This window comes from Gopherus evgoodei, chromosome 6, assembly GCF_007399415.2.
Source record: "Gopherus evgoodei ecotype Sinaloan lineage chromosome 6, rGopEvg1_v1.p, whole genome shotgun sequence".
Lineage (NCBI taxonomy): Eukaryota > Metazoa > Chordata > Testudines > Testudinidae > Gopherus > Gopherus evgoodei.
This window is the reverse complement of record NC_044327.1, coordinates 117,806,777-118,095,134: the sequence shown is the minus strand read 5'-3', so window position 1 is coordinate 118,095,134 and position 288,358 is coordinate 117,806,777. Positions and strand designations below refer to the sequence as shown.

General features: G+C 41.3%; 3 protein-coding genes across 11 annotated transcripts; 2 read left to right on the top strand and 1 right to left on the bottom strand.

The window, feature by feature from the left end:
* The first annotated feature begins 156 nt into the window (after positions 1-156).
* DYNAP (dynactin associated protein) lies at positions 157-15,301 on the top strand. 3 transcript variants are annotated; one of them, XM_030566983.1, is made up of 10 exons: positions 302-388; positions 664-748; positions 2,138-2,377; positions 3,974-4,180; positions 5,095-5,328; positions 6,805-6,958; positions 11,628-11,737; positions 11,871-11,984; positions 13,000-13,149; positions 14,972-15,301. In XM_030566983.1, exons 2-10 carry the CDS (start codon positions 746-748, stop codon positions 15,104-15,106), a joined length of 1,347 nt encoding a protein of 448 aa, XP_030422843.1. In that variant the 5' UTR covers positions 302-388; positions 664-745; the 3' UTR covers positions 15,107-15,301. The 3 variants fall into 3 exon arrangements, with proteins under 3 accessions (XP_030422842.1, XP_030422841.1, XP_030422843.1); XM_030566982.1 differs by lacking the exon at positions 664-748 and having other exon boundaries at positions 157-388; positions 3,983-4,180; XM_030566981.1 differs by lacking the exon at positions 664-748 and having other exon boundaries at positions 157-388.
* A 40,579-nt stretch (positions 15,302-55,880) lies between these two features.
* RAB27B (RAB27B, member RAS oncogene family) lies at positions 55,881-258,630 on the top strand. Of its 6 annotated transcripts, none has more exons than XM_030567380.1 (8): positions 55,881-55,964; positions 56,085-56,177; positions 241,282-241,453; positions 243,247-243,332; positions 245,356-245,459; positions 247,425-247,548; positions 250,544-250,749; positions 254,401-255,892. In XM_030567380.1, the coding sequence occupies exons 3-7, from the start codon at positions 241,301-241,303 to the stop codon at positions 250,731-250,733; spliced, it is 657 nt and encodes a 218-aa protein (XP_030423240.1). In that variant the 5' UTR covers positions 55,881-55,964; positions 56,085-56,177; positions 241,282-241,300; the 3' UTR covers positions 250,734-250,749; positions 254,401-255,892. The 6 variants fall into 6 exon arrangements, with proteins under 6 accessions (XP_030423240.1, XP_030423241.1, XP_030423242.1 ...); XM_030567381.1 differs by having other exon boundaries at positions 255,807-255,873; XM_030567382.1 differs by lacking the exon at positions 250,544-250,749 and having other exon boundaries at positions 255,807-258,630.
* A 3,424-nt stretch (positions 258,631-262,054) lies between these two features.
* On the bottom strand, positions 262,055-282,689 carry CCDC68 (coiled-coil domain containing 68). Of its 2 annotated transcripts, none has more exons than XM_030567204.1 (12): positions 282,624-282,689; positions 281,283-281,337; positions 277,567-277,706; positions 276,790-276,822; positions 275,606-275,749; positions 274,437-274,562; positions 273,657-273,785; positions 271,105-271,178; positions 269,858-269,963; positions 268,559-268,642; positions 263,529-263,605; positions 262,055-262,535 (listed from the first exon to the last, which is right to left on the bottom strand). In XM_030567204.1, the coding sequence occupies exons 3-12, from the start codon at positions 277,687-277,689 to the stop codon at positions 262,469-262,471; spliced, it is 963 nt and encodes a 320-aa protein (XP_030423064.1). In that variant the 5' UTR covers positions 277,690-277,706; positions 281,283-281,337; positions 282,624-282,689; the 3' UTR covers positions 262,055-262,468. The 2 variants fall into 2 exon arrangements, with proteins under 2 accessions (XP_030423064.1, XP_030423065.1); XM_030567205.1 differs by having other exon boundaries at positions 275,606-275,746.
* Positions 282,690-288,358: the final 5,669 nt, after the last annotated feature.

Sequence of the window (288,358 nt, the reverse complement as noted above, 5' to 3'; positions counted from 1 at the left end):
ACAGAACCTATCTGTCTTACAGTCTTGTCATCTCACGGCTTTTGTGTAATGCAGAAATGAGTTGAATAAATTCAGTCCTGAATTTGGAAATAGACAGAGCTTTCCTGTGACAGTTTAGAAAAGGAGACTTCCTGGATTGCAACCAGTTTAGAGACAAGATCATTCTAAGTGTCATTACTATTTCTATGCAAAATTAAAATTAGTTGTTTCTTGCTGCAGCTCTGGAAGTACTGAGCACAAATTAGAATTAACATTATTTTTCAATCAGATTTTTTTTTACAAAAGTCTGTTCCAGTTTCTTTAAATGGAGAACCCAGGATTTGAAATGCATGAAGAGAAAATACAAAGTTCCTCAAATATGAAAGAACAGACAAAGAAAGAGGCACCGGTAAGTTTCCCTTTTGGAATTATTTAGAACTTTATCAAATAAGAATCAGGGTTGGGGCTTAACATCTTGTTTCATGGTATAGCAAAATTATTTATACAGATATACTATAAAGAGTTAAATAAAATAAAATCTTCCTAATTTTTACTTTGCTAATTGGCAAACATAATACTCAAGAAATCACCATGGCCTCACTTCACTTATCAAAGATGTGATAGCAGAAGGCTTAGAGCTAGTTTACACACAAATTCAACTGATTTAACTAAATTCGTTTCTAGATTGAAGTTAAAGTGCAACACCAGCCACGGGTGTTTCGTTGCAATGTAGACATACCCTAAGCTGTTGCGTCATAGGGAGCTTATGGTAAGTACCGAAAGTGCCTTCCCAGCAGCTCTAGGCTATAAATATATCAGGGTTAGCAACTCCACAGTGACCCAACTGACTTTACCCAATGGGGACTTTTAGTGAGACCATATGTGCTATATTAGCTACCATGACGTAGAATATATGGGTATTTTTAATAAAAGTCTAGAATTGTGTGGGATTGACAGGGAGATACTATAAGGTAAAGTGAGGGCTCTAGGTTAGGGGGGCTCATGGTTGGGGTAGGAGGTTGAGGCTTATCTCTGGCGGCTCCTGGTCAGTGGCACAGGTAGGGACTAGCCTGCCTTAGCTGGGCAGTACCACCAACCAGACTTTTAACAGCATGGTTGGTGGTGCTGACCAGCACTGCCAGGGTCCCTTTTCGACCGGGTATTCCGGTCAGAAAACGGACACTTGGTCACCCTATCTCCATAGCCCAAAACACACCTCCCTTCTCCCAGAGAGTGATTCCAGACAACTCTCCTGCAGCCCTTTTCTTCTCTAAGCACCTGTGCTTTATACAGGCCCCTCCAGTTCCTGTCCAGCAGCAGAGCCTCCTTATCAATTCCCTGCTCCCTGGCACCTCTCCAGGTGACGCCTGGGCAGTTAATGGGCTACCTGGACAGCTTAACCTCTTCCAGTTTTGTGTAGGGTGAACAAAGTTTAAAAAAATGTTGGTTATCTTATAGTGTTAAGGGTAGCAGAAGTTTAAGCAGCAACGGTTTGAAAGCTTAAAGAGTACAGTTTGAAAAGTGACCATTAAAGATCTAACCAGGTTAAAATACACCGAGGACTTTACATTTTCCCAAAGGATTAAAAAAGTAACCATACAAAGCATATCTTATCTCATCATCCCTTTAAATGGTTGAAAAAACCAACCCATGCTTAATGTATAAAGGATGCTCTATTTTGTTGCAGTTTGTAGCTTAATCTGTAAAACTGGTGAAAATTTCAGTAGCTGTTTTGCTTTTCTTTATTATCTCACTTTCATGTGAAAATTAGCAGCTTGTATTGATATTCCAAGGGAGATCTAGGCTGTATTCTGCACATTGATGGGCACTAAAGAAAACTCCTAGATAGATCAAAAGAAAGAAAGAAAGAATACATGTGTGAATAAAGTCTGTGGTATCAGGCCCCTTGTATGAAGTGCTTCTAAAATTTATTCATAATTTCATAAACATCAAGCTGAAAGGGCCATCAGAGCATCTAGTCTGACCATAACAGAGGCCAAAAAAATTTCATCCAGATACTCCTATACTGGGCCCACTAACTTGTCTGACAAAAGCACCTCTTCAGGAAAGGTATCCAGTCTTGATTACACAGATACCACTGCATTAACTGTTGTTCTGATTGCTAACTAATAACTTTGGTTTTTAAAATGTCTTGTAGGAAAGAAAGAGCCACTGGTCGCTAATGAACATCTTTCTAGTTTGTCTCTTGGCCTGCATCATCTCCACCATCATAGGAGTGCTGATTATTTCCTTGGTCTACATTCATAACATTGGATTTATGAAAGAGCTAAACATTCAAAAGCATGAAATAACCTCTCCAAAAACACCAATAAGAATGCCAGACAAAAAAAGAGTAGATGTCAAATTCCAGTTTCTGAATCATCTGGGTAAATCTAAGGTAGCAGTTGTTCTTCTTACAAAACAGTATTACTGTACTCAATATAGAAGTTTAGGGCCAAATTTTCAGACTAGCCTGTTTTTTTGTTTTGGTATTCTCCTTTTTTGCCCACAGAATTGCAGGCACAAAGATATATTGATTCATAAATAATCCAAAATGCAATTTACCTCTTTTGGACATATCATCATTTGCACCTACAAATTAGATGTCTAAATAACCAAAATTACAGAGTTTTAAAAGGAAGTCAGCTTTTGAAATCTAGCAGTGAAACTACACAATGTGAAACATTTTCAGAAACCTTGAATACAAATAGAAGCCATTTACCTGAAACTGGAAGTCTTGAGAACTGAGCTAAAATGTATTCTTTGGTCACAAATAAAAATGAATGTGATGGTCTCATTCTAGGCAGTAGTAGCCTCACTCACCTTGCTGGATTTATAGCACTGCAGTTCATGTACAAACCAGTTAGATTACTTCAGAGTTTAGTCTCTGTATTTCAAAACTTATTGAATTTTTAAAAAATGACTAATTTTAGAAGAACTCCAGTTTTCACAGAGCCAGATGTTAAAGTGTATGTTCTGACTCTTTTTTTAAATCCTTAAAAAGTATATTTTATGGATTTTTCTGATCCCATGTTCATGTTTATAAGGGTTTTCCTGCAAAGGAGAAGATGATTGATTAGACAGTGAACAGTTAAACTGATATACAGTGCTGTCAAATATATAAATTAAAGGAACTAAAAAAATAGCAGAAAATTGCCTTTTTCTAATTTCTTCCAGTTCTGATATTGTTAGGCATTAGATAAAACTATAGGAGGTGCAAACATACAAAAAATGTGGTTTTCGAGATTACAGTGTCCTGTAATACACTTCCCTAAGGTAAGGTGACTTTTTAAAATTGCTGGATTTATTCTAGATAGAATACAAATAAATGGGAAGGAACAGTCCCTAGCACAAAGAGTTCACAATCCAAGACCCTGCATCAGGAAAACATTGTATTTAGGAAGGGTACTTACACATGTGCTTAATGGTAAGCATGTACTTAAGTGCTTTCCTGAATCAGTGTCTAAAAATACCGAGAAGGGGGAAGGGAGTACAACATAAAGTAGAGTGGTCAAGGTGATGATAGGCCATATCAGCCGTATATGTGTTTAGTTTTTGATAGCAGATACATACTGATTGACTCTGGTGAAATCCTGGCCCTACTAAAGTCAGTGGGTGTTCTTCCATTGACTTCAGTAGGGCCAGGATTTCACTCCAGGTCTTCCACTTTTTTTGTTTGTACCTACAAAGCGATTCTTAGCCACTAATTTTTCCGAGAATTTTGTCCTTAAAACCATTCCTTATCCATCATTGTAAAAAAAAGAAAAAAGATATAGCAATTTGATGTATAAAGATATGTGTGGGATCATCAAAAGTGTAGTAAACGCATAGAGAGAGAAGCCTCACCAAAAATTCCCTACGTTTTCCACCAATTTCATATTTACATATAAAGCAATATTCTGAAATATTCCCTCAATATATTCCCTTCATTTCCCCACTGGCCTTGCCTTTGTCTAATACTTATAAAGAATAACTTATGTCTATGATTTGCTAGATATTTCAGTTTCCTGGGGGTGATATTCAATGGGCAAGATTTAGGTCTGATGTAAAGGATTATCCGAGTGATGAAGAAATGGAATTTGGAACAAGCATCAACAATCAGCGGTCTAAGATGACTTTTGGAACATTACGGATTAAGAGCAAAGGGCTACGGGCCCCCCATTGGCACTTTAATGCCAATGAACATGGCTTTCTCCTAAAGGTACAATCTGATTATTTTAATTTAATCTGTTGTAATTTTTGGAGTAAAGCATCATGCCAACCTATGGTCTTATACAGAAATGCTAAATAATAATAATGACGGCATTATCACTGGTTAACGTGTGTCACATTTTCAAACTTAGGTGCCTGAAATTATGTTCTTAAATGGCATGATTTGCAGACATACTATATACTCATAGCTCCAACCAAAGTGTAATAGTTGCAGTCAGTGGAAATTTTGTGTACTCTGCACTTTTAAATATTCAGCTATTTATCTGGGTACCTGCACATGTATTAGGTGCTTAATATATCTTATCTCCTCTGACTATCCATTTCTCCATCTGTAAAATGGGAATAGTTGAAGTTACTTAAAGTACTAACTCATGGGGTATTCTGAGGAATAATTAGAGATTGTATATAAGTTTGAAAACAAAGCTTTATGTATTTTGAAGAATTGACTCTTGGCTATACTTAGAATACTAACAATATTTTTATTATTAAGTATTTAATATTTATATCATAGTAGCACTCACAGACCCCAGTCAGGATTGGGGTGCAATTATACAAGACATTCCACAGACACATGGTCCTTATCCCCAATAATTTGAATCGTCTTAATCTATCATCATAACATTCACAGCATTGTTTAAACACGGTAACATTTTGTGTGTGAGAGAAAGAGAAAATGTATCAAGAGTTTCTTAAAACAATTAGGCCTTCCAACAATTTATTGCTGAATGCACTATACTTGCTTTCATATCTCAAAAGCTGAATAAGAATGGGACTGTCACCACCAGTCACATGTATGTTAGAATTATTAAAATGTAGGCAAATACAATTTATGAGCTCACTATGGAAAAACCAATGTTTGTTTTTCTTTCATGACTGTGTTCTGTTGCTCTGCCTGTGTTTCAGGGTAGTGCCTGGATTGGTGTTGTTGATGCTGGTGGTAACGTAGTAACCACATACAATGTTACCGCAGGCCAAGTGATTTTCTTCCCTAAAAACACATTGCATTGGGTAAAGAATGTGGGAGAAGATGACTGTTTGTTCCTGTTGTTTTTTACAACACATGAAGAACTTCAAACCTTGGATGTTGATGATGTATTTTTCTCTACACCAGAAGATATAGCAGCAAGATCATTAAAGGTTTGAACAGTAGCATACACAACTCTGTCTTGCTGAAAGTAATTAAAAAGGGCCCAACCATGCCACTTATCAATTTGTGGAGGATCCCCTCTTTGCCTGGATCTCCTGTCTCCTGACTGGAAGGATTTGTATGTCCCCAGTGTAGCAGTGTCCTCTCATATCCTTAGAACTAGTTCGTGTCACCGCTGGGGCAAGGGTCTCTGGAGCCAGCATATAGGTCTGTAGAAGTCCGCTGTTGGGAGAGGTGGTTCACCCCTCTCTGGGGTGGCTGGGAGCCAGGCCGCCTCACTACCTGGGGTGACAACAGTTCTGGGCCTAGACCCTCAGGCAGGGGCTGAGCATGCAGTTCAGTTTATAGAGCCCAGGCCCTGGATCAGGGCGGGGCAACAACCACTGGTGCAGGGCTCAGACCCTCAGGCAGGGGCTAAGCAAACAGTTCAGCCTATATAAGGTAAGAGGCCCAGGCTTCTGGGCCTGAGCATTGGGGCAAGCGGGAGACTGCCATGCGTGAGTGGGGTGGCAGGGGGGACACAGGCTCGCCCACTCCTCTGTGTTCCAGCCTGGGGCCCTAACAGCGGCAGGCAACCTGCTGCTGTGTCAGTGGGGATCCTGGCCACAACACATTGACATTGGCTCTGGTTCTGCTGCAGCCAGACTAGGGTCGGCTGCCCCCGGGCTACTTCCAGACTCCCCCTCGGGGCTTACCTGGATCCTGGGGTCGTCCTCCGCGGGGTCCAGGTGCATGGGTTCGTCCCAGTCGGGGCTGGAGGGTAGGTCCGGCAGCTCCTCGGGGTAGCGAACATGGGGAAGCTCCAGCAGTTCCTCTGGATAACGAGCATGGGGAATCCAGCAGCTCCTCTGGGCAGCGAGCATGGGGAAGTTCGGGCCACTCTGGGCGGCTACCCTGGGTTGCAGGAGTCTGCCAGTCCCGAGCTCCTGGAGGGCCGTCCACTCGCCTCGGCCGCTAGGGCCTCACTGAGCTCGGAGGGCCCGCCTTTATACTTCCGGGTCGGCGCTTGACCCTTTGCGGGGCAGGCTCAGAGCTCTGTAGCTCCTCCCAGTCCGGCCTCCAGCTGAGCTCTTCTTCCTCCAGGGTGGCTGGGAGCCAGGCCACCTCACTACAAGGTCATAGTATCTGGATCTGCAGGTTCTCATGGTGGAAACTGTGCATTTTATAAGGAGGGAGCAAACACTCCCTCCTTAATAGAACAATTTGTAGCATCTACTCAGGTGAGAGAGGACTTACATTTTGATTCTGTTTCAAATCTCTTTAAGATTTGAATGAAGTATAAAATCAAGTTAAAATATGTATAGCGCTAGGAATTATATGGGATAATGCATGGCAGCAAGTCTTACCAAATCAGACCTTCAGTATGTCTTAAAGGTGAAAAGCACATTACATGATCAAGCAGCTCTACTTTCCCTGTTTGCTTCATGCATTTTCTAACTTAACATTATTTATTGTGTGTATTTTAGCCTCAAGGTGGAGTGAATTTTATTAGAACATTCAAGAAACAAACAGAAGATCAGGCCATTAACCTTCCACCAAACTTAGTAGAGCTTGTTCAGAATGCCAGCTATGTGCAGTCTCCAGACAAGCTAGTGTGGCGATACTTCTATAATCTCAAAGGTAAAAACTAAGAACTTGGTATATAAAAGGGGTATCTGTTTGTTTTGAAGGAAGTACTTCTTCACACAATGCACAGTCAACCTGTGGAACTCATTGTCAGGGATGTTCTGAAGGCCAAAATTAGAACTAGGTTCAAATAGGAATTATAGAATTACCGGTAGATAAGTTCATGGAAGATAGATCCATCAATTACTCTTAGCCAAGATGGTCAGGGACGCAACCCATTGCTATTGCTTCCCTAGTCTTCTGACTGTTGTATGCTGGGACTGGATGATGGAATGGATCACTTGATGATTGTCCTGTCCTGTTCATTCCCTTTGAATCCTCTGGCATTGGCCACTATTGGAAGAAAGGATACCGCGCTAGGTGAACCATTGATCTGACCCACTATAACCATTCTTATATTGATAAAATGGAGTAAAAATTAAATGCGATAGAAGGGAGAAGTAGTAATAGAATAGTCTAGAAACAATTTGTAAATTAATAAAAAGGACGATATTAAACAGAGGCCTCAGGCAGCCTCCTGTGGGCTGTAATATGTTGTCTGATTTCAGTTGTTGCATTTAGTGTATGGGTGCTGGGTGGTATTGGTGGCCTGTGATGTACAGGAAGTCAGACTAGATGATCTGGTGGTCCCTTCTGGCCTTAAACTCTATGATTCTGATTCTGAGTGGTACAACTGGTATGCCTATACATTAGAAATTGAAGTCAATGGAACTACAAACGTAAACACATGCACATGTTGGGGGCCTTTTTTGTGGGGTTTTTTCCTGAACTGGGGCCTTGGCCTGTATTCATTAGTTTGTCTAAAAACTCAGATTCAAAAGTACAGGTCAGAAAATAAACTAATTATTTAATCAAAAACTAAAAGTATACATAGATTCAAATCGGCCTATACGACAATGCAGCTGCATCTATGTAATACACAAAGGATCTATTATTTCAGCTGAGAATTGGCCAGGTTCTACTGATACCCCAGCCATGCTCCCTTTTCCCTGACCAAGCTCTCTGACTTCCACAGAGTGTATATGAGTGGCATGATACATTTTCCAGAGGCATAGCCGTAGAAATGGCCATGCTGGCTTTAGGCTATTGGAAGGTCCAGCTATGCCAGGCATACCATCCCATAGTCAGATATGCCAGCTGTTTTGCATTGGCTGCCTTGTGTTGCAGAAAGAGGGCCATAGTTTAGCATAAATTCACATATTGAAACTGAATATATTCTTTGTGCTCTAGTGAGCAGATACCACATGATGTCACAGAAAAAATGCCATGTAAAGGCAGGTCATAGAATCATAGTTTTAAGGCCAGCAGGGACCACCAGATCATTTAGTTTGACCTCCTGTGTATCACAGGCCACCAACTGTACCCAGCAACTAAACCCAGCAACTGAAACCAGACCAAAGTATTATAATCTTCAGGATACTAAGCTATGGTGTGCCATAGGCAGAGAGCAGGGGGCACTGAGATGCACCAGCCAGCCAAGCATATGAGAGAATGTTCACTGCCATCTCAGAGCACTGATCTCTCCCATCCAGTGTCCCATCTCCAGCTGTAGCCATCTCAGATGTTTTAGAGAGAGGACACACACACAAAAAAAAACAAAACCCACCCTCAAAACCCACCCAGAATACTCTGAGAGAGAGGAAGGAAATTCCTTCCTACCTCTGTCCCTACCTCTGTAGGTGAAGAACTGAAGCCCCAAAGCATGAGATTTTAGTAGCAACTCCCAGGGTTGCCATGTCCTGCCCCTCCCCCACCCCCATGGCAAGCAACCTCATCACCCAGTCCCACTCATAAATTTTTCTAGCTGTCTCTTAAAACCAATTTGCTCTCACAACTCCTATTGGGAGGCTGTTCCAGAACTTTACTCTTCCAATTGTTAGGACCTATAACTGAAGTATAGAACTGATCACAAAGCTTCTCTGGGAAGCCTCTCTCAGAAACCAGTCCCATTTTCTGCCACACAATAAATGCAGCTGACTTTGCAATGTTCTTCTTCAAGTATGTGCCTTCCCCTATGGGTGCTCCACTTCAGGTGCGTATGCCCCTCTCGAGCCCTTGATCAGAAATTTTCCTTTAGCATTGTCTGTTTGGCCCATGCATGCATCCTCAAGCTGCACACCGAGTCTATATAGGGATGTGGGGGTGAATTGTATTCAGTTCCTTCTCAACAGCCTCAGCAGGAGACAGAGCCTTAGCCTGTCCATCTTGAGTGTGTCTGGGCTATCTTGTGTACAGTTTTCTATAGCTGTTTGTTTAGGTTTAGTTTGCATAGGTTAGTTCTTCTTTGAGTGCTTGCTCATGTCCATTCCAGTGTAGGTGTGTGCTCACTCTGAGCACCGCCAGCGGAAAGTCCCGTCCCCCCCGGCCAGTGATATCCATTATGACAGATCTGTTGCCTCCTGGAGTCGCAAGCTCATAGAGCAGGTATAATAGGTCCCATTGACCTGCAGCTCTTCAGTTCCTTCTTACCCCTGTGATGGCCACTGGAGCTGCCTCATCCCTTGCATTCACAAGCAATCCTCAGTGGATTTTCTAACCTCGTTGTATATAGTTATGTTTTATTCTTAGTAGTTAAATTTCAGTTGTTAGGTAAATAGTTAGGTTAGCGAACTCTACTCAGCTGAGTTAATCCCTGCCTGGTACTGAGGCATGCCTCAGTCTCTGACGTTTAAGTGTTTGCTTCTTGTCACAAGCTTATGTCTGTGAGTGACTCCCAGTCCAGCTGCCTTAAATGTCTGGGGGAACTCACATGTGGGAGTGCTGTAAGATCTACAAAGGCTTACCAAAGACCACACCAAAAAGAGTAGAGACACTAGCTCAGATGTATCCTCATGGAGGCAGCACTTCGACCTCCCTTGGAGCTGGGTAGTTCAACCACCATAAGGAGTGCCCTGGCTACTGTTTGGGAGACTCAGCGCCGTTCCTCCTCTTCCACACTGAGAAAAGACGCTCCTGCCTCTCAAAAGACTCAACACTGTCCATCCTACCCGGTGCTGAAAAAAAGTGTTTCAGTGAGAGAACCTCGGCACTGCTCTCTATCATTGGTGCCAAGAAAGAGACTGTTAGAGGTCGATCCCCAACACCAAAGTTGGTGGAGCAGAGGGATTCTAGTAGAGTGCGACCCACATTGGGCCACTCTTGAGTTCCAACAACCCGTGTAGCGCCATTGACTCTGGCCCTGGAACAGGTACCATTGAGTCTGGCATCCCTCCAGCTTCCCTCATTCCACTCTGCTTCAGACTGTTTTCCATGGGTCATTCAGGTAGAGAAGGAACTGAGGGCAGTTCACCTGCGTATCCCTGTATAGCCTTGGTGTGTGACATGAGGAGGAATAGGGTTCATGTGCAGACCGAACAGACACTGCCAACGGAAAATCTTATATCAATGGCTCAAGAGGTGCATTAGCACCTGAAGCGAAGCATCCATAGTGACACACATCTTGAAAAACCCAGTTACTGCACAAGGTGAGCAACCTCTTCTTCTGTAACTTCAAGGAAAGTGCCAGCCTGTGATGTTCTCTGTAGTATGGAGTGTGTGTATTTAACTAATTTTTTATTTTATAGTTTTCTCTTTTTCGTATATTGCCAATAAAACTGATTTTGATGGGTCCCTGAGGAGTTGGCTGGTGATAGACCTGAGGAGTTGGCTGGTGATAGACCTGAGGAGTTGGCTGGTGCACTCCAAGGAAAGCTGAACTCTGTCCTCAGAGGAGGTAGAGCAAGTTGAGCCAAAGGAAACTGTCTGGAGAACGGGTTGGTACTCCTTAGACTGCCAGTGCCAGAGAATGAATAGAGAACACCATTGTAGGCACAAAGAAGTCCAAATTACCTACAGGAAATAAGGCAACAGTTACAACTTCCTGGGACTTTTGGTATGCTGAAGGTAGAATACTACAGGCATTTTAACATCAGTATGTGAATAAGTGCCTGTCTGATTCAGCACATGGAAAATGTTGTCAGTGTGAATGACCAGTTTAAGGTGAAATGTTGTCCATCGATGGAAGGTGTATTGAAAACACCACCTTATCATCTTCAAGATATTTTTCATAAAGTGGATCCAGCCACTAGTACATAATGCTCACACACCATGCACTCAATCCTGCAAGCTGCTGAGCATTTCCTGGAAGATGCTGAGCACCCTCCACTCCTAATGACAAACCACCTTGCAGGATTCAGGACAGCTGAAATTTTTGCTATTAGAACAAATACTTTTTATGATAAAAAGTTTGAGCTCACAGCTAATGGGCGAGTGGCTGGAAAGAAACTTTCAGTGTTGTCACTAATATCAATGAATACACTGCTAGTTACTAGTCTTAACCTAAACTCAGGAAGAAATTCTGATTTCAGATTTCTTATTATTTGTACAACTGCTGCTTGCATGTGTAAGAGTGGGGTACCGTGCAAGTATAAACTGCTGGTGAGTCTGTGTTATGCATCCTGCACCGGTGGCTGCTTCACAAAGGATAGGAGTCTATTAACTAACTAAAGGTAGATGCTTATGCTTTTAGCACTGGATGTCCCAAATTCAGTCTCCAGTGAGGACCCATGATCTTGGTCGATAAACAAGCAACATGAGCTAAAAGCAGCAGATCTTCTGGCAATGAATTACCAATAACATATGGGAATATTTTCTAATAATTCTCATTTAACTGTCATTCATTCAGATTCAACAGAATTCAGACTTCCAGGAGGAATAATTCAGTGGGCTCGCTTTCGCAAAAATGGAGCTGGTCTAAATGACAATGAGAAAATCTTCAGTGACTCACTGCAAATGGTACGTATGTTCAGTAGAGCATTCTTGTTGCTGAAATGTAAGGTAGCATTTGCAAAGTATGTGAGTTCGTCATCACTGTCACACACAGCCATATGGGCTCTTGTCTGACTGTTGTGCTTATTTTGACTTCCAGCATGAAAATGCTCTTACCTTAGCAACTATCAGGATATACAGCAATGGACTACGGCAACCTCATTTTCATTTCAATGCTAACGAGATGGGCTATGTCATTAGTGGCTGTGCAAAGGTAATTTGTTACACAAACTAAATGAGGGTTTTGTCTGAGTTAGGACTGCAGGATTGGAATGTTTTCAGAAAAATGTCTGATTTTTGCTAGTACTGTAAAACTCCAAAATCCACACACTTCCTCTTAGGGTTAAATTTTCTCTGAGCTATGCTGATGGAGCTCTAGCAAGTAAAAAAGAAGTGGCACTACCACAACGGAGAGAAAAATTTAGCCATTATTTTTCTGCATTCAGAGAAAAGGCAGCAAGCTGCTTCAAGTAGGAATTCTTATGGTTTTGGAAAGAGGGTAGACAAAATAAGAGGGAATCCTGTTGATTCAATGCGGCTGAGAAACAAGCCCTAAGCAGAGGAAGTTAGTTGCAACACGATTTAGAAAACAATGTTTCACTATGTCCCTGTCACCACATGTAAGTACGATATAGAAAGGAAAAGGAGTGGTCTTGATTCTATGCCAAGAGGAAGGCCCAGATAATTGTTACTGCTCTGATTAGAATTAATTAACATGACTTACCAGGATGCTTGAGGCTCTGTTTTGACATAATACAAACAAACAAAGATACAATAAGATCATAATCGAAAACCGCTCTCTTTAAAATGAAGCTGATAAACACAACAAAGGGATCCGATGTAAAAGAAGGGAAGTAAAGGTGAAGGTACCAAATACTTAGTCCAGCAGTGGTCACAACCCTTTGAAAAACAAAAAGGTTTAAAGGTTCTTTTTAAGGGTCCTGCGTTTCATGTGAGCTGACCCATAATGTTAATAATCCTTCTGCCAAGGTGAAGAAGTTGAAACTTCTTTCCTATATGGGGAGTTGAATAATAATAGCCACAATCTTCCCCTGTGGATACCTGTGCCTGTTTGGTGCTCCTCTGACATCATTGGGTCTGCACTAGCAGATCTCAGCACAGAATTGGAGCCATATTCTTAATTAATCTTATGATGAGTGGGCTTGGCATGTACCGTTGGATATTTGAACATTTTCCAGCAAGGAGTAATTGCTGAGTTTCTTGTTTAGGTGGGAATTATTGTTTCATCTAAAATTACCACCGACTTTGACATTGGCACTGGAGATGTTGTATTTTTCCCCATTGGAACACAACATTATATCAAAAGCACATGTGATGAGGATTTGCTTATGATTCTAGCATTCAGCACGGGCAACCAGGTGAGAATTCATAATGGCAGTTACTCTATAAGCAAGCATGGGGGAGGGAAAGGAGGGAGGGAGAGAAGCATAAATTGGACTTATTCCCTGATCAGTTGCCTTATGCTTTGCTACACAACCAGTAACGCTCAGCTTCACTTCTGGTGCGAAGGGCCTTCATGAGGCACCACTAAAGCACCACATTGGAGAGGGACTATATACTGTGTGTGCGTGTGTGTGCGCGTGTGCATGAGAGAGAGCTTGTTTGCTGGTCATGCTGTGGGTGGATTAGCCTGCTGTCATAACATTTCTACCCAGATCTGGACCTTAGCATCCAAAATATGGGTGTTAGCATGAATTCCCCTAAGCTTAATTACCAGCTTAGATCTGATAGCGCTGCCACCAATCAGGAATATTTAGGGCCTGATACCCTCTGGTCCCCTCAAAACCTTCCCTGGGGGACCCCCAGACTCAGATGCCTTGAGTCCTACAACAAAGGGAAATAACCCTCTCCCCTTGTTTCCTGGTTACTTCCTCCCAGGCTCCCCTCCCTGGACGACCCTAGGAGATTCCCTGCTTCCAGTCCTGGAAACACAAGTACCGAGAGAGCTAATCTCTCTTCCCCCTTACCCAGAGGGTATGCAAAGTCAGGCTTAGTAAATCTAACACAAAGAGATTTTCCTACTGACTTCTTCCTCCCACCAATTCCCTGGTGAGCTGCAGACTCAATTCCCTGGAGTCCCCACTAAAGAAAAACTCCAACAGGTCTTAAAAAGAAAGCTTTATAAAAAGAAAGAAAAATACATTAAAAATAGTCTCTGTATAAGGTGAAAATATACAGGGTCAATTGCTTAAGAAAAAAAGTGAATAAGCAGCCTTATCCAAAAAGAATACAATTCAAAACACTCCAGCAACTACACACATGTAAATACAAAAAAACAATATAAACCTATTGTCTTACTATCTTTGTACTTACAACTTGGAAACAGAAGATTAGAAAGGCAGGAGATAGAAAAATCACTCTCAGAGCCGAGAGGGCACAGATCCAAGACCAAGAACAAAGAACTCACACCCAAAACTTCCCTCCACCCAGATTTGAAAAAGTCTTGTTTCCTGATTGGTCCTCTGGTCAGGTGTTTCAGGTTACTGGTGTTACCCCTTTACAGGTAAAAGAACATTAACCCTTAGCTATCTGTTTATGACACCTGCAAAGGCCACTATAGCCCCTGTGGACCACAGAAAGGGGATCTGCACAAGCATTGACCAGGCCAACATGCTTGATGGTGAGCATGGGTGGTGCCATGGACTTGTGATTACACATATCCTATGATCCTGATCTCCAGCAAAGGAGTGTGGAAGCAACTGCTATTCTAGCTTAGTTCCTTATCTCATAGGACATTTACCCTTTTAAGTATTGCCAACTCATTAACCGGTCATTGTCTGTGTGTTTATGTACACACGTGTGCACGCACACAGACACACAAACTTTACACACTCAATCTCTCTGATTCAATAATCTACTTGTATTTCTAGCATTAGAAACGATTGGTTTTCAAAGAACACAAATATTCTTAAACACATAGCTCAGAACTTTCTCTGTTCTCAGTCCAAAAAAAAAAAAGTGTGTCCAGAAATAGTTAAGATTTTAATAGCTTTGATGAAAAGTGCCATGTAAGTGCTATGCTTTTTATTGTTTATGATATTTTTATTGTGTGTGCTATAGCTCTCATAAATGATGTGGCTTTTTACTCAATGTATTTTAATATTCTGTGCTGTTAATAGTCTTATACAATGATCATCTAATAATAAATTATTTCCATTTGAAATATGGTATTTCCAACAGCTGCAAACCCTTGATATGGATGACTACTTCCATGCCACAGCAGATCATATTCTAGCCCAGCTTTTCTTCAAGAAACAGGAGGAATTTAAGAAGATCCCAAGGTTTAGTGAGGATCAGGCAATTAACCTGCCATAGCAGCTAATATTAATTGCCAAAAATAATTAAGTTTCACTACCTTATTTTTAAAAGTACTTTTTACATTTCTTCCTGTTTATTCAGGGGAGCTGGTCAGAAAACCAAGTAATCTCATTTTAACTTTTATGTAGTTATTTTAGTTGGTATATGAGTAACAGTGTTTTGTAAATAAAGGTGGCTCCTGCCACTCAAATTAATTTTTGTCTGTATTTGCTCTGTTCCATTTATTAATTCATACACTTCATCTCACTTTACTTTTCAGTCAAAGTACTGAAATTTACATTGCTACACACATTACACTGCTACTGTATTTAAACTCCTCGCCACCCCCATACAGTGTGGACACAGTTCTTTTTCTCTTGACTGGAACTACTTATAGTAGCAATCACTATACCCAACAGTTTTTTCAGGAGTGATCTCTCAGTTGCCCTTTAATACATTCAGGCCATACCTGCTTTTCCTCCACTAGCTGTAGTTCAACAGATAGGGCACTGGATAGGGACTCAGGAGAACTGGTTTTTAATCCTTGTGCTGCCAGCAAACCTGCTGTGTGACCTTCATCAAATCACTACATTTTTTTGTGCTTCTATTTCCCCTTTCGTTTTGTGTATCTCTTGTCTATTTAGACAGTGGCTTTTAGGGGGCAGTGGCTGTTTCTTATCATGTACAGTGCCTAGAACAATGCAGCCCTTTTCTAATTTCTAATGTATAGGCATATCAGTTGTACTACTCAGAGTCGGAATCATAAAGATTAAGGCCAGAAGGGAACACCAGATCATCTAGTCTGACCTCCTGTATATCACAGACCACCAACACCACCCAGCATCCGTACACTTAAAGCAACAACCAAAATTAGATCACAATATTACAGCCCACAGGAGGCTGCCTGAGGCCTCTGCAATGGCAGGGAATTGATCATGAGATGTAGCTGGATAACTATAGCCTTTGTCAATAATGATAACTCTATAGTTGCTACAGTGGGCTCTTTACCTCTTTGCAATGTTTTGGTTAAGACATTGGCTCCTGTTGCTGAAGTAAACGATTGTGCACTCACTGTACTAGTCACAGTAACAGAAGTCTATATGCTGTCATCTCTCTGACTGGAGTCCTTTGGAAGTCAGTGGATGATGGCAGGACAATGACCAGAAACCAGAGATTACTAGTATAAATTCACAATTAATCCATAATCTGCTATCAATTACACCTGTGAAACCCTTGGTCCATTAATTTATATGGGTTTGCATGCATGTATCACTCAATATTTGCTCTATTGTGCTCTCCTGCTTCTTCCTGATGGAGTCAGAAACGAACCAACTGCCCAGAACACAAAGATCCAGATCCTCAGTCTGTGCAAATCAGGACAGATCCATTGAAATCTGTGGCATTACACCAGTTTCCATCAGTTGAGGATCTGGCCTAAGGAACTATTGAGCAGTGGTGGCTGGTCAACTTTGGGGAAGGTGGAGCTCCAGGAGAGTCAAGCCCCCATTTCAAGTGGCAGCAGCAGCAGCAGCAAAAGGGGGGCCCCTGCTGGGTGCTGCAGGAGTGTCCAGTCATATGAGAAAAAGCCTCCAGTGGCAGGGGAATGACCTTCCACCAATTATTTCCCTCCATTTCAAGCATCTCGACGATATCAATGGATATGTATGCCTTTGCTGGACCTTCGGGGATTTGGGACAGCTTACCTCAGCATGGCAGAACAGTAAACTATTCCAATGAGTAGGATAGATAGGAAGTATGGTAAGAGACCACCTGGCTTAACCAGGAGATCTTCAATGATCTGAAACTCAAAAAAGAGTCATGCAAGTTGTGGTCTGGTAGGAGAGGAGAAAGTTGCATTAATCAAAATGGGTGATAAGGACTTGTAAGATGATTTTTGCTGTTGGGACAGTGAGAAAAGGTTAGATCTTTGAGATGTTATACAGGAAGAAGCACATGGATTTGAACTCTGTGAGGACCAGATAGTATTTAAGAGAGGGAAAACCACTAGCTTTTTGGGCCTATGTGTCATGAAGGGTGGTGGTGGTTTTGTCAACTGTGACAAGAAAAGGGGAAAGAGAAGAAATTCTGGAGGGAAAAGGAGCTCAGTTTTGGTCTTATTCCATTTAAGTTTTTGGTGAGCCATCCAGGAAGAGATGTCAGAGAGACAATATGAGATCAGGATTTTGTGCAGGTCTGCTTTTGTGCCAATTAATTCAGTGAGTGTGATGGAACTAGACTAAAATAAAATAAAAATTCTGTTTGTGGATAATGACAAATCAAAACCACAATGATCCATGTGTATAAACTAGTATTGCCTGATTTCACAGTTATACTAAGGTCCTTTTATACCACTCTGGTAGTGCAGAGGGATGTCAAAGTGAGTATATATGTAATGTGCACCTACATTAAGGCCCTCTTACACTGCCAGAGCAAAACTCCCATTTAAAATAATGGGAGAATGCAGGATAAGGTGCACACTGTACTGTGGCTGTACTACAGTAATTTAATTAATGTGAAATTGGAAATATTTTAAACAGCGAAACAATAAGCCAAACCTTTCACTTCCTCTGAAAATTATTGCATTCAATTGATTGAAACAGGAAGCAGGAAATTTAGCTTAAAAAAAGTCTGCAATGCCTCCCTGTGGTGAATGTGAATTATGGCAGAAAATACATTTTAAAAAGGAAGTTAACAGAATGTTAAATAGAAAAGAACCCAGCATCTACAGTTACTTGTCAGCAGAGGCAATAATGAGCAGTGTGATGTTTTTATTAAAATATTAAATTCATTCAGTGTGTGTCATGGGATTTACTGACAATGTATGATTAGTTCAAGGTTTCAAGCCACATATTCAAAGGAACAGTGTTCCTAATGGGTGAAATTCACCCTCACGCAGGGAGACAACACAGATTTTATTGGCCACTTAAGGGGCCAGTGGGTCATAGGACTGGAGTATAGGGGTGAAATTCACCCCAGGTAAATTGTCTCATGTCTTACTTTAAAGAGACAAATCTTGCCCTTAGTTACGTCACCATCAGCCCAGAGTAACTCTGGGAGCACAGTCTGACCATGTAATGGCACAAAGAGAGTCTTCACTGCAGTCGTTTAGAAAGGCAGCATCATTTGGACTTGACTGTGAGGCCTTTGTAAATAACCAACCAACCAACCTCTAGCTGCTTCTGATCTAGAACTACAGCAGCGTGAGGGGAAGAAAGATGTGTGCAGTGAGTCTGAAGTCAGTGTCGCAATGCCTAGGTTTTGGGCATGTAGAAAAATCACTGGAACAATAACGGAATCCACAAACCCTGAACTGTGCACCCACATGTCCATGCAATGTATGGAGAAAGATAAGTGCCTAAAAATAGGATACAACACAAAAGTTGGCCTACTTAGCCGCCTAAGCTAGCCAATGGAAGATGCTGGTGAGAGGGGTTTGACCTAAGCCCCACCCCTCCCAAAGAGTAAGAGGCTAAAAGTCTGGCCTGGAGGGAGGTGCCCATCTCTGCTTACAATCCACAGCTGGGGATACCATTCCTTGAGTCAGGTCACTTGGTCTGTCTGTGGCTCAGTTTCCTTCCTTGGGTAGGTCATTGTGGCAAAAGAAGCCCCAAGGGAAAGGGTTGGAGTTTGCCCCAGAGAATAAGGGAACTGCTAAGGAAATCCATCCCCAGCTCCATCAGTGAGAGAAGCTCTGGGGAGGGGGTGGAGAGTAGCTATACAAGTCCCTAGACCAGGGGTGGCTAACCTGAGCCTTAGAGGAGCCCGAATTTACCAATGTACACTGCCGAAGAGCCACAGTAATACATCAGCAGCCTCCATCAGCCCCTCCCCTCCACCATCCCCAGGGCCTCCTGCCCGCTGGCAGCCTTGCCATTTAGCACCTCCCCTCCCTCCCCATGCCTCCTGCCTGCCGCTGTCAGCTGTTTCGCAGTGTATAGGAGGCTCTGGGATGGAGCAGGGAGGAGCAAGGGTGCAGCAGACTCAGGGGAGGGAGTGGGAAGGGGCAGGGGCCTTGGGGTAAGGGGTGGGAGTGGGGGCGGGGCCTGGGTTGAGCAGTGGAAAGTTGGCACCTGTAGCTCCAGCCTTGGAGTCACCTATGCAAGGAGCTGCATATTAACAGGTTGGCCATCCCTGCTGTAGACCCAGTGATAGAAGCAGCTAGGGGCAGCACAGAGCTGGTCAACAACTCCTTTATAGCCAGTGAAAGAAATTCTACAATAATGAGTTACCTACCACACAGCTACAGCTATCTCTCCTAGTAATGTTGGTCAGTTAGTGGGGGCAGAAATTTAGGTGCCGGGTGAGTTTAGGTGCATATAGGATTCAGCAGAAGTTTTGTGGATCGCAGTGGAGCCTAAAACTGGGACTTAGGCACCTAAACCCCAGATTTAGGCACCTATTCACAATGGTACTTATGCACCTAAGTGCTTTATTCAATTAGGGCTGGGCTTCAGGAGGTGCCTAAAGGTAATCACACGATTAAGTCCTTTTTCTGAGTTAAGACATTTAAGAGAACAGGTCATGACATATCAATTCAATGCCTGTGTGTGCAGTTAAAGAAAAAGAAAATAAACTCTACATACTCTTAAGAATATTAGACTATGTGCCATTTAAAATTAAAAATTAATATTTAAATATTCTGCATAGGGAAGGTGGGGAAATTAGTATTTTCATACATTTCTCAACAAAAGTCCATGAGGACCTAATTATGAGGAACTGCAGAAACTCATCTAGAAAGAATTTAGCAGGAGCAGCCAATAGGCAGGCTGAAATCAAAGAGAGCATTGATTAGATTCCCTGGAATCAAACTACCTTACAGAATTTTCTCCAGCAGGTGGCATCAGACATCAATGAAATTAAAAGATGAGTCTTGTCTGTAAAATCTTCAGTAAAGGAATTAGGTTGAAACAGCCTGAAGAAAGGAGTCAAACCTGTAAAAAGCCATAGGAAATAACAAGAATATATTACCTCCCATGACTGATCCAAAAACAGTTGGGAACAGTCAAATGTTATATAGAAAAATCACAGCCACCAAAATGATCTAAAGGGTTTTTGCAATGGGTGCCTCAAAGTGCTTTAGATCAGTTTGAACACTTTAATGCAGGCTTGGAAAACCACTAGTGACTGGCAGAAAGGACTTTCACTTAACTTCTTTTCCCAATAGGCTGCACTTATAACAAAGTAGCTCCTTTCCAAAAGTGCATTGTGCTATCAGCAATAGTTCCTAATGTATCAAGAGTACTAGCAACTTTGTGGAATTCATGAAGGTTTTCTCAGTATTTCAGAAGTTTGTGGAAACATGAAAGGTTTGGGAAGCATGTGATGATAATGGGTGTAACCCAAAACTGTTTTGCAATCTTAATCATAGTGGTTACTATGTGTGCACACTGTAATGTGATTCCAGGAAGATACCTGCAATTATGTCAAGAGTTTGTCAGCCTTTCTTCACAGTCCTGTTATAGTCGCACATACTGTTACTCAATTATACCTACCCTGTGGAATTATGTAATTTAAGGACTCAACACTGTAGTAAAATGGAGTTATATTATAAATAAAATCAGATCATTATTTGTGGACTTAACTGATCTAATTAAACTATTTTTTCCCATTGTTAAAGAACTCTTTCCTTTAGTTTTTCTTCCTTCTTTCTACCCATAAGAACAGCCATACTGGGTCAGACCAAAGGTCCATCTAGCCCAGTATCCTGTCTTCTGACAGTGGCCAATGCCAGGTGCCCTAGAGGGAATGAACAGAATAGGTAATCATCAAGTGATCCATTCCGTCACCCATTTCCAGCTTTTGGCAAGCAGAGGCTAGGGACACCATCCCTGCCCAGCCTGGCTAATAGCCATCAATGGACCTATTCTCCATTAATTTATCTAGTTCTTTTTTGAACCCTGTTATAGCCTTCACAACAGCCTCTGGCAAGGAGTTCCATAGGTTGACTATGCATTGTGTAAAGAGAAGTTAAAATTGAAAAGTTAAAATTCTAGTTGATCTAACAAGTTTGTTAACTTTGACTGTTGTTAAAATTCCAATTTGCTGACATTCCCATCTCCCTTTTGATTTCCGTGATTTAAATCATCCATGCATGCAATTCACCTCCATGGATAATGCTTGTAATAGCTCTCTTCTAGTTACAAGAAAAGAGATTTCAGTTAAATAATGAACACCGAGTTTTGTAAATTACTGGCTCATTGTTTCCATGAAAAATATAACAATGGAGGAGCAGGAGCCATAGTCCATGGGGTAAATTCAAAATACCACTTTGCAAAGCTGTTCATGTTTTGATTCTGACCTATGCGATCTGATGTGCTAACACTGGTCAGGGAAAAACTTGAATGAGATGGAGGGAGCATAAGGAGCAGAAGAAAACATCAGACTGTGATCTTCACTAGTTTTGGACCTGAACAAATTGTTTTCAGTGATTAAGTCTTCCTGCCTTTGAAGAGTCAGAGAGGAAATGTGCAAAGAAAGAAAGAGGGGGTCCTATCCTGAAAGTTGTTTCTTTCCCACAATTCTCAGCAAAAGGCAACAGGAGTTATGGCTGTTCAGCACATCTCAGGATTAGACTACAGAAGAACTTTTTCCACCAACGCTGTCAGACATCACCCCATTTTATTATATGGATTAATTATACAGAGAGGTTTTTCTGTGAAGTCTGATAGAAATCAAACAGAGGGTATGTGTACACTTGGAGCCATAGGATGTGATTCCCAGCTCAGGTGGGCATACTCGTGCTAGCTCCTCTCAACAAGCTTGCCTGTGAAAAATAGTCAGGCAGCCTCAGTAGCATGGGCTGTGGCAAGTGGCAGCAAGGGCTAGCCATACTGAGCACAAACCAGCCTGGACCCTGTGGGAATATGCTTGCAGCACTTAACCCATGCTGCCACTCACTGCTGCCCATGCTAGGAGGCTATACTATTATTTTTAAGGCACTAGCTTGATGACAGGTAGCACAAATATGTTGACTTGAGGTGGAAATTACACCCCAGCTCCAGGGTAGATGTAGCTAAAGATATTTAAAGTTATAGTGCTTTCAGAGTTTAGCTACAGTAAACTTTTTGAAAAACAGACTAATGCTTTTTTTAAATTTATCATATCTCCAAAATGGCTTGGTCTAGAAACCGAAAACATATTTTGTTAGTCTCACTAAGAGAAGTGTTGGTTTTGCTTTGATAACCCATTGAAAGGTAAATATTCTTTGTAGGGCTGTCAAGAGATTAAAAAACTTAATCACGATTAATCGCACTGTTAAACAACAATAGAATACCATTTATTTTAAATATTTGTGGATGTTTACCACATTTTCAAATATATTAATTTCAGTTACAATACAGAATACAAAGTGTACAGCACTCACTTTATACTTTTTATTACAAATATTTGCCTGTAAAAAAAAAACCAAAACATTTTTCAATTCACCTCATACAAGTACTGTAGTGCAATCTCTTTATCATGAAAGTTGAACTTATAAATGTTGAATTATGTACAAAAAAACCTGCTTTCAAAAATAAAACAATGTAAAACTTTACAGCCTACAAGTCCACTCAGTCCTACTTCTTATTCAGCCAATCATTCAGACAAACAAGGTTGGTTACAATTTGTAGGAGATAATGCTGCTTGCTTCTTGTTTCCAATGTCACCTGAAAGTGAGAACAGGTATTCGTACGGCACTGTTGTACCTGGTGTTGCAAGATATTTACATTTCAGATGCGCTAAGGAGTCATATGTCCCTTCATGCTTCAATCATCATTCCAGAGGACAGGCTTCCATGCTGATGATGGGTTCTGCTTGATAACGATCCGAAGCAGTGCGGGCCAACATATGTTCATTTTCATCATCTGAGTCAGATGCCACCAGCAGAATGTTGATTTTCTTTTTTGGTGGTTTGGATTCTGTAGTTTCTGCATCAGAGAGTTGCTCTTTTAAAACTTCTAAAAGCATGCTCCACACCTCGTACCACTTAGATTTTGGACGGCACTTCAAATTCTTAAACCTTGGGTCGAGTGCTGTAACTATTTTTAAAAATCTCACATTGGAACCTTCTTTGCGCTTTGTCAAATCTGCCGTGAAAGTGTTCTTAAAACGAACATGTGCTGGGTCTTCATCCAAGACTGCTATAACATGAAATATATGCAGAATGCAAGTAAAACAAAACAGGAGACATACAATTCTCCCTGCAAGGAGTACAGTCACAAATTTTATTATTTTTTTTAATGAGCATCATCAGCATGGAAACGTCCTCTGGAATGTTGGCTGAAGCATGAAGGGGCATGCAAATGTTTAGCGTATCTGGCATGTAAATACCTTGCAACGCCAGCTACAGAAGTGCCATGTGACTGCCTGTTCTCACTTTCAGGTGATATTGTAAATAAGAAGCAGGTAGCAGGTTTTTCCATCAATGCAAACAAACCTGTTTGTCTTAGAAATTGGCAGAATAAGAAGTAGGACTGAGTTGTCTTATAGGCACTAAAGTTTTACACTGTTTTATTTTTGACTGCAGTTATGTAACCAAAAAAAATCTGCATTTGTAAATTACACTTTCACAATGAAGAGATTGCAGTTCAGTGCTTGTATGAGGTGAATTGAAAAATACTATTTCTTTTGTTTACATTTTTACAGTGCAGATATTTGTAATAAAAATAATCATATAAAGTGATCACTGTGCACTTTGTATTCTGTGTTGTAATTGAAATCCATATTGAAAATGTAGAAAAACATCCAAAGATATTTAATAAATTTCAATTGGTATTCTATTGTTATAAGTGTGATTAATCACAATTAATTATTTTGAGTTAATTGCGAGAGTTAACTGTGATTAAGTGACAGCCCTAATTCTTTGCTATGTTGTGTAAGTGCAGCTGCCTAGTAATGTGTACAAAGTGCAACAAAATCTCACCCAAGCTCTTCTTTCTAATGTGCTTAACACATTAGATACGTAAGTAGCCCTTAGTAGTTCTAGCTGATTTTGCTTTAGCTTATTTTGGGGCAGATGGATAATGCCCTGTATGTAATTTTTCAAAGAAAATAGTAAAATGATTAATTTTACAAAGAAATTTCATTGACTGTGTCATGGAGCCTCAGGTGTCGTAGGCTCAGATACTATGGGGACAATTGCCAGTATAAAACCCAAGTCCATACTCTGGATAAATGAGCCAAGCAATGGCTGCTTACTATAAAGCAAAATTTGTAAACAGTGACTCTCCTCTTTAATTTTGCTAGGTATTTGGATAAGAATGACCTAGGGACAAAGTCACATAAAAGCGTTAATACTAGTAGCATCTCCCAACATATGAATACTTAAGATGGGATTTTCAAGGACAGCCCGGAGGGAGGCGGTACAAGTGGGGCAATTTCCCCCAGACCCCTAAGGGCCCCCATGAGAATATAGTATTCTATAGTATTGCAACTTTTTTTAATGGAAGGGGCCCCTGAAATTGCTTTGCTCTGGGCCCCCTGAATCCTCTGGGCAGCCCTGAGATGCACTGAGCAATGGTCTAACTCTGGTCCCACTGCAGCCAAAGTAAGCAGAGTTAGGCTAGTGCTGAGCACTTTTGAAAGTCCCAGCCTTGGTGTACTACATTGTCATCTGTTCCCTAAAGTCAAGATAAAGGGCAAAACTCTGTTCTACGTTGACCAAGGTAATCCACGGTTTCACTGGGATGACATAATGTGTATGTTTAGGCAGAAAAGGGCCTAGACTGATTAAAATTTCCATCTCAGAGCTTTCATATGGAAAGCAAAACCCCGAAAATCTGGGCTTCTTTCCAGTTCCTAAACTGAAACCCTCCTGCCCATGTCTGATGCACTTATGCTAATTTTCCCTTAAGTGAAAATTAGTTTTTGCTTAGGGAGAGCAGATCTTGAGTCCCACAGCAGGTGAGGAAAAACATGAATATTAGCAAGTAAATTCTGCTTATGCCACTTGTTTCTGGAACTCAGTTTTGACTGCTTGATATGCACCATTGACGATCACACAGCGCAGAACCAGGTGCAACACCTTTGATAAATCCTCAAAATAAATTGCTAACAGCTGCTTAAAATCACCTACATTCATATTTCTTCCATTTTAATTATACATTTTAAATATACGTTATAGAACGTCAAAATACAGAAAGTCATTGAAACACAAAGATAGTGCATAGGTTGGTGTGTTTTCTAAAATACTGTCTGCTTGACGTACAGCACAATATTCAGGTACCACAGTGATCATGGCCCTATTAGTTCCTGAACAGATACTTGATCAGAGCACTCTGCTTAAATTCTGCCATGATGTGGACCAGTATTACTATTTTAAATAACTTGATTATAAAGTTGGTTGGTTCCCATAGTGAACTGCAGATATCTAGTGAGTAAGAATGTTGAGTAGGGTTCTATGCTGATGGCGTCCCTGGTCATTGTTGGCCATGTCTCAGCATTCCCGCAACAAATACAGAACATACTCTGTTACAACCTATTTCATTTCCCCTCCCCTATACCATGTCCCAGTGCAGGTCACAGATCAGAAGTGACTATAACATGTCCATCATGTCATTCTGATGTTCACTGGTCTGAGACACTATTGGCAAATGATGGTTCTTGATGGTGATGGGGCCTTGGCTCCACGCTGACCTCTGAGGGATTAATAGAGTCATAGGGAGGATGCACAGGAGGCAGTCAATTAGAAAGGGACTGAGAGGAGCATCCAATCAGGGCCTGGCAGGCCCATATAAGAAGACCTGCAGGACAGACCAGGGTCAGTTACTCCTTAGAGCTCAAAGAGGGAGGATGGGGTGCCTGACAGGGAGAAGGCAGCTACCATCCTGGACACAGTAGTGCTGCTAGCAGGGACCAGGGGGAGCTAGAGAGAGCTCCTGGCTGACTGCTGGGATTTGCAGGCTGAGGCTCTGAGGCAAAAGTGAAGAGGCCCCAAAGAAGTGGTTGGACAATTGGCTGCAGTTGCCACTGGTGAAGTGGCAGGACAGTTGGACTGCTACACTCATCCCTGAAAGAAGGGAGCACAGACCATGACATGGATGAAGAGCGGCATCATGAAGAGGCCACTTGTGGTTCTTGGAGTGACATGGTTCTGGGAGCACAAGTGATGGTGGGTGAGGCACCACCAGGACAGGATGTACTGACCTGTAGAGTTAATCCCCAAGATGGCCAGCAGGAGGTGCCAGCATGGCGAGTGGAGCCCTGTTACCAACACAGACTTGTGTGTTTTTTGTAATGTACCATTTGGGGCTAAATGTTCTGTTATGGTGGCCCGTTATCTGATGTACATTCCTTATCTGCAACATTTTTTCCTTGACCAGGCATAATATGAGGGAGGTGATTAACTTCCTATATTATCGAAGCAGTGCTAGCATTGTTGGTGTCTTTGTTTCTTGAGTCTGTGTGGGTGCTTTCTGTTACCCAGTGATCACCATATAGATTCAGTCTGCTTTTCTGTCCAGTACTTGAGGGCCTAAGCAGTGTAGGGACAATCTATATTTAGCAATATGTGGGCACAGCAGTATCTATTGTGACAGCTGCCTTTTGAAGATGCTGGTAGCTAGGGCTTAGCTGGAGTCAGAGTGTCATACAGCTTGAGTGCCCAGATTAGGGGCTGAATTTTCAGAACTTCTGTACCAGCAAACCTTGGCTTTGAAAATTCCCCTGAAGTTTTGAGTACTCAGAACTGAATGTTCATGTTATCTGCTGTGCAACTGGATTATTCCCTCTGAAAATTCTTCCATAGTTATATTCGTCTCTTTTTTAAAAAGTGCTATTTGATCTTTAATTCCTATCTAAGTAGTCACCATCCACAGAGATAGGAGACATTAATTTAATGTCTCATCTTAAGGACAATGCTTCTGGCAGAATGTTATGCTCCTAATACCACACCATCATCATGGTTTATTTATACTGAGTGCAAATATGGAACCCAAATGTGTGACCTTTGAGTGATCCAATGCCAAAAGTGTCATTCTGTACTTAACCCTTCTATGACACATATGTAACTTTACTATAAAAACAATTTTAGTAGAGAAGGATACAATACTATTGTAACCAATTGTCATAAAGTATCAGTTTTATGTTACCAATAAACAGTCTATGGTTTTAGTTACTGGGTAACAGACACTTGCATGCTTCAGGTCATCTCGTTTTTATCCTTTTGTCTGAGAGTGCCTAGGTATGCCATTATTAAACAATTACACATCCTAAAGTGGAGATGCAATTTATCCAAACTATATGAGCCCCTTTGGTCTGAAAAGGGTGGAAATCTTATGCCCAATCTTGCAACCCTCTATTAATGTGAATAAATCTTTCCTCAAGCAAAGGGTTATCAGGATTGCCTAAGAGGAAACAGGAAATCTTGTGCTTTCTCGTGCATTCTGATTCCAGCTGAGTTAGAAATGACCAGCAATATTTTAATCCTTTACTTAACCCCAATCAGAACCAGGAAGTGCAAATTCCCATGCAGATTAGTAACTTTAAACTCTTTTGAACCTATAACTCATTTGACTTGAGTGAAGTTTCAGTTTTGGGTGATAATTCTGGTTAGTTCTTTATGGTGTTCTTAAAAGTGTAAAAAAAATGTAATGCCTATAATCCTATTTATCCACACTTTTTCAAGGGAGTTGTTTCTTAGCCTCCATTAGGAAGGCACATACCAATCAATATCCATCAGTAAAGAAATCTATTAGTCCTCATTACCTGGGACAAACAAGGAAGTGTTTTATTCACAACTGCAGCAGTGCAAGGTACCCTTTGCCTTTGGTTTAAGATAAGGCAGGAAATCATATTGCTAATACTAGCACGTTAGAATGCATCTAGACACCAGCAGGTAGCAACAGTAGGTTGTGGCATATTGAGCACTATGTTGGAATTGCAAGCTATCACTTTAAGGGAGGTTTTCCTGGTCCTGCTGTCAGGCTCTGGGGATCTGCAGGGCAGCATGCCATCTTGGAGTCAGCCAGTCTGGGAAAAGACAGTCTAGAATAAGGTGAGATGAGTTGTACCTCTCTGCCTTAGGAAACAGCTTGCCTTGTTTTTGGATTCTTGTGTGTTGTTAGTCTAAATTCTAAGAAATAAAATAGTGTTATGTTGCAACCGTCTAGCAAGAGCACTTTGTTTTTTTTTTAATCCAACTTCTTTGTTTGTATGCCCTGAACATGACATAAATCAAAGGTGAGCACTGAACAGATGAGAGATTGAGGCAACTGGGAGAAATGTGTTATCCACATACTATGCTATCACAGACACCAAATATCACCAGAGATTTAAGTGCATAAAGTTAGCAGGATTAAAGATGGCAGGAATGGAATGTGGCACTAGGTAGAAAACCCAGATGCAGGAACAATCATAGGACTGCAGTGTCTAGGCTATTGAAGACCAACTTGCTGTAGATTTGTTATGTGATATAACTGTCTCCAGGATGAAGGGTGAGGGAAACCACCTGCTACTAAGTTAATGGACAGACTTTAATGATCTAGAAGAAGTTCATGTACAATGTTGCTGTAACCTACATGCCTAAGAGGGCAATATCTCTTTAAGAGCTCTAGAGAGAAGTGAGTGGGGCAGAGTTGTGCAGAGTCATTGTTGCTCTGCAGATGCACAATTAGGAGTTTCCATGCCCAGAAGTTTCTGGACTAGGTGTGGTAGTTTTGGGCATGCTCAATATGCTCTTTGTAGCTGGATTAAGACTCCACTGAGATCACATAGTCAGGGTTGATGCTTGTCAACAGGACACATCATCTCTAGCAGGGGTTGGGAGAAGCTCAGACATAGGAGTAGAAAGCAGATTGTTTTTGCCTAACCCTGAAGCATTTTGTAGCAATTTAATGATATTGTTAACTTTTCCCACGGGGAAGCCCTGGCAGCGTTAGTTATAGAAAGGGGGATTCTATACCTTGAATGTTATTTGGTTTTAGTGAAATTGTCTTAACCAGTTTGGTTCACCAGCTCTTTTCTCATTTAAATCTGGTGATGGGGAAAGAGTTGTCTATATTTTGCTATTCTCAGTTTTGATTGTAAGAGTTATTCATTCACATACTTACTACTGATTGGTTAATTAGTTAGCAGTCTGATGGAGTGATTTCCACAGCCCAGCAGAGGAGACAGATTTGTGTGGGTTCCAACTGGAAAGCTCCACAAGCAAGAGAAGGGAAGTGCTTTTGATTCAGCAGACTGGATGGAGCTGATGAACAAAGACTAACTCAGACTCAGATGAACTCAACCTCAGCGTTTGGAACTTGGAGTTACTTCTCACTGGGTTTCTGTGGGGACTGACCTGCTTAGATCTAATTCATTTAGACTTGTGTATAACCATGAAGATAATGTTTGTGGATTAGGAAGCTATTAGTATTGTTTCTTTATCATTATAAATCTTTATGAAGTTGGTACTTAAGAATTCAGTTAATTCCTTTTGTTCTTTTTTTACTTGACTCTGTGGAATACATGCTGAAAATCCTCAATGATTGAATTCTGGCTCTCTGTGTACCATTCTATAGGGGTAGTGCTGAAGCATTAGGAAAGGGGCAGTAAAATAAACTCTAGCCCACCCAAAGGTTTCAGTGCTTAAGCTCCAAGGGGGTATGCACATCATCCTTCATCTGGTCCCATATGCATTTCAGGGAAAAATATGATGAAACCTGGTATCTTTTTTGCAAAGCACTACCTCCCCTGCCACAAGAAGTCCTGGAGGCAATTTTAGTCAGGGCGCTGAGATCTACCAGGGGACAGAGCAGCTGCGGAGACACGGCACCTCTGTATGGATGACCCTTGGGATTCTTGAGGACTCATGGATTTCCTGATCAGCCTGCGTGGCCTGAAGGAAAAATGCACCCTGCAAATGGAATTTTTTGGGAGGAATGATACAATGGAATCCCCAGATTTCCTCCCTCAGAGGCTAGGGACACCATCCCAGCCCATTTCAGTTTTCACCCCAGATATACTCACTCTTGCTGCATACACTTCACATATGTGCTATGCAGCTGCCATATTATCATTGGAATGCTCATGACAAGGATCGGTTGCTAATGACCAGAGAGTGGTAATTTTTTGATAAATCATTTGTTAAGTACTTTCTAGTGCTTTTTATCTCCCCTCCCCTCACCCCCCCGATCACTTTCTGACAATGCTCATGACAAGGATCGGTTGCTAATGACCAGAGTGTGGTAATTTTTTGATAAATCATTTGTTAAGTACTTTCTAGTGCTTTTTATCTCCCCTCCCTCCTCAATCAATCACATACCTATTATCCGGTATGACCTTTTCAAATAAAGATTTCTGATATGTCTTCACAACTCTAAAATCCATGTCTTACAGTTATTTAGTGAAACTTAGTGGATGAACATAAGAACGGCCATACCGGGTCAGACCAAAGGTCCATCTGGCCCAGTATATGTCTACCGACAGTGGCCAAAGCCAGGTGCCCCAGAGGGAGTGAAGCTAACAGGCAATGATCAAGTGATCTCTCTCCTGCCATCCATCTCCATCCTCTGATGAACAGAGGCTAGGGACACCATTCTTTACCCTTCCTGGCTAATAGCCATTTATGGACTTAGCCACCATAAATTTATCCAGTTCCCTTTTAAACATTGTTATAGTCCCAGCCTTCACAACCTCCTCAGGTAAGGAGTTCCACAAGTTGACTGTGCGCTGTGTGAAGAAGAACTTCCTTTTATTTGTTTTAAACCTGATACCTATTAATTTCATTTGGTGACCCCTAGTTCTTGTATTATGGGAATAAGTAAATAACTTTTCCTTATCCACTTTCTCCACATCACTCATGATTTTATATACCTCTCTCATATTCCCCCTTTAGTCTCCTCTTTTCCAAGTTGAAGAGGCTTAGCCTCTTTAATCTTTCCTCATATGGGACCCTCTCCGAACCCCTAATCATTTTAGTTGCCCTTTTCTGAACCTTTTATAGTGCTAGAATATCTTTTTTGAGGTGAGGAGACCACATCTGTACACAGTATTCAAGATGTGGGCATACCATGGATTTATATAAGGGCGATAATATATTCTCAGTCTTATTCTCTATCCCCTTTTTAATGGTTCCTAACATCTTGTTTGCTTTTTTGACTGCCTCTGCACACTGCGTGGACATCTTCAGAGAACTATCCATGATGACGCCAAGATCTTTTTCCTGACTCATTGTAGCTAAATTAGCCCCCATCATATTGTATGTATAGTTAGGGTTATTTTTTCCAATGTGCATTACTTTACATTTATCCACATTAAAATTCATTTGCCATTTTGTTGCCCAATCACTTAGTTTTGTGAGATCTTTTTGAAGTTCTTCACAATCTGCTTTGGTCTTAACTATCTTGAGTAGTTTAGTATCATCTGCAAACTTTGCCGCCTCACTGTTTACCCCTTTCTCCAGATCATTTATGAATAAATTGAATAGGATTGGTCCTAGGACTGACCCTTGGGGAACACCACTAGTTACCCCTCTCCATTCTGAGAATTTACCATTAATTCCTACCCTTTGTTCCCTGTCTTTTAACCAGTTCTCAATCCATGAAAGGACCTTCCCTTTTATCCCATGACAGCTTAATTTATGTAAGAGCCTTTGGTGAGGGACTTTGTCAAAGGCTTTCTGGAAATCTAAGTACACTATGTCCACTGGATCCCCCTTGTCCACATGTTTGTTGACCCCTTCAAAGAACTCTAATAGATTAGTAAGACACGATTTCCCTTTACAGAAACCATGTTGACTATTGCTCAACAGTTTATGTTTTTCTATGTGTCTGACAATTTTGTTCTTAACTATTGTTTCGACTAATTTGCCCGGTACCGACGTTAGACTTACGTTAGACTTGGATGGTTGGAATAGCTGTGGGTAGTCTATTCAGCAGACTTGTCATAGGTTTCACCCCCCTCTGGACTTTAGAGTACAGATATGAGGACCTGCATGTGAACCTACTAAGCTTAATTACCAGCTTAGATCTGGTTTTGCTGCCACCATCCAAATGTTTGTCATCTGGAAAACTCTGTCTTCCGCCCCAAAACCTTCCCCTCCCTGTGTAGCCTTGAGAGACTCCTCCACCAATTCCCTGTTGAACACTGAGCCAAACCCCTTGGATCTTAAAACAAGGAAGAATTACTCCTTCCTCCTCCCCTTCCCTTCCCCACCAATCCCTGGTGAGTCCAGATCCAATCCCCTTGGATCTAAAAAACTGGGGGAAAAAAAATCAATGGTTCTTAAAAAGAAGGCTTTTAATTAAAGAAAAGAAAGGTAAAAGAAAAAAACCTCTGGAGATAGCATACAAGCTGATCTCACAGAAAACAGATTTAAAACACAGGATGTTCCCCTAGGCAAAAACCTTACTACACACAAGAATATCCAAATGTGATTATTCCCCTAATTGCACAAAGACAAGAACATAAACTTATTTATTCTTGTCTAAAACTTACTACTCTAATAAGAGGCTGGTTCCTTGATCTTTTTCACTCTGGCTGAAACTGAAATTGACTCTATACAAAGGAAACTTCCTTCCTTCCTTTCGAAACATCTTGTTCCCCTATTGGTTCCTTTGGTCTGATGTCAGCTAGGCTAGGTGAACTTCTTAACCCTTTACAGGTAGAAGAGGCCTTAACTATCTGTTTATGACAGGACTATAATACAATTGTTAGCTATCCAGGAGCTTTTCACAAAAATGCCAGTCAAATTTAGGTCCAGAAATATGTTTTTATATGTGCACTATTTCTTAACAACATACATCATCTGAACGGGATTAAAGAGTCTTTATTTGTTTGTATTCAATCAGTGAAATCTAATAAATAAATGAACAACACTGGATTTTAAAATGTATCAGCATTAATCTTTAAGAAATATTTTTGCTTCTTTTCAGTATATCCACTATGGAAAAGTCTTCTAAAATGTAATAGATATTAAAGCAATAAGGTTGTACAGAAATGCATAATGTTCTATCAACATTGTACTGATGTCTTATGGAGTTCTACAGCAAAGGTACCATTCTTAAATTCTGTAAGATGATCTAAAAGTCCTATAGAACAGCTATTCTTCTTCTTTAAATTCTATAGGAATTTCCCAAAGGGTATGTTTTTTAAGCAGTGTCCCTTTAAGATTCTGTTTCAAAATAAAGTATAAAAACCTAGTGATAAAACATAATATTGACACTTGGATACCTTAGCTGCAGTTGTCTATGAAATACAATATGTAGAAATACAGTGGAAATTTTGTTTAACTGATTTCAGTGGTGTGGATAGCTGTGAATGGTTTTCCACAGATTATATTTTTAAGAGTAAGAAATCTGCCAGCTCTGGGACAGGACCATAACTGGATTAAAGATGGAGATTGAACAGAAGGAGAGACATACTGAAGGGATAATGGGAATTTTGCCATTGACTTCAATACGGCCAGGATTTCACCCTCAGTTTTCTCATGGAGAATTTTCATTTGTTCATCCTTTGTTAATGTAAAATAATAACCTAAACTAAAGGGACTTGTTTTGCTCTTTGTGCATGGAGAAACATCCCCATTATACCTTATTCATTTTGTGTGTGTGTGTTTTCCTCCTGATGGAGGACAGTTTGTTCTTTCCAACCACTAGTCCCTTCAGGCTATTTTTTACTTTATGTGGTACTGAATCTAGTGAGAAATCCTTCTCTTCACATTACATTATAAGTGTTTCATGGCTAGTGTTATGCTGTTGCTAAATACAGTGAGATGTTCATAAAGCCATACCTCTTTTTGCTTATCTTTTGCATGTTCGCACTATTTGCTCAGTCCACAGCAAGCCTCAAGTCACTATCAAGAACTTAATTTCTCTTTCAGGTGTGCTGACCTCATGTCATCTATATCTGCTATAATGAAAAACAATGTACTGTAGAAACTCCCTCATAAAAAGATTTTTTTTCAAGTGATACAGAGAAAAAATGTACTATGTGGAGAGGAAGCAGGAATAATTAAGATCTGAGCAGGGGAAGAATACCTAATTGGTGAATTTTGTTCAACAGTAGACCAAAGTGCTGAGTCAAAGAAGATCAGTAATGTAAATTGATGTAGCACCTTGCCAAGAAGCTGACTGAAAGGGAGAACACTTAAGTTCCTATAAATTCCATAACCACTTCTGAGCTAACTATGCATGTGTGTTATATTTACGTATGCAGTGTTGCTGTTGCTGTGTGGGTCCTAGGATAAAAGAGACAAGGTGGGGAAGTAATAGCTTGAAAGCTTGTCTCTCTCATGAACAGAAGTTGGTTCAATAAAAAAATAATCTCACCCACCTTGTCTGTTTTATTTATGAGGCATTCTGTTTAAATGGTAACAATGCAGGTAATTCTTCAGTCTCTTTGCCATCCTGGCACTCTAAGCAATCAGCATCAAAAGCTTTATAACTGTGCTTCTCCACAGAAATAGTTGCCTAATAGTTTATGTTCTCTTCCACTTGCCTAACGCTAGAGTTAGTACCAAGAGACTTGCCTGTGCTGGCAAGAAGCAGAGGGCTATAATGCAGCTGCGTTCATGCACTTTAGTTCTTTGTACCTATGTCAACTATTCTAAGATGGAACTGAATATAATTTTTCCTTCCAGCTGAGAATGGGGGAAAGATAGCTTAGTGGTTTGAGCATTGGCCTGCTAAATCTAGGGTTGTGGGTTCAATCCTTGAAGGGGCAATTTAGGGATGGGGTCAAAAATCTGTCTGGGGATTGGACTAGATGACATCCTGAGGTCCCTTCTGACCTTGATATTCTATGGGTGTTGCCAAATCTTGGGGAGAGAGACACTATCAAAAAAATCTGAGGAAACCCAAGGGTGTGTGCAATTGCAGATCCAAAAAAGCACTTAAAGTTAAGTATGTTGCTGGACTGGTGCTTGGATTTGCACTTGCAGTTACTGCAATTGAACATACATATTTGGTGAAAACATGCAAAGGCCTAGTTAAATGCCTAACAGCTATTTGTGGGAGCAAATTCTATTATCTGTACATATCAATTAGGTGCATAAATCCACATGTGCTTTTTTTTTTTAAAGTAAGCTTGGGCTTCTCAGGGTTTGAAAATCAGGCCTATCTGTAGCTCTCTTTTATTGTTGGACTTTAATATGCTGGAAAGGGTGAAACTGAGGATACCTTAGCTGGAGGGCTAAAGCACCATTGCACTGGACCCTGTCAGAGGAGGCAATTAACTATTGCAGACCTTGTAACAAGCTGAGTAGTGCTCCATTGGGCCACAGGAGGGCACCATGGAGGCAGGTCATGTGATCTGGGTTTGCGCTAACATGGGTGTATAACAGAAAAAGAGAGGAGAAGAGAATTATTAGTACTATTCCAGGGACTTCATCTAAAAGAGGGTAGCCTATCAGGTCTTCATGTAGTCAACAGAGAAAGGGAAAGCAAAAGAGGGGACTACATTCCTCTTATGTTATATGACTTAAATTTTGTCTTGACAAATTTGATTCCATCAGCTACTTTGGAATGCCAAAAAAAAAAAAAAGTAGCATGCAATAAGGAGAGAAAAATCAAACTTACAACTTCCTTTGTATTTAAGAAGATTTTTCACTGTTTATATTTACTTTTTTGCATTCCACTTGGCTGATTGGAAGAAATTGGTCACTTTCATTTTATTTTTAGTCTGTTTCACTTTCTTTTCCTGCACTACCACAATGCTATGACTTTTTGTTAGGTTCCCAACAAATAATGAATATTTGAATAATTATATATAAAAAGATCTTATTCATTTTTTTGGAAATATGGCCTATTAAGGTGAACTCTTTTCCTACCTACACATTTGACCTGAAATACAATACTTTGCTGCATCCCTTTGAGTTTTTGCCTTAGGATCATTTTCGCTAAGCACATGTACTTTGTATGCCAATGTAAGTCATTCTTGCTTTCTGCTGTTTGTTTGTCCTCGTAATTATAAATGCACAAGTTGTTGTAACTGGTTTTTGTCTATATCCAAAGAGCAAAACAGGTACTCACAATTGTTGCGATATGTAAGGGTTAAAGTAAAGACCTGGGAGATGGTTGGTGTGCTTGCATGGTATTAGGGAGTAGGCACAGGCATGCACTATTCTTTTGCTTGATGTATAAAGTATCCTCCTGCCATAAAGTTCCCTTCTGCTCATTAAGGATTGGAAAGCACTGCAGTTGCATAAGGAATGTGGGGATCTAAGGGATACTCTTTGGGTAAAGCAGTGTTATCTGCCCCGCCCTTCCTTTCCCAGCTACACAAATAAGCTCAGGGTCATGATACCTTTCTCCCTTCCTTGCAAACTCCTGGTGGCAATTATAGCAAAAAATGTATTTTCAAAGTAAAATTGTCTGTCTGTAAAATATGCTAATGCTGTAAACAGTGATCAGGAGCCAGAATAATTATATTCAGTATATAGCTATTAATATTCATTGTTTGGGTGTTCATATTACTCAATAAGGGTTTTGGGGGTGTTGTAGTAAATGTAGGTATTAACATACTAATTTAGATAAAAGAGTGTGAGGTAACTAATGTAGTGATTCCTCGACAATTGGGTCAAGGGGAACAGTATCGCAATAAAGAAGCCCGTCTACTCAATCTGCCCCGGTCAGCCTGTTCTTCTAACAACACTATGAATGATTTTTTTGTTTTTAGATTAAGTCAAAAAAGAACAAAATGTAAAGTCTCCATGAAAGAATAGTCTTTGGCACTTTAAGAAACAACTTCTTTCAGGTACTTCTATTTTTGGGTGACCGGGTTGAGACACTTTTAAGGGGACTGATTTTTTTTTTTTCCAAACATCAGTGCCCTTTGGTGAGTGGACCCAGGAACAACTCCTTAAAGGAGCACTTTGGGGATTAGCTCTTTATAGGTCCAACATCCCCTTCTACCGCTTGTTGCATGCCTTGCCACCATGCACTTTTTCTCTCGCTGTCTGTGACTCAGGGTGCTCTGTCATTGTGGCTTAGCCCTCCAGTCAGGTCACTGTGTTTTCCCCCTTCCAGAATATCAAACCCTCATCCTCCAAGATGGCAATTTCCCCTTCATTGCCCCGATGGTGCCACTTTCCCAGTGGCTGGTAGGGAAAACCAAGCCTGCCCTCTACTCCAGGTTCCAGTTCAGGGTCTCTCTAATCAGCAGCCAATGTCTGTACCCTCTTAAAACTTACCACCTTTTCCTACACGCTCTCTACCAAGTTTTTTCTTTTGTCCTTCTGTACTGTCCAGAGCATGGCCACAGGCTCCCTCACTGCAGCCCCATTCTGCTGCCAGCTTCCTGGATCTCTTAGCTCCCCCTGATCCTTCCCAGCTGGGTTCTGGCATTATTCAGGGACTAGTTAGGACAACTAATTCCCCCTCAGACACTGATTAATTGGCCTCTCCACAGCCTTATTAACTCTTTTTAGTCTGGTGTGTATGTGTGAGGGAGTGAAAACTCCATTATAGGTGTCTTATAGATGTCCAAATATTTAGGCACCCCTATCACTTCTGAATATCTCAGTGTGACTCCCTGTGTCACAGTAGTCCTCTTAAACTGAGGTTGCTCTCCAAATGCAAAGCCTGATGGCAAACAGGCTTTCCTCAAACTTACACAGAGAGAAACTTACTCATAACAGGTACATAATACAAGTGCTATGTATATTATATAATCTCCCTTCAGCTAATCATATTCCAGGCTTTTCTTTGCATCTGCATAACTCCATTAGCCCTGTGATGTCAGTACTTGCCCTGCAAGATAAATCAGATAAGAGCTATTTTCCAGCTATAGTGGTTGCCCTCAATCAGAAGGATTGCAATAGATCCTTTATTCCAGGTAGCTTGCATAACTGTGTAAGCAATAACCTTGTGACCTCTTCATTCTCCTTTTGGTGACCTAAATTATATACTGACATTTACTAAATATACTGCTCATTTCACTTAGCATTGTAATTGCAATATATGGCCCTGGGGAAATTTAATAATTTCCCATGAGAGCTCATTAATTGACAGCTGTAGTAAACTCATTGGGGCAGATTGTGAACTGGTGTAAATTGGCATAAGACCATAACTTCATTGGCACTGAGGATCTGGTCACTTATGACCAGTAAGCTACATATTAATAGGTATGAAATGATTTTGCCTTAGTTCTGAAGTTCTCTTCTTTTCTTTTAAGTTAAATGAACAATGAATTGAAATTTATAAACTAGCTACAAAGCTAGGATTGTTTACACAACAGAATCCAATCAAGTGATGCTTTGTAAATCTGTAAATGTTTTATTTCAGAATTTGCAAATTTGACATTTAGGACAAATTTATTCCTTTTCTGACATAGACATTTAACCTCCTGTACAACTTGAAAAATAACATTAGGCTGCATTGGCTTGAACTGGATTTTTTTTTTAAATCAAGTTGGAAGTGTAAAAAGTGAAGTAGAGGTTTCATTAACTGTAGTTTAAAGGGAAATTTGGTTTGCAAAGTCTGTATTTTTCTCTGCAACATTGCCCATTTCCTCTGTCCTCTTCCCCAATTGTAACCCCATGCAGGTGCCTTTAATAAATTCCTCCCAAGAAAAGAGTCCCTTCTGATTCATAATCCAAGACTAAATCTTGAATATGGAGCTGACATTCAGATGCCATGCAGATGAGCATGTTAGAAAAAAGGGTAAGCTGAGGAAATAGCAATGAAGATGCGGTCACCACCAACAAAGCATGTCAATTCTTTTTCCCCTGCTCATAAAGACAAAGCATATGGCTCCGCTAGGTCTGATGTCCCCTGCAGGTTGCAAAGAACCATTTTCAAAACACACGGTTAATTTGTTTTCTTACTGGTGCAATAATGTATTATATGGACAGAACAAGAAAGACCAGTTTCATTCCCTGGGAAATGACTAGGTGGTTGAGGGTAGACTTAGACAGTGTTGCTGCTAGTTACAATCTCCCACCATTTCTCAGGATAAGCCAGTTTATTCCCAGTACATGCTGTATGTAGCATGGCAGGCAGCATGGATTGTGATAACAAAAAGTAAAAGTAGGACTACGGTGTTGTGGGTGAGTATTGCAAGAGACGCAATGCTGGCCCGGTGATAAGGCTACTGAAAACCACACTTTGTTACAAATAAGCCAATAAGGTGAAGGAATATGGGATAGGATAGAAGACTGGGGAGCTGGCAAGACTGTTTGTTCCCAGCAAATGTCATAAGGCACTGATCAGCTGTCTGTGAGGGACAGACAATATTTTTAGCAGGCAAGACTGAAAATATTACAAAAGGCTTTTATGGACTTCACTGGATTGCATTTAAACACCTACATCCTGGCCATGTCGTCTCTTTTGTCCTGCCATGATTTCCTCATGTTCACAGCAATGAAAACATTCTCATGTATATATTTTTAATTCTCTAAATTAGAAGAGCTATACTAAATTTGGTATACCAATCAGGCATGGCTTGCATGAGAATGATCAGGTAATTTAAACTCTGACTGGCTTGTTTGCCCCCTCCACATGTGATAATGCTCATCCCAAAGGGATGTTGTGAAGATTAATTACATGTATATGAAAAGTACTTTGAGATCCTTCAGTGACGGTGTTGTCCACTTAAATGGAAAGCTGTTGGTGTGGGAGGGGGAAAATCTGCAGGAAATTTTAAATCTGAAGTGAAAAACTGAAAACCAAAATCTTTCAAGTGAAAATAAAAAAATTCAATTTGGAAATGCCACTTCAGTGCTCATGGGACTTGGCGTTTAGGCCTCTCAAACCACCATTCTCCTCTTTGGTTTAGGGTCCCCAGGCAAGACTACATCTCTCATAATGTACTATATTATCCTCTCTTACAAGCCACTGCTCTACAGCATGGGAGATCCAGTCTAGACAGGGAGCCTATGGGGGCAGGAAACGGCCAAACTACATCTCTGATGAAGCACTGCAGTGGCATTTCAAAAAAAGACTTTTTTTTTTGTTTTCAGCCAAAATCTTATCTTTTTGGAGGCACTTTTTAAATGAAATGTCAAATTTTTCCATAGGAAACAAACTTTTCATGAATTTTTTTTAATTGCCAGTAAAAAAAAACAAAACAAAAAAACAGTTAATGGAAAATGTTCATTCAGCCCTACTTGAAAGTACTTCTCTGAAGGATGGCAGGGTCAACTTTTATAGAATCTCAATGATATTGAATAGACATCCATGGATGTTGTAGGAAACCCCTTGCAGGGAGAAGAATCTTCAATTGAAAGAAACTGTGAATTAAAAATTATTTGTACTTAAACTCTCAATCTTTTTGGAATTCTGGTTGTGGATTCAGAATCAAAACACTGCAACTCTGGCCAATTTGTATTCGTTACTGAACCTGCTAATTACTGTTACATGTCAATCAGGTTCTTTCCCAAGTAACTGATTGCAGTAACATTTCACTTCTTTAAAAATAGCTTTGAGTAGTAGTAATCTGATGTCAAGGTAGTCATGGTACCCAGCATAGTCAAAGACAGCCTCAATGGATGAAGTATACGCACAAAATGCATGAGTCATATTAATCTGAGACTGGAGAGCCAATTCTCACTAAAGCTAGTGGGACTCTTTCAATTGACTTGAATGGGAACTGGCTCAGACAGACCCTAAGAAAGCAAGCCACAATCTGTAACAGAGTCTGTAACAGAATGCTTTTCATATCCACTAACTGGGTATTTGTAGCAAATTAATTTTTTGTAACACAACTTCATCAACCTATGTTTTAATCCACCATTTTATAAGATGGCATCACACATTAGGGTATTAAATTAATACTGGAAAAGCAGCAAAGAATCCTGTGGCACCTTATAGACTAACAGACGTTTTGGAGCATGAGCTTTTGTGGGTGAATACCCACTGCATCATGTGCATCCGACGAAGTGGGTATTCACCCACAAAAGCTCATGCTCCAAAACATCTGTTAGTCTATAAGGTGCCACAAGATTCTTTGCGGCTTTTACAGATCCAGACTAACATGGTTACCCCTCTGATACTTAAATGAATACTGTTCATTTTAACACAGAAGGTTTTTTCCTATTTTGAAACATAACCTCCAAACCAAGAGATACAGCTAACTGTTTAATAGGTGAATGCTCTCTGCAACAATAGAGTCCCACACCTTGTTCCGGAGATTTAACAGGTATTATATTTGTACCATAGATTAACCAAGGTTTACCAGACAATGTAGTAACTGTCTGTGGTCTATCATATTTCCTGTGTGAGGAATAGCAGAACTTGGCTGAATTTTCATTGCACCAGTCCTTTGTCTCTTATCATTGTCTCTGTACCTCTGTCCCTTTTGCTCACAGTTATAATAAGATTGTTCACTCAGTCACAATGCTGAGTTCATAAAAGGCACAATGTGCAAAAATAGGTTGGCTTCTAGAATGGAACATACCAATGTTTTGATTCATCTGCTCTTGAATAGCAGGGACCTAATTTAATTATAAATACTTTTCTAGTAATTCCTTTCTATGGCTGTCTACACCTGAGATCTCACTTCCTCTCTCAGCCCTTATGCCACCTATCTCCTTCTCCCACTCATGACTCCACACCTATTTTCACATCCCTATCTATGCCCAGGGAAAGGAGGGGAACCAGAATTGTAGGAAGTAGTCCAGGAAAGGAGCAGTGAGGGTGGAGAGAGGAAATCCCAGAAATGCTGAACTGAGGGTTTCATAACTGGAATCTGGAGAAGATGGCAGGCCTGGGTTACCCTGCCAGCCTTTGAGGGAGTGACATCAAGGCAGTGGAAGGAAGACTGCCTAGGACTGTTGATGGACTGAGCCCCAGAAGGAAGAACACCGAGTGACCTAGCCAAAGGGCTAAGTCACAAAGAAGATGCTGTGGGTCCTGGACCAAGAAGAGTTGTAGAGCAGAGTCAGAGTGACAGTGCACAAACTACAGATGGAGCTGTTGGCCTTGAGAGCTAATTCCCAGAGTCTCCTGGAGGAGGTGCCAAACCCATGGTGAGTGGATTTGTTGCTTGCCTATTGTGTTTGTCCTGCATTGGATTTAGTGGATTGATTGAATTTTACACATAAAAATATATTGCCCTGGGTTAGGTTAAACCTTCAAAACTAGGTGTAACAACTGCCCTTCATTTGTAAGACGCCATTAAGCTCCTTTATGTAACCATGTATCTGAAACAAAGAGTCCTCCCCAAAACAAAGGCACACATGGGCAGAAGGGTTTCACTGGCTACGGTTTTGTGAATGTCTCTGACAGAAAGACCAGACAAGCTAGGAGAAGGCAGAAAGGAAACTCCAGACACAACCAGAGCAGCATTGGTAGTGTGGCCCTGAGAAGAAGCTAAGAGAAAGAGATGTTGAGCTGTGTGCTGGCTGGAGAAGGCTTGGAACTATGAGCAAAGAAGCTATCTCCTGCTGTTGGGTTTCTTCTGTGTTCAGGGAAGCAGGTCTTTGTACATTCTTTTTAAATAGGCTTGCCTCAAAGATAATTGATTGCATCATCAATTTCTCCTCCTACTGAAAACAACCTGCAGGGCTTGTACTTTGACTAACTGCTTGGGTGAAAATAGTTACAGTATTGTATGGTTTTTATTAGTGTATGGCACTTAGAGACCTACTACAAGGCATCCTGTAGATAGATGAACATGAACATGAAAATAAAATGACCAATAATAACTTCTGAGAGAGCATGTTGACTCCTTAGAAACTTGTGGGAATTTATATGTAGTACGTGGCCATTCGTGCATGGGAGTAACAAGGCGTAAGACACCCTCCTGTGGGATACCTGTACAACAGGTAACAGCACTGGAGGTAAATCGGGCTCTTCAGAGTCACTATGTCTTTTTCATTCCTCACGTAGGTGAGCAGGAGGGGTGAGAAGGATTTACATAGTGGCTTTGTGCCCCCAGCTCTCAATGCTCCAGCCAGTAGAGCTTGCTGACATGCTGCAGGGAGGGAGACTGTGACTCAGAGAATCACAATTGCCCCTCTTAGGATCCTCCAGGGACAATGTAACAGCATGTTGCCCCTTGCTCAGAGCAGATAGTATAGTTACGAAGTAGCACATGAGATGACAGCAGATCTTTTGAAGAAAATAACCAGAGCCATTTGGCCTGAGTTAAAAAGGTTACCATACTAGTACAGCCAGTAGACGTCTCTGTTGTGTTTCTCCATTGTTTTAGTCCTTCCAGGGCAAAGAGGTGGTTTTCAGGACTGTCCCAATGCACAGTGAATGTCAATGCTGAAGAGCCCCATAATCCAGGCAAAATGGCTTATGTTCTGTACAAAAGTGAAGCTGGGAAAACTCCAGAAAGTCTTCTGGTGAGCAAGTCTTGCTTTTTAAAAGCTTTCTGAGAAAGGGAGCAAGTGTTAGACCCAGGGCTGTGCTTGACCTGCAGAGCTTGTGACACAGAATGTGTAATGAATTGAACCCAGCTGTTTAATTCTGAGGTGTTGGAGGAAAATCAACCCCTGTTGGTTCACTTGAACTGTTAGGTTTGGTTTAGATGAACTTGAACTGCTAAAACTGCACCTACACTAGGCATTTTTGGGGATGTTTTACACTACTGTTTAACTATCAGTTCACCCAGTGGTAGCAACTTTAGGATCACATACTGATGAGTTTGTTTTAATCCAGTTATCAAACTGGTAAGTTTCTTTGTCCAGCTCTGCCTTGAGGCACCTCTTGAATTCTGTCATCTTTGATTAAGGCCACTGGAACCTAATATCCCCTAGTAGATCTAGATTTTCTAAACTGTAGGTTGAGTAAGGAAAGTCGACAAAAAAATCCTATTGTGCAAACACGAAAACTTTCAGAGGTCATAATTTCAAAACTAAACCGATTTTCTTCAGACTAAGATATTATTATTCACTTGCATTATGGTAGCATCCAGAGACCCCAATTAGGGTTAGTGCTACTTCCCATGTGCCACATACTGTCAAAATAGAGAGGAAAACATCATCCTTATGCTGAATACTTTACAATATAATCTTCAGTTTTCCTCTTCCTTGGATCTCACTGAAATCTACCAAATAAACCAAGGTTGACTGAATTCAGTTCATTGACGACTTTTACATGCATGGCACTTCTGATTAGAACACTTGTGACGTGTGCAGTTGTTTTTTATTTTGTTCCTAGAACTCAAAATAAGCAAACTGATTTTGCTGAACCTTAAAAAAAGAGAGGAAAAAACAGGTGGGGAGAGGTGAGTGGAGGGCACTGGGCAGAGACCTAGCGTAGAACAGTTCTGTCACAAAGAAATTTTGTCCAGAGAAGTACTGAGCAACTGAAATAACGAAACTTAGAATTACATGGGATGGTGCATTTTAACGATTGTGGTTGCTGCTTTTCCTGCTCTAACGCTCATGGTACTATTGCTACTATCAGTTCCAAACAACCCACCCTTGTTTACAGTATATAGGTCAGATTTTCTCCAGTACCAAGATCCACCAAAAGCTACTGTAATTTATACCAGCTGGCTGTAGCTCCTTAGGGACGTTATACCATCTGAGAAATGGCAGAGCAGAGCAAAACTCTTCTCTGCCCACAATATTCCCCTTCTGATGCTCAACACAATCTCCCACCACAGGCTGAGCGGCAGTTGGCATAGTAGCCAGTTCCACTGGCTTTGCGCCAGCTGAAAGCCCTGAAGACATATTGAAGAAAATCTTAGCTGAGCAGCTGTGGTTAGATTCCAGCCCCAGTGCACCACCCAGAGACAGAAAGAACCTGGTCTTATGTATAAATAAATATATATACATCAAATTGGTCATTTTGCTGTTTATAATCTGTATCAGAAACAGAGGATGAAGTCTTTTTTTTTCAAGAGGAAAAGGCTAATCAGGGTGATGAAAGAAATTTCTGTTTTCTAAGCTAGCTACAGTAGAGAACTGAAAAAAAAATAGAAATAGTTATAAAATACTTGGCAGCATCACTTTGAAAACAAATGAGTAAGGGGGAAAAATCCCCGGGGCTGGATTCTGTGACCTCCCACCTACACTCAGCCTGTCAGCAAAAGAAATCACAGGTTAATTAAATGAGTTGTGTGTTTCCAACATGTACTGTTGGTTAATTACATGAGTCTAGTAAATGATACATATTTCTGAAAGTGCAAAATATTGTTAGATAACAAGCATGTGACTGTAACTCATCATTATAAACTGGGGTTTGGAGATCAGAGTTTGAGAATTTCTATTACAGGCAATACTGCTGCAGTACTTAAAATCCTGTTATAATGACTGGGCTGGATTAATGTAATCTGCCATACTTGGAGTCTACTAATGGGTGCTGCATTAGTTATGAACTCTTAGGAAGAAGACCTAGGTATCATGATAGATGGGCCAGTGCTGATGCCTACTCAATGTGCAACAGCATTAAAAAAGAACAACAAAACCCAAAGAGAATACAACTGCATTTTATTTTGGTCACATGTGCAATCCCAATGAAAGCTTTGCATGCATTGAAATTGCAACCTGAAACTAGTGTTGAATAATTTTTGTAGTGAGCACTGGGCATCCTGTGCACTGAATGAGACAGAGGTCCTGTGGAAAAAATTGTATGTATTCATGTAATTAAAGACTGTGTCATAATGCATATGCACAAGAGAGGCAAAATAGTTACACAGACAACTTTAATTCTGGCATTTTTCCAACTTTTAAGTGCTTGATTTTATTAGAGTTGCAATGTTCTTTTAATTTAGGATTTTTTGTGTAACACATAATGTTGTCGTAGCTTCTAGGCAAACCTTTGGACTTCTGGGATGAAATCCTGGCACCAGTGAGGCTAATGGTAAAACTCCCATTGACTTCTATGGGAGCAGGATTTCACCCCGAGTGGGTTACTGCCTCACTGGGGGAGAAATGAGTAGACCTAGTCCGAGGATTTCTTTTCCTGAACTATTCCTATTTACAATAAGTGTATAGGCTTTGTTATTGCCTTTGTCAAGGTTCCTTCCCCACTCTGAACTTTAGGGTACAGATGTGGGGACCTGCATGAATACTTCTAAGCTTAATTACTAGCTTAGATCTGGTACCACTGCCACCACCAAGAATTTCAGTGTCTGGATCACTCTTTGTCCGCCCCCAAAACCTTCCCCTCCCTGGGTAGCCTTGAGAGACTCCTTCACCAATTTCCTGGTGAGTCCAGATCCAATCCCTTGGATCTAAAAACAAGGAGAAATTAACCATCCCCTCCCCTTTCTTCCACCAATCCCTGGTGAGTCCAGATCCAATCCCCTTGGATCTAAAAACAAGGAAAAATCAATCAGGTATTAAGAAAAAGCCTTTTAATTAAAGAAAAGAAAGGTAAAAGAAGACCCTCTGGGAGAGATTAGCATACCAGCTACTCTCACAGACAACAGATTTAAAACACAGAGGATGTTCCCCTGGGCACAAATTTAGTTACTCAAATACCCAATTTTGATTATTCCCTAATGGTACCAAGACAAGTTACAAGGAAAATAAACATAAACCTATTTATTCCTTTCTAAAACTTACTACTCTGATAAGAGGCTGGTTCCTTGATCTTTTCCACTCCGGCTGAAACTGAAACTCTAAACAAAGGAAAAACTTCCCTCCTTCCTTTTGAAACATCTTGTTCCCCCATTGGTCCCTTTGGTCAGGTGTTAGCTAGGCTAGGTGAACTTTTTAACCCTTTACAGGTAAAAGAGATATTAACCTATAACCATCTGTTTATGACAGCCTTAAGCAAAAATGGATTATCAACCAAAGCATAAGATTGCAATTCACAGGTAGACGTAGATTTGGAACTCTTGGAGTGTAAGGAGGGAGAAACCAACTGCAATCAGCCAGTCAAGTAGGTCATTCAAATACACTATGGATTTTGTGCTGCAGCATGTATACCTATATATACATAGGTATGTATATATGTGTATATTTATAATGCATATATACACAGCCTAGCAGGGATAAATACCACAGTGGTTATTAATTTACAACATATCAATTTCTCTGATACTTAAATATTTTTGCTGTTTGCTTATTTGTATGGTGAGAGAAGAGTTAACACATAGTTAGATCATAGAGTTCTGGAGCTAATGTAGAGGTGTTCCAGGATGTGATACAAGAACTAGGTCAAAGTTCACTGTTGATGAGATTTGAGCTTCTCTGTGCCTTCTTTATGTCGTTTCAGAAGTTGCACTAGCTCTGTATCCATAACAGTAAACCCAGATTCTTTCTTTCTTTCACCAGATTGTCAGCTGGAAGGGTGATTCAGGGACAGACAGTCTATGATTTACTCTGCAACAAAAAGTGCAATAGAAAGCTAATCAGAAAAAACAGATGACAAAAATTCCTCCCCATGGGAATGTTTGAAAAATGGAAGTCAAGTGTACCCTTAGACAGATGCAGGCTGTGGAGAGAGAGATGGAAGCCAGTTGTAAAAAGAAAAAAAAATGGTCAAGTTAAGGGAATCTACATACAACTGCTGCCCAGAACTGGTTGCATGGCAACTAAAAGTAGAGGAACATCTCCACAGCAACAAGGAGTAGCAACAGCTCTAGAGGTAGATGAATTGTAAGACTGACAAAGTTTTAAAGGGGAAAGAACCGATTGAAAACCAAACAAAACTTCCCCCAAATCCAGCTATTACCCAATAGTAACACCATTTCCAGCAACACCAGAGCTGCTGCAGAAACAGGAATTTAGCTCGGATGGGCTAGAAGAGTGATCCTTCTGCATAGTGTCAGGTCTTTGACAAGGAAATTCATGAATGCTGGGTAATACTTTCATTTATGCAAAACAATGGCTAACACTCCTATTGATGGAAGCAAACAACTATCCTCAACAAAATGACTAAAAGTGTCACAGAATAAGTTACAGGGTAGCATGTCAGCCTACAAGAGTGGGTTATATGGGAAACCTAAAGCAACGAGGAGTCCTTGTGGCACCTTAGAGACTAATATATTTATTTGGGCATAAGCTTTTGTGGCTAAAACCCACTTCATCAGACGCATGGAGTGGAAAATACAGTAGGTAGGTATAAATATACAGCACATGACAAGATGGGAGTTGCCTTACCAAGTGGGGAGTTAGTGCTAATGAGGCCAATTCAGTCATTGTGGATGTGGTCCATTCCCAACAGTTGATAAGGTGTGAGTATCAACAGAGGGAAAATATTTTTTTGTAGTGACCCAGCCACTCCCAGTCTTTATTCAGGACTAATTTATGGTATCAAGTTTGCAAATTAATTCTAGTTCTGTAGTTTCTCGCTGAAGTCTGTTTTGAAGGTTTTTTTTGGTTGAAGAATGGCCACTTCTAAGTCTGTTATTGAGTGTCCAGGGAGATTCAAGTGCTCTCCTACTGGTTTTCGAATGTTATGATTCCTGTTGTCAGATTTGGGTCCATTTATTCTTTTGTGTAGAGACTTTCCAGTTTGGCCAATGTATATGGCAGAGAGGCACTGCTGGCACATGATGGCATACATCACATTGTTAGATGTGCAGGTGAACAAGCCTCTGATAGTGTGGCTGATGTGGTTAGGTCCCATGATGGTGTCCCTTGAATAGATATGCGGACAGAGTTGGCAACATGGTTTGTTGCAGGGATTGGTTCCTGGGTTAGTGTTTCTGTTGTGTGGTGCATAGTTGCTGGTGAGTATAGAGCTAATCTTGTCGCCTGCTCTCCAGCCCACTTCTGGTTCCTCTGCTCCTTGCCCCTTCTCTGCATAAGAGAAGTCCAAGCTGCACCCACCTCAATATTTAGCACAGTTCCAACCCTCTCACTATTACTCCTAACCCGTAACCCAGATTTAGATACTGTGCACTTCTATTTTACTGTCTCCCACCTTCCCTGCCTCCTCAGTGGGAAAGCTTTGTGTGCCCAATCTTCCTCCAAAACCTCCCAGTTCTTCCTGCACAGCTCCAATATTTTCCTTCCCATGAAGAATGCTGAATTTAGCTACCCGACACCTCTGTGCTGTAGTATTATTGCTATTTTTCAGCAGAGGAACTAAAACAGAGAGATTAAGGCCAAAGTTAATAGCCAGCTCCAAACCTTCTGGCTTCAGAGACTTGCCCAGCATCCCAGAAGTAGTCTGTGGCAGAGGCAGGGATAGAATACAGCTTTTTGAGGATACCACTTTATGGCCTTCAATTTTGGATCACTCTTTCTTCTCATAGCAGCCTCCCTCATTCACTGCATAGATATTCCACCCTATGAAAGTATTTGCTAAGCAAATTCACTGGTGTACCTCACATTGTTTTGCAGGAAAAGGCTCATTGCACAGGAAGTACCAGAAAATATGTAGATTTCACCTAACCTTTCAGAGGGGTGGTTTTGCTCTATGTAGGACTCCTGGCTCTGCCAGGAATGAACTGGTGGCATTTCTCTCAGGATCCCGATCTACCCATTTTTCAGACAAATTTGGTTCTGTTTTTTGTTTTGTTTTTTCTCCTAATTTTTTAGAGAAGAGGCCATGTTAGAGTTTAAATTTAATTGCAACTTTATTCAAAGTGGTTGAGGGGGAGGAAGGAGGGAAATTCTGTTCCATTGAACCACAATAACCTCTGCATTAGGTCACCAGTAGTTTTTGAATGAAGGACCTTCAGATCCACTCCAATTCCTCTAACCCTAGAACTAACAGTTTTTCAAGAGATTTTAACAGCTGCTTGCTAGACAGCAGTAGAATTTTGGAAATCCTGAAGTCGTCCTGAGTTCTGTTTCGGATTTGGGCTTTGAGGATTGGTGTCTAGTGATAACAGGCTAGGCAAGTCCATAACTTTGGCACACTCATTCATAAAGATAGAGTGGCTAAGTGGATCAGAGTTGATTCTTTCATATTAAAGCAGTAGGTTATGTTTCCAGTTCCAGAAGTCACCTTGTTCAACCTCTCCATTATTTTATCTGTGAAATAGAGCTGAGTGCGGAGATAATTGCCTGCCCCCGGTTTTAGGTATGAGGTTTTGATCAATAATAAAGATTGTAAAGTGCTCAGAAATATGAGTAGGCATCATCTGAAGATGAGTCAGGTGAGCCTAAAACTCATGATCTTGTGGACTGTAGTTCAGTGCACATTCCCCTAAGAAAAAGGGTATTTGGTAGGGGAAGTTTTTTTTTTTTGTCTTTCCCTTCTACTGTAGAGGAAGGAACTGTATCCTGGGCACCTCTTGATCAATAGCATAACATTTCCTCCACCAAGTCTACCCATGTCTTTGATCAACCTTATTAAATTTTAAGCCAATCTGATTATGTATGTATATTTTAGATGCAAAATTCTGATTTAAACTGAGACTTAGCTGCAACCTTAGGGTATGTCTACACTACAGGATTATTCCAATTTTACATAGACCGGTTTTGTAAAAGAGATTGTGTAAAGACGAGTGCATGCAGCCACACAAAGCACAATAATTCGGTGGTGTGCATCCATGTACCAAGGCTAGCGTCGATTTCTGGAGTGTTGCACTGTGAATTGCTATCCCATAGTTCCCGCAGTCTCCCCCACCCATTGGAATTCTGGGTTGAGCTCCCAATGCATGATGATGCAAAAACAGTGTCACGGGTGATTCTGGGTAAATGGCGTCACTCATTCCTTCCTCCATGAAAGCAGTGGCAGACAATCATTTCGCGTCCTTTTCCCCTGGATTGCCCTGGCAGATGCCATAGCATGGCAACCATGGAGCCCGTTTTGCCTTTTGTCACTATCACCGTATGTGTACTGGATGCAGCTGACAGAGGTGGTACTGCAGTGCTACACAGCAGCGTTCATTTGCCTTTGCAAGGTAGCAGAGATGGTTACCATCCCTAGTGCACCGTCTGCCATTCCATTGTAAATTGGCCATGAGATGACGGTTATCAGTCATTCTGTACCATCTGCTGCTGTCATGGGTACTCCTGGATGGCCTTCGCTGAGGTCAGCCGGGGGCGCAAAGACAAAAATGGGAATGATGCCCTGGGTTATTCACTCCTTTATGTTTTATCTAAAAATAGAGTCAGTCCTGCCTAGGATATGGGGCAAGTGTACTAGAGAACCAGTGTACCAGAGAACCAGAGAGCACAGCCGCTCCATGTCAGATCCTGCAGAAATGATGTGCTGCATGCCATTCTAGGAGGTGCCCCTGCAACAACCCCACTAGTTCCTTCCCTCATCCCCCAACCTTCCTGGGCTACCGTGGCAGTGTCCCCCCATTTGTGTGATAAAGTAATAAAGAATGCAGGAATAAGAAACACTGAGTTTTTAGTGAGATAAAATGAGGGGAAGGCAGCTTCCAGCTGCTATGATAGTCCAGGCAGGACATTAAATGGTGGGGGGGAGAGGAGCCCAGCATCCCACTGCTATGATAGTCCAGGCAGTACAGAATCTTTTCTTTAGACATGAAAGAAGGGGGGCTGATGGAGCTCAGCCCGCAGTTGCTATGATGAAAACGGTTACCAGCCGTTCTGTACCATCTGCCAGGAATGACCGGGAGTCATTCCTATTTTTACCCAGGCAGCCCCAGGCGACCTCACCTGAGGCCAGCCAGGAGCACTCATGGGATGATGGCAAGGACGGCTATCCATCATTTTGTACTGTACCGTCTGCCACCGGAGAGGGGAGGGGAGAGGATGCTGCTATTTAGTGCTGCAGCACCGCGTCTACCAGCAACATGCAGTAGACATAGGCTAACATTGAAAAAAGTCAAGAAATGATTTTTTTCCCTTTTCTTTCACGGGGCGGGGGCGTAAATTGACGAGATATACCCTGAACCACCCCGGACAATGTGTTTGATCCTACAGGCATTGGGCGCTCAGCCAAGAAGGCAAATGCTTTTCGGAGACTGCAGGGACTGTGGGATAGCTGGAGTCCTCAGTACCCCCTCCCTCCCTCCATGAGTGTCCATTTCATTCTTTGGCTTTCCGTTACGCATGTCACGCAGCACTGTGCTGTGGACTCTGTATCATAGGCTGGAGATTTTTTTCAAATGCTTTGGCATTTCGTCTTCTGTAACGGAGCTGTGATAGAACAGATTTGTCTCCCCATACAGCGATCAGCTCCAGTATCTCCCGTACGGTCCATGCTGGAGCTCTTTTTGGATTTGGGACTGCATTGCCACCCGTGCTGATCAGAGCTCCACGCTGGGCAAACAGGAAATGCAATTCAAAAGTTCGCGGGGCTTTTCCTGTCTACCTGGCCAGTGCATCCGAGTTCAGATTGCTTTCCAGAGCGGTCACAATGGTACATTGTGGGATACCACCCAGAGGCCAATACCGTCGATTTGTGGCCACACTAACCCTAATCCGACATGGCAATACCGATTTCAGCGCTACTCCTCTCTTCGGGGAGGAGTACAGAAACCAGTTTAAAGAGCCCTTTAGATCAATATAAGGGCCTCGTCGTGTGGATGGGTGCAGGGTTAAATCAGTTTAACGCTGCTAAATTCAGTTTAAATGCATAGTGTAGACCAGGCTTTAGCTATGGAGTGGTGATCACCACTCCATAATGCTTATACCAACCTTACAGATGAGAAAACTGAAGAACACTGAGTTTGTGATGTGCTCCAGGGCATTCAGGAAGACTGTGGAAGACCTAGGAATAGAGCCACCATCTCTTGATTTCTAGACCACTACTTCAACCACTACAGTCGTTTTGGGGTTAAATTGAGGGAATAGTATTGATTGGAATTTTAGTGACTTGTTCAATAGCTTATTCTGTGTTCTTTTCAAGCATCTACTGAATAGTTTGAGCAAAGAATGTTTAGATTACTGGTTAGTGTGAATGGTTCACTATAGCTATTTGTTATTCATTATGTGGCTGTTCTCATGACCTGGGTTCTGTTTCCTGACTGGATGACTGAAATATTTTAAACAGGAGAATAATGATCAATGGGTTTACTCAAACAAACACTTGTATCAGAAAAAGCTCATCATACAATATATGAAGACATTAATATTACAAATTCTTTCACAGCAATTGTCTATAACAAATAACATAAGATCAAACCAGCGGGACCCAAACATAGTGATTTTATTTCTGAAAATATTTGAGTCCATTTTTAAAAAAAAACGATTTGACTAACTCTAATGGGAACCCTCTGAAACAAATCAACTATTGCACATCTCCAGCAAATCCTCCCATAGGTGTTTCCAAATCTAAGAACTTGTGAGGCTACAATTAAGTCTGCCACTGAAGGTACAGAAAAGAAGACCATAGCTGTAGACAAGATACACTCATGGTAGGTTTTGACAATAGGCCATGTTTTCTCAATTACACTACAACAACTTCCACTGGACATCACTGAACTTTCTGTTTTTAATTGACAAGAAAGAAAATTCCTGAGAAATGGGTTGTGAAGCTGAAAGGGTTAGCAATAAGTTACAGACCATGTAGTTTTTTGGGGCCCTAGCTCAAAAGTGTTATGGTATGTGATCTAAAAGCTAGAGATATTAATGCCTGCTTTCAGTTATCCTCAAACTGTTCTGATATGGTGGTATCTCTCTCTCTCTTTATAATTTTGAGACAAGGTGGGTGAGGTAAAATCTTTTATTGGACCAACTTCTGTTAGTGAGAGAGACAAGCTTTTGAGCTTTCACAGAGCTCTTCAAGTCTGGCACATGTACTTAAAGTATCACAGTTAAATACAAGGTGACACAGTTTGTTTGGTTTTTTTTAGCATAAGTAGTTAACACGTATTTCAAGGGACGCATTGGTGAAGCAGTCAGTTAACACATCTCCAGTCATAAGGGGCGGAATGGGAAAAATAAATATATATATAAATAGTATATTTGTCAGAAATACAAATTCTAAATAACAAAACTAACAAGAGCATGGGAAGTTTTTAACATTCAACTACTCTTGTGTTTTTAAATTTAATATTCTGAATGATTTCCTGTGTATTTTATGTAGTGAGCTGTATTATCTGTATCCAGCATAGATTATAAGATTGGGGCAGGACTAGAGGCAGTCAAACTTTTTGTTGAAATGTTTTTTAATGGAAAATAGCTTTGATGAAAACATGAGAAATTTTGAATTTTTTGATAAAAATGAAAAATATTTCTTTCATCAACATTTTTCATGGGGACCAAGAGGGGGGGAAATATTTGCTCATCTAGCCATAGATGGGAGCCCTGTGTTTGAACAGTGCTGGACATGCTAGTGATACTTGTTAATTTTTATTGTTGTTTCTTTACTAACAATAGCCTCGTTTATGTCTATATTTGAGGAAGAATCTACAGAGATTTCTGTTGCCCAGTTTGTTTAAAAATGTGACTGACTATTCAGTTTAACATGTTGATTTCTTGGAGTAATTCCACCTTGTTTGTGATAGTGAATTCAAAGATTACAATAGTGGATGAGTAAAGTAAAATACAAACGCAATTAAATTTACCACGGAACTTTTATGAAATTCCATAGACTTTAGATAATAGTCCATATAGCTTTGGAGGAGAAAAACCACAACAGACACTTTGGCTTGCACCCTTGTGTAGATATTTGTTATCCCTGATCCCCATTCTAAAAAATAAACTATGCCCAGGCTTCCGATCCATTTGCAATTGTTTATTTCCATTGGTTTGTTCTAAATAACACTCAAGAGTTCACCCCCTCTTCAGAAGTGGTTTATCCTTGAGACTCGTAAAAGTACTTCTGAAGATCTTTGGACTGCACTAGCTTACATCAAGTGTCAGGTATTTTAAAATGTTTTCCCTGCAGGGGAATTAGCATTTTCCCATAACACAAGCCAAACACTGTGCTGTTTTATCAATATAGTCAGTACACTTTTCAAGAACAAATTCCAGCAAAGTGCTCTTAATGTAAGTGATGTCAGTGCATTTGCTGTAAGTGGTGGTGTCTCTCTTCTTGATTAGGGTTATAAGGAAGTGTTTTGTTTGCAGGGCCAGTTCAGATCCAAGCCATGAAGGGTCCATCACATCAGGGCCAGGTTAAAAGCTGGTGGAACATTTAATGCTCCTCCTCCAGTGCCATGTGGATAGGAGCGTGAGCTACTGCCTGTGGAGCGAGGGCTCCCAGGTGATGAGCAGAGGTCCCTGGGGAGTCAGGACATCTTTCATATCTTTGAGCCTGGGGAACATGACGGGTTCTTCTGTTCTCCTGTTTAACAAGAACCCTGAATCCACTATTTCCTTCCTTCACCCACAAACACATGTAGTTCTGGGCACATTCCCTTTTACACTCCCAGATCTTTCCCACTCCCTCACATCTTGCATGGCAGAATAGTTTGGGGCAGGTTGATGTAGGTAAGAAAATGACACAATGAAATTTGAGCCATGCAGCAGGTGGGAGACCTCAAATGAGTGGTTTCACAGGGAGCCTCAAATTTGCTTGAATGTCTCCACTTCCTTCCACTGCTCCCTGCTAATGTATTTACTTGGTGGATCACAGTCTAAGAGGAGAAATTATGCATGAAGCCATGCTATGTGTAACTGTGACTCTGATTTACAGAGGTTTGTCCAGATTTAGTCTTTAGTTTTGACCAATGTATGTTTGCACCCATTGTGTTTTTGCTTTGTGCTTCAGGACTGAATGAACCCCAAAACTGAAAGCAAAACTAAGTTCAAAATGTGAAATTCTACCTGCTTTCATAGCCTGACTGTGCAAGTCTGCAAGTGGCACCCAAGAAGCCATAAATCACAGGCTTACTCAATGGGAGCTACGTTTGCAACAGAGCCAGGAACAAGTCATGTGGCTGTTCTTTTGCAAACGTTCTGTGCAGTTGTAAAGGTAGAAGAAACTTACTGCAAAGAGGGAGAATCCCAAAACACTGTGGAAGAGAACCTCCCTCCTCTCTGCCCCTACTAATACATACAAAAGAGAAACAGCACATCAGCATCAGAAACTGGAAGGTCAGTAAGGATTCTGTCACTGGCACCAGATCAATGAAATGTGAACCTATTTGAATATAAAAGGGAATAGAAATATCTTGGGTAGGCACTAGGACCCCACGAATGCCTATATGAAATGCTGCCTGGCAGCATGTCAGTGGCATAGAGCTTCCTTAGCTGTTACACAAGACAAGGAGCAGCATTTTGGAGCATCATTTTCATCCTGAAACCTGCAAGGTATTTATTTATCTACCATTAATCATAAGGATTCTTAGATTATAAAAGCCTTAGAGCTGCTTATTTCATCCTTATTTATTGCCAGCATCTCAGTCATTTATATTGTTGTTACATTTTTAGATTTCTGTAGCTCAGACGGGAGCAACAGTGCCATAAAGAAATGGGCTAGTTATTTCCAGCTAGTGAGACCTGGGAGTATTGTACACCAAAAGTGTAAGTATTTGTTTTATAGCTTTATTATGCTATTTATCACTGCTTGTTCCTTTGGTTTGCATTGTATTCCCCCTTCAGAGAGGGGAAGGAAACCATTGATGAGCTGATCTAGGAAGAGAAACCTGGATCTTCTGTTCACCCATTATGGAAAATGTCTAGTAAATGCCTGAAAAATCCTAAATACTGGGAAGACATTGTGTGTTTTCTTCCAGATCTGAGATGGTAGATTCTGATGAGGATAGCTGATTTTTTTTCCCATTGTGACTTTTTCTTCCTTGCCTGGGATGAGAAATGGATTTTGCTGGATGTTGTGAGCAAAGCTCACAACTGTTTTACGTGTACTCCATTCGCAGGTTTGAAGAACTGTTTATTTTCTTTGTAATCACTGATGCGATTCAGCATATTTTCTGAACATATCTCTGGTTTTCTCATGTCCCATCAGATATGTCATTCATCCCTTGCTAGAAGGGTACAGAGATATTCATGAATCTTAACTGTGAAGCCAATGGATTGCTTCCTACGTATAAGGTTCACATTCAATGCTAACAGTAGTCAGATGTAATCTTGGAAACAGATCATAGACCGTTTTTCCCTATCATTGGAGCAAGCAGAATTTGGTCTAGATGTCCAGTTTTGTTGGCCAATAAAAGATTTGTGATCTTATAGATCTGATTGCAATTTCCCTTTAACTACACTGCCCGTATAGACATAGCTTCCACAGAACTGGCATACAGATTGCTCAAGGGCATCTAGAGCACTGGATGCCAGTTGGAAATAAGTTGAATGAAAGAAGTTTTGATTGCAGTTTGAACTTCAGTGGATGTGACTAATGTTCGTCAATGGACCGTGTGTGTGTGTGTGTGTGTGTGTGTGTGTGTGTGTGTGTGTGTGTGTGTGTGTGTGTGAGAGAGAGAGAGAGAGAGAGGAGAGAAGGATTTGGCCCAATCCCATTCTATTCTAAAAGCATTTATTCTACTAAGAATAAAAATAATTTGATTGGATTTTAGAGAAATGCAAACAACCAATATGACTTATAAATGGCAACTGTACACTAAAGAAGAATAATTTTAAATTGATTGATTTAAAAAGTCAGTGTTTTTAATTTGTAATGATCAGAATTCAACTGGGAATGGGCCAAATTCATAGGTGAGTCTAAGACCTGGTCTACACTGGGGGTGGGAGGGATCCATCTAAGTTATGCAACATCAGCTATATGAATAACGTAGCTGAAGTCGACGTACTTAGATCTACTTACCATGGTGTCTTCACTGCGGTAGGTCGACTGCTAACATTCCCCCGTGAACTCTGCCTGCGCTTCTCGCTCCGGTGGAGTACCGGAGTCAACGGGAAAGCACTCGGCGGTTGATTCATCGCGTCTTCACTAGATGCGATAAATCACCCTCCCCCCCCCATGGATCAATCACTCCGGAGGTAAGTGTCGACATGCTCTTATGGGTAGTAAAAGGGCAGTAATTCATAACAATATGTGCCTGGCTGCTAAATTTGGGTCATAATTTAAACAATCCAAAATATATTTTTGCAGAGAGGGATAAATTAAAGCATTCTCTGGGGTAAGGGGTGGAATGTTATGTTCCATGTTCATTTGTGTTTTTAAGAGAGTTAGAGCACAACTTAGATGCAAAATTCCCATAGAGTTAAGAGTAAGATGTCACAATGAGACCTGAGGATTTATGAGGTTTTTTGTAGTGTCCCTTAGAGCTATTTTAAATACAGTAAATAATTTCCACATGATTTGATTTAATAGCTAGTTACAATTCAGATTGTGTTACTTAGTAATAAAAGTCCATGATCCAATATTTTCTGCAGACAGGAAACAGTAAAATCAGAATGAATCCTCCAATGTCCTACTGTGAGGATGTAATGAACTAAATAACCTCTTTAACTTTCATGTCTAATACTTGTTGAATATACATAATCTGTGTATTTCTATGTTTTATAGTATATTTTAATATAACTGTATTTTATAATCCCTCTTCTTTAAATGTAAACATTTTGAAGCAGTAGAAAACACCCATCATTGGCGCACAAATCAAGGCTATTTTGGCTTCTGCTCTATTATTTCACTGCCACTTTGCTTAGAAAGTGGTGGTATCTCAGAATTAGAACTGTGCAAATAATGAATTTTTTGGTTCACTAGCAATTCTGAAAAAATACAAAAGAAAAATCATTGTGGGTCAAACTGAAATTTTTTTGGAAATTTCAATGAATTGATAAGTAAGTAAAAAAATTGTTTCAGGTCAAACAAGGTTTCTTTTGAACAAAATCTAAATGTTTCACTTCAATTTTGATAATTTTAAAACATTTTTGATTTTCATTTAAATTTTTCTAATTAAAGTCACTTTGAAAATGTCAAAACATTTTGAGGGGTTCTTTTTGAAGGATTTTCTTTTGAGCAAAACAATTTGGTGAAAATGATACAAACTTGCTAAATGTTTTGGTGTCACTGAATCTTCATTCGTCACTGGGGGGGGGGAAATATTTTGGCCAAAAAATGTTGCCCAGCTCTACCCTTAGATTAGATGTTGATTAGAACTATGTCGTTTCGGATCTGGATCTAGATCTCCCTTTCAACTCTAGTCCTCCAAAAATTCAGGAGTGTATGAATTCGAAGGTTTGGCTCAGTCTTGTTTATAGAGCTAACACCCATAATGTGAAATTTGAACCTGGGTCCAAATTCTCACCCACTTGCTCCAGCTGTGTGAGATATCAAGGCCTGGGGCTTTCACTTGAGCTATGTGTGTCTCAGAATTAATGTATAACTGTGCGCACCTGTCCTACACTTACAATTATATACACAAAAGCTATGTTCAAAAGAACATTATTAAGGGTGCACTATCAAGCACTCAGAAGTTGACACCTGCCTTTGCAACTTTAATTCCAGCCTTTGTGCATTATGATACAGTCTTTTATTATACATTGCCTCATCCTGCTCTGGGGGGTGACTCAGGGTTGTGCAGTGAAAGAGACTTTTGTCTGTAGGACCACTGCTTCATTTACTACAGAAGTTTGAAGGTGAGTAATGATTAAGGCAGGGGCCTGCAGGAAGAGAAAGGATGGTCTTGTGGCTGTTGAATGCTGGCCTGGAGAATTGGATTCTATCCCTGTCTCTGCCATGGAGTTCTTGTGTGATGCTGGGCAAATTACTTAAGCCAAATTTTCACAGATGGTCACTAATTATGTGTTCCTTATTTTCTGGGTGCCCAGCTTGAGACCCTGGCATCCGCTAAGCACTGGCTGCTGCAACTGGACTTAATCAGAGCTGTGCTTTGGATATATAAAGTTCTATAAAAGTATCCTGAAAATTCAGGTCCTAACATCTTAATTTAGATGCCCCAAATTAGTGGATACTTTTGACCTTGATCTCTTTGCCTCAGTTTCCCATTTGTAAAATGAGATAACATCCTTCCCAACCCATCTCACAGGAGTGCTGTGAAAATAAACAAATGTTTGTGAACCATTCACTTGAGTCATTTGGGGGATTCTTTGTCTGTTTTTAAAAAAATTTAGTGTGAAATATGCCAGATTAACACTCCCAAAGAGCAGATGATGCCTCATTGCAACTACTCTGACTGTGTACTCTACCCTTTCTCCTTTAGGGATTAAAAGGTTGTCCCATCTCCATACTCATCCCCTCTTTGGCCTCTTTGTAGAGAATGATTACTAGGCTGCCCAGGCTGGGAGTGATTTTTATGATGACGCTGCCTGTGCACAAAGAATGAGTTGGGAGCCACTAATTAATGCGTTTCACACTGGCCATTGTGATATGACAACTTTCACTTAGGCTGAATTCATACTGGCAACCTGGCAATTATGATGTGAAAGATTATGTATCTTATCCATCTCTTGCATGATGCATTCTCCACAACTTTGTCTACAGTTATTATTATTTTATTATTATCATAGTGCCTAGGAGCCCTAGTCATGGACCAGGACCCCATTGTGCTAGTCGCTGTACAAACACAGAACAAAAAGATGGTGTCTGCCCCAAAGAGTTTGCAATCTAAATATAAGGCAAGAGACAACAGATGCATACAGATGGGGGAGTAACAAGGAAACAATGGGACAATATTGATCAGCATGAAAGGCAGTGGTATCAGTGCACCAGCAAACTGTTACCGTTTTTGTAGGCATCACAGCAAAGGAGAGCTTTAAGAAGAGTTTGGAAGGAGGATAATGAGTTAGGTTTATCAGAAGCTCTTCCCAAGAGTGAGGGGAAGCCTGGAAGAAAGCACAAAGGTGCTACTTTGAAAACTTAAGAGTTGGGCAATGGAGAGTGGCATCCTGGGCTGGTCAGAGGGGAGAGTTGACATATCAGCAGCAAATAAGATAGGCCATAAAGGGCCTTGGAAGTTAATAGAAGCCATTTATGTTTGATACGATATAGAAGAAAACCACAGTGGAGGGAAGCAACGGTGATCGTCAAAGTGACAGACTAGAAAAATGACCTTTGCAGCAGCATTCTGAAGGGATACAAGTGGGGCAAGACTGCATTTGTCAGGGCCAGACAGAAGCATGTTGCAGTAACCGACATGCAAGATGACAAGAGTTTGGAATAGAGTTCTAGCTATGCAGATGTCTGGGAAAGGCCGTATTTAATAGATGTTTTGCAGAAAGACTTGGCAGGACTTAGACAGAGCTTGGATGAACCTAGAGAGAAGTCCAAGTCAAAGATGACACCAGGTTATGGGCCTGAGTGACAGGCAGGATGGTGGTGATGTCCACAGCAATTGAGAAAGGAGGTAGCTCAGAGAGCTCAGGAAGCAAAGATTAAGAGCTTTGTTATATTCATGCGATAGCACTGAAGTCATCTGGGTTTCCTGGGTGACACTGAGAGTAGAATATGTCACACCATGTTTGTATTTTACTAAATTATATAGATATAAAATAATTTTTAAATCTATTAAACAGCCATAAACATCACCTTTCATTTGGAATGCCAGTTAGACTAATGCGCTAGCTTGTTAACCTGTATTACTATCTCAAACTGTCTAGAAAGCACCTGTAACAGCACACTGTCAATTGCTAAGTAGCTGTATCCATGGGCAAAGTATTTGTAGATCATTTACTTAACAATGGAACGTATTTATGCCCTCTTTAAAAAAAGTCTTCAAAGATTTTATGCTCTGCCACGCAGGACGGAACATGGAGGAAACATGATCCTGCCCCCTAGATGTTTACAATCTAAAAAAAATCTACTAGAAGCTGAAGAGAGGCTCTGAATACTCTTGAGGGCTTATTTTTTTTAATTCTACTATTTAATTGTAAAGAAATTAAAAAACAGATTGGGTCAGCATTATTGCTGTTGGCATACAAAACAATGTTTAATATGCCCTCTGCTGGTCTGAAGGCAGCAGTTATTCCCAGAACTATGCATATATTAGTGGGTCCTTTGACACTGCATTTATTAAACACAAACAGACTGATGGATTTCAGCTGATTGGAAAACACAGTGTGTGTAGGGGAGAATAAATGTTTGCCAAATGGAGTAGGACACAGGGTCCTATCTGGCAACCCTTTCTCATCTGAGTAGTCTGTAGTCTAGCAGGTACTTGCACTGAAGGCTATTGGCCAAATTGTGTTTTACTTGCTTAAATCACAAGTAATTTTATTGATTCAATGAAGTGACTCAAGCTTTAAACTAGTGTGAGAACTGGGGAAACCTACAGGAGTGAAAGTTACAGGTTGTGATATAATGGGGGATGGTGATTCTGATTCCCATTATCCATCTCTAATTGCATTACCGTTAGGGTGACTCAGCCATTGCCCATTCAGTGAGTACCAGTGATCTAGTAGGACTGCCCTGTGCTGATTCTGGATGTGAAGGTACATCTCAACATGTAGCCTGGCTTTTTAAGTGGAAGTAAATGTAGCTGTCAAATTGTGAAAGCCATACTCTGAAGGCAATCTATCATATTTTTACTTGGCACTATTTCTACCTGCGTAACTCCATTGGATTGTTCTGATCCAATGTTTCTGTTATTTTAAAGCCTTTTCTAACAAGAAATCCTCTTCAATATGATTGCCCTTTGAATGATAGCTAAGACCTATTTTATCCGGTATATAATAGCATGTCTGCAGATTTAAAAACTGGAGCACAATTCAGTTTTTGTGATATGTGGTTTTCTCCTTTTTGGTGTATATAAGTAAGTTCTCTATCTGGTCCATTTGCTGACTTGTAAAGCATGCTCCTTTAAAGGATTCATAATACATCATTTTTAGCAAGGTGGTAGCCACACTTTGAAGCATTCAGTCACTGGGTCAAAAGCCATCCATTAGAGAATGAAGGAGTACTTGTCTGTGGAACAACAGTATTGTAAATATTTTCTGTCTAGTCGAGTGGGTAACCAGTGGATTTCACTATCTTACTAAGCTTGACTCAAGTGCAAAGAAGTTCAATTTTTTGGTAACACTACTCAGTTCCTATACTATTTTGTACTCTTTTGGTAACTCAGTCATGGGCCAAATTAATCCCTGATAGAATGCTAGTGACAGAGGTGAGTTTGATCTAGCGAGTCTCCATTTAAAAATCTCTGGCTACGCATTTTAAATGAAAGCATCATTATTTGTATTGTGTCAGCCCAGACTTCAGCAGATTCTACTTTATTTTCAATGCTCATTAGCAGGGGCTAAATAATGATGAAACAGAAGTACACATTGTCTCATAAATATCTAATCCACATCTTAAGCATTTTACAAAATTATTATTACTGATGGTACTTGGGAAATAGTATATTTTTAAAGCATAACAATTCAATTATAAGAAATAGTTAATTTATTGTGTCAGGTTTGTGCCAGGTTCTCCCTTGTCTACTCGCATGGGCCTGCTAACCCCAGGGTTGTGAGTTCAATCCTTGAGGGGACCATTTAAGGATTTGGGGATTGATCCTGCTTCAAGCAGGAGGTTGGACTAGATGATCTCCTGAGGTCCCTTCCAACCCTAATGATCTATGATTCTACTCTCCTAGGGCCTGATCTAATGGTGGTTGAAGTCAGTTGGTATCTTTCCATTGGCCTCTGGATTAGTGTAATGGGTTCCCCACGGTAACCAGTGGATTTCACTGTCTTACTAAGTGACCCCAGCCTCTAACTGGGGTACTGCTGACCCCTTTGTCTTACCAACCTGGGATCCCTCTCGCTATAGGCAACAGATTCTCCTGGCACCAGTGGGTGCTCAACCCACCCCTGCCCCTGGCCCATCCTGACTCTACCCCTGCCCTGCTCCCATTCCAAACCTTTCCCCAAAGTTCTCGCCCCAACTCCGCCCTCTCCCTGCCCCTATTGGACCTCTTCCCCAAATCCCCAGCCCCGTCTCTTCCCCACCTAGTCCCCTGAGCATGCCACGTTCCCGCTCCTTCCCCTCCCTCCCACAGCTTGTTATGCCACAAAACAGCTGTTTCGTGACGGCAAGCACTAGGAGGAGAAGTGGGAACACCATGCACTCAGGGGAGGAGGTGAAGGCAGAGGTGAGCTGGGGTGGGGTGGGGAACTGCCGGTGGGTGCAGAGCACCTACCAATTTTTCCCCATAGGTGCTCCAGCTCCACAGGACCCACCGAGTGGGTGCCTATGGCTCTCACACTGTGATGTTTTGTCCTGCACTCACACAGCCATCCGCAGGCAGGGACACACCCATGTTAGTTACATGAATGCTTTCACCAGCCCTTCATGAACCAACAATAGAGAGGCTCCAGCCAATACCCCCCAGCTCCCCAGCCTAGGGCTGTACTGACTTGCCCTGATCAGAAGCCTGGCCAGTGTAAATTTATTACTCAGTCCATCCCAATGTGGAGAGGACCTGCACCAACTCTTGTTCCTGAGCAGATTTCCCTTGCACGTCAAACAACATACTGTTTTAGGTAAAAAATATAAAACAGATGTATTAACTACAGAAAGATAGATTTTAAGTGATTATAGTACTAAATGTACAGATCAACCCTTCTGGTACAGTCATGTAGTTTTCATTTGCCATTTGTTTCTAGTCCTTCATGTTTTTTTCCACTGATGACAACCACAATTTATAGACCACTTTTCATTGTAGCTAAGATCAGAATCTGGGTGCCAACTCAGGAGAACACTTAAGCATGTGCTTAATGTTTGTCATGTACTTGAGTCTCAAGGGACTAATGCAGGTGCTTAAAATTAAGCACATGCTTAAATGCTGTCCTTAATAGGGAGACTTCCTCTTGACTCTGAGTAAAAATTTCAGATCAAACTATGTCAATTTGTATGAAACTGGAGAACCTTGCTACATAATCCAGGGCTTTAGGGAGAATGTAGCTACTGATATTGTGTTTGGAAAATCAATCAGGATAAGCACTAGATGTGTCAGTGTCAAAGCAAAAGTGGGAGCAGTATTGAAAAAACAAAACAAAAAAACAACAGGAAAATCCACTTACAGGCCTTAAGGGAAGAAGAGACTGATAGTCATCCTTATATTAGCATGGTGCTCTGATACTGTGATTATGGGATCTAGGGGCCTAGGTAGGCAGAGGGTGAAAATCCTGTTGGGATTTTTGCCTTTGACTTCAAGGGGGCCAGGATTTTACCCATAGTCTTCTGAGCAAAAGTACTGTGCTTGAACTTCATCTATGAATGTTTCCATTATAAGCTCTAATAATAAGCCACCACTATTGTTTTGAAAGGAAACCTACTCTAAGCAATTTAAATGTGTCAAAGAACAGTTCACAAGACATACAAAAGAAATGTACTGCCTTTCTCCCCTCTGCAAAACGCGAGTCATAACTATAATTGGGAAGCCATGACACTGCCCTTTTGAAATAACAGTTCTTTGATGGGTTATGATATCTCATCTTCAACTGAAGTAATGGTTGTCCTTAATTGTAATTTTTGTCATTAAGTACAGTTTGCAGAAAAGCAACTTCCTTTATTAAAATATATGTAGCCAAGCTAAAAGCACATAAGTATGAGAAATAATACTTTACAATCTATCTCCTGCACAAAAGAACATGCACGTGTTGGGACTTTAGTTACATAAATTCATTAGTTTCAGGGGAACTACATGATAATAGGCTTGTGAATTGAGTTAGGACTATTCCCCCTAAGTCTGCATTCTCAAATCAGTGTCACAGAATAAAATTAGTGTTCATGCACAGAGACCCACAGTGCAATAACTCAGTTGACGTTAATTTGAATTTATTCTCCCTTTCCCCAAAATACAAAAATTTACACCTGAGATGATTTTGTCACCTAGCACCAGAAATCATTTTCCCTGGAGCCACAAAGTGGCTATGATTATCCAGATTTGTTGTTTCTTGCTAAGACATTTGACTAGACAGGGATAGCTAACATCATATCCAGCGTGTACCTAGTATTAGATGGTAAGAGCCAGATTCTGATCTCAATTACATTGGATAAATCCAGAGTAACTTCACTTTGACCATTGCATTGCAGTGGTCTCTAAGTCCCTGACAAACTATCTTGTAAAACTTTGACATTGGTTCAGAGCCTAGTATGGCCATTGCATATGGACTTGGATTCCCAAACTGTTTGCAAGCTCTAATGTGCATGTGTTTATGCATACACATAGTTGAAACCACTTTGACAGGATGTGGATACCCTTTGACAGGATATAGAATTTGTGTTTTAGCTGGACAGATTAAACTTAATGATTGTGCTGTCACTTGTAAAGACAATTTTTGGCATTAATCGGCTTGTCAATCACAATGAAAGGGGCTACAAATGGCTCTCAGAATGCCGCTCTGTGCTGCATCTCATCTGTGTGCACAGAGTAGCATCCAGGAAGTACGACTTCTTCCTCACTGAGAGCGTTTGCTGTTCTGCTGTTGCTTTCCTTTTCCCAGCCATTCTGGGATCACAGAAGCCCAAGTGGTTCAGATCAGTCAGAAGAATTTAAATATGAGTGGTTTGGTGAATGAATGCTGTCGCAGCAGGAATGTTAATGATGGGACGAGACTAGGTTGTTTCTGTCTCAGTACATGTAAATAGGCGTACTGTCTTACCAAGGGCTTGTACAGTCAGTGTTGCAGTGAAGCTACAATATTGCTTGCTGCTAATACTCTGGATCTCATTTTAAGGCAGGGTTGGAGGTGATGGGTCAACTGAAAAGGATCTGTCATGGTCACCACAGATCTAAGAATTGCAGCATCTGAACATGTACAATTTGAAATTCCTTCTCGCACTTAAGGCTGATGTACAGCAGTGAACTTTCCTGAAAGTGTCATTGGCGACTCTCATCAAACTGGATTCTGTGATGTTTTCTTGCTGGCTGTAGACAGGTGGGAATGATTCGCAGACATCAAAGCCATAGTTTCCTTTGAGAAGGTTATTTATTAGAGAACACAACAGGCTCAGAACATCTGGCTTGTTTTGGAAGCCTTTATTAAAGGCACTCGCACCATCTACATCTTTGGGTTTGCCTTTCTGAACTCAGACATGGATTATGTATTTAAAAAGACATTAACATTTTTAAGAACACTGCTTAGTTCTTCGGCTACCCAAACAAACCTATCATCTGTTTTCACTAGGATGCTCCAACTGCTTTACCCAGTTCCAGTGATGTACAGTAACAATAAATCTGTCTTAACAGGGCAGTTAATGTGGGTTTATGGCTGCATTGCATTACTGGAGCAGCACAATCAGCCAGAATGTACTGGTGAAACTGATCCATATGGTTCTGTGATTTAAAAACCATATAATTGGGATGCTCAGGTACACTCACATTTGTACAAAATAAGCAGCCATCCCAGATAAAAGGGTTCTTCAAAATGGAACCAAAGGCTATTTGTTCCCCAGTTAGTTCCATTGCAGTGAGGTTAATTTTGAAGAGTCCTTTATGTGAAATGCTCAATAAAGGATTTCTGTATATTTAAGTGAATAAATTGCTATTCATGGTGTTTAAGAAATATGGATCGTATTAAACTCGTACAAATACTATAATCATTACATTAAGAAAATCCAATCATTCTGCTTTGTTTTAATTCAGAAACTGCTGCTTTGTAAAACTGTAATCTCACCAGTATAACAAGTAGGTCTTCGCCATTCATCCACATTACTGGCGTTTCATTGTTGTGGACAAGTGGTAAATTGTTTCAGCAGCATGCCTGGAGCAGAAAGTCTCCATGTCATTCTCCTCAGTCTCTTGTCTTCTACCCTCTGGAATATCCCTCCTTGCTGTGGCTAGCACACTTCCTCTGTCAAATCTTCCATTGTAGGCTTGTTGGTGTCCATGCTAACAATCTCTGAAGTCATCTTCACCCACAAAGAAGGATTATGAAGTTAAAATCCACCATTAATCTCTGTGGTTGTTCAGTTGCCTGGTAGAGTGAGGATGGTGAGGTAGGTCTGCAGAGAGGTGGGATGGTGAAGGATGATGGAGGAGTCTGGGTAAAGGGCACTTTGCCCTGGAAAAGGGGTTTTATTGGACTAGGCATGAAACTACAACAATAACAAATTTTGTACATAACAACCACGTTAGCACGTGAGCTTATTTGTGCAGCCTGTTCTGTTTCTCACTTGTTTAAAGCTCGTCTGTGTTCTGTCATATCTACTACAGGTTAAGGGAAGGATGAGGTAGGGCTAGAGTGGAGAGAGGAAAAGCACCGCTCTTCCTCCTCTGGTAAGAGTGGAGGGACAGAAAGCTCCCCCTTCTCTCCCTGGTATGGGCAGTGCTGTTCCCCTATGTCCCCCCTCCTTCTCCTGTGTCTGTTCCATACGGTCCGCAAGGTGGCTAGCATACTGTGGGTGCTATAACTGGTTTATTGTGGCTCTGATCACTAAGATGCCCCACATCTTTCACCCTTGATTTTTAACTGTAGTAATGAATATACAGTGGTGCTGTTGTCACTACCACATCTGTCAAGCCTCTGTGTGGGGCAGAGTGGGGCTATAAGCACTAGCTGAGCTACTTTGCAGTAAGAGCCTGAGGAGAATTGACATAGATTGTAAACTCTTTGGGGCTGCAGCCATCTCTCTGGTCTGTGTTATAATCAGAAGGAGGAATTCTGCCTGGCTCAGCTAGAATTCTCTTGGTCTCTGGGCGAGCACACAATAGACTGCAGGTTTCTGTAAGTCAGTGGTTCTCAACCAGGGGACTGCTGCCCCCTAGGGGGACCATGAGCTGGTTTCAGGAGGCCATGGGGCCCTGCCACTGAAGCATGGGGTCCTGAGCCTCAGCACCCCCATGGGGCTGAAACTAGGAGCAGAACCACAGGGAGCCTCAGGCGTCAGCACTCCCACAGGGCTGAAACCTGGAGCAGAACTCTGGGGCTGAAGCCTTCAGCCACAGTGCTCCCACTGACCTAAAGCACTGAGCCCCAGTTCCCCTGAAGTGTAGAAGCCCTTGCCCCCCATCCCAAGCCCCCAGGACTCCTGGTGCAGCTGAAGTCCCGAGCCCCTCACCTGGAGCCTCTTGCCTCCCCCCCCCACAGCAGGGTTGAAACCTCAGCCCCTTTCCCCTTCTCTTCCACCTGGTGGCTGAAGTCTGGAGCTGCCATTCCCTCCCCCCGGCCCAAGCCCCGCAGGGCTGAAGCCCCAAGACCCCCACCACACACAGTGGCTGAAGCCAGGAGCCCCAAGCCATCCCCTCACCCCCTGCTGGGCCCTGAAGTTTTTATATTATGTTGGGGGGGAAGGGAGCTCAGAAAGAAAAAGGTTGAGAACACCTGCTGCAAATTACAAAAGTATCTGCTCACTCTTGCAGTAAGCTGTGAGTGAAGCTAATTGTACTGCCTTTACTGACTGGCAGAAATCTGCTGAGCAAGTTTAAATTGGACTAGTGTAGAGTACCAAGCACCATGTATTGGATCCAGTGGAGAAAATGTAAAGGAAAATAGAAACATTTTATGTATTACAAACATGGGTTGAGTAAAAGGTTGAACGAGGTGAAGAAATAATGTAGCTGAAAGTGTGATTTTTGGTATTCCTAAAGGTTCGTTGGAACATTAGCATTGCTATATAGGGTCAGATCATTGGTCCATCGAGGTCATCTGACAATGAGAAGTATCAGATACTTCAAAGAAACCCAATACTGGATAGGTAGGCAAAAATCTGTCCATAGTAGAAACATCTTCCTAATTCTGTAGCCTGATCTATAGATTAGGAATAAGAATTTCCAGTTATCACTTTGAGGATTGGCAGGTTCTTGTCCCAAGATCAGGCCCAGTATGAAAATTATTATACAGTTGGGAACCCCGATGTGAACAAGTGGAACACTCACACCATAGGAACTCTTTTGTACTTACAAATAAAGAATTCATTAATAGATTTAGCAAAATCACACACACTCTAACTCAGTAAGAGAGATAGTGATAATACAGAAAGTATATCTGAACCCCCATACTTACGCCGTCCCTGGCAGAATAAGCTGAAATGTTAGCCATTATTTTCCTCATCACTGTCATCTTCCTCAGCTTCACCAATGGCCCTCATTCTGGTCCCTCTCAAGAGCTACATCTCCCTCTCATCCTGCCCACAGGCTGGGCTTCCGCTTTTGTAGTATGTTATGCGAACGTTACCATGTCTAATGCATATTTAGTAGGGGTTTCTCCCCTCTTCTTTATTTGTATTTCCTTCCTTTACTAATATTACGGTGTCCATTTATAGGTTAGTATATTTCTGATTTTAACTCATTATCATATATGTCAATTCATTGCCATGGCACTCTTGCGACTGGATGTTCCATCCAAAGTCTTCCAGAAGCTGGTGTTAGTTCATGTTTCTGTGGTTTGCTGATGTCATTATGGACAAAATTCTGCCTTACACTCTACTTCCAGTTCCCCAAATGCATGAGTTACCTAAGTTTATCTATGCCAAAGTTCATAGGCCTCAAGCCTCATGCTAACTGCTGAAGCCAATGTCTTACAGGATACAAGTCTGTAGGTTCCTTGCATTACACTGAATATAATAAAGCAGAATATAATGTAAAACCATGAATATAATAGAGGTAAGATGGCCCACTGGCCTACAATCCTTGGTAATTAGATTATACCCTGAAGCATGAGGTTCCCTTATTTGTTATCTTATTTTAATGCAATTGTGTATGTACTTATTATTCATGTACAAGTTTAATACTTTATACAGTCTGGGGAGCTCTTTGCTTCTGGGATATCTTGTGGTAGTGAGTTCCACAGATTAATACCGCTCACCTTCCACTTAAGCTACAAATTTGATTCGACTGATGAATATGGGATTAATTATTTGTATTATGATTGTTTCTTTTACACAGAAATCAGGTAGTTCCTAAAAGTCTTTCTCCCTTGGCATCCATTTTCCTTTCAGAACTCCAACATGTTCATATACCTTTTAATATTTGGTCTTTAGCTTTGTGCATTTCTCCAACAGGAAGTCACCATCTGTGTGCTCTAAAAAGCAGAAGGCCAAATGATATGACAGGTGGGCCCAAATCAAAATGTTAGAGCTTCAGTGGTGGTCAAAATTCCAACATGGATCCAGATCCAGATTTTGCAAATGGCTTTTATTTTTACAATGAACTGAAAGCCCTGTTCTGTCCAGCTACACTTTGGGGTGTTCAAAATTCAGATCTAAACCTTGTTTCAGGGGCAAAATGTGCAGTTCGAGCTCATCTCTAGAATATAGCATATCAAAATCAGAAGGCCTACTTGCATGATATACAACTGCTAAGCACATTCTTCTCTCATCCCAGAGGAACTCTGTGAGAGCCTCGTTGAAATTCCCAGAGTTCATGAGCAACATGAGGAATAATGTCCTGAAATAGGTCTGAACACTTATGTCAAATTATCATTTTTATTAGTTTGATTCATTGTGCCAGCGTGAAAGAGAGAGAGATGAGTAATCCAATTCTCCAATTCTAAAGGAAATTGGGTCAATAGGGGTTTAAAATGAAAGTCCTGCTGTCTATTAAAATCAGAAATAATAAGAATCACAAAGTAACAAAAGAAGTTGACCAACCATGAAGCATCCTAGCAAAATGTAATGTGTAATTGAATTGTTTGTGGGCAATAGTCCAAGCTATTGTGGTCATGAGAACCAATTTTCTCTTGTTGGATTGTGAGCTGGAATGCAAGGGCTGCGTTGTCCTAGATGCTCTGTGCAGTCCTGCATCCCAAAGATCTCATCTATCCTGCAGGAAAGGATTTTAACCATTTCAGTAGGTCAGTGGCATGCAACTGGAAGGCAAGAAAATCCTCTACAAGAGAGGTGACATTTTAAGGCTCCAGGTTCCCTATGGATTTATGTTAAGATTTATACTCAGAGCAGGGAGGAAGCCCCTGACAATTTAAAGCAATGCCTTTAAACTGTCAGCATTTTATTCAGCAGCACAGACATTTTATTTTCTATATAGTTCTGTCAATGAAGCCCAAATTATTATTTTCCTATCACTAAGCAGGAGGAATTTTTCTGGACAGCTTAATGTTTTGGTGGACTCCTGTAACTTGTACAGATTTTTAACTAAAGAGCAGAAAAGCAATGCTAGGAAACCAAGTAATGTGATTGGTGAGCTCAAAGCCAATGCTACACAGAGCACTGACATTAGTTACTTGTAAAGGGGGGTAAGAAGTTCTTTACCAAAACTCCTTTCTTCTACACAACAGAAACCACTGGAACACTTGCTCCGTGCTGATTCCTCCTGTTACGATGCCAACATCACTCTCGTTACAGCTCCTTGTCTCCCCTCCCTAGATAACCCATGATACAGATTTTAGCAACTTGGTCTCCTGCCCAGCTTGCTTCCTTTTTAATGCCACTCCGGCTCCCCACTAACCCCCACTGTATTTCCCTGCACAAACCTTAAGTCCCTCCCCAGCCTCCCACGGTCACCCTCCCAAAGACCTGCTGGTTGCTAACCCCTGTGACTGCAATCCCCTCAGGCCCTTGTGTGTGGTGCACAGGGGAAGGGGAATATAAAATGAGCGTAAGCAAGAAGAAAGTGATGGCATGCATGGTTGTAGAAGTTCTGCTTAGCTGACTGTAGAGGTTGTTCAATCTTGGAGAAATGCTTTTTGTTAGTTGTGGTGTAATTCTTTTGGGAAATTGTGCATATAGTAAAGTCTGCGTCCTATCTTGGAACCAAATCCAGTTTCACTGAAATCAGAGGGAGTTTTGATACTAACTGCAATGGGAGCAGAATTTGTTTCTCTGACAAATCAGTGCTTAAGTGCATGGCTGATGCTTATAGGATTTACCCAGAAAAGCAAACAAAAACATTCCTAGTTGCCAAAATATTGGAGGGAAAAAAATCTGTTTCTGCCCTCCCTCTAATTTCCATGAGCACATGTAGATAGGGCACTATCTAGCCCCAAACATTCAGTAGTCTATTTATCAGCATGCAGCTCACGCTGAGGCTGATTCTCAGCTGGTGCAAATGGACATAGCTTTAAAGTTGCCTCATTGAAGTCAGTGGGAATACATTGATTTACACTATCTGAGAATCTGGCCCACTGTACACTTCATAAGATAAAGATCTATCAGTTATCTGAGCACTTAAGGAGGATTGCAGAAAGTTAAGAAGGTCTGTATGTGAGCCTTGCACCTTGTCTTATGAATTTCACCTGAACACATTTTACTGGTGTCTCATATCATACAGCCCTGCTTTCTCCTTGACACATGTGGGCAGTGTATATTCATTTTTTGTCAACAAAAAGAACTTCTTAGCTTACTGAAGTTTGCTGAGATGTTGCAGGTACCATAATGTCTGAAGTCTCTGGGGCTGTTATTAAAGAGATTATTATGTTACATATTCTACCTGCTGAGATAGTGATGGCTATTAAGTGGAATGGAAACCACAGTGGAACTGTGGCGCCATTGATGCTATTGGAAGTACATCCATAGAGAATGATCACTTTGAGGCAAAGAAAGTAAGTTTTTTTCCATACTATTACTTTTGTTATTAAAAAGTCTATAACTCTGCGGCTTCCATACATCTTAAGTCTTTCTCTTTTCTAAAGGTAGATCTTGTGGTTAAACTGAATCTGTTTATTTTTTTATAAGGTCCATCATCCATCCTTAATGCTTCTGGATTTGGGTTTAAACAGAATCAGCATGATGAAAGGGAAAGATAGGCAATTGATTCAAATCTGAATAAAACATGAAACAGTGGTTGCGCCTGATTTGTCTGTCCCCCACCCCTTATTTTTTCCTTACTAAAAAGATACTACAGCCAATGTTCTATAGCAGTGTTCCAAACATAATAGTAACACTTTTTTGCAAAATATAGGATTTTGAGTCCATTCGGTAGCACGTTTCTAACAAGCATCAAGGTTGTGCCAGTTATGGTCAGTTTTATGCTCAGTTTTGAATTCTTCACTTAGGCAAATCCCACTGAAGTTCAAATGAATTCTTCAGAATTGGTATTGGGATTGCGCCTGGAGACACGCAGACTTGAATTAACCGTATAACTTATTGAACCTTCTTGTTTCTCTAAATGTTGATTTTCAGTCTCCCTAAACTTGTTGCAAGAGTATAAATAGTATTTAAAATAAGTGTCTAAACAAAGCTTAAATGCCACAGTAACACCTGTTTTTTAATTATGGTTGGTGTTTAAATTGCAGCATTTAGCTTTAAACTCAAGTTCACTATTTCTGAGGAACAAAAGATGGAAATTGGAGATTATGATGGATACTGGAATAATTGACAATATGCTATTGTTCCTATTTCTGTCATTAGCACACTTTCTATTGTTCTGAATTACTCCTCTGTTCTAGTTTAAACAAACTCTTTTTGAAACTCACCTATGCAGGAACTTAGATAGCTGGATATTTTACAGCTTGTTGAATTTATACGTATAAAATACTACGACAGTCCCCTGGACCAAGCCATTTCTCTTAAAGGAATAGCACTTGGTTAAAAATCATGTTTAAAAAAATTATTTCCTTTTCTGATTATTAGGAATTAGATTATTAACATTCCCTTTTAGGAATATATTCTGAATATTCAGCTTAACCATTTCCTTTGGTTTAGATTTTTAAATAATTCATCCAATTTACTTTTCATCATTTATCTTGTTTTTCACTGAGTACTAACAATTTTCAGTACCTTTTCCCATGCTGTTTCTATGAAATAACCTCCCTCTTTTCAGGTGAAAACTAATAACCCTTCCCTCATATCATTATTTCTCAGTGGGTCACAGTCGAGGATTCCAAATTCAGGACAAACTGCTGAGAAATAAAGCAGACTCACCCCAAACTGGTGGTTAGTCTATCATTAGTTTATACCACACCAGTAAATTCTGTCTCACCACATTGGTTAACAAGAAGCCAAAAATGCAGTCTTTGTAGACATTCCAGCCTTTGGCTCAGCGCTCACACACAGGACTCTACGATGAGCGGCTACTGAAAATCAATTTAATCAAATATAGGATCCTTCTAATCCCAAGAGATCAGCCACTTAGCCAGGTCAATATATAATTCATATATTACCTCATAATCATGATGCCAATCCTTTAGTAACTAAAAACTAAAGGTTTAATAATAGAAGAAGAAGGGGGTTAATAGATCATATACATACAAATAATTGCAGTGATGGAATAGACTGAAGGCTTGTAAAGTCTCTCTGGTAATTTTCAAAATATTGGAAAGTCCTCAGTCCATAGTTCAAAATGCATCTTTTAGTTATAAATCCACAGTCCAGAGAATCAGGGCAGGAAAGAGGCAAAATGGAGATATCTCAGGGCTTTTTTATGTCCTTTGTCAAGTGCCTGGAAATTTGCTGTCTGAAACAAAGTCTTTGTTTGTGGAAAGTTACTGGCCCAAGATGGAGTCCAAGGTCACATGAGCATATCACATGTCCTTACATGCTTTGACACACGGGGCGGCCACTGCCTATATTCTTTTTGAGGCATCCACATAAAGACCTACTGGGCAAGATGAGTTTCTCTTCTATGTGTTAGAGAGAAGTGTCCTTAATGGGCCAGTAACATGTAGCTGTCTACCCTTAATGTAAATCTTGTCTGGTGAGTGTTACCCGGCAATACAACACATGTGTTAGATACAGGTCCATAGCAAATATTCATAATTTTAGATATAAAGATGATACATGGATTTAACCAGGATAATCATATTTAATAGATCTGTAACTTTTCACTGATACCTTTGTACATACTTTGTACAAGATTTGTTGCAATTGTAGAACAGTGGTAATATCAGTGATATAAATGGTCATATTCAATCATACAGCATACACCTTGATCAAACCATGATTCAGGAAAGCACTTAATCCTGTAGTTAGTTTAAATCCATCCCAAGTCAGAACAGCACTTCCGCATATGCTGAAGAACCCATTGACTTCAATGAGACTCAAACACATGCTTGAGTGCTCTCCTGAACAAGGCTGTTTGAACTGTGTTCTCAAATTTCTACCTATAAGCCACACCTTTTGCCTAATCATCTACCACTAAGAAGCTACCACCATGTCTACCAATTCTCCACCATTTCAGCTGTATGTTTATGGGATCTGACCAGTATATACTTTGTTTTGTAAAGCACTATGCATGCCATATGAGTAAGAACAAAAGGGAGACTGTCTCTTCTGTTATTTATCAGATTTTAGGCAGTCACGCTTCCTGGTTGTCATGCACAAACACAATGCTCTATAGTGTGGGTTTCAAATCCTGCAGGGATCAAGCCAAACCAAAACAAAAAAATGACTTCTTTTTAAATGAACCCGTATCTATTAATTTTAATTTAGTTGTAAACCATTTCAGTTTACATTTCAGTTTCAAGTTTGAACTTGAAGTATCTTGCAGTCTCGCTTTAATTTTTTAAAAAACTCTATTGTTTGTTTACCCCCAGGAGCTTTAAAATACAATTTCTACTTCTCTACCAGTTTTATTTCACTCTGTCTTAGAATCAGAGAGATGAATAAAAACCAATTGAATCATATTGTAAATCTTCCCCCCTCCCTGCCAGTGCTCAACTATTCTCTACAGCACGTTTAACACTGTCTCATTTGGTCTAAGTTTTAAATGACCCAAGCAGTGAGGCTTTCATTGTTTCCTTTCTAAAATAATTTGCTCTTACCTTCACCCTTGACTCTTGAGTCACCCGGGCTCTTCTCTCTCCTTTGAGTCCTATCCCTCTTCAGTTCCTTTTCTGGGTGCAGTATAATTCCAATATTGGTACTTGTACACGATTACCATGTTCTATCACTCACTCCATGGGGCCTGCAGCTGCACCTGCCCAGTCATCAGGTGGCCAACAAGTGCAGCTCAGTCACAGCAGAGCCTCCCTATTGACTGCTGTCATAGGTGGCTTGCTTGTAAGCCCGACAGCTGCAGAAGATCAATGGCTGCTTAATGCACATATCTGTGGAGTCTCTGTTTCCCTGTCCTTGCCTCACTCCAGCCTAGACCTTACCCTGCACCCAGCATTGTCCCAGTCTTGTCCCTGCCTTCACTGATTCCATGAAATCTGGTTCTGACCATCTTCCCGTAATCTGGTTCTGACCATCTTCCTCAGTTCCTGGTTCTAATTCTATCTCAGCTGTGGGCTCTGGCATTCAGACTCTTCAGTTCTGACCTTTGGCTCAGATTCCCAGCTCTGACTCTGCTTTGACTTTGGGTGCCAGTATTTGGATTCTGACCACGAAGCCTGACTCCTGCTCTGACACATAGATGTGTCTCTGATACTCAGGTACCCAGAAGAAAGGGCCTGATCCAAAGCACATCAAAGTCAATAGGAGTTTCTTCAGTTACATTCTAGGACTGTTCTCATTAGTGAAGTGACTCACAGAAAGAAACAAGTATCAGAGGGGTAGCCGTGTTAGTCTGGATCTGTAAAAGCAGCAAAGAATCCTGTGGCACCTTATAGAATAACAGACCTTTTGGAGCATGAGCTTTCGTGGGTGAATACCCACTTCCTCAGATGCATGTAATGGAAATTTCCAGGGGCAGGTATATATATGCTAGCAAACAAACTAGAGATAACGAGGTCAGTTCAATCAGGGAGGATGAGGCCCTGTTCTAGCAGTTGAGGTGTGAAAACCAAGAGAGGAGAAACTGGTTCTGTAATTGGCAAGCCATTCACAGTCTTTGTTCAATCCTGAGCTGATGGTGTCAAATTTGCAGATGAACTAAAGCTCAGCAGTTTCTCTTTGAAGTCTGGTCCTGAAGTTTTTTTGCTGCAGGATGGCCACCTTAAGGTCTGCTATCGTGTGGCCAGGAAGGTTGAAGTGCTCTCCTACAGGTTTTTGTATATTGCCATTCCTAATGTCTGATTTGTGTCCATTTATCCTTTTCCGTAGAGACTGTCCAGTTTGGCCGATGTACATAGCAGAGGGGCATTGCTGGCATATGATGGCGTATATTACATTGGTGGATGTGCAAGTGAATGAACCAGTGATGGTGTGGCTGATCTGGTTAGGTCCTGTGATGGTGTCGCTGGTGTAGATATGTGGGCAGAGTTGGCATCGAGGTTTGTTGCATGGATTGGTTCCTGAGCTAGAGTTATTATGGTGCGGTGTGCAGTTACTGGTGAGAATATGTTTCAGGTTGGCAGGTTGTCTGTGGGCAAGGACTGGCCTGCCACCCAAGGCCTGTGAAAGTGTGGGATCATTGTCCAGGATGGGTTGTAGATCCTTGATGATGTGTTGGAGGGGTTTTAGCTGGGGGCTGTATGTGATGGCCAGTGGAGTCCTGAAAGAAACAAGTGGCTTGCTTGTCAATGATGTGAAGCCAACCATGGTATAGGCCATACTGGCTTTTTCTTTGTTGTTTGTTTCTTACCATATCACATTTAAAAGCTAATATCCAGTCTTCTATTCACTAGGCATAAAACTCCTATGCAGAGATCCCACATGAGGCCCATATACCACTTAAGTCCTATTAAACTATTAAAATAGGGCTGTTATGAGTTGTACACAGGAAGCAGTTTGCGAGGCACAACATCAAGTTTCATTGGTCTTATAAAATCCAGCAGTTGCTACAGTGTTCTTAAGCACCATCTACTGGCACTTTATCAATCAACTATTTACATATGTACAGGCCTAGAGCACTCCTGTAACAAGGGCCTGTGTAGTGTAACAATGGTTACACATGCACCTTGTGTGGGTCTTGTGGACAGGAGTGAATTTTATTGTATCATCTCAGGTCTTTTTCAGCATCATCATTTTTAAGCTCTCTCACAGTGAGGCACAACTGCAGTCCCTGCTTCCTCTCTGCAATTAAAGCACTCCAAAAGTGGTGGGGAGGAGATGATCCCACTACACATCAGCCAGAGGAGATGTCTGGGCATTCAGGAAGGGCTGGTGCACCCCTTGAGAGGTGTAGCAGTATGCATTCCCCATATCATGGGATACCAGGGTTGGAAGGGACCTCAGCAGGTCATCTAGTCTAACTCCCTGCTCAAAGCAGGAGCAATCCCCAGACAGAGTTTTGCCCCAGATCCCTAAATGGCCCCCTCAAGGACTGAGCTGATAACTGTAGGTTTAGCAGGCCAATGCTTAAACCACTGAGCTATCCCTCCCCCCAAATAGGGAAGGATATGAACTGGGGAGTCTGCCTCTGTAAATTTCCTAAGGGGCTGTGTGGTTCCAGTTCCCCCAAAGTGGGGATGTGTTCTGAAAAGAGCCTCTTCAGAGTTATCACAATTTAGTTATTCTTCTATATTGCATGGAAATAATTGACTCTGGATGTTAATAAAGCACAGGACATTTCTTCTCTGGACCATGAAATTGTCATTTCTAAAGTAAGATATGCAGATCAGTGAAGACAAGTGACTGATGTATCATTGTCTAAATGCCAAAAAAGTCACTCTTTGTGACCTATAATAAATGCAACAATGTATTTAATTCATAAAGGATCTTGTCTGAATGATAGCAGGGATTTCATCTGTGCATCTATTAGTTCTCTCTCCTGTGCATAAAATATAATTAACCATATTGGGTGGATAGTTACTGTATCTTCAGTGTCTATTTTAATACGTAATAAAATGTGCACCCAGTAGAAATCATTATCTCCTGCAAGAATTAGTAAGCTGACTTCTGGTGAAGTCCTATAATTAATATATTCTGGGTTTTGATTAATATTTGAACAACACACTTCCCCTCTATGGATCCAGGAAGTTATACTTCACAGTGCCGTGTTGGAATGCATACTAGTACTCCTAGTATGTTCTTCCAGGTACTGGACTCAAGAGTCCACCATGATCATGTGTGTGTCTGTCTGTCTGTATCTCCCCCCACCCCCACCTCTCTGGAAGCTGGGAAGGGCTGCAAGCACTTTGGAAGACAGGTTTAGAGTTTAAAATGATCTTGACAAACTTGAGAAATGGTCTGAAATAAGATGAAATTCACTACGGACGAATGCAAAGTGCTATAATTAGGAAGGAATAATCAGTTGTACAAGCGCAAAATGAGAAACAACTGCCTAGGAAAGAGTACAACAGAAAAGGATCTGGGGATTTAGTGGATCACAAACTAAACATGAGTCAACAATTTAATAATACTGTTATTAAAAAAAGAAAGAGAGAACATAATTGTATGTATGTATTAGGCATGTTGTAAGCGAGAGACAAATAATTCCTCCCCTCCCCTCCCCTCAGCACTGATAAGACCTCAACTGGAGTACCGTGTCCAATTCTGGGCACCACACCTCAGGAAATATGTGGACAAATTGGAGAAAGTCCAGAGGAGAGCAACAAAAAATGCTTAAATGTCTAGAAAATATGACCTATGAGGAAAGGCTGAAAAATTGGGTTTGTTTAGTCTGGAGAAGAGACTACTGAGAGGGTACATGGTAACTGGCTTCAAGTACAGTACATAAAAGGATTTTACAAGGAGGAGGGTGAAAATAGTTCTCCTTATCAACTGAAGTCAAGAAAAGAAATAATGGCCTTAAATTGCAGCAAGGGAAATTTAGATTAAACATTCAGAAACATTTTCTGGCAGGGTAGTTAAAAGCACTGGAATAAATTACCTAGGGAGATTATAGAATCTTTATCTTTGGAGATTTTTAAGAACAGGTTAAACACACACCTGTGAGGGATGGTCTAGATAATTCTTAGTTCTACCTCAGTGTAGAGGACTGGGCAAGATGACCTGTCAAGGTCCCGTCCCGTCATACATTTCTATGACATAGATATGTGTGAGTATACAAACACACACACTATAAAGTGCTATGAAATCTTTTAATATTTAATCTCAATTAATTAGTAGTATATGTGTATAAATGGTATATAGCAGGAAAGACTTGCTTATATCTCTTGTGAAGTTTTTATAGACTACTTAAAGTTCTTGAAGGAGATGATGCAAATAATTTTTGTTAATTTAGAATTACAGGGTCTGTTGCAAAGTCCATCAGAATGTATCAAATGTTTTAGTGGATTGGACAATTACAATTATAAATTAATATTACCTCCTGCATCACAAACTTTATAAAGTCTGTCCAACCTGTACAGAGTTTAATATTCCTTTCTGGAATGTGGAGAGATTTCAGAAGTCTTTGCAAAACTAAAGCTGGAGTGTGTTCAGGATTACAATTGTATTGTCCATTCCAGGCTTGGCTGTCTAGGGTGCGTAAAATCCTTAGTGGCGTTTTTGCAGTCATCTTGTTGAAAAAAATAGTAGAGATTCTTTTTCCTGGTTTACCTTTGTTAGGTCTATTGCAAACTCAAACTTTGTTGGTACTGTAAAATCTGACAGACTTTATACTGGTTAACAATTGTAAATAATAAATAAATTAAAGCTTAATAAATTCTCATAGACATTACAAAGTACTAGAAAGGATTAATGAACTACATTTAGTTGCTTTTAACTTAGCAATTAACTGAAATCTGTTTCACAGTGGTTGACACCGAATAGGTAACAATTACCACACCACATTATGGTATCCCAGAAACCACAATAAGCTTCTACGTAGGTAAAGGGAAAACTGTGGTATCTCAGATACCCCTGGGATGGGATGTTACTATTGTCTTTTAATAAGCAGGGCCGGTGCAAGGATGTTTCACGCCCTAGGCAAAACTTCCACCTTGTGCCCTCCCCTCCTCCCTGAGGCCCTCCCCGTGGCAGCTATCCCCCTCCACCCTAAGGTGCCCCCTTAACGGCAGCTCCCCACCCCCCCTCCGCCCTGAGGCACCCCTCCTGTGCCCCAGCTCACCCCTGCTCCACCTCCACCCTGAGCACGCCATCACTGCTTCACTTCTCCCGCCTCCCAGGCTTGCGACGCCAATCAGCTTAGGCACTGCAAGCCTGGGAGGTTGGAGAAGTGAAGCAGCCACAGCATGCTCGGGGAGAAGGCGGGGCAGGGGTGAGCTGGGACGGGGAGTTCCCCTGTGTGCTGCCCCCCCTTTACTTGCTGCAGGCGGCCCTCCCCACGCTCCCCTACCCCAGCTTCCTCCGCCTAAATGCCGGCAGCAACCTGGGCAGCTGAAGATCCGGCTGCCATGGTCACTGCCAAAGAAATGGCGCCCCCCAAATCCTAGTGCCCTAGGCTACTGTCTAGGTCACCTAAATGGTTGCACCGGCCCTGTTAATAAGACCAATGGATTTTTCACTGTGAAGAAGCATTGTCTTTAAATGCCTCCTTAATTTAGCAAAATCTATTCTAACTACAGGAAGTCTACAAAGGTGAGACAATCTGGTGGAATGAAACCCACTCATATCTGTATAATGACATGTATAATGAAGCTGCCACCTAGTTTAGGTTTCATTGGCACAGCCAGATTATTATTAAAGAGGAAACTCATAGACTCATAGACTCTATGAGTTTCCTCTTTAATAATAATCTGGCTGTGCCAATGAAACCTAAACTAGGTGGCAGCTTCATTATACACATCATTCTGTTACTTGAAGTAAGTTATCCTGTAAACAAATTCTTCATGATGATAGTGGGGAATGGGTGTCTGAAATTCTCATAATTTCTTGGATTCACAGATTAAAATATATAGTTTAGGGCAATTTATATAGTCAGTATAGACTCCTAGCCATCAAGTTTTGTGTCTTGCTTAAAACTGTGATGTTGTGACCTTTCATTTTCAGACCAATCCCTCTTTCTAGTTATATTGTGGTCTTTTATCTTTGCCATAATTTAATACACATGGTTACTGAGTCAATGCTAGGATCTACACTGCTATTTGGTGCACTTTTAACTACTATGAAATACGGTTGGTTTAAAAGATATAAATCAGTGATTCATAGCAAAATTTCATTGAACTAAAACTGAGTTTTTCTGGACGAGACACACTTACTTATTGAAAGAAAGTTACAGATTCTGCACTGTTACACTGTATATAGGCTTGGTGTTGCACTTCCTCTGGGAAACTGCCAGTTCCTAGTTTTAATTAAGTTGACAGTGTGCAGTAGTTTTTCCACGAATCATCAAATCAGTCTTTGCTTTTTAAATCTGGAAAAATGTTATTGTGGAAGAACTGGAAAGAGTACAGCGGAGGGCAACAAAAATGATTAGGGGGCTGGAGCACATGATTTATGGGGAGAGGCTGAGGGAACTGGGATTGTTTAGTCTGCAGAAGAGAAGAATGAGGGGGGATTTGATAGCTGCTTTCAACTACCTGAAAGGGGGTTCCAAAGAGGATGGATCTAGACTGTTCTCAGTGGTACCTGATGACAGAACAAGGAGTAATGGTCTCAAGTTGCAGTGGGGGAGGTTTAGGTTGGATATTAGGAAAAAAATTTTCACTAGGAGGGTGGTGAAGCTCTGGAATGGGTTACCTAGGGAGATGGTGGAATCTTCTTTCTTAGAGGTTTTTAAGGTCAGGCTTGACAAAGCCCTGGCTGGGATGATTTAGTTGGGGATTAGCCCTGCTTTGAGCAGAGGGTTGGACTAGATGACCTCCTGAGGTCCCTTTCAATCCTGATATTCTGTGAACCTTCGTTAGCAGTTTGGTTTGTGATAGAGAGGAACAAAGTAAGTGGATGTTTGCCTTATGGTTTCAGTTGTGACATGGAGCCATTACAGAAAGTACTCAGACTATTCAAAAATATGACTTTGTGTTCTATTTTCTCAGATAACGCACTGTTTTGTATGAATAAAAAGGTATGAAAGAAAAGGATAGTCCACTCAGCCTAGAATTGTGGGAGTTTTGTTTGGTCCATTCCATAGCACAGCAGGTGCACTCTACTGAACATACATGGGAACATGCCTGGTACATTCAGCAGCCCAGAGGGCACATTTACATGCATAACAAACACACTTCATTCCTGAACATGCCTGCTTGGAACTTTCAAGAGCAGAGCAGGTTCACCCTACATTGATATACCTGCTTGATACATTTAGCAGTAGGCCTGGGTTAAAACCTAAAACTTTGTGTTCATTTAACTTAGGAATTATCTATCTCTTCCCAGCCCAGCTGCTGGCTGCAGCTTCTGTAGAACTTTCCTCTCCACTCCATTGTTCATTTGTGTTGTACTGGAATCTGTGAGGGAAGAAGAATGGAGACAGAAATCTCTATTTCCTCTCAGCCTGAGACTTTATATCTTTCAGAGTCTTTGAAGCAGTGATGTGATTTGGTAGCTGGCTAGACTGTTGTAATAGGTGGGGATCAGAAATGAAGAGCTAGTACTATTTCTAGCAACTTAAGCATGATGTTTTATTCATGGTGGAGTGTATTTTTCCTCTCGGTTTTTGACCAACCTATTTCCATATCTGTGTTTTTCCTGTAAGTATATGAAGAAAGATATTGAAACTTTTATTTTTGTTTTGGAAAATGTAGTGCACACCTTTCTGTTTTGGAGCAGAATATGTTTTATGTGAGGGCAGTTTTGTGGTTGGGAGCAAATGACTATTCAATACTCTTCATCGCAACTCTTTAAAAGACAAGGAGTTTTGATGCTGTGGTCTGTAGTGCAAAATTATCACAGCACTTTTGATTCTGTGCAAATGAGTGAGAGTTAAATTCTTGGCCACCACCAGCTAAAACACCTTCCTTTTAGACATCAGCGCATTACTTTTAAAGGCTGTGATTCATGATGTTCTTTACTAAGATCTCTATCAGAAATCTGCATTATTAGTAATTTTATTTCTCTGCTTTCTGGGCCAAATTTTTAAATGTGGGCATGAATATGCCTTCCAAGAAGTCCAGATATCTGCATCAGGAACTAGGCGTTTACTCATGCAAGTCTGATAACTATGTGGTTTGCATGAATACATGTTACTTCTGTCATAACAGACACACATGCTTTTGGGGGTGTGCTCATTTCACCCACATCTGAAAACATGGGTCCATATGCTCCATATTTCCCAACATTCCTCTTATTTTTAATTCCTTTGTTGAATAAGGCCTGGTCTACAGTAGAAAATTAAGTTGGCTTAACTACGTTGCTCGGTGATGTGAAAAATCAACCCTGAGTGGTGTAAGTAAGCCAACTTAATCTCCAGTGTAGACACCACCTGGCTGACAGAAGAATTTTCCCATTAACCTATCTACCACCTCTTGGAGAGGTGGATTAACTACAGTGATGGGAGAACCCCTCCCATCGGCATAGGTAAGGTCTACATTGAAGTGCTACAGTGGTGAAGCTGTGCTGCTATAGAATTCCAAGTGTGGGCAAGCTCTAATCAAAGCACTACTGCATGTCTTGTTAGATATTGATAAGCTAGTGGATGATGTTATAAGACATAAGTGACACACAGGTATGTATGAGGTGTGACATGATACCTTCTAACTAATAAAAAAGAAACATAAGAATGAAGTTATATATCCTGTGTACTCCAGATGGTTTATATTGTATATATGACAATCCCTCCCTATCTTTTTCTCTCTCTATTATAGATATATTTATAAAATGATATGCTTTTTGTTTTGGCTGCTTTTTACTGAGTCAAATTTGGTGAGGCATGTGAGGCTCACACTTCAATAGGAGTCACTTGTCAAGTTAAAATTTGGCCCATGATGTTCATAACATGATTTCATCCCTTTATGTTGCCATGAATTATGCCAAGATCAAATAGACTCTGTGGCCTCCTTGTTTTCCCCCGTTTGCTAACTGAAGTGATTTACAAATGATTCTGCCCAGTAAATGTTAGAAGCAAACACATTTCCCCAGGTAGCAAGGCATACTTTATCTACACCACTCACTATCAGGCTGCAGCAAACTGAGTACATCCCTTAGGAGACCATTAGGCAATGGAGGGGGGCAGGCTGCATTGAAAATCTTTCTTTGACACACTTGCTTTCAGACTTAACTATTTCACTTAATTAAAAGCAGCAAAGAATCCTGTGGCACCTTATAGACTAACAGACGTTTTGGAGCATGAGCTTTCGTGGGTGAATACCCACTTCCTCAGATGCATCTGAGGAAGTGGGTATTCACCCACGAAAGCTCATGCTCCAAAACGTCTGTTAGTCTATAAGGTGCCACAGGATTCTTTGCTGCTTTTACAGATCCAGACTAACACGGCTACCCTCTGATACTTGTCACTTAATTAAGTGACCAGACTGAACATGGTGACGGTTAAGAAATAGTCATGTGAAAACAGCGATTAGGGAAGTTTGCTCCTCATCTGTAGAGTCAGATGCTGGATGGATCCAATGTGCTCACTGCAGCTGTGAGTGGTGGGTACTTGTCCTGCTGCCTAGAAGAAAAGGAGTTGTTGCCCTTTCAAGGGCCCCTTCTATGACTGGTAGCAGAGGAGGAGGAAGGGGAAAATTTACCTGGAGTAGGGAGCACCAGGAAGCAGCCGGACCAGGTCTGGGGAGGGAGAAGGGGCTGGCACTGTCCTTCCAGCTGACTGGAAAAGGGGCTTATTTATAGCCCAGGCAGTCCCGAGATTTGAGAGTCTGTGCAGGGAACCAGTGAATCGCCCATTCGAATGCAATGAGATCTCAGAAAGCCTGGATCTTTATTCACCAATTTTGTCTTTATGCAAAACAACTATTACTCTGAACATTCAAGTGTATATTTGAATTGAGTGGGAATTTCCTCCGCTTCGCTATCAGGTTAATAAAGGGTTTGGCAAGGAAGGATTTAGATAGGGATTTGGGGGATTTTCAGTGGGGAAAGGGATCTGACACCCTGTCTTTCAGTATGTAAATAAAATAATTAAGACATAGTAAGGAAAGTCATATTACTACCAGAGCATGGGGAAGGCTAGGATTTGCTCCCTCAAAGCAGCACAGACTTGCTTAGTATAGGTACCATTTTCACAGGGAAAGGAGTTACTTTGCAGAAGGAAATTTCTGTTCATGGCAATGTCAAAGAATACATATTGTTGAGGTGCCTCTAGCAAATTGCTTCAGGATTACATGGGTTACATCCGCAGCACAGCCTCGAATGGCAGGCCAGCACATTAAGCCTATCAGTGGTAGCATCCAAATGCATATAAGGTTGGAGGCCCCTGTTAAGGAAGATGTGGAGATTAATGGAAGGAGGAGGCACACATCGGAGCCCTAGGGGGGCTCCTGTTAGGGCCTTAGTGGGGCTCTGGGTGATCGCTACTTCCCACCACCCAACACAGATGTAATGATCTCGAGTAGTGTTCGCAAAAGAGAAGCTAACAACTAATTATTCCTCAAGAAAGGTTTTTAATGACGTTTGACTATAAAGGCAACACAGACAGAATGTGCCTAATAACAATGTGCCTTATGACTTTACGTGTACTGTAACCATCCCCAACCAACACAAGTTCATATGCAAGACTAATACATTGATTATCTATATTTTAGTAACCTTAACTTATTTATAACTTTATCAATTTATAAACTCTTATTGACTGTTATGATAACTTGATGGTAACTTATACTGAAGACAGGCACAGCAGCTTGCAGAGCTACTATGATTTATAAACTACTAACTTTACCAATGCTGGACCTGTTTCCAGCAAGGCACAAAACATATACCGTTATTATATATTGATTAAAACTATAGTATTAACACAGACTTAAGATTAACCAGCTCGAGCATCACCAGACCATTTTAATTCATATCTCACCCTTCATTCGTCCAAAGATACGTTACCGTTCAGTTGACCATTTCCTGCACTGGCCAGGCACAGATGGCCAGTGAAGCGCAAGTCCCTTTGGTTCAGGGGATGTATGACAAAGAGTGAGTTCTTTTAGGTCAACACACACACACACTTGTGCCTCTGCATCTTATTTATATGATATTTGCTGGCCGTGCTTCAAAACAAGTCAACCAATCAAGGTGGCCAAATATTTCATGGTGGCATTTGTGGTTGTTTTGAACTTATGAACTGTGCACCTGTGCCCAGCTCATCTCTTCTCTATGCAGCTAGTTGTGGTCAACTTGCTAGACTCAGAAAAGCTAGAATCAGCTTAAAGAGGTGTCTGGTTGCAGAGCATAGTAACCACAAGCTTGTATCAACCTTTACAGAGTTTCCTTCTTAGTCTATAAAGCTTCCTAGATAGATTATGCTTATGCTTGCAGGATTCTATTGTACTCGCTTCTTACAACTTCCAGAAGTTTGAGGCCTAACAGTACTTAGCCTGACACTACTTGACAAGCCTTATGCACATTAATCACAGAAGATAATTCAGAGGCCTACGTGCTAAATTCTCTGTCTTTTCCTTTTTTCAGAATCACATGAATAGACACAGAAGCTGGATGTGTGGGAATATTGTACCATTGGCCCACAGGTTCACTACTGGCCTTTAGCAGTGAGACAGCTCTGAGTCAGCATGGATGGTGAGGCACTGTCAGGGCTAGACTGTGGGTGGCCTATGTGCATCGATCAGTTACAAAGTTGTAGTCAGGAGACAAGTAGCAGGTTGGGGACAAGCTGGATCAGGATACCAGGAAGTCAGGGCCAGGCACCAGGTTACAGCCAACAGACAAATAGTAGAGTCAGGGACAAACAGATGTCAGTAGCCAGAATCAGGGCTGGAGGCAGGAAGTCTGCATTGCTTCCTGGTTTTCAGGTCTTCCATTCATCTCTGGGCCTTACACACAATAGATTGTATGTCCCCTGCAGAACTGGTTTAGTGAAGATCCTGGCAGTCCTCAGGCGGTTCAGCAATTCTGGGATAAGGTGCAGGGGGTACCAGATACAAATAGTCACCTGATTAATCGTGTGGTAGTCTACACAGGGACATAATGATCCCTCCTTTTCCCCCCACACAAAGAGGGCTGGTGTCCCTGCTGAGAGGAGGATCTCCAGATGAAGCATTTTGCAAGATTTTCCTGGATATACGCACATAGTGCCTCTAGGTCTGGTTCAGCCGTGGTGCATCTCCATCAATAGGGCACCTTTGCACTGAGCTGTAGGTCTATCGGACAGTTGTTGTCCCTGTGTGTGGAGTAATGAATCTGTATTTTTCTTTTCAAACACATCCAGGTAGTCTCAGTACTTGTTGGAAGGCCAAGGTCCTGGTCTGGAACTGCTTCCCTTCTGGTTAGCACCCACCATCCAGGATCTCACTATCTGACTAGGGAGAGGATATATTTTTTGTCCTATATTAAGGAATGAATCAGTAAATATCTAGGAATCCAGCGTGGGATGGAGGTAGACAGCCAAGCTAACTACTGGTGCATCCTCGTGGCAGATGTCCATTGTTACAGAAGGGAAGCAGTAATTGTATAAAATGGATTGGAAAAGGATTTAAAGTGAAGCATCCCTTGAGGGATCTGAGGAAGTGGGATTCGGTGCTCCTACATCAGGTGCAGTGGAGAGCCAATCCCTCTCTTTTTTTAGCCCCCTTAATCTACATGGCAGGGTCCCAGCAACAGGATGTCTGGCCGGGGATTATGTGGAAATGCTTAAGGAAATGTGATGACCTGCACTGCAAAATTTATTGCCAGATACTCCCAGATATTGTAGTAAGGTTATCACCTATTTAAACCACATCCATTGCCTGCTGTCTTTCTTCAGCGTGACAGGGCAATAGTCCCTACAGAGAGGCTCCTCTTTCATATCCCAGTCTAGAAAAATAGTTAAACAAGTGCCTATGTCCATTCCTACTGAGGACAACACTTAAGTGCATGCTTAACTATAAGCACACATGTAAGTCCCATTGCCTTCAGAAACAATGGGCTTAAACTTGAGGATGTGCTTAAATGCTGTCTTGAATAGGGATGTTTTCCTCTATCAGAGCCTCAATTACTTTCTTTCTAATCAAATGTATCTAATGGAATTGTTCACCAAGGGTATGTCTACATTATGAGATTATTCCGATTTTACAGAAACTGTTTTTTAAAAACAGATTGTATAAAGTCGAGTGCACACAGCCACACTAAGCACGTTAATTCAGTGGTGTGCGTCAATGTACCAAGGCTAGCGTCGATTTCTGGAGCGTTGCACTGTGGGTAACTATCCCATAGCTATCCCATAGTTCCCACAGTCTCCCCCACCATTGGAATTCTGGGTTGAGATCCCAATGCATGATGATGCAAAAACAGTGTCGCGGGTGATTCTGGGTAAATGTCGTCACTCAATCCTTCCTCCGTGAAAGCAACAGCAGACAATCATTTCGCGCCCTTTTTCCCTGGATTGCCCTGGCAGATGCCATAGCATGGCAACCATGGAGCCTGTTTTGCCTTTTGTCAGTGTCACTATATGTGTACTGGATGCTGCTGACAGATGCAGTACTGCAGTGCTACACAGCAGCATTCATTTGCCTTTGCAGAGATGTTTACTTCCCTATTGCACTGTCTGCCATTGTAAACTGGTGATGAGATGATGGTTATCAGTCATTTTGCACCGTTTGCATTTGGAAATTGGCGATGACGGTTATCAATACTTCTGTGCCATCTGCTGCTGTCATGGGTGCTCCTGGCTGGCCTTGCTGAGGTCGGCTGGGGGCGCATGGACAAAAATGGGAATGACTCCCCAGGTCATTCCCTTCTTTATGTTTTGTCTCAAAATAGAGTCAGTCCTGCCTAGAATATGGGGCAAGTGCACTAGAGAACCAGAGAGCACAGCTGATCCGGGTCAGAGCCCCAGAGATCCCACAGAAATGATGAGCTGCATGCCATTCTAGGGGATGCCCCTGCAAGAACCCCACCCATTGCTTCCCTCTTCCCCCAACCCTCCTGGGCTACCATGGCAATGTCCCCCCATTTGTGTGATGAAGTAATAAAGAATGCAGGAATAAGAAACACTGAGTTTTTAGTAAGATAAAATGAGGGGAGGCAGCCCCCAGTTGCTATGATAGTCCAGGCAGGACATTAAAGGGTGGGGGGGAGAGGAGCGCAGCCTCCAGCTGCTATGATACTTCAGGGAGTACAGAATCTTCTTTAGACATGAAAGGGGGAGGGGCGCTGATGGAGCTCAGCCTCCAGCTGCTATGATGAGGACAGTTACAAAGCCTTCTGTACTGTCTGCCGGGAATGACCAGGAGTCATTCCCATTTTTACCCAGGCACCCCCGGCCAACTTCACCGAGGCCAGCCAGGAGCACTCATGGGGTGATGATGACGATTGATATGTCATTTTGTATCGTCTGCCACCAGGAAGGGGATGCTGGTGTTCAGTGCTGCAGCACCCTGTCTACCAGCAGCATGCAGTAGACATAGGATGACATTGAAAAAAGGTAAGAAATATTTTTTTCCCTTTTCTTTCGAGGGGAGGGAAGGGTGTAAATTGAATACATACACCCTGAAACACCCGGGAAAATGTTTTTGACCCTTCAGGCACTGGGAGCTCAGCCAAGAATGCAAATACTTTTCGGAGACTGCGGGGACTGTGGGATAGCTGGAGTCCTCAGTAACCTCTCCCTCCCTCCATGAGTGTCCATTTGATTCTTTGGCTTTCCGTTAAGCTTGTCACGCAGCAATGTGCTGAGTCCCTGCTGTGGACTCTGTCTATCATAGCCTGGAGATTTTTTCAAATGCTTTGTCATTTCGTCTTCTGTAACAGAACTCAGATAGAACAGATTTGTCTCCCCATACAGCGATCAGCTCCAGTATCTCCCGTACGGTCCATGCTGGAGTTCTTTTTGAATTTTGGACTGCATCGCCACCTGTGCTGATCAGAGCTCCACGCTGGGTAAACAGGAAATGCAATTCAAAAGTTCGCAGGGCCTTTCCTGTCTACCTGGCTGGTGCATCCGAGTTCAGATTGCTTTCCAGAGCGTTCACAATGGTGCACTGTGGGATACCGCCCGGAGGCCAATACCATTGAATTGCGGCCACACTAACTCTAATCTGACATAGCAATACCCATTTCAGCAGTACTCCTCTCATCGGGGAGGAGTACAGAAACCGGTTTAAAGAGCCCTTTATATCAATATAAAGGGCTTCGTTGTGTGGACGGGTGCAGGGTTAAATAGGTTTAACGCTGCTAAATTTGATTTTAACGTGTAGTGTAGTCCAGGCCTGAGATGTGTAATCTCAAATAGTTGCAGGGTCTTCTGGTCTGAGATGGTTAAAAAATCTACACAAGAGTGGGTTCTTTTCTGGGTACACCAAGCCTTTTCCGCTCTTTAAAAATAAAATAAAAATCTTAAATTCAGTTATTTACATAACACTAAATACTATTAGTTCCCTTTAAAATTCTAGGCACTCAGATACCAGATTGAAATATTTTGCAGATAATTCAACACATTTGTGGACTAGTAAAATTTAATCAGATATAGTGCTGAACAGATACTATACTACATGTTTCTACTGCATGTTACTGTTGGTTATTAGCATGAAGTTACTTCATACATCATATTAATAATGTCCAATAATTAGTTAATTGCATCCTTTCATGGTTAAATAGGGCAGTAGTGAAGAGGAGTAAGGAGGCGATTTTACATCTGTATTCTGCATTGATAAGAACAATACTGGAATGCTGCATCCAGTTCTGGTGTTGGTGGTTTTAAAAGGATGTTGAAAAAGTGGAGAGGATGCAGAAGAGATCCATAAAAATGATTTGAGGGCTGGAGAAAATGTCTTATAGTGAGAAAATTAAAGAGATCAATCTGATTAGCTTGTCAAAAAGAAGATCAAGAGGGTGTGTAAATACTTGCATGGGAAGAAAATACTGGCTGCCAGCAGGCTAACTAATCTAGCAAAGAAAGGCATAAGAAGAACCAGTGACTGGAAATCAAAACCAGACAAATTCAAACTGGAAATAAAGCACAGATTTTTAACAGTAACTGTTTAACCACTGGAACAAACTACCAAGGGAAGAATTCTTCATACCTTGATGTCAAACCAAAACTGGGTGCCTTTCTGGAAGATGTGCTTTAGCCAAACACAAGTTATTGGACTCAATGCAGGGCTAACTGGGTGACAGTCTATGACCTATGTTATATAGGAAGTCAGATGAAATGATCCAATGGTGCCTTCTGGCTTTATAATATATGAATCTGTTCATTACTTGCTGTGAGCAACAAGGACTCATTCAACTAAATAAGATAGCAGAAATGTAGGGCTTGATTCTCATTTACCATGGCCCTTTTAATCTTTTCTGATGGTGTAAATGGATGTCAAGGTGGATGGAGAGGGGTCCCTGGATAAGAATTTGGCCCATAATCTATGTCATTAAAATACTTTGAGCCAAATCCTGCCATCCTTACTCGGGAAAAAAACTGCCAGTGAAGCTAATGGTTGCTTTCCATGTGTGAGGACTGCATAGAGACAGCAGGGTTTGGCCCAGCATATAAAAATAATTTTACATTTTAATTGAACAGAAACAAAGACTTACAATGGTCTCCTTTCCATCAAGTGTCACAGTGCGTTATAAAGTAGGTCGGGGAAAAAAGGGTTGTCTGACTATTTGATAAGGACTCCAATCTGCGTTCATATCATGTAGCAGGATATCGTCTGTGCCTGTAACTGATTTCCCTGTTATGCTTCCAAGTGAAAAATATATCTTCTTACACTCTAGGCCTCACCTTCAGGCACCACAATGCTAACATTTTTCAGGGCCTGTGCAGAGACTTTTTTAAACTGTGCTTTAGGCTTGTACGTGCTCCTGTTAAAGTCCATGACAGAATTCCCATTTCCATCAGTGGGATCAGACCCAAGGCCATTATGTTTAACACGCACATTTGTAGATGTCTGATGCTCCCGGTTTAGTTCCGTTCCTATTCTAAAAAAGAGACAGTTAAGTGTCTGGCTATGGGCGAGTCACTCTCGAAACTTGAGGCAGTGCCGCTGCCATTCACAAGGTGTTCACAAGAAGCTGTAGTAGGAAAAGAGCCTGAAACATAAGGCCTTGCATCAGAAGCCTGGTGTGAGGCCTGAACTAAAGTACTGGTCAAGCTTTGCTGATATAAAGCAAAGAAGCAAACTGAACAGAAGTCAGGCTCTGCCTGCCTGCAAGCTCACAGAATCTGGCAAGAACAGGGGTGATATTGTAGAAACACATATTCCTAAGAAAATGTCAGGCACAAAACACACATTCCGGAAGGGTGGTACCAGAACACCTTGATACCAATACATTCCCCAAAGATAATAGGAACGGGCTGACCCATCCTAAAGATAAGGTCAGGATGATAGCATGATGGATAAAGATGTTTTTATCAAACCAGCAGGTACAAGGTAATGGGTGGCTGAGGGGTAACACCTAACTTGTTTGTATTGGTGTATAAAATGGAGTCTCAGAGGGAGTGTCTTTGGCTGGCCTAGGGGATAATGAAAAGTCCTGCCATTAACTGAGCTAGTCCATTGCAACAGGCATACATGTGTTAGTGTACCTGTAACCATTGAGCCAGTGCATTAGGACCGGACTATGTTGACAATAAATCTGACCGAGTTCTTTCACTACAGACGGGTCTGTGGTTATTGGGCAGTGCAGCTGAGATCTGCTGTGCCAACTATCTGCACAGAGATGGGACAGTACACGGAGAAAAAACACACACAGCCAAACATCTAACAACATCTATCAACAGTAGCCTAGAGTGTGTTAGTTCAGATGGGGCTAAGAGAACTGTAGCAGAAATGTTCTCAGTCAGGTTTTCAAATGGAGGCATCTCATGCACACCTGAAGAACTTACAGATATATCCACTATGTCTGCAAATTCTGTCTATGCAAACAGGCACAGTCTATGAAACATGGTAACTGGGAATGGCTGATTTATGTGCATAAGTGAAGCACTGGATTTGAATGCACAGCAGGTGAAGACATACCTCTAGCCGTTTGAAAATGAGTATAGCATTCCCATGCCCTCCTTTTCCAAAACCATCCAGACTAGTAACTACAGAAACAACAATTCCATAACAATGAGTCATGCTGATGTGAGATACTTAGATTAATACAACAAGCCGTCTAAAGATTTTTCAAGGCTCTTTGCATTTAAGTGTTTCCAAGTTCAGTGGCAATGAATTGCTCCTTAAATTCTTATTGTATTTCACTGTATCATAAAACATACACCCCACCACACTGTCTAATCCAATATTTGTAGATATTCCCTTTTAAGGATCTGTGCAGGGTGAATTTAAGAACTGGGCAAAAGGCACAGCACAGTAAGAAGTCTGATAGATAATGGTCTCCTAATTATTATTTCATGCCCTTACATATAAAGAATGGCAAAGGAATGCTAAAAACATTCTTTGTACTGCATTTGGGAATACCTAACTAATCCTCACAATACTTTGTGAGGTAGGGAAATAAGCCTGGCTATCTTTATTTTACATATTGGGAACCTGAGGCAGAGAAGTGAAGTGATTCGCCTAAAGCCACAAAAAGAGTGAGCTGTAAGAATTGGGTTTAACAGGTTCCTGATTTTCAGTGCCATACTCATACCACTTCACCACACCCACTGATTTCATAAAGGCATTTAGGCTCCTCATTACGGTATGCTGTGTTATTAAAAAAAACCTGCAAAGCATTAGAGATAGTTATTAGGAACGCTCTTACTCAGCAAACTTCCTCTTCAATTAGAGAATAGCACCATTGGACAAGTTCTTGTGCCTAAAAATGCAAATATACTTTTTGAGGCCATCCCACCCACTGAAATGGCTATAATGACAGGGCATGCATGTCCAGCAAATATTTTTGCAGAATAGCCAGAATTGTTGCACCAATAGTTATATTTTATTTATTTTATTTTATTTGTCTGGCATTCATTGTGTCCAAGGCCGGCCCTAGATCAAATGGAGCCCCCCATTTGTTAAACTTTTGAATACCTTTATTTTTTATTGCATTGGTAGCCCATTTCATGACTTTGATGCAAGATTTGCAAGCATGAGTTATCCCTGCCATATAAAACGATACATTTGCATGCTAGGATCTGTAAATCTGTATTTATTCATGCCATATATAAGCAAATAAAAAAATTCATTTTTCTAAGCTTCTATAAACTTTTTAATTTTAAGAATAATTGAAATGTTACTAACATCAGGAAATCGAAAGGTACACCAACATTGGGTGGACCAGTATTAAATAGTGTTACAATAGGTGACAGCCTTAGAATGTTAACCTTAGTCCTTTAGTTCTAAAGGTCGCTTTTCTTGTCTTTGCCCTCATAAACTGAAGCGCAGTGTCAGAGGTCCAAAGACTGGCCAATGGCATTTTCAAGCAATAAAATAGCAAGCAATGTCAGTCTCTTGTTGGCCATTGTCAGTTTGAAGATATGTTTTAATGAGCCTGAGCTTTGAAAAGCCGCACTCATCGCTTGTGACTATGACCGACAGCATGAGCAGAATCCTCAAAGCTATCCACACATTAGGAAAAGCGTCCTTGAGCTCTGCATCATAAATGAATTGGAGAACTTGAAGTGGAGAGTGCTTCCCTTGTTCAAGTGTGTTTTCCTGTCTGTCTGCAGCTTACTAAGGTCATACAAAACCCCACAAATCTTTTTGTGGTGCTTCATTTGTCGGAACCTTTCTTCGATGGACACTCAAGCAGTGTCAATGAGCAACCAAAAAAACTCTTTCTTGAATTTTTCTTCCGAGCTTCCCATCACCTCATCTCTGCCCTCATAACCAAGCTGTCTCTTCTTGTGACGAATACGATTTTCCTTGAAGATCGTCTTAACTGCTAAGTTTTCCACCATTTCTTTGTTAGCTGTGATGGCATCTTCAAATCCATTGTCTCCATAGGCCACAATGAAATCAAGGTGGCTTCTCATCAAAGTAGCAGTGGTTGCGATGTCCACTGGCTGAGTTTGTAATGCCTTGCTTACTTGGAACAGGATATCTTGCCAAACCACAACTGAGACCAGAAATTTGAAGTCAGTGATCTGGTTTGCCAGGCTTTATGCCTCGTGTCGGATTCTGGCTTTGGCTTTACTGCACCAGTTCCATCAGGACTCTGTAAATCTCAGTTACTTGGTACCTCACTCGCCTTGCACTCTCAATGCAGCTTTCCCAGTGAGTATCACTTAGCGGGTCTTATGGTCAGATTTGTAACATTATCTGTGAGCATCTTCCACCTGATGCTTGAAATTGAAAACAGGACGTATATCCTTTGCAGTGTTCTGAAGAGAGATACTGAATCTAAAGAAGATGATGCTGCATCTGACACAGCCAGATTGAGGGAATGGAAGCCATAAGGCATGAAGACAGCTCTTGGATTCATCACAAGGATCCTAGCCTGGACACCATTGTTTCTTCCCTTCATGTTCACATCGTTGTTGTAGCCTTGGCCATGGCAGTCCTGAAGCTTTATTTTATTCTCATTCAAAATGTTCATAAACAATGCTGTTAGGTCTTTTCCAGTAAAGTCATCCATAGACCGGAAACAGATAAAGTGTTCCTTTACTTGGAGACAGTCATCCTTGTCATCAACAAATCTTACTGTAAATGACATCATTTCACTGTGACTAATCAGGAGTGCATTCCATTATTTTGGCATAGTAATTTGCTTTGCTGAGTCACATCAGTATATTCTCAAGCACCTTCGTTGCTATAAGGTCTATCAATTCATTTTGAATTGTTTTGCTGCAGTAACGGTCCATAGCTTCTTTATGAACTACTTGACATAGGTGCTCATGCATGACATCATATTTCCCAAAGAGCTCTACCAAACTGAGGAAATTACCATTTTTTCAATGAACAATTTGTCCGACGAGCCCTGGAAAGTCAAATTATTCTTTTCAAGAAAGAGGGTAATTGAGAGCAGATGCTCGAGCATGTTCCTTGAGTGCTGGGTTTCTCATTAATAATGCACTAGTTTTCTGTGTCTATGCATTTATTCAGCATGAGCCTGAACTTGACCTCCATACATTTTGGAGTAGGCTGTAAAATGGCCAGGTGACTTTTCATGTTGCTTCAGAGCATCAGCTAAGTTATGTCAGTAATTGTACCAGGAAAGCACAAGCGATGAGTTGGCATTTGACAAAACCAGAACACTCAGTCAGTTGATTTCAAGTAAACTAGCCAATGATGATTCAGTTTCTCATACGTGAGCACTCTTTTGCAGTGAGATTTTGAGAAGTGTTGCTTCTGCTCAATTACTGGAAACCTCATAACCTCAATTTTGCCCAGCCTGTTCAAAATTGTACGATCAATATTGGCAGAGTTTAGGATTGCCAGCCATAGAGCAGGATCTGATGTATCGATTTGTGGTGTGCAATTTTTCTCACTGATATTTCTGTCATCATGCGAAGCTGTTTCTTCTTTATCGTTTCTTTTTTTTATGTAAGCCAGTTTTTTTGTCATTATTCTCCTTTTTATGTGAGCCATATTCTTCTTTATCATCACTCTCCTTTATGCCACCAGGAAAACTTGATGATTCTCCATCACTTTCCTCACATTTCCATTCCTTATCTTCAGGTAAATCTGCTAATTCCTTAGTAATAGGACTTCCATCATTTACACTTCACTCCTCAATTTCTTCTGCACTGGTATGATCACTATTGCCTAAAGCCTGGTCTATGTTGTTCTGTTTCAGATATTTTCCCATAGAGTTTGCCCCTAGCTGAAAACTAGATTGCAGTTGAACTTTTCGTTTTTATACTGAGTTCCTGAAGTCTTCTTGGGGGGCATCTTTTATTTTCTATGGGGGAAAACAGACAGTATTAGGGGAAGCAAAAATCTACATTCTGCAGTTTTAGAAAGTCATTAAGCATGGCAAAAGAAGTAACAGTATTTCTTTTATATTGTTGCGTAGATAGGGGTTCAGTAGATATCTCTGGCATCTCATTAAATATGTCCTTTATTAGTTGCTACATCCACTCTTCAAGTCTAAAAAAAAACACAAGTACATTTTCATAATTATACAATAAAACAAGGTTCACAGTATCACAACTGGGCTCTCACTTGACTTCAGTTTGTTCTTATATCTCACTGAATGACTGGCAATATCCTGGCCTTATATACTCATGAGGGCATGGCCAACAACATTCTAGGAGGTTTGAGGTAAATTCTCAAAGTCTGGAAGGTTCCATGAGATTCTACAAAAGTCCAGAACATTCTAGGAGGTTAGTGAAAAATGAATCCTGAAACATTTTACTTCAAACATTCTATTTTCCCTTTTGTCGCTAACAAAAACAGCACCCTCATGTGGCGCCCCCCACAAACCAAGCATCCCAAGCATTCGCCTGGGTCACTTGCCCCTCAGTCCAGTCCTGATTGTCAAGCCTGCTCATGCAAGTGGCAGAGTCATGAGAACAGAATTCTCAGCATCACTCAGAAGGTTCTCAACAATTTGCAGGTTTGGGCCATAAGTGAATAACTGTAGATTTGAGTGGAATTCTAAAAGATAGAATTTTATTTCCCCTATCAAATGATTTCCCTTTAAACACTGAGGCTAAATTAGCTAGAATAATGATGTTGATTGCTCTATTACAGGTGCTATCACTAACATATTAATGGAACTAGGGCCTTCTGATTTGTGACTAGCTATCACTGTCATTACCATCTCTTCATGCTATCTTGCATTAGGCTCTGTAAGGAGACTGTTTTGGATGTACTTGGTTTGGGGCCTGCCTACATGAGAGATTGCCTCTCTTCACAATAGCCTGGTGGGGAGCTGAGCAGCTGTACAAGGGGTCCCATGATGAGGACTGCCTCTATGCAGCTTCCCACATGGGAAGGAAGACAGAAAGATCTGTGTAGGCAGGGCCAGATTTAGAGGCAGGGATTCAAGAGGGAGGTGTTTTGCTCGCTCATTGACACTTCTTTGAAGGACACTTGAGCAAGACCTAGGTTTTTTTATGACCTTAATAAGCTGTCAGCAGACAGGGCAACACTCTTGAACAATTGTGTGGACCTTCACCAGTTGCTGAAGTAATGTTCAGACATCAATGATAAAGACCTCTATGTTGAATTGGACAACGTGTCACATTTTGCCACATGGGAAGCACTCTCCACTCCAAGTTCTCCAATTCATTCATGATTCAGAGCTCAAGGACACTTTTCCTAATACATGGATAGCTTTGAGGATTTTGCTCACGCTGTCGGTCACAGTTGCGGGTGGTAAGAACAGCTTTTCAAAGCTCAGGCTCATTAAAACATATTTTCGAGTGATAATGGCCAACTAGTGACTGACATCACTTGCTATTTTATCACTTGCAAATGCCATTGGCAGTCTTTGGATCTCTCTGATGCTGTGCTTCAGTTCACAAAGGCAAAGATGAGAAAAGTGACCTTTTGAACTAAAGGACTAGGCCAGGGTTGACATTCTAAGGCTCCAATTCATTCATGATGCAGAGCTCAAGGACACTTTTCCCAATGTTTGGAAAGCTCTGAGTATTTTGCTTACGCTGTTGGTCACAGTTGTTACCTACTGTAACACTATTTAATACTGGTCCACCCAGTGTTGGGGTACAGTTCAATTTCTTGATGTTAGTTATTCTTATTATAATTTTAAGAATAACTGAAATAAAGTTTCTATAGGCTTAGAGGAAATAATTTTTGTATTTGTTTATATGTGGCATGAATAAATACAGATTTACAGATCCTAGCATGCAAATTTATCATCTTATATGACAGGGATAAATCATGCATGCAGATCATGCATCAAAGTTGTGAAATGAGCTATAAATGCAAGAAAATTACAGTATTCAAAAGTTTGACAACTGTAGTGGGGGTGAATGTGCGGAAGATGCTCCTCGCCTGGGCTGCCATTTGGTCTAAGGCTGGCCCTGTGTGTAGGGGTGGAGGTTTGGCCTGTTCCCCACATGCTGCCCCTTGTAGTTAGAGGGTTAGTTCACTAATGTTCACAATATGCTGCCAGAGTGGTATATGAGGCCTAGAGTGGGGGGGTCACATGAGTGCAGGAAAGGGATAGCTATTTTGTCTTGATTGTTCCATTCTTCATTTTTTTTCCTCGTTTTTCTCCAGACTATTCTATCCACCTCCTTACCATTCCCCCTACTGTATTTTCTTTTAATATCTCCTTTCTCTTCTCTTCTGTTTGAAACCTCCCTTTTCCTCTGATTCTTTATCTTTCACATTCACACCATCTTTTACTGTCCACTCACTACTCTCCCTGCTTCATTTTCCTTTTTCTTGTTCTTTTGTGTATTCCCCTTCCTCCATTTGATCTCTGCATGCAAATTTCTGTCCTTTTGATCCCTTCTTGTGTTCTGTTGTTTCTCCACAGTCCTGCCCATCTATGTATTAATTCAACCTCTTGTGTATTTAATTTATGATACCATCAGGAAATATATGATCATATACTATCTTTTCCTCAGGACCTCTGCCTCATTCATTGCATTGGATGAAGGATACTCAGGGAATGAATCAGGATTGTGTAGTGAGTGAAGGTGTAGCCTGGAGGACCCCTGCCTCATTTACTGAAGAGGTTGAGAGGTGTGTCATTAATGAGAGAGGAGACTACAGGAAGTAAATGGTGGGTGCTCAGTAGTTTTGAAAATCAGGTTATTTATTTCTGTGCATAAACACAGGCTTAGGAGCCTTACTTTAGAAATCTATTTTGAAAATCTAATGTTGTTGCTCCCAGCAATGGCAGTGACATTAAGCCCCCACCGCAAGTTTATATTGCTTCTCACTGATCTAGTGTGCTAGATCTGGGAATCGATAATATCTTGGCTGGGAAGATTAAAAGGTGGCTTAGGGCTCAGAAATGCCTAGTGATAAGCTTAGTATAAAAACCTGGACAGATTTGATTAGGTGGATCTTCCGTAGGTGCTAGCATGTGTGACTGTAGGTTCTTTTTTCATCATATTTAATAACTAGACTCAGCCACACCCCAAAGGCAAATACAGTTAATCCCATTTATTAAGCATCTGAGGTGAGTTGAAACAAGCAAGGGGGTTAGCAATTATGTAAACTATTGAAGAGTAAACATGCTAGAAATGGAAAATAATCATTGCTGTGGAAAGCAATAAGAGAGGGTTGTACAAGAAATGTAAATTAACAGCCAGTTGTACACAGGGAGGCATACAAGCACACAGTGAAAGAATGTGAATAAAGATCGAGAAAGCTAATATTAATAAAAAAGACTATGCTGGTTGAGAAGCCAAATAAAACCTATTATAAATATGTATATGGAGGAAAAGTTAAATGAGAGAAGCTATGAAGACCTTAACTCTTATGGGAATATGAAGTATGTTTGGTACTATTACCTATAAGGTGGATATTGCTGTGAAACAGAACTGCTGCTTTTCCTCAAAGTTCACCAGAGAAACCAAGGAAAAAATGCTGGAAATGGAGATAAATTTTCAGGTGTGCAGAAAATGAAAAAAATTTAAATACAGACATAGAAGATTCTTAAATAGGTGGCAAATAATTGAAACAAATGAAAGCTCAGAAACTTTTAGGACTTGAAAGCTGAATCTCAGAATCCTTAAAGAGATTGCACCCAAAGGGCCTGCACTCCTTACTTAGGTGGGGTTCCCCTTCAAGTCAATGGAGGAGGAGTACAGGATTGAGATCAGATTTAAAAAAAAAAAGAACCAGTTGCTGAAAACCAGAGGTACCTAAAGACGTTAGAGTAGATAAGATCACACCTATATTTAAGGTATCAAGAAAGGAGAAATGAAAACTCTTTGATTTCGAATGCCATACCAGGAGTGACTGGTGTTATGGACTAGAGACAATTAGGAATAATTAGATATATAGAAAGGTAATTAACATCCAGAAGGGATATAAAAAGGAGAGATGACGACGATAAAAGGAGAGTTATATATGAAATTTCTAGTGGAATTTTTAACTGAGTAGATTTTTCCTGTCAGAACTTCTTGTCTGAATCCTAAAATCAAATGTTCAAGATGAAAAGGCATACAATATCAGGTCTTCTAATCCAGTGGTTCTCAAACTAGGGCTGCCGCATGTTCAGGGAAAATCCCCTAGCGGGCCAGGCTGGTTTGTTTACCTGCCGCGTCCGCAGGTTCAGCCAATCACAGCTCCCACTGGCTGTAGTTCGCCACTCCAGGCCAATGGGGGCTGCAGGAAGGGCGGCCAGCACGTCCCTAGGCCTGTGCCACTTCTTGCAGCCCCCATTGGCCTGGAGCGGCGAACTGTGGCCAGTGGGAGCCACAATCGGCCGAATCCACAGATGCGGCAGGTAAACATACTGGCCTGGCCCACCAGCGGCTTTCCCTGAACAAGTGGTGGCCCTAGTTTGAGAACCACTGTTCTAATCTATTCCTCTACTAGTACAGGATTATACCCTATAGTATATTTTTTTAGTGCTTGACTAATCTAATTTTAACTGTTATGCTTCTGCAGCAGCTGTAATATAAGTACATTTTCTCTATATATTAGCTCTATACATATTCTGGGTTGTGATTTTACAGTGAAACAACACAAAATAAGGGTTCTTCAGGGAAATAATTGCTTTATAGCTGTTTTCATCTTTTGTATGAACTCAGGAAGTCAAATTCCATCCTCAGTTGTATCAATTAATCCTCTTGCAATCATGTGCTGCAGTGATGGGCACATTTTAAATGCCTAGACAGATAGATAGCTCCATGTGTGGTTGCCTGAAACATTTGCCATTTTTGCCTTAGATAGTTAAAAATACCTCAGTATTTAGGGTATCTCCCAGTACCCACTTGCCCCCTCCCAAAAAACGTAAACAGCTAAAAACAGGTTGTGATTTTCTTGAATGTTTTCCTAATAAAGAATTGGCAAATAATTTCTGAAAATAATTCTTGTTCATGAGAAGCTTGTTACAAGTATTTGATATTTTAAATTCCAGTAAAATGGTCAAGTGGTGAGATGATACTCAGTTTTTCTGCTAAACTGTGATCATTTTGTGACCTGATCTTCCCCTTGTCTTGTCGGCCTGTTAAGTCCTGTCTGACACCTATGACCTGTCTGACATCATATGTCCAGCACCTAAAAAATGGGGTCTTGATCTGTGATTGAGGTTCCTAGGCACTATTGTTATTTAAATAATAGGACACATCAGTTGCATTAAATGTTTTTGTTCCCTGATTGGATTAGAATACCTCTTATGAGGCTTCTAGTGTGAATATGCATTCTTACAAATTAAGAATTTTTTTTTCTGTTACTATTTTGCAAAATCTACTTGAACACTTGCCAAAACAGCAAAGATCGTGTCAGTAAACTCATTTGCTAGAATATTCACATAAGGCAATGGGGCCTGAACAAAGTCAAAGTGAATTCTTTTAAAAACTGAATTAATATTCATAAAAATATTTGCAATATTCACTAAGTTCTGTTCTGGAACCAAAATTCTTAAAAAGACCCCCTTTCACAAGAAACTTAGAAATTCTTTGTTTTTGTTCTGATCTGGAATGAAAACAAATGTCAGAACTGTGGAATTTCCTGGGCAGTTGAAATTCCAGTTTCTGCACAATTCTAATAATTACTGGGCCTAAGTTGCTCATTGTTACACCCATGCAAATTCAGGGAAAGAAGTGAATTTACAAGGATAGTTGTTGCATTAATTCAATGGGCTTTGGATCTGGCCATAAGTAAGAGCAGTATCTGTGCCATTCTGGTTAAATCATACTTTACAAAAAGTATCTGGCTAATACACTGTGCTTCCTCAATGCTAGATCATAATTTAACAAGGGACAGCACTTTGTTGTGGTGCCCAAAGGATGATTTTGTGATGCTTAGAAAGTAACAATTTCCCTGCCAGTCTCCCTTCTGCTCTGGGGAAAGAGGGATTAAACTATGTCAGCTTTATACCTGGCACAGCACACATCTGTAGATTGGACTGGCTCAACTACACTTCCTTTCCCCTCCCTTTCCCACACACCAATTCATGCTCATGGCTCTGCAGAGATTGCTTCCCTTCCTGCATTGTTAGGCCTTGTCTGCACTACGCGTGAAAATCGATCTAAGCAACACGATTTGAGTTACGTTAATAACGTAGCTTAGAGCTACTTACTGAGGGCTCCATGCTACACTGTGCTGATGGGAGATACTCTCCTGTCAACTCCCCTTACTCTTCTTGTTCCAGTGGAGTACAGGAGTTGACAGGAGAGAGATCTGTGGTCAATTTATCGGCTCTTCACTATACCCGCCAAATCAATTCCCGATGCATCGATTGCTGCACATCAATCCCCTGGTAAGCGTAGACAAGCCCGTAGGGTATATCTACACTGCAGCTGGAGGTGTAATTTCCAGCTTGGATCAACAGAGACACAATAGCTTAGACTGAGTGAGTGCGCTAAAAATAGAAGCATAGCTGCAGCAGTGGGTGTGGCAGCATGTGCTACCTGGCTGAATACAATCCCATTCGAGGCCATAGGTAGGTTCGTGGGTGTGTAGCCCATGCTGTCGCCACCTAAGCTGCTGCAGCTATGCTGCTGTTTTTAATGTGCTAGCTCAGGGATGGGCAAACTATGGCCTGCGGGCCACATCCGGCTCATGGGACCATCCTGCCCGGCCCCCGAGCTCCTGGCCTGGGAGGCTAGCCCCCAGCGCCTTCCCTGCTGTCCCTCCTCCCCCGCAGCCTCAGCTAGCTTGCTCGCTCTGCCGCCGGCGCAGTGCTTTGGGTGGCGGGGCTGTGAGCTCCTGGGGCAGCACAGCTGCGGAGAGCCCAGCCTGAGCCGATGCTCTGTGCTGCGTGATAATGGCACTGGCGGCAGGATAGCCTGGTTCCAGCTGGGTGGCGCGACTGTAGCGCCGTCAGCCACCAGTGCTCCAGGCAGCGCTGTAAGGGGGCAGGGAGCAGGGGGAGTTGGATAGAGAGCAGGGGAGTTCAGGGTGAGGGTCAGGGGGCAGGGGTGTGGATAGGAGTTGGGGCGGTCGGGGGGAAATGGGGTTGAATGGGAGCAGGAGTCCCGGGAGGACAGTCAGGAAGGAGGAGGTAGGGTTGGATGGGGCAGCAGGGGGCAGTCAGGGGACAGGGAGAAGGGATGGTTGGATGGGCCAGGGATCCTAGGGGAGGGGGCATCAGGGAACGGGGAGGTTGGATGGGGCAGGAGTCCAGGGGGAGCAGATAGGGGGGCTGGCCCATGACTCCTTCCCCTAATCGAGCCTCCATATAATTTATGAAACCTGATGCCCGCCCCTGTGCTAGCTTGATCAAAAGTAGCACATGTATATCTACCTGAGCTGGAAATTACACATTCAGCTATAGTGTAGACATACCCTGTGAGTAGTGATGCAGGGCGGTACAAGCAGAGTCCTACCCTTTGCAGTTCCACAGGTCAGCCCACAGTCTGGTCCCTCCATTTTCATATGCCCTGCAGCTTCAATTCCCCACGTTAATAATTTGAAATATTACGTGCAAACACTGATAATATTGTCCTATACCTTGTCATGTACCTTCTACAGCAGTGGTGGGCAACCTGCGGCCTGCAGGCCACATGTGGCCCATCAAGGTAATCTGCTGGCTGACCGCAAGACAGTTTGTTTACATTGACCGTCGGTGCCTGCAGATGGTCAATGTAAACAAACTGTCTCGCGGTCAGCCAGTGGATTACCTTGATGGGCCGCAGGTTACCCACCACTGTTCTATAGGGTTTGGGGATTTATGCTATTTTATATTCGCTTTACATTGGACACCTCATTTAGCCTTGTATAACCATGTTATTTTTTCACTTTTTTGTTTTGCTTGGAAAGCTTTTCTTTGATTAGCTTAAACTATGTAGCTTGCCATCACAGTTTAAATGCCTCATCATCATTTCTTTTTAATTGACTCAGAAGATGTAGGACATAAACTAAACAGCAGGTTTTAAATAATTAAGTTGCTGCTAATCCTGAAGAAATGTCAGAAAGTCCCCAAGTAATGTCAGATTATATCTGCTTTCTTGTGGACCAGGTAATCAAAGAGATCCTTTTTATTGGAACTAAATGACTTTGTGAAGTCATCTGCAGCAGAATTCTTAGGGGGATGGAGGAGGGAGGGGAAAAGGGGGGAAAAGGCCTGAATTAAAGACAAAACAATGGGATTGGAATGTGGTGCTTTGATTTCCCTTGTAAAAATGGTTTGAGAGGCCAAAAGTATTTAAAAATATATATATTTGTAGTGTGTATAGATTGGAATACCTTTTGAAACAAAAGTCTGTTTTTCTCATGATAGAAACAAGAATGTTTCAAAAGCTTCAGACAACTTGTTGTACGTGCTCCATTGTGGGCAACCTACTTTTTCACCTTTAGCAGACAGTAGAAAGGAAAGATGGTCTTGTGGTTAAGGCACTGGGCGGTAACTCTGGAGACTTGGATTCAGTTCTCAGCTCTACTACAGACTTTGTTTGAAGAAGTCATCTAGTCCAGTCTCCTGTGCTGAGGTAGGACCAAGTATACGTAGATCATCCCTGACAGATGATTGTCTAACCTGTTCTTAAAAACCTCCATTGATAGGGATTCTACAACCACTTTCAATTGTGGCACCCAGAACTGGAAACAGTACTCTAGCTAAGTTTTCACAAGTGCTGGGTAGAACGGGACACGTATATCCTGTGTCTTACATACAACACTCCTGTTAATACACCCCAGAATGATATTTGACTTTTTTGGAACTGCATCACATTGTTGACTCATATTCAATTTATGATCAGCTGTAACCCTATATGCTTTTCAGCCATTCTACCATTTAGGCAGTTATTCCCCATTTTGTGTTGTGCATTTGATTTTTCCTTCCTAAGTGTAATACTTTGCACTTATCTTTATTGACTTTCATCTTGTTTACTTCAGCTCAGTTCTCCAATTTGTCAAGGGAGTTTGCATTCAAATTCTTTCTTCCAAAGTGCTGGAAACCCCTTCCAATCTGGTATCATCTGAAAACTCTATAAGCATACTCTCCACTCCATTATCCAAGTCGTGTGTGAAAATATTTACAAGTACAGATGCAGGACAGATCCCTGGGGGAACCCTCTAGGTATAGCGCCCAGTCTAACAGCAAATCATTGATAACTACCGTTTGAGTCTTTAACCAGTTTTGAACCCATGTTATAGTAATTTAAGCTAGACCACATGTCCCTAGTGTGCTTATGAGAATGTCAAGTGGGACTGTGTCAAAAGCCTTACTAAAATCAAGATAATGTCTACAGCTTTTCCCCATCCACTAGTGACCCTGTCAAAGAATAAAATTAGGTTGGCTTGGCATGATTTTGTTCTTCACAAATCTATGTTGGCTATTACTTATGAAGCATGAAGCATTTAATCTCTTTGTGTCTCAGTTGCCTGTCTCTAAAATGGGGATGATACTTCCTGACCTCACAGGGGTGTTGTAAGAATACATGCTTGTGAGATGCTCAGAAACCATGGTGATGGAGTCCACACACATAGACAGAACAGAGGAGCAGCTTACTGGAAGTCAATAGGAATACTCACAATAAGAAGCACTATGTTCAGTATATCTACAGCACTAAATACTAAGTCATTCCCATCTCTGGATTTCACAATGGGTCCCATCTTCAACAGTGTCTATCTGTAAAATTCTAACTCTCCAGAACAGGTACTGTCTTTGTTTATTTACAGTGCCAAGCACATTGTAGATATTTAGTATTAAATGATGATTGTTGTAATTATGGTTATTATTTCAACGCGTTAATAAAATATAAAAGTAAAAATAAAACAATGATGACAATCAGAAAATTTCACAGGAGATATCTTCTCGGTTACATACAAAATAAGAAGTTGTTGAAAAGAATAGTAGATTCCCTCTGAGATAAGTGTAGTGACACATGCAATAGACATTCCTTAGAAAAATTAGATGACTGATCTGCCTTGATGTTTAAAGAAGAGAATAGAGGAGAGCTGCTGGAAACAAGCAGAATGTATATTTCCCTGAATAAATATTGCCAAGGATTTAGCTCCTGCCAGAAGAGGTGATCAAGAAATTAGTACCAGAAGAATTAACAAAAATTCCAAAGGGAGATAGATCCCATGTTGGCTTTTTCATGAAATGGATGGGGAAATGTCTTTTTAAAACTAAAACATCTTTGGAAGCAGTACAGAAGAAAAGCTAATGAAAAACTTCTGTTTAAGAGTATAGCTAGAGAAGAACCAATAAAAACTTATAGCCCTAAAAGCTTGATTTAACCACTGAAGAAAATAATGGAAATATTACTCATGGAAAGAGAGTTTAAATGTTTTTGATGAACTCTTATTAAGTTTACAATTAATAAAAAATAGAGTTTGTTCAGATTAGGAAAAGAGGTAGAGTCTATGTTGGAGCTTTCAGTGCAAGGCTGTAGCAAAAAGGACTACTATTATCCTTGAATATACAAAAAGGGGAGTTAGGAGTAAAAAGGTAATTTTTTTACCTCCGTTTGCAGCACTGATTAGACTGATACTGGAATAATGCATACAGTTCTGGTGTCCCCATTTAAAAAATATTTAACAATAGAAAGTGCATATAAGAGTCACAAAAATCATATAATCATAGGACTGGAAGAGCCCTCAAGTGGTCATCTAGTCCAGTCCCCTAGGCTCAAGGCAGGACTACTATCTAGACCATCCCTGCTCTTAAAAATCTACAATGATGGAGATTCCACAACATCCCTAGGCAATTTATTCCAGTGCTTAACCATCCTAACAGTTAGCAAGCTTTTCCTAATGTCCAGCCTAAACCATCCTGGCTGCAATTTCAACCCATTGCTTCTTGTCCTATCCTCAGAGGTTAAAAAAAAACCATTTTTCTCCTTCCTCCTTGTAACCACCTTTTATGTACTTGAAAACTGTTATCCTGTTCCCTCTCAGTCTTCTCTTCTCCAGACTGAACAAACCCAATATTTTCAATTTTCCCTCATTGGTCATTTCTAAGTTTTCTAGACCTTTTAATCATTTGTGTTTCTCTTCTCTAGACTTCCTGCTATTTGTCCACATCTTTCCTGAAATGTGGCACCTAGAATTGGACACAATTCTCCAGTTGAGGCCTAAGCAGTGTGGAGTAGAGCAGAAGAATTACTTCTTATGTCTTGCTTACAACACTCCTCCTAATATATCCCAGAATGATGTTTGCTTTTTTTGAAACTGTTGACACATGTTTAGCTTGTGATCCATTATGACCCTCAGATCCCTTTCTGCAGTATTCCTTCCCAGGCAGTCATTTCCCATTTTGTATCTGTGCAGCTGATTGTTCCTTCTTAAGTGGAATACTTTGCATTTCTCCTTATTGAATTGCATCTTGTTTACTTCAGACCATTTCTCCAGTTTGTCCTTATCATTTTGAATTTTAATCCTATTGCGACCGGGGTCTCAATGGGGTTCAGCTATGATCATTCAATTAGGGTGAACTGCAAAGAATGAGGCAGACAATCCCCATAAAGCTAGTGGATAGTCCACTATTTAGATTTACCAGGCCAGCATAAAACAGCTTCATTATTACCTTACTAGTTATTCAGAAGTCCCAACAACACAGTTCCCTTAAAGTGGTCCAGCCTCGGCCCTCCATCCAGGTACCCACGTCAAATATGGTGAAAATTTCTGTAACTCTTATTACATCATATAAGGAAAGGATCTACCAATCCTAAAGGATTGGACACATTAATTCCCAGGTTATTGAATATTCCAAATCTTCCCCACATGCACACTACAGCCAATTCTTATTAACTAAACTAAACTTTATTTAAAAAACAAGAGAGAGAGAGTATGATTAAAAGAGCAATATACATACAGACATGAGTTCAATTCTTTTAGGTGCAGGTTCATAGCAGAGATGGTGAGCTTTGTAGCTGCAAAGAGTTCTTTTAGAAATAGGTTATAAGTTATAGTCCAATGGCCAAATTTCATATTCAAGATGAACCAGCATAACTGGGACCTCAGTCTTGCAACTCAGTCTTCCCTTGATGAAGCCTAAGCAGATCTGAGACAACAGAATCAGGAACCAAGGATCTTCTATACAATTTCATGTCCTTTGACAAGTTGGGAGTTCAAAGGATAATTAGCATGACTTTGAAGGAGATCCATCACGGGTACTTGGCTATAGAATCAACAAAAGGCAATTTGCTTGTGTCATAAACAGATAGCTAAGGGTTAATGTCTCTTTCACCTAAAGCACCTGACCAGAGGACCAATCAGGAAACCGGATTTTTTCAACTTTGGGTGGAGGGAATTGTGTGTCTGAGGTCTTTGTTTTTCTGGCTGCCTGCTTTCTCTGAGCTTTGGAGAAGTAGTTTCTACTTTCTAATCTTTTGTTTCTAAGTGTAAGGACAAAGAGATCAGATAGTAAATTATATGGTTTCTTTTCTTTGGTATTTGCATGAATATAAGTGCTGGAGTGCTTTGATTTGTATTCTTTTTGAATAAGGCTGTTTATTCAATATTCTTTTAAGAAATTGCCCTGTGTTGTGTCATCTTAATACAGAGAGACTATTTGTATTTTTTTTTCTTTTTTATATAAAGCTTTCTTTTAAGACCTGTTGGAGTTTTTCTTTACTTCAGGGAAATTGAGTCTGTACTCACCAGGGAATTGGTGGGAGGAAGAAATCAGGGGAGATCGGTGTGTGTTGAATTGGCTAGCCTGATTTTGCATTCCCTCTGGGGGAATAGGAAAGTCCTTTTTGTTCCAGGACCGGGAACGGAGAGGGGGAGTCACTCTGTTTGGATTCACAGAGCTTGTGTCTGTGTATCTCTCCAGGAGCACCTGGAGGGGGGGGAGGGAAAAAGGATTATTTCCCTTTGTTGTGAGACTCAAGGGATTTGGGTCTTGGGGTCCCCAGGGAAGGTTTTTCAGTGGGACCAGAGTGCCCCAAAACACTCTAATTTTTTGGGTGGTGGCAGCAAGTACCAGGTCCAAGCTGGTAACTAAGCTTGGAGGTTTTCATGCTAACCCCCATATTTTGGACGCTAAGGTCCAAATCTGGGACTAAGGTTATGATAGCTTGTTCCTCCACCATTCACAGATTATTTGCTATACATTTCAAAGAGAGATATCCTGTGTTTACAAATCATTTAAATGATGGGATGTTCTTTTGACCTCTGAATTATCAGAATACAGCATAGATAGGGACTGTTGATTACAGTGTTGACTCTACTTACATACAGATGTAAATACACAAAACCACAAATGTTATCTCCCCACGTCTTTTTGAGCATTACTTATTTTGCAGGATGTTTAACCATTTCTAGCCATGTGTAACACTTTTCCTCCAAAGTACTTGCAACCCCTTCCATCTTGGTATCATCCGCAAACTTGATAAGTGTACTCTCTATGCCATTATCTACATCACTGGTGAAGACATTGAAGAGAACCAGACACAGAACTGATCCCTGTGGGAGTGCACTCAATATGCTCTTCCAGCTTGACTGTGAACCACTGATAACTCCTCTCTGGGAAGGGTTTTCCTGCCAGTTATGCACCCACCTTACAGAAGCTCCATCTAGGTTGTATTTCTCTAATTTGTTCATGAGAAGCTCATGTGAGACAGTATCAAAAGCCTTACTAAAATCAAGATATACCACATCTACTGCTTTCCCCCAGCCACAAGGCTTGTTACTCTGTCAAAGAAAGCTATTAGGTTGGTTTGACACAATTTGTTCTTGACAAATCCATGCTGACTGTTACTTATCACCTTATTATCTTCTAGGGATTTGCAAATTGATTGCTTAATTATTTGTTCCGTTATCTTTTTCTGAGTACTGAAGTTAAGACGACTGGTCTGTAATTCCCAGGTTGTCCTTATTCCCCCTTTTCTAGATTGTCACTATATTTGCCCTTTTCCAGTCCCATGGAATCTCTTGTCTTCCATGACTTTTCAAAGACATTCGCTAATGGCTCAGATATCTCCTCAGTCAGCTCCTTGTGTATTCTAGGATGTATTTCATCAGGCCCTGGTGACTTGAAGACATCTATCTTGACTAAGAAATTTTTAACTTGTTCTTTCCCTATTTTAGCCTCTGATCCTATCTCATTTTCACTGGCATTCACTATGTTACACGTCCAATTGCTACTAACCTTTTTGGTGAAAACTGAAACAAAGAAGTCATATAGCATTTCTGCCATTTCCACATTTTCTGTTATTATTTTTGTCCCCCTCATTGAGTTATGGGCCTGTGCTTGGTCTTACTCTTGTATTTGTAGAATTTTTCTTTTACCCTTTATGTCTCCAGCTAGTTTAATCTCATATTGTGCCATGGGATTTCTAATTTTCTCCCTGCATACTTGTGTTGTTTGTTTATATACATCCTTTGTAATTTGACCTAGTTTCCACTTTTTATAGGATTCCTTTTTGAGTTTCAGATCATTTAAGATCTTCTAGTTAAGCCAGGGTGGTCTCTTGCCATACTTCTTAACTTTCCTATGTAGTGAGATAGTTTGCTCCTGTGCCCTTAATAATGTCTCTTTGAAAAACTGCCAACTGTCTTGAACAGATTTCCCCCTAGACTTGCTTCCTGTGGGATCTTGCCTACGGCTCCAGGTGACAGAAGTTATTGGGCTCGATAATGGGGAAACTAGATGAAATTCTATGACCTGTGTTATATGGGAAGTCAGACTAGATGATTTAATAGTGGCCCCTTCTGGCCTAAGTATCGGTGAGGCTAAGAATTTAACCACTAACACCTGTGCAAATGGATTCAAAATAAATGTTAGATACTAATATTTTGATTAGGTAGCCTTTGAAGCTCATTTTGCACTGGCGTAAATGACTAGATGAGGTGCAAGACCATGGAGAAGCTGGTCCACAATAAACGTATTTGCCAATAAAATAAAAGGGAACTGCTTAATTTTTATTCCCATAGTACAAGAGTATATTATTTTGCTTAAAAATCATTAACATCAAATCAGATTACATTAATATGTAATTTTAATTAGCAAAGTACACTAGAAAGCTCTCACTGCGTTCCTCACACCCTACAACTTACTTGAAAATACCATTTGGGTTTGGAATTTTTTTAAAACTACTTTTCAATCCTTTCATCTGACAAATACAGAGAGGTTATTTTAGGCTGTAGTGACATCCCTTTTCAAAAGGAAAGAATAAAAATTGTTATTTTTGAGTAAATTCCCACCATTTAAAGGAAAGATGCTGTCACCGTATATTTAATTATAACTGGAATTGAGAGCCCTGCCATCTACTCAACATGTTGACACTTTGCTTGTAGTTAAAATTATCTTTAAACTATCCCACTTCCCGCTACATATGTAGTCACTCTGATGAGAAGAAATAGAAGTGTGTATCTTTTTATTCCCTTTAATGGAGCTGTGTGAAAAGCTTCTCATTAAAGTGGTACTCTCAGAGGCTAGTTAGAAGGGTTTCATGGAAAGGCAGGGGAAGAGAGGGAGAGAATCATTTTCTTTGTGTGGTTTTGCCAGTTTTTCCCAAGTAGCAGGCAATTTTCATCAGGAAATAGTGCTCTTCATTTGTGGTTTATGAGGCAAATCTAGTTCCTAGTGCTGCACTTGAGCATCTTTATTCAGCAGCGGCATTCTCAGCAGAGCCATTAGAGAAGGAAACCTTCCCCCAAGGCTGTGCAGTAGCCACTGTAATCCTAGTATGTTGCCACACTGGGTATGTCTACACAGCTGCTGGAGTGAGTCTCGCAGCCCGGGGAAGACACACGCGCACTAGCAGGGCTTGGGCTGGTGCTCTAAAAATAGCTTTGAGAGTCTTGTTTGGGCTGGAGCTACGCTCTGAAGCCTATTCCCTTCCCTAGGCTTCAGGGCCAGGCTTTGTGGTGGGCTGTACGGGCCCCCACCCAGGGTGGTCCACCCAAGGGGGTGCCTTGCTCAAGGTTTGGATTCCCACCTGACCGGCTGCCGAGAGGCCAGTTGGGCTGATGGAGGCGGCATGGCAGGCAGGCAGGTGAGCAGTGGGGGCGTTGTGGAAGAAATGAGCTGCAGCGGGCAGTTGGACGACCAGCCGTCGGAGCCAGGTGACTCCTCTGGAGCAGGGATGCCCCTCCTCAGCCCTGCTCCATGTGTGCAGCCTCCGCTGTTCCTGTCCCTTCCCTGCATTCATCCCTGGAGTCGCCCCTGGCCACTCCGGACTGGGAGAGTCCTCCTGTCTGCTCTGTTGGGGGGCATGAAGCTGCTGACAGGTGTCCCCCGCCACCTCACATGTGCACCCCATTTCCACTGAGCTGGGGTGACGGGACAGGGGGAATCTGTGTATGCTGCTCCTTCTCTGGGTCTGGAGCTGCTGGCAGCTGCTTGTGTCTGAACAAGCCTAGTTCAGGCTCCTGACCCTGAGTGCTTTCTTAAAGAGACAGCGCACTCACTTACTCAGGCACACACCACTCTCTTCAACACAACGCACACTCTCCTTCACACAGTCCCCCCAACACACACACCAGGGCTCCCTGCATCCAGGTCACTTCTCCACCTGGGTTGTGCTGAGGCTTCAGGAGCTGCTGCTCTCCTACCTTCTCCTTACACATCCCACAGGGAAAGTGACCTGGATGCAGGAAGCCCTGACATCGCTCCTTGCTCCCCCTCTCACAGCCCCCTAAGGCTGTGCAGGGCAGAGGAGCAGCAGTTAATGAGGGGAGCCAAGGTCGTGCACTGGGTAATGTGCTTACTGCTGCACTCTGCCTGGTGGATCCTCTACTGCTGAAATATCAAATTCTCTCACCATTTAGTGGCTGGCCTACAGAGGAGGTAAGCTTCCTACTGATTCCATTAGTTCTTGGGGAAGGGAGGAGAGTTTGGTTTTGGTTTGTTTTTTAAATGAAAGATAGCTTTTCCTTTAGTGATGAAGTTGAGTAACACTGCAAATCTTATTAAGAAAAAAGAAATACTTTCCCATACTGAATATACTTTAGTGCTACCTTTTTAGTTCATCAGCCTAAACAGGAAGTGGAAAGATATAAAGACCAGTGATACATGTTAAGGGGGAAAGAGTTGCCTTGATCACCACATAGGAAAATGTGGAGAAACTGATTATTCATCTCTGCTTCTGAAACCTTACATGGGAGGCATAAAAAAGCTATTTCAGTAAATGACCATACTGTTAAGAGCTGTGCACAGTGCACTGTTTGCAATGCACGACAGTAATTTTATTGGCCAAAAAATTTATGAACAATATCTCAAATTCTCATGTGCCTGTAGAAGGCGTTTTGACATTCATTGTATACATATACAGTTATATTTCGTTTATAAGCAATGCCCAAAATACAACTCTAGTCCTCACCAAGTTTATTTCAAAATATTGCTATATGGAAACAGGTTTTTAGATTGCACAGAGTAGGTGTGACATTGCACTTATATGAGTTTATAAAAATATGCTAATGAGTGAATGTAATGTAACTGGAATATACTTCATGCAAAAGGTTTCTTGTAAGGTATCATTACAAAGTTTATAATCTACTGAGTGTGATCATCTTATTTATATAAAAGTATCACTCTTGTATCTGAAACTAGAAATATGAAATATAACTCTGAGGCCTATTGTAATTATGCAGTGTGGGCCATTAATGGTTGTTTGGAATCTTGATGGCTCCCATCAACCAGGACAATTGACTGTGGACGGCTGTTTGCAGGCAGGCCTTCCTGTGAGTCAGGCTGGGGGGGATGAAGGTTTGGGGTCTCGCAGTGACATGTGATCATGTCACCTGAAGTGGAATCCATCTTTAACCTAGTGCTTTTCCATTGAGAAGTGTGTGTGGGGGGGACGGACATGGGAACCCAGAGGGACAAAAGATTCCCGCCTTATGCAAGAGATATATAAATAGGTGGAACAGAACAAAGGGTGGAGCCATCATGAAGAATCCTCTAGCTACCACCTGAGCTGGAACAGGAGCTGTACCAGGGGAAAGAATTGTGGCCAGGCCTGGAAGGTGTCTGTCTGAGGAAAAAAACTTATTGAAGCATCTCTAAGGGTGAGATTATCTGTATTCAGTTTGATTAGACATAGATTTTCGTGTTTTATTTTATTTTGCTTGTAACTTATTTTGTTCTATCTGTTACTACTTGGAACCACTTAAATCCTACTTTCTGTATTTAATAAAATCACTTTTTACTTATTAATTAACTTAGAGTATGTGTTAATATCTGGGTGGGCAAACAGTGTGCATAACCCTCTATCAGTGTTATAGAGGGCGAACAATTTATGAGTTTACCCTGCATAAGTTTTATACAGAGTAACACAGATTTATTTGGATATAGACCCCATCGGGGAGTTGGGCATCTGAGTGTTAAAGACAAGAACACCTCAGTAAGCTGCTTTCAGTCAAGCCTACAGCTGTTGGGGGACGTGGTTCAGACCTGGGTCGGGGTTTGCAGCAGGCTAGTGAGTCGCTCAAACCAGGCAGGGCACTGAAGTCCTAAGCTGATGGGGCAGGAAAGCAGGGGAAGAAGTAGTCTTGGCACATCACTTGGCAGCTTCCAAGGGGGGGTTCTGTGATCCAACCCATCACAGGCATCCATAAAACAGATTACTGGGGATTTGGAAAAGTGTGCGAAAGAATTAAACCAAACTAAGACACCAGATAACCTTATTTTAACTTTCTGAAGTCTTAAAAGAAAAAGTGCTTTCCTCTTTTCTTTTGTCTGTTGTAAGAGACCTATTATAAACATGGAGCATTGCATTTGCATACACACAACTGGATAAACAAATAATAGGTCTTGTCCCTGTGTGTCTCGTGCAATGTTTAGAAAATCCTCCAAGCAGAAATTCACAGCAGGTTTTCATATTTCTTCACAAGGAAGGAAATAACCAGTGCCAGAGTTGGGACTGTTTAGCTTTTCTCCCTCTTAGGAGGAGGTATAGCAATTAGCCCCTTGAAATAGGAAAGCAGCAGGAGCTTCTGATGTATTGACACTATGTTGTAAAGTATCGTAATGGATCTTTAGACAGGCTTCTGAAAAACTGCATAATTCCTTGCTGGGGAGAGCACTGTCCATAGCTGCATGCTGTCCTTTTTTAATAGACATGAAAAACAAAGATGAGCCATTTCCAGCATCTGAAGGTCTATGGTTGCATGCATATGTAAACCAAATAGTAATTACTTCACTCACTACATGTGTGAATCAGGGCTCAGAGGTATGGGGGATAGAATTTTCAATCTTCCATTAAAAAAAAAATGTCCTCTAGCAAGTGAGTTGTTGAAATAAGGCCCGCTATACTATGGTGATGGATGACTGTATATAAAGTCATAGGTAGACCCTACAACATGAAAAGAATATGAAAGTAGAAATCACCTAACAGCCTTTGGGACATGGCCATTTTGCATACTATGCATTCATTTCAATGCACCTCCCAAAACTTCAGATGACTATATACCAGCTTTCCATAGAATAAATGGGGAGTACATTTTGCTTTTTACCAATCTTAACTAAATAGAAGCCCAGCTGCCATATATGGCATACCACAGAAATACTGAAGACGAGTAGCTTAATTAAAAACTATTATTATTTATTACTATTTTTCTATATTTAGAAATTATTCATAAATAAGAGCTTTATAGCATTTTTGGAAACAGCAGAACAGAGGTCTTAGAAAATAGGGCAATGCTACCTGCACAGCCTTGAATATTTTATGCAGCAACAATAAATTATTCCTTAGAAGTTGGAAGTAGCACAAGGAAATAGAAGAATTACACTTTTGGTTTGATTTCTGGCAGGTCAGAGTCTGTTTGCTTCATAATGGTATGTTTTAATACTAACCGATTACTTATTTTAATTAATATCAAATCTATCTGAGGAAAATAAATAACCAGAAAAAAGTTACATTAAGACTGACAAGTTGTTTTTTAACATTTAGCTCTTTTTGCAGTCCTAGAACTTTGAAGAGGTAACATGCTATTTACTGCACCCTTCTGATCTTAAATGACCCAGCAGAAATGACAGCATAGAAGCTGTGTTTATTGCATACCACAAAAATGTAATGTTGGCAGTGTCATCTGCTATGTTATACTGGCTAGATATTTCTATGCATGGATGATTTGATACTCTTGCTTTAATAGGAAGGGGGCATGAGGAAGCAGTGTCAGGTTAGAGGATAGAGCCAGGAACTGGGGAACTAGGAAGCTGCTCAGCTTGCATGTGGGTCAATGTTCTGCATGCTCAATAAAATAAGGCACGAGAGGCTATGAAATATTAAAAGTTAGTTTTGAATAGACATGTTTATTATACTTAAGGATCTATGGCTGTTTGGCATTAATTTGCATGTGTCTCTGTACATTTTCTGTTCATATGTTATTTTCTAAATGTTTCTAAATAATATATATTAAGATGTAAGACCTATTCATTAACTAATATTGTGTAACATTATTATAAATAGAATTAGGGACCACATTTATCTCACTGAAGTCAATGGAAAGAGTGACTTCAATCAGCTTTGAGTCAGGCCCCCCTAGTAAGAAGGATAATACAACAAGCCTAAACAAATGCCTTGCTACTTAGCATGTGGGCTCTGGGCTACCTTTTTAAAAGGCCTCAAGGTGGCCTCCTCTTTAGCAGGTACATATCATAGTGTTCCAAATAAATTTATTGTTACTCCTTTTATTTATTTTTTTACCCTTTTTTGAGTCGAGCAGTTATCCAGTGTTCAGGGCATGCATGTTATTTCTACTAGAAGGATAAACTGATGATGGAGTCATGCAATCTTGTTTATTTAAAGAGTACTCACAAAGTCCTGTTTCCTTGAACACAACAGGAATCAAACACTAAGGGTTTGGCTACACTTACAGACGTGCAGCGCTGGGAGCTAAAGCTGTCTTCGTACAGTTGTGTAGGGAAAGCGCTGCAGTGTGGCCACACTGACAGCTACCAGCGCTGCAGTGTGGCCACATTTGCAGCATTTGCAGTGGTGTTGGGAGTAGTGCATTATGGGCAGCTATCCCACAGAGCACCTCTTCCCATTCCGGCGCCGTGGGTTATGGGAAGGGGGCGGAGAGGGCGGGTCATTCTGCTTCCTGTCCCAACACCCCGTGATGCATCGCTTCACATCCCAGCAATCACTGTTTTTCTGTCCACGTTTGGCACCATCTTGACTCTCTCAACGGTTTCTGTACAATGCAATTTCTGTGGGAAATGGAGCCCGAACTGCTGAGGAATGTGCTGACAAGTTTCACCAGCACATCACGTTTGGCAGTTGAGCTGTTCCTTAAGATCCAAAGTGATGAGGAGTCCGACGATGATAGCGAGTCACATGATGCGTACGACACGAAATTGCTTGTGGCATTCATGGAAATGCTCAGCACCGTGGAACGCCACTTTTGGGCTCGGGAAACAAGCACTGAGTGGTGGGATCACATCGTCATGGAAGTCTGGGATGATGAGCAGTGGCTGCAGAACTTTCGGATGAGAAAAGCCACTTTCATGGGACTGTGTGCTGAGCTTGCCCCCATCCTGCGGCGCAATGACACGAGATTGATAGCTGCCCTGCCAGTGGAGAAGCGGATGGCTATTGCAGTCTGGAAGCTGGCAACTGCAGACAGCTACCGATCAGTCGTGAACCAGTTTGGAGTGGGAAAGTCGACCGTTGGAATCATGTTGATGCAAGTTTGCACGGCCATTAATTACACACTGCTAAGAAGAACAGTGACTCTAGGGAACGTGCAGGATATTGTGGATGGCTTTTCACAAATGGGTTTCCCTAACTGTGGAGGGGCGATAGATGGGACGCATATTCCTATTCTGGCACCACCCCACCTAGCATCCGAGTACGTTAATTGGAAGGGGTATTTCTCCATGGCTCTCCAGGTGCTTGTGGATCACTGTAGGCGTTTCATTGACATTTACACAGGCTGGCCCGGAAAGGTGCATGATGCACACATCTTTCGGAACACTGGCCTCTTCAGGAAGCTGCAGGCCGGGACTTTTTTCCCAGACCGGAAGATCACAGTAGGGGACGTCGAAATGCCCATTGTGATCCTTGGGGACCCCGCTTACCTGTTAATGCCATGGCTCATGAAACCATATAGAGGGAACCTTGACAGGAGCAAGGACCAGTTCAACTACAGGCTGAGCCGGAGCCGAATGATGTGGAGTGTGTTTTTGGCCCTTTAAAGGGGCGCTGGTGATCTCTGTATGGGAAGCTAGACTTGGGAGAAAGCAGGATCCCCACGGTTATATCCGCGTGCTGTACCCTCCATAATATTTGTGAAGGGAAAGGTGAAAGATTTAGTCAGGCATGGACCTCCGAGGTTCAATGCCTGGAGGCTGAATTTGCACAGCCAGAGAGCAGGGCTACTAGAGAGGCCCAACACAGGGCTGCAGGTTACGGATGCCTTGAGGGAGGAATTTGAGGCTGAAAACCAACAGTAATGTGTGGTGCCTTGCACGAGAGTGAAGTGCAGTGGTTACAATGTTAGTAGGAATCTCTGTTTCCTAAGCCAATTTGCAGTGCCTGTTTCTTTCCTGGGCTAAGGTATCTTTGGCTTTCTGCAGTAATAAAGACTGTTTTCAAAGCCAAGAATTCATTTATTGAAAAGAAAATTACTTTATTGACAGACACACAACTTTTTGGGAACCTGAAAGGGAAGAGGGGTGGGGTGGGGAACTGTACAGTCACAGGTTTGAATATGTCCTGTCTGGAGTGCTGTGCAATGACTGCTGCACTTCAGGATGCCTATACAGCATGGTGATGGGGGTTGAGTGCAGAGGGTAACGGTCGTAGTTCTCAGGGCTGGTTGGTGAACGTACAGGTGTTGGAGGCAGCTGGTGGAGGTAAGAACCTGGAGCTGGGGAAGGGGGTTTTGAGCTGACATTGGGGCACAAGGGAAAGAGCTTTGGGACGGGGGGAGGGGGCGGACTCCGTAGTGCTCTGCCTGCATGGCTACGAGCGCCTGGATAGAGTCCGCTTATCACCTGCTTTGTGCTTTTCTTCCTGTCAGCTGCATTTTTCTGGCAGATCCTGCTTTCCCTTTCCCTCCAGTCCTGCACTTTTTGATTCTCTGTGACAGAGTGCTTCATAACTGCTTGCAGCATGTCTTCTTTGCTTTTTCGCGGCTTCTTCCTCAGGTTTTGTAGTCTCTGAGATGTTGATAACATGGGCAGCCAAGATCTCAAGGTTGCTTCTGTAAAGGCAAAAATGCAACACTTAACAGAGGCAGCATTGTTTATACCAGACAGTTATTCCCACACAGTTAAGGAGTGTAACAGTCTTCACAACAGCATAATTTTCCCATCTCAAAGAGAGTGCACATAACCCATGGAAGCCCCAAAATGGTGAGTAAGGGGGACTGATTGCTTCAGGGCTCTACTGTCCTCGGGGTTTCTGTGCGTTGGGGAAAGCAAACAGCTGCAGGGGGCACCTACACTGAACACTATCCCAACATTTTCCACAGGAGTTGATCCTGGAAGATATCTCGCTGCTGCGGGTCACCTGGAAGCGTGGGAGGGTCTTCTACAGCAATGTGGATTCTGTCCTGGCCCCTCTGCAGCTTGCCTGTGTGCAGCAATGGTGCCCCCACCCCTCGTGGCACAGTGGCATGGATGCGTTAGCCTGACTGGGACAAGGACCACAGTGACTCTCCCAATAAACTCGCGCAAGCGCATTGCCCATGCTCTGGCTGAAGCTTTTGAAGAGATTACCGAGGCCGATTACAGCGACGTGATAGACCACATCAATGCGCTATTCTGCATCTAGGCATGCATGCATGCATGCAGCCCTAACCCTCCCTCCTCTCCCGAAAAATTTCCATCATGAAAATAAAAGCCACTTACCGAGAATCCGCTCCTCTGTTTGTCCTCCACCAAGTACTGGCTGCTGCACCTGGCTACCTTCCTCCTGGCTTGAGAAGAGCTCCTGGCTGCATGCCTCCAGGGACTCTGGGGTATCTCCCCCCACCCCAGTACCCTCACTCTCGCTTTCCTCCTCCTCCTCCTCCTCCTCCCCTCACTCTGAAGTGTCCATCGTGGTCCTTTGACTGGTGGTGGGGTCAGCCCCAAGTATCGTGTCCAGCTCTTTGTAAAAATGGCAGGTCGTGGGGGCAGCGCCGGAGCAGCGGTTTCCCTCACGGGCTTTGCAATAGGCATTCCGCAGCTCCTTCACTTTAACCCTGCACTGCAGCGCGTCCCGGTCATGGCCCCTTTCCAGCATGGCCATGATATCTGCCCATAGGTATCATAATTCCTATGGCTGGAGCGCAGCTGGGACTGCACAGTTTCCTCCCCCTAAACACTGATGAGGTCCAGCAACTGGCCATTGCTCCATGCTGGGGCTCCTTTGCCACGTGGAGCCATGGTCACCTGGAAAGATTCACTGATTGCACTCCACACCTGGCTGAGCAAACAAGAAGGGGATTTTTAAAATTCCCGGGGCATTTAAAGGGCAGGTCACCTGAGGCCAGGGCAGTAGAGTTTGAATTGATGAGCAGAGTGGCTGAACAGACATTCTGGGATACCTCCGAATACCTCTGGAGGCCAATAACAGCGCTTTTGGTGGCCACACTGGTGGAGCAGTGCTGCATCAGCAGCGCTATAGTTGTTATTCCCCAGGCCGAGGTGGAGTACAACCAGCGCTGTAGCCAGGGAGATACAGCGCTGTATGTGCCTTGCAAGTGTGGATGGTGAGTGAGTTGCAGCGCTGTAAAGCCACTACCAGTGCTGCAACTCTCCAGTGTAGCCAAGCCCTAAGAGACAGTTCCTTTGCTCACAGTTCCAAGCCTCTTTTTCAGCCAGTACTCTATCCAAAGTTCCTTCTTTGTTTTTTCTCTGTGTTATGCTACAAGCGCTTCTCTGGAAGTCTGCTGGGCTTCCTTGATACCTTCTCTATGTACTTATGTGGTATTTCTGCTGTTTTTCACAGAAATGCAGCTGCAATCAAATCAATCCCCTACTCCAGTGTTTGTTACCAGAAAACCCTTCACACAGCATGGCAAAGACTTGCATGTAGTCTAGTCCTTGGGTGGTGGTTTTCCAGTCAGCTATCACTAAACAAAGGATCATTTAATTGTTCCCTCATTTAGTTTGATTAGAGGGTGGCTATCACATCCAACAGCTTCAGTGAGGTGATGTGATTGTTTCCCTCTCCCTCCCCAGCCCCTTTCCTCAGCATAACAGTAGTGGAGTGATCAAGCTTTGGAGCTGCAGGTCTGAGGAAACTCAGACTTTATATAATGTTATAACATTACATTTATCGTATTACATTGTGTTGGCAAAGGCAACTTCAACTTCAAATTAATGACTGTTTTCTTTATCAATGTTAAATTAAAGTGCAAAATACTATTAGCACTGTTATTATTTTAACATTGGTGAAATTGGCTGATTTCTTTATTGCTTTGTTGGCTGCTTTTGTGCTCTTTTATTCTTTAGTATATAGAACCTGATCCAGAATCCATCGAAGTCAGTGGAAATATTCCCATTGGCTGCAGTAGCTCTGGTCAGGGCTTTATACAACTTGGTTTCCAGATTTGGGAGCATTGTACGTAATTGGTTTATGCATGTGTGTATTTAATTACTTAAAGGAAATTCATTCTTGTTGGTTGGTATCGAAAACTAAGATATACCTTTCTGAGTAGTGATGGATCTACAACCTATCCTGAAGGATGATCTATCAACTCTCACAGATCTTGGGAGACAGGCCAGTCCTTGCTTACAGACAGCCCCCAAACCTGAAGCAAATACTCACCAGCAACCACACAACAAAAACACTAACCCAGGTACCTATCCTTGCAACAAAGCCCATTGCCAACTCTGTCCACATATCTATTCAGGGGATACCATCATAGGACCTAATCACATCTGCCACATTATCAGAGGCTCGTTCACCTGCATATCTACCAATGTAATATATGCCATCATGTGCCAGCAATGCCCCTCTGCCATGTACATTGGCCAAACCAGACAGTCTCTATGTAAAAGAATAAATGGACACAAATCAGACATCAAGAATTATAACATTCAAAAACCAGTCAGAGAACATTTCAATCTCCCTGGCCACTCGATTACAGACCTAAAAGTTGCAATATTACAACAAAAAAAACTTCAGAAATAGACTCCAACAAGAGACTGCTGAATTGGAATTTATTTGCAAATTGGACACCATTAAATTAGGATTGAATAAAAACTGGGAGTGGGTGGGCCATTACATCTTCTTCTCAATTGCTGGAAATGGGCCATTTTCATTACCACTAAAAACAGTTCTTTTTCTCTCCTGCTGATAATAGCTCACCTTAACTGATCACTCTCCTTATAGTGTGTATGGTAACACCCATTGTTTCATGTTCTCTGTGTATCTATTAATATTTTCCTACTATATTTTCCACTGCATGCATCCGATGAAGTGGGCTGTAGCCAATGAAAGCTTAAGCTCAAATACATTTGTTAGTCTGTAAGGTGCCACAAGTACTCCTGTTCTTTTTTTAAGATATACCTTGTTCAAGCAATCAGCCAATTGTTTGGCTTGAATAAATTCCAGTTATTCAGATAGGGCCCAGTATGAGCAGGCACAATGCTAAGTGTAACATCTAAGTAGCTAGAGAACTATGCTGTGCAGTAACAGTGGTGTTTAGGGCAGGCTTCCCAGCAAGGAGTGGGTTTTGAACATGAGGTTAACAAAAAATGCTGTCACGGAGCTATTTAAGAGCTAGATTAATGGGCGTATTAAATATATATTCTATTGCTACTGAGGGGCCTTCTTGACTATTTGCATGTAACTGGCTGTAAATTTGTGCGAGACTGAGAAAGGCCATAAAATGAAGCCCGTCCTCTTGTGTGTGTCCTTGGGTTCCTCCCACCCAAACAGGTCAAGACAAATTTTTGGCTCTCAGATGACTTTAAGCCGAACAAAACAGGTTTACAAAATGGAGAAACCTGTTATGTAGGTTGGTGCACCCCTAAGAGATGGTAAAGTTCATTCTTATCAGCATCCCATGGTAGATTTGCTTAGCTGAGATAGTATTCTATTGAGTTATGCTATAAGGAATGAAAGTTTTTCAAATAACTTTTTAATTAATACCTTCTTTAAATGTAAGCTCTTGGGCAGGGATTGTATCTTCATATGGGTTTGTACAGTTTCTGGCAGAGGCCTGTAGATGCAACAGCAAAATAAATACTAACTAGTGATAATGAGAACCACATATTTTAAATAAATGGGCCTCACCTTGACCTCTGAAACTGCACCCATAATTTTGTGCACGTGTAATATACACACTGTTATTTGCAAATACAAATCTTTTCAGGTGCATATAATAAAATGTAGATGTTTAATATCCTCAGATAAATGTCCCATTTCTAAGATACACAGAGATGATTAGAAAAACAAGGTGAGTGAGATGATATCTTTTACTGGACCAACTTCTGTACTGGACCAACTTCAAGCTTGTGTCTCTCACCAACAGAAATTGGTTAAATAAAAGATATTAACTCACCCACCTTGTCTCTCTAATATCCTGGGACTGACATGGCTTCAACTAAACTGTACACACAGGTGATTGCATTAAGAACATTATGGGCACAACTATTTGCAGACGAAATGTTAGATTTTGTTTTCAAAATGTATCCTGTAATCTAGGAACCCTGTTCTTCCCCAAAGTGGAAATAACTCGTGTAAGGGAGCGGCATTTCTTTTCTTTTGCCAAGGGTAAGGGAGGAGGGCAGGTTGTGCCTTCTATCACTATAGAAGCATCTCAGAGTTCTACCTCCAAGAGCACAGATTCCCTGAGAGCCCCTCCCCTGCATTGCCGCTCCTCCTTCCCCTCCTCCTTGGCTCCCTCTGTAAATGCACTTAGGAGCTGATTCCAGAGCACAGAGCGGGAGGTAGCATACATTGACGTACCTAATGCTGTTTCGTCCTGTTGGTTTTGGGGTGGAGAATCTGGTGTAGACTTTATTAGCTCCCCTTCTATCTCCTGAAGGGGCTCCATGGGAAGAGGGAGGAGGAAGCTTGCCTTGGAAATGGCACTCTGCATCTCCATGTCTCCTCAGCAGGAACCCTTGGGTGTAGGCTCTTTTCGGCTCAAAGAAACAGAGGAGATAGTAACAAAGGAGTGCCATGAAAGTGTAAATTAATAAGTGAAAAAGCAGGCATGAATTTACAGTTTTTTAACTTTAGGTGCATTACAGTGAGAGTAGAATAACAGAGGGCATATCCATAATAATACAGTAGTTTTTTTTAAATAGTTTGTTTTATTCCTGTACTAGAAAAAGAGATATTGTATGTTGCCAAATCTCATTATATTTATCATGACCCTCCATGATATTTTGTGTTTTTTTCCTTAAAACCCCAGCTCCTGGAGTCATGTGATTATGTGAGACTCTCAACTTTCTTTTTATTTTTTAAGTTTCTAGTCCCCATGGCTGCAGAGACAATTTTGAAAATGTGAAGGCTCAAAAAACAGAAGGCAGTAAAAGAATCCCACATTTATTATTTTTTTAAAGATCTCATGATTTTTGAGCCAATGTAATGACAATGTTACGAGGGCCTGCCTCATGATAATTAGAAAGCTTTGTGTTGGCAATACTGACTTACAGACTTTATGTCAGGATATAACATTAACAGTAAAGCTGGCAGGCCATCTCGAATGGAGTTCCACAGGGATCAGCCCTGGGTCTGGTTCTGATCAATATATTCATCAATGATTTTGATAGTGTCATAGAGAGCGCCATAGGTGCCGACTCCGTGGGTGCTTCAGGGCTGGAGCACCCGTGGAAAAAAATTAGTAGGTGCTTGGCACCCACCAGCTGCCAGTGGAGGAGGTGCTCCTCCATAAAGGAGACACTGGCAGGTATGGGTAGGAGCAGGGAATGGGGCGCACACGGTGTCAGAGGTGGAACTGGGTGAGAAGAGGTGTGGCGGGGTGAAGCAGGGGCAGGAAGAGGCAGGGCAGGAAGGCTTGGGGGAAGGGATCAGGTGAGGGCGGGGCCTGGTGCAGAGCGTGGGGTTGAGCACTCCCTGGGCCTGGGGGAAGCTGATGCCTGTGAAGAGTACACTTATAAAGTTTGCTGATGATACCAAGATGGGAGGAGTTGCAAGTGCTCTGGAGGATAGGATTAAAATGCAAAATGATCTGGACAAACTTGGAGAAATGATCTGAAGAAAACAGGATGAAATTCAATAAAGAGAAATTCAAAGGACTCTACTTAGGAAAGAACAATCAGTTGAACATGTACAAAATGGGAAATAATTGCCTAGGAAGGAGTACTGCAGAAAGGGATCTGGAGATTATAGTGGACCACAAGTTAAATACAAGTCAAGGGTATAACAGTGTTGCAGAAATAGTTAACATCATTCCAGGATGTATTAGCAGGAGTGAGGATGGAGCAGAGGTTAAGGATAATATAGGCATGGCCCAATATCTAAACAAATACTTTGCCTCAGTCTTTAATGAGGCTAATGAGGGTTTTAGGGATAATGGTAGGATGACAAATAGGAATGAGGATATGGAAGCAGATATTACCACATCCGAGGTATAAACCAAACTCGAACAGCTTAATGGGATGAAATCAGGGGGCCCAAATAATCTTCATCCAATAATATTAAATGAAATTGCAAGCCCATTAGCAAGAATTTTTAATGAATTTGTAAACTCAGGGGTTGTACTATATGACTGGAGAATTGCTAACATAGTTCCTATCTTTAAGAAAGGGGAAAAAATGTGATCTGGGCAACTACAGGCCTGTTATTTTGACATCGATAGTATACAAGGTCTTGGAAAAAATTTTAAAGGAAAAAGTAGTCAATGACATTGAGGTCAATGGTAATTGGGACAAAATACAACATAGTTTTACAAAAGGTAGATCGTGCCAAACCAACCTGATATCCTTCTTTGAGAAGGTAAGAGATTTTTTAGACAAAGGAAATGCAGTGGATCTAATTTACCTCTATTTCAGTAAGGCATTTGATATGGTTCCACATTGGGAATTATTAGCTAAATTGGAAAAGATGGGGGTCAATATGAAAATTGAAAGGTGGATAAAGAACTAGTTAAAGGGGAGACTACAGCTGGTCATACTGAAAGGTGAACTGTCAGGCTGAAAGGAGGTTACTAGTGGAGTTCCTCAGGGATCAGTTTTGGGACCAATCTTATTTAATCTTTTTATTACTGACCTTGTCATAAAAAGTGGGAATGTGCTAATAAAGTTTGCAGATGGCCCAAAGCTGGGAGATATTGCCAATTCAGAGAAGGACCAGGATATCCTACAGGAAGATTTGGATGACCTTGTAAGGAGTAATAGTAATTGAGGACTTCAATGGCTCAGACACAGGTTTGATACAGGAATGGGTGGGTGAGATTGTCTGGCCTGCATTGTGCTGGAGGTCAGACTAGATGATCATAATGGTCTGTTCTGACCTTAAAGTCTATGTTTCTATGAGTGTTGTAAGCAAGACACATGAAATAATTCTGTTCAACTCCACGCTCATAAGGCCTCAACTGGAGTATTGTGTCCAGTTCTGGGTGCCAAATTTCAGGAATGATATGGACAAATTGGAGAAAGTCCAGAGGAGAGCAACAAAAATGCTTAAAGATCTAGAAAACATGACTTACCAGGAAAGATTGAAAAAAATGGGTTTGTATAGTCTAGAGAAAAGAAGGCTGAGTGGGGGACATACCAGTTTTCAAGTACATAAAAATGTATTACAGTGAGGAGGGTGAAAAATTGTTCTTGTTAACCTCTGAGAATAGGAGAAGAAGCAATGAGCTTAAATTGCAACAAAGGCTGTCTAGGTTGGACATTAAGAAAAATTTCCTAACTGTCAGGGTGGTTAAGCGCTGGAATAAATTGCCTAGGGAGGTTGTGGAATCTCCGTTGCTGGCAATTTTGAAGAACAAGTTAGACAAACACCTGTCAGGAATGGTCTAGTTATTACATAGTCCGGCCTTGACTGCAAGGGGTTGGATTAGATGACCTCTTGAGGTCCCTTCCAGTCCTCCACTTTTGTGATTCTATATACATATAGACCATTAAATCTGATCCCTGAGGTAGTGTCGTTTTGAGTTCTGTCCTCTAAAGGCTGAGCTTCCCAGACAGAGCGTCTGGGTGGGGTTCTGTGAAGCTCTTGTTGTTGTGCACAGCAGTTGGCAAGGTCAAATAAATATATAGGCAAAATAGGCACATGCCTAGGGCCCAAATTCATGGGGGCCCCCAAATTGGTTATTTTAACTAGGATTTATGTGTGAACCAAAAGAACTTCACTCATTTGAGTAAGTGGTATTGCAACCTGTAGCATGGGGTTGCAATGCCAGTAATATTTGCCCTATCTTCTCCTCTATCATCAGGGCCGGCTCCAGCAATTTCAGCACCCCAAGCACGGCGGCACCCCGCGGGGGGCGCTCTGCCGCTCACCGGTCCCGTGGCTCCGGTGGACCTGCCGCAGGCGTTTCTGCGGAGGGTCTGATGGTCCTGCGCTTTGGTGGAGCTGCCGCAGGCATGTCTGCGGGAGTTCCACTGAAGCAGCGGGACCAGCGGACTGTCCGCAGAAACGCCTGCGGCAGGTCTACCAAAGCCGCGGGACCAGCGGACCCTCCACAGAAATGCCTGCGGGAGATCCACCGGAGCTGCCTGCCGCCCTCCCGGCAACCAGCAGAGTGCCCCCCCACGGTGTGCCACCCCAAGCACGCGCTTGGCGTGCTGTGGCCTGGAGCCGGCCCTGTCTATCATGACCCTCCACCCTCTCAAGTTTCATTTTTGAAGATGGGTGCAGGAGAGATTAGGTCATATATATTTTTGGCCTAAAACAAAAGTTTTGCATTGTGACCATTCACCTAAGCTGACCATATTGAAATTCTCTGTGATTAATCACAATGCAGCACTGTCCATTTACATTATATGTCATCTCCATAGGGGATTTCCACTTAGTTAATTGCACTGGGCAAGCCACTGGTGTTGTGACAGCTTTCAGGATTGCTGTTCATTTTCTTCTGTGTGGTATTGTGGTATTGTTACCTCAAACAGGTTACACCTACGGATGGACTGATGCCTTTTTTTTTTTGGAGCAACAGGCAATCTGTGGCGCTTTCTACATTTGTGTTTCTTCATAATCGACCACTAGTAGAGGTACTGTCGGTCACTCTCAACAGATGTTATCTTACAGGTGACCTAATGAATGGACAGCTTCCAGCTGATTAAACACATCCTTATTTGGACTGAACATCAATAAGGACACTGTGAATAAGACACACCAGGAACTTAATACATTGCGAGAAAATAATAATTAAATAACATGAATCATGGTTTGGCTGCGTGATCACAGATCTCAAATCTCTAACTGCAATATATTATAATTTTTGACATTTTATTAAATGTTTAGCTCTCTCTTTTGCATGTCTTTCAGTACCTTTTGGACAATACCAATTTAAAAGTTGCTCATGCTTAAAAAAACTTGGAACTTTTCCCACTTCGAAAAATTGTGAAGGACTAGTGGTGGTTTCTAACAATTCAGAACAAATGATTCCCTTCTCCATATACTGATTCTTTTCTTGCTTATTAACTCTATTGGTTAATTTTAGTTTGTTTCATTAAGCAACTGTGCTATTTCATGCACACTATAAATCGTAAACCTCTCTTCAGTTGCTAAACCTTGTATTCCTTGCAATACTGGATTAATCACCTTACTGGCTTCTTTCTGAAGATAAGAGCAATGTGTGTGGGGGGGAGGGTATTTACCATGCTAAAAGGGGTTGAATCATAAGTGCCCGATTAGAGTCCTTTCCAAAATTAAATTCACTGAAGTAAATGAAAAGACATCAATAGGCTTTGGATCAGACCTGAAGTACTTTGAAAGTGCTGGATGTCATAACCATGATGTCATTACAGTAACAATTATGTGCTGACTATGAAAACATTACACATTTTACATAATCTTAAAAAGTCAGACCTAACTTTGGAAAGGAGGTGGGGTTCAAGATGATTACAATATTTTCACTGCCCAGCACTGATGTCAACAGAGAATATTCTTGAAGGTGTATGGTGCTGCTGGCAGTCAAGCATCTAACACTGACTATTAAATGTAATGACAATATATTGCCAGAGTGTTAAATCCTTAAACAGTGCAAAAATTATTTTAATTGTATTTTTCTTCATTTTTACAGGATCTCTTTCAACCTAAATATCTATATTCTCTAGACAGTACTGTCTCACCAAAGGGAAACCTGAGGAAAGTAACAGCTATAAAAGTCTGGGGGTTTAATGAACTACAGACAACACAAATTAGCGATTAATCACGTGGGACTTGTGAATGCTCAGCTCCCCTTAGGGCCAATGAACAATTCAAACCTTGAATGATTCTCAATCTTGATGTGGGTTAGTATGACACATTCTCCTATACTATGGCACAGTAAGCCTGAAAATGTAGAGACAAGAAAGCCTTTTCACATGACTGTTATTTCTGAAAGGTTTAACTTGGTATTTGTTATTCACATTAACCATATTCTCTTCAGATTTGTTCTTCAGGCTTGTCAGTCATAACCTGCATATTTGTTTTTACCTTTTAACTGGAGCTAAGAAATTTTCCTCTTAAATATGATGCCTGCTTCCTGTTTTCAAGAATGATCCTGGAGGTCTGCTTTTCAAACATTGAGAAGTCCAGGGTGAGTGGAAAATATACACGTATAGTTGTTACCATGACTGCAAATGCAGATGTCAGTTGCCAGTGTGTGTGGGAGTGTGTGTGTGTGTGTGTGAGAGAGAGAGAGAGAGAGAGAGAGAATTATTATTAAAAATGCCTGAGACTATAAGGGCCACATTCCGCTGTCCTACTCACATTCAGAATTGCCTGCTTTGCAAATATCCCTACTAGTTTTAGTAGGACTACCTGTGGCACAAATACACCTCTCAACACGATTAATAGGTAACAGAATTCATTCCTTAGAGCTTAGAACAAGAATTTTTATATACAAATATAAGGCAAAATTAGTAACCATCGGCATTCAATATATCTTATATATTGTTATATATGGGCAGCCACTCTATTTTATTATACTGTGGTATGCATACATGATCAGTTACAATAACTGACTTCAAATACTTGGCAAATACACAGGGTTATCTCAATATCTGTAGTGTTCCTGATACTTCCTTTCACTTGCCATAAGGTATATTGCAGATTCTGAGGAGACTTTTGTAGTTGTCTAAAGCTACTATTGCCTTTAGTTAACTAAGTGACTGACACACGAATCTTGAAACGTGGTACACTCATTAATTAATTTATGGGCCTCTGGGAGGAGACAAGAATCCCAAAGAATCTGACATCCCAAGAATCTGACATTTCCATCGGAAATCGGCAAAAGGTCATCAGTCATTTTTACAAGATTTCATCCATTCAAGTGCCCTTACATGAGTTATTTTTTGTCAATGTTAATGTTACCGATAAAAATCATTTACATTGACAAAACTATTTACAAATCTTCTGTTAGTGATAATGTTGGATAAAAGTTTATTAATTTTATGAAAATAAGGTCATTTCAGGATACCAGTGCTATTTATTGGATTTCAGCCAAGAATGTTTCAATAAATAAATGCACTGGGTAGCAGATTACAAAAACTGCATTAATGTCAAAGTTACATGTCGAGGTGCTTTGAAAGTTTCCATTAAAAGACTTTTTCAACAAGAGCTGGAAAAAAATTAATAAAATAATTGAAAATGGTTTTCTCCTCATATTTTAAACCAGCTGTGTTTACGGGGCTGCTGTCTGCAAGTCAGTGTATGAGTGTCAGGAGTCTGGTGTTGAATTCAAGCCCACCAGGTCATCAGGTAGAATCTTTAGCCAGTGCACAATGGTGGTAGACTGAGCTGCTGCCCCTGACCACAGCCTTAGTGTGAAAGGATCACAGCAGTCACGCCCCAAGCCTCTGATTGGGTATAGAAGCAGCACTCTCACTGGGTGTCTGAACTATACAAAGACCCCAACAGGACACAGAAGCTCTCTGAGTAACTGACCATTGTCAGCTGGTTGCTGCCTAGACTGATCCTGCCACTTTGCAGAAACTTGCCTCCCTAACCTGCTGACATGGTCCCTTAGATTGGATCTTCCGGCCACCGGCCCCTGCAAAAACTCTGACCATTGCCCTGGACTGCCTGTGATACTGATTGACCTCCCGACACTTAACTACTGCTCTGGACTGCCCCCTACCCTGCCTCAGCCACTAGGCATTACAGTTTGCTCTTTGGCAGTTGTGTGTTGCCCTAGGGTGTATTTGATTGTGGGCTGTTAATACAGTATTAGAACACCAGAATAAGGAGAATGACCTCTTACACTTGGGCAATATTACTACTTCCACAACACTGAAAATGGCCTATTGTTCTTGGTGATATTAATATAGGGCCTCTTAAGTTTGCAGTGTTTTCAGATACAGTGACAATGACTATTTTGGTACTGAGATATGAATGCTGCTGCTTTGGGTAAGAATTTTGCACACATCTACCTTTTTAAAATTCTGTCTTCTCCTTTCTACTGGTCCGCCTCAGTCAGCTATTATGCCTTGCCCTTTTTTAGACTGTATGCTCTTTGGAACATTTACTGAATGTCTGTACAGTATCTGTACAGCTCTGAGTTGGTGGAGGCCTCAACACAGATGTACTTTTACTGTACATGAAGAAATTGGAAGCAGAAATACTAAAAGGCTGGAAATCTGCATGTTTATGAATAAGAGGCTCAGAGAAACCCTTCCCTTTACTGACTACCACCCATCTCTTTGATTCAAATTAAGTTATGTCCCAACCAAGTTTTAGTGAGAGTCAGCAAGTGAACCACAGACACTGTTAAAAGCCATGATAGACTATCAACTAGTGTGTGTATGGGTGGCTGTATAAATATATGTATATAAGGGAAAACAGTTCTTGGATCCTTTTGAACCCCTTAGTCCTAGTTTCAAATCACTGAAAATATTATATTGTGTTGAAAAGGAACTGACAAGATAGCCTAATAACGTTCTCCATTGGAAATATTTATGGTCTATATGCTCACCTCCATTATAGAGTGTGGAGTATGGAGAAGACATGGAAATAATATGGAAAATATCCCTGATCTGCCATAGACTTCCTATGTGACCATGGGCAAGTCACTTAGCTTCTCTGTGCTTCAGTTCCCTGCCTGTAAAATGGGATATTGGCACATCTGTACCTCTCAAAGCTGTTGAGACATTAAAGATTGTTGTATTCAAATACTGTGGCAATGAGGGCCACATTAGTACCTAAGATGGACAGATAGGAAGGGTGTCTGAAGCCTTTAGAGCTGGGTGTCCTGTCCTGCTAAAGCTTGAGATTGCACAACTGTTTCCTGTTCCACATCAGGATGAAAATGAAATCTTTTTGGTGACCGGGAGGGTGGGGGCGGGTAAAGCGTGAAGAGAGAGATCCACAATCAAACAGTCCAGAGGTTAGGGCATTATCTGCTCGAAATCCGGTAGAGAGGGACTTCAACCTGAGGCATCCACATCTCAGGTGAATACCCTGACTACTTGACTATTCTAGGGTGATTCTCTCTTTAACCAGAAATTCCATCATGGGCCTGAGAATCCTTCCCAATGAAACTTTCATTAAAACTAATCCTTTCCTGAAAAGAGTTGGATTTTATGACTCAGATTTTACATACACGCAAAAATTGTCAAAAAGTTCCTGCCACAGCTGTGGGTGAGATAGAACACACTCCCATACATAGGAAAGGACATTATCATAGAATCATAGAATATTAGGGTTGGAAGAGACCGCAGGAGGTCATCTAGTCCAATCCCATGCTCAAAGCAGGACCAACACCAACTAAATCATTCCAACCAGGGCTTTGTCAAGATGGGCCTTAAAAACCTCTAAGGATGGAGATTCCACCACCTCCCTAGGTAACCCATTCCAGTGCTTCACCACCTTCCTAGTGAAATAGTTTTTCCTAATATCCAACCTAGACCTCCCCCAACTGTAACTTGATACCATTGCTCCTTGTTCTATCATCTGCCACCACTGAGAACTGCCTAGCTCCATTCTCTTTGGAACCCCCCTTCAGGTAGTTGAAGGCTGCTATCAAATCCCCCCTCACTCTTCTCTTCTGCAAACTAAACAAACCGAGTTCCCTCAGCTCTCCTCGTAAGTCATGTGCCCAAGCCCCATAATCATTTTTGTTGCCCTCCACTGGACTCTCTCCAATTTGTCCACATCCCTTCTCTAGTGAGGGGACCAAAACTGGACACAGTACTCCAGGTGTGGCCTCACCAGTGCCAAATTGAGGGGATTAATCACCTCCTCAATCTGCTGGCAATGCTCCTATTAGTACAGCCCAATATGCCGTTGGCCTTCTTGGCAACAAGGGCACACTCTGACTCATATCCAGCTTCTCATCCACTGTAATCCCCAGGTCCTTTTCTCAGAACTGCTGCTTAGCCTGTAGCAATGCATGGGATTCTTCCTTCCTAAGTGCAGGACTATATATTATATATGCAGATGATCAGTGTTTTCACTAGTTTTTTATCTGCACATCCCCTGCCTACTTTATCAGTAGTATGCAGGCTATAACGTCCTTCAAAACCATATAAGCTCTTTCTATAATACAAATGAATGATACAATAATATGCTGACTCTGGCAGATAAGATTGCATGTCCTATCTGAGTGCTTCTTTGTGTAACAGAAGAATGGCCATAGTGGGTCAGACCAATGGTTCATCTAGCCCAGTATCCTGTCTTCTGACAGTGGCCAGATGTTTCAAAGGGAATGAACAAACCAGGGCAATTATCAAGTGATCCATCATCTGTTGTCCAGTTCCAGCATCTCACTGTCAGAGCCAGGGACACCTAAGAATGGGGTTGCATCCCTGACCATATTGACTAAGAGCCATTGATGGACCTACCCATGAACTTGTCTAATTCTTTATTGAACCCCATTATAGTTTTGGCCTTCACAACATCCCCAGGCAATGAGTTCTATGGTGGTTAGATCAGCAATTTTGTGAAATAAGTCTAAGTCTACCTTACCATTTCAATCATATAATGTAAATAAAATGTGCACAAAACAAACATTTATATGGAAGTACATTGAAGATGGTGTAGTCTTCATCTTGTATATAGCACCAGGAAATTGGCTTTGGAATTAGGCATTGTGTTGGAATAATTTATGGTGTTTCATTTCCTTTTTCTCTCTTGTTGAAGCTATATCATCCTAAGTAAATCGAAGCTTCATCTGAAAGTGCTTAAAGTGCTGAAAGTGCTTCACTCGCCAACTTTCTTAGAGTTTCATTACTATTTCGTGGTGACTCTGAAGCTGCTTAAGATGCCTATGGCTTTCCTTTGTGGTTGAGGTAGATATGTTTTTCTTCTCCCCCCCCCCCCGGAGACATTTCCAGTAAATCAACTGAATGATTGTTGACACTGGGATGGTGTCACCACGTGATATTCAGACTAAAATATGCATTCTTGTCATATGATACTTGCTTTTCACCCCAGAAAAAAAAGGAATCGCTTTCTTCAAGTTTCACTTCTCTCTAGATGATGCCCATATAACTGCCCCTAAAAAGTAGCTGAATTTATAAGTAAGTCTAGAGTCTGATCTGAATTCCATTACATTTGCATGGCTCCAGTGGAACTGCACTACAGTAAGTAAAGTTTATTTTAGATTTACACTTGTGTAACTGAATGTAGGATGTGACCCAAAGTTTCTAAAATGTAGAGCAGAGTGTTGGCCAGTTGACACAGACTTACAAGTCAAGGTGTAATAATTACTTTTGCGGATAGGCACTAAAGGGTGCCATTAGTGAAGGATGGGGAAACAATACAGAGAGGCAGGACAGGGCAGAGAACTACTAGAGGATGGAAAGAAATCAATGGCTAGATTGAGCCCTCAGTCAGAGCCACAGATAGGGGACAGTGCATAATTTCACTATGGGAGGACAAGCACATTGTGCTACAGGGTACATCTACATTAGTGACCGTACACATGTCCATGCATGTGGTTGTGCCATACCCCTCTATTGTCCATATTTAAATCCAGGCAGAATGTGTCTGAAGTTGAGTATGGGGTGAGTAAGGGGTGAGTATGGGGTGAATAAGGTAGCACGGCCCTATACTCATGCTATTGTGCAGTGTGGATATGGGCATAGAGATATTCCTCTGAGGAACAACTCATCTGGAGCTTGCCTTTTCCATTAATGGGGGAGCCTGCCATGTCAGCCCTTTACAAGGGGAAGCATACTTGCCTCACTTGCCTCCAGACACTTTTCTGGATGGGGCACAGGGGTAATGCAGCCATAGCTATGTCTATTCCCTGACCCTCTCCACCTACTGACTCTTGGGGAGAAGTATAGGGTACACATTCCATGGCTTTTCCCCTATGCCTGGGGCTGTAAACTGGGTAGGTTTTATGCAGGCACATGTGGGTGTGGGGGCCTTACTCATGCACACAGTAGCCTTGAAGGAGTGGCAAAAGTGATTGTGGCAAAAGTAGCTGCCTAAATAGATTGTCTGCAGTGCTTAAGTGATTTTCCCAAACCATACAGAATTATAGGTTTGGAATAGTTTATGTGCTGGCAGGGCCGGTGCAACCATTTAGGCGACGTAGGCAGTTGCTTAGGGTGCTAGGATTTGGGGGGCACCATTTTTTTCGGCAGCGACCGCGGTGGTCAGATCTTCAGCCACCCTGGTCGCCGCCGGCATTTAGGCGGAGGGAGCTAGGGCAGGGGAGCACAAGGAGAGCCGCCTGCAGCAAGTAAGGGCGGGGGGGAGGTGGCATGCAGGGGACCTCTCTGCCCTACCTCCTCCCCGAGCACGCCGTGGCTGCTTCACTTCTCCCGCCTCCCAGGCTTGCAGCGCCTAAGCTAATTGGGTGCCGCAAGCCTGGGAGGCGGGAGAAGTGAAGCAGCCACGGCGTGCTCGGGGTGGAGATGGAGCAGGGGTGAGCTGGGGTGGGGGGAGGTGCCTCAGGGTGGAGGGTAGGGGTGGGGAGCTGCCACGGGGGGGGGCGCCTCAGGGAGGAGAGAGGGAGCTGCCACGGTGGCGGGGGGGGCAGGGAGGGTGCAAGGTGGAAGTTTCGCCTAGGGCACGAAACATCCTTGCACCGGCCCTGTGTGCTGGTTCAGACAACACATCCCCATCTTAGGTGGAATTAACTGTATTCATCTGCTGGCTTTAAAGCTTTCGCAGAGGGAAGAGGCCCAGACATTACAATATTTTTAGATGTTAATTTTTTTGTGCCAGCCATTGTGAGAGTAATATTTTTTTATGCTTGTCTTTGTTTGATTTAGTATTATAATGCCTTTCACTGCACAACCGCTCAACCCCCCGTTTTCATCATTTTCAGTAAGCTTGATCTGCTGCCATAAGGGAGAAAAAAACACACAATTCTCTCTGCCTTCCAGTTTCGTGTAAGAATGTGTCTTTAATCTAAACCAAGCAGACTCTCTCCTCCCCTTTGTTTTATTAACCCCACTTGACTCATGATCTGAGCAGGCTATAGCTGGAGTTTAAATATTGACTAATTTTAAAATATACAATATTTATTTTTTAGGTGGTCCCACACCTCAATGCGCTTGTTAGAATATGCTGGGTAAAGTTCAGAAATGCACAGTCATCACTAGTCTTTATCCATTCAAGGAAGGAGTGTGAATAGCTGGGTGCCAGAATCCCCAATAGAGTAAATTTTGAGGGGCTCATGTACAGTATTTTGAGAGAACTACAGGTAGGTAGCAGCTGATGTGAAAGGAGACTGGACATATTGATACAACAGAGGTGGATTAACCACTGAGCCAACAGGGCTATGCCCAGGGACCCTGGCCAGTTGGGGGGGCCCTGGAAAATGGATGCCTCTGTGCCCCAACCCCACTCTTCGTTGGGAGCCCAGTTCCATTTCCCTGGCAGGACCGCCGGGGCGGGGGCGGGAGCAGGAAGGGGAGAACTACAGGCGGAAGGTGTGGGGAGGGGCCCCCACTTGCTCTGGACCAGGGTCCTGGATACAGTGGCAGGGAATAATGTAACTAAGGCTGATCTGCACAGTTCTTGTACTGGTATAACTTGGTCAGTTAGGGGAGCAATGTTCTAAATTGACAGTGGTACAGCCCATACCACGGACACAATTATATTGATATGAAGGTGCCTTATATGGTATAGTTATTCCTGTATGGAAAGGGGAATAAGCTATAGTGGTTTAACCTGTGTTCACACTAGGAACACCTTTCACTCTGCTGGTAAACTGCTGTTAAACTTAAAGCTGTGTGTAGATAAGGCTTAGAAATGCTTTGTCTTCTAAGGTGCTTGGGAGCATTTTATCATATTTGACACTTTCCTTTGAAGCTTTTTCATGCGTGTAAGTATATCTGCTACTGTATGATCAGCAAATCTGATTATGAGGTGATCTGTACCTATTGGATTTAGGCTAAATCAATCGTACCCACCCTCTCTCTCTCCTCTTGTTTCTAAATGCTGCCTGGTCTTCTCTCAGCAGCTCACTCTGCAATTTCTCTGATGCTTAATTTCATTTCTTTTTGCACTGTTTAGCATAATGCTGGGGCACACCTAACTGTAAATGGCACAATAGCCACAATTACATTCCAGAGGCAGCAATATGTCATGATGTCATTCAAGGAACATAACTGCACTAGCTCTCTAGCTATTGTAAAGCCCACTGCTTTGTAAATTGTCTTTAAGTTGTGCTAGGAAACCAAGCACCGTCATCACCTGAAGCTCAGAAATCCAAATTTGGCACCACCCAACTTTGCTCAATACCCAAAGATACATATCTATTACTGGTGAAGGCATGCATTGGTGTAAGCACAGGACTGGGAGCTGGGAACTACTGACCTCTATTCCCTACTCACACTACTTTATCTGTCACCTCAGGCATGTAGGCCATACCTTCCAAACTTAGGTCCCCAACTTTAGGCACCCAAGTCAATATAAATGAAAATAAATAAGTAGCCTGGTTTTCAGAAATGCTGAGCATCTGCAATTCCCATTGACTTCAATAAAATTGACATTTTTGTTAATATATAAAATACATTTTAATAAGCATTTCACTCACCAACATTTTTTTTCAAAATTGTTATCAAATATTTGTTAACCAAAAACTGGTTTTGGTGAATGAAAATGTTCAATAATGGTTCAAACAGGATTTGATAAAAACTATTGGCAAAAAATGTTGCATGAACTTGAATGAAAAGTTGAAAATTTCAAAGATGTAGACCAGGGTGACAAGGCTGGAACTCTAGTGGTGTGGAAACATGTCTGTTTGTGTCTGCGGTTGTGACCGTTCAGTTTTAATAAATGCCTCCCATTTAAGGTGGACTGTGATTCCCTATGTCATGACGTATGCATTAATATGCAGCTAATCTCTGCACCACAACATTATCCATAGGCCTAGCTTTTTAAAGGTCATGGTGTGCAACGCCTACGTCTCATCTTCAGAAGGGAATTAGGCACTAGCCAATACATATATGTGAGGGTAGTTATACACCATGTTAATGGGTATTACGTGCAGTGTATTACTATAATAGTCATTTTATATAAGTGTTGGGAAGCTATGTTAATTGAATATACTGTATTATGGTCTTGCACAATCTGTTCACACCATGTCAAGTATCCATGATGCTTTGGCAAGCTGTCAGCTTTCCTATTATAATATAGGAAGCCTGTAAAAACCAAGGTATATGAATGGTTGTTCTAGCATGGGTTGGGATTACCTCTACATCCAACTAGTTTGGAATGTAGCATCCAAACAGAGGTAAGAAAAGTAACAAAAGAAAAAGAACAAACGCAAAGTAAGGAAATGTTATGAACTGGTGGGGCTGGATTTTAGTGACATGTAAGACTTTTGTAACTTGTAAAATCATACTATAAATGTGTATCTTTGAAGTGTACCTTCCACGTAAGGTGAACAGTCTGTGAAAATTTGCTTTGCAGAAGGAGGCGTTGTATCATCTTTTTCGTATTGATATTGCTTTGACTTTCAACAACAAATCTGGCTACATTTGGTTATTTGGTCTCTTGAAAACAGTTTTAAGGATGAAGGGGAAGTGTAGTCAAATGGTGGCAACCTTTAAATCAATAAAGCCACAATCCCATAGAAAATGAGTAGCTATTTTATGCAAAAATCAAGACAAGACGACACTGACACTATGTCTGCTTTTCGGACTATGGTGGTGTGAATAGTGAAGTGCTATGCTGTAGATTCCCTGTGTGGACTCTGTGGGCACAAACCAAAAGGTGTCCTAGTTCAACATTAACATAATCGTACTTGGAAGAGGATTACATTAATGTGAACTAGTACCTTTAGCTTACACCCACAACCTCATACCTGGGAGTTATAGTGCAGCACTTTAGTGCATGCCACTATTCACACCCCTGTAGCTGAACTGCAGGGCAGTGTAGAGAAGTCCTCAGAGGGCTAAATATACATATGTGTCCATACACATGTGTGGCTTCATGCTAGTAGCATCACAAAGCACTAACATGCTGAAGAATTAGAGGTCAGGTCTTTAATGCTTGGCCTATCTGGTTCCATTCCTGTAAGGTTTGAGGAAGGGTGAGGTTTGTTTCACGCCATCCCTCCTGTGCTCTCAAATGGAAAATGTAACTGGGTATGTGTACACTATGAAAGTAGGGTCGATTTATATGTCAATTTTTAGAATTCGATTTTATACATTCTATTCCATATGTCCGCACCAAGCACATTAAGTCGCGGAGTGCGTCCGCACTACTGTGCTAGCATCGATGTACAGAGCGATGACTTGTGAGTAGCTATCCACAATTCCCACAGTCTCCGCTGCCATTGGAATTCTGGGTTAGCTCCCAGTGCCTGATGAGGCCAAAAACTTTGTCACGGGTGGTTTGGGTACATGTTGTCAGGCCCGCCTCCCTCCCTCCTTGCGGGAAAGCAATGACAGACAATCATTTTGCAACCTTTTTTCCAGGGTCCTATCCACCGAACCCACTCAGCCCTGCTGCTAGGCTGGGACTCTGTCAGCCAGCTCCTGCCAGCCGGGGTGTCCCGCTCAGGCCCCGCTCAGCTGGCAGACCTCGGTGAAGTCGATCAGGGGTGCCTTGGACGACATGGCTATCCTCCTCTTAGAGCACCGAATGGGAGTGACTCCAGGTCATTCTCTTCTTTAAGTTTCGTCTCAATGGAGATTCAGTCCTGCCTGGAATATCATGCGAGTTGGAGGCTTCTGCCTCAGGCTGCTCTCCCAGCCGGCATTACCGCGCGGTCGCACCTACCCCCAGCCTGCCCTTGCTCTATGCCCATGAAGCCTGGACAGTAGTAAGGAGCAGTTAATTTGTGGAATGACAAATCCAGAATGAAGGATTGCACTCTATGGGCCATGTTAAGATTGTTTCAGAGTCCTAGATAGCATTTAGGCCCTATAAAAGGCTTCATGAAAATTTCCCCCTGCCCCTAACAAAAATGTTAATTTATCAGAGCAGCTGAAAGAAGTAAGGAACCCAGGACTATAACAGAGAGAGCTTCCATATTATTTAACTCATAGCTGACATAATTCAAAGTAAATTTCACAGCATGGTCTGTTCTACAGACTAAAAATGCAGGAGGGGAGTCGGAAAAAGGAAGTGACCTAGACTTTGCCAAATGCACAGGAATGTTTTCTCTAGCTACAGAAGCTACCTAATACAATGTCTATATCTATGGCCTTCCTGCTCACAAAGCAATCATGCTCCCACCCAAGGCTCACACAAACGCAGAGTGCTTGTGACACAGCGACCTGCTTGGGCAGGATCGCTAGTGAGGCATGATACTTTTGCCATTAAGCAAACACAGCAATTCTTTCTGGCCTCTGCCACTGAATGCCTCCATGCATTACGCTGTTCCCTATCAGTGTGGTGAGGACTGCGCGAGCTCGGAAAACATGTCATCACGAGTGCATTTTTTTGCCTTCTAATCTGCAATAACCTCAGGGACAGAGATGACAGGGGGAGCATAGAAACATTCTGGGGGGACTGCATGGTCACCTGTGCTGCTGAGTGCTACTGAGTTCACCATGCTGGCCAAACAGGAAATGAAATTCAAAAGTTCCTGGGCTTTTCCTGTGTACCTGGCTATGCATCTGAGTTCAAAAGTGCTGTCCAGAGCAGTCACAATGGAGCACTCTGGGATAGCTCCTGGAGGCCAAAACTGTCAATTGGGTCCACATTGCCCCAAATTCAACCCGGCAATGTCAATTTCAGTGCTATCCCCTCATCGGGGAGGAGTACAGAAATTGATTTTAAGAGCCGTTTAAGTCAACAAAAATGACTTCGTCGTGTGGACGGATGCAGGGTTAAATTGATCTAATGCTGCTAAATTCGACCTAAACTCGTAGTGTAGACCAGGGCCGAGACACAGATAGAAAAGGGAACTCAGCTTCCTTCCTCCCTGTGTGGCAGCTATAGGAAGTCACATTCTATCCTGTTTGTGAAAGGGATTGAGGAGGTTCTTCTTGGAGGGCTTATGTCCTTTAACAGGGAAGGAAATAATTTAAAAGAAAAAGATAGAGGCTTATGGGGTCTACAAAGCTGGACTGGAGTTCACCTGCTTAGAAAGGGAAACAGAATCAATTATATGGTGGATTTGAGAAGGGTAGATGCTATCCCTTCAGTAGCTTCTGTAATTGTAACATAATGGAGGCACTGTTGCCTCCCTTCTACCTATCTGGAAAGAGAGTAATTTACAAAAGGATCTACCTGCTCCACCTCCTATACAGATGCAATGGTGGGTTTTCTCAACCCAGTACATTTTATTGCTGATGTTAGTGACCATCACTTTTGCCTCAGTGATGATTTACCTCTGATAGCCTCAATATTGTCAAACAGCATTGGAAGGAGTTTTCGATCTCTAAGTATATGTGTGGAATTCCTGGTGCCAAATAACCTAATATCTTTAATTGAAAGGAGGTAGGGGGATTATGCAAGTTTTATTATACACATTCATTTCAATCTCCATCTAATATACCCCTGGATGTTAACAAGGTGGCACAGGGTAATGTCTTTGTGGCATGGACTGTGTTTGTGTTTGCGGCTGGCATAGTGGGGTTCTGGTCCATGACTAGGGCTCCTAGGCTCTATGGTAATACCAATATTAAAAGTCTGTGAATAAAGGCTGAGAATTGGAGCCCATTTTGTCATTCTGGAAGAAGGAAAATTTGACTCACATTCTCAATACTGCTTATGAATCAGCTTTGACTGCACTGTGTTGCTGTATGTTGTCCTACAATGCATTTTTGTTTCATACTCCATCTCAAGAGCTTGTCTTCACTACTAGGGTAGTCGACCTAAGTTACACACTACTCCAGCTATGGTAAATAACGTAGCGGAGTCAACGTAGCTTAGGTCGCTTACGCTGGTGTCTTCACTCTGCTGCGTCGAGGGAAGACTTCTCCCATCAACTTACCTTTCTCGTCTCAGGGAGTTGGGAGTACCAAGTCAACCAGAGAGTGATCTGCCATCGATTTTAGCAGGTCTTCACTTAGCCCCAGCAAAATCAACGTCTGCTCCATTGATTGTAGTAGCATTGATCACCGTGGTAGTGAAGACAAGCGCAAATGCTGTCCAGCTCTTACTCAAAGTTCTTTGAGGAATGAGAGGCTTCTTATTTCACAGGGTGTTTTTTTGAACAGCACACAGAGGTCAATTTCTCCTCTACTGAACTCCCATTTTGGGTTTTTGAACCTCATGTGAGGATGGCTGGGTTAAATTTAAGAAACAGACAGGTGTCAATTTTTCCTTTTACTAAGAAAAACAAATGAACATTTTCCCTTTTTAAAGAGGGGAAAGTGGTAGAATACAGTTAAAATAAAATGCAGTGACAACACCTTATTAGACAGTGCTAAGCAAGCAGCAAAGGAATTTGACTGACTGGGAGAAATAGCCTGTGAATAAATCTAGGATGGCCCAGATCCTGAAGCATGTGTGGGAGCAGAGGAGCTGCCTGCTGTGGAGGTTCAGCAGTCAGTCTGAGCCAGGAGTCTGCTGGAGGTCTGCTTAGTTTTGTGGCGGGGCTCTAACTGATCAGCATTGTTGTGATAAATGAAGGGGAAGAGGGATAGCTCCCTTTTATGGATACCCAGCCAGCCAGCCAGTTAGCCACAAAATCCCTATTAGTAGCTGTTCTCTACTTGCTTACCTGTAAAGGGATAAAAAGGCCCATAGGTAAAAGGAAGGGAATGGGCAGCTGACCAAAAGAGCCAATGGAAAGGCTCGAACTTTTTAAAATTGTGAAAAAAAACTTTCCCTTTTCTGTCTGTCTGTTCTCCAGAGAGACGACACAGAGCAGCAATGCTGGAAGATGCGATTAAGTTTATCTCTTTTATTTCTGTAAGGCTTGTGACTCCTCTGTGCTAACCCCCAAATGCTTTTGTTTTGCTTGTAACCATTAAGCTGGACCTCAAGAATACCATTCTTGATGCTTATTATTATATTTGCTGTTTTTAAATCTATCAGTAGCCTAAGTTCCAAGTGTATTTTCTTCTTTTGTTTTAATAAAATTTACCTTTTTTTAAGAACAAGATTGGGTTTGGGGTCCTAAGAGGTGTGCACATGTTGTTTAATTAGCTGGTGGAAACAGCTGATTCCCTTTGTTTTCTTTCTCAAGCATTTTCCCGGAGTGGAGGTTAAAGGGCTTGAGGGTACCCCACAGGGAGGAATTCCCAGTGTGCTTTTCTGGGTCCAAGGGTGGGGGTTTTTTGCACTTGGGTGGTGGCAGCATCTACCCATACCAAAATCAGAGAGACACTGTAACCTTGGGAGTTTAATACAAGCCTAGAGTGGCAAGTATTAATTTTTAGAATCCTTGTGGACCCCACCTTCTGCACTCAAAGTGCCATAGTGGGGAATCAGCCTTGACAATGTATAATGTGAGCCTCTGCATAACATAACTGGTTCCAACTTGCTCTGGACAGAGCCTCTGAAAAATATAAGAACGGCCATACTGAGTAGACCAATGGTCCATCAAGCCCAGTATCCTGTCTTCTGACAGTGGCTGGTGCCAGATGCTTCAGAGGAATTAACAGAACAGGGCAATTTATCAAGTGATCCATCATCTGTCATCTAATCCCAGTATCTGGGACAGTCCAGAGGCTTAGGGACACCAAGCATAGGGGTTCAGTCCTGATCTAATGGCTAATAGCCATTGATGGACCTATCCTTCATGAACTTCTCTAATTCTAATTCTTTTTTTAAATTCAGTTGTAGTTTGGTTTTCAACACCTCCTGGCAAAATTTTCCACAGATTTACTGTTGTTTTGGGAAGAAGTTACTTCCTTATGTTTGTTTTAAACGTGCTGCCTAGTAATTTCACTGGGTGACCTCTGGTTCTTGTTATGTGAAGGGGTAAATAACATTTTCTTATTCACTTTCTCCACACCATTTCTGATTATAACCCCATAGTTATCTCTTTTCTAAAATGAACAGTCCCAGTCTTTTTAATCTCTCCTTATATGGAAGCTGTTCCATGCCCCTAATCATTTTCATTGCATTTCTCTGTACTTTTTCAAATTTCAATATTTTTTCTGATATGGGTCAAGCACAACTGCATGCAGCATTCAAGGTATGGGTGTACTGGGCTCTACATAGTGGCATAATTATATCATATAGTTCCTCACATCTGCAAGCATTGAAGCAGACTACTTGCTAGCATCTGAGAGCTGCAGAGTGGGCAACTAATAAGAAAGAAAATAACCCTGGTAGAAACTGTGGAGGGAAAATATAACTCTTGGACTATGTAGCAGATAATATTCTTCATAATATATATTTTGGCAAATGGACAAACAGCTCAGAGGTGGTTCAACAATTCGTTTTAGTTACATTAAACCTAAAGGCTAAGCCTCAAATATAATCCTAAGAATGGTTAATGTCAGCATGTGGAGAAACATGCCATGTGAACATTTATTGCCTCAGGTATCTGTTTTCATGCTGACTCATTATAGCTACAGTTCCTGTTTACCACCTTGTATAGTCATAGGAACAGAGAAACGGCCACACTGGATCAGACCTGAGGTCCATCAGGTCCATTGTCTTTCCCTGACAGTGGCCATGCTTTAGAGGATATTCATAAGTATTCTATCTAGTGTCCTTTTTTTTCTACCATGGAAGGTAGTATCACCTAATTCTGCGGCTGAAATAGTCTGTTATCTTTCATTTATTTTGATGTGCCTTTCCACAGCTTGATTATTCATTCAACTCATCCTTCTCATTAGACTTTCATGTTTATATTCAAAGGACCTTGTACTGCCCTACATGTTCAGAGAATACTCTTGATGTCAATGGAAAGGATCTAAGGATTTCTTTTTTGAAAGGATTTCAGATAGAATATGGCTCTAAGAATTGGCCTGTTATTGGTAACGTATTTCCTATTTAGTTCCTTTCTCCCCTTCCTCTGCAAGCTTGGCTTGTGGTTTTTGTTTTGTTTTGTTTTTTTAATTTCTGTGAAGAGATTTTTATCTTAAAACAGGAACTGCAATGACTTTATTAAAAGAAATTCAAAATTCTGGACACGAGTTACCTCTTGATTAAATGAGTGCATCTTCTACAGTCAAGTTAAGGTGTAATTGTAGCACAGGTAGACATACCCACTTTAGCTATAATTTAGCTAATGCAGGTAACAATAGCAATGAAGATGCAATGGAACGGACCAAAACAACTCAAGTACATACCCAGTGTCCCCAGAGGGCTTGTACTAGACCATATACTAGCCCATGCTGAAGTCCATGCTGCCACATCTTTACTATTGTTATCTGCATTACGCTTGCCTGTACTACAATCACACTTTAATTTACAGTGTGACACACTTAGGGTATGTCTACAGTCACTTAGACATACCCTAAGTGATCTCCTACCCTAGTCACTACTGCCTGGTATATGCTCTGATAGAACTATTTTCCATGGACATGGAGTTCATACTTTGTACTCAATTCTTGCTGTAGAAAAATGTCCTTTGACTTTAGCTGAATGAATAAAAACTGAAAAAAAGGTTTCAAGGCACTAATTTGTGAGCCCCAATGTGAGTGAGGATTTACTCTCATCAGTATTCTTGCTGAAGTTATTGCTTGGGCAAGTAACAGATCACTAGTAAGTAAAGAGTTCACAACTTCCCCAGTACTTGGTTCCATATTTTTATTTCTAGTTTCAATTTCATAACCTGCCATCAGAGCTGGTTGAATAGGGGAAAAATTACACAGAGAATGCATTACTTGACTGTAATTGTTTGTTAAAAAACAGTCACTCAATAGTATATATGAACAACTATAAAGCTGACTTAATGTAGAAAAATGGGCAAACAAATATGTAAAGTTTGTCAAGGAAATTATTTACCAAAACTATTCTACCAACTCCACCTTCAGCGGAACTTTCAGACACAGTGTGCAGCATTACTGTGACTATAGCGAGTAAATCACTACCTGGGGTCAAATCCTATTTATTTTGTTTGAGTAGGATTGAAAAGAGTGGTCAAAAAGAGGACTAGAGTGGTCAAATTCTCTGATTGTCCCACACAGAAAGTAATTAGAAGAGACTCTTCATTTACTTTATATAAAAACCTATTAACAACCTGCATTAGCCTTAACGTATACAATTTCTTTACTGGTGTTCCTAAATATAAAAAATACTAAGGCCTGGATCTGTAAAACCACATATATATATCAATGAAATCAATGGGACACTCATGTGCTTAAAGTTAGGCGTGTTCTTCAGTACATTTCTGAATTAGGTCTAAGTGCATTCCTGGATGCAGCCTAAAAATATAGCCAATGTACTGTAGAAAAATGAAATCATTCATAGAGTTGCAGGAATAACAGACTTTTTTTGGTTTCCTGGCATTCTGAAACAAAGAATATTTTGGGTTGACTCAAAACAAAATCTCAAAATTTTTGGTGATTAAAAAGTTGAAGGTTGTTGTTGTTTCAGTGCAATTATGGCCATTTTAAAGGGTTTTCTATTTAATTAATGAAATTTGAAAAGGAAGAGTGATTTGAACCAAAAATCAAAACGTTTCCCTTTGAAAATGTCATAATTAAATGTTTTGATTTTTCAATTTTTTTTAAACAAACAATTCAGCAAACCCAATTCAAATTCACAAAATATTTGTTTTGCCGGAATGTGCATTCTTCTCCGACAAAAGTTTCAGCTGAAAAACTTTGCCCTGCACTAATCATTGGGCTTCTTTCTGCCCTAACTCACATGAGTGCAATTCAGATTCAACTCAGTCAAGATGTTATGCCTGTGTCAGAGCCCAGGAAGTTTTGGTCAATGTTTGCAGTGCATATTGAAAGGAAGAACTTCAGTGAAATGTTTCCTGGATGAAATATTTGAATATAAATGATTCTATACAGAATACAAATAATAATGAAATGAGAATTTGGAACTATATTTTCAGCAAGCAGTAGGTGAGGATTTAGTGCCATGACTCCCCAAATGCTACAACCAATGTACCTCTTTGAAAAAGTCTTGAGTTAATATTTTATGTAGTCTTGATTATATTGATGACTCACATTATTTTTAATGTTTACATGAGCTAATGCTGCCAAGAGGTCATGAGCTCCATTGGAAATACTGCTCTTTGGCTTTATGTTTTAATGTGAGATATGGGAAGCCTGCAAGTAATGGGTGCGAAATTAATCTCCTTACTGCCCCATATAAGCATGTTTCAGTTATGAATTTTGATCCTATTATCTATCTCTGTTCTGAAAGCTGTCTGGTTTCTCAAGAATTCCTGTGTTATCTTCACTTACAAAATTATTCCCAATAGCATATTTCATACAATAGCTTAAATAAACTATTATGTGCATGCAAATCAGATCAGGTAAGGATCTAAGTAAGTATTTAGATAAAAAAAGTACTTTTCCATTAAAAGTACACAGAAGGAGGCTTAAATATGTTTCATCATGCATGGCTGGAATGTACCTCAGTCCTATTCACTGGAAACCAGTTAGTGGGGTTTGTTGGGTTTTTTTTCTTTTTTTTTTCTTTTTGCTCTCCTGCATTTTAAAAAATCATGAATATAGCCTTCACAAACATGTCAGATTGACAATCCCTGAGACAGAAGGGTCGTACAGTATTTATCCAGAGAATAACATTAGCAGTAACACTCCAAACTTCCGTGGCTCACCTTGTGCTTCAATCCTTTTGGGAGGAGTTGGGAGTGCTATGGTTCTTGGCTTCACTTTCCATCCCCCCATCACTTGGCACTCTTAAAACTAGACTGCAGAAAACAATAGAAAGTGCACTGCAGGGAACAACTCTTTTTGGCAGAGAGATGGACAGTTAGCTAGAAAAAGACCTATCAGATCATATGTTTTTTAACCGAACGGGTGCAGTGTAAAAGGTAATATTTTGTTCAGTGGTAAAACTGTGCTTATATAATGTGCTGAACCTGAAATCATAATGATAAAAAAAACAAGAAGTTAATGGCTACCGCAGTTATATATGCACCTTATAAATGAAACACCCTAAAGTAAACTACATGTATGGAATCATACAACTGGAAGGGACCTCAAGAGGTCATCTAGTCCAGTCCCCTGCACTCAAGGCAGGACTAAGTATTATCTAGACCATCCCTGACAAGTGTTTGTCTAGCCTGCTCTTAAAAATCTCAAATGATGGAGATTCCATAACCTCCCCAGGCAATTTATTCCAGTGCTTAACTACCCTGACAGGAAGTTTTTCCTAATATCCAACCTAAACCTCTTTTGCTGCAGTTTAAGCCCACTGCTTCTTCTCCTATCCTCAGAAGTTAAAGAGAACAATTTTTCTCCCTCCTCCTTTTATATACTTGAAAACTGTTATCATGTCCCCTCTCAGTCTCCTCTTCTCCAGACTAAACAAATCCAATATTTACAATCTTCCCTCATAGTTCATGTTTTCTAGACTTTAAATCATTTTTCTTGCTCTTCTCTGGACTTTCTCCAGTTTGTCCACATCTTTCCTGATATGTGACACCCAGAACTGGGCACAATATTCCAGTTGAGGCCCAGTCAGCACAGAGTAGAGCAGAAGAATTACTTCTCGTGCCTTGATTACAACACTCTGGCTAATACATGCCAGAATGATTGCTTTTTGTGCAACAGTGTTACACTATTGACTCATATTAAGCTTGTGAAATATTTAGCATAAGCATTCTCTTAGTTGTATCAGGAATACCCACTTTAACTATCATTAACATTCACTTTAAATATGCTCTACCATATATATATATTTTTTTTACTGTAAACCATTCTTCAAAACAGCATTGAAGTATTGACCCATATGTAAACATTAGTGACTTCCTTCATGGTAGGAACAGTGGTAATTTGTTGCTAGGGCAACGTTTTCCCCCTAATCATGGGATACTTCATGCTGTTTTTTATCACAACTCTAGTAATGAGGTTAATTTACAAATTTGGCTTGGTGTGTGACTAGACCAGTGTTGGAAGAACCTGCTGGTGACCTGCTCATTAGACACTTTGCTGTATCAGACTGTGAACAGTGGTACTTTAAAAATGAATGGCTTTAATTACAATCCTCTTGTGCTGTTATGATGTTTTAGGTGCACTGAAAGACTTTTCACTCAGAGTGTAGCATAATGTGTGCATGAAATATTTCACCCATAAAAACATACCTCTAAAGCACATTATTAGTGCTATAAAGAATGAGAGATGCAGGGTGTTTTGGTTTTGCATTCGGGGTAGATTATATTGGACTTTTTGGGGAAAAAAAAACATGTGTAAGACCGGAAGATCAAAAAGTGAGTTAAATAGTGGAGCTGGCTGGGAAACAGAATTTCCATTCTGCGCAAAATGAAGTTTTTTCTGGAAAATTTTCATCCCCAATCAAGATGAAAAGCCAAACACTAAATTTTTCACAGTAGTGAAATTCCATAATATTCTGGGGATATTATTCTGCCTAGCAGGTTGCAGTGGAACCAGGGAGCTCAGGGAGATCAGTAGGCTGGCAGGAATCCAGGTAATTTTTCTTGTTTTGCATAGAAAGTTTAGATGGAATTGAGAGGTTGCTGTGGCATATTTTGATTATGTTGAATCAGCATTTTCTGATGGAAAATGGTTCCATCCTCCTCTTACTTTGACCCTCCTAATGTAACACTCTTCCCAAGAAAGTAACTTTTCTTTATTGAAGATCCACTATTCATATGGCCCATTGCTTCAGCTCAGCTAGGTGCTTTACTAAGAGCATATGCTTCCTCATTTCTTCTTTAGGAGTTGCTAAATGTCCCGTTTCCCCATCCCTAAGTTGAACCTTGTTGGGAGCCGGTAGTCTTTGTGATTGACTCCACTACAGCAGCTCTCTTTCAGGATTCTAAAGCCTGTTTGATGCTCATCCCATGTGATTCTGAGGATGTTGGAATTTCAGAAATGCATGGTATACTTGGAGAGCAAGTGTTGGCATAGCACCAGCATGCCAAGATTATATTGCTCAGTGAGGAGACTCTTCCATCCTGCCACACACCTGTTGCTATCAAAGACGGAGAGAAAACAAACCTACTTCCCTCCACCTCTAGGACTTGCCACTGGAGTAACAATTCGGCCTTTGAAGTCACCCAAAGACTATCTTATACTGTATGCAAATGTGGGGATGGGGAAGAAGAGGTACAAGGCACGTGTGTAAAAAACGAGGTGTGCAAGGGGAATAATTGAACCTCCGAACAACTTCTTAGAAGAGGTTCTGGATTAGGATTGTTCTATTTTCCAAATATTATCAGTAATGGTGACAATTTGCAAGCTAGCTATAGTGAAACATAAAGCGATGTTCGCATTCGTTGGGAAATGGTGAGAGAAAATATAAGGAAAATCAATTCTAGCAAATAGAGCATTGTTTTCTAAAATACACACCGGCATTGTCCATTTTTACTAGTTCTCTCTATAGTCTGGGGACCGATGTCACTTCGAAAAACACGGGTAAACTAGGGGAACTGATGTCCAACAGTATGTAAATCAAATACATTTCTAGAATGAAGGATTGGCAGACACAGAGTTTAAGAGAAGTTGTACCGTCTTTTTACTGTAGATCAATACATTAATGTGTGTAACATTAGTTATTTTAAAAGGTGCTTGTCATTAATTAGAGCTGGTCAAAAGTCAATTTCCATCCCGTGGAAAATTCCAACATTTCAAAATCTGATTTTGTTCCGATTTGGAACAAAAAACAAATTTTTGGGAATTTCCTGAAAAGCAGAACTTTCAAAATTATTTAATTTTGGGTCAATTGAAATATTCTGTTTCAATTAAACCAAAATGTTTTATTCTGATTGACTTTTTATATTGTAATTGATAATACACATTATAATATGAAGTATTTTTCAAAATGAAAAATCATTTTGAAACAAAAAATTGAAATGTTCCATTCTGATAAGCATATAAATGTAGGGCGGGAAGTCATCTAGTCCAGCCCCCTGTGCTAAGGCAGGACCAAGTAAACCTAGACCATCCCTGATAGGTGTTTGTCCAACCTATTCTTGAAACCCCAAAGGGGATTCCACAATCTCCCATAGAAGCCTATTCCTGAGTTTAACTACTCTTATAGTGATAGTTTTTTCTTAATTCTGAACCTAAATCACCCTTGCTGCAGATTAAGTCAGTTACGTCTTGTTCTGCCTTTAGTGGACATGGAGAACATTTTGTCTCCATCCTCTTAATAACAGCCCTTAACATAATTGAAGACATACCAGATCCTCCCTCATTTGTCTTTTCTCAAAACTAAACATCCAGTTTTTTTAATCTTTCATCATGGGTCAGGATTTCTAAACCTTTTATCATTTTTGTTGCTGTCCTCTGGACTCTCCCAGTTTATCCACATGCTTCCTAAAGTGTGGCACCAAGAACTGGACACATTACTCCAGTAGAGGCTTCACCCTATAGAGTAGAGCAAGATAATTACCTCCTGCATCTTACCTATGACATAACATTGTTTCCAGTTGTTTTTTTTTTTAAATTCAGATTGATACATTCCTGCAGAAAGTTTTGACTATAATGAAATGGCATTTGATGTTGTAAATTTCCTGATCGAACTCTTTCCAACAAGCTGTAATTGTTAGGCAAACCTGGGAGCCTAAATTGTACTGAGGGGGCCTGAGTAGCCGAGGTGGATGAACGTGTGGCCTAACACTTAGGCCTTCACTTCTCCTATGCATTGTGTGCTGCGCCTCTTTGAGAGTCTATTCTCACCTCCAGATGTCAGCATTTTTAACAGTACTTTCCAGATGAGGAAACTGATGCAGAGAGAGGTTAAGTGATTTGCTTATATGTACATAAGAAGCCAATAGTTTAGCTGAGGATTAAAAAGGTGTCCATACTCCTAGTCCTGTGCCCTAATCACACAACTGCCCTTTCTCCCTGCACACACATGATTACAAAATAAGCAGGCAGAAATCCATAAGCTTGTTAGCAAAGACTGCTGAAAAATGAGACATTAAACTAAAGCCTGCTCAAGGGAATAAGATCCAAATTTCATATTCATAGCTATACCAACTATTGGTAGAGGTAACATGGTCAGACACCCCTGGTATGCCAGAAATTTAAACTGTAGCTGAATATGCTTTTATCCTCATATACAGTTCCTTTGTGTTTTGTTTTGTGCTTTATTCAATAACTTCCTCCCCAACACTTTATATGCTGAGTCTGAGGAAGACATAAAGTAATATGTTTACAGCACTTTTCTTCTGAAAGCACTGAAGTTGAGGTTGAGTAGGAGGAAGAAATTGCTTACCACACTGTAAATGAAGGATGTTCACTTATTCTGTGTTTTGTAGGTAAATCCCATATGTTTTAATTCCGCAAACTATTGCTGATGGCTTTTCTTTTGCATGATCGACACAACTTCAGTATCAGTGCTCAGAAGAGATGCCCTCCCTTTAAAATTTGAGCTGCAACTCTTACTTAAATCTTGAAGCTACTGTACTGTAGCCAGTGAAAATAAGATCCCATCCATATTAATATTAGGTTTTCAGGAAACTTTCGAGGCCTGCTGTAAAAGTGTTAATATGTTCTGTAGTCAATTTTGTCTAAGCAGACATAATTGACTGACTGATTTTTAAAAGTGCTATTATCTGAACCAAATTATACCCTTAAGTCCTCAATTGAATCACAAATTACCTGGTTTAATGACAGAATCATAGGACTGGAAGGGACCTCGAGAGGTCTACTCCAGTCTCTTGCACTCATGGCAGGACTAGTATTATCTAGACCACTCCTGAAATATGTTTGTCTAACCAGCTTTTAAAAATTTCCAATGATGGAGATTCCACAACTTCCCTAGGCAATTTATTCCAGTTTTTCCTAATGTCCAACCTAAACCTTCCTTGCTGCAATTTAAGCCTGAGAACAATTTTTCTCCCTCCTCCTTGTAACAATCTTTTATGTACTTGAAAACTGTTATCATGTCCTCTCTCAGATGTTCTAGCATAGCTGTTTATACAAACATATATAATCTATGATAAGCTAATTAAAAGGGATTATTTCAGAATAACCAGCTAATGTAACAATTATAATCATTAGATTGCTCGTTGGTATCACTGATTTACCATCTACAATATCAATAGTGTCCAAACTAGTGTTATGTAACTGGGGGATGCTTTTCTTGCTTAAACAGTAGTTATATTGCTGGAGATGCACCATAAAATTTACACAAGCAGGAGTTTTGTTTTTTTTTAATCAGTCCTCATTAAAAAGTAATATTCTACATCATACTTACATGAACAGTCCTTTAAGCAGATAAAACACATTCAATTACAAAATTACATGTATGGCAACATGACTAAGCCTTATCCATCTTTATTTCCATGTCATGGCAGGCCTGAGGCCACAATGCAAAAAGTAAGATTCCATTTAATAGATTAATCTCAAAATTCCATTCCACAGGGGAATGGACCAGCTGTATGTACAGATTAAGTTAAAGAAATGTAATGAGCTGTCCCTTTCATCTATTGCTCTGGCCATTGAAACACACATTATAGTGTTCAGTGACCAGGCTAAGAAGTAAGGTTGCAGCTGCGCAGGTTCATATTTCCTTTCCTAGTTTGGCCAGTGCAGGACTGGGCCCTCTGTTAAGAGTTTTCTTTAATCCCTTCACGTTTAACCAGATCCATCAATATTGCTGAGAGGAAATATATTGATTTGAGCATGGCTGCTTGAGTATTAAAAGGCATTAATAATTTGGATAACATTGGCCAAACCATTAGAAAAAAATCAGATTCTCAAATATATTCTCGAATAAACAATTTGAATTTGATTCATTGTTATTCATAGAGTCATCCTATTCATTATTCGCAAGTGTATAGATATTTGTGAGGATTCATTAAGATGTTTTCAAATCACAACAATATCAAGAATTCCTACCAGAAGTATTTTATTTGCTGTTTGTCATTCATTTTTCTCATGTTAAAAAAAAAGTCATCCCGTCAGGGAACAGAACTAATACTGCGTGACCAATCATTCTTCCAACAGCAAATAGTTAATGAGAACAAATCACAAACAACCCATAGTCTGAAAGTGTGTCTGAACTTCTTGGTGACTACTTACCAATACCAAATTTTTGATTTGGAAAATACTAGCTTTTCCTTTCTAGTTTTCTTCTTCTTAGCATATACACAACGTGCCTCCACTGGCTCGTGACCAGGATGCATGACTGAATTTGGTCTGCTGGTTGGATCATTAGCTTCCCTGGCCCAGGCCAGGTACTGATGGGGAGTGCAACATGAATGCTGATCCTTTCTAATATTGAGATCAGATTCTGATCTCATTTATACCAATGTCAGTCTGAAGTGGGCTCTGTGGTAACTAATAGTTATATACCACTTTGATGGGTGTAACTGAGACCAGATTTTGATTTGCATAACCTTTACTGTTGATGATGATACCAGAGTGCAATAGAACACAACTTGACTTTCAGTTCTGTGGCTGTTTCCAAGGTTAGCACTTAAACCATCTTGTTAATTCTAGGTTTAGCAGATTTGGCCCTAGATATCCATAGGCTACTGAGACACAAATGTGGACTCTTACAGAGCCATCTTCATCGTCATTTTTCAGAGTAGAACATGCTTTAAAATGACCTTGAGACATGACAGGCAACAAGGGAAAAAATAAATAGAAGTCAGAAGCTACTGTTTCTTTTGACCAAGATAAATGGAAATGAGCCAGAATAAATCCTAGTACTCCTCAAGGGATACAGTGGCAAAGTGCCCATTGCCCCTATGTCATGGGATATTTGATTGTGAGTGGACTGGAGGGTCAGTGTAGGCAAGGTTAAGAAACTGTCTTCTCAAAAAGTGTTTCATACATTCATTGCACTGTAAATGAAACTGGAAGCTTTCTAGACTCACATAGGACTTTAGGGCAGTCTCATGTTGTACCAAGCTCCTTGGTAGCACTCAACAAATAAGCAAATGGCCCAGAGAACTTCAGTTTACGCAGCTCTAGAAAGAACAGGAGAACCCAGGAGGCTGAAGATGGTGTTAGCTTAAAAAATGCTCTGGACTAGGCTGTGGGCAGCCTTGTTTAATAGCTGGAATAGGGTGACCTGGCCTAGGGGCCTAAGCCTAAATCAGGTACCAAGTTACCAATTCAGGCAGCAAGCAGAGTCAGGGCTAGGACTAGGAGCCAAGAGGTCAGAGCCAGGAACAGAAGCTGAACACCAAGTCCAGGTAGCAAGCAGGAGTCAAGAGTAGGCAAGCAGGAACAAGGGCCAAGGAGGAAGCTAGGAAACAGGCAGTGAGACCAAACAACACACCTACAGGCATAGAATGCTTTTGCCCAGCCAGACACTCAGGGCCTGCGACAGAGTGTAAGAGTATGCCTGCTGGACTCTGCAGCCAATCAAGAGGCCAGGTTCATTAACCGAATCAGCTGAGCACAATGAGCTGGGTTGAGTTCAGCTGTGGGTTCCTGTACAAAGATGCTTCTTAAATCATTAACAGTCCCATGATGTAGGTCTTCAGGAAAAGTCAATGTTTAGGAGTGATTTAAAGGAAGAGATGCTGGGTCTTGATGATGGGATTGGGAAGTTATCCTAAGTGTGGAAGAAGGTATGAAGGTGGGAGAAGGGCCCAAGGGGCTGTTCTTGCTGGAGGGAAGAAAGTGAGAGCTGGATGCAATAAGAAACAAGATCTCATATTTAGGATGGGGGTGAGGCACTGTAAGGATCTGAAAGTAAGGAGGAGAAGCTAGGTAGGAGATGAAGGCCTGTAGAGGAACTGTGCTGCAATCAATACCCAGAAAGACATTCTTAGCAGCAATACTTTGGACCAGATTGGAGGACAGTGAAAGGGATGTCAAGAGCTAGAGATGAGGAGGCTGCAGTAAATGAGGTGGGAGAGGTAGACAGATGTTTTAGGCATTTTATATACTTTGGGAAAAGAACTGAGTTTCATAACACCTGTAGAAGAGTTGAAGAAGTTAAGATTTCTCTGGAGTTATGAGTTTGAGTGATGAGGGTGTCCAAGCTGACAGAAAGGTAGGAGTGGAGAGGGTTAGGAAGAAGAATGAGCTCAGCTTAGGGCTGAATTTAGCTTGAACCTTCAGCCGATGATACAGGATAAAGTTTCAGATATTTGCAGGACTGGACAGAAGGAAACAGGAGAGGTGTGGTGAGAAAAAAACTTATGAATACCAGCATAGAGATCATAGCAGAGATCATGGATAATGGAGAAGGTGTAAAGAGAGAAGACACTCATTTATTGTAATTTTTATACAAATCAATAATACAAAGTGTTACTATCATATTTTTTAAGACTCGATCTTGTGCTGACCTGGCAGTCTAATAATAATGTAACTTGCTACCACATGTGGAAACTTTGATTTGGGACCAGAATTACAAGGCTCACAAGAAGGTCACATGCAGAGATTCTCATTCACACTAAGATCCCATTACACAGCTCTGGGCTGACTTTAAGACCCATTCCCACTGCCAGTGCAGTGTAAATGACAATCCAGCCTGCCATGTTCATGTCTTACAGAGATGGAATATTTCACATTATTTTGTTGTGTCTTCTCTGGCTGACCCCACAAACAACTTTAACGGGTATTGAGGTTACTTTCCACTCTCTTCTAATGAGTTGCCAAGATGTGGGATTTCTTCTAATGAGTTGCCAAAAGGTGGGGAAGTAGAAAAGAAACACAGGGAGATACTCAGCTCTGAGGGAAAGAAGGCAGGCTTATTTGATTTATGACAAGGGCTGAATCAAAGCTCCCATGGCTTGACCTTCAGTGCCATGTGTAAACCCTTTTCTTTACATCTGGTCGTCATCTTTGTTGTGGCTGATAGCCAGAACTTTGCCTGTCACTAAACCGTTCATAACCTTATGTAACCTGGAGCTCAGTTATCAGAACTCCTTTCTTACAAAGCACTACTGTACTTCATATTTACAAAAAAGCCCTTCACTCACTCACTTCAGTAACTCCAAAAAATGCTTCCTCGCATTTGCTAGTGTTTATAACATGCATGTTGTTCATTTTGTGACATCTGCTTCCTCCATTGAGACTGCTGCCATCTTAAACATCAAGAGCAATATGCTTAGTATTCTTGTGTAGGAGTTCTGAGGACTTGGTGGCATTGAAACCCTCTCAAAAATTGTGTTTTTGAATGCTGTAGATGGTTCTTTCTGATCAGGGCTTTGTGCTCAGTGACTAACCAAAAAGCACAGAAATTCTCACTACTAATGGAGGTCAAAAGCTTTCTGTGACGCATGGAGCCACTGACTTCAGTGAAGTTCCACTGGATTTACACCAGCTGAGCATCAGTCCCGATGAATGAAAAGCATACATAAGGCACATACATGAGTTTTTGTGATTTTTTACATAGTAAACTATTTTAGGGTGGTTGTGTTTTGGTTGATTTGTTTTTTCTATTCTTTTTAAGTATGTGTGGGCTAGCAACTGGGGAAAGACCCTGTGTTCTGAGCACCTCGATTACTGAGCACCCCTCAACTGAAGAGTTTTGGATTCCCGCAGAGCAGTTTTCAATAATTTGTAGATTCCTGTGGGCAGGCCTGCTGATAGCATTCTGAGCCCCAGGACCAGGAACATCCCAGGGTGACTGGGGTGGAAGTGATGAATCCATCACTTCCGAGACCACCACACTGCCAACTGGAGCCGGCCTGTGGGGCCCAGAGTGGTTCGTGCATTTAGGAGCCCTGGGCCTGCCCATGCGATTTCCCCCCTTTGCCCCCTCTCCTCCTCCATCAACGAGGGCCTGCCTGTGGTTTGTTCAGTTCTAAAAGAATCCTGGCAAAATACAAAACAGACACTTTGCTGAGCATTCTGCCAAGTGAACAGTGCAGGTTCTCCCCTCTGGTGCAAAGAGAGGGAGTTGAATTGTGATTGGTTGTTGGAGCAAGTATGGGGCTGGGAGAGTCTGTCAAAGCATGAAATTTCCTCTCCCCCAGACTTGGAGAGGGCTATTCAGATTTCAGATATTTCAGTTACAGCATTTGAATATTGTATGCCAGCACATTCATTCAGAAAATCCAAAACATAGGCATAGAAACATAGGACTGGAAGGGAACTTGAGAGGTCATCTAATCCAGTCCCCGGCATTCATGGCAGGAGTAAGTATTATAATGTTATAAAGAAAACTTCTTTCTTGGTTTTTCAGAGGGAAGCTTGACTGTTTTAAGTGTCTTTAAATGTATACTATACCTTAAGACCTCATATATGTATAACAGGCCATTATTGCTGGAGAGCTGAACTTGGGGACTTCAGGCAGTATTTTCCAGTGTCTGATTTGCTTGCCCTGTTATAATTTATGGAGTTTGATATTGATATTATTTCTGCTCTGGTGCACCCTCCTGCTTATCCACAGGCATTTCAGTTACACGGGGTCTTGTTTCCTGCATGCTGGGCTTTAGAGTGCTCTGGATTTCTGATGTTAGGATATTTTTGTACCTCATTAAGGTCAGTCGCTATCTCTGCAGCTGGAGAAGCCACTTCCTATTCCAAGGAGGTGCGTTTTTCATTCAAGATCAGTTGCATAATACTAATTACGGCCTTAAATGTCTGCATAAGCCTGACACCATTCCCGTGTGAGCAATTGGGCCCTACATGATTTGCCATATATGCACTGCAGAGGTAGCGCAGAGTTGGTGGCAAGTAGCAGAAAGAGGCTACATACTTCTATGCCAAAGGAGACAGTTTTGGAGGTCTTTAGTGTCCAGTAATGCAAAAGCAGAGGTTTCTAGTAGACATTTCTCTGCCTCAGTATATTTACTTCTCACTTCTTAAGAAAAGCTTTGGGGCCAAATTTTGTTGTGTGTGTGGCATATTACACAACCTTTATTGGTTTATGGGTCAAGGGGAACAAATCTACTGAACACCCATTGGGATTAGACTGCACTGCTTTATAGCATATAGGGCTCAGTCTTGAAGGCCTATACTTCCTCTGAAATCAAAGAAAGAATGGGAGGTGCAAAGACTTGAAGATTGGGCATGTAATAAGCTTTCTACCCCCTTCTCCCCATTCATTAACTCACACAAGTGCCAACACACTTATAGATGGAGGGTGCTTGTGTTGTGAGTTCCTCAAATGATTATTTAAGACGATGGCTGAGCCAGGTTTTGCAACATGGTGTGGGAGGGGGATGTCTGAGGGGGCACTGACCACCAAAAGCAGCATCCTCTGCCCTGGCATCACAATGCTAATCAGAGTATGGTGCAGCAAGGAGGCTGTGCGTGTGTCTGGGGGGGGGGGTTGTGGGGGTGGCAGAGGCTATGACATCAAGGCTCCTTGGCAAAGGGTGCCCTGTTCTTTGCAAACAACTCTTGTCTCAGGGCTGATAAACTCATGACACCAAACACACGTCTTGCAGGATATTTCTCCATAAAAAGTAACATGTAAGGTAACTACAGAAAACTCGTAACTTGTCGACATTAATAATCATGGCAAAACGTGTATGTAGGGGTAATATGTAAGGAATAATGTAATTATATGAAAGTATACTTTATGGATTTGGAGTAAAAGTTAATCACCAGGGAATAATATGTCTCTCTGTGATGGCCCATTCAAGTTGGAGAGAGCTGTTACCCTACCCTGGTTAGCTGGTAATGTTGCAAGGCTCAGTTGTCTAGCTTTGCTCTATCCCATACTTTCAAGTGAAAAATCGTGAGAGACAACTGCCAGCAATCAAACCACTTGGAGGCAAAAGAGGAACATTACAACAGGCAGACATAACCCTGCCTATGAATAAAGACAAAAGGCTGTTTCAGTATAATACAGAGTGCAGGAAAGGCATTTGGATCCATTTGCTGAGGAGACATCTTGGGTGTGGGGATGTTCTCATGAAAAATTGGATCATGGCTTCTTGAAGCCAGCGAGCTCTGCAACAGACTGAACTTTGGGAAGAAAACCTACTTTATTGATAAGTAAATACCCAGATTTGCATTTTATAATTTTGTTTCATATTGTAGTCATGTGTTTCCCTCACTCTCTTATTTCTAGTGGTATCTCTATTTTTTTTTAAGTAACCCTGCTTTTGTTCTATTATAAGTGCTGTGTGGTTTACAGGAGTGGTGATTTAAGGTAGAACAAGTAAATTGAGGCACAGGATCTGGGATTTCTCTGAGTAACCGGCACAAGCTAGGTATCACAGGGGAGCAATTCAAAGGGACTTGGGGACTGGAGTGCACCTATTGCTAAACTGCATAGTAAGGACAAGGCTGGCCTATCCCTGAGGAAGGTGCTTGAGTGGCTAGAGGATGAAGTTAGGGTGCTGACACCCACCTACCACAGGCAAGATTCCCTCTTGCTGGAGGCAGGGAGTAACGAGATTAGTCACAGCCTTGGATACCCTGCGAACCATCACGGGATGGGGGCTGGAAAGCGAGTCCACTCCACACCTTGGAACGGGGATTTCTGTCCTGTGGGGCTTGGCTCAGCTCCCCACTCTGGGTATTAATCCTGACATGATGGAGGCGTGGCAGGCTAAATCTTAATGAGTGATGTTGCAACAGTGGTGCACAGAGTTGTACACCATGTTGCAAAGGCAAGCGGGGAGCTGGGCCTAGGTCTGCAGGATAGGAACTGCCTCTTCCAAGTAAATGTGGTGAGGGTGGGCTTGCTCTCCAGCCCTATGTGAAAAGGCACCCCTCACATACATCTAAAGAGTGCCAAGGTGGGTGGTCCCCGGCCAAATTCCTGACAGCCCCTGTATTAGCTCTGCCACTGATTTAGGAGCTTAAGGGGTGCATTTTTATAGGTGCTTAACATTTCCTAACTTTGTCTACTCCCATTACATTTTTATGAGAGACTTCACTGGAGCAGAATTAAGCCAAATCTACGCACTTCTGAAAATCCCACACTGAGTTCATTTTGTTGCCTGATCTTTAGCTTATGTATTAATTATATTGATTACTTAAGAACTCCCAGTTACACTTGAGGGTTGACAGGTCCGTGCCCCAAGATCAGGCCCAATATTATCAAATTATTATAATAGTTGTGAACCCCGATGTGCACAGTTGCAAAACTTACACTAGAGGAACTCCTTTATATTTACAAATATAGTTATTAATACATTTACCACAGTCACGAACACCCCAACTCAGTAAGGGTGATCGGGGCGGCTCCAGACCCCAGCATGCCAAGCGCATGGAGGACGGCAGGCAGGGTGCCTTCGGCGGCATGCCTGCAGAGGGTCTTCTGGTCCCGCGGCTCCAGTGGACCTCCCACAGGCGTGCCTGCGGAGGGTCCGCTGGTCCCGCTATTTCGATGGAGCTGCAGGACCAGCGGACCCTCCACAGGCTCACCTGCGGGAGGTCCACCGGAGCCGTGGGACCAGCGACCAGCAGAGCGCCCCCCGGGGCATGCCGCCTTGCTTGGGACGGCGAAATGTCTAGAGCCACCCCTGAGGATGATCAAACCCTACCAACTAGGGTGATTAAAGTAACCTGGCTATGTTGCATTCATACAAAACCTCCTTCGTGATTTTTAATGTATTTTTATGCTGTATTTTGGTTGACCATAACTGGGTTCCCAGAAATTTTGGCTAATTCTACTCCACTTATCTTTAACTTCTACTTCAAATGAGCTTAATTAAATTCTACTAGCTAGTCTAATTAGCACTTTACGCTATACATATGTGGAGGCTTCCCTGCTTAAATAATTAACCTCTTAACCGGTTTCAACAATTACTTAAAGAAGTCCCAAGAAAAGCAGGACTTTGAGGGTTGACAGGTCCTTGCCCCAGGATCAGGCCCAGTATTATTCAAATTATCATACAGTTGGGAACCTCAGTGTGCACAGTTGCAACACTCACACTATAGGAACTCTTTTATATTTACAAATATAGTTTATTAATGTATTTAGCACAGTCATAAACACCCCAACTCAGTAAGGTAGATAGAGATAATACAGAATGTACATCTGCACATCCAAACACTCACACCATCCCTTGTAGAACAACCTGAAATGTTAGCCATTGTCTTCCTCATCACCATCACCTTTCCCACCACCATCAGTGGCATAATTCTGGCACCTCCCAAGCACTACATCTCTTTCTCCTATTGCCCCTAACCTGGGATGCCAGTTTTATAATATGTTATGCCAACGCCATTATGTTTGCATATTCAGTAGGGGATTTTCCCCTTTTCCTTATTTGTATTTTCTCACCTTACTAATGTTGGAGTGTCTATTTTCTATAGGTTTGTATATCAGTGATCTCAACTTATTATCATATATGTTAATTTATTACCATAGGCCTTTTGTGGTTAGGTATCACATTTGTTATTTCTGTCCTAACCGGTTCTTTTGGTTCTTTTCAAGTTTCAAGTTGTGGTGTACCTGTTAAGTTTAAAGGGGTATGAACTTAGGAAGCCCCAAGGCCAACCTACTGCTCTATATTAAAGGTTGCAACCATATATGGACCTTATGCTTTAACTCATCACCATCTATTTAGGTGAAAGGTCCCAAGCATACGTATGCTAACTTTGCCTTAGCTCAGCATAAAGGATGTGGCCTGTAGGTCCCTTGCGTTATGGCCAAAATATACTCTAATATAGACCTATATAATAACCTATTATAATAAAACAAATAATCAAACCCATAAGAACATATAAGAAAAGATATATAGACAAGCACATCTAACGTTAGCCTGCTTATCTCATGTATCTGTTATGTACATCAGTTTGTTTCCAGGACACTTCTGTGGTTGAATCATTTACCTGTGATTAGAACTTTCCCTGGAACTCTATTTCCAGCTCCCCAAATACTTAGGGTGTTTCGTTGGGCCGTTTATCTGTGCAAAGTTTATCTGTTCAAAGTTCATAGGCCTCAAGTCTTATGCTAGCTTGCTTAAGCAAATATCTTACAGGATACAGGCGTATAGGTTTCTTGATTACAGCTGAACATAATGCAAAGTGGAATATAATCCAGCGCAGTGAATATAATAAAGGCAAACTAGGTCACTGGGCTACAATTTGAAGTGGGATTTTCATAAAGATCTAAAAGTCCCAAATCCTCAGAGTGATTAAAGACCTAACTCTCATTGAAATCAATGAGAGTTGGGTGCATAAATATCTTTGAGGAGCTAAACCTAAGTGATTTAGGAGCAAAAATCCCACTGAAAGTCAGTGAAATGTGTGCTACGAGTCCTGAGTCACTAAGAGTATATTTATGTTGCAAGCAGAAAGTGTATTCTTAAGTCTGGTTAGCTAACCTACATTACCTAACTTGGGTTAAAATAGCAATGAAGGCACAACAATTTGGGTTTTATTATGGATTAGCAGCTTGAGTTAAAGCCTATAGAGGGTTGAACTCAAGCTGCTAACCTGAGTTAAAACCTGACTTGCTATGTCTTCACTGCTGTTTTACCCTGAGTAAGTCACTGTGGGTTAGCTAACCTGAATTAAGAACACGTCTTTTACTTACTTGAATGGGTTTGAAAGCTTTCCCCTCTGTCACACAAATGTGCAATTGCTATACTCTTTTTTTGTTATTTTAATTTTTTCATATAGTAATAAGTGTTATAAAAACATGGTAATTCCTTCATTTTCCACAGAACATTTTATTTACCTTATAATGTCATATCAAATATCCCATAAACTGCACAGGCAGAGCCTAGACATTGCAGATATGTGAAACCAACCATAACACATTAGCAGTTGCAATTGTAAATTTGTACCTTTTTCTATTGTGTCTTTGGGTCATTTTTGCTCAAAATTGGCCTATTTGTTATCCTGCAAGCTTTCTGCCTAGTTTAATCTCTGTCAAAGTTCATGGCCAAGCTATAGATGAAGAATATAATTATGCTGAAGCGAAGTTATTAATGATTTTGGTTGGAGCTTAATCCTATTTTCATTAATTTCATTTGAGTATCTCTAGGTACTAGGGTCATTCTGGAATGGTTCTATCTTATGGCAATATTATTAGATTACCATATGTCAAGTCATTTAGGTCTGTGTCAGTCTTGAAGTGGTCTGTGTTGTCATGGGACTCCTTGTTTAGGTTCAGGGCCATTAGCAGAGACATTTGGCATTTTATTTTAACCTTTCCTTGGTGTACAACTGGAAGGTTCTTCAGAGGTTTGTCAGGTAAAGACAGTCATAACGTTTGTTATTACTGAATGCAGATACACTTTTCAGGAAGTGAGTTCAGAAAAGAAGTCTCACTTTCTTTCCAGTAGAGACTTGTGGAGCAGGGTAATGAAAAGTGTGCAGCTTTCCCCCTCCCCTTCCTTACTTGAATAAATCTGAAGGTTGACTTGGTGGTCAAATGCCAAAAAGAGAAGCTCTTCATTTATGCTGTTTAGCTTGCAGTCTGCACTTAGCTACTTTTTTCTCTATTGTGGAACATTCAGTTTCTTACCATCTCCACTATCATTATTGATTGATGTAAATTCCATCCACTTAAATCCAGCTGTTAATTTATTGCTGGATTTCAAAGATGTTGTCAGACTTGGTCAATAGGTTTTCTAGGTCCTCTGGGACAAAGAGTCCACTGCATTCAATTTGACATTCCCTCTAATCCTGTGATTTAACATGTAATGATTTTCATTTAAAAGCTTACTCAAGCACTGTTCTTACTTTAAACAGCACAATCCACAGCTTGCCAGGCCCATTGCCTACAAAACATCACCAGGCTATTTTTAGACATTTACAGATTATGCTCTAATTTCAGTAAAGCCAGCCATCCCTCCAGGAGCAATTCATAGACCATTTTCTCTGGATTTTACCAAGCTCACTGTCATTATGCTAAATATTTACAGATTTTTGTATTAATTTTATTTGAGTCTGACCACTTCTCCTCCTCTCCACCCCCAGTGTCCTTTATGTTCTGTGTTGTGCTTTTAGATCAAACTGGAAAGTGGATGCTCTGCCAGATTAGTTATACTTATTTAAAATTTAATTACTGAAGAGGGATGCAGTCATGCTTATTTACCATTACAGGAAATGACTTTCAGTGTTTACCTGCAACATTCCCAAAGAAGGAAATTACAAGAACTCCAGCAAAAAATCAATGTGCTGCCATTGTATCCATAGAGGTTGTATATGTGCATGCATAAAATAGGGATTTGTTCATGCAAATGGCTCTGCTTTATGCACACCTTGTTGTGCAATCTCCCTGAGGCTTTGAGGAATGCGAAAGGCTCTACTGTAGTCCTGTGGACAGCTTATTTCTCACCTGTTATACTCTTTCTTTCTTTCTTTGTCTGGAAGTTACTTTAGCCCCATAAGAAAGATTTGTCTCTGGATAAGGCACAGGATTGAGAGTCAGGAGACCTTCATTGTGTTCTCAGCCCTGCCACAGACTGTGTACCTAGGGAAGTTGTTTAACCGCTTTGTGTCTCGGGGCTGGTCTACACTAGAATCCCTACAGTGGCACAGCTGTACTGATGTAGCTGTGCTGCTGTAGCGCTTCTAGTGCAGATGTTCCATGCCAATGGGAGAGCTCTCTCCCGTCGGCATAATTACTCCATCTTCCTGAGCAGCGGTAGCTGTGTGGGTGGGGGAGCTTCACAGGAGTGGCTTTTTCACACCCCGAGCAACTTAAGTTATACCGAAGTAAATGCTAATGCAGAGGTAGGTAACCTAAGACACGTGTGCCGAAGGCGGCACGTGAGCTGATTTTCAGTGGCATTCACACTGCCTGGGTCCTGGCCACTGGTCCGGGTGGCTCTGCATTTTAATTTAATTTTAAATGAAGTTTCTTAAACATTTTAAAAACCTTATTTACTTTACATACAACAATAGTTTAGTTATATATTATAGACTTATAGAAAGAGACCTTTTAAAAACATTAAAATGTATTACTGGCACGTAAAACCTTAAATTAGAGTGAATAAATGAAGACTCGGCACACCACTTCTGAAAGGCTGCCGACCCCTGCGCTAGTGTGCATGAGCCCTATGTCCCCTCTTTCATAAATTCATGAGAATTCAGTAAAATGTAGAGATCACTCTGAAATCCTCAGCTGATAGGTGCTAGATGAGTGTGGAGTATTATTTTTGTAACGTAAGGCAAAAATGTTGAATAGTTCAAGAAGAGCAACTAATTTTTGCCTTACAGCAACATCTTCTCAAAGGATGGGAAAACAACACAGAGGAAAGGGGTTATCATTCATATTAGACACTATTGTTGAAAGGAAGGTATAGCTAATAATTTTTGCTCCCAAACTTGCTTTGCTTCCTTCATTCTCCGCTGCTATTGGCACCTTCCAATGCTGCCCAGGCCAATAATCTGGATGTCATGGTTGAGTCCTCCCTCTCTCCTCTTCCATCTGGACAATGAGACAAACCTATCACTTGTTATTCCACAGTTTTTAAATCTGTCCTTTTCCATTCCCATTGCAAAATCACTTGTGCATGCTTTAATCAGCATGTATATTGACTACGGCTACTTTATCCTCCTAGATACTTATCTGACCCTCTCTCCAAAATGCATGGGGAAGAATCCTATTTCTCTCCCATTGTTTTGACCATGCCACTGCATGCCCTCTCTTTGAATCTTTCCCCTGGAATCAATGGTTAACTAGAGCAAGCCATTTTCTACCTGTGATTTGGTAGGGCCAGTCATTCCTGGTTCTCGGAGCACTTCACAAACTTTGTTTAAGCTGCACAGCTCCAGCGTGAGGAAGACATGATCTTCATTTTAAAGGCTGAGGCACTAGTGGTGAAGTCCATTTGCCAAAGGTCACAGTTGTGGGAATAGAACCAATGAATCCTGAACTCCCCTACTGTGACCACAGTGAGTAAAATTTTCAAAAGCACCAGAGTGACTTAAGAACCTATGTACAATTGACTTTCAATGGGACTTAGCAGCCTAAGTCACTGAAGAGTTTTGAAAATTGTACGATATACCAATAGCCCCAGGGGCTCAACAACACACATCTTCCAATGTTCTTAGTGCCCCACAGCCTGCAGTCCTCTTTCTGCCTTTCCAAGATAAAACTCTCATTGAATTCTGCCTGAGTTATGACAGAGTAATTGTTATGGGATTTAGCTCATCAATTTTATAGCTCTTTGGCTACATACACGTGGATTCTTAGTTTGAAGGTAACAGCCCTAGTTTATATTCCCACAATATTTATCTGCTTGATGACATTAAATTGTAATGCATAAATCCATAGGGGGTTAAAGTATGCGTTTAATTAACATTTTCATATCAAACTGAAAATTCCAAAAAAAGCAATGATGGCACAAGAATCAAGAACTTCCAATATATCAAAACTATAGTGAATAATGTACTTCCTTGCGTAGAGCAGTACTGTTTCCAGCTCTATAGTTATAGAACATAATGTACAGTGTGATTTATATGATGCTGAAAATAAGTGATCCTTCTAAAATATCCCAAGCTAAACCCTATTTATTCACTGGCATTTGATCATGTAAATTCTAGTCATTAAAATTCAGGTGTTATGTCATGTCCAGTGGTCTCTGGGATTTTAAACATTGGATAGAAAAATGTACATAGCTATTCAGTCTGTGTCATCTAAGACTACACAGAACTTCCTGGAAGACAACAGTGCTCAGTGTCTATTTATTTATTATCATTTTTTCCTGGTATCTCACCACAAGAACAAAAGAATGGCCATACTAGGTCACACCAAAGGTTCATCTAGCCAGGTATCCTGTCTTCCAACAGTGGCCAATGCCAGGTGCCCCAGGGGGAATGAACAGAACAGGCAACCATCAAGTGATCCTTCTCCTGTCGCCCATTCCCAGCTTCTGGCAAACAGAAGCTAGAGACACCATCCCTGCCCATCCTGGCTAATGGCCATCGATGGATCTATCCTCCATGAACTTATCTAGTTCTTTTTTGAACCTTGTTATAGTCTTGGTCTTCACAACACCCTCTGTCAAGGAGTTCTACAGGGTGACTATGTGTTATATAAAAAAATACTTCCTTTTGTTTGTTTTAAACTTGATGCCTATTAATTTCATTTGGTGGCCCCTAGTTCTTGTGTTATGCGAAGGAGTAAATAACACTTCCTTATCTACTTTCTCCACACCAGTCATGATTTTATAGACCTATATCATATCCCCCCAGTCATTTCTTTTCCAACCTGAAAAGTCACAGTCTTATTAATCTTTCCTCATATGGAAGCCATTCCATATCCCTAATAATTTTTATTACCCTTTTCTGAACCTTTTCCAATTCCAATCTATCTTTTTTGAGATGGGTGTAGTAGGCGCTTATGAAACACAGAAGGAGGAGTGACTCTGGTGACTCACAGACAAGTAAAGAAAGAGACAACACGGGGAGCAATACATAAATGGAACAAATAAATCATACTCAAGTTATTTGACCAGCATGACAATATCAGTTTGCAAGTTTCTCATAGGCATCAGAGGTGAGTTAAAAAGGAAATGACAGCTAAGGGGAATTCAGGAGGAGCATTCTGAGTCATTCTTGTGGCAAGTATAGTTGGTTTAACACTTACATTCACACGATTGGGAAAATGCCCTTAAATCCAACCTGAGAAACCTCCCAAATACAACAGTTTTTTTTTAATGTCATGTCCTTTTCTCTTTGACGCCTGTTGATCCATGCAGCTGCAGTAGGCTGCCTGTCCATTCTGAAAGTGCAGCGTCACTATAACTGACTGACTTATCTGATATATATGTTCTTGTCAAACTGGTCTCCAGTTGTGCTGTGAGTAAACTTTACTGCTTGAGAATGAGATAATCTTAGATTGGTTTCTGCAGGCACTAGTATGAACTAGAGACAGACTACTGAAATTAGACAAGCTATACTTCCTTCCTGTCAGTTATGCCTTTATAAAACCTCTTGGACCCATGAGTCAAGGCATCAGGTATACTATATTCCAAGCACAGTAGAGTCACATTTCACAAATAATAAAATTCCTTCTACTTCTTTCATCCAAGTGTCTTCTGGCACTTAGCTAATATTAACTAATTAAGCCGTATAAAGCTCCTGCAAATTATGTAAGAGATGCATAAAACTCATTTGAATCATCATTTAAATGGTATCACCTCTGATGTGGATATGAAAACATGTGACAGCATATAGCAACACTGTACTTATGCAACAGCTGTGGATGGGGAGTGCAGAAGGATTTAGGGTAGTCAGAATTTATTTACCTGAATGGAAATGTGGTCAATAGAAGCAGGGAGAATGTCATTACTCTTCCTGAAAGCACTCTGACTCTGGAAACTTTTACATCTGTTCCAAAAAAATTCATCTCTACCAGCAAAGTGCCTCCTAGCACTATACTATGGACAATTGTTCAGTACAGACGCCCGAAGGAAGAATGCCAAGAAATAAATCACCCAAAACAACTCGGTGCAAATGTTCCATAAGTACCAATTTAGCCTAATCCTATTTGGCTTGCGAGATCTAATGAACACATAGTGCGAGGTGATAGGCACACACTTAATAAAAGTGATTTAAATCAATAGAGTCCAGTCTCTCCTATTGCAAGCAACCATGGGATAGAAACATGTTTATAAGTTTATCAAGTTATATCTTAAAACCAATCAGGTTGCTTCCCCCCACTGCTTCTAGTGGGAAACTGTTCCAGAAGCTCACTCCTCTGACAGTTAGAAACATTCTTCTAATTTTCAGCCTACATTTACCCATAGCCAGTTTATACCCATTTGTTCCTGTATATTATGGCTAAACCTGAGAGCATGTCACGGAGGTCATGGAAGTCATGGATTCCGTGACTTCTGCAGCAGTCACCACCCCGTCCCAGCAGCAACAGGAGTTTGGATGGGGGGCTCAGGGCTGGGGTTTGGGATGTGGGAAGGGGTGAGGGCTCTGGGCAACCCTTACCTCAGAGGGTGCTCCCCGGAAATGGCAACATCCCTTGGCTCCTAGGTGGAAGCTCAGTCAGGAGGCTCTGCATGCTGCCTCTGCCTGTAAGCACCGCCCCCGCAGCTCCCATTGGCTGTGGTTCCCAGCCAATGGGAGTTGCAGAGCCAACACTTGGGGAGGAGGCAGCACACAGAGCTGCATGGCTGCACCTCCATCTAGGAGCTGAGGGATGTCACGGCTTCTGGAGAGGCATGGAACCAGGTAGGGAGTCTGCCAGCCCTACCCTACCCCCCCAGCACCAGTGGGGGTCCCAGGACATGGGCTGCCGGCCCTCCAACACCAGCAGGGGTCCCAGCCCCCCCCCAGCACCAATGGTGCCCCCTGAAACACCCACAGCACCCCCGGGCTGCCTCTCTCTCCCCAAGATTTAGTCAGGGGTATATTGTACAAGTCATGGACAGGTCATGAGCTGTGAATTTTTTTTACTGCCCATGGCCTGTCCATGACTTTTACTAAAAATACCTGTGACTAAAATGTAGCCTTAATTATGACACCACTGAAACAATGTGGAGGATTTGTGGATGATGTGGTATTTATTTCCCTCTTTCCTCATTCCCTGTCCCTTACAGCAAAGCTAGATCAAATATATTTATCAGGGACAAGATGGCCCAGGTAATATCTTTTTATTGGACCAACTTCTTTTGGGGAAAGAGACAAAATTTTGAGCTTACAGAGCCACTTTTAAATATGCTTCTCCTCAGGACCTGTTGAGGCATTCTGGTTGCATCAGCCCTTACAAACAGAATTTTTTCAGTTAGAAAATTTTGAAAAGGGGGCACAAATGAGCACTCATTTAGCACAAAATAAAGATGTTGAGCTTAAAATTATTCAAGGCAACACTGGACATGAAAAGAAGAAATTATTTAACTGCTTAGAAACTAATGGAAAGAGCATAATAAACATGAGCAATTGGAATTGCTCATTTATGAGAATAAATTCAACTTAGTTGGCATTACTGAAACCTGATGGGAAGATTTGCATGATTGGAATGTTAAACTCACTAGTTAAACCTATTTCGGAAGGATCGAGGGGATTAAAGGGAAGGGGAGGGTCACTCTGTCAAAAATTGCATTAACTGTTTCCAGGTCACTGACAACTCATGATCTTTAAATGTTACATATCAATGTTCTGTCAGATAAAGTGCATGATGAAATACTAGATGGTGGCTGATTCAGACTGCAAAATCACACTAAAGAAGAGGGTGAGTGGCTCCTTATGCACCTGGCTACAATGTAGAGGACAAAAAGCTGCATTGTCAATGGGGACCTCAATCTGAATGACATGTACTGGAAGTCTCATGCAGTTAGTCCTAAAATGTCCTCAGAATTTCTAAAAATTATAGATGACAATTTTCTAATTGAAAATATTGCATCCACTATGAGGGAATTCTATATTAAACCTCATCTTGGTAGATTAAAAAAGAAAATGATTCCAGAATTAAAAATTAGTGGCTGCCTGAGTGCAAGTGATGATGACTTAATTACATTTATTATATGAAAACAGAATAAAGTCCAAAGCAGAGATAGATACACTTGATGCTTTAATTTCACAAAGCCGAAAAAGAATTGAGAGACAATTCATGTGGGAGAATTCAAACAAAAAAAAATTAATAATTGGGAATGTTTTAAAAACTGTTAATGATCTATAATCCCATAATCAAGAAATAAGGCTGCATTGCTTGAAAAAAATAGGTTTTAACTGGGAATTTGATAGCAGTAAATACAAATGAGAAACTAGAAATTGTAAAGAATTGATTGGGGAAGCAAAAGGACACAAGAAGAAATCTGTGGCCAATAGTATTAAGGACAATAAGAAAGAGTTGCTAAGTATATTAGGAACAAAATAAATCCTAATAATAATGTTGCTCCATTACCAGATAGAAATTGTAGAATCATCAATAATAGAAAAAGCAGAAATGTTCAATAAAGATTTCTATTCTGTATTTGGGAAAAAAAGCCAGAAGATGTATTCATGTATGTGACTGATGATGGAAATATTTTCTATTTCAACAGTAACTGAGGAGGACATTAAACAGCAGCTACTAAAGTTAGACATTTTTTAATCAGCAAGTCTGGATATCTTGCATCTAGAAGTTTTGAAAGAACTATCTAAAGAGCGCTCTAAACATTGAGTTTTTCCATAATTCTTGGAACACTGGGGAAGTTCCAGAGGACTGGTAGAGAGCTAAAATTGTGCCAGAATTTTTAAAAGTGTAAACAGAATTACCTGAGTAATTATAAGCCTGTTAGCAAAAGCTAAATAATGGAATAGCTTAGCTTATATGGAACTCAATTAATGAAGTATTAAAGGAGGTAATATGATTAATGCCAATCAATATAGGTTTGTAGAAAATAGATTTTTGCCAAAATAGCTTGATAACTTTATCATCCAAACTTGTAACTTCATTAAAAAAATGGTAATGTTGATGTAATATACTTGGACTTCTGTAAGTCTTGATATTTCACAACAGTTTGTTTAAGATGCTAGACAAACTTTTTGGCCCGAGGGCCACACCTGAGTATAGAAATTATATGGGAGGCCATGAATGCTCACAGAATTGGGGTTGGGCTGCAGGAGGGGGTGAGGGCTCTGGCTGGGGGTACAGGCTCAGGTGTTGGGCCAGAAATGAGGAGTTCAAGGTGTAGGAGGAGGCTCCAGGCTCAGGCAGGGGGCATCAGGTGCGAGGGGTGAGGGATCCGGCTGGGGGTGCAGGCTTTAGGGTGGGGCTGGGAATGAGGGGTTTGGTGTGCAGGAGGGTGCTCTGGGCTGGGATTAAGGGGTTTGGAGGGTGGGAAAGGGATCAGTGCTGGGGCAAGGGAAGGTGGTTCAGGGGTGCAGGCTCCAGGCAGCGCTACCTCAAGTGGCTCCCGGAAGCAGTGGCATGTCCCCCCTCCAGCTCATACGTGGAGGTGTAGCCAGGCGGCTCTGCTGTGCTCTGCCATGTCCACAGGCACCACCCCTACAGCTCCCATTGTCTGCGGTTCCTGGCCAATGGGAGCTGCGGGGGTCGTGCTAGGGGCGCGGGCAGCATACTGAGCAGAGCACCCTGGCTGCCCCTATATGTAGGAGCTGGAGTAGGGACAGGCCGCTGCTTCTAGGAACCATGTGGAGTGGGCCCCAACCCTGCTTCCTGACTGAAGCACTGGAGCAGGGGAAGCCCCAGTCCCTGCTCCCCAGTGGGAGCTCTAGGGCTCGATTAAAATGTCTGGTAGGCCGGATTTGGTCCGCGGGCTGTAGTTTGCCCACCACTGTGCTAGACTGATACAAAATCAACAGGGCACACATTACATGGATTAAATACTGGCTAACTGAGAGGTCTCAACATGTAATTATGAATAGGGAATTATCATCCAGCAACTGTGTTTCTAGTGGGGTCCAACAGCAATTGGTTCTTGAGCTTATGCTATATAATATTTTTTATCAAAAACCTAGAAGAAAATGAGGATTCATCTCTGATAAATTGTGCAGATGATGCAGAGATTGAGGGACTGGTAAATAATGAAGATACAAAGTAGTCTGTTTGTCATCCCAAACCTGCATTATGATGCAATCCCACTAGTCAGTGCTCGTTTCTTGGGCTGCACCATCTGCATATGTTCCATGAATGCCGCCAAGAACCATGAATTGATTTGTGCTATGTCCCAACGCAATCTGTCCTCCAAGAGATTGTCAGGTTCCTCACAGTTCTTCTGGTGGCTCTGCAAATACTGGATGATCATGCAGCCTGTGCTTGCAATGCTCATGACAATAATGCAGTGCTGTGCAGGCTCCATGCTTCTGTCAGAGACAGCGGACAGCAACAAGTCCAGTGCAGGTTCATTGGACATTGAAACAGGTGCAAAAATTAAGGGACATTAGCACATATGGCTAATATTATAGGATGGAAAACACTGTGTTATGGAAAGTTGACCCCTTGCTCTCCGTCACCTCTGCAGGACTTTTTTGTTTCACCATGCATTGCCAAAAGACAGTGTGTTGAATGGTCGTGGGTTGCTCATTGGGATACCTACCCATAGTGCACTGCACTGTGCATTCATAGAATCATAGAAGATATGGGTTGGAAGGGACCTCAGGAGGTCATCTAGTCCAACCCCCTGCTCAAAGCAGGACCAACCCCAACTAAATCAAAAAGCACTCCAATTGCCCAAAAATAACCCATTGACACAAGTGCTCCTGGTGCGTAGGCCCAGCACTGACGCAAAGAGCCAAGTGTGCATGTGCATGAGCACTGTACTAACTCTTTATGCCAGCATAACTTGCAACAGCAAAACTTCGTAAGACGTATCCTGGATTTACTGACAAGCTGGAGGCAAATTTACTATTTGACTGAAAATTTTGCCCAGCTCTACTCCTCATACTGTAGCTCTGACTATAAACCGCACAATAAATCTTTAAAACTATAGATTCTTACATCAGACACACAAGCACATTGTGTACTGCCTCAGCTGCTACACTTAAGCAATTGCCAAAAGACTTGTAGATCTGCACAACCATACATTTGAGTTCACAATTGGATCTCAGGGCCTCAGATCTCTTGTCAGTGAAGTTAATGCCAAAATACTGCTTTTAATGAAAGCAGTATCAAGCCTGTTGTATTAATTTAGATGGCATATATGGGTATAAACTGTGTTTGGAGGCTTGGAGTTTGGTGTACAGTTTGTTTTGCCATGGTAAACATACCATTAAAAATCCTTTAAACCTTTTATTAAAGCTAAACAAAAGAAGGAAAAACAGTTAAAATATTTGAAACAAAATATTAAATAAAGCTTTCATTTTAACAACATCATTTATTTCTTTTTGATCTAGCCGGAGAGAGTTTTAAAAGGAAAAAAAGCCCCTTGGCTGAAAGTCTGTTAGATGGTTAGTTCAGATGGGCTTGAGTTGCTGTTGCTGTTGCTAAAGTTTGGGATTCAGTTTAAGCCACAAGGGGTGGTGATAGCATCTGGGTCCTTCTTTCTGGGTTGATCTGCTCAGGACATTCTCAGGATCAGGCTGAAGAAGGCCCAGGGTCCCAGGAAATGGTGAGGGTAGCACACATGATGGTGACGCTTGCTCCAGTGGCCTCTGTCTGTTCTTCTGTATTTTCCCCTGAAAATCTCTTTTTTAGGACCCACAAAGAGAATGAAGGGTGAAATAGCCCATCCCTTCATGATGTTGTCCACCATTAGACCTAATACCCAACATGCAAGTTTTGGTTTGCTGATTTCTAGACCCACATTTTCTTGTTTACCAAACAGTCCTTGATTTATATCTGTAGGGCTTTTTGTTTAGACTAAATCAATCTGTGCACCTTCCTTTTGTACCTTTTCCCATCACTATTTGTTATTAGAGGTTATTGTGACATCTTCTGAACTTTCACTTATTTTTTATAATTGAGCTCACAATTAGGTTAAATTTGTTGGCCCAATTTTCACAACAGGCCTTAGCTGGTATTTGGATCTAGTTTATGCTGTATATGACTTTTTTAGCCTGGCTTTGAACTACCACCTGCTGATTTTGAATTGGGGACAAACTTTCCCACTGGGGTGGAGAATCTCTTTTATTGATCCAGTTTTGGAGGCTTATAGAATCATTTGGTTTCGGATAGCTGGGAGGAAGATTTCTGCGGAGCCAACAGTTACTACCCTCACTATTAAATACTAGGCCATTATTTCTAGTCTGTTTTTTGTAGTTTCAACTTCCAGCCATTAGATTTTGGTATACCTGTGTCTGCTAGGTTGAAAAGCGTTCCCATTATCATAGAATCATAGAAGATTAGGGTTGCAAGGGACCTCAGGAGGTCATCTAGTCCAACCCCCTACTCAAAGCAGGACCAACACCAACTAAATCATCCCAGGCAGGGCTTTGTCAAGCTGGGCCTTAAAAACCTCAAAGGATGGAGATTCCACCACCTCCCTAGGTAACCCATTCCAGTGCTTCATCACCCTCCTAGTGAAACAGTGTTTCCTAATATCTAACCTAGACCTCCCCTACTGAAACTTGAGACCATTATTCCTTGTTCTGTCATCTGCCACCACTGAGAACAGCCCAGCTCCATCCTCTTTGGACCCCCCCTTTAGGTAGTTGAAGGCTGCTATCAAATCCCCCCTCACTCTTCTCTTCTGCAGACTAAACAAGCCCAGTTCCCTCAGCCTCTCCTCATAAGTCATGTTCCCTAGCCCCCTAATCATTTTTGTTGCCCTCTGCTGGACTCTCTCCAATCTGTCCACATTGTTTCTGTAGTGGGGGGCCCAAAACTGCATGCAATACTCCAGATGTGGCCTCACCAGTTCCGAATGGAGGGGAATAATCACCTCCCTCGATCTGCTGGCAATGCTCCTACTAATGCAGCACAAAATGCCGTTAGCCTTCTTGGCAGCAAGGGCGCACTGCTGACTCATATCCAGCTTCTCATCCACTGTAATTCCCAGGTTCAGAATTGCTGCTTAGCCAGTCAGTCCCCAGCCTGCAGCGGTGCATGGGATTATTTCGTCTAATACAACATTAAAAATGTCTTTTGTCCACAATTATCCATATGGCAGCTCCCAGACACCCTTTTCCCTCAGGCCATCTTGAGGCAAATGATTAGCACTCTGGTGTTTGGAAATCTAGGGCTTCTCATGACCATTTTTAGAAATACAGAGGACTTTAAATCTTATGCTAGTGATACACAAATCATTTTTTTCTGCCATTGTGTCTGTGAATTCTTTGTCAGCTGACCTGTTCCAGTTAGCGCAGTGGCTCTCAACCAGGTGTCCGGAGCCCCTTTGGGGGTTGTGAGCAGGTTTCAGGGAGTCCTCCAAGCATGGCCAGCATTAGAGTCACTGGGGCCCAGGGCAGAAAGCCGAAGTCCCACTGCATGTGGTTGAAGCCTGGAGCCTTGAGCCCTGCCACCTGGGGCTAAAGCCCAAGCCTGGGCAACTTAGCTTCAGAGGAGTCCCTCTGGGATGGGGCCCAAAGCAATTGCCCTGCTTGCTAACCCCTAACCCCTATGTTGGATTTTATATGCAGAAAACCAGTTGTGGCGCAGGTGGGCTGTGTAATTTTTATAGCATGTTGGAGGGGCCTCAAAAAGAAAAAGGTTGAAAACCTCTGAGTTAGTGGATAGTTGGTTAATCCTCACTGACTCCATTCAGTAGCAAAGTCCATTATTTCTTATTGTGCTTCATGGATAAGAAGGCTTCAAATCAGATAGAATTTTTGGCTCTTATTGTGCCAGAGAAGGAGAAGCATGGTAGATATGCAGGGGTGGCTGGAGAGATTTTTAGTGGGGAGGTGAGTTGGTTTAACAGCCTTATTAGGGGGGTTGATTCTTTTTGTTATCAAGTAGTTTATAATATCATTAGACTGGCTTTTCTTTTCTTAAGTCTAAATAAATATGTAGCACTGTGCAAGGCTTTCATCCATATCATGCATAGGGTACCTATAGGGGTATGTGCATCAGAAGATTATAGTATTTGCATTCTCTTCTTTAAGCACTGTTAAAAATATTAGGTGGCTATTCTGCAGGTGCCTCCAGATAGCTTTTATACCCTGCATTTATTCAACACATCTATGATTCTCCCTGACCCTGGCATCACTAGAGGATGGATTGTTAAACATTTTCTCTATTACACTAGGGGCAAAGAGGCTCTTACTTAACATTGGGTTTGGGTTTGTCTTCAACCAGCATATTGTATGCTAGGCTGCCATTGCAAGAAAAGCTGACCTGCTTGTTAATGATCCCCTGTCTCCCTCCTACAGTATCACAGGAAACACTGTGATGGAAAATAGAATTCTATTTTTCATTTCCCTGCTGCTTTGAATGGTTTTCCATTAAGACCCCACTGTAACAGAGTAATTAATCTGTATTATCCTTTATATGATAGTGCACATCACAAATCATGCACCACAAAATTGCTGCCATTGGCTGATACAAAGCATTGTTGCAGAGAGATGTAGCATTGGTGAAAGGCATCAGGGCAAAAAAAAACCACCCCTTTTTTCTTAGGAAATTATCCTGGGCCCTTTAATGTTCATGTAGGGAAGAGAGGACCTATCCAGAGTAAAGAATTGCAATTCAGTTTACCTGGGGATTTGAACCTGTGATTGCAGGAAATCTAGATATTATAAACTTAATGCTAAGACCATGAAGCCATCACTATTTTCATAAGTAGTGCTCAGGAATAAAGTGATGGAAGAGTTTTGAGACTGCATTGTTTTATCTGGGTATGTGAAGATTCAATGTGTGCTGTTTTGTTACTTTTTTTTTTAAAGAAAAAGGCCAGGAACAAAATAAGTTCTCAGCAAGCACTCATCTTGATCATCATGGAATAGAAAATTAATGGGAACAGGATAATGCAGTGCTTAGAGAAAAAGAAAGAGCATCATAAAATAAATGCGAAATACCATCCAAAATACCATATTCCATCACTTCTCACCGGTTCTTAGTATGTAACATTCTCTTGTTTCCTTGAGCAAAGATTTTATGAGAGGGTCTGAATTTCTATGCACTGAATGGGTGTCACACTATATTGCTGAGAGTGAGAGTTCTAAGGGGAGATACCACATTAAGTTCATTCTCCAGAGTTCTTGCATAAAGGCTTTTATCCAGACATGCCATTCTTTTATTTCTGAAACACTGATTTCAATGGCTCAGGATATACTGGAAGCAGTGTTCACACCCTGGAAGAGGAGCAGAAATGTGGGAAGGCTTTTGTCAGTTCTAAGCACCTGTTTCCAGTAAATCCAAGTAGCTCACATGTACAGCGCAGGACCGTTTCTGCTTCCTGGTAAGAGAATGGCCAGACTTACAGTACTGGCCATTTAAGAAGTCACAGTTTACCAACAGTTATCACACTGCAATGTCTAAGGGCTTGGCTACATGGTGCAGAAAAGTGGATTAGAAGGGTATAATTTGTAAATTGCTCGAATGTTCCGGGCTCTAAGTGCTCTCTGTAGACACTGCTGGCGCACTGTAAAAGATACCTAGTTCACGTTAACATAGCTGTGTTTCAAACAGGACTATAGAATCATAGGAATGGAAGGGACCTTGAGAGGTCATCTAGTCTAGTCCCCTGCACTCATGGCAGGACTATGTATTATCTAGGTGATATCTGACAGGTGTTTGTCTAACTTGCTCTTAAAAATCTCCAATGATAGAGATTCCACAACCTTCCTAGGCAATGTACTCCAGTGCTTAACAACCCTGACAGTTAGGAAGTTTTTCCTAATGTCCAACCTAAACCGCCTTGCTGCAACCAATATTCTGGTTCTGCAAGGAAGGTGTGGATGCACATAAGCCAGCAGAACCAGAGTAGTGTTCATAATGAGAATTACTATTCAGGAATACACATGCTACATGTCCTATATCATCTTCAACACATTGGTGCCCTGGGGTATAATGAATATTTATGAGGGTTACATTAATCATTTGTGCCCTTACACTCATTTTGGTGTGAATAATATAGCATAACATTTGCATTTTTGCTGTATATTATAGGTTGATACTGTTAAACATGTTTGCATATTATTTTACCTAAATGCCTTTTATTATAACCTTTTTAATGCGACCTGCATTTTCAAAGCTACATAATATGATGAGGATGAACCTGGAAAAGCAAAGAATGGGTGGCATCACAAAATTAAAAGCCTATTGTTAATGTCAAATTAATTCAGAGCACATAGCTATAGCTTCTTAGATTCAGATTCCAAAGTTGAAAAATTTCATCCAATTCTAGTAGTTGCTTCCCCTGAGGAATAGCCCTGGGCAGAAGTTATGATTTGTGAAGTCAGTATTCCTCTCCTGCTCCCCCCATATCTTTGGGAAAAATCCGCACTAGTCCCTTGCCAGCAGAAATCACTTCCACCTCTCCATTCTAGCTGAGATGTGCAGGCTGGAACTTGGAGGTAGAGAGACAGTCAAAGCAGGCACTGCCCTCTTCCATAGGTGGCGAGTTATATTCCCACATGGTGCCTGGGCACCAGCAATATTCAGAGCCCAGGAGCCCAGTTCCACAATATTTGGGACCAGGTGTCCTCCCTGGCCCCACCTGCCATCCTCCGCGCCTCCCCTGACTGTCTCCTGGCCCCCTCTTGCTGCCCCCACTCACCTTTCCGGGGTCCCAGAGCAGAGGGTCTCTGTTTCTTTAATGTGCAGCTCCATACTGCCTCCCTACAGCAACTGCTGCCACAGGGTCTTAGTACCCCCATCTTGAAAGCCAGGGTAGACTGACTCTGAGCCTGCCCTTCCACCTTTACTTTTCTGGCAGGACCCTCCAGCAGCACCCTCTCAATAGTCCTCTATATAACTTCAAAATTATTCTTCTAAAATAGTATTATAAAACAATTTTCAGTCCAGTTTTGATCAGTGTAGAAGTGTGCAGGCAGGATTCACAGGAATGCTAGATAATTTCTTTACACATTTGGCATCCTTTCTAATGAATTCATGTGCTGCAGCCAAAAATCCCAACTCCCTTGTTTATTTTCATCCATTCAACAAAGACTCAAGAAGCTACGTAAGTATGTGCCTAACAAACACACGAGTAGTCCCATTGACCAATGTTTATTTGGGCTCCATTGAATCAATGGGACAACTCATGAGTTTAAAGATAGACATGCGCCTCGGTACTTGGCTAAACTGGGGACATAGATTATAAATTCCCCAAGGCAAGAACCCATCATTTTGTATTTGTCATGCCCATCAATGACACTGTCTAAATGAGAATTCTGGTATTTATTTTATTTATTATATAAAATCTTAAAAGGTCAGCTTTTAGATCTGCTGATCCCATTGTGATAAACCAACACAGGAATGTAAGAATCACAGTGTTTGAGCACAGCACCTCCCTTACACTGTATGCATGCAGCAGCTGTTGGGGATGATGATTACAGTTACATGCTGGTAGCATTGATGTTGGGGGGATTATAACTAGCACTTAACCTTATTTTAGCCCAGGCAGAGTCTTCACTGTCATCATTAGCATTGGAGGGCAATAAACTAGCATATTCTGCTCTGAACGACACAAGAGCTTGTAGGACCAAGGCTAAGCCACTGATAAGCCCTTAATATTCTAGATCAGAGGTACCTGATTGCCTCAATTGTCTATGCTGAGATCCTTCTAATTTGGGTGGAGTCTGGGCATTCTTGGTGGAGGATCCCATCAGTATGACCTACTCTGTATACATCCTTTGTAATTGTCAGCATGGATCATGTGGATTCCTTCTTGACTATTTTGGCCTTCTGTTTTCACCAGCTTTTCCTCACAGACTTTTGCCCCTGTTGTTTGTTTTCTTTTGCATGTGTTTTTTTTAACTGGATGATTTCTGAGTGGTGGCCCAGCATTATTTTCCCTTAAAGCTTGTGCAGCATATCAGCCGGCTTTGACACACATTTTCATAACAGTAAAATAAATTAAATGTGAGGAGTTGCCATGACAGTCATTCTGCTTCATTTACATAGACTTGCATGTATGTTTAACATGGGACGGAGAATTAATTTTTCATTTTAAAAGTTGGTTTTATTGCTTGAATTGAACAGAGGCCTGCTGTGATTATCATGATTAGGGCCCTACCAAATTCACGGCTGTAAAATATGTGTCACGGACCATGAAATCTGGTCTCCCACTGTGAAATCTGGTCTTTCACCCTATACTATGCAGATTTCATGAGGGAGACCAGCATTTCTCAAATTGGGGGTCCTAACCCAAAAGGGAGTTGAAGGGGGTCACAAGGTTGCTATAGTGGGGTCATGGTATTGCCACCCTTACTTCTGCTCTGTCTTCAGAGCTGGGTAGCCAGAAAGTGGTGGGCACCCAGCTCTAAAGGCAGCGCCCTGTTAGCAGCAGTGCAGAAATAAGGGTGGCAATACCACACCATGCCATCATTACTTCTGCACTGCTGCCTTCAAACCTGGGCTCCCGGCCAGCAGCCACTGCTCTCCAGCTGCCCAGATCTCAAGGCAGCGCCGCCGCCAACAGCAGTGCAGATATAAGAGTAGCAGTACTGCAATTCCCCCTACAATAACCTTGCGGCCTCTTCCCCATACAACTCCTTTTAGAGCCCCCTATGATTACAACACCATGAAATTTCAGATTTAAATAGCTGGAATCATGAAATTAACAATTTTAAAAAATCCTATGACCGTGAAATTGACCAAAATGGACCTTGAATTTTGTCGGTCCTAGCCATGATGTCACACCCGTTCATTTATTTAAGAGTGTAAAGCGTCTCATGCCATGTCAAGGTTTTCCATTTTCATTTCCTGTCAGAGACCAGGATGCCCAGTGGTTGGAGCAGGAGTCAGTAGGTAGGAATAGGAGCTCAGGGTCAGAGCCAGACTCAGAGGCCAGAGCCAAGAGTCAGAGCAGGAGTCAAGAATCAGAGCGGAGGGTCAGAGTAGGGTTACCAAGAGAGAAACAAAGTTGGAGAGAAACAAAGTTGGAGCTGAGGCAGGAGCTGTCTCAGCCACGGACAAATAGCTGCCAAACTGCTGCTGCTGGTATGAAGAGCTGGTCTGCAGTGCTGACTCTTCCTGCCAGTCAGGCAGCCTACTACAGGCCATCTGTGCTCATTAGGTTGCCCAAAGACTGGCTGTGCTACAGCCCTCTTGAATGACAACTCCCCACCACCACCCATGTGTCTGAATATTTTTCATTCCTGCATTTGCCAGCATATTTGAATGTTCTTAGAGAAATGAATATGCAAATAATTAAGGGCACCCTAAAATCATTTAATCCTCAACCTTTCACAGTTTCCTGAGGCATTTTGTTTTGGCTATAAGAGGTAAACTCCATGTCCCCTTTCTTCTTTTAGATGTAACAATGAAGTATTACACTTGGAAAGTGCAGCCTCCTTGCTTTCTTTAACCCTTTTCTTTTACTTGGCCTGTCTCCTGCATTGATGGCTTTCCATATCTCCAACACCTCCTGTCCTGCATCATTGCTGTAGTACTACATACAACATATACACAAATCCCTGTTCCAGGAAAATGGATGTGAATATTTCAGGAGCCATAAAATCTGTGGCTTGCCCAGTAGAGGGGGTTTGGGCTCCCTGTGGAGATTCCTCAGGTCACCTTTACTATCTCCAGACTGGGAGGGATGAAACGCTCTAAATCAGCTGATGGGTGTCTGAATGACACATAAGACTAGCTCCTAAACTGCTTTAAGTCAGCTGAACTCCGCTGGAGTTGATGCTTATGTTCATGTCCACAAATAAATTCACCCATCGTCTTGTGCCCATGGTTAATTGTGAGCACAATTATTTTCATTTGGAACTTCCAGGAGCAAAGGAGAGCAACTTTACAGAAATGGGTCTTTGATTATCTAACTGCACCCCTCCTCTTTCTCTTGCTGTCTCTCATCCTGAAAGGCAGAAGGCGAAGGGAATTTGAGATTCTTTTTCTTTTACCCCATGTATATGACTAGGAAAATGATGGTTATGCGCAATTACTTAGGTTGGTGGGACAGGGTTGAATTTTTGGGGTGGAAACAGGGTGGGTGGGTAGAGTTCACCTCCACAGATCAGTCCACCAGGTGTCCAGAAGAGTGAATGAGCAAGAGGTTTTATCTCAGCCACATGCACTAGGTAGAGTGAGTGAAGCATTTATCAAAGCTCCCACTATACACTCACCCTGCTGCTCATTTGAGGGACCTGCCCACTGTGCACATATCTAGTAAACCACAGTGGGCTTGCAGAGTGGTGATACGGGACGGTAAATTTAATTTCCAATGTCATATGGCTACAGAAATAGCCAGTACAGTTTAAGGCTGCATGAGCAAAGGCAACCAGTTATAGACTAGGAAAGCAGGAGTCCCTTTTCATGAGGCTCTGGTGTCACCCTACATGGACTAATATCTTAATTTCTGAGCAGTGCATAACAAGAATGGTTTTGATAAAATGGAGGGAGCTCAGGGACAAGCAACAAAATAATCCGATGGATGGATGGACTCTCTAATAGGAAAGGTTTGACATTAAATATGTGTAGTTTGGCTACCAAGGGGCACATGATAATCTTCAGATATATATGACACGGAGGCAGTAGAGGAATTATTTAATGTGGTAGAGGATATAGTGATATAACATGAAGTAATAGGATGAAACTAAGAATGAGGAAAACTTCAACTCAATATCGGGAAAAACTTACTAGCAGTGCTGTGGAAAAATTCACATGGGAAGTGTTTCAAAGCTCATTACTTGGGTCTTAAAACTAGGTTGAAAAACCACGGTGAAATATACTTTAGGGAACAATGTGCATTGGCTCCAGGGAGAGGAACTGGTTGGTCTACTAGGCTTATTCCACCTCTACACCCTGCTTCCATGAATTGTAAGAGATCCTTCAAGCAGTGTCAAAATACAGTAATACTGCATGCTTCTGGAATGTATAATCCAGGAGATATTAGTGACATGCTTTGACAAATTGTAATTATCTCTTCTCTACCCCAAGGACAATGATAGCAAAGCCTTCCATGTCCCTCTTGGCTTGGCATAACTAAAATCAGAAAAGTACCTTGAAATTATAGTGTGCATCTTTGTACAGAAAGTGTAAGCCTTCACAGCTTTTCTGTGCACCTTTCTTCAGGTCACTGAATAAAGCAGAGAAACAAAAGTTCCCATGATCAGATAAAGAAAAATATTACCCTTTTTTTGCTGTGCTTACTATCAGCAGCCATCTCTTTCTATAGTGAAAGCAGAGGCTCTGGTAAGTCAGCACTGAATCTGGAGAGTTGATAACAATAAATGACACTTTAGCTCTTGTTTTTTGTTCATATGATCCCCCAAGCAATTTCCTCTGTAACTATCGCCTACCTCCAGATACCCAAACAAGAGAAGTGTTGATTATTAATAATGATTATTTATTTGTATTAAGGTAATGCCTTAAGTTCCAAGCAGGAATTGGAGTGCTGTAGGTGGCCAGAGCACTGGAAGAACACTTACAGTTGTATTGAAAAAACAGAAGTAATAATAATACATTGAGCTAGGCACTTGGTTATTTAGTTAGTTGAAATGTTTAATTCAGCAGAATTAGCTGACTTTTTGGCATAAGAAGTGGACCTTACCATATGCATGAAAGCAGCTTCAGAAATGCAGTACTGATACTGGATTTTCTACCTGCGTAGCATTCTATTTGCCAGTTAAGATTTTTAAAGATGAGGTATGTGGAATCAGTGCAAATATGACTTAGGAATCGATGAGAACAGAGAAAGTTGAATCCAGTCTGCTGTTACTTAAGGGATTTTTTTTTTCAAAATTCAGAAACTGTAAATTCATGGGTGATAAAGAGGCATGTTCCTGAAGATAATAAAACCATTGCCTTGCAAGTGGGTTGGCATGTAATCCAGAAGGAGATTGGCATGTAATCTAGAAGGAGAAGCTATCCAAAAATTCTTAATGACATTAAAAAGGACCCTACATAACATATCAAGAAAGCATCTTTGAGTAGAGAAAAGGCTCCTATCACAATAAGAAACTTTCTTTTAAACCTGATATTTGATTGTATTATTTGACATACCTACATTTATATGTTTCTCCTTTCCTCAGTGTTCTTATGATTAACATTCCTTTTGCAGCGATACATAAGAGCAGAGAGATATACCTATTTGATAATTTAGCCTTGCCCAAAATGAATTTATTGGCCTACATACATCACAAGGTCCAAAGAAAGTCTGTACAATTTAACACTACTGTAAAATATGTTAATTTTATGTCTTGATTTCTATCAGATCTAGTAGTAGTGGGTCCCTAATAAAAGGCAGTAAAAGTGGGTGTCTGATACTACTATCATTTTTTATCTCTACAGTAAATTGCTGGTTCCCACACTTGTGTATGCTAAAGATAATCAAAATATAATCTCTGGGCATAGATTATGCAGTCTGATGGATTCTGAAACAAAACCAATTTTTATCCTCTGTTATTGTAAGTGAATGCATAAATCATAATGCATATCAGAAACTGAAATGTGATTTTTCAAACAAAGCTTTCCCCCTCCACCATTTCAGTTTCTGATACACATTATGATTTATATCCCCTATTATGCAACCCTTAATTTGCTCTTTTAGGTGCAAACACTAATCCCACTTTGCTTCCTCATACGTTCTTTCCTGTTACACTCCGTTCAGCAATGTAGTTAAAAGCACTTAGTGACAGTAGGGTAATTATTGGTTTCTGACTAGAATGTGTCTTAAAAATTACAAAATGTAGTAGTTCTTATTTTGCAGCTCAATGTTTGATAGGACTGATTTTTTAAAATCAATTTTCAAGTAGGATTATTGTTTGTTTGTTATTATGCTAGTACCTAGAAACATCAGTCATGGACCAGATCTCTATTGTACTAGGTACTGTACAAAGACAGAATAGATCTAGTGCCTGGCTCCTTAAACACTTAAATAGAAGTTTATTGATATCTTAGCATGTCTGTCTAGACATCATTTATTTTTCAGTTTTATCAGTGAAGTATCCTTCTGTGTCTGATTACTTATTAATAATAATTCATATCTTAATTATATATTGCAATATATTGTATTATCACATTCTTAATAATTGAGTAGTGATTACGAATTTATACTTTGTTAGGTTGTACAAAACACTGTACAAACACATGACATGAGACAGATCCGGGTTTGAATTGCTTACAGTATAATTTGAGGCAGAAGTGACAAATGAAAGGAAAGAAGGAGGATGAGGGTAATGAAAATAAGATTGTGTGGTTATACTGATAACCAGGTTCCTGGTAGCCCTCTGCCTCAAAAGAACAGATTATCTGATTCCCATTTGCATCCTTTCTTCTAGATAACAAAATAGTGCCCCAAACTCTCCTTCCTGTGGAAAATTTTGGTAGGGGCAGTTCATAGATTATAAAGCCAGAATGGACTGTGATGATCTGGTCTGGCCTCCTGTATAGCAAGCCACAGAACTTCTCTGTATTAATTCCTGTTTGAACTAGAGCATATCTTTTAGAAAAAAAATCCAATCTTGATGTAAGAATTTCTACTAATGGAGAATCTACCACAACCTTTGTTGGTTCAATAGTTAATTACCCTCACTATTAAATATTATCCTTATTTCTAGTGTAACTTTTTTAACTTCCAACCACTAGATTTTGTTATATCTTTGTGTGCTAGACTGAAGAGTCCTCTAGTATTAAATGTCTAATCTGCATGTAGGTATTTACAGAATGGGATGAAGTCACTTCTCTTTGATAACCTGAATAGATGGAACTCCTTGAGGTTTTCTCTGTAAGGCATGTTTTAGAATCCTTTAATCAGTCTTCTGGCTCTTTTCTGAATCATGGCCATCAGAACTGTACACAGTATTCCTGTAGTGGTCCCACTAATGTCAAATACAGAGGTAACAAAACCCCTCTACTCCTACTCACTATTCCACAGTTTACACAGCCAAGGATCACACTAGCCCTTTGGCCACAGCATCGCACTGGGAGCTCACATTCAGCTGTTTATCCCTCAAGTCTTTCAGAATCATTGCTTCCTATAGTCCCACATTATTGGCCTATGTTATTTGTTTCTAGATATCAAACTTTACATTTAGCCATATTTAAAACACATATTTTTTGCTTGCACTCAGCTTACCAATTGATACAGATTGCGCTGTAACAGACACCTGTTCTCTTCATTATTTACTACCCTACAATCTTTATCCGCAGTTTTTATCAGTAACGGTTTTATATTTTATCTCAGGTCATTCATAAAAAAGTTAAGTAGCATAGGGCTAAGAACTGATCCCCGCAGGACCCAGCAAGAAATACCCTCAATGGATGATGGTTTTATATCTGTCATAAATAGATGGTTAAGGGTTAATGTCTCTTTTACCTGTAAAGGGTTAACTAGCTCAGTAAACCTGGAACACCTGACCAGAGGACCAATCAGGAGACAAGATACTTTCAAATCTCAGTGGAGGGAAGCCTTTGTCTGTGCTTTTTGGGTTTTTCCTTTGTTCTCTCTGGGTTCGGAGAGGGACCAGACATGTATACAGACTCTCCACTTTTCTGAAACAGACTCTTCTGTTCAATTTAGTAAGTACCAGTTAGAAAAGCGGTTTAGTCTTTTGATTGTTTTCTTTATTTGCAAATGTGTATTTTGCTGGAAGGATTGTATCTCTGTTTGCTGCAACTTGTTTTTCTTTGGGGGTGGATTCTCTCTAGTGTCGATAAGCTGAAAGACCCTGTAACATTTTCCATCTTGATTTTACAGAGACAATTTTTACTTTTTTTCTCTCTTTTATTAAAAGCTTTTCTTTTTAAGAACCTGATTGATTTTTTTTTTAGTTTCTTGTGTAAGACCCACGGGGAGGCGGTCTGTACCCACCAGGGAATTGGTGGGAGAAAGGAGAGAAGGGGGGAGGAAAAGCCTGATTTCTCTCTGTGTTAGGAACACTGTCTCTCTCTCAGGGAGAGTCTGGGAGGGGGAGAGAAGGGGGGGGAGAAGGTGAATTTCCTCTCTGTTTTAAGATTCAAGGAGTTGAATCACAGGGATCTCCCAGTGTTACCCAGGGAGGGGAGAATCTGGGAGGAAGGAAGGAGGGGGGGAATGGTTTATTTCCCTTTGTTGTGAGACCCAAGGGGTTTTGGGTCTTGGGGTCCCCAGGGAAGGGTTGGGGGCCAGAAAGTGTCTCAAAACACTATATTTTTGGTTGGTGGCAGCTCTATCATTTCTAAGCTAGTAATTAAGCTTAGAGGGGTTCATGAAGGTACCCCATCTTTTGGACACTAAGGTTCAGAGTCGGGAATCACACCTTGACAATATCATTCTAGTTTTTTTAATCATGCATTACCAAGTCCAGTACCTTATGAAGTCTAAATATGTTATATCGACACTCTTACCTTTATCAGCCAAACTTGTAATCTCAAGAAAAGTATTCCATAAACCCCATAACTTAAGGCTATTGTACTCACAAGGTTATTGTAGGGCGGGGATTGCAGTACTGCTACCCTGACTTTTGTGCTACTGCCTTCCAAGCTGGGCAGCTGGAGAGCAGTGGCTGCTGGCCAGGAACTCAGCTTTGAAGGCAGAGACACCACCAGCAGCAATGCAGCAATAATGATGGCCTGGTATGGTGTTGCCACCCTTACTTCTGCACTGCTGCCTGCAGAGCTGGGCCCTCAGTAAGCAGCTACCACTCTCCAGCTGCTCAACTCTGAAGGCAGCATCACCAAAGGAAGTGTGGCACAGTATGGTATTGCCACACTTACTTCTGCGCTACTGTTGGCGGGGCGCTGCCTTCAGAGCTGAGCGCCTGGCCAACAGCCACCACTCTCCGGCTGCCCAACTCTGAAGGCAGTGCAGAAGTAAGGCTGGCAATACTGTGACCCCCCCAAACTAACTTTGTGACCCCCTTGCAACTCCCTTTTGGGTCAGGACCCACAATTTGAGAAATGGTGGTCTCCCCCTCTTAAATCTGTATAGTACCGGATAAAAGCACACAAAAGACCCGATTTCACAGGGGGAGACTAGATTTTATAGTCCAGGATGCATTTTTCATGGCTATGAATTTGGTAGGGCCCTAGTCATGATGATGTAACTATACACTCACTTTTAGGGTGTTCTCTCTAGCTCAAGGATGAGGCAAGTTAAACAAGGTACTGGAGGATGAGGAGAAGCACACTGTTGTGTTGCCTGCAGAGAAGTAGTGGTCGCTAGTGGTTAGAGCATGGACCTGCACATCGAAAGTGCTGAGTTCTATTCCCAATTCTGCTATGAAATTATGCTGTGTTCCCACGAGCAGGCCAATGTGTCTGTTTATGCATCAGTTAACTTTTTATTAAAATGTGCACATCATAACTGGTGAAATTTAATTCCTGAATGTTGTAGCAATAGAGTGGCCAGTGGTAGGATTCCACCCATCATTCCATTGGGAGCCCAGCTACTCCGGTTTGTCATTCAGATAGGTTTCTCCCCTCCGAGTGGATTTGTTTGGAATGTATTTTATTTGTCATTGATATTAAAAAGTACACACAGTAAGGGAAAAGGTAAATGTTGACATAAAGACTTGTAGGAGATACAGTGCAGTTTGATCACTGTTCTTGTTGACTGCATGTTCCTGTTGACTGCATGTTTTATGTCTGTAATTTTCTGGGCGTTTTCATTTCAAATTCAATAAAAATGTTTGATAGCTGAATTAATTTGCTGATTTAGTACCTGTTTCTGCTGCTTTACCTCATACTTTTTTTCAGCAATAACTGAATAAAATTGCAAGGAGACATTGTGAAAATGTAGCTATCACATAGTGTTTCTTTCTGAAGTCTTTTCTGTCCTTGTAGGACTGAAACGACTTTTCTATTTTTAAGATGCAGATGAGCTTTGAAGGAGTACAGTCAGGTATTGCTACATCATCATCCGTAAAGATGGGTGAAATTTTTTTACTATAACTTTGTGAAAATGCAGATTCAGTAACCCCAAAACATGTTGAGAATTTGTATCAGTTTCACCGAATATTTTCCATCAGAAAAAAAACCTGAAAAAAATTCTAAAAAATTTCAAAAGTTTCATTTCAAATTTTTTTAAATTAAGCATGTGAATTTTTTGCTTCAAAACTGCTTTTCATTTAAAAAATTCCCTTAATTTTATTTAAAAACAATCAAAAACATTAAAAATGCTTCAAAATAAACTGTAACATTTTGTTTCAGCTCAAATGAAACATTTTGTTTGACATTTTGAAATGACATTTTTTCAACTTCTTGATTAGCTGGAAGTTTAAAAAAAATCACTTTTGTTTTGACCTGAAGTAACATTTTTGTGTGTGACTTTTTTTTTGAATTTTCAGTGAATTTAATAATCCATAATTTACATAGCTATAATCACTAGTATTACTAATCTTGGTGTATGCTGTGAATATTTTGCAATTCAAAAGTTTACAGTCTCATAGTACCTGACTGTTCATGCAGAAGACATTAGACCACAAAAACAAACAAACAAACAAAAGCTAGATATCATCAAATGGAATCACACATTCCAAATAATGCAAGTCAGTGAGAGGAAAAGACACAGTGAGTCAAATTCATATCTGTGTAACTCTGCTGACCTCAATGGAATGACACCAAGTGTGAATTTGGCCCATTGTATTCATCACTTGACATCCTCACATTTACTGTATATTCACTTTTTATCAGTGCACAGTGGAGAGATGCACTTTGCTCAGTGCCTAGAGTTAACACTGCAGTGAAAGGCAGGCTGCGTGTGTGCATTTGACAGATGCAACAGCTTTAGTTCCTGATTGGTTGCAGTTCCACTGAAATAGCCTCCCTCATTAAGAAACATTTATACCTAAATTTGAAGAATGCAGTGGTGGTGTCGCTGTGTCAGTCCCAGAATATTAGAGAGAAAAAGTGGGTGAGGTAATATTTTTTATTGGACCAAGTTCTGTTGGTGAGAGAGAGTTGCTTTCAAGCTACACAGAGTTATTCTTCGCTTCTGAGAAAGGCACTAAGGGCTTGTCTACACTGGCAAGTTTTGTTGCCAAAAACTGCCTTTTGGCGAAAGAGCAGCAAGAGTGTACACACTACAATGGGACTTTTGTCCCGAAAAATACCTAGTTTTGGTGACAAAAAATGTCCACCCCTGTCATACCCTTGTCCCAGATTTGGACCTTAGCGTCCAAAATATGGGGGTTAGCATGAAAACCTCCAAGCTTAGTTACCAGCCTTGACCTGGTAAAGCTGCCACCACCCAAAAAATTAGAGTGTTTTGGGGCACTCTGGTCCCCCAAAACCTTCCCTGGGGACCCCAAGACCCAAATCCCTTGAGTCTCACAACAAAGGGAAATAAACCTTTTCCCTTCCCCCCTCCAGGTGTTCCTGGAGAGATACACAGAAGCAAACTCCGTGAATCTAAACAGAGGGAGTCCACCCTCTCTATTTCCAGTCCTGGAATCACAAGCACTTCCCTCTTCACCCAGAGGGAATGTAAAGTCAGGCTAGTAAATCTAACACACAGAGATTTCCGCCTGACTTCTTCCTCCCCCCAATTCCCTGGTGAGTACAGACTCAATTTCCTGGAGTTCCCCACTAAAGAAAAACTCCAACAGGTCTTAAAAGAAAGCTTTATATAAAAAGAAAGAAAAATACATACAAATGGTCTCTCTGTATTAAGGTGACAAATACAGGGTCAATTGCTTAAAATAAATATGAATAAACAGCCTTATTCAAAAAGAATACAATTCAAAGCCCTCCAGCAACTATATTCATGTCAATACAAAAGAACATATAAATCTCTATTTGATCTTTGGTACTTACAACTGGGAAACAGAAGATTAGAAAGCAGGAAACAGAAATCACTTCTCATAGCCGAGAGAGCATACAGGCAGAAGACCCAAGAACAAAGGACTCACACACAAACTTCCCTCCACCCAGAGTTGAAAAAATCCTGTTTCCTGATTGGTCCTCTGGTCAGGTGCTTCAGATACTTCTTTCCAGGTGAAAGAGACGTTAACCCTTAGCTATCTGTTTATGACAACCCCTGCAAGAGACATTTGGCTTTTCCCCTCCTTTTATTGTCAACAAAGACCCAGTGTGGCCACTGCTGATTGTTTTGTTGACAGAACTGGCTTCCACCAGTATCCCACAATGCCCTGCCCCGATTGCTCTGTTCAGTGTGTTGATCACTGCTGCCTTGCAGGCGTGTGCCGCTCCCCTTTCAAAGCTCCGGGAAGTATCTGTGTGCTACTCTGCTTGGGGAACAAACAAAGAGCAAATCATTGGAATGCTACTGTTCCGCCCTGCTAAGAATACAGCAGCAGGCAGACTGCTGCTGCAGTGGGAGGGGGACAGACTGCTCTGCTGCTTTGCCATTTCTCAGCACAGAAAGCTCGCAGAGGGGACTGTGGGAGAACTCGGAGAGAATCCCAAGATGAGCAGTGATCACCTTGTCCTTCCCACAACACTGCTCCGTGGGATACATACCCACGGTGCGTTGCATGACGGTGTCCCCAATGTGGACATGATCTGTCGACAGAGGGAGCAAGTGTGGACACTCTTTGGTGTCTTCTGTTTTGTTGACTTTTGGGTGTTGACATACGTTTTGTCAATAAAACTTGGTAGTGTAGACAAGCCCCCAAAGTGTCACAGCTAAATAAGAGGCTGAACAAGTAGTTAGTACATAGTGTAAGAACCATTCAAGGTGGAGTGGCCAACTAACACTCCTGTAGTCACAGGATAAAAAAGAAGGGCTAGTGAGTTATAGATTGTTGTAATAAGAAATAAATACAATGTCTTTATTAAGACCCTGATTTTTAGTTTCTAGCAAAGTTATGAATTAAGCTCCCAAGCTTATCTTCAGGCTTCATTTGAGGAAGAGGACTGATAGGTGAAATATAAAGTATCAGAGGGGTAGCCGTGTTAGTCTGGATCTGTAAAAGCAGCAAAGAATCCTGTGGCACCTTATAGACTAACAGATGTTTTGGAGCATGAGCTTTCGTGGGTGAATACCCACTTCATCAGGTTGCATCTGACGAAATGGGTATTCACCCACGAAAGCTCATGCTCCAAAACGTCTGTTAGTCTATAAGGTGAAATATAAAGTGATCGCTTTGTGAAAGGTGTTCACCCACAGGTTATATGGTGTTTTGGTCTTTTATCATTTTCCTGTGTGAGTTCATTCAAGAGCGTAGTGATTGTCGTATAGCGGTTATTGATACATTTAGTGCACTGGATGATGTATACCATAGCTTGTGATAGGCATGTGTAGGACCCATGGATCTCAAAAGGTGCATTGCAAGGGATGTTGATCATTTTGAAGCAGTCTTGTCAGTGTATAAATGGACTGAAATAATGACTGCTAAATGTCCAGGCATTATATTGTGTGTGTTGAACTTATTTATGCTTGTGTAACATTATACAACTGTTGTTGCCCTCAGGCAGCTTCCTGAAAATTAGGTCTGTATCTCATGAGGCTATCCCAGTGTGCCCATGCAAAATAATCACAGTATATCGAAAAGGAGGAGTATGAAGAGAAGTCCCAAGAGGACAAGGAAACAGTGACTCAAAATGCACAGTACACATTGATATGCTCTTCCCTGAGCTCACACTGTTAGCACTATATTGCATATGGGAACATAGATAATCAAAAGGACTGAATAGTGATGCCGTTGCCCTAGCGTGCAGTTGTTTTCCTTCAAGATGGACTAGGATGAATGTGAGCACACTGAAGCCATCTGAGTATGCCCCTGAGCTTTGGAATAGAAAAAAAATGACATGGTGCACTGTTATGAGGCTGCTTGCATGATGTTGAGTGTGGAATCCCAGTCCCAGAGCAGGAATATAGGCATGTTCCACTTGGCTCATTAAAAGCTTCCAGATGCTCTGGGACAAAGAAAACTGAACAATTTGCTCCCCATGTGAGAATGGAGAGGGAGAGAGAAGAGTATGCTAGCTCTTAAGCAAGAGAATAATAGATTTTATGCCTTGTTTGAAACAGGTTTATGGCCAAGCCTGAGAGAAATATTCAAGGGGAGCAGGAAGAGAGTGAAAAGGGAATGCAGGGAAACTGGAGTAGGTGCTGAGCAGGTATGGGGTATATCTGACTTGAAATCATTGTGGCCAGATTAGCTTTCAGTCTGAAATATTAGTCACTGTCTGCCTACACTATCAATTTGGGGTGTGGCTGAGAGGAAGAAGGAAGGATACAGCATGACTCACTTGTATGGTACTTGATATAATTGTATTTCCAGAAAAGGTCAGTGTGTAAGAATTCATTTATTTAAAGCATTGACCGACTAGAGCCTAGTCTGGGGGTGGGCAAACATACCCCAGGCCACATCCGGCCTGCGGGACCATCCTGCCCGTCCCCCGAGCTCCTGGCCCGGGAGGCTAGCCTCCAGGCCCTCCCACACTGTTCCCCCTCACCCACAGCCTCAGCTTGTTCGCCCCTGCCGCCGGCACAATGCTCTGGGCAGCAGGGCTGTGAGCTCCTGGGGCAGTGCAGCAGCAGAGCCCAGTCTGACCCAATGCTCTGTGCTGTGTGGCGGCGGTGGCAATGTGGTCCAGCTCCAGCCGGGCAGTGCGGCTCTAGCGCTGCCAGCCACCGGTGCTCCAGGCAGCACAGTAAGGGGGCAGGGAGCTGTGGAGGGGAGTTGGATAGAGGGCAGGGGAATTCAGGGTAGTGGTCAGGGTTCAGGGATGTGGATGGTGGTCAGGGAGGAAGTGGGGGGGGCTGAATGGGGGCAGGGGTCTGGGGGGGCAGTCAGGAAGGAGAGGGGGTTGGATGGGGCAGCCGGGGGCAGTCAGGGGCAGGGGTTCTGGGGGCAGTCAGGGGACAAGGTGCGGGGGTGTGTGGATGGGGCAGGGGTCCCAGAGGGACAGTCAGGGAACGAGGGGTTGGATGGGGCAGGAATCCGGGGGGGGCGGGGAGGCAGATAGGAGGTGGGAGTCGGGCCACAACCCCCTCCCTTAACCGGCTCTCCATACAATTTACAAAATCTGATGTGGCCTCAGGCCAAAGTTTGCCTGCCCCTGGCCTAGTCGATTGTCACACGCACATAGTTCTTTTCACCCCACAGGGGCTAGGTTGGGAAAGATCAAAAAACGTTGGCACTGCACTCAGTGCTGCTCACAATCCCATCATATGTGACTGATCAACAGTGAATGCGTTAACGATGTTAATAGATATCTTAATTATCTTCATTAGATGTCAGAGTCAGCTGCCCATTTAGATGAGCGGGGCAGGTCACACCTCCCTTCCAGCTATTGGGCCTCATTCTGCAATAACCTATTCCATCGCAAAATGGGAGTAACTCTGCATGGGTACAACAAGGATCTTACAGCGTGTAGTAGCTGTCACAAGCTTCCCTCAGCCTTTACAGCTGGTAGTGACACAGTTAGCCCCACAATGCTAGTGCTGCTCACTGGAATATCAAATTCCAGAAGTCCTTTCAAAATTCATAGGGATATGGCAGAAATCTTCCAAGAAGATTTCTGCGTCTTTGGTTCAGATGTTGGATACAAAATCGGTATCCATACAGCTGAGAGTGAGTAGAGAAAAAAATGAGCCCCAAATTCTAATTCTGGTGACATCTGCATCCAGATATTACTGTGTCAACCCATCTCTAATAGCAACATTGTAAAAGAACAGAAGCTGGCATGTCAGAAAAGTTCATGCAGCAGGGCCGTCAAATCAGAAGTACAGTTTTTCTGGAGGACATCATGTTCGTTGGCCAATCTGTCACACTTCTTTTCAGTCCCAATGCATATGTCACAAAGCTTCTTGGCAGTTGTGAGTCCTGAGACTCAGATGCGAAGATCTTTCAGTTTGATCAGTTAAGGGCTTGCTCCTTAATTTAGCTGAAGCAAAAGGGACAGCTCGTGTGAATAAGGACTCCTCTGAGTAATGGTTTGTAGGAGCAAACCTTTAGTCACTCAGATTATAAAAGTACTTAAGAATGCTTTTCTGGAAAGTACAATATATTAGCTTTTTACAGAAAACAGGATCATTCTGTGTAAAGTACTCAATATTGTTTGTGCTTCAGGCACTACTGGTGAAAGAGCTGAAACATTAAGAAAAAAACAATATAAGAAAAAAGAGACTGTAAGGAATAGATAAAAGCCGGTTTGTAAGGATTTTATTTTTATTATATTTTTTACAGATTTCAGTTTTTTCCCAAGTTTCTTAAAAGTCTTTTTAAAACGACATTGAACTATATCTATGGATATGATTTTGTCAGAGTAAAATTAGGCAAAATTCAGAGAGCAGTCATGGTAAAAATGTACAAAATCAGGGTATGGTCAGGGTATGATTGAGGCGGGGCTGAAGCTAAAGCTGGAGCCCCACTGCTGGGGGCTGAAGCTGGAGCCAAAGAAGTCACGGAGCTCTCTTAAAGTCACGGAATTTGTGACCTCCGTGACCAAAGCGTAACCTTAACTATATAGTACTATCATTTTTCAGTAAGAATTCTTCATTGGAGGAGAGATGGTTCATATAATAATTAATGGGAGGAGAGGCCAGACCATTTTCTAGTAATGGTCAACGCTGTGCAAAGGTTTGAGAAGCCCTAGTCTTCAGCCTTATACTCGGGAAGAGGAAATAAAAAGTGCAGATGCAAATTAGCAGACAGCGCTCTGGAAAGCAGCAAGACCTAGATTTAATAGTAAGGAGTTGTCATGATATAATTTCCCCACTGTGAACCTTAGCGTCCAAAAGATGGGGTACCAGCATGAATTCCTCTAAGCTCAATTACCAGCTTAGAACCTGTAGCGCTGCCACCAACCAGGAATTCCAGTGCCTGGTACACCCTGGTCCCCCCAAAACCTTGCCCGGGGACCCCCAAGACCCAGTCCCTCTGGATCTTAACACAAGGAAAATAAACCCTTTCCCTCACCGTTGCCTCTCCCAGGCTTCCCCTCCCTGGGTCACCCTGGAAGATCACTGTGATTTCAAACTCCTTGAATCTTAAAACAGAGAGGAAAATGCACCTTCCCCCCTCCTTCTCTCCCCCCCTCCCAGACTCTCACTGAGAGAGAAAGTAATCCTAACCCAGAGAGAAAATTAACCTCTCTCTCCCCCTTCCCTCCTTTTTCCCCACCAGTTCCCTGGTGAATCCAGACCCAGTCCCCTGGGGTCTCACACCAGAAAAAAAAAACAATCAGGTTCTTAAACAAGAAAAGCTTTTAATTAAAGAAAGAAAAAACAGTAAAAATTGTCTTTGTAAATTTAAGGTGGAATATGTTACAGGGTCTTTCAGCTATAGACACTGGGAATACCCTCCCAGCCTAAGTATACAAGTACAAATTAAAATCCTTTCAGCAAAATACAAATTTGAACTCTTCCCAGCCAAATACACATTTGCAAATAAAGAAAACAAACATAAGTCTAACTCGCCTTATCACCTAGTACTTACTATTTTGAATCTATAAGAACCTGTATCAGGGAGATTGGACAGAAACCTGGTTGCACATCAGGTCACTCTCAGAACCCAGAGAGAACAACAACCAAAATCTAACAGCACACACAAAAACTTCCCTCCCTCAAGATTTGAAAGTATCCTGTCCCCTGATTGGTCCCCTGGTCAGGTGACAGCCAGGCTCACTGATCTTGTTAACCCTTTACAGGCAAAAGAGATATGAAGTACTTTTGTTCTGTTAACTCTTACTTATCTGTTTATGACAGGAGTCAAAAATTTTCTGTTGAATGATGAATACTAATTAATGCAGGGTAAAAAATATTTTAAAAGCCAGTACCATAAAATTAAATGTGAAAAGCACTACAACTCATATGGTGTAAAAGAAGTTCGTCTGGCAAACTTTATCTGTATGCATCTGACGAAGTGGGTATTTACCCACAAAAAGTCATGCTCCAATACATTGGTTAGTCTATAAGGTGCCACAGAACTCTTTGCCACTTTTACAGAGCCAGACTAACACGGCTATCCCTCTGATATTTGTCAGGTAGGTGGTTCCACACATTTCTGTTGCACTCCTTGTATTGGGGTGTGGCCTTGCAGGCACATCCTGCCACAGATTACAGGTTTGGCAATCAGTCCAGAGCAGGCCATAAGATCAGCGGACAGTCCTTACAAGGTTAAACAATAACCAAATCAGAATCTGGATGTCCAGGCCTATAAACAGACAAACAAACAATCATAAAAGACATAAGAGATAGTTGCAATGCTTTAAGCCCAAGACCTGACCTTGCACAGGGGTTCTGGGTTAGCATTGAGGAGCTCATTCTTGCTTTGGTCTCACCCAGCGCTATTGTCAGAGGAAGCAGGCAAGCCTTCTTAATTGGCTTGCTGGCATTCTATAGATTTGTGTCACCTCCTGTCCTTTCTAGGCTTCTGGTGGACTAAATCTTGCTGGTAGCCCAGGTTTTCCTTAAGCTGGGGGTGCCTGAGTGTTGATGTCTGGAGCAGGGGGCTGATACTTCCTGATAGATCCTGTAACAGCGTCTTTGATGCGACTGCATTTGGAAAATCACAAATAGTTGTAGTCCCACGGCACAGAAACCAGAAACTTGGAAAACAGCGGGGTGGGAAGTCACACACACACACACGCACACAAAAAGAGTAACAAAAATGTCATAGACATTGGAGGATGATTTGAGAAAGCTAACCTTACACACACTTTTATCCTAAACAAAACAATGCTCATGACTAGAGAGACTGAAGGAGCTAAACGTATAGAAAAGATTAGAGCAGGACATGATTATAGTATGCACTGAAGAAAAGAAAGGAATTATTCACTGTCACAAGAAAGAAGGAGAAAGAAATAGCCTGAGAGTAAAGAAGGAAATCTTTTAATTAGATTTACAATTAGAGGAAACGGGCAGTGTCAGAACTTGAGATGTTTCTGATAAGACAAGAGACATCATTGGTGCAGACGTCCAAGAACTGGTTAGATAAGACCTCAATGGGAAGCTAGTGGGTGTGACACTGGCAACCAGGTGCCAGTTCAGGCCCTAGGACCCCACACCTCATTTCAATACTGACAAATACGTCACTGAAATAAGTCTGGCTCACTTATGGGTTAGTATTGCTAAAAATAGGTATTAGAATTATAAGAATGTGTTTAGTGTTTAGGCTATTGAATGCTTGTAAGTTGCTGCATGCAGGGTTGCCAGAACGGAATGGGGGAACAAGGGGCCATGGCCCTATCCTATTACCTGCCTTAAGGGTGAGTGACAGAGGTCAGGGGTGGGGAGGAACAAGCAGGAAGTGGAGCCTTGGGGGATAAGAGGGAGTGGGGACAGGGCCTCAGGGGGAGAGACGGAGCAGGCTGTGGACAAGGAAGGCCCATCGACACCAGGCAGACTAGAGTGGAACATTACAGAGCAAAAGACTTCGTTGTCTGCTTGCCCCCAATGAAGATGAATCATGCAAATGAATTCCTTCTATTGGCTGAGTTTGCAGTTCAAAGCAGAAAAGAGGAAAGATATTAATCCCCTAACAAGGAAGAACTGTATTTTTATGCTGCTTGGACTCTGGGAGACAAGGACTTCCTGACATAAGCAAAGATCCTTAGTGCTTAGCCTGAGTTTGTCCTTAAGGACATATAGAGTGTGCTTATTATAGAAGTGTCTTTTACTTTTTGAAATTTAAATTTGGAACTCATTTGTGTGTATATATGTTTACCTGCTTCAACTTTCTAAATAACTCTCTTGTTTCCTTTTTCTATATAGTAAATCTTTAGATAGTAGCTACAAGCATGGTCTTTGATGTGAGATCTTAAGCACAATTGACTGGGGTAAACGATTGGTCCTTTGGGCCTGGGAATAACCTGAATATTGCTGTGATACTTGGTATAAGGGACCATGTATCACAAAAGTAAGCTTGCCTGGCTGGCAAGACAGATCAGAGTACCCCAAAGGACTGTCTGTGACTCCATGTTAAGGCTGTTTTAGTGCCTGAGGAGTTTACACTTGATAATTGGTTGGTGAAATCTGAGTATGGTACTTCCCACCAGTTTGAGGTTTGTGCCCCGGTTTTTAACAGTGTGGTCTGAGGTTGGTACTCACACTCTTGAGCCACCGCAGGACATCTTGACAGTGAGTTTGCTCCAAAATGCAGCAGTCAGACTGGGAAACTTACCTGGTCATTTTGGTCATTTCTACTATTTATTAAACTTTTAATCTGAAGTGCTACACTGTGTGTCAAAAGTTTGCAGCTCTCCCACTGTGTTGCAGATTCTATGGTCTTACCTGTTCCCTTCTGGCCAAATCTCCTTCTCCTTCTCCTCTTCCTCCTAACTGGCATCACTTCTTTTTACCCAATAAACCCCTCCGCTTGCTTCTGTTGTTTATAGTCATGTGCAGTCTCCAGCACCTTTCTCAGCCACCTTTCCACCTTTGTAGGTTGTAGTAAGGCCATGTCTCTAACATATCCCTGCCTTATCCACTCAAATTGCTCCACATTCCTCTCTAATTTTTATGAGGCTCACAGGGGGACTGCCACTCCTGTTCCATCAACACCTCTCCTAATTGCTTCATCAACCTCTTTTCCACAGATTTTTTCCTGTAGCTAATTCCTCACATTTAGCAGGCAATTTTCCCCATCATTAGAACTTTTCTGGCTGCTGCAATGTACCTAATTTCCCTGAATGTTGAAAAGGGATCAACAGTTGGTCCAAGCATTCACCACTACGCTTCTTGTTGAGAATGAGGTCAATATTCATTACTTCCAATTCATAAATCCAGGACCTCTGCTGTATGAGTACACTGGGGAGTAGTTTGGTCTCTTTGTAGAAATGTTGATGGGTAGGTCAAAATTGCTCATTCTATTTTGTCACGCATTACACTGTAATCTTTACTCACAGCAAATGATTATCTGGACTCTGTTAAGAATAACATTATCTTGCAGCAGTTTCACAGAAGTCATAGATATATTTAGAGGTTCTTTTTGAGAAGATCATGATTTCCTGACAATCTTGTTAGATTAATCTTTACAATGAGTGAAGAGTTCCTCTTGCCCAGAACTCCATAGACTGAATAATATTTTCCATTGACCAGCAAAGTTTAATTAAAAAGCTCTCCGTTTCTAGTATTAAAGATTTAATCTAGTTTAAAGCATTTTACTGCATATGGCATAAAAAATGAGAGTATTCGGTGCAACGAAGGGATTCATCATGCTTTTACAGTTAAAAAGGGATCCATTTGTGTGACATTCCCCAGGGTATAATCTGGACTGCTGAATAGTTGTGTCCCTTCCATTCTCCAACCTGAGGGGCCTTTTACACTGTTGTGCTATGAGAGCAGCTATTCCGGGCTTGTTCATGCAAAGCCTCAAGCATGCAAAATCACTCCCAACTGAAGGACATGAGTGCTGCTAGCCAGCTACTCCTGAATTATATTACAGAGCAACACAAGCAAACTCCAAGTCTGAGACTTGTCCCCAGAAATGTGTGTCTTTTTCTGCCCAGCGCCCTCCTGGACAATATTAATTCACAGAAAGTTCATCATTTTATTAATGACATGCACACACCTTGTTAACTCAAATGGAGGTTCCCAAACACACACAGGTTTAGATAAAGCAATAAAATATGTTTATTAACTACAGAAAGATAGATTTTAAGGGATGACAAGCAATGAGGCATAAAAGTCAGAATTGGTTACAAAGAAATAAAAGGTAAAATGCTAACTAATACCTAATTTAACAAGCTTAGACTATGTCTACACTAGAGACCTTACAGCGGCACAGCTGTACCAATGCACCACTGTAAGATCTCTAGTGTAGCCACTCTATGCCAACCAGAGAGAGCTCTCCCATCAACATAATTAAAAAAACCTCCAACAAGTGGTGGTGGCTATGTCAGCGGGAGACGCTCTTCCACTAACATAATGGTGTGCACACTACCACTGATGCTGGTGAAACTTATGTCGCTGAGGGAGGGTGTTTTTTTTCACATCCCTGAGCAACATAAGTTTTGCCTAAGTGGTAGTGTAGACTTTGACCTAAGTGGACTTAAAGCAAAAAGTTTTTTCTCACTGAATGCTCACAACAGTCTGGCTGGATCTCTCAACCAGGATCACTCCTCCAGTTCAACTATGCTCTTTGTCTTTCAAATGTTGTTGATGCCATGAATAGAGCTGAAGGAAGAGAGATGAATTGTGTCCTCTGTTCTCCCTTTTTATAGCATTTATTTTCTTTGAAAATCATCTCCAGCTGGGTTCTGGCAACAGTAAATCTGTTTTGGATGGGAACCCCCAGCTTTTTACTTGCCAACATGTACAGTTCTCACCTACGCTCTTCTTCCTGCTAAAGAATAGCTGCTTACCCAGGTGATCGCCCATCTGATTTTGTTGACACCTGGCTGAGGTGTCAGTTTGCCTTTTGTCTCTGATGAACTAGTTTGTGCCTCCTTTTCTAACCTGGGAGCATGTCTCAGCAATGTCATACAGTAGAATCTTATAACTTAACATACAATGTTGCTACACACATTTTATCAGGGCAATAATGGTCAGTGAATTATGAGTTTTCAAATTATACCTCACAAGGCATACTTTGTACACAATTTATCATTGTCTTGTAAGAGTGGTGAACATAGGGTATAGATTGTCACAATTTGGTAATATGTATGGGAGCAGATATGAGGAACTACTTACATAAAGGAGCTAGTAGCTCAGACAAAGCTACATTAGTACAGTCAAGTGATTACAGTTGGAACTGCTAATCAGAAAATCTGGGTTCTATTCCTGGCTCTGCTGCAGACTCATGGGGTGGGGGTGGGGGACCTTAATTAAATCACTTTCAAAGATTTTAATGCCAAAAGGAACCATTCTAATCATCTAGACTGACATCCTGAATAACACAGAGCATAGTTATTCATGCTGAAATCCCTGCCTCAAACTCAGTAACTTGTGCTTGAACTAGAGCATATCAATTAGAAAAACATCCATTCCAAGATTTCAAGTGATAAAGAATCCAACATATCCATTATTTACATCCACTGGAAATACTTTTCCGACAGTTAATTGCCCTCACTGTTAAAAGATTTGTGCCTTATTTTGAGTTTGAATTTGTCTAGCTTCAACTTCCAGCCACTGGATCTTGTTAGGTCTTTGCCAAATTAGAGTACTCTATTTTTTAACCTTCCATGGCTTAGTTAACCTTTCTATGGCTCAGTCTGTAAATGGGGATTGTAATACTTGCCTCATGGGGATTAATGGACACTGAATTATCTTTACAATATGGGTCAGATTCTTTGGTCTGACAAAGAGAGCCAGTGTGGAATTTTCTGCTGGAAAACCATTCCATAAGAAATTCAGCTTCCACAAAATATGTTGCTTAAGTTATTGCCTTTGGAAGGTACTCAGATACTATGATGACAAGAATGGTATAAAATGCATATAGACTAGACTAGACTAGAACATGAAATTTTTCAATGTTTCCAGACGTTTTGATCTTTCCGTTGGGAAAACCAAAACCAAAACTCCCAGGTTCCCCAAGATCTCCAGCTCCCTGGCAGCCCATCTGGTGTATCCCCGCTTAAGTAAAAGTGTTGGCCAAAATGTTCAAATTGGAGTGCCTAAAGTCAGGCACCTGTGCCAGTGTAGGGGTTGGCTGACAAATAAGGGATTACCAGATTTGTGCCTATTACATGGCTGACCTGGGATGAGTTATAAAAAGAAAAGGTAAAAGGAAACTATCAAAGACATGGGCTATAGAAGATATACTTAACCAAACACAAGTTTGGGGCTCAATAAGAGGAACTGGATAAAATTCTATGGTCTGTGTGTTACAGATAAGCTTGGATGATCTGATGGTCCCTTCTGACCTCACAATCTATGGATCACAGGGTAATACTGTGTCCTCTCTCTTCTCAAAGCTGGAAAGGCCTTGGGTAATTATCGCCCAGTAGCTTGAGCTGATCGGTTCTGGTTTTGAGTTTGTGTTTTGGAACTACAGCAAGCCCTGAAGAGACCTGTAACTGAGCCTCTATTTTCCCGTCTTGGGGTGATGACTCTGTATGCTGGTTTACAGCCATTTAGACTACAGAAAAATCAGTTCCCTAAAACTGTATCATAAAACAACCAAAGTATTATCTTTAAGTAGGAAACTAGGACAGAGAGAGGTTAAGGCGAAAAGTTGCCAACAGGAGTGGACTGTGCTAAGCACTTCAAATAAAGTGGCCTAATTTTCAGAGGTGCTGAGCACCCATAACTTGCACTGAAGCTAACAGGAGCAGCAGCCTCTGAACAGGCCATGTTGATTTAGACACTGAAATTTAGTCACTCCAATTTCCAGTTTTGACCCTACCCTCTCAGAGTCTTCAGTTCCTCTCTAGGGACAATGGTATTTGCCACCTTTGTAAAGTGCTTTGGGATAGTTAGGTATTGGACTTGATTTTCCATGGCCTTGCACTTGTGTAGGGTTGCCAAACCTCCAGGATTGTCCTGGAGTCTCCAGGAATTCAAGATTACTCTTTAATTAAGGATTATGTCATGTGATGAAATCTCCAGGAATTTGTCCAATGGCAACCCTAACCTGGTGGAGTCATCTACTCCAGTAGAAATGGATGTAAACTATCAATTCAGAAAGATATTGGAGAAATGGGGCAGCTGGGCAGGAGATACTCTTGTGCAGTGGCTGGTGTGTGTCTTGGAGGGGACTAAGGATTCCATTTGAAGTGGCAGTCATCCTCTTTCTCCCGGAGAGCTGCAAAAGAAGTGGCCAGACCAGAGGTGCAATGGTGCAATGGTTTTCAGCACTAGCCCTGTAACTGGTGTGTGTGTCTGTGTGCTTAATGGGGCAACACCATCCTCAAAAATACCTTTGGGATACACTGTTCCAAGTAATTGCTGTGGATATGGGGATACCCTTTAAGGTCTCAGAGCCTGGTTGGTGTGGCGGGGAGGGGAGGAGTGGTGGCGCTGGGGGAGAGACAGCAATTTAAAAAACAGCATCCAGGATGGCCAATTGTTGCCCTTTACATTGCACAAGCATTAATGACTCCGAAAGATGCAAGCTGGTGGTGAATCAGGACCCAAATGTGTTACATAAGTGCCAAATGATATAAGTGCCAAGCACTTGTAGTTAAATGATGTAACATTTGAAATATGATATTCTAATACTCTGCTCAGATTTTGAACGTTTCTCGGGCGTGATAGCAACATGAATGTCTAGTAGCTGCATGGAGACTTTTTGGTTCTGCCTAATTAATCAAATCTGGACCTTTCTTACAGCAAAGTTTATAACATGTTACATGGCACACTCTAGTTCTGATGACAATTGCTGGGGAGTGATGATAATTATTCAGTTTTTCTCTTTCACTCTGTTCTAATTAACTCAATGGTTTAATCACTAAAATGTTTCTAATTATGACATGTATCAATCTGTCTGCAGACAAAGTTACAAGAGGTCTTATCTAAATACGGCAGTGATTTAATATGGTAGATTTGCTCTGCTATTTGTTGGCTCATATTCCCCATCTGCAACTATCAGGACAGTCACTGATTTAGTCATGAAAATGTTTGTGAATGTCAAATATTTCACAGATACTAGCCCAAATGTTTATTCAAAAATGTTTTCTGGAAGTGCACTACTAGGGCTGGTTGAAAATTTTCCATTTAAACTTTTTTCTGATGGAAATATGGATTTTCTATTAAATGGAAATTTTCATAGGAAGTGGCTTTTTTCCTCAAAAAAAATAAATTGGTTTTTCATCTGGAAATTAAAACACAAAAACAGTTTGTGTCCAAACCATTTATTGGTTTTATCAGCTTTCGGATAAAAATTTTGGTTTCCAAAAAATGTGGCCTTCCTAATGAGTCCGTTACCCAGAATTGATGCATTCACCCTGATTTTCAATCTAATGTATATTTTCTAAATTAAATAAATCTTATTTTCAGAGAATTGGTCTTAAAATAATGATTGTGAATCAGGAATTGTTTTTGTTTATTTTTACAGTGCCTAGGAACATGCTAAATGCTTTACAGGGCAAACAAAAAGATGCAGTTTATGCCTCGAGGATCTAACAATCGAATTTGAGAGGTGATGAGACAAGAGTAAATAGGAAACTATAAATCATGGGATAGGAGGATAGAGAATAAAAATTACATTGGTGAGATTATGTCACTACTCAGTTTTTAGGCATGTGCATTTCTGGATGGTTTAATTACTGAGATTTTAGTAATAATAATAACACTGCTCTACAGCCAAAAAGCTTCTGAAATAAATGTAGTCCAACTTTACTAATTCTGGGTCAATGAGAAAGAAAATGATGCTGAAAATTGTTGATTGGCTCTAGTTTTCAAGATATGCTATTGGGCCAATATATATGACCCTTGACTTGGGCATGGCGGAGGATAAGTGAGTTATAAAGGGAAGGGATCTCAATTTAAACCAGAAATGACTAAAATACATCTTTGACTGGATCTATGAATAAATCTATGATTGGGTTTGGACAGTACTTGCTTTTTAGGCAAAACAATGAATGATGCAATCTGAAGCTGGTATTGCATCATACATGATATGAATTGCATCATATTATTCCTAGAAGTCATGGATGATGCAATCATTACGAAGCTTACATCACTCTGCTGAACAAATTGCCCTATATCAGCTCTAGAAATCATACAGTGTCGTGCTCTCTTATTTGTCAGTGTTTGATTTTGCAAAGGGATACATTTCTCTTTAGAGATGCCTCGTACTTGTGTGAACAGTGCAGATAACTTCTGCTATGTTTGTGGTGAAGTGACTTTTGCATCCCAAAAGCGCAGTATAACTATGGTTAAGAAAGCCTATCACCTTTATTTTGGCTGCAAAATTGGAGATCAGGACAAGAGGTGGGCCCCACACATATGCTGCAAGACTTGTGCAACAAATCTTCGCCAGTGGTTGAACAGGAAAAGGAAATCTGTGCCTTTTGCAGTGCCAATGATTTGGAGAGAGCCAACAGATCATACCAGTAATTGTTACTTCTGCATGGTGCCTCCAGTTGGGAAAGGTGTGTCAAAGAAGAAAAAGTGGACTGTGCATTATCCAAACATTCCATCATCTATACGTCCAGTACCCCACGGAGAAGGACTGCCGGTTCCTGATGCACCAGAATCATTCTCACTTGAGTCAGATGAGGAGGAGGAAGAGGATGAAACTTCTGGTCCTGAACCATCAGTGTCACAGGACCCACATTTTCTCCCATCCTCCTCCTCTTAACCACACCTCATAACACAAGGTGAACTGAATGACCTTGTCAGGGATTTGGAACTACCCACGAGTAAGGCAGAGCTGTTGGGCTCCAGACTCCAGCAGTGGAATCTCCTGGCAGGCTATCAGGGCAAATGGAGCCCATCAATGCTGGCAAACTATTGCTGGACAGTGACAAGAGATGCTCCATTTAATGAATACAAGAGACAAGCCAAGAAGCGCCGAGTAGACACTGAATAGGACTAAACTATGTACAGAATAGTTTTTTGCCTTTTGTTTCATAATAAATTTTATTTATGTAACCCTTTTGCTGATTTTTTAAGTGTTACATAAACAGGACAGATGAAATATTATCATGTAAAGCAACCATAAACACATGAAAAGACCTAGGTTTACAATTTATGATTAAAACTCTACTATCTACACAATATATATAGACATAAAATGTAAAAACTTAAATATCTTAGAAACAGTAGCCAATCAGTTGTTTTAATTGTCATATTTGAATTCAGCACATCAAATTACATAATAAATATCACATTTTATCTCTGAAGCAGACGACTTCTCAAAAACTGTAGACCAGTGTAATTATTGACTGACTTCTTAAACATATTGAGGAAGTGGTAAATCTTCTGTCTACATTAGAAAAGTTGCATTGGTTTAATTACTTTGATTTATAATCAGTCTAGCTAAACTGGTGCAAACCCCTAATGTAGATGCACTTAAACTAGTTCACCTCTTGCTTAATCTGTTTATCTTAATTTAGTAATTTACACTAACCTGATTTAAACCAGAGTTAAACCAGTTTTAGGAGTTTGCATGAGGGGTTTTCATCAGTTTAACTAGATTGAATATAAATCAATTTAGCTTGCATCAGGAAATTACAAAATTAAGATAAACTAATTTAAGCCAGAATTAAATTTGTTTATGTGTGTCTTCACTAGGGGGCTTGCATTGGATTAACTAAATTGAATTAAAATTAATTTAATTATTCAAATGCAATTTTTTCCAATGTAGAGCAAGCATTAAAGAGGGATTTGAATGGGGAAAAGATAGTAGTTTGGACCAGATAAAAGATCAGTAATCGAGTAATATATGAGAGGAGAGAGATGGCTGCAAATTGCTCTTAGAGAGAGGGAAAACATATCTTAGGATTCAGTCAGCAGTTGCCTGGGGACACTCTGTCAAATATGTGGGTACTCAAAGAAGAGGTGAAATAATGTGTTTGTCTTTTAGCGTGGTGTAATATAATAGTTAATGCAAATATTCTATGCAGAGAAGGTTCATTCAATCCATGAGATCTAATTATTTTTTTTCTGTAGTCATTTTTTAAAGTAACTGTTTAGTCACTATGTACGGTATAAGCAGCAAAGAATCCTGTGGCACCTTATAGACTAACAGACGTTTTGGGTGAATACCCACTTGCATCTGACGAAGAGGGTATTCACCCAAAACATCTGTTAGTCTATAAGGTGCCACAGGATTCTTTGTTGCTTTTACAGATCCAGACTAAGACGGCTACCCCTCTGATACTATGTACGGTATGACATTTCTCTGTATCTGGAAAGAATAGGGTCCATCCACATTTCCTGTTCTTGAAAATAATACTTAATTTTAATTAGCAGAGGCCTAGGCAGGAAACCAAGGTGGTCCTTGAGTGAGGCACATTCCTTTTGTTTAAGAGACCCACGGAAGCAGAACATATGGACTGTTACATGTACTCACAGCCAATTCAAACTAAAAGAGAAAAGGTATCCAGAAATTAGAACTTTTTTGTGAAGGTACTTGTCTCTAAAGTCTCCTGCCATAGCAGAACATTTCCAGCAATATAAATGGAACCAGTAACCTGCAGAGTCAGTAAATGTCTACATGACAGAATTGAAGCACTGTGAATTTTAAGCCAATTTGGAGGATGCTTTAAGGGATCATAGAGTGTCTGTTTTGAAGCAGGGGGTCTTACCGAAGTGTTTGCCAACAGAGTTTGATTTCATCTGCTCACAAGCACTAGTTGTTACTGAATCAGTGGAGACTACAGGGGAAAAAAACTTACCAGGGGAAATGACCTGTGGGAAGAGTGATGCATGCCACATGAGCGGAAGTGAGCAGCTGTCATTTCACAGATAAGCGGTGTTGGAACTGCCATAAAAAAGGACACACACAGCACTACGTGTAGAAGCCCAAATGAAACCAAAAGAATGAAGCTGTTCAGGCTGTGGGTGAGAGACCATCTGCCAGTGTTAGTGACGGTGCAATTGTAAATGCAGTCAGTAAACAAACTCCAGATGTAATTTACACAGAACTATAAGGAGCTGGTAATCCCTCGGTCCTGGACATAGCATGTGCATTTTGACTAATTGCCCAGAAGGATTGTGAAAGTTTATTTGCAGCTATTCCACTTTGCATGCCTCTCTGAACCCACACAATTACCAAAAAAATACAAAAAACACGTCAGCCGGGGGCCTGCATGTTCAAATTGCATACTAGAATCAGCCATCACAGTGTTGTTTGTGCGTCTTACTAAGGCAGAGAGCTCTCGGTTGTTTTCTCTAAATATTATATAACAGCGAACTGAGACCCTGCTACGACCTGCCCGCATCTGTTCTGCCCCTTTGCAGGTGAGAGCCCCACCTTCCATCAGAGACCTTTTGTTTCTCCAGACACACCCCACATTTCTACAAAACAATAGCAGCTGCTCCACACAGTTTATCATGTAAATCTATTCAGGCCCCCAGCCAAGATCTACCAGGCCTGGGACGTGAAGAATGAGTGGAGCATCTTTGGGTATGTCTACACTGCAGCACGGATGTGGGATTCTCAGCATGGGTAGACTGACTCATGCTAACTTTGCTCATGGGAGTGCATTAAAAAGAGCAGTGTGGATGTTGCTGCATGCTTGGCGGCTCAGGCTAGCCGCCTGAGTTCAGACTTGGGGGATCAGGCAAGCTTGGACTTCGGTGGCTAGGTCCATCCACCTCAGCCTCACATTGTCCTCTACACCCCTCCTCCCACCTGAAAGCTACCCCTTGGCTGGGTCTCTGCCCCCTTTCTTCCAGCTTTGAGTATTTCACTGCCCTCGTCTTCCATTGTATTTGTTTCTCACCTCTTTTCTTTCATATCCTTCTTGTTTTGTTCTTCCTCTTATCCTTCATTTCTTTCAACCCTGCTCCCTCACTTCTCTGCTCCCCTCACTTTCACTGGAGTCCACTTCTCTCCACCTGTATCTGCCTCTTCTCTCACTCCCCTTCACTCTGCCTGCCCTACTTCTCCCATTCTCTTTTTCCCCCTGACTTCTAACCCTACTCTTTTTTTTCTTTCTCAACCTAGTTTGTGCCCCACTATTCTCTCTCTCAATGAGATAAACAAGAATTATAATCATTAATCCTAAAAAAGAGCATTAAAAGGGATATACAACTTCATGCTCCAGAGTTTACCCAAAGTCTATTAGGGATTAGGATAGTACACTCATGGGGGACTGATTATCCCACATCTACCTACTGTAGTGTTTCTTGTACCTTCCTCCGAAGCATACTGGCTGCTGTCAGAGATAGGCTACTGGCTAGATGGACCAAGGGTCTAATCCAGTGTGGAAATTCCTATGCACCTCTTCTTTCCCACCATTTTTGGCTCTTTGAGGGCAAGGAGGGGTGACAGGATGGCAGAGGACAAAGGCAAAGGACCCCGAAGAATTAAACACCAAAAGACTTTAATGGAAACCAAAAATATGCCATAGGTACCACTCACTGATTGTTAGGTCCAGCATTGTAAATAGAAAAAGCAAAAAGGCAAAATTCTAGCACTTCATCGATGCTAGTTCAAACCAGTTTCACCAGTGGCATTAATGGGCAAACATCAACAGATACTAATGGAGTTTTTCACAGGTAAGTCAGCAGAGAATTTGGCAGTTAGTTTTCTGATCTCCCACATACAGTTGTATTACATGTACAGTCCTCCTCAATCTATCTAGGTATTTATACCATGCTCATCACCATGGTATCTGAGCTCCTGGTCAGTTCTGAGCTCTGAACTCACACCAATAGACAATTATGCTATTATATGGAAGGCTGAAATTTTATCAATGAATTCCAGGAAAACTATAACTCCTACGTGAAGATTTTTCATGAGAGCCCCAAGATACAATTGTTTCCTTTTATGTATTAAGTAGAAAAATAAATAAAGTAAGAAAGCGAGATAATCAAAACACTTGTTTCTTATTTACTGTTATTGCTTTTCCTTTCCCACAGCTCTGCCTCTCTCTCTTCCTCGTGTTTTTATTTTTAAAATAGAGAGTAACTTTGCTTGGGGTCTCACATGTACCCGTTAGTAGTGGTGTGATGCAAGCTTCTTCATCCTACCATTGCATAATAAACTGATCTAGAATACATTTCACTATCTCAGTCCTGGGCTGCTGCTTGAGTGGACTAAGGTGAGGCCAGCAAATTCATTTGCAGTTGTGCTAGATGGATTTGAACCCAGGTCTCAGAAGTTGAAAAGTTAATGTGCATTAACACATAGTGTAGACCAGCCTCCTTAAGCTCCTCCTTCTCTCATTTGTTATTATCATATTTCCCAGTGTATGCCATATAGTTTGTTTTAGGCCACACCATACTGTAACAACTTTATTGCATGACCTAATGCAAACTATATTCAGAGATTCTATGACCAGGAGAGACCACTGTGATCATTTAGTCTGAGTTCCTCATGATACTCCAATTCGTTCTGAATTCAATAGTTATTACTCTGATTGATTACAATATAGTGAGGCTACACAATATACAGACCCCTTATCTATGCGCTAACTAGTGACTTTGTATACTTAGTGGGACAGTATTCCATAAGAATATGCTTTCTCCTCCCATATTGACTACTTAGAAAGTTAGACAATGCTTTAGATAGAAATATATTTATTATTTATATTATAGAAGAAACATCTAGTGTCCTCAAGCAGGTCAGGACCCCTGACCTGTGCTAGATACTGTATATACATTTAGTAAATGACAGTCTAAGTCCCAAAGATCTTATAATCTAAAAGACTGCTATTCCTTAATGATTTCAGAGACTGATAAGAAGTAGATGAATGGGTTGAATGTTTAGGGCAGTGCTTTGTTCTGAATCCCTCAGCCTTTACTTCTGATAATACTACAGTCTTCTTTCTCAGAAACACACCTATATTGCAGAATCCAGGTGCCCCCCCCCCCGAGTAATTACAGACCAATGTTGGACACACAGACATGAAAGCTGGGTCTCCCACAAGCTGAGACTAACTATGTTGTTCTGAGACTGAGCTGCAAGATGTTCCTTTCTGCTTGCATTCTGTCTTCTTTCCTTCTGGGATACCACAAAGAACAACTCAAACACTAAGAAAGATTCCTTTTAGGAGTCTAAATGATCTGGGAAAAAGGGGTAAACAGTGAGGTGTCAAAACTTGCACATGATACAAAATTACTCAAGATGGTTAAGTCCAAAGCAGACTGCAAAGAGTTACAAAAGGAATCTCACTAAACTGAGTGACTGGGAAACAAAATGACAGACGAAATTCAATGTTGATGAATGCAAAGTAATGCATAATCCCAACTACACATACAAAATGATGGGGTCTAATTTAGCTGTTACCAATCAAGAAAGAGATCTTGGAGTCATTATGGATAGTGTTCAGTGGGGGTTTTGTTTGTTTGTTTGTTCGTTTTGTTTAAACTAACAAAATATTAGGAACCATTAGGAAGGGGATAGATAAGATAGTAAATATCATGCTACTATATAAATCCTTGGTACACCCACACCTTGAATACTGCGTGCAGTTCTGGTCACCCCATCTCCAAGAAGGATATATAGGAAATTGAAAAGGTACAGAGAAGGGCAACAAAACTTATTAAGGTTATGAAACATCTTCCATGTGAATAGAGATTAGAAAGGTTTATTTAGTTTGGAAAAGAGATGACTGAGTGGGGTAATGATAGAGGTCTACATAATCACAAATAGTATGGAGAAAGTGAATAAGGAAGTGTTATTAACCCCTACACATAACACAAGTACTGGGGGTCACCCAATGAAACTAATGAAGGAAATAAGGATTCACCCTTTGCTCTGCTATTACGGACCTTTAGACTATGTTCCTTTTCACAGGCATATAACAGTTAAGGAAAATGTTTTTTGACTTAATTTTGTTTTGCTAAAGTGGTGGCTATTTGAACACAATCAATTCATGGTGCTACCCTGTGGAGCCAATGATACGCACACCTCTCAACTTTACCACATTTGGAGAGAAATTACACATTTTGCTCTCAAAATTGCTAACTAATTTGGCACCCCCTTGCTTTTATTATAGAAAATCATTTAAACAGACATAAAGAGTCAGGGACCAGAAGTTATAGGAAGAGTCATTTACATTAAAGAAAGGGCTATCATGGCATTTTAAGTTTCCTGCATGGATAATTTTTGGTGTCATGTGGGTCTTTGTCACCCACTGTGCCCCATGTTTGGCCTTTGGTAGGCTCAGAGGTCTGGTGGTAATGCAATAAAACATATAGTTATATAGTAACAATCGTTAAAAGCAACACAGAGTACTACAAACACAAAAAGTAACCCTGAATGCAAAAATACTAACCCAAGCATACTAAGTGGTATCTCTGCCTAGATACTATGCTGCTAGGTTAATCAATGCAACCCCCCCCATCCTAAAAAGGGACTTAAATTGGTGCAGATAACCTGCAGCAGCTGATCACATTTTATTAAGCCTGACACTGCTACCACACAGCTGTTAGCCTGTGTGCAGAACATCAAACAGGGCAGAGCCTTTAACAAAGGGCAGAGTGTGTATTTAGCAGTTAGTACCTGCAGTTGAATCACGACCAAGATTTGCCCGAGGTTAGTTCCTCACATCCGTGTGCAGGCACTCAGGGCACGCCTTCTTCTCATACAAGCCGTTCAGGCAGAAGCCTTGTCAGGCTAGCTCCCAGGGGTGGTGCTAAAACAGACTTCAACTCCTTCGCTGCCCTGACAGCAGCGGGATCTACATAATCGCTCAGGACGATCCGAGTAAGTTTCTTGCCTGGCACTTTTAAACATTTGCAGCCAAAATCGGGGTTATGAGGGGAGGGTCTGCCTAGGAGGAGTTGAGCAGGGGACGGAAAGGTAAAGCCAACATCGGTCCCTGAAATCCGACACCCAAGTTCACACGCTGGTGAGTCTGGCAAGCAGGGGAGAGAAAGCGAGAGAGAGTGTCTGTGCGTTCCTGCTTGCTGGAATGTACTCACACCCATCTAGCGTGTTCATAGCTGCTCTGTAACTGTGGGAAAAGGAAGTTAGGCCTAACATGGCAAACAGCATTTTTATTTCTTTGCTGCTTCTACCTTTTGGTCATTTCAGATTATATTGTAGAGGCTTCTTTTTTTCTTCCTTAAAGATCACACTTTTCTAGGGCATGTGGCTTTATATGCCAGCAGGTATACCTCTTCAGTGATGGGTCTCCAGAAAACTGTTGCTTGGTGCCCTCTGCTTAATATTTGCATATCAAACAGCTGGTTTTAAAAAAAGCATTGAGGTGTCCAATGTTTCCATGTTATTGCTGTTAGAGATTACATGTGTGCTTTCTGTAGAGCTCCAAGGAAAACAGAAAAGAAAGGTTGGCACAATGTTTTTCCCGTTCTTTAAACTCTTATTGTGAATTTAGTTGTGATTTCCCCCCCCCCCCGCCACTTTGCCCCCTTTATTGTTTGACTTTTGTACATGATTTTATAACTTACAGCACTTGGGAGGGATAGCTCAGTGTTTTGAGCATTGGCCTGCTAAACCCAGCGTTGTATTTTCTGAATGCTGATAAGGTTCTGCTTTGGTTCTGCTTTACTTTAATAAGAGGTTACTGCTGATGGTTGCTGAAGCGTTCTTGTTATGTTCTACCTCCAGTTTTAAATAAAAGTATTTTGTAATGGCCGACAGTAGTTTTTTACTCTTTTTCGAGGGTGATTGTAGTTAAGTACTAGCACTTTTTTTATAGCACTAGACAACCTGGAAAACATTTGTCCTCAGTTATGCCCCATGAAAGTCAGTAGGATTGCATGACATGTAAATAGAGCAGAACTGGTCTCCCTAGTTCTGTGTCCTATTTAAAATGTAGGATGGTTAAGGGCAAGGTCTGCTGATGGGTAGTCCAGATTTACATCAAGTTTAGCTGAAGGATGCGGATGAATTTACAGCAAGTTTTACATTGGCGTAAAAGGGAGTAGAAATTTGCTTCTTGTTTATAGTAGCTAGTTTTTGTATATAAAATGTGAGCAGTTCAAATTCTGGCTTGCATACCAAGGTAGATATTGTCTCCCTCCCATTCCTGCATTCTGAAACTTTGCCCTCTCCCCATGTTGGGTCTGGAATACATTCCTGCTGCTGAACTGTCAATGTATTAAGAGGTTTTCCTGGGGGAGCAGAGAGGTTTCCTTGCAATCAATAGCGAGTTGCTTGACCGTAATGAAAAGGTTATATTGATTCTGCTACGCTGAAGGGCTATTTGAGTTTCACCATTATTGCTCATGAGGGGGCCATACAAACTTTCAGCAGAAATTGGATTATCCTACTCTCCTGGCGGATGTCACTTAAATGGACACTGTCAAAGCTGACATGCACAAAATGTTTCATTCCCCCTCTCCCCTATTTTTTTTTGGCTCAATTAGCTATCCAAATTAAAAAAAAAAAAAACACAATTCAGTGATCCATGTAGAATAACCCTAGAGCAGTGGTTCTTAACCTGGGGTGCGCACACCCCCTGTGGGTGTGAGATGTCCTTTCTGGGGGTGCAAGACGTGCCAGTTCTTTTTTTAAGAAGGTAAATAATTGAAAACACAAATTAAGCATAGGCACATAGGTTTGATGAAACAAAGTAATTGCACCTATGTATTTATTAACATTATACCCTTTTTTAATGATTACTGTAATATACAAACAAATATATCTAGGTTTAAGGGGTGCGAGAACATATTTTGAGAACTAAAAGGGTGCAGGCTGCAGTAAAGGTTAAGAACCACTGCCCTAATGTGTTGAGTTTGTTGTGATTTGTGGATGCACTAATCTTCTCAGCAGATAGGAGTGGAGGGTCATAATTTTAATGTGGGATGGATGGGACTGAGTGTCATGGGGTTTTAGTAAGGGACATTGGACCAGTCTGTATATATCTGGATATAACTGGTTTAATTTTCTCTTTTAGAGGCAGGAGTGGACACATTAATATATGTCTAAATAAATTAAGTTAAATATCATGCCAGCTGTCTACTCCTCTGGAAATCTGGTCTTGAGGAAGGAGATGAGTGACATTGAAAAGTGATCTCTAGAGAATTCCTGTCCATTTCAATCTCAGCAGACTCAGAAGGAGCAGAACAGCCAAGAGTACAGGAGAAGAGGTGCAAATCCACTTTGGCAACTTGGACTATGTCTACAGTACTGCGGTAAATCGACCTATGCTATGCAACTCCAGCTACATGAATAACATTGCTAGAGTCCAGGTATCTTAGGTCGAGTTACCGTGGGGTCTACACCGTGATGGGTCGACAGGAGAAAATCTCCCATTGATTTACCTTACTCTTTATTTTTTTCACTGGAGGTAGAGTACAGGGGTCAACTGGAGAGTGATCTGCAGTTGATTTCGTGGGTCTTTCTAGATCCACTAAATCAACTGCCAGTGGATTGATCTAAGAGCATCAGTCTCCACTGTAGTGTGTACCTGCCCTCAGTGCCCTGCATTGATCAGCTCAAAGCTGGGATTTTAACACTGTTGTAGGTTGATAGTTTGTTTTTTTTTTCATTAAAAGGGGTGATATAGATATATTAAATCTGTTTTATATGTGGATAAATTTGTGGGACATTTTACATTTTGAGTAGCCCAATTCGTTCCTTTTGAAGCAGTTGATCTCTTGGGGGGGGGGGGAGGGAGGGAAAAGGCTTCTTCTATATTTTAAGAATAAATTTCCTATTCTGCTGAGCTGAAACCTGTACGCTCACTTGGAGGCACAGGGTTATTCTGAATTAGGGGCAAGAGAGACAGTAGTTGCAAAACCAGAACACGGGACTCTTATTCTGGAATAAAACTGTCCACACAAGGAATTATTCAGAAATAGCTATTCTGGAATAACTCCATGTGTAGGCAAACCCATAGAATGCCAAATTCTGCTGTAACTAACAGTTCTGCTAGAATATAGTGTGGTGTGTACAAGAAAATGAACTATCCAGAAGTAAAATACATTGCTTTTCATTCACAATGTAACTGAGAAATATTATTGCCGCAACATGTCTGAAATGGTGTCAATTTACTCTAAACTGATAGCATTTCATTTCACTTGCAGCCACAACAAAACATATTTAGTCTTTTAAACGATAACAAAGCAGAATTCCTACCTATAACCTCATTCTTCAGTCTGTTTTTATGTGTTTGGGAAGGTGTAGAACTAGATCATTATTTTATATCCCTCCTCATCTCTGTTTTTTACAAGATCTTTTAAACTAATTGTGCACATCAGTCAGGAGGCAAAAAGCATTCACTCAAGGGTAAAATAAATCATATGCTTTCAGGCATGTGAAAAGAGGGGGCTGAACCTTGATGCTATGCCCATTGAGACCAGCTGAGGATCTGTCCTAAACATTTTAAATTCTTAATTCAGACTTTTTAAAAATATGAGATAGTTTTCTCAAGCTCTAAACTCTCAACTGAGCAAAAAACTTCAGTGTGGTGCAATACTCAAGTCAGAGGTTGCATATGAAGGCTAAAGAAGCCAGAGTTGGTAGCCCTGCACACACAATGTTTGCAGTTCCAGCTCAGTTGTGGTGTTAAAGTTTGAACAGCTGTAGAGATAAGCGACAGCTCTCATGGCACTGCACTTCATTTTTTGCATTCAGAGAAACAACGCTATATTACACCTGCTGACAAATCTGCATCAGGGTATAGCAACCCATTTAAAATGTCCTCATAAACCCTCCCTTGGTATACTTAGAAACTCCGAAGGTGGACTCCAGGACACACAACGTGCTTGCTGCCAAAGTACATGAATTTAGATGTAGAGGTTGCTGTATAGAAAATGGCATGATTAAGAACTGCTGGTAAAATACATTGCCCCTAAGAAATTACAGCTGTGCACTAATGGTATATCATATGCCTTTCAGCTCCCATGATTTTTATATACTATTGTTCTCTTTTAGACAGAGAGAGTGGAATTAAGTCATGATGTCAGAATCTATACAGTCTTTTTTCCCCTCTGTGCTGAACCTTCAAATTTTGGAGCTCACCCGGTGAACACAGTACAGCTATATTTTATTCTCAGATTTGCTGTGGAAACAACACACATTGCTCTTTCTCATTGCGACTTTACTTTTGTTGGTTGTTTTGGGTGGTTTTCCCCCTTCAATCTATTACATTCTTTTTAGATTGAAAGTATTTGTTTTGCACTTTGTACATGGAAACATTAATGAAATAGCATTCACTTCAGTGGATTTATAGCAATGATGAATTTGGCCCTAAGTGTGTTAGAAAAATGAGTCTGATTTTTCTTCCCATTTACCCCCATCCTTTTATATACAGCTTAGTATCCTCTATTGTAATACAAATCTGCAAAGTGTCTTTTATTTTAGCTAATGTTTTATTAAATGACAGATTTAATTGCTGACCTGAAAGAATGAAGACACAGAATTGCTTCTGTGGATTAAACCACAGCAAATTCAGAATGCAATAAATGATTCCTTGGTGGATCAATAGATAATGGACTACATGCTTGTTAATCTTGTAGAGGTCACATAAAAAACCCTACATTTTCTGTACCAAAAGAGTATCTAAGATGTTGGCTTTCATTTAAACCTTAAGGAATTGTTTAGTTCCATGATATCTATTTAGGGGAGGAATAGCTCAGTGGTTTGAGCATTGTCCTGCTAAACCTAGGGTTGTGAGCTCAATCCTTGAGGGGGCCATTTAGAGATCTGGGGTAAAAATCTGTCTGGGGATTGATCCTGCTCTGAGCAGGGAGTTGGACTAGATGACCTCCTGAGGTCCTGTCCAACCCTGATATTCTGTGATCTAAAACAGCCAGTTAATGGTTGTCACAAGGGTTCTGGTATCATCAGGAAGGGTTTGGCAGTAGGGAGGTGGACCAAATTGCTAATCTTCCCTGAAACAGGTCCTGACTCACTTCATCTCCCTGCAGCCACAGTCTCACTGATCTCAAGTCTAACTGCCCCAAGGAATCTACCTCTACCCTTGGGCTCGGCATTTAGCCGAGTGAGACCAAAAATGGACATTTCTGGAGATTAGAGAGGGACCTACTGGATGCAAACTTTTAGTGCCTGGTTCTTCTGTCACTGACACCTGTATATATCTGCAGTAGCTCCGCTGAAGTCAAGGTAGTTCCATTGGTGTAAAACTGTCATAAGTGAAAACAAGGCACAGGATCTGGCTGGCAGCAGGTAGGAGAAGCTGGGAGACATTAGAGTTTAGATTGCAGTTGTTTGTGTGTGGAGGCCAAAAAGTAGGGGATAGACTTACAACGTACAAGTGCAGTGGGTCAAGCTGGTAATTGGCCTTGGCTTGGTAGTACAATGTTTCTACAACAGATACTAGTTTCATTTTGTTAATCTAAAATATATTTATTCATAAGAATTGCAGCCAAATTTTCAAATGTTAACACAGATTTGGGATGCCTCATTTTTAGATATGCCGAATTTGAGACCCCATGGTTTCCAGAAGTGCTGAACACCGACCACCGCAAATGAAGGCAACCAGGCACTGTGGGTGCTCAAAATCTCTTCAAATCAGGCCCAGGGTGACTAATAACTCCAAAATGAGTGACCATTTTTGAAAATGTTGTCGTTTTTAATTCATCTCCAAGAACCCACAGCCAAACAATAAAATGAAATGTTATTTACACAACAGTATTTCCAAGAATTAACTTGCATCTGCTCTGGAAAATCATAGACAATTTTTGAGACAACTGATTTGTAGGAAAGATACCAAGGTTTATTTGTCTCTGAGTGATTAAAAAAAATATATGTGGCAGTCTGGAGGAGGGGCAGGCAAACTTTTTGGCCCGAGGGCCACATCGGTGAATAGAAATTGTATGGCGAGCTATGAATGCTCACAAAATTGGGGTGTGGGCTTTGGGGTGGGGCTGGGGATGATGAGTTTGGGGTGCAGGAGGGTACTCTGGGCTGGGATCAAGGGGTTTGGAGAGCAGGAGAGGGATCAGGGTTGGGGCAGGGGGTTGGAGTGTGGGGAAAGGGTCAGGGGGTGCAGGCTCAAAGCGGCACTTACCTCAAGTGGCTCCCAAAGCAGTGGCACGTCCCTTCTCCGGCTCCTACGCAGATACACAGCCGGGTGTCTCTGCACATTGCTCTATCCTCAGGCACCACCGGTGCAGCTTCCATTGGGGTGCGTAGAGCTGGAGTGGGGCCATGCCGTGGCTTCCAAGGGCCACGTAGTGTGGCCCCCGACCCTGTACTCTGGCTAGAACGGGGCCAAGCTGTATAGTGCAGCTTGTGGGCTAGCTTAAAACAGTTTGTGGGATGGATCTGGCCCATGGGCTGTAGTTTGCCCACCCCTGGTCTGGAGCCTTCCCCAGTTCTTGGAAACAAATTGGTGCAAATGCATAATGGGGCCTGATCTTACTCACAGAAATGTCAATTAGGGAGTAACTCCCTTAATGTCAGTGGAATTACACTGGTGTAAAACAAGTATTAGTGAGATTAGAACCAGGTCTAAGAAATGCGATTCAGCAGTGTAGTGGCTCTTCAAATTTTAATAAAGAAGTGTTTAGGAATTATTTAATTATCTTTAATATTCCCAAAGCCAAATGACGACAACATGCATTCCAATTTTTCCCACCCATTTTGTCAGGCTAGGCAGTAATTAAGGTAGACAGGGCTGGAAAACTTTTTCCAACACCTTCTCATCCAAGCCCACTAAGTGGGTGAAAAATGGCACCCGCCAAAGCCACACCAACTCTGCACATCAGTGGATGTTTAATTTCCATTACTGGATCTCCACTCCCCCATTCACTATTGTGCTCAACAAATAAACTCATTCAGTCCCAGTCAATTCTGTCTATTTCTGTTCCAATGAAATCTCTTCCCCAGTCAGTTCTGTCTCCCTACTCCATCAATTCTGTTTCCCTAAATCAAGGAATATTTCCTACCCAGCCTATCTGTTTGGCACTCTGATGCTCCCATTTCTGTTTTCCTCCCCAGGCACACAGAAGGGTCTTGATATGTCAGATTCCTGTTTCCAATTAAGGTCTTTCTTTCCTGCTTCATCTCTATCCTGTAAGCAGAGACAGTTCTGTTCCTCACTTCCTGCTTCTAAAAGTAGGAAAATACTTTTAATGGCAGATAAAAATATCATGGGACAAATTCTACTCTTATATAGATAGGAGCAACTCCTCTTGAAGCCATTGGGAACTGTGCAAAAATATTCTACGTATGCAAGAGTAATTTTTTGGCTATGTATCTTTTCTTCTGGCCACTGACTGGACAGTGCAAAGTGGCATGACATTGCAGGGAATCTATTCTCAGTCTAAAGGCTAATGTGGAATGATTCTGGATTTAGAAGTCTGGTATAAAGAATCTAGATTCTGGTGTAAAGAATACAGTATTTAGCCCTAGAAACATTTTGACCTCTGTTACATATCCTCATTTCCTTTGGTTAAACACATTGTAGTCAGTAACCAGAGATGTCTGAAATGTGAGATTTCCAGATCATGGGAGCTTTTCTTATTTAGACATTTTCCTCCCAAACCTGAAATCCCCTGCCCACCAAAAAACCCACACTCTTTGTTTTGGAAACACTGACACCTGGTGTTTCTGAAACAAAACTTTGCTCCCAGCTGCAGCATGAAATTGACATTCTTGTCAGTGTCAGTGCTGCAATTAGCAAGAAGTGAAACTGGCCTGAGATTCCATAAAAGTTTGTTGGATCCATCTTGCTTTCACAAGAAATTTCAGGTTTGACGAACTGGCACTTTCCAACCAAACCGAGATCCAGCCAGATCTGAGGGTAAGGCTGTGGGAGCAAGAGGATAATTTAGTTTCACCTCTGTCAAAGAAGATGCTGTGGTTAGCGGGGCCAGGTTTGTAGTCCGAAGCACAACATTCCATCTGGCAAATGTCAAGGCAGCTTTGTCACCAGAGGCCAAATTCTGTGGTCAGATACTCGTAAATCTTTCCTGTTTAAACCCAATGGAAGATGTCTGTGAATCTGAAGGTACAGTTTAGCTTCAGGTGCCTTCCCTTTCTTATTCCCCTGATCCAACGAACAGTTGATCTGTGAGATTTGTCCTTTTCTTTTATTTACAGTTTGGGCAGAAAGTTTGAGGACTTGGAACACTCAGCTACAGAAACATGTCACGTAGAAAATTATCAAAATTTGTCCACAGAGAACCAGAGCAGAACTGCACTGGAGCAATATAGGAAATGAAACCTAAGATATGTTTTAACTGAGATCCACATTTCAAAAAAATGACTTGCATATTTTAATTTTTAAAGGATATTTAATACAAATAAAGGAAAACTAATCGCTTTCAAGGGTCCCACCAGCAGTTTCTGAAAATACCAGGCGTACTAATCTTCCATTTTATTGCTGTGTGGGCTCTTTCTGTTCTTCCTTTCTTTGATTACTAAGGGCCAGATTCTGATATTTCTTACTCACCTTGCTCAATACCTTTCTCAGACAGTTACCCCATTTAATGAGTCTGTTCAATGTCAATTGAGGGTATCGGAATCTGGCCCAACCTTTTCCTGCTGTACTCTTGATGGGGGTTTGCTAGACACAATGGATGAATCTAGCAGCTTATGATGTGTCATTAGAAATAACGGAGCCTCAGAAAACTGCACAGACCCAGGAGTGGTGGTAAAGGGTGACTAGATTTTTTTATTATTTTAAATACCAAACCAGGAAACCTATAATGGGGTGGAGCTGAGCAGGGAGCTAGAGAATGCACATGTGATCCAGCATTAACAACTGGGGAGAACAGGGATGGGAGGAAAGGATGAGATTGACTCCTCAAGTCCATTCTTCTACCATACAATCAAGCTCACTTCCTCCTGTTCCCCTCTTTCCCTGACCCCTACCTTACCAGCTTCTTTGTCCACTATTAGACGCTTCAAGCCCTAGCTGCCTTCACTGGATCTGATGCTGCTAATATGCATGTAGTGAGACCACAGTGCAATGGATTGTAGAGTATATCCATTTGTACACATAATACAGTGTGTGGTAACACAATGGAATTGTGGCCAACAGAGGTGGGTCACTTGGGCCCACGGATGCAGCAGGGTCTGGGATGGTTGAGACGTAATATTGAAAGAGGTGGTTGGGCAGGCAAGGAACAAGATGGAGTGGGAAGAAGAAGGCCAAAAAGTTGAAACTGGAGGAGATGGGGAGGAAACTGCTGTTGATGGGACTAGCCAGGATGCTGAAACTATACCAGACAGTCGGGTGATCCTGGAGCCACTAGGCAGTACTGAATATAAATAATAACAGTGCCTCTCTCATGTCTCACTGTGAGGATGGGGGGCAGGTGAATCCCTAGCTAGGTGGATCATTAGGTCCAATCATTTTCAGCTCTGTATTCCCACCTCTTTACTGTAGCTGCTTCCAAAACATTAAGTAGTTAAAAAAAACACAAAAAAAGACCCTTAAAGGGATTTAGGATAACGAAATTGATCTGGGTGTACTCTGTGAGCTGTATCCTAGGTTAGCACACCAGCAGAGGATTTGGCCCCAAACAAGTGATTAATTTCGATTACACATTCTAAGGTTTAGAATGTATTCCTTTTATCTGTCTTTAATCCTTGGTTACACCCAGGCACTCATTTTAAAGGAAGATTAAAAAAACCTGAAGCTGGCAAATATTTGGGTCTCTTGTGTAGTAATCAGGTTTGGATTCTTCACCTATGCTTCAAAGTTTTGAATCACCATATTTCTTTTGGTGGTTTAGTTTTTAATTGTCCGCATTCATTTAAAATATGGCATAGTCAGTGTGCTCAGTCTTAATGACAGGACTTTGTCTTTACAAAGAAGTTCTATAGATACCTTATGATTTCAGATTTAAAATCTTACTTGGCTATGGTCAAACAGATGAAATATGAATAATGATATTGTGCTTATGCAGTTATAAGGGAAGTCTAACCCAGGTCCTGTCTTTCAGATAACTGCTCTAGCTCATAAGATTTCACCGAATTATTATTTTTTCCCTAGCACTCTGGCAGATAAATTCCAAAATTAAGGATAGTTTTCACTTTGATAGCAAGGGATTTAGAGGTTTTGATCAGCAACCAAGTTACAAGTCAGCAAAAAGCAGCTGAAGTGGTATTTTGAAAGGCTCTCATTAACTTCACAATGAGTTGGATTCAGCCCTAAAGCGCAAAGGAGAGGTGACATCACATTTGTAGTAGGTATCCTGATCACACCTACATTTGGTCTGATTACCCCATGAAGATCTTATTACATTGTTTAGTCCTTGCACAGCATTTAGTCTCAGATGGTGTATGGCTGCCCATGGATTAGATTAGGTAGATATGATTCTGTACAATAACCCTCTGAGTCCCCTCCATCCCTTTTCTTTTCCTCTGGATGATATTGATAAAAATCTGCTTAAATCTTTATTCCTGTTTCTTCCTTCTGCAATGTGGGTGAAAAACTGCAAATATTTATCACTTTTCAGTAGCAGTTTGCTTCTGATATTGTCAAAATCCTAGCATTTCTATATTTATAATCTTTGTAGGTATTTCTATATTACTTTTATTGTGAGTAATCTGAGTTACGCTATTCAATCTCTCAGATAAGAGAGTAGATTGCACATTAGAGGCAGGCATACCCTAGATTAGTCAACCACGGATCTGAATCATCGACTTACTGAACAGGTTTTTGAAATGGAGAAGAATTTATATGGGTGCTTGTGGTATAACTAATCCCTTACCATGCACTCAGCACGGAACAAAAAATGCCAAGTGTATTTCTAAATGATAACTTTAAGAAACAATCAACTATTTTCTTTATTTCAATTATTTTTCATAGTTTGTCTAATGCAATACAGTAATTTTTTAGTACCAATCAGACTCTTTGCATCAGAGAGGTGCAAATGTGACTTTATTGTGTGCACATACAGTGAGGGAACCAGTGCTACGTGGAACATTTGTTTAGGGAATTGGGGAAGGAATTCAGTGTTGCTTCAGGCCTATTTAAGCCTGGCCTAAGGTTGTAAAGAAGACTGTTTAAAAGCAAGAGCCCAAGAAGCTGCATTAGGAAATACTGATGTCCTTGGATGACTCGGAACATGTTTTATAGTGCATTATGAATGACCCTTAGAATAAAAGTGAATTTGAATGGTAATTGTTGCATTTTTCTTTGTTTAGCCACCACATTTAAAAGTGGTGTTCGTAGTTTATGTATGTTAATGTCTGAATTTAGACCCAAATCCTGCTGAATATCTGCATGAATAGACTCATTGTGGGGCTACTTGAATGAGTAATGTCAGCAGGATTTAAATCTTAAGATCTGCTGGCTGCTTTGCAAGTCTGTGTATTATAGTATTTATTCTAAATTAATGAACTAGCCCTTATAAATATTGGCATGTGTCGTTGAAAGAGATGAATACAGGATGTACTTTAGAGTGTCTTCCTTTTTTGTTGTTGGTGAGCTGTCAAAGGAAGTGCATTCAAACTTCTAAATGGTGATGGTATGTTGTGTTTAAAGGGACACTTTCAATTGACTGTATATATATATATATATATCTGTGTCTGTGCTACAAATAACACCTTGATTTATTAACCCAGAAGGAGTGAGATGTCTGTTCTGATCATAAAAAGCTTTTTCACATGTAGAAGCCTATTGATTTCAGTGGTGCATACATGTACTGAATTTCTGCCCTCCAATGTCCCCAGTGCTGCCCAGTGAACCAAACTTACTGCTTGGTACTCTTAGGGACTTATTTTTGTCTTTTCTCTGAGCTTGGAAAATGATGAGATCCATTTAACTTTCAGATTGATGGGCACTGGAATAACACATTTGGATTGAAAGGGCTCCAGTATAGAGTGTGTGTGGTTTTTCTTTATGTGAGAGAAGGGGCCCTGATTGTGATCCCACACAATTTGATGCTGTTTCAATTCCAGCAGGTTGAGCATTCCTTCAGAAAAGATGACGGTATTGGCTCATTGCAAACGTTTTCAATTTTATTTTGGACTGGTTGATCATTTCCTTTTTGTCCATATGATTCCAGATGAAGTAGTGTGAACTTGGTATGATTGGTGGAAAAGGTTTTATCTTCCGTTTCAATTGCTCACCTTTTCTGTTCTATATAGTTATTCCCCTTTTCAGGAAGCAGCCCTGAGGCCATCCATGGGAAACTCAAACCCTTAAAATTTGGCTTCTGCACCCTCATCCTGTTTTGCAACCGTGACCTCACCCTTTATCCTTCCTTGGGGAAATGTCTCAAATGAGGAAGTGAGAACTCTGGGGTGTGTGTGTGTGTGTGTGTGTGTGTGTGTGTATACACAGACACAATATTTTAAAGCATTTCCATTCTGAACTAAGAATGAAGTTTGGGCTCTATCCAAATTCCAGGTTCTGACATATGCTACTCAGAACTCCATGAGACTCAGTCCTAAACCCTGGGCACTTTAAAGGCTTTTTGAATTACGATCAAAGTTCTATTAAGGAACAATCCTAGCAGCAGTTGGTTACGCTCATTTGCTAGGATCTGGTGTGTGGTAAGATAGGTACTTCAGTGATAGAGGGGCAGGGAAATCCCTTTGCCAAGGTGTGCCTGAAAACTGAAATCCATCTGAAAAGTTGCTTGTCTCATTGAGTGGAGTATAAAGAATAACTGTTGTTCATATGCTATATGGAATTTACCAATTCTCTGTATTTTGCAGGAGTTTTAAATTAGCTTGTGGTGGGGAAGAAAAAAATAATTTGATGTAATTTCAGAAGCAAATACAATTATCAACTCTTGCAATAGCCTTCCATGATTTTTTTTTTCTTTTTAAGGCGCTAATTCTCCTGCTTCTGAATGGGAGGAGGATTCTCACTAATACTTTTTCTATTACTTTGCTTGGCAAGGGGAATCCAAGACTCTTCCTCTTAGACTTGCTCTAGGGAGAATGTTTGCATAAGCAGTCTCTAATCCTTCTAAATCCATCCTGTCCCAGGTCCTGTTTATTTCAGTCACTAGATGGAGCTACTAGTCATTTCCAAAATTACTGTTGGCTGGGATTTGCAGACATACATGTAGTGCACATTTCATCTCTGAAAGATGCATCTCATGGTAAAGCTGATGACCTGAAGGCAAGAGGACAGGGTAAAATTTTGGAGATATCTTAAATGCCAGCAGCTTGAGCAAATAAATGAAAGGTTGAGGGTATGTATAATGTATGTGGCTGACTCTCACAGGTGGAACCCCAGCAGTGTTGCCAATGTCACTCCCACAGAAGGGATAGTGCCCCACTAGCACACTTAATGCCCTCTACCCATACGTCTATGGGAATTTATCCGGCTCTCTTAAGAGCCAATCATGTTTATGCAATAGATTCTTGTTTGTGCCGCTCTTCCCTGATCTCCCACTAATGACAAACACAAGATCTCCTGTTTGTTTGTTTTTTTTAAGAGCTCATTTTTCCCTGCTGCTCTAGGAATACTCTCTGCTTAGTGACATCACAAATAATTACTGCAAGGGTTGAATATTAAGAGATCCTGTCTTCTCACACACACCCCCGTGAACAGGGAAAAAGTGACCGATAGAAAATCTGGTAAAAATATTTATTTCTTACTTAAAAATTTGTTGTCAAAGTCTGAGATACCAGGTGTTGTTTACTATTAGGTTCTTGGCAACTTCTGTGATAAGGGTAAGAATAATCAATATATATGTACAGTCTTAACTGGAAGAAGAAAACAAATTGGTAAGTGTTCCTACCTGCAACTCATTCCCTCCTTGAAGAGAAAAGCAGCAATATGGGGCACCTGCCTTAATCCTGTGCAGTCCATTAGGGAACAGCCTGGTTCAGCCAGAAAATATAGTTGATTGAATGCTGCTTTCTCTCACTGCAGAGACAGAAGTAAGAGGAGCAGTACTGCAAGCCCCTTACAATAACCTTGAAATATATATATACACACACACACACACACACACAAACTTATTTTTGGGTCAGGACCCCTCCAACCAATTACAACACCATGAATTTTCAGATTTAAATAGTTGAAATCATGACATTTGCTATTTTTAAAATCCTATGACTGTGAAACTTACCAAAATGGACCATGAATTTAGCAGGGCCCTAAGCATGAAGGGCTGGAGGAATGAGGCTGGCTGGGAAAAATTAGTGCCACAGCTTTCATTTTTTCAGTTTGAGATCAGACAAAGTAAAATTTCAAATATTGGCAAATTCCCAAACATTTTGGCTACATTCCCAAACTTACATGTAGTCTTTGACCACAAGCTGGCTTTTTTTAAAAGAAATCTTGAAATAGCCTAGATAATTAGAACAGACTGATCCTTTTCACCTAAATTATGTGGTTTGATTCAGCTTTGTTTCAAATTTTCTGTAGAGCATTGGGATCAGAAAGCACTTTGACACACTATCGTACACAAATAAATTAATCAAGACACCGATTTCTTCAACGTGGTGAAGGACAACAGGGCATGTCAACCATGCCTTGAAACAGATATTTGAAAAAGCATTCTGCTTCAACTACAGTGATGGATCTATACATCCGTGCATAAAAGGAGCAGATATCCTCCATTTGCAATTTTTATACCCCAACCTTCAAGAGATTCAATTGACTTATTTGAAGCAGTATCATCTATGCATTGTAAGTAATCATGATCCAGCGCAGATACTCTGGAGTATCTGCTGACAAATGGCAGATTTTCAATTATGTGCCACGCTACAGTTAGAGAATATTAGAGAAAAATCAGTAATCAAGACTGGAGAGGATGATGGGCTGGATGAGAGCCTTAGCTGTCTGTACAGAAAGAAAAGATCTGTTCCCTCCTCCTTCTCCTCCCCACCCCCCCCTTTGAATTAGACTTAGTCTGAGTGTGGCGGGGGATGGGGAGTGTCAAAAATGACACATGCACCCCTCCCTGGTTATTGGCCTGATTGACAGGAGGGTTTTGGAGGAAACGTAAGGGGGTCAGTTTGAGCCATGTTAAATTTTTTTAATTGACAGTATGCCATCTGGAGGAGATGTCAGGGTGACAAGCTGAGAGATGGAATTGGCTAGGAGAGATTGCATGGCGAGGAGTAAAAAGTGGAATTGAGTCATCTGTATATAAGTGCTAGTTGGAAGCTGTGTGAGCAAATGTGACAGCTAGACAGGATGTAAGGGGTGGGAGGGCGGAGTTTGGGGGGAGGAAGGGCAGGCAAGGTCTCCCTGAATGGAGGAGGGCAAGAGATGTTGAAGGAGCAATTAGAGAGGTGTTAGGAAAACCGGAGAGGCTGGTCTGAGAAATGCTGCTCTAGTGGAACAGGGCACCCAAGAACGCTGTCAGTGACTGGGAAGGAGCCAGAGGAATTACAGTGGATCTTACTGACTTTTTTTCTTGTGTGAATGAGAGAGGAAAGGGGGTTGAGGAGGGAATCCGCTAGGGAATATTTGGAAATATGGGTAGGTTAGTGACATGGCTCTCATAGCCATGGGTTTTAAATGCTGCAGTTCTAATACTATAACACTGCTACTGGCAGTACTAGGGTGAGCTCAATGAGGTTGAAATGCTATGGTTCTTGCACTGGTCTCTGCAATAGACCAATAGAGTTGTACTATCCCATGTGTACCACACTCATTTATCATAGGTCAAGGAGACATGACTCAGGAATCACGATTCAGACATAAAGCCATGCCTCCTCAAGTTACTCATGAGTGACCGGTGGAGACCTACTATTAATCACTTCACTTCTCTCTAAATACTGTTCAGAAAAAGTGAGTTATTTAAGCTGTTTTTAGTTCGGGGGGAGGGGGGAAACGTTATCCAGGTGCACCATTGAATGTGTGTGACCTTTGGTGTTATCTAGCACTGCTGTTGAGGTTATACAATTATTGGCTGGCAACTCTTAGTGAAGACCTTCCTTGTAAGAGACAATTCATTAGGTTGTTTATACTGTATAATATCAAAACACAAACCATGCACAAAACCAAAGTAAAACATTCCTTGTTCTGAGTGCACTCAACACAAATGCACTGTAGTAGTGCAACTGTAGAGACAAACCAAAGTGGATTTGTAAAATATGGTGCGCTCAGTCGAATACATTTTAAGTACTTTAAAGCTGGTGGTATAGAGACTGAGTTGACAGGTTTAAAGCAACCTTTAAAAATACAATTATTCAGCACAAATCTTGTATAAGTCTAATCAAGGAATGCAAGGGCTGCCATTGGTCTGAGATATAGAAAATTTCAATGCCATAAGATTTTAATTAGCACAACAAGCAATACAAATGTTGATGGTTTGTTAAAATAGCCTTTGGACACATGAGAGAAGTAGGAAAATCTAGTCTGTCATTGGAGACTGGATAATCATGCTTCTGAAGAAGGTGTAAAACTCCCCATCAAACAGTTAATCAAGCTGCCTGATTTAAGATATGTTAACTTCAGGAGGAAATTTCTACCTGTAGCAGGGATGAATTTAGCCCAGTGGTTCCTATTTTAAAGTGTGAAAAAACAAAACAGTAATATATTGGACAAATGATCATGTTGCCTCTTTTGTCTGCAGAGGTTCATAGTAGATTGGCTGACTACAGAGTTCAATAGCCAGTTCTTTCCCCTTATGTGATGGTGGTGGTTGCTCAGTTTTCTTTATTGTTAGGACTACAGCTATTTTGTGTTTTTTGTTTTTTGTTGTTTTTTTCCCCTCATGCTTTTATAGCACCTGTACCCTCGGTCAACACAGCCTCTAGTATGCATATCAGTAGACTTTGAGTGGAGATGACCTGATGCCATTGGTAGTGGTCTCCCATGTGCACTCCTGTCAGTAGACCCATAAATTTAGTTTTCACACCCAGTTTGATAATCTGGTGGTATCTTTTGTCCAGCACCTGTAGATCCAATGCATTCTGACAATCAAACTCTGAGTGGTAAGTTGTAGTTCCATCCATGTACACTTGACCATTCACTTTGTACACTGAAATCTTTTTATTTGCTAGAGAAACTTAAAACACTTATTTCAAGTAACATGATGCTCAGGACTAATGCTGAGTCTATAGATTATGATAAACGGTTTTCAGTGCTCTATTCTCCTGATCGAAGATTCAGCTCTGTAAGCCAAGGCCAAAGTGGGCTTATGAGCCTCTAATAAGTGGCTCAGAATAGTGGAGGACAGAGCACCACAGCAAGTGTAGTCAGGACTGGCTCTACCATTTTTGCTGCCTGAAGCACAAAAAAAAAAGCCGCCTGGACTGCCGAAACACGCGCGCAAAAAAAAAAAGCCGCCCGGATTGTGCTGCCCCAAGAATGGATGGAATGCTGCCCGTTACCATGTGCTGCCCTAGGTATGTGCTTCCTCTGCTGGTGCCTGGAGCCGGCCCTGGGTGTAGGATACACAGTTTGTACACAATAGGTGTCGAGTACACACAACCTCTACTTGAGTTTGTCAACAAATAATGGCCACTCCCAAGTTGCCTTTCTTTGCTTTATCTAATAGATCACATGAGATTATGGTTGTAAAGAACAGTACTTCAGGCAATGTAATTCTGCTCCATATTTTGAATGTGTGCTGGATGAGAGAAACGCTATGTGTGGAATCTCTTGTCATGCAATTGGCTTGTTGTACTCTGGCAAGAACTAGAATGATCCAGTGAATTTTCTGTCCTCTCTCTGCAGTGTACAGAACACAGACAGCTTGGTGTCTCTTTTGAATAGACTCACAAAAGCTGACGCTGCTAGACTTTTAAAATTTCTTTTGATCTTTCCAAAGTCAGACGATGCCAAATAGCCTCTTGCAGTTGCTGGGCTGCTTCGTATTTGTCAAAGAGCACATATGTAGGTGAAACTGTATTGTATTCGGGAAGCTCTCACAGCCATACAGATAACAAATGAAAACAAATTGAATTTCAGGTTGGTCAAAATTCATTAGTTAAAGCAAGCTGGCACTTCCTTATTCATGTGCCAAGGGTGATAGATTCTGTTCTTATCGAAACTACTGGAATTACGTTGGTGCAAATAGGAGTATCTGAGCACAGAATTCGACCCAGAGAATCCAGCTCAGGTGCCTTGATGATGCACACAATACAAGAGTTTGAATAGAATTGAACCTCTTCTATGCTAAGGATTCACTAAACTCCATTTATAAGGAAGCAAAAGCTTTTACTTATGAAGAGTATGAAGATTGAGTGGCAGCGTAAAATGGCTTGCACATACATAGTCTTTCATCTCATGATCTCAAAGCATTTTGCAAAAGTAGGTATGTACATATAGTTAGCCCTATTTTATTTATCAGCTTCTCAAGGGATTGCCAACCTGATTCAAAGTAAAAAATAAAAAAACCCACATTGCATTTACTATAAAAGTAAGAATAAAACACATCTGATAACAATAGCCCCATATAATTTGTGCATGTTAGAGAGATTGATGGAGCAGACCACAGGGAATGAGGAACAAGATTTCCTTTGCTTTAGATTGCAATAGAATTTTCTATGCCTTGTGACCCCCCCCCCATTTGTCTTTTGAGACCCCTGGGCATCATTACCTTTGAGATGAGAAACATTGTTACGGATAGTTCCCCTGCTGCTTTAAATACCCAAGATAATGCAACCAGTCCTTAGCAGAACTTGGAATGCAATCCAGGTCCACTGAATCTCAATTCACCCTTGTTTTCACTGATAAACTATGGTGCCTCAAATTTTGAAGTTGATGCTAATCTGAAGATTTGGTTTTTTGTTTTTTTTAAGTTGTCAGATTTGGGACAATAGCCAATGTCTAATTTTCATAAGTGCTTCTTTGAAAGAACAGATGGTGAACATGTTCACCATCTTGCAAAACTGCAGTTTCTTAACCATCAGGCACATACGTTAGTGTAGTATTGACCAATTAAGAGTTCACTGTCTGGTTGCAGGACTCTCTGGGCTTGCATCCTTCAAATTAACCACAACAGAGGGCTAGCTGGGACTCCAATTGGTCAGAACTACTGTTAAGAACTGTGATCATCTTTCCCCAAACCAGTAAGAGCCATGGCTACTAATAAATGGCACTTGATCTTTGCCTACCACCCTCATGCTTTCACCACACTGTGTCCTGCTGCCCAGACCCTGCTGTGATTATTCATCAGTACAGAATGATGCTAGACCTTGTAGTGTAGACCTGAACTGCTTAGGCAGGAACCAATGCCACCGAGTGCTACATCTTTCCTTATTGCTTGGGGGGATGGTGGGGGTGGGGAGGGAGTTTCTGGTATTGAGGTTGCCATCAGCATAAGAGGAGAGAGTAACTGAATAAATAAGTGACAGGGAGAAGTATGATGAAGTAACTAATGTACCTCCTAGTTCTGGGCAACCAGATCCAGCAACTCAAATTACTGCAAAGAAAGCAAAAGAGCAGTTTCATCCAAGGGCAGATAAGTAATTAACCTTAGGAACAATTTACCGAGGATCAGGGTGGGTCCTCCATCACTGGCAATTTCTTAAAACAAGATTCCATCTTTTTTGGAAAGAGATGATCTAGGAATTATTCAGGGGGAAAATTTCTATGACCTGTTATACAGAAAGTCGGACTCAATCACAATGGTCCCTTCTGGGCATGATTTCAATGAAAAGAAGAGGATAATCAGTCAGCCCCTATGAATATTTTTAATGTTGACCTCAAATTCTATAACTAAAGCTGTACAAAGCTAGTACACATAGCACTTTGGAGATTTCTTGTACTACTTCCATGATAATGATTCCTGGCATACTGTAGTTCCTGTCCTAGTCTGGAGAATAATGCTTCTGTTGGTTGGGAGTGTGCCCAGCAAATAGTGGCTGACAGAGAAATGTGAAATAAGATATGCTTTGTCACACAAGGATGAGGCTTCGCAACCATCCTTTCCTCTCTGCTGAAGCTGTATTTAGGTTTCCCAAATAAATTCTGCCAACCTGCAAAGGCCCTGCTTTGTAAGTAATGAGATTAGACAGCTATTGTGTGGGGCAAAGGAAGTCCCTCAGAAGTGTCACTATTGCAGCTCCTTAGTTCTAAGAGCATATGCTTGGTGCAAGCCGAACAGGCCTGGCAGATCTTGTTCAATGGTTCTCACTCTTACATGACTGTACTATCCTCCTATAAATTAATGATTTAAATATTTGTAGCAGAGGTGTATGATGATGCAGCTTCCATAGATCTAGTCCATTGTTCTCTTTAGACACAGAAATACATTAAATTGTGAGCATTTATATTATAAACAATAGTTGGTTTTGTGTTAACGTTACCTATTTGGAGTCTATGTAGAATTCTTACCTACCTTCAATACCTGAATAACTTACCATATGTATATACACGCTCCCTAAGCAAGTAACTACCTGAACATATGACCTTCCTCATGCCATTCCCAACCAGTAATAAGGTTTTAGTTTAATAAATACTGTTTAATAATTTTTGTTCTTTTTGGCGGGGGAACGTAGAGGGAGAAGCGGGGAAGGTAGGGAGTCGAGCTGAGTGAACTATTTCTGTTTTGGGTACTGTGACTAGAGTATGACCATGCAAATCATTGTTGCTACCACTGTTGTATAATTGCAATGAATCTTCCATAAAGTGGGACGCATAGCTTGCAAGCCACTTAACCTTTTCTGGCCAATTGACCCAGATTCAACCCTTAGAGATTAACAAAAACACAAAACATTATCTAACAATATATATGTAAACACACAATGTAATGAAACAGTCCCTGTCTGTGCTGTATTCTGTTAATTCAGGTTTCAGAGTGGTAGCCATGTTGGTGTGTATCAGCAAAAAGAGTGAGGAGTACTTGTGGCACCTTAGAAACTAACAACTTTATTTGGGCATAAGCTTTTGTGGGCTAAAACCACTTTCCACTTCATCAGATGCATGGAATGGAAAATGTGCCAGCAATGTCCCTACATGGACACAAATCGGATGTCAAGAATTATAACGTTCAAAAACCAGTTAAACGCTTCAACCTCCCTGGACACGCAATTACTGACCTAAAAATCGCAATTCTTCAACAACAACAAACTTCAAAAATGGACTCCAACAAGAAACTGCAGAACGGGAATTAATATGCAGACTATTCAAGCCTAATTTAACGGTGTCCAGTTTGTTGCATTTTGATTTGGTCATTTTAGGGTGCTTCTTGGCTTTTATACTGGCCAATTCCAAAATGAATTGTCATTTTGAAATGAAATATTTTGACATTTTTGAACCTTTTTTTTTTTTTTTAATTAGCCAAAACTATTTGGTGAATTCAGCACCAATCCAAGAAATACTTCCGTTTACCCAAAATATATATTTTTAAAGATTTTTTTTAAAAAGCTTCATGCTAAAAATTTCACCCATCTCTAGTATACACCACTTGAAATCTACATGACAGACACATTCTGTCCATATAACCATGCCAAAGAGTAAACTTGGCTTTAGATGTGTTCTTGCATTTAGTAGTGACCTTTGGACAATTGGTTACTGAAATTTATCTTAAATCATGGAATAACAAAATAGACCACCTCCTACCTATGTACGTAAGTCTAGCACTGATCGTGTCATCTGATCACGTACAGCAGTTGAGCTCTGAGATGGAGTCTTTTTCCTGTTGACTGTCTCCTTTTGATCTTGAAGATACAAATTTCTTTCTTGTACTTGGAAAAGGAAAACACTTTCCTCCCCCCACCAGGATTTTGGAACAAGAAGGTAAATCCGGTTTTTAAGCTAAGATGAATTTTCTCACACACCCTCCCATGAAGCATCTGTAGAACAGGCCACACAACATGTACAATACAGAAGGGTTTACAAAGCCATTTGTAGGAATAATCCAACAATCTAGAGGAATGTTTTGATTTTAGCCTGGAAGGCCTATTGCATACCAAATCATCAAGAGGAAAAGGATGCCATTTTCCTCTGTTACCCAGTTATATTCTAAGTGATGTGAAGAAGACTTAGTTTGTGCCTGACTTTCCTGCAGCATTGGTGATTTTTAAACAGTGCAAACCTTAGCAAGTGGGAGCTGCTTTAGTGTGAAGATTGAGTACAGATGGCATATCCGTTGAACAATTAATAGGATTTTTATTGTCTATAGGATTAGAGGAATTTAAAGAACATGCAACTACATCTGCATTACCCTTTTTTCCTTTTAATTTACAGTAAAATAATGGGTTGATGAGAAGCTTGTATCCCTAAATTTTGGTGTTACCCTGTGGGTACCAGAAGGTACCTCCTATTCTGTCTGTGGCACATCATAATCTAGTCCAGGGGTTCCCAGACTTCACTGCACTGTGACCCCCTTCTGGCAACAAAAATTTCTACTCAATCCCACAGGGGACCGAAGCCTGAGCCCTGCTGTCCCAGGTGGTAGGGCCAAAGCCTGAGCCCCATGGCTTTGGCTTTGACCTCTACTCCAGCCAAAGTCCCAAGGCTTCAGCCTGAGGCAGGGGGCCTTGTGGCCTGAGCCTTGCTGCGCAGGGCTGAAGCAGTGAGCACCAGCAAGTTAAAGCCAACCTAAGCGACCCCATTGAAATGGGATCGTGACCCACTTTGGGCTCAAACAGCAGGTCAGGAGAACTGCTGGTCTAGTCTCTTGTGGGCTGTAATAATTTGGTATAATGTTGGTTGATTGGGTTTAGTGTGCTGCTGCTGCTGCATGGGAGTGGTGGCCTGTGACATAAAGGAGGTTAGACTAGATGATCTGGTGGTCCTTTTGGCCTTAAATTCTGACTCAACTGAAGCGTTTGAAAGTATAATTGAAACTGTCCCAGCCTCCTCCAACTCATAAAATTTAAAAATTAGACTAGCATTGGCCATGCTCTAAAACTTTCAAACTAGGATTTGAGTTCTCATGTTATATGGGCTAAAACAGGGTTTCTCAAACTGAGGTTCCCTCTTCTGTAGGGAAAGCCCCTGGCAGGCCGGGCCAGTGTGTTTACCTGCCCCGTCTGCAGGTCTGGCTGATCACGGATCCCACTGGCTGCGGATTGCTGCTCCGGGTCAATGGGAGCCGCTGGAAGCAGCGGCCAGTAAGTCCCTCAACCCACCAGCTTCCAGCAGCTCCCATTGGCCCAGAGCAGCAATCCACGGCCAGTGGGATCTGTGATCGGCTGGACCTGCAGACGGGGCAGGTAAACACACTGGCCCGGCCCTCCAGGGGCTTTCCCTACAGAAGCGGCGACCTCAGTTTTTGAGAAGCCCTAGGCTAAAACCTAAAACTAAAGGCTTTCTTCCTCTACTCTCTTCCTATGTAAACATTTTAGACAATCTTGAGTACAGACAATAGCAATTAATTAATTAATTTAGTCAAATGAAAAACAGTTTTTTTTGTTTTTAAAATTAAGTATACTAAGAATTCATTTGTTTGAACCCAGTTATACTTCTGTCTTTAAAGAATTTAGACAATTTCATAGAGCAGGTGCAGGCAAACTTTTTGGCCTGAGGGCTGCATCAGGTTTTGGAAATTGTATGGAGGCTGTGGCTCCCCAAACAGCCAGGCATAGCCCATCCCCATCCCCATCCCCTGTCCGACCCCACTCCACACTTCCTGTCCCTTGACTGCTCCTCATAACCCCATCCAACTCCTTCTTCTCTTATTCCTAACTGCCCTGCCCCTGGGACCTCTGCTCCATCCACCCACCTCTTCTCCCTGTCCCCTGACTACCCCTCCTACCTCCCCTTCTCCTTTTTCTGACTGCCCCTCCAGGACCCCTGCCCACATTCAACCCCCCCCCCGTTCTCCACCCTCTGACACCTCCCAACCCCTATCCATACCCCTGCCCCGACCACCACTCTGAACTCCCCTACCCAGCTCCCTGTCCCCTTACCACACTGCCTGGAGCATCGGTGGTTAGTGGCTTGGTGCACCAGGATAGGTAGCTGCGCTGCCCAGCTGGAGCCATCCACACCACCACGGAGCACAGAGCACCGGCTCAGGCCAGGCTCTGCTGCTGTATTGCCCCGGGAGCTTGAAGCCAACAGCCTGGAGCATTGTGCCAATGGCAGGGGAGCTAAGGCTATGGGGGAGAGGGAACAGCAGGGGAGGGGCCAGGGTCTAGCCTCCTGGGGCAGGAGCTCAGGATCCTCACAGGAGGATCCTGCAGGCTGTAGTTTGCCCACCTCTATCATAGAAGATAGGTCCATCAGTGGCTATTAGCCAAGATGGTCAGGAATGCAACCCCAAGTTCTGGGAGTTCCTGATTCTCTGTTAGAAGCTGGGACTGGACAACAGAGGATGGATCACTCAAAATTGCCCAGTTCTGTTCATTCTCTCTGAAGTATCTGGCATTTGGCCACTGCCAGAAACAAGATACTAGGGTAGTTGGACCATTGGTCAGACTCAGTCTGGCTGTTCTTATGTTTTATCACCATTTTTTAAAAACCTGTTCTTCCTCTCTCTGCAGGTTCATAAAGATCAGCACTATGACTGATGGGGACTATGACTATCTGATCAAACTCCTAGCCCTGGGGGATTCTGGGGTTGGGAAGACGACATTCCTTTACAGATACACGGACAACAAATTCAATCCAAAATTCATCACAACAGTAGGAATAGACTTTCGGGAAAAACGTGTGGTAAGTTTCTCAAGTCGTCAATGTCTTCACTTCTTCCAGTTTCCAATAGTGTTGAGAATGTGCTTTATGTAAATGTATACCGTACTGAAAGGTTTAAGGTGTGTTGAGAATGCCTTTTCTGCTTTAGTTTCTAGCTTGAATCCAGTCAAAATTAGAAGTGAGGTGAGCGAGAAGCTGTTGCCCTCAGATGGCTACCTGGTATCCTAGTGGGGTATTATGTATTTACATTACATTACATTAGTACCAAAGGCCTCCAGTGGGGCCTCCTGTGCTAGCTAGCTGATGTACACACTACAGAGACAGCCTCTGCCACAAATTTAGTTTGCAGCCTAAAGAGAGAAGGTGACAGGAAAAATAGAAGGGGAAAGAGCACAGTGAAAGTGTCTAGTTTAAGATCACATGCCAGGTAAATAGTAGAACTGGAAGTAGAACCCATATCTTCATACTCCTGCCCAATGCTCAGTCACCTAGATCTGGGGTTGGCAACCTTTGGCATGCAGCCCGTGAGGGTGATCGCCGACAGGCCACGAGACATTTTGTTTACATTGGTCGTCCGTAGGCGCAGTTCCCCGCAGCTCCCATTGGCAGGGAACAGTGAACTGTGGCCACTGGGAGCTGCGGGGAAGTGGCAGCCAGCATGTCCCTGTGGTCCATGCTACTTCCTGCAGCTCCCATTGGCCAGGAATGATGAACTGCGGCCACTGGGAGCTGCGGGGGGCTGCGCCTGCAGATGGTCAATGTAAACCAAATGTATTATGCCCCGCCGGCAGATTTCGCTGGTGGGCCATGGGTCAAAAGTTGCCGACCCCTCAACTAAATACTGCCTCCTAAGGTCTCTATAGCACCAACTATTGACTTCTTAGTTCAATGTACAGCCACATTACTAAAGTGAGACAATCTTCATGCCTCCTATATAGGTGGCCCTTTCAGGCTACAGTTCTACACTTGTAGAAGAGAGTGGGCTAGCTTGTACTGTGGTGTATTTGTTCCTTAATGTTAAGTGGAAGATAACAATCTTCCATGCTGTCAACCTGATTCCTTTCATGTGTACTAACATTCATTACCTCTGTTTTAATAGAACACAACTATTGTGCATATCCACAGACCTTGACAAAAATGGATATTGTTTTTAATTGCACAATCTAGGAAAAAAAGTTCTGCCTTCAGATAAGAATGCTCTTTGCTTGCCTGAAGCACAATAGCAATCATAATAAAGCATAGGATCGGAAATCTGGGCTCTGTTCCTAGTTCTACAACTGACTTGCTCTCTAACCTTGGATGTTAATACTTGCCTAACTCAAAAGGAAGTGCCTAAACTCACTAGGGTATGTAAAGTGCTTGCATGGCATTGCAAAGTGTTTTGGATGCATTAACCATAGCCAGAATCGAACATTTACAAAAAACAGATCTTTAATGCACAGCAGGTCATGTTAAAGAAATTAAATCTAGGAGGTGATTTCAGCACATTTGTATACTGAGATGAGCAGCATCAGGGTCTAAATGATGGTATTAAGTATACCCAATCATCTTCAGAAGACAGTATTGGTTTTCTGGTTTTGAAATATTGTTTTTTAAGAGGCCCTTTGAAGTGGAATGTGAATCTCTGTAGCAAGTATAAGCTATATTTAATAAACTGACTTATTCTCCATTTGTGTTTGAAGAATTTTTTTTTCAGTACAGCACTATTTGCTAAGGGCAAAAATTTAGTAATGGGAAAGACATTCATAAATTTAAGCAAAAGACTACTTTTGTATTGACTATACAATCCGCTGATTCTACTCTGTATTTGTCAGATATACCATAGCAGAGGACCAAATGGATCTCCAGGAAAAGCCTTTAAGGTCCATCTACAGCTCTGGGACACAGCTGGGCAGGAAAGGTAATGTACAGAGTTCATCATCACATATCCAGTTAATCATTTAATTTTTCTAGAATTCAGACAGGTGAGTCAGAAAAAACACAGATCTTCTGTCACAGATTTTGGTTTTGACAACAAATGAAAATCCCACTTCTTGTTCCTGAAAGATAATTTTTAAACTGTTGCTGTTTTGCTGTGATCATACCGAAATACTGTATTCACTTCTTTTGTAAGCTTCCCCCTAGCTACTCTGGAGTAGCAGTAAAGTTCATGGTCGTTTGTTAGCATACAGTATATGGCTTGGCCTACTCTTGATTAAATATTGGCTGTGCCTAGAGACAGGAAGTGGGGAGAAGGAGGGAAATCAGTCATGTAACGGGAAACAGTATTGAGGCACTAGAGTGGGAAACAGCCTAAAACAACTCATTAAATGGAGAAGGGGAAACCATGAGTACAAGCTGTCTTCATGCTTCTAAAAGGAACTTGAAAGCACTGAAGGAAAACTGCTTACAGCAAAATTCAGTGGATAGGAGAACAAAATCAGACCTGAGGAAAACAAGTGTGACTGCATTGTCTGTGCCTTTGTCACCTTTGTGTGGCTTCCACACCTGGAAAGACTAATTTTGGTTTGAACCACCATGTTTCCATGCTTCCCTTTCAAGCCCTCCTGAAGCACATAGGCTCTATACCCTAGACCTCCCCTGAGAGAGGTCTCAAAATAAATGACTGGCAAATGAGGAACTGGATGCATGCTAAATGTCATAGCTAAAGCACCTATCCCTGTGTCCATAGTCTAAATTTATAAGTTCCTCAAGGTGGGACCTTGTCTTCATACTTTTTGTAGATCGCAAACACACTTACTGTGGCGCTACATTAAAATTGGCCTCTATTAAGACACACCCATTTTTCTGGTTTGAATCTGTCCCATTGTCTCTTTGACAACCACATTTAGCCATACTGTATAAAAGGCATCACTTCTACAAAAGAGAGCTTACGGTAGCACTCATGCAGCTAATTTGTCATTGGGGAAACCTCACACCTGTGTGGCTCTCTTCTGCAGCAATAGTTTGTTTTAATTTTGGTACATGTGCCCTGGGGTATCCATCTACCACATCTGCTAGTGATACATGTGCCAGATTATGTGGTGGCTTAAGGCACAGCACCAAATTCCATTTTCTGTTTTCTAGCTCTGTATGAAAGTTTCTTAATGTGTTTTGGTTTTCTAATTTATTTGAGACTCTGGCTTGTGGTCCTATGGCAGCAAACTGGGGCTATATTTTGAGTGCTGGGTCCATGGCTTTGTGGAAAACCTGCAAAATGTTTGGTCTTTGTGCATTCAGAGATGACTCAAAGTTTCATTGAGCTCAGCTTGTCAACTACAGGTATATTAGGGCCTCTGTAGATGAGCTTCCCAGTAAACTGTTCTTATTCTAAACTATTATTAAATGGCCAGATACTTCTAACATGGCATAGATGAAAGGTGGTGGTTATCCATGAAGTAAACGTTTCCTAACAATACTCTTATGTTCATCAGTTGAACTGATTTTTGTGTCCCAGTGATTAGGGATGCACTCAATGCATCTGTATTCTTGTGATTTTTAAAAAGCAACATGTTAATTTTTAGGCTAGTCCAAAGGACAGAGAATTTGAACAAGGAAAGTGGTCATTGGCCAACATAACATTCTCGCACATCTAAGCATCCTCTGGTAAATTACACCCACTTTGATAAGTAGCTACTGATAGCTACGATAAACCTAGCCAAAAGGAGGGGCACAGGCTTTTGACTATTATGAGAACATTTGGCTGATAAATTGTGCAACTTCTCTGGGTTTGGATTTTATTTTTTTTTTAAAACTGCCTGTTGCAAAAGAGATTCAGTAAAGCTTCTTTTTTGTTTTGTATCTCCCCTTTGATGGATGGTGGGTTTTTTGTTGTGTGTGGTTTTTTTTGTTTGCTCCAGTAAGTCATTCACTAAAAATGATTACCTAGTAATTTTAGAGGTCAGTCTGTGTTAACAGAGCTGCTTATTTGTTCCTTCATTCAGATTTCGAAGTCTCACCACAGCATTTTTCAGAGATGCCATGGGCTTTTTATTAATGTTCGATCTCACCAGTCAACAGAGCTTCTTAAATGTCAGAAACTGGATGAGTAAGTAAAATCGAACAGCTTGCATGTATCCGATAACTAGCGGCTTTTTGTGTTTGTGTTTTTTTGGTTACTGTATATTGCATGTTTTCATTTACGTGCTGTTAACCTCAAAGAGTGGTCCAATATTTTTCAGGTGGTCATAAACCTATGGCTTGGGTAGGTGGGCTCTGAAGTCCCAGCTCTGGAAAATTACATAAACTTGTTAAACTTCAGAGCATTCGGCAAAGCACATCTATTCCTCTGGCCTTTTCTGGGATGGGTTGGAGGTTGTGTGAAGAGGTTTCTGATGGTCAATTTTTTGGACTTGTAAAAGAAAATCATTCATACAATACATGTGCTTATTATGATCTTATGTACTGATTATGGACTGTTACATTTTGTATTGGCCCAAATACTGACATGTTGCATTGTCCTGACTATCTTTTTTTAACTCGTATTTTTATTTGAATAAAGCGGGGTTTCTCAAACAGGGGTCGCTGCTTGTGTAGGGAAAGCCCCTGGTGGGCCGGGCCTGTGTGTTTACCTGCCCCTTCCACCGGTCTGGCTGATCATGGCTCCCACTGGCCGCAGATTGCTGCTCTGGGCCAATGGGAGCTGCTGGAAGTGGCGTGGGCTGAGGGACTTACTGTCCACCGCTTCCAGCAGCTCCCATTGGCCAGTAGGAGCCACGACCGGCCAGACCTGCAGACGGCCTGTCAGGGGCTTTCCCTACACAAGCGGCCACGCCTGTTCGAGAAACCCTGGTATAAAGGATATTTATTGGTCTTTAATACAGTCCAGTGCCTAAGATTTGGTTAGGAATGTCATCAGATTTTAAACACCACCTATCAAACAAAATTAGAAATATGTGTATTTTAGGCATATTTCAATTGAGGGGGTTATTTTTATTTTATTTTGCAAGGCAGAAATATCTGATGTAGATGCAACATGTGAGATAAGCTGAAGCGAGGGTTCTAACAAAATTACTAGAGAGCATGTACCATCCTGACTTAAAATAAAGGTGTTTAAAAGATAGTGGGGGGCATGTATTCCTGTCCCGTATGGGTTAAGCTATTATAGCAGAGAAAAAACCAGCATGCAAAAGGTGACCAAACTTAATTTCAGGTTGTGTATAATTCAGACTTGCTATTTGATAGTAAACTAACTTCTGCGTGCCAGCTGGGAGTATTCTGGCCTGTGTGTACAAGTAGAACACTGTGAAAGGCAATATGTGAATACAAATAAATCCCTTCATAGCAAGCTACAGCTTTATTAATAGAAATAACAATAACCATACTCCCACTTCATTCTGCTATTTGGCTACTGGAAAGTTAACGCATTGGACTCTATCTGCTTCAGTGATTCCTTTGCCACACTGCTTCTCTAAATTTCTTCCACATATTAATATATACTGCAGCTACTCATCTTTTCTTACTCCCAAGTTTTGATGTAAGAAAAGATAAGCATCAGGAAATTACTTAAATATTGAAACCAGTGGATCTACATAGTTGTATCCTAGCTGAAGGTTTGGCCTCAATTTTCTAAAAATAACTGCTTGTGAAAAGCATTTGGCATTTATTTCTGTGATCTCCTAATGGGTTTCTTTGCATAAGAAAATGTCTGTTTATACTAAAAGAAACCTAACCAAAATGTACTGATGTCTATTATTTTTAGACTGGAGTACTGGTATGTAGAACACATCTTTGCATTTGATTCTCCTCTTTTTTTTTTTTTTTTTCTAGGTTGTATAGCGGGGAAGCGAATAGTTCAGTGGAAATAAATTCCTAATCACATCTGTTCCGTTTTCCCCTGTAGAAAATTACTTTAATGAGCCAATGTATTATGAAAAGTCCATATGGTACAAGGATTCCTTTTTTTTGTTGGTTTTTGTGTGTGTGGTTTTTTTTTTAAAAATCTTGGCCTTTTTAGTGGCATTTCAATAATTTTTTTACTCTAGGTTTGATTTTGTTTTGTTTTTTTTTTTAGGTCAACTGCAAGCCAATGCATATTGTGAGAATCCTGATATAGTATTACTTGGCAACAAGGCTGACTTATCAGATCAGAGGGAAGTCAATGAGAGACAAGCACGAGACCTTGCAGATAAATATGGGTAAGTAAATTGTGATGGAAAATTACTCCAGCTGATTTCTACATCAGTGTAATGTTTTTAAAACCTAAATTGCCACCATACAGTTTTGAAATTTGGGAAACCAGTTAGATTGGTTAGAGATTTACAAACATTGATATGCTATAGAAATTTAGTCTGGTGTCCAAAATCTTCTACAGTGCTGCCCACCCTATCACACTTTGAATTGAGTGGTCCACATGTTTCAAAGTTTGACAAGTTAGATAATACTGTAAAAGATGAATCTTGTTATAGCGCATTGATGCTTAAACAAAATATAATTACTTCTGAGCTACATTCTAATGCAGCAGGTTAGTCCTGAGAACTAGGACAAAAAATCAAAAGCACGTGCCTTAAAAGTCTCTGTGAGAAGGACTGCAGGGCTAAGGAGACGGGTAACATGCTCTACCCTTCATGATTGTACCTAGTGTCCACAAGATCTTACAAGTGGAGAATGTAAAACACTCATGGCCTCAACTCCTTTTCTATTGGACAATTTAGAATCATCATATTTTGCATGATCACTCCTTGTACTTTTTTCATGTTTTTATTTCATTTTTTAAAATGAGCAATGCTTAATACAACAAATGCCCTCTTCTAATTACAGCAAACTTGGTTAGAATTTTGGGGATTCATAGTATGAACATTTCATTAAAACTAACTCTTACATTGTTTGAACTGCCTGCTAAACTCAGAAAATAGTGTCTCATTAAACAGATAAAACATGCCTTCCTCCCCCCCGCCCACTCAATCTTATTCACTAGGGCTTAATGTGGCTATTCAGAGAATTTGAGCCAAAAAAACATTAGGAAAGCTGAGGGACTACAAGCAATCAGACAAAAAAAACATAGTTTAGATACATGAGAAGTAGAAAACCTAAGAAACTTGTCCTTAGTCAATTAAGGAGTAAGGAAACTGCAGAGAAGTGAAAGGACTGCATCAACTCGCATAAGAGTATTTGGGGGAGATCAATAAGATTTGAGGGGTCAAAAGTCAGCACTGGAGCAAATTGCCATCTATTTCTGTTGCTTTTTCTAACAAGTAAAATGACCATTCTTCTGAATTCCAGGTTGAATTTAAGAATGAGGAGGCTAAGCTGCTTGCATAAATAGATAATCTCTTATTCAAAGGACTGGGGAGTAGCAAATGTTGTACCTATCTTGATTTTTTGAAAAAGCATTGTTCATACTTTACCTGATTGTGAATAAGCAATACTGATCTAAACTGGTTGAAACTCTGATCAAAAGCAGTAGAGCTGTAAACCCCTAGAACTTAATAGTGTAATGCCGGTTGGCCTCTGTAAAGGAAAACCTGTCTCATCTCTAAGGATTCTATGCTTGTCTATAAAACAGTGGAGAACCAGTTGCCCCAATGCTTTGACAAAGGTATTTTGAAAAAGTCCTTCAAAAGAGATTATTAAAGAAACTAAGTTGTCAGTGACAGTTTGTTGCTTGTGACAATCCTGGATCTCAGACAGAAAAATGAAGTAAGAATGAATAATATACTTTATAGCAAAATGTGAAGAGTAGTGTAACCCAATATTCCATAATAGGGCAGTACTGTTTAATTGATGATTACATGTTATGAAATGCAAGTTCATTCACATTTGAACTACTCATACATACTGCTGCACTCTAAATGGACTGTAACAACTCAAAAATGAACTGGTAATAATGGGTGACCACTCAATGGGAATTTCTCCTTGCTGTTGCTGTTTGACAGCTGATGCAAAATACTTGAATGCACAGAGGACGAGAAGAAAGCAACAATGCTGAAAATATACTGCTGTTACATAAACTAATGGTGTTCCGTCCCCCCGCCCCTGCCCCAGAATGCTGTGTTCAAATCTGGTCATTCATCTCAAAAAGGATACAGAAGAAATAGAGGGATTTGTGAGGTAGACAACAATGATCATAGGGAAGTTTTCCCATCTTCCTGAAGAGACTAAACTCCTCTTTGAAAAGATTAGATAACAGGGTGTGTCTATTTTAAAAATCCTCATGGCCACTCCTACTTACCTGTTCTCCGTATGCGTTCCGTTAAAATCAAAAGGCAACAATTTAAAATCTGTAAAGCAGGAATCTACTTGTGGAACTCAGACACAGGATATCAAAGGCAAAGATCATACTGTCCACAGCTATATTAAACAGAATCCAAAAACAAAACCTTCAGATTGAAATTAAAACCCTCTTGCTCCCCACAGGAAAAATTTAATCCTATCTCATGATGGGTTACCTTCTCAATAACTATCTAGTAGATAATTGTTGCACCTTTTTCCTGATGCTCTGATAAATGCTTCTATTGGAGATAGACCACAGGTCTATACTGATATGGCATTTTCCATTTTCCCTGAGAGTTACTGTAGATGCAGACGGTCTTCACTTTCCACCCAGAAACTTGTGGTGACATAAAATGGACTGCCTGTGAATAAAAGTATGAAATACTTACTTCAAATTTGAAGTACCTGCAAGATCTGCAGTTCTGAAGCCTGGAAATCCCATGTTGCCAAATATTGAGGGAGGGTGACTGTAAAAATTTAAGCGGATATGCTCCTGAATTCACTAAACAGTGATCGTCAGTACATCTGTTTCCTGTTCCATCTCTCTGAGTAGGCACTGCAGTTCTTTACAGAACCTTGGGAGAAAAAAACTTTTTGTGAGGGCCTGTTTCTCTCAGCTGTAGTTTATGCAAATACTGCCATTCTGGTTTGAAGCCAAACTTCCAAGTTAATTAAAACTGGCAGTTGGTTCAAAATGCAAACCTTACTTTGATATTAATACCCATTCCCCCAACCCTCTGTGTTAAAGATTTGGGGCTTTGTTCCATCCACTTAATGCAATAAAGGCCAGCGAGATTTGAATTCCAATATTCCCTATCCCTCACCAAGAAAGTTGTTCAGGGGTGTTTGGATCAAGAGTGTTTTGCTCTGGGGCCTCTCTCTAATGAGCTTTTTTAATTTTTTTCATATCCTGCATATTAGCATACCATACTTTGAAACAAGTGCAGCTACTGGGCAAAATGTGGATAAAGCTGTGGAAATGCTCCTGGACTTGATAATGAAGCGCATGGAACAATGCGTTGACAAGACACAAGTATCTGACACAGCCAATGGAGGAAGCTCGGGGAAGCTAGATTCAGCAAAGCCAGAGGAGAAAAAGTGTGCCTGCTAGACTTCATCTCTAAACTGTGAGAACCAATACGAATAGTTGATCTGAAAATGGCTGATTTACCACTAAATTCAAATCTGGCCGTGCACAGAAACAAAGCTGTCTTGTTTGGGCTTTTGTTCTTCTCTAGAGAACTGAGTTTTCAGAGAGCTTCTGTGCTGGAACTAATGTTCCTGATATGGCACCATGGAAGATCTAAAAGAGCCCTCATCTTTATCTTAATACAATCAGGCTAGAAAATGTAAGAGATGTTCCCTCCTTCCTTGGAAGGAGAAAAAACTATTTTTGGGGCGGGAGGGGAAGGATAATTAAATTGGATATTGTGATAAACTAAAAATGAGGTACTTTGTTAGGTCTCTGTCTTAATTGAATCTTGCTTCTTTATACTACTTTGTATTTACATCAGAGACCATACATCTGCTAAAGTGGAGATATGAGTAAAGAGAATGTTATGTGGTGTATTACTTGCACAAAGCAAGCAATGGTGTGACTTACTGATTAATAAGCTAGTGTGTGAGGAGAAAGGGGTGGAGGCAACTTTTTTTTTTTTTAATAAAACCAGGGAAACATGCAACACTATTTGTGTTGCTAGTAAATAATCAAGCAGGGTTTGGAGGGGGATAAGGAAAAGATACTCAAATTCTACTACTACATGGCAACACTTGCTGTTTGAGGCCAGCAGAATGTCTCTTGCAAATTTCACTATAAGCAAAAGCACTCTTTGCTAGTCAGAAAAATTCAGTGTTTGACACCGGAAAACAGGCTGTGTGCATCAGCTAGGGCGTGCGAGGGGAGTTGTGAAAATGGTGTCACTGTCTATAAAAGAGTTGCAAAAATTGTATAGCACTTACTGACTCTCTAAGAAGTTAGTCAGTTGTTGACTGGGAACTCACCACCTGCCATGATTTTGTGATGTTGCCAGTATACTTTGCTTTCAAATGAGCACAATTTTCGCATATACAAAATAGACTAGAAAGTGACTCTCCTTGTGAAATACTTCTGAGTGGGAATTTGGAATGCCAACATATTAAATGTGATCTAACACTAGATAAAATGTATTGTATTTTGTGTAGAGCCTATAGAAGCAGGGTGGTATGGCAGGTAATTAGAGGACATCACCAGTTGCATTAAAAAGTAAAGGAGGAAGGTAAAATGCGAGTAATTTTTTTGTATTTATTGTCTCAGCGTCTCTGAGTGTGGCTGAGAGAAGGAATGAGAGTTCTTCTACAACAGCATGTTGTAGTCTGTTTTTTGTTTTTTGTTTTTTTTTTCCTCTCTTCCTCCCCCCCCCCCCCGACTGGCTTCTTTTTTAAAAGTAAAGAGTATAACAAGATATTTAGGGTTTATTTCTATTAAATAGGTAAGGGCCTAACAACATGTTCAAAGGACTCCATGAACTTGTACTTCCAGACTCATATATTTTTAAAAATCACTCCAGGGAAAAATGTTTCACAGACAAGCTCTACCAAAGAGCAAAAGTAAATTGGTTGGGTTGGGGGAGATGGTGGAAGGGAGGTAGACTTCCTCTTCTTTAAAATTAAATCAGATATGAGGTTTTCAGTTTTAGTTTTTGAAGTACTGTGATTTTGAACCAATTAAGCTTTCCAGATAGCTAGTCCACAAACTATCTTATTTGATACCTTTTTTTTTTTAAATATTGAGGGTTTACCAGCTGCTTTGGTGACTGGGCAGCACACTTCCTGCCCATCCCTCCCAATGATATTTATTGAAAGATTTGGCATGTAGACAGGGCAGATGGTCTGACGATAAGGGTAGCCATTTTTGTAGAGTGAGTAACCAAATAGCCACTATAAACAAATTGGAGGAAAAAAAAATCAGTTTGCAGGTGTCTAAATGAAGACACATCCTATGCAGCAAGTTCTGAAATACCTGCTGCCCTTTTGTAACCCAAAAGCACATGTTAAGCACGAACTTCAGTGGCTGCAAGATAGCCACTGTTATAATTGGTAGTTCTTGCCTAGGCAAAGTATATAAATAGTTGAAGTAGGCTGTTGAAACTTCAAGCACAGTCCCAAAAAATAAATTGAGGGAAATGGAGTTAGTGGAGTTTCTCTTCCTTTTAATACTAAACAATACCAGAGCTTTGTTCCGCTAAGTCCTCCAAAGTCTGTGATAAGGGTAGGAATGGTTGTAACCTGGAATTTCCTGCCTCATCACTTTTTAAAATCCTCAACCATGTAGAAAGTACTTAACTTACAATATCTGGTTTTGCCCATTCAAACAGGGTGAGGAGCCTAGTTCAGAGCTCACTTGTTTACTTTCAGCATGAATACATTTCCTAAAGTGACATGTTGGTGTTTAGAGTCTAAAGTTGTTAGAGAATTCTAATGGCTGTTGCTAGCCTAGCAGAGCAGTGAGATAGGGAGACTACTGCATGCAAAGCTGTGAAGAGTTCACGCCCCCTTAGGCTGCTTTGTAATTGGGGGTGATTCCGCATCCAGTTAACAGCTTCCCCATTTTGGCCAGCACTCTAAAAAATATTACTTTGAATGACATGAGGGCAAAAGCCACCTGCTCTACAGCAAGACCCTGTAGTCCTCCCCATTAAACTCCGTTGCCTGACAACTCCCAAGGGAAAGGACTGTCTCAGAACTGGTGTTCCCGCTAAATGTAACTGTTCTAAGACATTCCACTGCTTGACGGTTGAATGTGTAACAATCACAGCTTGAAGGGTAGGCAGTTGTTATGGTATAGTCTCTATTGCCTTAATGTATTAGCTCATCCAAAAAGCACTCATAAATGAAAAAAATTGATCACTGTCTTGCTGCCATTATAAATTATTTTCAGATATTTATGGTTTGGTGGCTACCAACCCATCCACATTGTGTGGAGGGAGGGAAAGTAAATCTATACCTTACCCCTTACCCTGCAAAACTGCTAGTGTCTAACATTCAACTTTGGAGGTTTTTTTTTTTAAAAAAATATAATCAGCTACAAACTATTTTGTAGAACTCCCAGATTCATTTTCTCCTCAAGAAACTGGATAACTTGCTTATTTCTTAAGTCTCCCCAGCTTGCTTTTATTTCTCCACACCCTTCTTGTTCCTCCTAACTACGGTTTTTTAGGGTCACTTTGTAGTGGAGAGAAGGCTGCTATATTTGTGTAACTGCCTTTTGGGCCTGATCCTAACTACAGAGCAGGTGCAATCCCCATTTACTTCAATGGGTGACTTGAGATGCTGAGCTTCTCATTGGGATCGTGCCTTTGTCAGTGAAGATGTCTCCATTGCAGCACGAGATGGAAGTGTGAAAGTTCCCATGCTGGTATCCTTTTACTGTAAACTGCCCTAAAATGCTTATCTTGAGAGCAGTGTGTCCTTAAGATCTTAAAGTGCCTGTATCCAGTGAAACTCTAATGTGGTGAAGTCTTACCCTACTGCCCCAGCTCCTATCCTCCTTAATCACTTCCTCTAAGAAAAGAGGGGGCATGGCTGCAGTTGCAGTTTGAAGCCTTTTCGATTTTCACTAACTGGAGGTTCGCTACACACAGATTCCACTATGTAATTTTTCCATAATTGATAATGTAATGAGCTGACAATACCGAGTGACGTATGGCTGGTTGTGACTCATTGTTTGTTTGTGCACCAATTAATCTCCAACCTCCACGTTGCAGCCGAGACATTAATTGAACTGTGCTATTTCTACACAGAGGCGATGATGAAGTAGAACTCCGTTCCTTGCCATGACACTACCGTTTTTACCAGTGCAGACTTCTAGGTTTTCATTCTGAACTGCTACAGTGTTTGGCAGCTACAAAACCGGTTTTTACACAGATAATCTTTGGAGCCCTGCATTTGAGCATAAGCCTTCTTTCAAATACCCCTAGGACCACATGGACCTAAAATGAATTCACTTTCATGTACCATGTCCAGCAAAGAGTGACCGCTCTCATTTTCAAGTAATCTAGACTCGCTATTTCAACTTTGCTATTGCATAAATTATGTGGTATGCAGTTAGATCAGAAGCTCAATGTCTGCTTTATGTACAAACACAGAAGGCTTGTAGCTTGGTTAACTATCCCAAGGGTATTGGAACAATGAGTCCTGCAGTTATACATGTGTATACAAAAGTATTTAATATCAATATAAAACTTCTGCTCCTGCTAACCTTTCATTTTTAAATTGAATTCTCACATTGATCCCTGTGTCCTGCTGGTTTCTGTCTTCTCTCCTAGAAATGTGTGCCTTCCTCCAAATTTCCCCTCTTTAATACCCTTTTTGTAACACTCTTCTAGGCAGTGCTCATTTCTGAGTTTGCAGTTATGCATGGCGCTATGCGTGAACCAACCCTGAACATAGTAATTACTTAATCAAGGAATGACATGCAGCACCCAAGATGACAATCCTGCCAAACCTATGTAGTTCTGATTTTCAAGGACTCTGTTGCTGGGTTGAATATGCTGATTTCTTTTTAATTGCTTGATTTGAATCAGGTTTGTCTTAAGTTCATCATCTCTCTTCCTAGGTAGCCTCCAGGCTTTATACAAATCAGAGGTCATCAGATTTGTCTTTCATCTGTTTTCTTGTTCATCTCCTTCCATGCTCAATTAACTTTTTTTGATCTACTGTAGTGTCAGAAATCATTTCTGAACTCCCAGGTAGTCCATTATTTCTTCCTGATCTACAAGTATTTTGTCCTTCTAATCTCAAGGCTGAATGTAAAAATGTGACATTGCTTACACTAAGCAACCACAGCATTGTATGAAGATTTTATTTTAGAATGTATTTATTATATTATAAAAATCTTTATTTCTGCAACCTTCATTGTTCCACCTCAACAGATGGAACTGGGTAAGAAGAATACCAGTGCAGATGGGTAAATACACTTGTCTTGAAGTCATTGTTTTAAGCTTCTGAAACTAGTGGTGCTCTGCTGCATGAAAACTGCCATTTTGAGAGTCCACAAAACTCCTTTAGGAAACATTTTAGACAAGCCTTCCTTCCCAGCCACGACCCAAAGCTGAAAATCCTCATAGCCAAAGTTACCCTTTTTATCTTGGTTCTCCATTTCCACATCCTTTATTTGTTCTAAAGTAGTCTTATTTTCTACCTCTAGGCTGAATTTTAAGGGTGTTCCAAATGTATCTGTGGGGAAGAATAAAGGAAGGCTGGCGTGATGGCACTTGAATCAAAAACTTCATTTCAAACATAAACCATTTCTGCAGTGAGTTTACACTGGACATGTTTACATTGCTCTAAAATGATGCCTCAGCTACTTCTGTGACCCAAAAGCTTCTTAAATCCTTCATTGTTACCTACTGAATCTGCATGTTACAAGGCGTCCTCTATGGGTGACATTGTCCTCAGTACAGGAGCCCAAACATGGACCAGTGCACCACTTAAATCTCCAAGTTTAAGGGTTCACATTTTTTCCATAGCGACATCTTCATGGAGGTTGAGTCTGTCTCTAAGAATACCCCTAGATTATAGACTTGGCATAAAATGTTCACCAGGTCTCCAACTCGGCAAAGCATTTAAGAATATGCCAAAGTGCTTTGCTGAATCAGGAGCTGGTGTACCTTTATGGAGAGAAATAGAACTGCCAGTAGAATAACCATAGTTCAAATAATCCTTAAAAATGAAACTGTGTAGAAAATACTTACTTTTTAAAACTGTCAGTTTGTGAACAGAGTTGTTGTTTTGTTTTTGTTTTTTCCTTTTACCATCCAGTGATTTGAAAAACTTAAATCACCACTAGGGAAAATGCTAAGTGTTTTTTTCATTAACTTGTCTCAAATTGGTTGCAGCCTTAAGCATATGATTTCTACTGATATCATGTAAAAAGTATAGCCACTCACCTGTTTGTGTGGCAGCAGCACAGCCTATCCTGAATTGTTCCAGGATTAAACTCCCACTCAAGATGACAGCAAAAAATATTTGAACTTAATGCTCATCTATGTTTGTAATTTACATGCTTTACGTCATTGTGAAACCTACCATTAGCCTCCCCTCTTTCTGTAAAATACATCCCTCTGTCTAACTTTCTATGGCATTTCTCTTGTTCTAATTCTGACCATTTCCCCAAAATTAGTATGAAAAACAAACAAAACCTTAAAATGCACAGGGCAGAGAACTTACAATTTATGTAAGTCCCAAATGCTATCTTCTTTTGGGGAGTATAAAGCCCATGTTTCCTTTTTCGAGCATACTCTTTTATGTTTAAAAAGATAGTGTGATCTCTGGAAATATGTTGGGTATCCAAAGACATACTTGTGTTGCTAATAGCCTAAACATGTTTTTAACTAAAGCTTGCTTCATAAATAATATATAAAATTCCTTGTGTATGATACCGTAGGTGTTGAAGGCAAGAAAGCACTCTTCTGGAGCTTGAAATAAAGACTGTATCTCTTTAAAAAGTGAAAAGGAACATAGATATTCCGTTTTTCTTGTAGTGGGTCATAGGTGCCTCTCCAATTGTTATTCCCATATTTCCATGACTATATAGATGAGACCGATGTTGGATATGCTGTACCAAAAATCCACAATTAAATCACTTATCTTACAACATATAGTTGAGAGAAGCTGCCATTTGCTATACTGCCAATTTCGTAAAATCGGTTGCCTTACAAATATTTTGTGAAGGCTAAATCTTAGTTAACACTTTGAATATGTAAAGGATTTTCAAACACTTGTTTAGACTGTAGATAACACTGGGCCATATGACTAACTTTAAAAAAGATATATAGTAGAGAGATATTGATACCTTCTTGACAGCAAATATTTCAAAACCTGTTTCATTCAAAGTGGAGAGTTCATCTCCTACAATTAATACTGTAAGGCTTACAAATAGATCCCTTGATCAACATCCAGTCTCTAGAGACATAGAACCAAAATATCCAGCTAGAATTGTATTTCCAATAGTAATCAAACCTAGCTGTGAATTGTCTTAAGACACTTAAACAATTCTTTCTTTTAATGGAGTCACTTGTATGATTGATTGAAGGATCCTGGTAAATTTGACAGGAAACAGAAATTAGCAACTGCTTCATTAGTCCAAGAACAGAACACTATATAGAGATCAGGCCTCATTCTGATTTTGCTCAAATCCCCATTTTTACACTGGTGTAACTCCGAAGATGTCCATGTGAATCAGGTAAGACTAGGCTTGCAGTATCTTTTTGGGTGTATTCTGAACAAGAAACTGTTTTCATGGCTGCTTTCCTGTCATCAATAGCATGTAAGCCATCTGCTCTACACCCCTCCCTTCACTGCAGATAGGACATTTTTTTTGGACAGGAGACCAGGCAGTCAGCTGAGAACCATCCCTCTGGCTGTTGGACAGATCTGTTTTTTAGATTTTTTTTTCTTTTATGTCTATATTCTCTAGTTCAGGAAAATACAGATGGTAACTCGTCATTGTGTGCTTTTTCATATGGTAACTTAAACTAAAAATATTCTTTAGAAAGCATACCCTAAAGGTGTCAAGCCTCATTGCTCAATAGGGCTTTTAATGTACATACTGTATACTCTGATACCAATTGTATCTTACTGGACCTTTATTTATGGAAGTTAAATTGTTCTTTGATTTTGTTAAAGGTAACCAGCTGACAAATGGTAACCCTGTTTTATTGTTACCTTTTTAAATGTTCTGTTTGTTACCTTAAGCATGTTTTATGTTTGTCTTTGCAACAGATCCGTAAAAGTTATACCTAGTGGTATGAATGTGATTTTAAACTCTTGAACATAGTATTTTTATTATGTATGCCCCTTGATAGACTGGTGCCTGCATAACACTGTTAACATTATTTTGTTGTACCAACTTACTGGTGGCTTCAAAATATATTGTCAAATGATTCTCTGGTGTCTGGGTTTGTATGATATGATATGGTCAAGGAATGTAATCCTGTGATTCAGTTTCTGCACTGTTCTTTTCAAAATAAAAACGCATTTTATATCTGTTGTATTGGCTGTATGTTTTTGAGGGGAGGGGAGGGGAGAAAAATAAAGCTCCTCCGTCAATGAAATGACCCAGCTGTCTACTGGTTTTTCATCGGAACAATTCCAGGTTTAGAATGCCTGACCAAGGTGGGGGAGAGAAGAACAATTCCTTTTTTTGTTTTACTAGAAGTTTCCATATAGCAGGTCCTAATTTGGCTCTAAGAGTTAGACCAGATCAAGTTCTTCTAAATCAGTGCAATGGGGGGGGGATCACTGAAAATGACTTAGTTGCTATACAGCATTGTGACATTGAAAGGATGCCTATGAATAGCACACCATGTTCTACCTCTGCAGAGAGGGTAGATTGGATTGCCAAGCCTGTTCAAATTTCCAGCAAAATCTCCTCTTTGAATGGAGTAGCAGCTTGCGAAATGACAGAGCCAAATACGGAGTCCTCCAAGGGGCTGGAAACTCCTTCAGAATTTGGCCCAATAATTATAGGGATAGATATGCAGAGGATGCTGCTTGAAGCCGCCTGCAAATACATCTGTTTAGCAGGTGCAGAGGTACACACTTAACTGAGGAAATTGCAATCTCACTTTTGGAAGAAATGAAAGAGATGGGCTTGATGAGACTGAATCGTACCTGATTGACTGACTGCATTGGGCAGAGCAATTGCTGTGATATGGCTCACAAGGCTAGCACTCTGCAATTGTCTAGTAATTAGTCAAAAGAGTCAAGTATCTTTTTTTTTTTTTTCTAACCTACGCCTGTTGAGTCACGCACAGCATGATATATCTGACTTAACTGCCAGACTAGCTAAAGGTAAATGTCATTTGTACCTTACAGTGGGCTAATCCTGAAGTGACAGGCTGCATTAATACAAAGTCCATTAAGTCATGCAGGACCAAGAGCTTGTTGAAGTCTAGATTCATTTTAAGACAGATGACTAAAGCAGGGTTGTAGTTTTTCCAAAAATGATTATGGGGCATTCCGCTCCTAGCTACATACAGTGTATTTTTTCCTCCATCAGATCCATAGAGACTATAAATACTGAAGTAAGGAGAGCATGTACATGGACAACTCCGTTTATATGATGTAAGATGTAGCCAGAGCAAGAAAAAATGGTGTATGGCTAACGACTGCCAATGTTGCTGCTTTCCACAACTGGGGGTAATTTTTTGAACTCTACAACAACCATTCCCATTAACAGCTGTTTCACAGGGTAACTAGTGTGGGAAATGAGCTTGTCTGCATCTTGGCATTAAACATTGAAGGTTACACTGCAGCAGAGTCCTCCTCTGTTCCTGAGGGCTTGCCTGCATTACAGGTTATGTTGACATAATTCTGTTGCTCAAGGGTGTGAATAAGCTAAGCTGACCTAAAAGCTGCTGTAGACAGCACTGTCAGTGGGAGAGCATCTCCTGCCAACCTCTAAGGTGGTTTTACTATGCCAGCAGGAATATGCTACTGTAACACTTCTGAGGACTCTGCTACCTTAGTTAGCTGTTAGAGGGTTTAACAGGATGAGCAGAGAGTGGAGACTGTCAGCTACCCAACAATCCCAAAGCAAGCCTGAGCAGCAGCAGAATACCATTTGTTCTGTATGTAAGGCACATCTTCAGCTCCTCTGCAAGTGTTTCCTGATGAGATTCTACTGCCTTGTAAACTTGGGCTGGAAGAATAATCCTTAAAGCTCACACACTGGGTAACTAGAATGAAGCCCTCCACTTGGCATATTTGGTTTAAACATCAGGAAAGTCAGCTTGCAGAAAGTGAAAGAGCCACGATTCATAAGATGTCAGCATGAGATCAGCTTAGCCAAGGGTAAAATGTAGTGAGGGTATAAGTTAGTCTCTTCCCTGTTTTCTGCTAGATTGGCCCTATGGTGCACTAGTTTTATGGACTGGTAGAAATGTATATCCGTACATAGTTTTTCTTTTTAATAACTAACAACTTTAAGCACTAACACTTTTGTAAGCTTTGCATTGATTACAGCAAAGTAATATTTCACTGTCCCCTTCATTTAAATTTGAGTTAGATGATTTTCTGTAAGTTTCTATACTACATCCATCACTAGTATAAGCAACTTCCCCCCCCCCACTGTGAAAATAAACAAGGTGAGCAGCAGAGGGGTGAGGGAGTAGACAGGTGCAATGCATCATAGACTCGAGACCAGGGGAAAGCAAACTTTTTGGCCTGAGGGCTGTATTGGGTTTCCAAATTGTATGGAGGGACGGTTAGCAGAGGCTGTGCCTCCCCAAACAGCCAGGCATGGCCCAGCCCTGCCCCTTATCTAACCTCTCCTGCTTCTTGCCCCTCCCCCCAGACTCCTACCACATTCAACCCCCCCCCATTCTCCTGCCTGCTACCCTGTCTAACTCCCCTCTCATTCCTGACTGCCCCCCGTTCCCTTGTCCTCTGACAACCACCCCAAACTCCTCTTTCCAATTCTCCCTGCCCCCTTACCATGCTGCCTGGAGCACCAATGGCTGGTGGTGCTACAGGCACACCCCCAGAGCACCAGGACAGGCACCTGTGCTGCCCAGCTGGAGCCAGTCATGCCACCACACAGCACAGAGACCAGGTCAGGCCAGGCTCTGCAGCTGCGCTGCCCCAGGAGCTTGCACCCCCACAGCCTAGAGCATTGTGCCATCAGCAGAGCGAGCAGGGGAGGGGCAGGAGCTCAGGGACCAGGCAGAAGGCTCCACCTCTGATCTAGACCCATCGTTTGAACTAGTCAATTTAGCACTGGATTCTGGTCACTGACAGCTAATAGAGCCAATATAAATATAGCTCAATTCCACTGCGGGTCTTATTTGTGAGGGAATAAACAGTCAGGGAGACCCTCTCAGCACTGACAGGGCTCAGAAACAATTATTCTGTCTCCTTGAAGATGGTAGCAGTAGCTTAATTAAGACTTATTGGAAGGCTCTGGGAAGAAAGCTTACCATGGAAAAGCTTCAAAATATAAATACTGCAGCTGGACTACAACATTCCCACTTAAGTCAGATGACCATTTTCACCTACATATGGTTATTGCAAAACAGTTTAAATGTCATCGGTCTGGAAGATCAATAAATTCTGCTTTAAGTGCCATAGAAGGTAAGCTTTTGCTTTGCCTAAAACTGTTTAATTAGACTTTTCTCAAAGTCTGAAAATACTGCAATCAACATGCATAGCACGTCATCACATGTGCAACCATTAGAGGAAACTACCCAATGCTTATATAAAAACCCAGATACCCTCTTAGTATATAGAGTTGATAGCTTAAAAAAAAAAACCCAACACATCGACACACACTTACTCTATAGATTAGAAATGATAATGCTAACATGTAAGATAAATATAATTTATTAAATAGCCTTTTACAATTAAAATCTCAATTTTAAAAAGTTCTTAGTTACATTACAGTATTGTGTTAAAATTTGATAAACACCAATCTTTTTTTGTATACAATTACACAAATTTTGGTTTGTTAATCCTGAATACGCTCTTAACTATTGTTTGATGTACCTCATGGCCCATAAAATGCTTGCTGAAGATGGACTCTTGGATATGTAAGAAGCTGTTACAATGGTATCTGTTTCACCATCAGCAATGTCCACAGGATGCTGCTGTCATTTGACTATCCATTAAAGAACACAATGTCACTTCAGTTCTTGCCTTAAATCCAAATTTGTTTATTCATTTAATGAATCCTCTTCTGTCGAAGTGCCTGATGGCCAAGCATGCTGTGTTATAACAAGATCTACAAAAGGACTGAATGGAGGGTCATTAGCAGAGAGACACAGAGGTTCTTATGAGGAAGCTGGAAAAAGACACCACTGATAGACACATCTAGCCATTTTGCTTCCGTACCCTTGCTAGCATTGAGTAGGGGGACACCCCATCAGTCTTGGACGAACTAAAAAAAAAGAGAAGATAACGATTACTCAGAATATGAAGCACACCAATACGAAACAAGCTTAGTATAGGCATCTAGACTTTCTACCGTACCCAGATACTGGTGTGAAATGCACGCTGTCTTTTCCACTCCCATTCTTTCCCCCCTTAAAGTCTCTCCTCAGAGACCTGAATCATGGCTGCCTTCCCTCTGTAGTAATGACGCTCTCCAGAGCCCATCAGTGCTGGTCCTCAGGTAAACAATTCACTTCCTCTAATGCAATTAAGGTTGGTCCCACACAAGACCTGAGTATTTTCTGAAAGGGGCTTAATGGTTTTTTGCTCCAGACATTTGTTTTGGTGAATGGGTAATTCTGAATCCTGTGTAATTACACACATCATTAAAGTGACATTAATGGAGATGGCATTCCTCTACTGTAAAATGTGTTTACAGTTGAAACTGCAAGCCTCTAAGCCCATACTAATCACAGGATTCAGCGTCTTCTTCACCAATTATTAAAAGCTACTTTTCATATTTAGTGTTGATCTGACAAAATGTGTGCAGATGCTCACGAGTTGGTGTAGTTATATGATTTTGACTGCATCAGTGTCTCAGTAAATAGGACAAACATCACATCTCTTTCAAGACTGAGGGCATTCCCATTTGCAAGTCAGAATGCAACATGAGATTTAGGCAGGATGATAGACCATTGATGGACTTATTGCCAATTGGACATTTAAGACCCCTGTTATTTAGAATGTCAATTACTTAATTTCTCTCTCAAACTGAGGCTTTTGTTTTCTTTCTTTATAAAGAAACTACAGCATAAAAATGTTATGACTGTTTCAAACAAGACCAAAATAGAATCTTTCAAGCAGTTTGGCATAAACCTCACATAACGCACAAATAGCACCTATTAATCATTCAGCACAATTTTCTACAATTAACAACATTTGCAGACAGTGTCGGAAGAGAGATTTCAGATATATGGCAATAACTTTAAAAGAATCTTACATTGCTGAGACACCTTTTGAAACTTTAATCTTGGGTTGACCAGACCAGAATTCCACCTTGTATTTAAGTTCTTTATTCTGAAATTGAGATATTAAATTAATTGCATTTCCACCCATATATTACAGCATTTAAGGAAGTCAAAGATACTGTTTGTGGGTGCGATCCTCAGCTTGTATAAATCCACAAAACAGATAAATAGAAACAAGTCCAATTAGTACATTGATTTCGATAGAGCTATTCCAGTTTACACCAGTTTAGGATTTGGCCCTTTGGGTCTCCCAGAATGTCAATACAGTTCTTAGGCACTGAGGGATACAATGCAGTCACTTTTGAACAACTTGGTACGCTGTGAGGAAGGAGGGAGCCTCAAAACCTGAAGAAATATCAAGTTCCTGTGCCCAGTATTACTGTCACTGTTTGGATTTGCTCTGTTGGTAAGAAAATCCTGCCCAGCTCTTTAGGAATATTTTTGTTAGTTGAAAAGCAATTTTGAGGGTTGAAAATTTTCCATCAAATCTGTTTTTCCACTAGAAAGATGAGGTTTTGACTACACTAATTTTTTATATATTCTTCCACCAAAAAAAACAATGCCCTCAAAATATTTTGATCTGGGTATTCTGCTGTGGTGCCTCATTCTCCTCAATGGCCTGGACAACATCTTGCATGATGCATTAGTCTCTCTGCTCTGGTCTGTCTGAAAAATGGCAATAATTATCCTTTGATCTGTCTTGATTATTTAGACTGAGATCCTTGGGGGCAGGCATGGCCTTACATACGGTGGCTGGATAGGAACACTAATTTGCCTGTACAGGTCACTTTGAAAATGTCTAGAACTATATAATTAGAGTTATAATTAACATATATGTATTTATTATATTTATATATGTGTGTGGATTATAGATAATGCCCCACACGTACTAGAATTAGAATCAATTTACTGGATCTGCTATGACTGAAATTAAAATTCTGAATAGCAGAAAAGCATTTTGTTTGTAATACATTTAATGTTTGTACCAATGTAAATTCCAGGATTATAGACTAGTGTTTACAATGGGATGTCAAGAACTATATTGCTGCAATGGGTCATTACACAAGATTGTTACAAACTGTAAAATGTTGCCAAAAAAGCACACAAAACAATAACAGTATTGCTACGGAAGATTATGAAAATTTACAAAAGGCTAGTTTCCATGCAATGCTGAAAATATGGGGTAATTATTTTGACAGAATGCACAGTTCTTCACTGTAGCCTAATGCTTTCCCAAAAGCAACATGTAATATTTCCTCAGAAGCTGAAAGTGAGCAAGGGACATTATTAGAAAATCCAAACACACACATTTTAAGACTATAAGAACATAAGAAAGGCCATACTGGGTCAGACCAAAGGTCTATCTAGCCCAGTATCCTATATTCTGACAGTGGCCAATGCCAAGTGACCCAGAGGGAGTGAACAGAACAGATAATCATCAAGTGATCCATCCTGTCGCCCATTCCCAGCTTCTGGCAAACAGAGGCTAGGGACACCATCCCCGCCCATCCTGGCTAGTAGCCATGGATTGACCTATCCTTCCTGAACGTATATAGTTCTTTTTTGGCCTTCACAACATCATCTGGCAAAGAGTTCCATAGGTTGACTGTGCACTGTGTGATGAAGTACTTCCTTTTTTTGTTAAGTATCAGAGGGGTAGCCGTGTTAGTCTGGATCTGTAAAAGCAGCAAAGAATCCTGTGGCACCTTATAGACTAACAGACGTTTTGGAGCATGAGCTTTCGTGGGTGAATACCCATTTCGTCGGATGCATGTAGTGGAAATTTCCAGGGGCAGGTATATATATGCAAGCAAGAAGCAGGCTAGAGATAACGATAACTTTCCACAGATCCCACTGAGGAATACACTAAGAAACTGCACCATCTACTCAGGACACTTCCTGCACTTACACCAGAACAAATCAACATACCTTTAGAGCCCCGACCAGAGTTATTCTATTACTACCCAAGATCCACAAACCCAGAAATCCTGGATGCCCCATCATCTCGGGCATTGGCACTCTCACTGAAGGACTGTCTGGATATGTGGACTCTCTACTCAAACACTATGCCACCAGCACTCCCAGCTATCTCCGTGACACCACTGATTTCCTGAGTAAACTACAGTGCATTGGTGACCTTCCAGAAAACACCATCCTAGTCACCATGGATGTAGAGGCTCTCTACACGAACATCCCACACACAGATGGAATACAAGCTGTCAGGAACAGTATCCCTGATGATGCCACAGCACAACTGGCTGCTGAGCTCTGTGCCTTTATCCTCACACACACTATTTCAAATTTGATGACAATATATACCTCCAGATCAGTGGCACCGCTATGGGCACCTGCATGGCCCCACAATATGCCAACATTTTTATGGCTGACCTGGAACAACGCTTCCTCAGCTCTTGTCCACTCACGCCCCTTCTTTATCTATGCTACATTGATGACATCTTCATCATCTGGACCCATGGGAAGGAGACTCTGGAAAAATTCCATCACGATTTCAACAGCTTCCACCCCACCATCAACCTCAGGCTGGACCAATCTACACAGGAGGTCCACTTCCTAGACACCGGTGCAAATAAGTGAGGGTCACATTAACACCACCCTATACCGAAAACCTATGCCTACCTTCATGCCTCCAGCTTCCATCCCGGGCACACCACACGATCCATTGTCTACAGCCAAGCACTGAGGTACTACCACATCTGCTCTAACCCCTCAGACAGAGGCCAACACCTACAAAATCTCCACCAAGCATTCTCAAAACTACAATACCCGCACGAGAAAATAAGGAAACAGATCAACAGAGCCAGACATGTACCCAGAAGCCTCCTACTGCAAGACAAATCCAAGAAAGAAACCAACAGGACTCCACTGGCCATCACATACAGTCCCCAGCTAAAACCCCTCCAACGCATCAGGGATCTACAACCCACCCTGAACAATGAACCCACACTTTCACAGGCCTTGGGTGGCAGGCCAGTCCTCACCCACAGACAACCTGCCAACCTGAAGCATATTCTCACCAGTAACTGCACACTGCACCATAGTAACTCTAACTCAGGAACCAATCCATACAACAAACCTCAATGCCAACTCTGCCCACATATTTACACCAGCAACACCATCACAGGACCTAACCAGATCAACCACACCATCACCGGTTCATTCACCTGCACGTCCACCAATGTAATATATGCCATCATATGCCAGCAATGCCCCTCTGCTATGTACATCGGCCAAACTGGACAGTCTCTACGGAAAAGGATAAACGGACACAAATCAGATATTAGGAATGGCAATATACAAAAACCTGTAGGAGAACACTTCAACCTCCCTGGCCACACAATAGCAGATCTTAAGGTGGCTATCCTGCAGCAAAAAAACACTTCAAAGAGAAACTGCTGAGCTTCAGTTCATCTGCAAATTTGACACCATCAGCTCAGGATTAAACAAAGACTGTGAATGGCTGGCCAACTACAAAACCAGTTTCTCCTCCCTTGGTTTTCACACCTCAGCTGCTAGAAGAGGGCCTCATCCTCCCAGACTGGACTAACCTCGTTATCTCTAGCCTGCTTCTTGCTTGCATATATATACCTGCCCTGGAAATTTCCACTACATGCATCCGACAAAGTGGGTATTCACCCACGAAAACTCATGCTCCAAAATGTCTGTTAGGCTATAAGGTGCCACAGGACTCTTTGCTCCTTTTTTTGTTGTTGTTTTAAACAATTTCATTTGGGGACCCCTAGTTCTTTTGTTAGGAGAAGGCGTAAATAACACTTCCTTATTTACTTTCTTCACACCAGTCATGATTTTAGAGATCTCAATCATATCCCTTCTTAGTTGTCTCTTTTCCAAGCTGAAAAGTCCCAGTCTTATTCATCTCTCCTCATGCAGAAGCCATTCCATACCCCTAATCATTTTTGTTATCCTTTTCTGAACCTTTTCCAGTTCCAATCTATCTTTTTTGAGATGAGGTTATCTCATCTCCATGCAGTATTCAAGATGTGGACATACCATGGATTTACATAGAGGCAATATGATATTTTCAGTCTTATTATCTATCCCTTTCTTAATGATGTCCAAAATATATATTATAAGCCCTATGCTAAGAATATTTACACAAATGCTTCACTTTATTTGTGGTGTGTAAAGTTCACCATGTGGGTAAAGTATTTGCAGGATCAGGGCCTAAATTATATCCTCACTGATAAAATTATCATGCAGGCACTCATTTCATATCTGCATTATTGCAACAACCTCCTCTCTAGCCACCCCAAAATGCACACTGCTTCCCTCCAGTCCCTATGAAATGCAGAACGCACTCCCTCTCCTCCCTAACTCCCATTTCCAGCCTGTGGCCTAAAAGAAATTACTAAGGAATTATGATTAGGCAGAAGGCTGGCTGGGGAAAGTGGATACAAAAAAAGACAATTATCCTTTCATCCCTCACCTTTATGCCTTCATACGTTGTTTGTGTTCTCAGGTTGAGCTCTTTGGGGCAGGCACAGTGTCTTAGCACATATCTGGAAAGTGCCTGGCGGGTAGTGGGTGCTACCATAGTGCAAATAATAACTATTAAATAGAAATTAGCAGTTTTGACTTTCTTTCTCCCAAACTCGCCAATGCTGTATATTGAATAGAAATAGTTCTAGGGACATAGAGACATGTAGGTGAGGGATTTCCAAAAGCACTTTGCTTTGATCTAACTTTGACCAAACTTACCATTGTATTCAATAGGAGCAGAGTTAGACCCTTGCTGAATGCTTTTGAAAACCTCACCTGCAACGGTACCAACCACTCCCACTTCTCTGTCATCAGAAAAATACTTCAAGAATCTTATTGTACCATACAGTTGGTGGAAGATGATGATATAAATCTCTTGATGACTACTTGGGGGAATAAAAAAGGAGACTCAAAAAGACGCAAATTTGAAATAGTTTTAGGGTCACAATTGTAGAGTTTGTATCATACCAATCTTTCCCTTTACCTTAGCTTCAAGCATATTTATCTTTTCTTTCATAGCCTCAATTTTTTTATCTTGGTTTTGTAATCCATTGTTCAGTTCTTCAATCTAAGAGTTAGAAAGTGAAGTTAGCAATGGTTTTCAAACCTTGTAATATATTAGATACACTTTCAATAACCAAACTTTAAGTAGGGGGATATGCTATCAGAGCATGAGGTTCAAGAAAGGCTATATAATCTGAAGTCTACATGACAAAAAAAATACTCTAGAGAAAGTGTAATGACTTATTTTTATTTTTAAACAGATCATGAAGTCACACTTCCATTTCGGGTAACACGCCTGCCTTTTTTATTCTTGGTCTCTGTGCCCAAACACACATTTATTCCCCACATGCAGCTTTCTTAGCCTAAGCAAGCTAAATTCTCTGATGATCCTAAGATGAGTCACAAAATGTGAATTAGATTTTGTACAGGTAGTTTAGCTGAGCACAAATTAATACTCTTTGTGATAGTAGCTCATATTAGTATCCTCTTTACACAGGTTGTCAAGTAATAAATATTAAAATGGCTTCAAGTTTTGTTCCAGCTTTATCTGGGATCAAATCCTTTTTGCTTTGGTCGCTGGCTTCACTGGGACTGCTTGCGTGCGTCAGGCAAGCAGGATTTGAGCCTCTAGTAAGGAACAGCCTATAGGTTTCCAGACATCTGTTTATTTTATTGACTGTCTTACACAGTGCCTATAACTGCAGCAGCCAAGCATCATTAGAGACTCAATGTTCCTCACAAAAAGGCAGTTCATTTTGTGGAACATAACATAACAGGTTTGCAGCTCTTGTATTCATTGCTGCCTCTACAGTAGTAGCTAACCAAACACTATTTCAGAAGCTACATTAAGTCTTCTCCTGGTGAGTGAGTATCCATGTTCTGCCACATTTTAGGGATATTCCCAATGTACCTTACATTGGCTGGGGACTCAGTATTTCCTAGTGTAGCCCTATGGTTTGGGCTTATTCTCCTATGCTCCTTGGGCAGCTACCTCAGCCCTTCCATTCCACTTGCAGGACACAAAAACCTTCCTTTCAACATTCTGTTTCGATCACTGTCACTTTGGGAGGTAGAATCACTCCCATTTTTTAAAATGTTGCCGCTTTCTTTTCTTTTAAATTATATATAAAATAGTACATATCTATTTCTAATTGTTTTTGCATGTCCAGTGATGGAGATCACCACATCATCAATAATAAACTTCAAAAAGTGAAGGAAGCACTAAAACAAGTCTCTAATTTGTGTTCCCCATACACTAAACGTGCTTGGTTAACCTGACCTCTTGTATCGCACTGCGTAGGCTTTGATGCTGGGTCTGGATCACATGCTGCAAGTGACAAATCTGTTCTTGTACAGTGAAAATCTCCACTTGAAGATCAGGACAGCTGGTGGGGAAAAGACAGATTACCAACAACTTTTTCAGTTGATATTAAGGGGATACGTTATTCCCAAAAGATCTACTGACTGGCCTGACAAATGCTTTCTGAACTAAGAATATACAAACTAGCAATCTGAGCACCAACCTTTTCGGTTTGGCCAAAGTTGTATTAATATATGAATTATAAATACAGGCATTAAGATTTCTTTAGTGACTAGATTCAATAATTTGCATTCCACATGGGATTCCAAGTCATTGTATCTGCCTTGACTCATATCAGCAGTATGCGAACTAATTTAATTCATGAGTAATAAGCATAGTCTGATATAAAAGAAGGAACAATTGTAGTTTATTTCTTATGTTATCTTTAACAATTATATTCAATTATAGAAAAAACAGCACCACTCATACTTCATACCAGAAGAATAAAGTTTAGGCATAATATATTGGAACAATTCTTCAACAGTTCACCATAACACATACTGCCAAAGTAATAGCATACTGCATAGTAACTTGGGAACGTCTACATAGCCTGTGGCAGTAAGTGTCCCAGCCCAGGTTGATAGATTTGGGCTTGTAGGGCTTATGCTAGCTACATTGAAAGTGCTTTGAAGTTGTGGCTTGGGCTGGAGCCCAGGCTCTGAAGCTTAGGGAGGGAGGTGGGCTTTAGAGGAAATTGAACTAAACAGAAGATAGAAATTATTAAAATGTATTGTTTGGAAGAGGCCCCAAAAGCCATTAAGATATTAAATTCTGGTTAACGGTGGGGGTTGAAATGGGTAGAATGGTTTCCTCTCTGCAGGCCAAATCCTGCAATCCCTAATTAGTCTTTACTCAGAATTCCTGTTAATTGAACCAAGAGTTTTCCCAGAGTAAAGACAGCAAGATTTGAGCACGTGCCTTCACATGTCCGAGTAGTAGAGAACAATTACTTATTCTCCAAATAAATCCAGGTCTGGAAACCCTACTGGACATCTCACAGGAGAACTTATATTCTTCTTTAAAAAGTAAAGACAGTGAAGGCATTAGGCCTAACACAATGTATATATCCACTACTTGGGAGAACTCAATCAAGTCATTGTTAGGTATTTCACTTGAAATAATCCTACAGAACAGAAAAAGCATTTCTTCATAGGCTATTTGCTCACCTCTTAGTATCTTCAGAGTTTAATAGAAGCTTCTTTTCAAATGACTGCTTTTTTTCTATTAATGTTTTCTTTTCCTAGGGAACAATGAAGAAGTAATAATGTGCACATACAAAATGTATGTGAAGTGATTAACTAATTTTTCAATCACTATCTGAAAACATACAAAACCACCAGAGTTACGTCAGCTGTAGCCAGCTGGAAATTTACCTACAGATATACCCTCATCCCCTTGCGAGGTCCAGAAGCATCTGTCATCATTCTGAATTGGGTCAGAAAAGGCAGGGTTACCAGGGAGCAGCTGTGTATTGATTTACAGTGGAAAAAATGTTTTTTTTTAATATATAAAGGAAAGCTTGTCAGTAAGAAAGATTAGCTTTTTGACTGATATGGGTTCACAGACACTTTCTGCTCCAGGAACCATACCAAAAGGGCAGTGGTACTTTGCATTGCAAAGATGGATCTGAGGGTCAAGAGATTAAAATTGATCAAACTAGAAAACTTCTTAAGTGTCAAATTTTGGTAACTGATATCTGATTATTTAGTGATCTAAGTACAACAATTCCTAGTTGTAAATGTAAAGAGTACATTAATACATACAGCCACCCCATGATGTATCGTCTTAGCCTGTCAGAGTAAAATCCTGACTTTAATGAAGTCAAAAAGAGTTTTACAACTGACTTCAATACTGCAAAGAATTTTAGGAGCAAGAGATATGAGTCAAACACATCAACATATCAGCCTTGTCTATCTATGGAGCTGGCTGGAAGAGATCCTAGCTGTGGTGCACGTAGCCATGAAAATGAAGCTTTGTGTGTTCTACCCACATCACCTTTTCTCAGCCAGCTCCACAGTGCAACAGATTGTGTGCAGCTTTGTAATGCCAGACTACACAGTGCTAAACCACATCTGCTATCAGCCTGGTCAGTCAGATGTGAGGTATAGGAGGCATCTCTGAAAGTTTCAGTGCATGGGGTAAGAAACTGGAGTGGTAAGAAACCTATTGATGTGCATGAGGATTGCCTGGGTGTACCAGAAGGAAGGGCTTGGGAACACCACTGAGAAATGCTTCAGGGGAACACAGTAAGGGACAGTATGCTCTGGGAGAAAGATGTTCAAAGGTGTATTAGAAATATCAGAAGATGAGTTATTGTTGCTGACTCTACTCAAGTGTGCAAAAAGACAGGGATCAGGGAAAGTGAGGAGAGGGCACAAGAAACTGGCCCTCTACTTGGCTGCAGGAACATAAGCCAACCACATTTCCACTCCTCCTGAACCTAACCACAAGAACAGGGAAAGAATCTAGCAGCACTGATGGAGTGATGAATGGGGTTAGGGTGGAGACATGGCCCACCTTCCAGCTCCTGTAGTGGTGAGGTACTGGAGCTGATCCGGCATGGGGGTGGGAGAATGCATATGCTGCCCTTATTAAATGACATCACAGCAGCCACTGCAGAATGAGCTTCCCCCACTCAATTATCTCTAGTCACTCATAATTGCTGGGGGAACTCCCAGTTACCAAACTCCTCTACTTCCCCATCACAGGCTGCAGCTTAGTTGTGGCAGGAGCATACCACAGCTTGGCATGACAAGTGACAAAAATGTCCTGAAAAAACATTGTATTTAAATGCTTTTAATCTGATTTTGTGGCAGAACTGTATTAGTGATGTGTAATCTTGCTGCATTCTTAATTACTCCAGAACAGATGGTGAAAGTTAAATTTTATGTGATATGTTCATTGCAATACCTTTCACTGGCTCACAATTATTTACTACAATTGAAAAGATGTTCTCTATAAACACTCACTGCTTCTGAATCAGCTGAGAACTTGGGAAGGATTTTGGAAAGAAATTCACTACCAAGAGGAGGAGATTAATAGCACATTGCTATACACTGTACTTTGACAATGCAAGAGTAGGAGTTGAAGGTGTTTCCTCTTAGAAACCATTGGGAACCAGGACATTTCAAGTCTCATAAATTAGAATTAACTTATTTACCCTAACTGCCATAAATTAACTGATTTAAAAATCTAGTGTTTAAATAACCGGAAGAAAAAGAAATCTGACCCCTCATTTGATTTACAAATTACATTTAAAGGGCCTGATGCTCAGCCGATGTAAATTGAGGTAGCCTCATTGAAATCAAGGGGACTTCTATACCAGTTGCGGATCTGGCCCAAAAACTTTTTAAAGTAATTGAATTCTTCTTTTTAATTAGATTGCAACATGAGACTGACAATAAAGAGTGCTTAGGATACCTTTAACACTGTAGTTCTACTTAAAAGGTAGAAGCTAATACAATTGAAATTGATATTTACTGTAGTTCCACAGAGCTTGACACCTTTACTCATAGCACCTGTTCCAGATCAAGAGGACTATGCAAGTGAGAAAGGACTGTCCACATGGCTAACAGCCTGAAAGGTCAGGCCTCAGTACTGTGCAATAGATACTAACAAAAGCCACATAATGGCCTCAGAGACAGTGGCCATGATCCTTGCATAGAGAAGACTCCTGTTGCCTATCCAGGAACTGCATGACTGGGCCTTATGAACATACCTCTTCCATTCGTTGCACTCGTTTCTCCATGTCTGCAATCTGGCTGTACTTTTCTTCGAGTCTTTCAGTTACACAATTGACATTTTCTAGGTTTTGTTTCAGTTTTTGTTCTTGTTCAAGTTTGCAGGCCTGTGGTTAGAGAAAAATGAGAAAAAAAAAGAAAAAGAAAAAAAAAGCCAAAACCAATGAATGAAGATTTCCATTTTCTGCAAAACCATTTTGCTGCTATTCTTCAGTATTTAGCCAGTCCCACAACTGACCACCGGTAGGCCCTCTGTGAAAATCCTGACCCCCTGTAGTCAACAAAGATCCATGCTATTTTCCCCCAACAGTGAGCAGTGAGAGAATAGAGCAAATTCTGCCCCTTTATTCCTGCCTTATTTTGTCAAATCTGGACACAGGAGAAACAGAACAAGAGTTTTGTTTTAAGCTTTCAATTTTTATATTGTACTGTAGTTAAAGTTAAGCCTATACGACAATGAAAGTCTGCATTTGAAGCCCTGACCTACATTTTCAAGAGTGACTAGTGATTTTGGATCCCTCCAGCTTGGGTGTCCATCTTAAAGGGACCTGGTTTTCAGAATGTGCTGAGCATCCTCTGAAAATCAGGCCCCTTCAAGGAATCATCAGTTGGGCCCACAGAGTCGTGTATGAAAGAGTTGGCTCTCTATTTCTACATCCAAGGTACTGATTTATAATGTTGACATATGGACACAAGGAACACCTGTATCCCTGCATGCTCCGATGTTTGCCTTTTTCACACACAGGAGAGTGCTGTACCTGCATCAGCTGTTTATCATCTCCATGCTTTTTCTTAAGTTCTTCAGACCGATTGCAGTAATTCTCATATAGACTTTTTGAGGCATGTCTTAGAGACTGTGCACCTGCGTCTCTTGTCGCATCCAGCTGGAAAAGGTCATTGCAATAGGATTAATAATTTATGTCACACTTTAAAAGTTTGGTATGGAAATCGGGCAGCACAAAAATGATGCAGTTGCTATCCTGTTTGAACAACTGTTAGCACCAATTCTTGCAGGAAAAAAAAACCCTACGAGCCCATGAAAATATATGGCAAATAAAATTTAAATTCTAATTTTTGAATAAAAGATGCAGATTTTCTATGTGATACAACAGGCCCTCCTGACCAGAGAAGAAGGTTGAGGGTTTAAAATGACTAATACATTTCTGACTGGTTACAAGCAAACCTGCTCTAGACCACTGGCTGGGCAGACTTCATGCCAGGAGCCACTGCAAGAAAATTCAAACCCAGAGCACAGCCCAACAAGCTGTAGTTCCTAACAACGGCTTCAGTATGAATTCCACCATCAGCTAGCTAAAAATGTATTTCATCCTAATAAGAAAATCTGATGAGACTCTGCAGGGTTATTGCACTTTATAGAGAGGGCAATGCCATGATGAACGATTGCTTTCCTGCCAGGGCTGCCCAGAGAGTTCAGGGGGCCTAGGGTCTTCGGCAGTGGGGGGCCCCTGCTGCCGAATTGCTGCCGAAGACCCGGCACTTCGGCGGCGGGTCCCGGAGTGGAAGGACCCCCCACCGCGGGTCTTCGGGGCACTTCGGCAGCGGGTCCCGGAAAGGAAGGACCCCCCGCCGCGGGTCTTCGGGGAACTTCGGTGGCGGGTCCCGGAACGGAAGGATTCCCCACCACCAAATTGCCGCCGAAGACCGGGAGCTTCTTTCACTCTGGGGGCCCGGGCCCTGCGAGAGTTTTCCGGGGCTCCCGGAGCAAGTGAAGGACCCCACTCCAGGGCCGCAAAAACTCTTGTGGGGGCCCCTGTGGGGCCCAGGGCAAATTGCTCCACCTGTCCCCACCCTGGGCAGCCCTGTTTCCTGCCACTGCTGGGATGGAACTTTAATCCAGGTAAAACTGGATCTTCTCTTCAGCTGACAAGCTGAAATATGCATTACAGACTCTTAAAATGGAATGCACCTTGATCTTCAGTATTTCATTCTCCCTGTTCACAAGCAAGAGCTGCTGGTCAGTCTCTTTCAGCTTTTCCACGGTTAGATTGTAGCTGGAGTTAAGTGTGTCCTTCTCAGCCTCCAGCTCATTTCTGGGCACTCGGAAAGGCTGCTGAAAATGAACAAACATGAAAATAATTTGTAAATGACAGTTTTAGCAGACTGGGTTCATGAAGGTAACCCGGCACTCAGCTACCTTCCTATCTCAGGCCCTCAGGCTCTCTGCAATGAGCTCCAGGAACCCAGGCCTGCATGGCACTCATTGCAGGATCAGGGTCTAGAGTAACTACAGAGCAACAATCACCAGTTTCCAGGTACTGACTAATTCCCCACCTTCAATATTAAATAAAACAGTGTTCTATTTGTGCAGCTCTCCAGGGTTTTACATTTTAAAGCATTAGCACATCATTACCAATAAATAACTGCTTTTGGTTCTCCAGAGTGTTACTTCGTACATGAGGTTAATTAACATTTAGAATATTGCAGCATATGGCGCATTATAGTATTGGGACTAGCAGCAACACCTATTATGAAGGTTGCCTGACACTTCCCATTATAAGACCCTCTTTTAGTTGCTTATATTTGCCAGACTTTACCCATTTGGGCTAACATTTTTCATGCCAGGTGTCTCCTTCAGGATGAGTATTTTTGGAATGCTTCTGCCAAAATGGTTCAGCCATTTCAGAATGATGCTAGAGAAAGTCCCTGCTTTGGAGCGTAGACTAGAGGGTGGCCTTTGTATCAGTGCTGTGCCTTTTGATAGTCTTCTTAATATCCACCAAAGTTTGGTCAAATGCTAAGCCTTTGAATAATCTCCATTTTCACATGCTCTCTAGAGATCTTAGACCTGGCTGAAATCTTCAAAATTCCATCCTCACTGAGCATGCTCCAGCCCCTCCTAGCGCTGACAAGGCTGTGTATGTGCCATCCCCACAGAGCAACTGAGCATTCTCTCGAGACAGACTGAAGGAATTTAGAGTATGAATAGAGCAACTGTGACTGGGGATGAAAATGGGGAGTGGTACTGGGAACTAGACGGGAGATGGTGAGCAGTTGTGCAAGGAGGTGTGGGACTGGGAGCTGCAGGGGAAGGGAAGCCTATGCATTTGATTTGTCATTTGCAATTTTATGGCTTGCAGCTTCTTTGCATACCTGATTTTGAATCTTTGCTAGTGTGGATCTGATCTGCAGGGAAAAGATTAGAAAAAGGTCACAAAAAGAAAGATGATTTTTTCTTGTCAATCTTCCAGGTTAGTTATTCCAGGATATTCTCCTTAGGTCAGCAGCAATGCAGAAAAGTTGCCTTTGGGAATGATCACCATTGTGCTCTTTTGCTTGGATACTAGAAATAAAACATCAGTCCTTAACAAGCCAAACCGTATTGTCCAAAAGATCTCTGATGCAGAAATGGATGCATAGAACTTAACTATTTATTTTAGTGCCAGGATCAACATATTTTTCATTGACCCAAAAGAGGGCATATGCTTTAAGTCTCGCACATGTTTCAAAAATTCATCCCTTCCTCAGATATTGCATCATGAATATGATTTAGGATCATGGAATGCTCAAGAATTTTGGTACAAAATTCGCAGAGTGGCATTCTGACAAGCGTTTGGTCTGTTCCCTCATATGACTCATTATAAAGACAGTCGTGCATACCCCAATTAAATCCTGCTCTCAAACTAATCAATGTTCCTTGAGGTTGTGTGTTAGACTCCATTATAATGGTAGTAGGCCAGAAAGAGTTTAAGGGACAGTGAACTGTGAATTTCCCCAGTAAGTCAACACACACTTGTTTAGCTTGGAAAATTTAGACAGTGTAGAAGGATTCAGATTTTTTATTTTTCTTACTTGCAATGGGTTGTATTCATTGTTCTCCTCTGGATCAGAGGACAAGGCAGCACAAAAAGAATAATGAAAAAATTGTACCTTTTTTATGTATTCTGTTTCTTCAGTGATTTGGGCACAAGAAGAGCCATGAAGGACATAGTTTCCTTCCATCCCTTGGTCATCTCTTGTTACATGTTCTGTGAGCCTCACTGTGGTAGCCATGTGTGCACTTCACTGCTCTGTATAGTTGGCACAGAAGTGGATTTTGTCTTTTATTTATAGAAATATCCATAGAGAATGAACTTAATTTTGTACATGCAGCTACAGTCCATTGAATCATTAACAACATATAGTAAGGCTCATATTATACAGTTAAATGCTTTTAAGAAGACAGCGGCAAATATGACCCCGTGCATAATTTCCATATTTTAAAGGATCTCTCAAGTCTTCAAGATGTGTTATTTCCCCACTCCCCCAATTGACTTAAGGAAGTCCCCTATAGGGTGACCAGACATCCCGATATAATCGAAACTGTCCCGATATTTAGATGTTTGCCCTGCGTCCTGATATTTCACACTCCATTTTGGTTTTGGTTTTTTTTGCTCCATCGGCGATGCCCCCTCCCCCCAATGTGTCTCGATATTTTCTTCCTCTCATCTGGTCACCCTAATCCCCTATCCAATTGTTGCAACTGAATGTACATTCAAATGTGCTGCAGCATAACACAGATCAGTGATTTATTTTTATTGTCAATCCAAACAATTTCAGTTTAAGTATTTGCTTATTCAAAAGTATTGTTCCACCTGTCACTTCATTCCACACTCCAAAACTGGTGATATCCAACGTTATATGAATTCCTGTCTCTGCCATCTTACTCAGACTGAGTAACACTGTACTCCACAAATAGTTGCATTGACTTCACCAAGACTATGCAATGTAAGAGTGGCAGAGTCAGTTCCACTGAAATCACTGGGACAACTCACACTGAAAGACAACAGCTCACTTTGAATAAGTGGCAAGACTGGACACAATGTTACAGCATTCCACAATATGAGTTTTTTCATGGCAGTGGGAGAGTCACAAATCAAAACACTTTTTTCTAAAGCAAGGGGAAACTGGCTTTATACACCAAGAATGAGGTCCCAACCTGCTTGCAGTTATGTTTCTGTGATACAATGGTGACATCCAGTGTTAACTGGATTAATCTCAAGTGAACATGTATATAAACAGCAGATCTCAGAAGATGTGCATATATTGCACTCCATTTGCCATATACACAATCAGGTTAATGTGTGTGTATATATACACATATTGGAGTATCTCAAATTAATTAACAACTGCTCCTGCAACAATAAGATCCAATTGTAGTGTCCAAAGTTTTATGAAGGTTTAAAACATTAGTGGAGGAAGAGGAAGCAATAGATATAGAGCGGGATTTTTCCAAAGTTTACAGCTTATTTTGGGGTTTTGTACTTTTAAAATCTCATTTAAAATGTGATTCTTTAAACCAAAATGTCAATTTAATAAGAACTTAACTCAGCAACAAAGATCCGATTCCTGTGCTACACAAGGCTTTGACCTACAGCATCAGCACTTGTTTACTCATTCCAGGCTGAAATTATTGCCTTACTAACAGGAAGTACCATCAAGTCAGCACATATAATTAATTAAGGCATTTTCTCATGAAACCCAATTAGGCAATTTGAAACTCTTAACGCCGTAATAAATGAGGGATGTCACAGCCATCATGAGCAGCATGGACCTGACTTGCACATTTTGCAAAAAGAAACATCAGCAACTAACCCATGCTACAGACATTTTAACTTCCATATACTTCAAGTACACATCTCAAGCAGAAAACAAAAGTAGAGAAATTGTAATTTTTTTAACATATGAGCTTTGGGTGCTCTTAACAAATATTTAAGACTCCAGTTTTTAAAAAGTTTACAAAATTACAAATCCAGCAATTTCAAGTCACTCTCTTGCCAACAATCAAAGAAGTAGACAAAGAACTCACCATTACTACCGCACTCCAGATAGGGTAGAAAATGAGATGGGAGAATGTGGGGGTCCCGGGCTAGGAGTGGGGTCATGTCAGGGGTGGTCACAGGAGTTACTTCCTGACCCCCAGCTTCTCCCTCCTAAAATTTCTCCACCAGTTGCTGTCTCGGCCCATCAGAGTAAGCCGCTGACAGGCTGGGACACTTTGTTTACTTAGGTTTACCTCCGTGCCTGCGTCTCAGTCCACAAGCAGCTCATCATGATGGGTCGGGAGCCAAAGTTTGCCGAGCCCTGAATTATAGGGTCGGCTTATGAATGGGTCATAAAAAAATTCCATTTTTTACTTATCCATCTTGGGAGAAGAAGGGTTGGCTTATAAACTAACCGGCTTACGATCGAGTATATATAGTGCCTCTTAGCAAAGAAACAGAATGGAATGGCCTTCCACACAGACTGTGAAGAGTAGCCTTTTGAGTCAACAATACTCAGTAAAAATGTATTCACCTTTTAATTTATTATTCATGAATACCTTTGGAAAGTTTCTTGGGGTATTTTGTTCTCATGAATGTTTGAGCAATAGTTTGTATGAATATCTGTATTTTGACGTGAACGCTGCTATTTGTGCTCACGGAAGAATATTTACTGTTCATTATTCTCCAATTTAAAAGGTTTCTGTCATCCAGTCATGGTACAGAAACAGCATCAGATGATGCTGGTTGTCAATCATACAGCACAAATATAACTGCAAATAATCAATGGGAACAATTTGCAAACAACCCGTTAACTGAAAAATTGTTCAACTGAGTCGTTTGGCAAATATATTTATAAAAATCAGGATAGGTTCATAAAGAATGTGTGTACTGCTAAATGACCTAGATTCACTGGAAAATTTATTTAAAATAAATAGTTCTGGCAACTATCATACTACAGTATGTTCCCCCCTGAGAATATAATCAGCTATTTATTTTACACTTTACCAAAAGCATGTGTGCATGGGGGTAGGAGGGGGCGGGAGTATGGGGGACAAGACATGCCTGGATTTTTCAACTTAAACAAACAAACATGCAAATATTTACTCTGTTTTTGGGTGCAATGAGGGTGTCTACATTCACAGGGAGCAAAGTTCCTCATATCAAGGGAGAATTATCTGTGTTGCCTGTAACTGCAAGAGATGATGCAGTACAGCATCCTCTGAAATAAATCTTTATCTCTAGTACCTGCCTGATTTAGGCAAAAGGCTAAATTAATACAGGATTATGGCTGAGATGTTTATTTCAGATTTTTTTTGAAGTATCAAATGGTTAGGTCCTTCAGTAGCAATAACTTGACTAGTGCATTTTATTTTAGTGTACATGGTACAGACATTAAAATTGGTGCCTCATTCTAGTAAAGAGCTATACCAGTCTTATCCACTTCAGTGGGACTACTCACACACTTAGAATTAATCATATGCTGAAGTACTCTTCTGGAGAGGGGAATTTGTGTATAGGCAGCATATGTAAATAGGATGGTAATGATTCCCATAATAAGAGTGATGGGACACTGGGCAGCACTCAGAAGAAATAGGTTCTACTCCTGCCACCAATCTGATGCATGAAGTCACATCAACTGTATGTGCCTTTGTTTTCCCTCCCATCCTGTCTGTCAAGCTTCTTTAGACTGTGAGCTGTTCAGAGTAGAGACTCTTACTACATATTTATACAGTGCCGAGCAGAACAGGGGCCTGATTTCATTTTGTTGATGCTATTGTAATACAAATAATAAGGATTTTCCCAAACTGTACAAAAAAAAATCAGAACAAAACCAAATCTCACCTTTGAGAGAAAACAACATGTGAAGTGGTATTTTTTTCCAGAAGGTTCTAAGTGCCTGAAAACAAAGAACTGTAGTAAAAGTGCCATCAGAAATAGATGCAGCAGCACAGCATAATTAAAACAGTCAAGGTCATCCTCACACTCCAGAGCCTGTAAATGCCCAGAACATCACCACTAACGGATCTGGGTCACAATCACCTGTCTCCCCTCTGCTTTTTGTCTAGAGTGATATCGCTGGATGGAAGATACACAGGTCAGTTAATTAAGCCCTGATGCTGCTCATACTTAACTTTACATACCATGAGTAACCCCACTGACATGAATGAGTAAAGTTAAGCACATATGTAAATCTTTGCAGGATCAGTGCCCTAGTTTGTACATCTAAGCACAATCTTTTCCCTTCTTTGTGCTTCTATTCCTCCTTTATTCTAATGAAATCATCCTTAGATGTTACTGTCCCTCAAACACCTCTCCATTACCAGAGACACTCCGTAAACATTAAGGGGTCTGCAGTGCTGTCCCTTTCTCATGTAGACTGTTGTTGGTGTGCCCCAGATACTAGAGAGTCAAGGTGGATGAGGCCATATCTTTTATTGAACCAACTTCTGTTGGGGCGAGAGACAAGCTTAAAGGTAGAAGAGCTCTGTGTGGCTCAAAAGCTTGTCTCTCGCCCCAACAGAAGCTGACATGCAAGGAAAGATATTACCTCACTCATCCTGTATCTCTTTCGCCTGTTAGTTACTAGTGTTACTCACAGGAGGGGCTGAACAAGTAAAGGGTTTGGAGGATGGGTCCCTAACTGATAATCAAGCACTCACATTCTCCACCCACAAGATCTGCTCAAGGTAAAACCCACCACCACATCTCTTTGTTCACATTTCTAACCTCCCGCGTGTCACACACTTAAACACCCACAGCATTCCTGCCCAGGGAGAGTGTGCAAAACCTTTACTATGACCAACTAAAACCCTAAAGGATTTCTGACTGAGAGAGGAAAACCTGTTGTTAAGTCTTGTATTATGCAGTGGCATCCAAGATGTGCCCGGTGCTTTCTATGGGGGGGCGGGGGCAGGCCCCGACCTAGAGAGCTGGCATAAAAAGCAGATCGAGAGTGATAAAAATCAGCTGAGTCCTGTCTACCCAGCTTCCACACCTGCGCATTTCCAGCCTCAGCTGATCAATGCCCTGAATCTCCAGGGACGGGAAGTGGCAGGCCGTTCCCTTGTTCTCACTGATCCGGGGCGACCGGGTGCTGGGCGCTCTGCAGGGCCCCTGAAATGCCCCCTTTTCCTCCCCAGCTCGCTGGCCTATGGAGGAAGCCAGGGGGTTACAGCTCCTTACCTGCTGAGCCGCCGGCCGGCTCTCCTCGGCTCTCTCACCTCTGGGGACGGTGCAGCCCGGACCTGGCCCCTCCCTTCTCTCCTCCTAGCAGCAGAGGCAGAGTCCCATGGGAGAGAGAAACTCGGCCCAGTTTCCCTCCGTGTTTGACATGTAAACACAGGAAAGGCAGGGCAGTTTCAAAGTCTATTGCCACTGAGCTAACCAGGTGAGAGTGTCAGAGCAGTGAGGAAAGCCACTGGGTTTTTCAAATATTCAACGCTGCCCCTTTGTAAGATTAACAATCTCTCTTGGCAAATGTGCTGCCAGGCAGGGCAATTTCTTTTTCCCTATCAGCAACCCTATGTGTCTAAAGCGACAAATAGTCTCATTTTGTTAACATGGCTTTGTCAAGCATATATAAATCACTACACAATAATGATCAAGGTGCAGTGCATTTCCAGGGGTTAATAACCATCTTGGACGAAAGCCAGGGCTCCAGGTGTGCAAAAGCCAAAATCATTAACTCCAGTCGTCACTAACTACTTCGTTGCTGCCTAATGTGTCAGTGAGTTGGGGCAAAGTGCAATCCCACAGCCCTTTGAAGTTGCATTTCAGACTATGCCATGGCTCAGTTGCATTCAATGGCAAGGAACACTCAGCAGTGACTTGAGCTTAGTGTTATGTAGCTTGTTGTTCCTGAGTTGCGGGGCAGGGGAAGGAGTATGAATCTCTTTTAAGGGGAGATGTGGTTTCAATTAATCTGTACAGGGATTTTCTACTGACTTGGCCCCAAATCTGCAATGTGTTCCATGCAGCATAAGACTCTACCCACCCAGGTCTCATTAAAGCATTACGACTTGAGGTTTTAGCTTTCAAAGAGCTGTTCCTAAGCCAAGAGTGTACATGCATGTGTACACTTCTCTTGACATTTGAGGATTTAATGCCCTGTAGGTGAGCCAGTCAGATGGCTTCAGTCATCTTTCCACACTCCATTTACTTAAGAATAGGCCACCTGACCAAACAGCAATGAGGCCCTAACATAGTAGTATTTGAAATACTCTGTGAGGATACTTGCCTTAGGTATAATTGGATCGGACTAGAATTGGAGGACTGCTGTAGAATCATCCAATGAATCACTATTTTTAAGTCCTACTGACTCGCACACAATTATTGAACATGACTCTTTTTAAAAGACAGCTCCTTTCAACATAAAGTTTTGGGACCTGTTTTGGGACCGGTTCTGTTCAATATCTTCATCAATGATTTAGATGTTGGCATAGAAAGTACGCTTATTAAGTTTGCGGACGATACCAAACTGGGAGGGATTGCAACTGCTTTGGAGGACAGGGTCAAAATTCAAAATGATCTGGACAAATTGGAGAAATGGTCTGAGGTAAACAGGATGAAGTTCAATAAAGATAATGCAAAGTGCTCCACCTAGGAAGGAACAATCAGTTTCACACATACAGAATGGGAAGAGACTGTCTAGGAAGGAGTATGGCAGAAAGAGATCTAGGGGTCATAGTAGACCACAAGCTTAATATGAGTCAACAGTGTGATACTGTTGCAAAAAAAGCAAACATGATTCTGGGATGCATTAACAGGTGTTTGTAAACAAGACACGAGAAGTCATTCTTCCGCTTTACTCTGCGCTGGTTAGGCCTCAACTGGAGTATTGTGTCCAGTTCTGGGCACTGCATTTCAAGAAAGATGTGGAGAAATTGGAGAGGGTCCAGAGAAGAGCAACAAGAGTGATGAAAGGTCTTGAGAACATGACCTGTGAAGGAAGGCTGAAGGAATTGGGTTTGTTTAGTTTGGAAAAGAGAAGACTGAGAGGGGACATGATAGCAGTTTTCAGGTATCTAAAAGGGTGTCATCAGGAGGAGGGAGAAAACTTGTTCACCTTAGCCTCCAATGATAGAACAAGAAGCAATGGGCTTAAACTGCAGCAAGGGAGATTTAGGTTGGACATTAGGAAAAAGTTCCTAACTGTCAGGGTAGTTAAACACTGGAATAGATTGCCTAGGGAAGTTGTGGAATCTCCATCTCTGGAGATATTTAAGAGTAGGTTAGATAAATGTCTATTAGGGATGGTCTAGACAGTATTTGGTCCTGCCATGAGGGCAGGGGACTGGACTCGATGACCTCTCGAGGTCCCTTCCAGTCCTAGAGTCTATGAGTCTATAAAGATATCCAGAATCCAAATGCCTCTTTCCAGCAAAATAAGTAATCTTGAGTGTCCAATGTACAGTCATACAGGAACAGGTATTTCAGCAGAGACCAGAATGGGTTCTTGTAAGAACTCTAGAGCCCACATAACAAACAAGAGACACAGGAGGGCTCAATACCCTAAGGGCTCAAACTTAGTGCTGAGTTCATGGGTCTTTTTCATTACATACTGTATTGAATCAGCTACTGTGAAGCTGGTTTTCTAAGATACACCTAAGCTTTTGGATAAAAGGTCAGACTATAGATTCATAGATTCCAAGGCCAGAAGGGACCATTGTGACCATCTAGTCTGATCTCCTGTATAACACAGGGCTATAGGACTTCCCCAAAATAATTCTTAGAGTAGAGCTTCTAGAAGAACATCCAGTGTTGATTTAAAAATGGTCAGTGATGTAGAATCCACCATGACCCTTAGTAAATTGTTCCAATGGGTAATTACTCTCACGGTTAAAAATATACGAAATTCCAAATTCTAGCCTCAATTTGTCTAGCTGAACTTCCATCCATTGGATTGTGTTACACTTTTCTCTTTTAGACTGGAAAGTCATTATTAAATATTTGTTCCCCTGGATACTTATAGACTGAAATCGAGTCACCCCTTAACTTTCTCTTTTTAAGGTAAATAGATTAAGCTCCTTGAGCAGAGCCGGCTCCAGGCACCAGCGCAGGAAGCTGGTGCTTGAGGCAGCCAATGCAAAGGGGCGGCATGTCCGGGTGTTCGGCGGCAATTCAGTGGCAGGTCTCTCAGTCCCTCTCGGAACAGAGGATCCTCCGCTGAGTTGCCGCCAAAAAATGAAAGTGGTGCAGTGGAGCTGCCATCGCAGTGCTGCTGATCACGGCTTTATCTTTTTTTTTTTCCTCCTGCTTCTCCGCTTGGGGCAGCAAGAAGCTAGAGCTGGCCCTTGTCCTTGAGTCTGTCACTATAAGGCTCATTTTCTAATCCTCTAAGGTTTCAACCCTTGTCTTGCTTTTCAATAGATTGAGTTCTAAATCTTGCTATCCAAAGACACCATTTCCATCTAAGTAAGCTATAAAATGTCAGAATCAAGTCCACAAATCCATTAAAAGAGGAATGAGAAATTCATATTTTGGCAAAGACTTGCCCCTCCCCGCATCCCTATTCTACACATTTGTTTTTTTTACTATTAAAACTTTAAGCTTAGTTGGAATTTTGGGGTCTGATTCCAAAACCTATAGAACTCAATGGAAAGACTCCCTGTCATAAACAGATAGTTAAGGGTTAATGTCTCTTTTACCTGTAAAGGGTTAACAAACAGTGACCTGCAACACCTAACTAGAGGACTAATCAGGAAATAAGATACTTTCAAACCTCGGTGGAGGGAAGCCTTGTTGTGTTTTTGGGTTTTGCTGTTCTCTCTGGCTCTGAAGGGACCACACGTACCTACAGGCTCTCTACTCGATTCCCAATGGTAAGTATAAAGGGAAAAGGCGTATAGTCTTATTTGTTTTCCTTATGTGCGAATTGTGATTTGGCTGGAAGTATTTAAATTGGAATCTATTGGAGGAGGCTATTCTCCACTTCGACGGACACCCTGAACTGTAACACTAAAGCAGAGATAGACCTTTTACTTTTTTCTTGCTTGTATTAAAAGGCTTTTAAGACCGTTCTGATTTTTGTCCTGTTGAGGCGCAGGGAATTGAGTCTGTACTTAACAGGGAAGGAGAAGGAGGGGAAAGGATGGAATCTCTTGTTTAGATTCACGGAGCGTGAATCTGTCTCTCTCTCCAGGAGACCTAATTTCTCTGTGTTGCGATTCAAGGGGTTTGGATCACAGTAATCTTCCAGGGTAACCCAGGGAGGGGAAGGCTGACAAAGGCAATGGTGAGGAAAGGGGTTTACTTTCCTTGTGTTAAGATCCAGGGGGTCTGGGTGGGGGTCCCCAGGGAAGGTTTTTGGGGGATCAAGTGTATCAGGCACTCGAATTCCTGATTGGTGGCAGCTTATCAGATCTACAGGTAATTAAGCTTAGGGGAATTCATGCTAGTACCCATATTTTGGATGCTAAGGTTCAGAATTGGGAAAGAGATAGATAGATAATGATAGAGCTGAGGCCACTGCTCACTGGATCCTTAGCAGAGGTGGCGGCTGAAATGCCTAAGAGGAACATGAACGATTATAAACTTTTTCAAACCAAGGCCAGATACAGAATGGGGATAACACCTAGCATGCCCGTCGGCGGTTCAGAGCCCTAAAATGGAAACCAGATGTGTCATTCCCCCAACACGCCTACCACATTGCAAAGAATTATGAAGCCTGGGTATCAGGAACAAAGGTTAACAATCTGGACGAGCTGCACCTCCTGATACAAATGGAGCAGTTCTTAGATGGTGTTCCTGAGGAAATAGAGAGGTACATCCTAGATGGAAAGCCCAAAACGGTAATCGAGGCGGGGGAGATTGGAGATTGGAGCCAAATGGATGGAAGTGGCAGAAAAGAAAAACCTACTGTCAAGGGAGCGAATACCCTAGGGGGCACACCGACATAAACCCTATAACTGAGGGCAGCCCAAGAGCACACCTACAACCCAAAGGAAGCCACAGATGCCTTATTCTCCCACCTCACCAGTCTCCAGTAACCCACCTCGGCCCGTGAAGTCAGCTGGAGATGCTTTAAATGTAATGAACTGGTATATAAAGGCCCAACTGCCCAAAGAATCCCAACCGAGTGCAGTTCATTACACCACCATCACACCAAAGATCCCCAGGCCCAGATGCCTCTCAAATACCCTTGGAGCGAAGGGAAATTTTGAGAGTGGGCGGAAAGAAGGTTACCGCGTGGAGAGACACGGGGGCCCAAGTGTCAGCTATCCACCTATCCTTCGTGGACCCCAAATTCATCAACCCAAAGGCCCAAGTGACAATTTACCACTTCATGTCACAAGCTGTAGACTTGCCTACAACTAAACTTGACCCGAATCCCCTACCAACAACTGAAACAGCCACAGCTCCTACAGTCCCAGACCAGGAACTGGAAAAGCAACCAGCACTAGAATCATTGCCAGCACTGACACCAGCGCTTGCAAACCCATCTTCAACCCCAACACCAGAGGGCGCCAGTGAGCCTAAACCAGCTGAAGCAGCAGACAACACACCCAAGAGGCTCAGCCAGAGCCTGAAATACACCTGTGCACTAGCGGAGAGCAGTTCACCAGCAACAAAAACAACCCCATCACCTACATCACTTCTAGAGGGACCAAGCCCAAGTCCACAGTCTAAGGAAGAACTGGTGTCTCCAGCTTCAAAGGAACAGTTCCAGACTGAGCAGGAAGCAGATGACAGCCTTCAGAAAGCTTGGGCAGCGGCACGGAGCACCCCACTGCCTCTCAGCTCTTCTAATCAATCCCAGTTTGTTGTAGAACAAGGACTTTTATACAAGGAGACTCTTTCTGGTGGACACCAGGAAGACTGGCATCTGCAAAAACAGTTAGTGGTTCCAGCTAAGTACCGGAAAAGCTCTTAAGCTTAGCTCATGATCATCCTAGTGGCCATGCTGGGGTGAACAGAAC

Bases quoted from the DNA above. Each gene is read 5' to 3' on its own strand.
- DYNAP (XM_030566981.1), top strand. From the start codon at position 305: ATGGAGAACCCAGGATTTGAAATGCATGAAGAGAAAATACAAAGTTCC. The intron at 2,378-3,973 runs GTAGCAGTTGTT...ATGATTTGCTAG, and splicing joins ATCATCTGGGTAAATCTAAG to ATATTTCAGTTTCCTGGGGG. The intron at 11,985-12,999 runs GTAATTTGTTAC...TTTCTTGTTTAG, and splicing joins TCATTAGTGGCTGTGCAAAG to GTGGGAATTATTGTTTCATC.
- RAB27B (XM_030567380.1), top strand. From the start codon at position 241,301: ATGACTGATGGGGACTATGACTATCTGATCAAACTCCTAGCCCTGGGG. The intron at 243,333-245,355 runs GTAATGTACAGA...TCCTTCATTCAG, and splicing joins GACACAGCTGGGCAGGAAAG to ATTTCGAAGTCTCACCACAG. The intron at 245,460-247,424 runs GTAAGTAAAATC...TTTTTTTTTTAG, and splicing joins AAATGTCAGAAACTGGATGA to GTCAACTGCAAGCCAATGCA.
- CCDC68 (XM_030567204.1), bottom strand. From the start codon at position 277,689: ATGGCTACCACAGTGAGGCTCACAGAACATGTAACAAGAGATGACCAA. The intron at 271,179-273,656 runs GTATGTTCATAA...ATTGTTCCCTAG, and splicing joins GAGTGCAACGAATGGAAGAG to GAAAAGAAAACATTAATAGA. The intron at 269,964-271,104 runs GTGAGCAAATAG...TTTCCCCACCAG, and splicing joins AACTCTGAAGATACTAAGAG to CTGTCCTGATCTTCAAGTGG.